The sequence below is a fragment of the Ceratotherium simum genome, chromosome 7, assembly GCF_057802395.1.
Source record: "Ceratotherium simum simum isolate JZ-2026a chromosome 7, ASM5780239v1, whole genome shotgun sequence".
Taxonomy (NCBI): domain Eukaryota; kingdom Metazoa; phylum Chordata; class Mammalia; order Perissodactyla; family Rhinocerotidae; genus Ceratotherium; species Ceratotherium simum.
Genome location: NC_141906.1, coordinates 11,883,140 through 12,132,541, shown reverse-complemented (window position 1 = coordinate 12,132,541; position 249,402 = coordinate 11,883,140). Strand labels below are relative to the sequence as shown.

The 249,402-nt window shown below is 40.5% G+C and overlaps 7 protein-coding genes and 2 pseudogenes across 19 annotated transcripts; 3 read left to right on the top strand and 6 right to left on the bottom strand.

The window, feature by feature from the left end:
- The first annotated feature begins 16,814 nt into the window (after positions 1-16,814).
- LOC101388017 (L-lactate dehydrogenase A chain) lies at positions 16,815-26,711 on the top strand. The gene is made up of 8 exons (XM_004418493.3): positions 16,815-16,917; positions 19,101-19,250; positions 20,896-21,013; positions 22,197-22,370; positions 22,824-22,997; positions 23,705-23,822; positions 25,271-25,394; positions 25,979-26,711. The coding sequence occupies exons 2-8, from the start codon at positions 19,125-19,127 to the stop codon at positions 26,141-26,143; spliced, it is 999 nt and encodes a 332-aa protein (XP_004418550.1). The 5' UTR covers positions 16,815-16,917; positions 19,101-19,124; the 3' UTR covers positions 26,144-26,711.
- Positions 26,712-30,311: 3,600 nt separating this feature from the next.
- LOC101389158 (L-lactate dehydrogenase C chain) lies at positions 30,312-81,685 on the top strand. The gene is made up of 8 exons (XM_087433118.1): positions 30,312-31,483; positions 31,757-31,891; positions 35,479-35,596; positions 44,799-44,972; positions 61,537-61,725; positions 65,389-65,506; positions 76,074-76,197; positions 81,510-81,685. Exons 2-8 carry the CDS (start codon positions 31,766-31,768, stop codon positions 81,672-81,674), a joined length of 1,014 nt encoding a protein of 337 aa, XP_087289244.1. The 5' UTR covers positions 30,312-31,483; positions 31,757-31,765; the 3' UTR covers positions 81,675-81,685.
- On the bottom strand, positions 40,721-40,888 carry LOC106800653 (mitochondrial import receptor subunit TOM7 homolog pseudogene; annotated as a pseudogene).
- On the bottom strand, positions 80,837-81,417 carry LOC147916547 (WW domain-binding protein 2 pseudogene; annotated as a pseudogene).
- A 236-nt stretch (positions 81,686-81,921) lies between the features above and the next one.
- Positions 81,922-94,177, bottom strand: LOC147916546 (uncharacterized). The gene is made up of 3 exons (XM_087433117.1): positions 87,406-94,177; positions 85,417-85,530; positions 81,922-84,775 (listed from the first exon to the last, which is right to left on the bottom strand). Exons 2-3 carry the CDS (start codon positions 85,466-85,468, stop codon positions 84,483-84,485), a joined length of 345 nt encoding a protein of 114 aa, XP_087289243.1. The 5' UTR covers positions 85,469-85,530; positions 87,406-94,177; the 3' UTR covers positions 81,922-84,482.
- Positions 94,178-94,665: 488 nt separating this feature from the next.
- TSG101 (tumor susceptibility 101) lies at positions 94,666-143,422 on the bottom strand. Of its 2 annotated transcripts, XM_087433116.1 has the most exons (11): positions 143,264-143,422; positions 132,774-132,858; positions 130,687-130,752; positions 128,038-128,201; positions 121,736-121,859; positions 117,989-118,055; positions 113,403-113,494; positions 98,183-98,385; positions 96,627-96,866; positions 94,913-94,979; positions 94,666-94,727 (listed from the first exon to the last, which is right to left on the bottom strand). In XM_087433116.1, exons 1-10 carry the CDS (start codon positions 143,303-143,305, stop codon positions 94,959-94,961), a joined length of 1,104 nt encoding a protein of 367 aa, XP_087289242.1. In that variant the 5' UTR covers positions 143,306-143,422; the 3' UTR covers positions 94,666-94,727; positions 94,913-94,958. The 2 variants fall into 2 exon arrangements, with proteins under 2 accessions (XP_087289242.1, XP_004418558.1); XM_004418501.2 differs by lacking the exons at positions 94,666-94,727; positions 94,913-94,979 and adding an exon at positions 95,009-95,350.
- Positions 143,423-145,176: 1,754 nt separating this feature from the next.
- UEVLD (UEV and lactate/malate dehyrogenase domains) lies at positions 145,177-198,175 on the bottom strand. 9 transcript variants are annotated; one of them, XM_087433112.1, is made up of 13 exons: positions 198,057-198,135; positions 197,495-197,563; positions 189,656-189,740; positions 185,962-186,027; positions 180,335-180,498; positions 174,722-174,857; positions 172,880-172,998; positions 169,508-169,610; positions 160,855-161,025; positions 159,670-159,843; positions 150,772-150,835; positions 148,679-148,802; positions 145,177-147,866 (listed from the first exon to the last, which is right to left on the bottom strand). In XM_087433112.1, exons 3-13 carry the CDS (start codon positions 189,717-189,719, stop codon positions 147,699-147,701), a joined length of 1,353 nt encoding a protein of 450 aa, XP_087289238.1. In that variant the 5' UTR covers positions 189,720-189,740; positions 197,495-197,563; positions 198,057-198,135; the 3' UTR covers positions 145,177-147,698. The 9 variants fall into 9 exon arrangements, 8 of the variants coding, with proteins under 8 accessions (XP_087289238.1, XP_004418559.2, XP_087289234.1 ...); XM_004418502.3 differs by lacking the exon at positions 197,495-197,563 and having other exon boundaries at positions 198,057-198,175; XM_087433108.1 differs by lacking the exons at positions 197,495-197,563; positions 198,057-198,135 and adding an exon at positions 190,150-190,391.
- MISFA (mitochondrial sheath formation associated) lies at positions 198,152-211,544 on the top strand. 2 transcript variants are annotated; one of them, XM_087433119.1, is made up of 5 exons: positions 198,152-198,525; positions 200,649-208,512; positions 208,929-209,017; positions 210,713-210,750; positions 211,425-211,544. In XM_087433119.1, the coding sequence occupies exons 2-4, from the start codon at positions 208,444-208,446 to the stop codon at positions 210,732-210,734; spliced, it is 180 nt and encodes a 59-aa protein (XP_087289245.1). In that variant the 5' UTR covers positions 198,152-198,525; positions 200,649-208,443; the 3' UTR covers positions 210,735-210,750; positions 211,425-211,544. The 2 variants fall into 2 exon arrangements, 1 of the variants encoding a protein (XP_087289245.1); XR_001390386.2 differs by lacking the exon at positions 208,929-209,017 and having other exon boundaries at positions 200,649-200,823.
- Positions 211,545-213,438: 1,894 nt separating this feature from the next.
- SPTY2D1 (SPT2 chromatin protein domain containing 1) lies at positions 213,439-235,410 on the bottom strand. Of its 3 annotated transcripts, XM_087433106.1 has the most exons (7): positions 234,817-234,862; positions 231,755-231,859; positions 223,590-223,704; positions 221,174-222,820; positions 219,219-219,387; positions 217,876-217,953; positions 213,439-216,720 (listed from the first exon to the last, which is right to left on the bottom strand). In XM_087433106.1, exons 4-7 carry the CDS (start codon positions 222,741-222,743, stop codon positions 216,627-216,629), a joined length of 1,911 nt encoding a protein of 636 aa, XP_087289232.1. In that variant the 5' UTR covers positions 222,744-222,820; positions 223,590-223,704; positions 231,755-231,859; positions 234,817-234,862; the 3' UTR covers positions 213,439-216,626. The 3 variants fall into 3 exon arrangements, with proteins under 3 accessions (XP_087289232.1, XP_087289233.1, XP_087289230.1); XM_087433107.1 differs by lacking the exons at positions 231,755-231,859; positions 234,817-234,862 and adding an exon at positions 235,327-235,410; XM_087433104.1 differs by lacking the exon at positions 231,755-231,859 and having other exon boundaries at positions 234,817-234,977.
- Positions 235,411-249,402: the final 13,992 nt, after the last annotated feature.

Below are 249,402 nucleotides of genomic sequence, written 5' to 3'. Positions count from 1 at the left end.
CCTTATGGTTTTACGAAGTGCTTTTCAAATGTGTTATCACAACTACTCTGAACAATAGCAATGGAGCAGATGGGAAAATGTTTGAAATAGAAGAGTGTGTCTGCTGGGAAAGGCAGATGTAAACAAATAAAATGCTCTGTTGAGTGCTCTGTTAAAGATTAAGTTGTAACTATAATGGAGCCTGAAGGAGAAACCGTTCTGGGGCATTGGGTAGGCTTGAGTAAAGAGGTGACATTTTAGCTAAGCCTTGGAGTCGAGTGGGGAAGAGCATGAAGAATGTATGAAGGCTTTGAAAACCCCAATGTGTTAGGGGCACAGTGTGTTTGTTAGATTGGAGGGTTGAGAGTGACAAATAAGAGGCTGAGGAAATCAATTTAATTCAGGTTGTGAATGACATTGTATGCCAAGGTAAGAAATTCAGACCTTTCCCATTAGGCATGGGGGACCCCAGAGAAAATTTTGAGCAAGTTGTTTTTATGAGGGTTTTTTGGTTAGTGGGTTTTTTTTTTAGATAAAAAGCCCAGCAGGGAGGCCAAAACCTAGAAGGCTTTTGGAACATTCCAGACTGGAAACTAGGTCCAAATTAAAGTGGAGTTCTGGCAAATAGAAGGGAGGGCATTGAGTCAAGACATTACTGAGGTGTGTGACCAAGTCTCGGGGAATGAAGGACTTAAAGGAGGTTTCACCAGAGAGAGCTCTCAATTTCATGTCTAGCTTGCATTTGAAATATTTGATCCTTGGAGTCTGAGAATGAACTCTGGCAGCCGTTTAGGCCCGCTGTGGCCCACCTGCCCGTTGTGGAAAGGGACCGCAGCCACTGCTGATCGAGGGCTGCTGTCACCAGCACTGTGCCAGGCACCTTCCCTGCTGTGTCTCACTCCATTCTCACAACAACCAGTGAGTCAGGTAGGTGCTGCAGGTCATAGATTAGAAAAGGGTTAGATGTTAAGTAATTTACCCAAGTTGACACAGCAAGTGGCAGAGCTGGGATTTACCCTAAACTGCTAAACTTCTGCAGCCACTTAGGGTTAAGATACTTTTGGAAGCTTTTATTCCCCAGCCTGGGCCTCCACTGCCTAGTTTTGCCTTTGACTGCCCTGTCTGTTTTTCTTTGACTGCCCTGTCTGTTTTTCTTTGACTGCCCTGTCTGTTTTTCTTTGACTGCCCTGTCTGTTTTTCTTTGACTGCCCTGTCTGTTTTTCTTTGACTGCCCTGTCTGTTTTTCTTTGACTGCCCTGTCTGTTTTTCTTTGACTGCCCTGTCTGTTTTTCTTTGCTGCTTTTATGGCAAATCACATTACGGGGTTATGTGGGTCCCGTTAGCACAGAGTAATAATATAATGTAGTAATAATATAACATAGTAATAATATAATGAAAGCATGTCTGCCTTAGGAGAATGAGTTTCTCCTGGAAAGAAGCATAGTCTGCTTTGGACTTCCACCACAAAATGAGCAGGATATTTTGTGATATCCATTTCAGTCTGGAAAACAAAAAAACTGCTTTAACATCTGTACCTGGAGAGGTAACCCAGTCGTCGAGGCTGAGGGTTTAATCCAGAAAGTGATTTCTTGTCAGTGCATGCACCACCTGGAGCTGACAGTGGCTGTGGGGTGGAAAGCTGCCCATTTTAAACTTAGATTTGCTGTCTCCCGTGTCAAGACTTGCTTGGGATTCCTCAGTGCGTTACCTCTGCCCTTTCCCAGTTTAGCTTCTTCAAGACTCAGCTGTTCTCCCAGTTCTTGAAGCCAGGGCAATTTTCAGCCCTTAAATTGTCCAGAGCTGGAGCATTGCCCAAAACTGGGATCAACCTTCATTTGTAGTACATAGCCTGGCTTGGGTGCGTATTAAAGTCACAGAAAAGACTTTGGAATTCAGACTTTGCAGCCACAGAGCCATGTTTGCATGGTCTTTCACAATCCCTAATACATATGACAAAGGTGGAATTGCCCCTGTTGAGGGGGAGCTAGAGACCCAGCTCCTCCCTCTCCCCCTAAAAATACTGCATGAGAAACCAATACCCGCTCTGGCCACCTGGCAACCTGCTGTGTTCAGGAGTCGGCTGAAGTTGAAGTGTAAGATAAATTCTGGCTTAAATTTTAAATGTTACTTATCTGTAGTCATAGAAATAAGCAAAAGCAAGATGATTGACTTAAACCCAACTTATTAGCCATTACATTAAATGTAAACAGGCTGAGCACTGTAAAAGACAAAGATTTTCAGTTTGGATTAAAAAACAAGACTCAACTATATGCTAGTTATAATTGCAGAAATGTCTACGCTTACCTCACTTGACCTGCCCGCCCATCAGGTGTCAAATTCAGGTTCACTAGGTGTGAAAGTTCAAAAGCCTTTATTACTCAAACGTATTTCTCTCTGGTTCTAGTAGCTAAGTGTCTGGTGAAGACAGCAGTGAAAGGAGAATGATAGATACAAGATCAATGACCATTAATGTCCATTTAAAAAATTATAAAAGTATAATTTTTTAAAGTTCAAATAGTACTGAAGTATATAAAATAGAAAATGTTTCTGTACCCTTACCCCAAGTCTCACTGTCTTCTCTCAGTGCATCTTCTTCTGGACATTTTTCTGTGCACTTAAAATTATTTTTTTCTAACCTACAATGTGAGATTTTTTTGACAAAGAGATAACCTGTGTACACATTCATGCCCTTTAAGATAAACCTTGACAATGGGGCTCATCTTAGAGAATGCATTCGTGGTCCTACTTCTTTAAGCCAAATTTTTGTGAATTCTGGTCCCATTAGTGTGCTGTTCTGCCACCTGGTTATCCATGAGAACAGGCTATGCCTGGCCTGAATACAAAAACTCCTTGGAATTTTTACATGTACAATCAGATCCTTTTCACCCAAGAACGTTTAGATGGACAGAGAGAAGGGATGGAGAGAAAGTAGAGTGTTCCAACAGCCTTTCCCAGGACTGACTACAGCCCCAGCAGCAGTAAAGAATGGTATAGCAGAGCTTTCAGAGCACAGCCTTTGGACCCAGGGTGTTTGGGTTCGAATCTCAGCTGCATAGCTCTAAAGCTGTGTGACCTTGAACAATTAATCTGTGCCTCCATTTCTTCATCTATAAAATGGGCCTCATCGTAGTGCTTAACTACCACGGTTCTTGTGAGGGTAACAGATAAGGTCTACAAGGCACCTGGGGCAGAGTCCAGCACGTGGTGAGAGCTGTGTGTTTGCTGTCCTTAATGCCAACACAGGTTTGCACTGAGCCACACAGCGGACGGCTGCACATCTTGATTCCAGTGTGGAAACCTAAATGGAAGAAAATTCCCTCAAAGGACAGTAAAAGTGCTGTCTTCTGTACTTTTACCTCCAAAAGACCGCCCTAATCTGATTTTCATGGCTCATCTTTCAAAAGATTTATTAATAGTCACTGTTTTATGGTGCCTTGCATTCTCCAAATTAGGAACATTTTTTTTTTTTTTTGGATAAAACTGCTTATGACTGATTTCACACTTCAGCCTCAGTATTTATAAAGTAAATTCTCTCCACTCGGGAACACGAGGAGAATGTTTCGTGTTCTTGCCTGGGATGTGATATGTAAAATATAGGTCAATGGACAGCTGCAAGTGATACGATACTGTAAATTAGAATCCAAAATCCGTTTGAAATTGCTGTTTCACTTCATATCTTATTTTTGATATTTAGGGACAAAACGTTTCCATTTTCTTAGTGGGAGTGGGAAGGGAAGCACATCTTATCTTTTAACTACTTACTAAATAGAAGTTGGGATCAAACTCAAGGTAAAAGAAAAAGCCATTGAAAATATGCTGAGTTAGCAGGAAAGCAACCTCGAAACTTGATTCAGTAGATGCAAAGGGTTTCTCTTCAGAACGAGGTCACCACAGGCTTCAGTTAGCATATCCCCAGACCTAATATGGTGATTTGACACCTCGGCAATTGCATATCACAATTATAGCTTACTTAGACAAGAAGGAATTTCTTTTAAAACATACCAGTGATCCATTTTCTGTGCTACATGACTAGTAAAAATCTAACATATGATTAAGTGCTCAAGCTCTATGGTTGAGCTGCCTGGGTTCAAATCTCAGCCCTGCCACTTGCTAGTTGTGTGATTATTTGATCTCCCCATGGCTCAGTTTCCTCATCTGTAAAATGGGCATAATAATAGCACTTAGAGATTTATTGTGAAAGTTGAGCTAATAAATGTAAGGGCTTAGAATAGTGCATGGCACAAATTAAGCAGTCAATAAATGTTCTTCCTAGCACTTTTTTTTTTTTTTAAGATTTTATTTATTTTTATTTTTTACCCCCAAAGCCCCATTGGATAGTTGTGTGTCGTAGCTGCACATCCTTCTAGTTGCTGTATGTGGGACTCGGCCTCAGGATGAACGGAGAAGTGGTGCCTCGATGCGCACCCAGGATCCGAACCCGGGCCACCAGCATCGCAGCGCGCGCACTTAACCACCAAGCCACAGGGCTGGCCCATTCCTAGCACTTATTATTTACCATTACCAGGCTTCAACTCAAAGCTTGTTGACTCGGGTTGGCATACAATATCAACATTGATAGGGAGCTGAGGCAGTAAGGGAAAGAAACTAATACTTGTTAGATCTATTTGCCAAATGTTTGCCATGCTATATATACATTCTTATTTAATCCTTAGGATTCATTCAACAATTATTTATCAAGTTCCTGCTGTGCATCAGTCTACAGCCCCACCTGATAAAGTCCCCGGTCATGAAAAGGCACTATCCCAGATGATGGGGAGAAGAGACTGTACCCTCCTGCAGCTCACTGAACAATAGACTGAGGCTCGGAGAGGTGAAGTGACTTTCTGAGAGGCCCTGACTCCAACTTGGGAGAGGAGAGCTAAGATTCAGACTCAGCTCTTGAATGCAAAATCTGTGCAGCTGGGAACTATTGACCTCTCTCTCCCTAGCCCCCTCACTGTCTCCACACCCTGCTCAGGCAGCCTAGAACTTTCTCTTCTACCTGCTATAAATAATGGAGAGAGGGAGAGCTATTTTATTTATATCAGGCCACACACTGACAAGCACAGATGGCTCTGAGGCTGAGAGACTGCTTCATTCTCCTGAAGTGCAATGAAAGAGATGCATTCTTGGATCTGAAGCTGCTAGGGAGAGGCACTTAGGCTGGAACTCCCCTGTCAGTACCACTGCCTAGTGGTAGGCATGCATTATGTGCTAGATCCTCAGAGGAGTTCAAAGGGCCTTCTGTCCTGTTTTAAAACTCCTGACATTTGACTTTTTAAAAATTAATTTTGTTTTTTAGCAAAGTTATACATGTTCATAATTTTAAAAGTCCAAAGCACTAAAAGGCGCATACCAAAACATCACGTCCACCAACCCACTGCTCCCTGCTCCTGCCTCCCTCTTCACAGAATCAATGACTGTCAGCTCCTTTAGCTTATATTGCACCATTCCTGCTTAACTTACCAATGTTGCTGTTATCTACCAACATTCTGTTAGGGCAGTTGAGGATTTAGAGTTCTTATACCACTACTATTTTGGTTATGTAAATATTGCTTAGTGCTTCAGTCAGGGTCCTGGTAGGAAACAAATGGCACCCTCAAACTGGGTAATTTGAGGAGATTAATAAAGGGACTATTTACAAAGGTGTGGGCAGAGGATAGAGAAGCCATAAGGAAGTACGGTACCCCAACTTACCAGACATAGGCCTGATGAGTCGATGGAAAGAAGTGGTTACCAGAAGAGAGACCCTGACAGGAGTGAAGGGACATAGCTGGTCCGTGGTCCCACAGAGAGGGCTCCATCTCACTCTCCCTCTCTCCCAATCTCCGCCAGTGAAGGCAGAGGGCATGGGACACTGTTGCTGTGTGGTTCATTCAGGCCAGGCCCCCAGAGCCCAGAGCAGGGTGAAGTAAGTAAGTAAACCAGTGAGTCATGTAAATAAAAGTGTTGAATATATAATAGTAGAGGCACTATTCAGGAATGGCAGACATTATGACAATGACTGAAATTTGATAAACACTAATCCTGCTGAGTTGCAGCTAGCTAGTGCTACATGAGCCAGAAAGGAGACTTAAGAAGCACATTTCTTTCCAAAATAGCTCTGGGACCTGGGCTCTTCTTGTGCCTCCTGGTCTTCAAGCTGGAATGGAAACTAAGGATTGCCCAGTGCGGGCCTCCCTCCCAGAAATCACTGTTCGTTTCTGTGGAATGAATGTAGAAATGCTTCTGCCCTGATTTGAGTTAGCTGGTTCCAAGTTGCAAGAGGCTTTCTGCAGAGGATGTGAGCTTGAATAGCAAAGCAGACCTGGTGGAAACTGCCTCCCCCTTAGAGCTGATTTCTGCTCCCAGGGACCTCCCTTCCTTTGCTCCTTGCTCCTGCTGCTCTGAGATGCAGGCTGAGCATATGGGAGGGGCTGGTAATTCACAGTTAGCGGAGTGTTCAGCTCTTAGCCTCAGGGAGGGCAGCTGGCTCCTCACCTGTCTCAGGACTGCCCTGGCACAGCTCCAGCCCAGTAAAGGCAGGGCAGGTTGGGAAGCAGGTGGTATCAAAGGTCTCTCTTGGCTCCTGGGGGCCATGCCTCTTCTTAGATTGGGCTCTTGAGAGCTTCCCAGGAAGTGTCTTCAATTCAACATTCCAGATTGCCCCAAAGGGACAGAAAAAGGAACTAACATTTATTCAGCACCTACTGGGTGCCCAGAGCTTTACATTAAAACCTCACAACAACCTATGAAAATGGTATTAACGCCATCTACAGAGGCTCCACGAGACCAAGTAACTTGCCTAAGTTCTCATAGTGAGTGGCAGAGCCAGGAGGCAAACCCAGGACAGTGTGAGGCCAAAGCAAAGAGCCACACTGGGGGAAAGACACCAAGCTGGCCCGTCCCCTGGAGACACATGCCTTGCTCTGCTGTTGACTGGACATTAAATGGCTGCCTCTCTTTCCAACCTCTGAGAAAAACAAAACTGAGGGAGGGCAGGGCCTCCGTTTCTGAACCCACGCGAGGGGCAGAGACCAGCCAGTGTGTGGCAATGGCCAGGCCATGTGGCTTAGCTTAGGGTGGCCAGAAACACCCACACGCTTTACATCATAGACTAGAGACGCCATAAAAAACTAGGAAACTGGTATCCTCTCCCTGGCCAGCCCAGCCCTGTACATATAACTGACTGTAGTACTAAGCAGTGAAGCATTCCTCTCGAAAAAAACAGTTGGGTAAGGCAGGCTTTCTGTGCAAGTTCTGGAACAGCCCGCACCTGAGGAAGGGGCCAGGCTGGGCCTGAGGGCAGGGCCAAGAAGAGTTCCTTGAAGGATCAAAGTCCAAATCAGATGAAACAAACCGTCAGAACAGTGACCACAAACTCGCCTCTCTCCTCAGCTCATTTCCTGAGACAGGAATACGGTTGATTGAGCAATTCCCCTGTGCCAAGTGATTTTCTTTGCAGTAAACCTATTGGGTGGGTACTATTATTTTTCCTATTTCACAGATGCCTAAGGCTTAGAAAGTGACTTGCGCAGAAACATACAGGCTGTAGGCACAGAGTCAGGGTTTGAACCGGAGTCTGGCTAGCTCCCAATCCTGAGGTTCCCACTGAGACTCTCTTCCTGAAGGCCAATAAGTTTGGTGCGGCGTAGAGGAATGCAGGGCAGATGCAGGCCCTGCTGTCTGCCCCCTTTGTCCTTTAGGAGATGTGAAGGGCATCCCTCCAAGTAGGGGGGTTGGAGGGGGATGTCTATATCCTGAAAGGCCTAGACAGAGAGATAGAAAGACAGGGCCTCCTCAGAGAGGGTCACTCTGGGCTTTGAGTTCCCCACCCTTTCTGCCCCAGGACTTAAAACGGCACGGAAATAGGCTGTCCGGAGCTGCCCTAGATGATCACTTCGCTCCCAGTGCATTCCTGCTGCTCAGGTCAGCGAGGGAGCAGCCTCTGTGCAGAGAAGCCTCGTGTAAACCTCATTGATTTTCTGCTTCGTTAGTTCAGTGAGAGCCTGCGGCTCCCGCAGAGAGCCCTCTTCAGCACAGCCCAGCAATTTCCTTGACAGCCTACTGAAAGGAACTCCCCATGGATCCTGCTATTCAGGGCAGTGGCTGCTCCTCATCTCCATGCAGGGAGCCTGCCCAGGTGCCACCTGGAGTTCACGTCTTCAAAGCCCGGCTACAGCACCTCTGGCTGTCTGATTGGGCAAGTGCCTTTACCTCCCTAAGACTCAGTTCCTGCTTCTGTAAAATGGGAGTAATGATGTTCCCTACTCCACAGGGTAGTGGTGAGGATTAAATTAGATAATGCATTCGAAGGGCTTAGTAAGAGTGCTGGGTACACATTAAATATTAGGGAAACGTGGGAGTGATTATTACTGCAGTCCTCACAGAGTCTGGCCCCATGAGATTTGGTCTCCCAGCACTGACTAAGAAGCACCCTTTAGCAATAAAGAGTCATTTCGAAATACCTCAAACCCTCGGCTCGCCCTTGGGGAAAGCGAGAGCGGAGACTAAAGTGATGTCCACAGCGATGTCCACAGCAGCATTTACCAAGAATCCCTGTCCTCTCTACGCACTTGCATTAGTCCACAGAAGGTAAGGCACCTCTGTTCGAAGCTCCCACCCCCACTGCCTCCCAAATTCCCTTGGGACGTTTTCTCTTCCTCTTTGTTGTGTAGATTAACAGCCTGCAGACCCAATCCTTCTCCCTGCTACCATCCTATATATAGTCTTCGCAAACCGGGTATCCTTGATTCTGCAACACAAAACCCAAAGAACAAGTGGAGCAAAGACCAACTCCCCTTGAGGGTGGGAAAAGAGTTGAACCGGAAAAGGAATACGCCGGGGAGCAGGGAAGGCTGTGAACTCTCGCCTGGCATCTTACTTATACACTTGAATTGCAGGCCCACCCCCCCTGCTCTGCCCCCGAGTGCTTTTGTTGGAAGCAGAGGTGTGCACAGAGGGCTGGGAAGAGGTGCGGGACGAACCAGGAGCAGTTCCACTTTGCATTCTGATTTGCCTGTCTCCTGGAAACAGAATCTCTCTGAAGAGACCTCCCCAGTCCTCGAGATTGTGGCAGTGAGCTCAGCTCCATTTCTGCCCCTGGGGCGCCCTGCCAGCCACCCACCTCCGTTAGGCCAAGGGGAGCAGGTCTGCCCACCCTCTCCCTCTGAAGTCTTTGGCTCCACATTGATAATCCCTCCACCTGGTTGAGACCCTGCCAGCTCCTCAGTTGCTCCAGGGGCCATTTTATGTGGTGGTGAGTATCAAGGAACTAGGATTATTGCCTCATCCATTGCAATCTATCTCCTGTACCACCACTACCCCCTCTGGCATGGAGAGCAAAGTCTAAAGCCAACTAACATACTGTGCAATTTTCAACTTTCACCCATTGCCCTGAAGAAGATGTAACACAGGAGACCCACGGCCTGCCCTGAGGAATCAATTCCATGTGGGTGGGAGGGGGTGGGCTCCAAGTGAGGGCCTTCTCAGCCTCCCCCATTACCGGACCTTTCTCAAAGGACTCCTGCTGAGTCTGAAGTGTTCCAAGGAAACCCAGCTGGGCTGCCTCCCTAGACTGTCCTCAAGTCCTAGGGATGACAGTAGGGTGTGATGGGCCTGCAGCGCCGGTCAGCCCTCCTGGGGTCTGCATGGGACCCCTGCCAACCATGCTGGCTCTGGATCGTCGCCCAAGGCAGGAAGCTGTGGCCCCTGGTTACCACGGAGATGCTGGCACCGCCTGTGCCCATCTGTGGTTGACAGGCAGCCTCCCTTAGGAAAGGAGGAGGAGAAATTTGGTTGCTTGAGAACTAGCTGGGCTTCGGGGGAAGAGTCTGTGACATCAAGAGCCTGCAGCTGAGGGGCCTGGAGAGGAGGCTGAGGCTGGGAGCTCTGTGAGGACAGTGCTCCACTGAGGGGGCCTCCTGCCAATCCTGTAGCTTTTTTTTTTTTTTTTTTTTTTTTTTTTTTTTTTTTATTTTTCCCCCAAAGCCCCAGTACATAGTTGTGTGTCATAGCTGCACATCCTTCTAGTTGCTGTATGTGGGATGCGGCCTCAGCATGGCTGGAGGAGTGGTGCCTCGGTGCGCACCCGGGATCCGAACCCGGGCCGCCGGCAGCGGAGAGCACGCACTTAACCGCTAAGCCACGGGGCCGGCCCTCAATCCTGTAGCTTTAATGGCTGGGTGTGGCCTCCTGCAGAGTGAGGCCTCACTGCCAAGCTGCCAACCCTAAGCAAGGGCTTTTGGAAGAGGCTCTGATACAGTGGAAAAACCCCAGGAGTCAGAGACAGGAGTAAGAGCCACACCCACAGCGCCGGGAACTAGCCCAGGCTGGTCAAGGAGGCCGTGGAGTCTGGTGTAGAGGAGAAAGCACTAGACTAGTTGGGAAGTTCCAGTCCCTTAGTCACCACCACTGGAACCCTACTGGAGCCAAGAGCACTTCAGTTCCCTTCTCCGAGCCCTAGTTCTCCACTGTGTGAATAATGTTTGCCCTGTGGGCCAGACAGCATTACTGAGAGGCCTTGCAGTGTAAGCGAAGAAGGGGCAGGTGTGAGGGGCTCGTGGTCTCCCTCTGATTCCATGGGAAAGGAGGGCCAAGGCTGTGAGGCCTCTCCTAGGCTTTCATCCCTTCCGTGGCTAAAACTGGAAGGTGAGCTAAGTCAAAATGTCCTTTGAGAGGGCCTGACACTGCAAGTGTGTTTGTACAAAGGGCAGAGCTTGGCCCTGCACACACGTGGGCTGTGCGAGGCGAACGGCGTGCCAGGGAGGCTGGTTAGACAGGGCCCTAATGCAGCCCAGTGGGCAGGGGAGCTGCCTGGACCTTCCCGCAGCCCTGGGGGAGTATCTATCACATTTGCCCTTTGATATCCCAGGAGCAAAGGGCTAACAGCTTTCCAGGCTGGGAGGCACCCCTGGAAAGGCAGAGGGGCAGAGCGGTGTTGGGGAAGGAAAACTAGTCCAGGAGTTTGAAATCCACCTGGCTGCTAACTAGCTGTGTGGCCTGAGGCAATTACGTTTGTTCAGGTTTGGTAGTCTCACCAGTAAAACAGAGGTAAAAATTCCTGCTCTGCTTTCCTCTGCTGGTTGAGGTGAAAATACCGTGAGAAAATGGATATGAAAGCCACCTTAAGCTACGCAAAATGAAGGACCCAGTGAACTCGATCTGGCTGCAGGGGGAGCCTTCTCCATGTCTGCATGGGCTTCACCACAGCCTGAGATCCCTCCTGGGGGACTGGGAGCTCTCCTTTGCTTCTCTTAACAGAATCCCAGGCTCCCCAGTGGGGCCAGAATCCCCTCTCATACCCTAGAAAAATGAGGTGGGATGGCCTTTTCAGGCCACAGTCATCTGAGCAGGCTCAAATAATGGAAGAAAGCCTCCTTCTCCAGCTGCTTTGTGAGATGTAGCTAGATGAGCAGCTGTGTCCAGCAGTTTAAACAAAAACCCAGGGCCCACAGACCCAGATTTCAGTGAGAGTGCCCTGCAGTCAGCAGCTGCACAGCTGAGCAGACCTGCATCCCTTTCTCACACTCCAGCCCCAGGAAATTACAAACGGACTTCTCTGGCTGTAGTCATACTTGCAACAGCTTTGATCCTCTTGGAATTTTACAGGAAATTACTCTCCTTTTTTCATTTAGGGCTTGGAATGCCATTCTCCATTTGGTAAGATTTAAAGGTTAAAACTATCTACACAGGAATCGGAGAGAAATGGGTTCCTATTATCAGTAATCTGCTTTCAAAGCCCTGTGAGACTGTTTTTATTAACAAACTCAGCACACACCAGTGCCTTGGGAATTTTGGACCCAGTTTTGGAACTAATATGGAGACAAGAGAATGCTAGGCATGGAGGTCCTGTTGCTATGGGAGGGGCCAGTTTCCTGACTGTCCGCCTCTATCCCAGGAGGAGCCCTCATCACTTCTCAAAATGGGGAGCAACTTTGCCTCTGAGGCCTGAGCAATTGCACCAATGAAAGTGTGGGTGGAGGTTGACTCACTAACTCAGAGCCTCCTGGAGGTTAGAAGTGGAAGAGAGAGACTCTCTTGAGTTTGCAGTCAGGACGCTGAGGCTGCAGAGGGAAGGTGACTGCCACAATGTCACCCAGAGGTTCATGACAAAGCTGGGGCAAGAACCCAGGTCTCCTGATGCTCAGGTCAGCGTCACCTCTCCACCAGACTGCTCATTCATCTTTGCCAAGCCATGCCCGTCACTATCTTTGCCACCCAAGGTGTCAGAAGGAAAGGCTGTCACAGCTTCCCACAGTCGTCCCCTGCTGTGATTAGATAAGGGACACTTTCTGCTTGTGGGTGCCCACACGGGGGACCACCTGGCTTGCAGTAGCCTTGGGACTCCCTCTGCAGCACTGATTCTGGGGCCCTCAGTGCAGAAGCCACTTATATTCTGATCTTTGCCTTGGAACCTGTCAATGGGTTGGAAAGCTTGAGGCCTAACTTCCTGCCGGGGGAAGACAGAGAGAAAAGGGGACAGCTCCTATTTCTTTCCTGCGGAAGGAAGTGGCTGGAAGGGTGCTTTAGTCTGTTTGGGCTGCTACAACAAGATACCATAGACTGGGTGGCTTATAAACAACAGAAACTTATTTCTTGCAGTTCTGGAGGCTGGGAAGCCCAAGACCAAGGCTTTGGCAGGTGTCTGGTGAGGGCTCACTTCCAAATTCATCGACAGCCATCTTTGCGCTGTTTTCACATGGCGGAAGGGGCAAAGGATCTCTCTGGGGTCTCTTTTATAAGGCACCTCATTCATGAGGGCTCCACGGTCATGACCTAATCACTTCCTAATGGCCCCACCTCTAAACACTATCATGCTGGGGATTAGGGTTCAACATATGAATTTGGGGGTGGGGGACACAAACGTTCTGTCTACAGCAAAGGGAATCTAGAGTTTCTGAGGTGGATTCTGTTAGGGGATCATGTGAGGAATGAACTCTGGGGGGAATGAGAGTCAAGCCAAAAAGGGAAACAGGCAGCATCTAGCACCTGAGGATGAGCTCAGCCCAGAGGAGGGAAGGAGAAGGCGTGGGGAAGGCATCAGGGCACCAGTAGAGACAGCACGCAGGAGAACTTGAAGAGTCAGGCTGGAGCCTTCAGCTTCCACTCCCACCATGTGAGAGATGGACAGGGTTGGGGGATGACATGAAGCAGTCGTCCAGGGGCAGGCGGCTGCTCTCTTGCCAGATGCCCTGGCCTGTCAGGAACGGAGATGGATAAGGCCATCTGCATCGTGGGCCCTGCAACTCATGGAGGCCATCAGCTTCGCAACCATGGAAAAGGTGAAAATAGTCAGGCTGTCAGCGAGTGTTCAGAGGGGCTGCGGGGCTGCGTAGGGTGTGTTGGAGAAGCGTATGTTCTCTGTAGATGTGGTTGGAGCTGTGTATGTTCTGAGCTTCCTGCTGTGTATTATTACAGAACAAGGTTCCCCCTTTATCATGATCTCTCAACCACTGCTTTCACCCTCTCTCTCCCAGCCTCCAAAAACTTCAGTGACTTCCACTGACCAAGAAAAAACAGAAAAACAAAACCCCGAATTTCTCAGCCTGGCATTTAAAGCTAAAGATTCACCAAACACACCTTGAATTTCCTGCCTCCAAGCATTTACTCATGCTGTGTTCTCTGCTTTCTCAACACCTGATCTTCACCAACTGGAGTCTTTTTCTGGGCTGACCTCAGATGCTACCTCTTCCAGGAAGCCTTCTTTGGTATCCCCTGCCAAAGGACTTCTATCTCCACTGAATGCTAGAGCAATGTTTTCTACTTCTTTTGTGGCAGTATAACATTCTAACTTGCATTTTAACTATAGAGGGGGATGCTGTTGGTCTCCCCCACTAAATGGTAAAGTCTTTGAAGGCTTATAAATTCGTCTTATTCATTTTTGTATCCCCAGCACCTAGCACAGTGCCCTTACCTGGTAGGCATTTAATTTAAAATACGCTTATTAAACAAACAAAAGTATGTGCTGGGATATGGAGATGAATGAGAACGTTTCTGTCCCTTAGGAGCTTACAGTCTAGTGAGAGAGCAATAAGCATTAATTTAATATAAAGCCCAAGGAACAACCCTTGAGCTATGCATGTGTGGGGGTTGGGTGGGCAGGGATGGGCAAGGGGGCGAACACTCGGGTTGAAGGAACCACCTGGGTGGAAGTGCAGGGCTGTAGCCTTGGGACTGGCATATAGGAAGCCTGAAGGAAAATAGGAGATAAGGCCAGAGAGGGGATGTGGGCACTGGATCCTAGAAGGCCTAGTGTGCCTTTCCAAGGAATTGGGATTTTATTCTGGAGGCCATTGAATGAGGAAACATTTAACATTCTTGAGGAGGAGTGTAACAAATACTTACTGAATGAAGGTATGACTCAGTACTGTGTTTTTGTTTTTGTTTTTGTTTTTCATTTTTTTCCCCCAAAGCCCCAGTAGATAGTTGTATGTCATAGTTGCACATCCTTCTAGTTGCTGTATGTGGGACGTGGCCTCAGCATGGCCAGAGAAGCGGTGCGTCAGTGCGGGCCCGGGATCTGAACCCAGGCTGCCAGCAGCGGAGCACGCGCACTTAACCACTAAGCCACGGGGCCGGCCCAGTACTGTGTTTTGCGTGGACACCATTCTTTGGACAGATCCATTTCAGGAAAATCTTACATTGGGTGCTGAGCACCACTCATTCTCTGAGGCCAGCCTGTCCCGTGGTCAAACCATCCTTTTGTGAGATCTTCTCTTTAAAGAAGCCACCCCAAAGAACACTTGGTCAGGTTGAGAAGTCTGTTCTGCCCTCTGAAACAGTGTTTCCTGACCCATTCCACGGGTACCGCCCTCTGCTTTGGCTTTAGTACAGACATTTTTCTGTTTAAACTGTATTAGTCAGGGTTCTGTATTAAAGTTTCTCCAGAGAAATGGAACTGTATATATATAATGAGATTTATTATAAAAAAATTGCCTCATGCAATTATGGAGGCTGAAAAGTGCCATGATCTCCTGTCTGCAAGCAGGAGACCCAGGAAAGCAAGTGGTATAAATTCCAGCCTGAGTCCGAAGGACTGAGGAGCAGGCGAGCCAATGGTTTGAGTCCCAGTCTGAGGGCGGGAGAAGACTGCTGTTCCAGCGCAGCAGATGGGCAGACATACCCACTGACATCCAGTGTCTCTCACTGAAAACTGAACTTTCTGAGCCTGGGGCTGGGTTGGGCCCCCTACATAATTTCTTGACCTTTGCAGAGTTGGGGGTGGGGGTGGGGGATAACATCTTGTAGAGAAAAAATCATAGGCTTTAGAGTCAGCCAGTTGAAGTACCAGCTGAAATCACTTCTTAGCTGTATGACCTTGGCAAAGTCACTTATCCCTCTGAGCCTCAGTTGTCGTATCTGAAAAATGGGGTAACTGTGCCTACTCCAAAGAATTAAAGGAAGATGAGTATGGGATTGCCTAGCTTGCTGCCTGACACATAGGAGGTGCTCCGTAAAGGTACTTGTTTTATTCGTATTTGTAGAGTTAAATAGAGGCTATTGTTCTGCATAAAAAGAGGAAAGGTGTGCTTGGAGTGAGCTGTTGTTCGGTGCCTTAATTTAGGGGAGTGCCAACTCTCTGCCTAGATTATCTTCAGAGGTCATCCCCCAGCCCTCCTGGTGAGGGTTCTTACCTGCCTCCCAGCCTAACTTCCTCTCTTTGTGCTCCGCCCGCCTCCTGCCAGCAACTGTGGTGCCATTTGATAGGCAGGCAGGGGCCCAGCCCTGACTGAATGAGGACATTGTTGCAAAGACCGAGGAACCACAGACACTGTTGAAATCTGGCCCACCCTGGGAACCCTGGAGAACCTGGGGCTGGCCCTCAGCCCCTCCAGCTGTTTGTTTGAGGTGAGAGCCTAGGTTTGTGGGCCTCCCAGAGGGATGGGAAAACTGTTAAGATGCTAGAGAGATGCCCTGCTTTTCTGGAGCTGAGGTTAGAATTTTCCCTTCAAAACCCACAAGTATGGATCCTTCTCAGAGCTGGGCGCTAAGCTGGGGCCCCAGGTGCAGGGAGGAAGTAGACTGATTTCATGCCCTTGGGAAACTCGCTGTCAGGTAGGAGAGCAGAGCCACATACACCTCTAATGCAAGCAGGGTGAAGGACGTACAGACCAATGTGGCGGACGCAAAAAGGAGGGAGGGGTGTGGGTGTATGGAGTAGGGGGACTACCAGAAGATGAGTACAGTTTAGAGAAGAGAGGGAGGAAGGCAGGACAGGCAAAGGAACCAGCATGATCAAAGGCCCGGAGGTAAAAATAACGTGACGTTAAAAAAACAAAAAACCCGGAGTTCTCGGGTGTGGCCGGGACACGAGGTGCTGGGCGGGGTGGGGCAGTAGGCAGTGCACACAGAAGAGGCTGAGGCCTCACTGAGTCGCGGGACTTGGAAGGCTTAGCAGCAGGGGCAGAAGCAGCGTCAAGTTTGGGAGACCACCCGACTCAGGTAAGGAGAACAGACTGAGCTGAGCTAGGCATTGTCTTTCTTTCAACAAATATTTGTCGAATGTCTACTACAGGCCAGCAGCTGTTCTGGGCACTTGGGAAACAGCGGTGAAGATTCGGATAGAACCTTCCTTGAGAGTAACCTCCACATTTTACGGAAGAGGAAATTGAGGGCCGGCTGGAGGCTCTGGCCGGGGCTTCTGTGGCCGGAGACAGTGTGGCTCTGGGCAGCAGTTTAGACGTCCGGGCGCACGTGGCTCGGTTCATCTGCCCGGGGTCCGCCTGCGCGCGCGGCGCCAGGGCCTCTCCACTGCCCCGCCCGGCTCGGAGCCCGCCCCCAGCCCGACCCACACGTGGGTTCCCGCACGTCCGCCCGGCTCCCCCCTGACGTCAGCCTCTCGGTTCCCATTTAAGGCCCCGCCCGCGCCCGGCTCGGAAGACCGGAGCAGCTGCAGCAAGTCCTGATCCAGCGCCGCGCGCAGCCGCCGCCCGCCTGCCCGCCCGACGTGCGCTCCTGGTACGGTCGGGCCCCGCGCGCCCTGCGCCCGAGGGGGCGGGAGAGCGAGCTGCCCGGGAAGGGGTCCCTGCCCCCGGGGGCGGTGGGTGCTGCTTCCCAGATGCAGAGTGCAGAGGCCTGGGCGGTGGCCCAAGCCACGTGTGGGCTCGGAGCCCGCCGCACCCTGCTTTTGCTCTAAGTGGGCACCGTGGCCTCTGGCCGGGCTGGGGAACCGAGAAGGTGGCCGCACCCAACCTGAGGTCAAAAGCCCGAGTGGATGCAGAAGGACAAGGAGATGACAGATCCGAAGGGTGGAGCATACCTCCGGGCTCGAAATCGGCAAACGGCTCAGTTCCCGGAGCCGGTGGAGCTGAAAAAGCCTCAGCAGTCTGGGGCGGGTTCCTGGAATCCGGAAAGCCGCTGAGCGCCGCTTGGGTCGCATTTTAACCCTGGGACTCTCTAGAGGTGGGCTGCATGGGGGCGGCCGCTGCCTGCAGTTATAGAGCGCTCTTTGCGCAAATTACATTTACATTTATTAAGCAGCTACTGATGTATTGGGGGCTACGCAGGGCACGGTGCGTGCAAGGATGAAGCGGGAAGGGTCTCAGCTCTCTCTCATCTCGGACGGTCTGTTGCGAGTTGGATCATCGGTACCACCCCCTCCTTTTGACAGATGGGGGAACCTAAAGCTGGGAGAGGGTTAGGAAAGGCATCTCTAAGGTCACGGTGTGTGGGTGGCAGAGTTGGGGGGTAGACCCTCTTTCTGCAGGGCTCCTCCCCCGCCCGTGTCCCCACATTGAAGGAACCGCTGGAGCCCAGGGCTTAAGTTTTGGTAAAGCCAGGAGGTCTCTGCAGGAAGAACTCCTCCCTCCCCTCCCCCAGGCTGCAGAAACCCTACAAGGCTGTCTAGAAATAGCAGTGATTTGTAAGGAGAGACCCGATTCCAGCTTGGGGACTCTGGGCTGCTTGCCTGGAAGTCCTTTCGGATATTTTTGCCCTTTGGGGCGGTGTCCAGACTTTTCGGGAGACTTTTGGGGTGGTGCTTTCGGGATACAACCTGTGATCATCTCTCCAGTGAACGCAGTGCGCGGTTGGATTAGCAGAGCCGAAGCCCCCCTCCCCGGCTCTGGAAATCCGGGGTTGCACCAAGTATCTGTTAAGTTTAGGGCTCCAGGCCTCAGGCCTCTGCAGCTATTTCTGCACTTCCTGTACTGAAAACATTTCCTCATACTGGGCCTCACGCCTTTGCAACCAGGATCACTGCAGAAGCCACACGAGGCGCCTCCCTCCCGGTTGGTTAACAGTCCCTGGTTCCTGGTATTGCGATTTCAAGTCTGGCTCTGGCCCCGTGCCAGGCCCGGGTGGCTGCCAGCGGGGCTTCACGTTGTTGGCGTCTGCTTCGGAGCACTAAAATCTGACTCTGAGCTCACGTCCTCTCACCCGGGAAGCAGGATAGTTCCTAATCGTCTCCAATCTCGGGCGGGGCATCTTGGGTATCCGCTGTCGGGGCCACTGCCAACCTCCCAATGGCCAGCAGCTACTAGACTGCTCTGGTCCTAGCCCAACGCCCTGGAATGCGCATGTGCGCAGGTTTCGTGGGTGGGCGGGAGGGAGGGGGTGGCTGCTAATCTGGGTGGAGCGTACAACCCGCGGGCTCCTGCGGACCGAGCTGTTGGTCTGATCCCCGCCCCTTCGGGGGCGGGGGAAATGAGTGAGCGCGCATGAGCAGAGCTCGCTGCACGTCCCGCGGCAGCCGGGTGGCGCCGTGCAGCGGTTGGTGGCGCCCTCCGCGAGTACCTGCGGTGCTGGAGAGGCTTGGCGGGAGGCCTGGTGACTGGAGTAGAGCTGGGCGGGCAGCTCACTATCCTCTTGTTTGAGGAAAGGCCGGCCCCGCTTGGGGTTAGCTCACCACGATGAGTGAGCCGTCAGGAGGCTATACTTACACCCAAACGTCAATATTATTTTTCCACGCCAAGGTGAGGTCCTGCACACCAGGATCCTAGCCAGACCAGACCCTAGCATTAGGCCTTTCAGCTCTCTTTTGGCTATCTTGAGGTTTTTTCCCTCCCCCTTTTTAGTAATCCCTTGTGATTTTTAATGGCAAGTACTCCAAAAGGAAGTAAACAAGATTTTTCAGAACAGCTTTTGGTTAATGTGTTCATTTAAAGAGGATGCAGTGACAGTGCCTGTTTTTCCCCCTCTAGATACCTTTTGGTTCTAAGTCCAATATGGCAACTCTTAAGGATCAGCTGATTCAGAATCTTCTTAAGGAAGAACATGCGCCCCAGAATAAGATTACAGTTGTTGGGGTTGGTGCTGTTGGCATGGCCTGTGCCATCAGTATCTTAATGAAGGTAAGTGAGAGCCCATCATCACTGGAAGCCAAGGATACCTTGACCCCACCCATCCCCTCACTACCTCTCCCAAGAATTGCATTATCACATTGTATATGCAAATATTTAGGTTTATGCACTCATTCAAAGAACTTTATGTAAAACAAACTTTTGAAACACGATGCTGTACTAAAAGGGTATCTGAACTAAAAAAATAAAAAGTTATTAGACTGGAGACTCAGTTCCTTCAATTCACTCTGTTGTATTAACATACATTAATTGCCTGCAAATGAAGAAGAGTCCATGCCTTTAAACAAGCTAAAATTATTTTAAAGTAATTTTTGAATTGAAAATGATACATACATATAGTAAAATTAAAATCACACTGAATGGAAAATCTTAAAGTCTTCCTGTCACTCAAATCCCTACTGCCCCTGCCCCCACCCCTTGGATAGCAATTTTGGTACCAGTTATGGAGCTAAAAATTTAATTAGAAAAAGAGAACTTGTGAATGAATAAGGAACACTTTTTACAGTAATCAAGCCTGCTTTATCTAAAAAAGAAATTGAGGCTGTTTACAATATTAAAATATTTTAAATTCAGATTTGGAATTTGTAATAAAATGAAATGATGAATTCTGGGTTCTGAACAGAAAACGACTGAGAAGTGAATCTCAAGTGAATCTCACTTCTCTTCAGTGAGAGGGCTGAAGACAGAAATGAGCTATGCGGAGGTCTTATAACAACACAGGTTGTTCTGTATGTGCTCTTAGGAGAGGCCACGTGGTATACCTACTCTTATTCCTTACCCACTCGATCAGAGATTGATGCCACCTGTTTTTCCCACACCTATGACCCGTCTATGGTCTGACCCATCTATGGTCTGACCCGTCTATGGTCTGACCCGTCTGTGGTCTTACCTGTCTATGGTCTTACCCGTCTATGGTCTTTTCCTGTGATGCCCTCTAACTCAGGTGTGGGTAAGAGTAGCTGCCAGATCACTCATTATACTGTAGGTGATTTGGGGTAGATCTGCAGCTAGCTAGTATAACCTCTGTGGTTATAATGGTACACATCCCATTTGTATTAAAGCTATTGTTGGTGCTCTTGCTCTGAGACACACCTATAAACTTTTATAGGTTCAATTGATATTTTTCACCAATATTTTGCAATGCATAAATATATCTTTATGTAAAACTGTTAGTGTTGGTTAATATGTGGAAAACATAAACAGGGAATGATCCAGAATATCACTTTTTTTAATTCCAAGTCTTAATACTGATCAATATCACCTGTGTGATGAATAACAACCTAAAATCAATGTTTTAAACTGAATTTGAGAGAGTAAATAGAGCAGTTTTACATAACTGGACGTTATTCTAACCACTTCCAATCCAGTGTTCTGCCTCCATACGGTGGTGATGGAGTTTCCTGCAGAGGTTGCTCCAGTGCGGGGAGAGGCTTGGAGAGAGGGTCAGTGCTTCTTCCTATGTGTGGTTCATTGGTGGGTTAGCTTTTAAATGGGGGCCTATCTCTACTTTGAGGTATATCATACTAATAAAGTAGCAGAACTCTCCTATGCCAGAAATATAGAAATTTTGCATGCCTCTACTAAAAATTTGGAAGTAAGCAATTTTCCATTTAACTGAAAATTTTATGTCTTTTAGGACTTGACTGATGAACTTGCTCTTGTTGATGTTATTGAAGACAAATTGAAAGGAGAGATGATGGATCTCCAACATGGCAGCCTTTTCCTTAGAACACCAAAAATTGTCTCTAGCAAAGGTTGATTTCAACAAGTTTATATTGTGGTCCATGCTAGACTTAATTCTTTATTAAGGATTTATTAAGGATAAGAGAGCCTTTGAACAATTTTGCATTGGTGCTTATTGATACCAAAGTTTCAATTTCTAGTGAATGGTTTTAAAAGAAAATCCAATTTGTCTGTGATGTGGAAAGCATCTGAATTAGAATGTAATTAGTAAAGCTCCTTGGGTCCATATTTAACCATATTGCTTCAAATATTTAAATTAAATATACTTACTCCCCCACTTCCTTTCACATACTGACACAGGGTTAAGAATAGGGTAAATGAGCCTATTCAGCACATATTCTTGGCTTGACTTTTTCTCATTCATGAGCACCGTGCCCAAATAGTGTTCGTTTTGACACTTTTTGAAAATCATTGACCACTTATCTGATAGGTAACTCCCTTCATTATCTTCATCCCTGGGTTAACCATCCTGTGCCACAGGGTAACTAGAAGCAAGACATGCTTGATAAGTGTAAAGTTGCCTCTGCTTTGAAAAAAAAAAAAAGAAAAAGGCCTGTCCCTGGGCTGATATGACCACAATTAAGTTGTTAAGTATAAATATAATTATGGAAGAGTGTGAGCATTGAGCTCAGGTGGCAAAAAATTGGGGGCTATATCTCATTTGATTCCTTCCAGCTCCTCCCAGTTATAGTTACATAAAGTCACAGTGTGACTAAAACCAGAATACAAGGAAGGTGTTGATGTACTCTTATTCCGTGTAAGTGGCCACAGTGATAAAACTCCAAAAACTGAAGGAGGAGTGGGCCCACCCAACGGCATAATGGTTAAGTTCATGTGCTCTGCTTTGGCGGCCCTGGGTTCGTGGGTTTGGAGCCTGGGTGCAGACCTACACACCACTCATCAAGCCATGCTGTGGTGGCATCCCACGTAAAAAGTAGAAGAAGATTGGCACAGATGTTAGCTCATGGACAATGAGGAAAAAGAAGGAGATTGGCAACAGATGTTAGGCAGGGCCAGTCTTCCTCATCAAAAAAACTAAAAGAGTCTGGGGGTCATTGGGGGAATTAATCTGCCACCTACACAACACACTGATAAAATTGTCCATAAAAAAACTGTATGGAACAAATTTTTGCTGGCTAGGTCATGGAGTTCTCTTAAAGGCCTAAATCTGGTTTTTGTTTCCTTTTTGTCTAGACTATAGTGTGACTGCACACTCCAAGCTGGTTATTATCACAGCTGGGGCACGTCAGCAGGAGGGAGAAAGCCGTCTTAATTTGGTCCAGCGTAACGTGAACATCTTTAAATTCATCATTCCTAATATTGTAAAATACAGCCCACACTGCAAGTTGCTTGTTGTTTCCAATCCAGGTGAGACTTTTAGTTGCGTAAGTAGATGAGGTAGGGTAAAACTGATGGTTTATGTCTGATTCTGTGTACACACATTTATTTCTCATATTTTTCATTTTCCTCCTGAAAGTGGATCTGTGTTTTTGTAAAATAGTTATGTTTAAAACATTAAACGGGATACAATGCCTCTGAAAGTAATTGGAACTTTAAAATTAGTTACTTGCCCAAGAAGATCTTGGATAAGGGATAAGTTTATGAATAATGTGTTATTGATGCAGTTTATTCATTCAACTACACTTCTTGAATACTTAATGTATTTGCTATATTATACATAGTATAGAGGTTTAAAAATATTAAGAAAAATACTGATTGGTCATAATCAATATCAAGATCCATACAGAGCCATATATCTTGAGTAGCCAATCATTATCTAATGATTTACCTAGTATCTTTGTCTAAATGTTTTCTTCATAGTGGATATCTTGACCTATGTGGCTTGGAAGATAAGCGGCTTTCCCAAAAACCGTGTTATTGGAAGTGGTTGCAACCTGGATTCAGCCCGGTTCCGTTACCTAATGGGCGAAAGGCTGGGAGTTCACCCATTAAGCTGTCATGGGTGGATCCTTGGGGAGCATGGAGATTCTAGTGGTAAGCAGGACTTAATTTTCTCTCTGTCTTCAAAAAGACTGTTTAAAATATTTACAGGGGTTCCATTATCAAATCAGAGCCAAAAATCAGATATCCATTCATCAGAGTAGACTGGCTTTCAGAAATCTATCTTTTGGTATAATTATATGCTAAGAGTTGTTGAGATTTTAGCCATTTTGTATGATATTTTATGGCATGGGGGATGGGGAATGAAAGTTCTTTTACTTCTTACAGTGGACATGTTAAATAAGATGACAGCTCTTACGATGACCTCAATCATGTAATATCACAGCTGTTTATACTTGACTTGAACTGCTCGGCCCTGAAAAAGTCAGCCAATCCAAATAGAGTGTATGAAAAAATTCTGTTATTATCACAGTTGAAAGATGTTATAATTTGCGCAGAGTTCTCAGTTCCTTATGCCAAGAAAATTCCCCTTATGATCTCATACTATCTTTACATTTCAGATATATATGGATTAAACATCCCAATAGGTTAGGAAAACAGGTTAGAATGTAGTGAAAATTCTTAGTTTTATATAATCTAATCAACGAAAGTCTAAAAGTGAGGGCATTGGTAGTCTTGACCATCTACCAAAAGTGGGTAATCCTCCCCAAATAAGAAAAGAGAATTAGAAAAATGGGTCAGAATTACTAGTCTGCTGGATGGTACATGGAAATAAATGTATTCTGTACTATTTCTTTTAGTGCCTGTATGGAGTGGAGTGAATGTTGCTGGTGTCTCCCTAAAGAATCTGCACCCTGAGTTAGGCACTGATGCAGATAAGGAACATTGGAAAGAGGTTCACAAACAGGTGGTTGACAGGTAATAGCTCTCATAATTTGGCAATATAGAAGATTAAAATTATTTTTATTAAAAGTTTAATAGCATTTCCATTTGAGTACTTTTTGTTAGAGAACTTGTTTTCTAAAGTTTTGTTAAAGATCTTGGGGCTGACCTGGTGGCATAGTGGTTAAGTTCGTGTGCTCTGCTTTGGCGGCCTGGGGTTCGCAGGTTCGAATCCTGGGTGTGGACCTATGCACTGTTTATCAAGCCATGCTGTGGCAGCGTCCCATAGAAAGTAGAGGAAGATGGGCACAGATGTTAGCCCACGGCCAATCTTCCTTAGCAAAAAGAGGAGGAGTGGCAACAGATGTTAGCTCAGGGCTGACTTTCCTCACGAAAAAAAGAAAAAGTTGTGTGAAAGATCATACTCTAAAACAGGTAAAGGTATTAAAAATAGATATTTATTAATGCTACACTCTATCTTTTTGCCGTAATTCTCAATTTACAGTATGATAAATCTTTCTGCACTTGTATTGTAAACTATAAAGATGAAACAAGTTAGATTAAGTCTACTCTTTGAGATTCTGTCTTTACTTCAACAGCATGTATGATTCATTCAGTTAGGAATAAGAATTTTTATCCAATTTCCTATTATAGTCTTTATGAATAGAAACACAGCTAGCTTGTTTATTCAGATGATTATAAAGTTTAAGCAATGTCTAGATTCATAATGGTACTAAAAATGTAAATAATAACTTACAAATTGTTGAAACAGACAAGCTTTCAACTTGGTGGCATTATTTACAAATGATGTAGTCTTGTCTGGACCTCAGGTCTATAGAAGTGAATAATGAATCATGATTGGTCTAGGCAAGGCCCTCTTATTTGTATTTGTTTAATTAAAAACCTGTGAACCCACCTCGAAACCCAAGAAACATTGACAATAGCTGTCAACTAACTGTAGTGTTTCTTGGGTTAGAATTACTAGTCTGTTGGTGCTTGGAAATGAGTGAATTCTGTGCTCCTTCTCCCACTCATTCCTCCGTCCCCTCAGTCCCTCCCGGCTTGAAATAATCCTGAGTCAAGCATGCTATATGTAATCTTCTTGGATTTACTTTTTAAAGTTCAATATTTTACATTTTAAAGAATCATCTATTTTGTTGCATGTAGCTACAGTTGTTTGTTTAGCAGCTATGTAATATTCCACTTTGAAATATAGTCTCTCTATGTGAATATACCACAGTTTATCCATTCCCCTGTTGGAGAGCACTGGGCTTGTTGCCATGTTTTTGCTATTACTAACAGGACTGTTGTGAATATCCCTATAATTAATATCCTGGTATACACGGCAAGGGTTACTCTTAAGTGTATAAATCAACTTTGTGGCATTATTTACTATCAAGTGTGTGTTCAGTGAAAGCTTTGTTTTTCTTTGTTTCTCGCACCCTACTTTTTCCTCCCTTTCCCTGCCCTTCCCTACCCTACAGTGCTTATGAGGTGATCAAACTGAAAGGCTACACATCCTGGGCCATTGGACTGTCTGTGGCAGATTTGGCAGAAAGTATAATGAAGAATCTTAGGCGGGTGCATCCAATTTCCACCATGATTAAGGTAGGTCTATGTAGTGATACATTGTACTTGAATGCCATTATTTCCTGTTTTTTAAAAAAGATTCTTAGAAAGCAATTAGATTAATATAAGTCCTCAATCACTGATTTAAGTAAAATAAATTAATGCACCTGCAACTTTCATTTTTGAAAAGACATGGTGGAGCCTTAGAATCAGTGTCTGCTAGCACTGTGTTCAGCACATAAATACTTGATAACTTGTTGACTGAAAAACTCTCTATTCAATTATGTTGAGATAGGTGGAAGACCATCAAAGAAGCAGATTTCTGTCCTTTGGGAAAAACAGAAATTATACTCAAGTTAGAGTTACCATGGTGTTATACAATAAAAATTGGAAAGTGCTATGAATAATGGCAATAGTTTAGATTTTCTTTTAGGATGCAAATCTTGCTGCTATTTTAATGACTTTCTTTTACATGTTTATTACATCCTAACTGAAAATCTGGAAAGGAATTTATACTTACTAGGTTGTATTAAATAAGCCTGACAATTGTAGAGGATGAAAGTCTTGGGAGACCCCAGAATTCATAGACAAAAAACGTAAGATATTTTTCATTTTGTCTTCAGGGTCTCTATGGAATAAAAGAGGATGTCTTCCTTAGTGTGCCTTGCATCTTGGGACAGAATGGAATCTCAGATATTGTGAAGGTGGCTCTGACTCCTGAGGAAGAGGCCCGTTTGAAGAAGAGTGCAGATACACTTTGGGGGATCCAGAAAGAGTTGCAGTTTTAAAGTCTTCTAATGTACCACTTCACTGTCTAGGCTGCAACAGGATTTTAGTTGGAGATTGTGCATATTGTCCTTTTTATCTGACCTGTGACAAAAGCAGTAATATTAAGATAGCCTAGGAAAAACATAGTTTCCTAAAGTTAGAAATACAAATGGTTCATCAAATCCTGCAGCTATATCCTGATGCTGATTGATACTTACCTTGTATACTCCTAAACTGGTTGGTGTAAAATAGTTCTAGCACTTCAGAGGCACCACTGCCAATGTTGCACATGTTGCAGTTGCCCTTCAAACCAGATGTGTGTTTACTCTGTGTTATAACTTCTGGTTCCTTCACCCAACAGACCTAGCCCAACTTTTTTTTTCTTCAGTCAATCACATCCTGGGATGCAATGTATAAATCCAGTATTGCATGTCTTGTGTATTCTAAAGGATCTTATTTTGTGTACTATATGTATCAGAATAGTGTACATTGCCATGTAATGTAAAAAGAAAAATCTACATATAAATAATGCAACCAGCTATCCAAGTGTCATACCAACTAAAACACGAAATAAACCTTGAACAGTGACTACTCTGGTAATTTATTATATTAAGATGTAAAGTCATAAAGCTACTATTTATTCATTACATTATTGGGAGCCACTATTGGGTTATTCTTGGGCAACCCTGCAATGATTTTTTAAGGGGTACTGTTTACTAATGCTCAGACTTTAGTTTAATATGAATTAATATATTAAGGGTGTGACTAGATTGAGTAGGTTGTTTTAGTACCATTTCCATTATAATCAATCATTTTAATATACAGTCATGCACTGCATAATGATGTTTTGGTCAACAATAGACCCATAAGATTTTTTTTTTTTTTAATTTTTATTTATTTATTTTTTCCCCCAAAGCCCCAGTAGATAGTTGTATGTCATAGTTGCACATCCTTCTAGTTGCTGTATGTGGGATGCTGCCTCAGCATGGCCGGAGAAGCGGTGCGTCAGTGTGCGCCCGGGATCCAAACCTGGGCCGCCAGTAGCGGAACCCGCGCACTTAACCGCTAAGCCACGGTGCCGGCCCTGACCCATAATACCATATAGCTTAGGTGTGTAGTAGGCTATACCATCTAAGTTTGTGTAAGTACTGTAGGCAAGGAAGAAATTTTCCTGTACCTTCTAGGTTCTGCCTGGTCTAAGAATTAATTTGACATGAGATAGATTAACAGGAGAAAAACAAATAGTTTAATAACATATATACATGGGAGTAACCCAGCAAAACCAAGTAACTCACCAAAATGGGCAAAGCTTTCACCTTAAATACCATTCTCAGCGAATGACAAAAGAAGCTGTTTGGGGTGGGGAGAGTGAGGGACTTGAAAGAAAACGAAGGCAATTCACAGGAATTGGAGCCAACATTTGGAAAACAAGTGTTTGGCCACACAGAAACAGAAGAACACAGCGGGAAGTCCAACAAACAGGCTTTTCTAGGTTCCTCCCTGTCTACCAGCTAGTTCCTGTTAGCTAAGGTGATAGCTCACTTCCTGAGACAGGTTTTTTAATCTGAATTCTTTTAGGCAGTTAAGGGGGAGGTAACAAAAACTTTCTTAGTCATTTGTTGCTTAAAAATAAGCAGTCTAAAATAGTCCTCACATTAAAGAGACACATTATGGGGTGGCAAATTTTGTATGTATGTATGTACATACACTGTACACTGATGTTCACACAATGACGATATCACCTAACAAAGCATTCTCAGAACATATCCTGTCATTAAGCGATGCATGACTATACTAAGCCCCAAAGTATATAACTTGATAATAGTATTAATCTTAATTGGTACCCAACAATTCATGCAGACAACATTCTACACATGAATGTAAAAGACATTTGCCAACTGAACGAACATAAGCAGTGTTACTTTGCTACTATAGGGGGACACAGATTTTGAAGAACCTTTGCTCTCCAGAGGTCAGTAACAATGGTATTTAAGAATTTTAAACCAAGTAGTCCTGGTAGTTGTCTACTCAAAAATTTTCTTTAGATTTCCCTCAAAATATTTCTATAACTGTGACCCTTATCTAGGCTTGAAAAATGCACCTGTAGAGGTTATCTAGAACAACTTGTCATCACTCCTCCAGGATCTTTTCCCAAAGTTTCCCTCCTGAGAGCTAGTTAAAAGAAATAATTGTTTTTTTAAAAAAATGTGTCTCAAATGTAAAAGGACAAGACTGACATAGTCTTGACAATTAACTATCATAATAGGATTTGCTTTCCTCTAGGCTTTTTTCCTAAATAACCTCCTTAAGATATAATTACACACCATAAAATTCACCCTTTTAAAGTGTACAATTCTGTGGATTCACATAGTTGCATAATCTTCACCACTGTCTTAGAACTTTTTAATTACCCCTAAAAGAAATGTGTACTTATTCCTATAACCTTTTGGAAACTCTGAGGCACCTTCAGTCTCTTTTTTAAAATGTATTTACATTTATTAACTTCATATTATTTGATACAATAATTTTTATTTATTTATTTTTCCCCCAAAGCCCCAGTAGATAGTTGTACGTCATAGTTGCACATCCTTCTAGTTGCTGTATGTGGGACGCGGCCTCAGCATGGCCGGAGAAGCGGTGCGTCGGTGCACACCTGGGATCCGAACCCTGGCCGACAGCATCGGAGCGCATGCACTTAACCACCAAGCCACAGGGCCGGCTCATATTTGATACAATAAATTAGTCAATCCCAACATGAGAGAAACAATGCTTAAGAGAGATTTGTTAAACTAATCTTCCATGAATTTTTGGATTTAATCTTGTTAACACTTCCTTACTTTCTAGCACAGTAAGTGTTCCAGGTTCACCTTGTACCTTCCTGCCTCAGGCAAGAAACAAGCCAAGTCTGCAAGGAGCCCTGATTGTTTTTGTTTTTTTTTGTGAGGACCATCAGCCCTGAGCTAACATCCATGCTAATCCTCCTCTTTTTGCTGAGGAAGACCTGTTCTGAGCTAACATCTATTGCCAATCCTCCTTTTTTTCCTCCCCAAAGCCCCAGTAGATAGTTGTATGTCATAGTTGCACATCCTTCTAGTTGCTGTATGTGGGACGCTGCCTCAGCATGGCCAGAGAAGCAGTGCGTCGGTGCGCGCCCGGGATCTGAACCCAGGCCGCCAGCAGCAGAGCGCGCGCACTTAACCGCTAAGCCATGGGGCCAGCCCAACCCTGATTGTTTTTAATGGAACGTGATCTCATTTTAGTCTTAATAACCCTGGGATGTGGATTAAGCAGCCGCATCTCACACAAGTTGCCAGTTACTGGGGGAAGCAAATGGGAGGTTCAACCCATGGTCCTCCTTCCATATATATAGATCTATGTCTATCTGTACATATGTGTGTAAGATAGATAGATAGACAGACAGGTAGATGTTTTTCCACTAAAGCCCATGTTGCCAAAATAAAACTATCAGGACTTCAAAGCCATATTCTTTCAAAATTCTTTGCTGAGTGCCTACTATAGTTTGGTAATGTTGGAATACAGAAGACAAATCTCTGCTATCCTGTATTTACATCACTGCAATCAAGCAAAATGGTAAATTAGCTTGGATTCAGCCATCCAGAGAGACCACTCAGACAGAGAGGACTTCATGTGCCTGCCAATGCCCATGCGCCCTGGGCAGGTATGAACGGAAGAGCCTCTTTCTTCACCTAGAGCAGGAGTTTGGTCACTACCAAGATACACCTCCTTTGGCCACCAGGGGCCTGAGGCAGGCGTACAGCTCAAATTTTGAGATCATCCTGGCCAGCAGTGTCTCCCTCAGCTCTGTGGTAAACGAGGTGCAACCACCTGGAGTTGCTGTGGAGGGAGGCACAGGAGCACGTGGAAGTCCAGGACCAACAGCGGCTGCCACACCTGTCTACCACGGGGGACTTCTTGCATGGGGCTGGTAGTAGGTTGTAAAAATGCCATAAGAGAAACAGGAGATGGGGAGGTGATGGTAGTCAACACAGTGGTCAAAGAAAGCTGGAGGGAGCCTCATCTATGCTCAAAACTGAACATGAGAAATCAACTTTGAGAAGAGCTGGGAAAGAACTCTTCAGATATACAGATCAGCAAAAAGTCCTGAGCCAAGAAAAAGCTGCCCAAAAGCTGGGGGGGAGGGTGGTGAGAGGCTTGAGATGAAGTTGGAGGGGCAGATGGAGGCCAAATCTTGAATGTTTTTTAGGTTGTGGTAGAAATTGGTTCTTCTAAGTGTAAGGGAAAGCCATTGAAGGGTTTTAAGCAGTTATTCATGATCTGACCCACAACCAGAACCAACCATAGGCTTTGATACAGAAAACGGATTACCCTTTCGATTTTGAAAAGGATTCAAACGTAAACGATGGCGAAGTTGATAGAGGAGATTGTCCCTTTCTGTGCGTTATAAATCAACCCCAGGCGTAAATTAAAAGCGCCCTTAGAAAACTAGACGTGGCCTTTCCTTTTCATGACTGCTGTCTGTTCTCTCAAGAGAATTCCAACTTTGTATCAGCACTCGGTCCTGAAGGTCCAGAGCTTAAGAATAATTTTTTAAATTCTTGCAAATAAATGCGTGGACAAGGGCGTGATAAGTGCATCAAAAAGTATATTCTTCAAACTCAGATTGGTCATGCCCAAGCCCACCCTTGACTTATATTTGCCATCCTTAGAAGCCCAGGTCCCTTCTGCCCGTCCTCCCAGAAAGAGGCGGCTCAGGTCTGTTCAGGCGTTGCGCTCCGCCAACGCATCCCCAAGCCAGCCGCCCATCTTCCATCTTGCCTCAGCCGCCCGCTGCGCAGTCCGGAATCTGGAGGCAGTCGCCTGGATCTGCCGTTTGAAGCTGCCCCCTGCTCCCCGCCCAAGCATAGGCAGCGCTCTCTGGAGAGTTCTTGCCCATGGGGGTCTCAAGCTTGGCCGAGTGGTACTGGGGTCTCCAAAAAGCCTGCCCTACAGTCAGTCCCAGGCCGAGGCAGGCTGAAGGAAATGAAGCAACACGCCGACATCCCTCTCCTGCACACTCTTCACGACCTCCAGAATTCTGCACACGGACATTCTGAGGAAATAACCGTCGCCACCCAGAAAACCCACCAGGCCGCGAGGACGTCGAGCGCCTGCCAATGCGCCTGCGTCTGGGCCGGCCGGGGGCGGAGCTTGCGTGCTGACGCAGAGAGCCGTGCGAGGGAGCGTGCTTGCGCGCGGTGCTGGGAGTAACCGTCGTCGGGCCTCGCACGTCGGCTACGGTTGCTGCGTCTTACTGCTGTTGCTTTCTTCTTTTATCTTACTCAAAGGCAGTGCGCTGTGCTTTCGGACTATCTGTGCTCAGTTGCGCAAGCAAAGCGTTTGTGAGTGTCTGGTACTGGGGCGAAAATGGTGGCTGGGGGCAGGGAGAAATCAGAAGGCCCGTGGTGCCCCAAGCCCTCCCACTGATGGCTACACTGGTCCTGCTCCACCTCTCCACACCCCTGGACCGGGAAATGCTTTCTTTTGCCCACCCCGCAACATGCTGCAAACTCAAGCAGTAGCTCTGTAAATGTGCGGTGTGGTTAGTACATCGGTGACTGTGAGAGGTTAATTGAGGGAGTTTGATTCCACTGAAATTGCATTATCGCTCTCAGGTTCTCAAAATGTCAACTGTCAAGGAGCAGCTTATTGAGAATCTAATTGAGGAAGATAAAACCTCCCAGAATAAGATCACCATTGTTGGAACTGGCGCTGTAGGCATGGCTTGTGCTATTTGTATCTTATTGAAGGTAAGTGATCAGCCTGTCTTGTGGCTGAAAATCGGGTAAGCACTTGTAGGTCTTGTAGATGCTGGTGAGTTCAGGTTGCAAGGCTAATCGTTTGACAGCAAATATACATCCTCTCGTTTGATTTTGACATAATTTAAGGAACATTTATTTGGAGTTTGCCATGTGTCAGGCATGGCTAGACTATTTCAGTTTATTCATAAGACACATGGATTGGATTATTTTGTTAATATTGTAACAGTTTTTGTTGAAATGATTCGTTACCTTGTCTTCCTCGAAGAGTAGTGGGTGAAAATCGTATTTCCCAATGGCTTATACTTAAAAATTTTTTTAAATTGTGTAAGTACTATATGCTTATTGTAAAACAAAAAGTACCAAATTTGATGAAATAACCACGAAAGTCCTTTACTTTTCCTTTCTGTTTCCAGAGCATCTTTTCATGTGTTTGTTGCCCGTTTGTATATCTTCTTTGGAGAAATGTCTATTCAAATCTTTTGCCTATTTTTAAATCAGGTTATTTGTTGTTGTTGAGTTGTAGGAGTTCTTTTTATATTTTATATATTAACCACTTATCAGATACATGATATTCAAATATTTCCTCCCATTCCATGGGTTTCCTTTTCACTCTGTTGGTTGTGTCCTCTGATGCACAGAAATTTGTTTGTTTTTTTGCTGAGGAAGATTCACCCTGAGCTAACATCTGTGCCAGTCTTCCTCTATTTTTTTTTTTTTTTTTTTTGGTATGTGGGCTGCCAGCACAGCATGGCGGCTAACAGAGCTGTGTAGGTCTGCACCCTGGAACTGAACCCGGGTCGCTGAGGTGGAGCACGCTGAACTTAACCACTAAGCCACCAGGGCTGGCCCAGAAGTTTTTAATTTTAATGTGGTTCAATTTATTTATTTTTACTTTTGTTGCCTGTGATTTTGGTGTCATATCCAAAAATCATTGCCAAATCCAATATCATGAATCTTTTCTTCTAAGAGTTTTATAGTTTTAGGTCTTACATTTAGTTCTTTGATCCATTTTGAGTTAACTTTGTATATTGTGTAAAGTAAATGGTCCAACTTTGTTCTTTTGCGTGTAAAAATCCAGTTATCCCAGTACTGTTTGTTGAAAAGACTGTCCTTTCCCCATTGAATGGTCTTGGCACCCTTGTCAAAAATCATTTGGTCATATATGTGGGAGTTTATTTCTGGACTCTCTATTCTATTCCATTGGTCTATATGTCTGTCTCTCAATATAAATGAGATTTATAAATGGGTATATTTATTTATTTGGATTTATATTTATATATAAATATATATAATATATATTTATTTGGGTTTATAATAGATTTATAAATTTATAAATTTATCTCCATTTATAAATGAGAATACTGAAGCACAGATGTTAAATAACTTGCTCATGGTTAAATGACTACTAGGTAAAGGGGCCAGAATTCAAACTTTGGCATTTCAGACCTGTGCTCTTAAAAGCTTTACCATATTATTTAGACAATTTTTGGAAACCTGCAGAGGGAGATGACAAGAAGAAGCAAAGACACTTAAATTCCAGAATCCCAGAAGGGCTCAGGAATTGGAATTACCAGTTGCCTTACAAGATGGAGGTGAGGGATGGGACTAAAAATAGGAGGATTGATTGAACGTTCATATGATGAGAAGGAAAACCACCTGATTCTCTTCTGTAGCTTAATCAGCCAGGCAGCTACCTCTTATGTTCCAGCAGGCAAGGGGAAGGATGTTATTCTTTGGAGAAATTGAATCAGACGGGCTTTGCACTCAAGACATCAAGGACGGTAGAGAACAGGCATCTTATCAAAAGCAATAGGATTAATTGAAAGTCTGCATGTTGGACAGTAAGACAAGAACCCTTTTACTCCCAGTTTCTTTTGGAACCCCCAGCATGGGCCTCATCTTTCCGTTTCAGTGGTATCAGCAGCAGCCAAGTTTTGCCTGGTCCAGAGGTCTGAGCTTAGCTCCATGAAGCACCTCCTTTAGTCTCTCTCTTTGAATTTTTTTTTTTTTAATTTTATTTATTTATTTTTCCCCCAAAGCCCCAGTAGATAGTTGTATGTCATAGTTGCACATCCTTCTAGTTGCTGTATGTGGGATGCGGCCTCAGCATGGCTGGAGAAGCAGTGCGTCGGTGCGCGCCGGGGATCCGAACCCTGGCCGCCAGCAGCAGAGTGCGCGCACTTAACCGCTAAGCCACGGGGCCGGCCCCTAGTCTCTCTCTTTGTTCCCTCCGACTTAGAAGTAGTAGCTTTAAGCTGCAGTTACTATCTCTCGGTTAACTCAGATGTACCTTTTTTTGCTCTTTCAGCCCTCCCACATCTGTCTAACCAGTTCACCATATTAAATGCCTTCAGTTGAAATGCTTAGAGCGGTTTCTGTTTTCCTGTCCAGACCCAGACGGGTACACAGACTGATGTAAACATGATCTGGTTTTCTAATCAGCTGAGAAGTGATATGTGATCCTTCTGGATGAAACTCCTTATCCTCCTCCTATTCCTGATATATAATGCATAATTTGGTAAATTTTAGAATACACAGTTTTCCAGAAAGGCCTGATGGTACCTGATCTATGAAAAAACAGTGGCAAATAGGGACTTTGATCCCTTTCCCTTATTGCTCACCTTTGGAATCTGGCCACTGGGATCTGAGGGAATACACTCCTTCCATATAGTTCTATATTCTCTTGCATGTGATGAAAACCCAATTCAAATTAGAATAAGCAAAATGGAGACTATATATTGTTCATGTAACTGGAAAATCTAAGGGTAGAGCTAGCTTCAGGTACTACTAGATTCTGGAATTCAGACATATCAAGACACAATCTTGCATATTTTGGTTTATATTTCCTCTATGGGCTTAATTCTCAGGCAGAGTCTTTCTGTGTGGTGGTAAAGGTGGCTATACAGTTTGTTCTTCGAGTCTTATGCCATTCTTAGAGCTTATGATTCCAAAGACACATGAGACTTAATTTCCCATCTTCTATTTTCAAACCTCATAGATATTGTGCTCATTTGTTATGCCTGGGCCATGTGCCCATATGTGAACTAATTGCTGTGGCCAGGAGGAAGGATGGAACAAATTGGTGGGGTCTGGTTATATGCCCATCTACCCCTAGGTTGAGAACCAGTGTTAATTGTACTGTACTGAACCACGTGGAATGGGTTCCCACAGGTGGTTGCCTTTCTATTTTGGCCATAAGAATGCATACTAAAAACAACTTCAGCCAATTCAGAAATCAGGCATAAGGGTTAAATATAATAAAATCCTTTGCAAGAATTTCAAAACTTTTCCTTGGTTTTAAACTGTTATCTGAAGTGGGAAAAACCCAATTCTAAAAATTTTAGCAATCATATGAAGGCAGACCAATAATAATTTTTGCTACATTCTTTTGTTTACCTTGACTTGTGGTCACTCTAAGCACATTCAAAAACTATCATTCTTGTATCATTTTTTCTGTTAAAAATATAACTCTCCTTTGATTATAAAATAGCCATACAAAAATTTTTCTCATTCTCCTTATTCTGAAGTAAGAACATTTTTTAGAACTTTTTATTCAGAACTTTCATGTGTTTTAGGATTTGGCTGATGAACTCGCCCTTGTTGATGTCGCAGTGGACAAACTGAAGGGAGAAATGATGGATCTTCAGCATGGCAGTCTTTTCTTTAATACTTCAAAGATTATCTCTGGAAAAGGTTAATTTTAGTTTTATAAAGTTATTCTCGAAGCTTTAAAAAAAAGTAATGAATTTTACCAAATGTCCATAAATATAAAATTAGAAACAGCACCACTGTCATTAAAGATTTTATTTATTTATTTTTTTAAAGATTTTATTTATTTATTTTTTCCCCCAAAGCCCCAGTAGATAGTTGTATGTCATAGCTGCACATCCTTCTAGTTGCTGTATGTGGGACTCGGCCTCAGGATGGACGGAGAAGTGGTGCCTCGGTGCGCGCCCGGGATCCGAACCCGAGCCACCAGCATCGGAGCGCATGCACTTAACCACCAAGCCACGGGGCCGGCCCCAGCACCACTGTCATTAGAACATGTAGTTTAAAAGGTTAATTTTTTTTTTTTTTAAGATTTTATTTATTTATATTTTTCCCCCCAAAGCCCCAGTAGATTGTTGTACGTCATAGTTGCACATCCTTCTAGTTGCTGTATGTGGGACGTGGCCTCAGCATGGCCGGAGAAGCGGTGCGTCAGTGCGCACCCGGGATCCGAACCCAGGCCGCCAGCAGCGGAGCGCACGCACTTAACCGCTAAGCCATGGGGCCAGCCCTTAAAAGGTTAATTTTTTAAAGAACATTTCATTCTAATTGGAGAAAATTTGGTAAATATAAAAAAGTAAAAAGAAAATTTTAAATCTTTTCTGTTAATGATTTTGTTTCTTTCCTTTTTCTATTCGTTTTTTACATAACTGACATTACATTATATAAGTACCCTTTAAACTTGTCATTCTGTCTCATGTATTTTCCCAAGGATATGCAGTCTTGAATAGTTTGTGTAATATTATTGATGTATTTATCTATATTCTTTAACTGGGTTTTCTTTTTGTGTTTATAGAGGACTGGGTTTCAAGGTATAGTGTGAGACCATAGAACAGGAAATGGAGAGTTTGGCCCTGTTAGCATTAGCATCATATGTTGACCAACTGAGAAGCCTTAGAGAATTAGGAAAAATAATTATTTTATCATACACTGAAGTGTACAATGCACTCTTTGGTAATGTGATTCAACAGATGTGCTTTCTACCAGAAGCCCTCTTATCTGACATGATTGGAACTGAAAGTGGTTACTTAATTGAAAATGCCTGATGGAAAGAGCCATCATAAACATTTTATATTGACCTAAAACATATAAATGTACTTAGAAGTTTATTTGCTAATTTTCTGATTATAAGGGATAGCCTTTGAGTATGGCTCAGCTGATTAGAGTTTTGCAGTATCTTTTTTTTTTTTTTTAAAGATTTTATTTATTTATTTTTTTCCCCCCCGAAAGCCCCAGTAGATAGTTGTATGTCATAGCTGCACATCCTTCTAGTTGCTGTATGTGGGACACGGCCTCAGCATGGCCAGAGAAGCGGTGCGTCGGTGTGCGCCCGGGATCCGAACCCGGGCCGCCAGCAGCAGAGCGCGCGCACTTAACCGCTAAGCCATGGGGCCGGCCCTGCAGTATCTTTTTTAAAGCACATCAATACTGATCATTTCAATTTCTTTAAAGTACTACAATTAATTTAAAGATACTCATGAAGCAATCTGATCACAAAACTCTACTAAATTTTTATGATTTTCTTTCATTTTTTTTCCTCTCATACCTGAAAGGACAGTTTTTAAACAACTTGCTTTTAGTGTGTCTTTCCAAGGCATTCAACTTAATTTTCATAGAAACAATTATTTAAAAAATTAATTATGATATATTTGACATATAAAAAGAGTTTCACAAACATCAGTGTATCCAACACCCAACAAAGGAAATAAAACATTACCAATTCAGTTGATACGTTCTGTGTGTTACATCTATTCATGTCTCAAGTGTTTACCTTTACCATGCATTTCTTTCACACTCGTATTTTAGTGATTTACATCATGTTATATAATTAATAGATATAACTGGCATAAATACGTTTGGGTATAAACATGACTAATTCTTGATATGCAGCAACTGATGAGCAGAAGTACACAGACATACTAGGTAGAAGTCTACTAGTTGAGAGTGTTCATCGTGCCTTGAGTATCAGTATGTTTTACATCAGTTAATCTATTGAATCAGTTAAGTGGAGTCACGTTAAAAGAGCTACTACTGTATTAAAATACTTTAAAAAAAATTCAGCCTTCAGTTTCTAGTAATATGGCAAGATAAACACCTGGATCAATCTTTTTGCTGTAAATAACAAAACTCCTGCTTAAAATATGAAAGAAAAAACTATCAGTCCTTAAAGAATTGACACACTCTTAACAAAGTAAGACATTTTCAGAACAGGCACTGAGTGAAGGCAGGAAACTAGAAAGTTAAGCAGAGCATTGTAGCTAGTTTTCATTAGCTAGCTTTAGCCAAGCCTACTGAACTTGCATTTTGGTATTCACTGCTTCACAATACTTAGGAGACTGGAGACAGAGCCTAATTTGAGGAGTTGCTTAGGAGATAACCCCATAAAGCTGAGACCCCAATGGACTACACCAGGGATCAGTAAACTTTTTCCATAAAGGGTCAGATAGTAAATATTTTAGGCTTTGTGTGCTATACTACGGTCTCTGTCAAAACGTCTCAACTCTGCTATTGTAGTACAGAAGCAGCCATCAACAATATGTAGGTGAGTTGGTGTGGCTATGTTCCAATGAGACTTTATGTACAAAAACAGATAGTGGACCAGATTTGGCCTGCCAGTGTTAGTTTGCCAATTACTTAATGTAAGGATGACCTAGAAATAATTTCCTTCTCCCTACTTCTGAGGACTGCAAGTAAAATTGAGTCTCTCAGTTGCTTTAGTAAAGGGGAGAAATGGCTGCTAAGGATTTGGAGCCTCAAGCTGGTCCTTAGTTGAATTCCAAAAAATCTCAAGCAATCTTAAGACTTAAAATAGTTTCTAGAGGAAACCCACTTTATTTCAGGCCTCAAAGAACTTCCACAAGTAAAATTCCAAGGAAAATGAACATTTCACAATAAGAATAATTAAATTTACAAGAAAATACATGAGCAAGAATCAGCAGAGATAACAGAAAAGGCCACCGTAGATTTCAGATATTGAATTTATCAAACACAAATTACAAGTTAACTATGATTATTATGTTTAAAGAAATAAAGGACAAACTTGAAAATATCAGTATGAGACAGGAAACTGTAAAAACCTCAGATTTTAAAAAATAACCAAATACAAATATGAAATAGAAGGAAATAAAAACTCAGTTAATGGATTTAATAATAATAGAGCAGACACGTTTGAAGAAAGAAGTGGTGACTCTAAGACAGTTACCCAGAAGACAGCAAGAAGTGGAAAATATGACAGGTTACAAATCATGGAGGATAGAGTGATAAAGTGTAACGTACATCTAATTAGAAGAGTAACTGGGACAGAGGAAACATTTGAAGAGACTACACCTGAGCGTTTTTGAGAACAGATTAAAAACATCAATCCACAGATTCAAGCCAAATACCCTCAAGAAGGATACATACAAACTCCCCACCTAGACACATTCTTGTGAAATTAGAGAACAGTAAAGGCAAAGAGAAGTAGTTGTCAGAAGACAAATTACCTACAGAAAAGGAAGAAGGTGACTGACTTAACAGCAGTGAAACCAGAAGACAATGGAATGATATCTTTAATGTGCTGAGAGAGTAAATGCCAATCTAGAATCTCTACCCAGCAAAAATATCTTTCAAGAATAAGGGTGAAATAAAGACATTTTCAGAGAAAGGCTGAGATGGTTACCACCAGACCCTCAACAATGGAAATGCAAAAGTATATACTTACAGCAAAAGAAAAGTGATCTCAGACACAAGGTCTGAGATGCAAGAAAAAAAGTGAAGAGCACAGAACATGGTAAAAATGTGGACAAATCTAAATAAACATCAATTGTATAAGACTATAATGTCTTACAGGATTAAAAAAATTTAAAAATACAGCATATAAATTGGAGAGTGAGAGGTGGCAGTGGTGAATGAGGTTGGGTTCTAAGTTCCCCCTATCGTTAGGGAAGAGGGATACGTGATGATTAACTTTGGACTTTGATAAGTTAGGTATGCATGTTGTGGGCCAGCCCCTTGGCTTAGCGGTTAAGTGCTTGCGCTCTGCTACTGGTGGCCCGGGTTCGGATCCTGGGCACGCATCGACGCACCGCTTCTCCAGCCACGCTGAGGCCACGTCCCACATACAGCAACTAGAAGGATGTGCAGCTATGACATACAACTATCTACTGGGGCTTTGGGGAAAAGAAAAGGAGGAGGATTGGCAATAGATCTTAGCTCAGAGCCGGTATTCCTCAGCAAAAAGAGGAGGATTAGCACGGATGTTAGCTCAGGGCTGATCTTCCTCACAAAAAAAAAAAAAAACGATATGCATGTTGTAACTTCTGTGACAACCTTTAAAAGAACAGAAGCAGTGTGTAACCTATAAATTAGTAAAGAAGAGGAAGTAAAATTAGAAAAACATACCCAGTGAATTAAAAAGAAGATAAAAAAGAAAAACAAATATTTAGAAGATGGACAATGTATAGAACTAAGTAAGAGTTTAGCAAGAATGCCAGACACAAAATTATTAATAAAAAATCCATTGTATTTCTGTGTCAAAAAAAGCCAAAAATATTAAAGCTATTATTTACATTATCATCAGAAATAAGAAGTACCTGGGAATAAATCTAACAAGACATGTATAAGAGCTTTTATGCAGAATATAATACAACCTCATTGAAAGAAATATCTAAATAAATGAAGAGATATGCCTTGTTCATAGAAGTCTCAATATTGTAAGATATCCATTCTTCCCGTATTGATTATAGATTGTGTGCAATTGAAGTCAAAAACTCAACAGATTTTGTTGTTGTTGTAGATGCTCAACTAATTCTAAAATTCATTCAGAAATTCAAAGGTCCAAGAAAAGACATTATTTTAAAACATTGTTAAAAACACTTATTTTTATACAGTCTATCGTAAATAATTCAGTAGAGGTTCTACTCTGCCACAGATGCATCTGTGTAGTAAGAATCCTGTGCCATCCAACTGGTGAATGTCTGATATCCCATCTCTTGTCTCAGCCAGAGCGCACACCTTCCATGTTGTTCCTGTCCATTGATTGCTTCCAAATCCAGAAGACCAAATAGTCCTTTATCTCCAAAGTAGTCTCAAAACAGTTGGTTCAGGCATTCCGGGATCTGCATCCCTCTGAAATCCCAGGTAAATCACAAAAGGAATAAAGCCCCAGCAGATGGCAACCTGGCCACCCTTGAAGAGCTGCTGCAGCCTCTGCGTGGCCTCCATGCTCAGCTTCACAATGGTGACGTCCTAGGCAGCCCAGTCAACGGGATGCTTGAAGAAGAACAAGGTGGTGAGAACTTGTTTTCCCAGAAATCAAGACTTATTATAAAGCTACACTGATTAAGTGTAGAGACAAACGAAATATTGTTGTATAATGCTGATCATATTGTAGATCAATGGGAAATTTATGGACTTAAAAAATTTTTTGTTATGGCAATCGTTGTTTTTATGGAAAGAAATAAACCCTTATCTGAGTACACACACAAAAATTAATTCCAGGTTGGTTAAAGACCAAAATGTGAAAGGCAAAAGGAAAACTTCAAAGCTTTTGTTTAGAAGATCATATAGAATATCTTTAGGACCTCAGAGAAGGGAAGAATTTCTTAAACACAAAGACACAAAAAGCACAAACAATAAAGAAAAGAATACAAAGTTTAGAGTTTGTGTTCATAAAAAGACACTGTAAAAGAGTGAAGAGACAAGCTATGAACTAAGAAGATATTTGCAACATAAGCAACTGACAAAGGAATAGTGCTCAGAATAAAGTACTCATATAATAAAGATAAATATACACAACCCAGTAGAAAATTGAGAAAAGACGGACATTTCACGAAAGAAGAAACTCAAATTGCCTATAAATATATGAAAACACAATCTCATTAGTAACCAAGGAAAGGAAAATAGAAAGCATATCAACATACCATCACACACCCTTTAGATTGGCAAAAGTGTGATAATATGAAGTGTTTGTCGGGATGTGGAACAATAGGTGCTCTCATTCGTGACATGTAGGAAGGTGTTATAGTAAAACCGCTTTTTTTTTAAAAAAGTTAGTCATTACCTGGTGAAGTTGACACTTGAACATATCTCACAACCTAGAAATTACACTTCTAGGTATAGTCTCAAGAGAAACTTGTGGAAGTGTGCACTAGGATACAGGTAAGAAAATGTATGGTGGTGTAATTTATAATAGCTCCAAACTGGAAACAATTCAGTGAATACCAATACTAAGTTGTATAAATGATGCAGTGTAATGTTACACAGCAGTGAAAGTGAATGAAGTACAGGGTCACACATTAACATGGTTGAATATCAGGTACATAATATGTAGCTAAAGCAATATATACTGTATTATTCAAAAACAGGTAAAACAACATGTTGTTTAAATGTGCATAGGTTTGGGCGGCCTGGTGGCACAAGTGGTTAAGTGTGCGCACTCCACTGCAGTGGCCCGGGGTTCGTCGGTTCGGATCCCGGGCGCGCACTGACGCACTGCTTGGAAAGCCATGCTGTGGCGGCGTCCCATATAAAGTAGAGGAAGATGGGCAAGGATATTAGCCCAGGGCCAGTCTTCCTCGGCAAAAAAGAGGATGATTGGCAGATGTTAGCATAGGGCTGATCTCCTCACACACACACACAAAATGCATAGGTTTTAAAACTTTTTTTTTTAAGGTAAGATGATTTTTTACCACTCAGAGGAATGATTGGTAACCTCTGAGTATGAAAGATGTAGATGCAGCCTATTAGGGGCACAGAGGGGCTTCCAAGATATTGGTGATGTTCATTAATTTGTGTGATTTTTACAGAGTTGTTACCTTTAATATTTAAAAAATTGAACATATATTGCTTATACACCCTTCTACATGACTGATAGATTTCACCATAGAGCATTTTGAAAATAAATTTAGTGAGCTCTAGTGAGGAAGAGCAATGGAACGTCCTTGATTATCCACAGATGTTTTAATTGTCTCATATGTACAATAGTTAACACAGAGCCCAAGTGCCTGGAACATAGAAGGTGCTAAGATATTTGTGGAAGAAAGGGAGGAATATGAGATCAGAACCTGTTATTATGGATCTTATGATCAAGTTAGGGGTATACGTTCAACATAACCATAGGAAGATAACGTAAGGCACAATATATAAGGACTATTTGAGAATTATAGGCAGTAAGTGCTATAAAAGTTCAGTAAAGTAAGAGAGTAGTATTCATGAATGATGTGATTAGGGGATGCCTAACAGAGGAATTGGTATTTGAAGAAGTACTTGACTAATAATATAACAACAATAGTAATAGCTAACATTTACTGAGCATTTAATGTGTACTAGGCCCTGTTCTGAGTACCTTATGTATATTAACCTACTGAATCTTCTTAAGAACCATATAAAAGAAAAACTATTATTAGCTCAGTCTTGCAGATGAGGAACTGAGGGTCAGAGAAGCAGGCAAAATACTTGTTGAGGGTCACACAGCTAGGAAGTGGCAGAGTCAGGATATAGGCAGTTAGACCTCAGAGCTTTTGCTCCAGCCCGGCATGGTTTGCTGTCTCTTGGAGGACTGAGTTTTATTTAGAAAAGGAAAATAAATAACAGGTAAGGAGATGATGCTATTAACAGAATCAGGGCACCTGGAAAATCTGACATAAAAATAAGACTCAAAGCTAGTAAGATAATTTGGAGGCAGATTGTGAAAAGATTTGGTATTTTGCTTTCATATATGCTTTAATTGAATTTCTTGGACATAATGTTTGAAATAATCAATCTGAACTATGGAGAGATGACTCTGGAGAAGTTGCAAGGCTTTTTGCCTGTTTATCCTCTAAAATTCAAGGGAGGGAGGAGAGAGGGAAAGAGGAGATGGGGAAAGAGAGAGACACAGAGAGAGATTGGGAGATTAATTTGGATTTCTGTGTTTAGATAAGATTTTATGGAAGGTGGACATCGCACAAGGTCTTTGGGCAAGAACAAATAGACTATGTTTGCAGAACGAGAAGAGAACTTCCTCCTGTAGGTCTTTTACTTGATACAAGGGAGAGATGATCTCTTAGATTAGTGGGAAACATGTCAGCCTAAGAAACGCCCTCTTTCTCAGTTTGTCTTTCTAATTAAAATCTTTACTGGGGCAGGAAAAACAGAAAAATGTTTATGGTTTATAAATTGGATTAGAAAGATATGAGAAGGACCATAAATTGAGATGCAATAATATCTTTAAAATTAAACAAATTTCCTTTTAAAAGAGCATAAAAATAAGTTTAAAAAATAGAAATGGGGGGCCAGCCCAGTGGCGCAAGCGGTTAAGTGCGCACGCTCCACTGCTGCGGCCCAGGGTTCTCCAGTTCGGATCCCGGGCATGCACCGACGCACCGCTTGTTAAGCCATGCTATGGCAGCATTCCATATAAAGTAGAGGAAGATGGGCACGGATGTTAGCTCAGGGCCAGTCTTCCTCAGCAAAAAGAGGAGGATTGGCATTGGATGTTAGCTCAGGGCTGGTCCTCCTCACACACACAAAAAAATAGAAATGGGATATAAAGGATATTTTAGGTAATTTAATTTTTGACATCCATATGGAAAATAACAGGTATATAATGCTTTAAAGAAAGTCCACATGAGATAGTGATCATCATATCATATTGTTATTGGATTTAATAAGTGAGACAATTTCGCAACTGTCCATCAGATTTAGAAGGTAGTTGATTTTCTTGTGGGATCAAGAACTTGTTTCTGATCTCAAATCCAGTCCGTTATAATAATTGGAAGTACAGTAAATACATTCTCATTCTTAGAACCCTGAAACAGACATATAAATCCTCAGAGTTCTAAGCTTCTGGTTCATATGGTGCTTGTAAGAAGCCACAGAGCTGACTTGCATTGCCCCAGGCCTTAATAACAAATGGAGATGTGGGCTAAAAGGGATGGTAAGTTCTGTTATTATTTAAAAAAAAATGCTGTGTGAAAATTGGTAAGTCAGGGTGAGTCAGATTATACAAGGTAATATTACTGCATGGAAAGTCTGTTCATCTCCAAATGTCAGACATGAAGGTAGGTGAGTACTTTAATACCAGGGTCATACAATAGACTTTTAAAGAATTAAGGCACAGTGACTATGGCAATCTTGATCCAAATATTGTCTTTTGTTTCCTTTTTAGATTATAGTGTATCTGCAAACTCCAAATTAGTTATTGTCACAGCAGGTGCACGGCAGCAGGAGGGAGAAAGTCGCCTCGCCTTAGTCCAACGTAATGTAAATATCATGAAATCAATCATTCCTGCTATAGTCCATCATAGTCCTGACTGTAAGATGCTTATTGTTTCAAATCCAGGTGAGTCTTTTTTCCTCCTCTTAACTGCAGTAAGGATGATCTTTCCATACTATTCCTTTAAAAAAAAAAAACTTCATTAAGGTAACATTTATGTACAATAAACTTCACCCATTCAAAGTATAAAATACAGTGAGTTTTTTCTAGCCTTATCGAGATACAATTGGCATATAATGTGTAAGTTTAAGGTGTACAACATGATTATTTGATACACTTATAAATTGCAAAATGCTTACCACAGTAGGGTTAGTTAACACCTCCATCACCTCACATAATTACTATTTCTTTTTTGTGATGAGAACATTTAATATTTACTCTCTTAGCAACTTTCAAGTATATAATACAGTATTGTTAACTATACTCACCATGCTGTACATTAGATCCCCAGAATTTGCTCATCTTATATCTGGAAGTTTGCGTCCTTTGAATGACATCTCCCCATTTCCTCCGGCCCCTGGCAACCACCATTCTACTCTCTGTTTCTATGAGTTTGGCTTTTTTGGATTCCACATATAAGTGACATAATACAGTATTTGTCTTTCTCTGTCAGACTTATTTCACTTAGCATAATGCCTTTGTCTACTGAGGAAAAATCACTGCAATTTAAACAGAAGATATTTATTAGGGCAATTAGAATTGCAATTTGGGAGACACAAATTCAGGCAGAAATCCAAAGTGTGCTCCAAGGAAGACAATGCAAGGGTTTATAAAGGCAAAAGAGAGAAATTACACAGGTGGTTTTGCAAGATTTGTGATTGGTACTGGCAACAACTCTTCTTGGCTACACATGACTGTTTGCTAAGGCCGTCTCTAAGGCAAAAAGCTCTTATCTATGGGAGTAAGCATATTTCTTGAAAGAAGGTCAAGATGGCAATGGTGAAGTACAGTTCAAAATTTACATTTCATCTGGGTAGAGACGTGGTGTGCGTGCATAAGCCCCATTTCCTTAGTGGCCTCCCAGCTCCATTTTAGAAGCCCCGACATAGTCACTCTATTTTGTTATTGCTGTCCACACCTTCAGGATCCATCCATGTTGTCACACGGCATGATTTCCTTCTGTCTCGTAGCTGAATATTCCATTGTATATGTATACACCACATCTTCTTTATCCGTTCATCTGTAGACGGACACTTAGGTTGTTTATGTATCTTGGCTACTGTGAATAATGCTGCAGTGAATATGGGAGTGCAGATATCTCTTTGAGATACTGATTTCATTTCCTTTGGATGTATACCCAGAAGTGGGATTGCTGGACCATATGGTAGTTCTGTTTTTAATTTTTTGAGGAACTTCCGTACTGTTTTCTATAGTAGTGGTACCAAGTTACATTCCCACTGACAGTGCACAAGGGTTCTCTTTTTTCCACATCCTCGCCAACATTTGTCCTCTTAATGATGGCCATTCTAACATGTGTGAAGTGATATTTCATTGTGGTTTTAATTTGCATTTCCCTGATGATTAGTGATGTTGAGCATCTTTTCATGTACCTGTTGACCATTTGTATGTCTTCTTCGGAAAAATGTCTGTTCAGTTCTTCTGCCCGTTTTTTAATCAAATTGTTTGGTGTTTTTTGTTTGTTTGTTTGTTTGTTTTTTGCTATTGAGTTGTTTGAGTTCCGTAGATATTTTGGACATTAACCCCTTATCAGATGTTGGATTTGCAAATATTTCCTCTTATTCCATAGGTTGCCTTTTTGTTTTATTGACTGTTTCTTTGCCATGCAGAAGCTTTTTAGTTTGATATAGTCCCACTTATTTATTTTTTCTTTTGTCACTTGTGCTTTTGTATCATATCCAAAAAATCATTGACCAATGTCAAGGAGGTTTTTCCCTGCTTTCTTCTAGGAGTTTTATGGTTTCAGGTCTTATGTTTAAGGCTTTAATTCATTTTAAGTTAATTTTTGTGAGTGGTGTAAGAGAGCAGTCCAATTTCATTCTTCTGCGTGTGATTATCCAGTTTTCCCAGCACCATTTATTGAAGAGACTATCCTTTCCCCAATGAATATTCTTGGCTCCCTTGTCAAATATTAGTTGACTATATATGCAATAGTTTATTGCTGGGCTCTCCATTCTGTTTCATTGTCTGCTTTTATGCCAGTACTATACTGTTTTGATTACTATAGCTTTGTAATATAGTTTGAAATTAGGAAATGTGTTGCCTCCAGCTTTGTTCTTCTTTCTCAGGATTGCTTTGGCTATTTGGGATCTTTTGTGGTTCCATATGAATTTTAGGACTGTTTTTTCTATTTCTGTGAAGAATGCCATTGGAATTTTGATATCTGTAGATGAATTTGGGTAGTATGGACATTTTAGCCATTGGAATTTTGATATCTATAGATGAATTTGGGTAGTATGGACATTTTAACAATATTAATTCTTCCAATCCATGAACATGGGATATCTTTCCATTTATTTGTGTCTTCTTCAATTTCTTCCATCAAAGTGTTATAGTTTTCAGTGCACAGATCTTTTATCTCCTTGGTTAAATTTATTCCTAAGTATTTTATTGCTTTTGATACTTTTGTGAGTGAGATTGTTTTCTTTATTTGTGTTTCAGATATTTTGTTGTTAGTGTATAGAAACTCAACTGGTTTCTGTATGTTGATTTTGTATCCTGCAACTTTACTGAATTCATTGATTAGTTCTAACAGTTTCTTGGTGGGGTCTTCAGGATTTTCTGTAAATAAGATGATATCACCTGCAAACAGAGACAGGTTTACTTCTTCCTTTCCAATTTTGGATACCTTCTAATTATTTTTTCTGGCTAATTGCTCTGGCTAGGACTTCCAGTATTATGTTGAATAGGAGTGGTCAAGGTGGGCACCCTTGTCTTGTTCCTGATCTTAGAGGAAAAGGTTTTAGGTTTTTACCTTTGAGTATGATGTTTGCTGTGGGCTTGTCATATATGGCTTTTATTATGTTGAGGTACATTCCTTCTCCACCCACTTTGTTAAGAGTTTTTATCATGAAAAGACGTTGAATTTTGGCAGTTGCTTTTTCTGCATCTGTTGAGATGATCATATAATTTTTGTCTTTCATTCTAGTAATGTGGTGTATCACATTTATTGATTTGCATATATTAAACTATCCTTGCATCCCCCTTTGGTATCAGAGTCATGGTGGCCTCATAAAATGAGTTTGAAAGTGTTCCCTGCTCTTGAGTTCTTTGGAAGATTTTCAGAAGGATTGGCATTAATTCTTCTTTAAATGTTTGGTAGCAATCACCAGGGAAATCATCTGGTCCTGGGCTTTTCTTTGTTGAGAGATTTTTATTATTGATTCAATCTTGTTACTCATTATTGGTCTGTTCATATATTCTGTTTCTTCATGATTTACTCTTAGTAGGTTTATGTTTCTAGGAATTTGTCCATTTCTTCTAGGTTGTCCAATTTGTTGGCATATTTCCTCTTGTTCATGTACTCTCTTATGACCTTTTGTATTTGTGTGGTATCAGTTGTAAGGTCTCCTCTTTCATTTCTGATTTCATTTACTTGAGTCTTCTCTCTTTTTTCTTAGTTTAGTTAAAGATTTGTGAATTTTGTTTATCTTTTCAAAAAACCAGCTCTTAGTTTCATTGATCTTTTCTATTGTCTTTTTAGTCACTAGTTTATTTCCTCTCTGATCTTTGTTATTTCCTTTCTTCTGCTGACTTTGGGCTTAGTTTGTTCTATTTCTAGTTTCTTTGGGTATAAAGTTAGGTTGTTTATTTGAGGCCTTTCTTTTTTTCTTAGTGTAGGCATTTAATGCTTAAATTTCCCTCTAAGAACTGCTTTTGCTTTATCCCATAAGTTTTGGTATGTTGTGTTCCATCATTTGTTTCGTTTGATTTGCCTTTTGATTTCTTCTTTAACCCACTGGTTGTTCAGGAGTGTGTTGTTTAATTTCCATATATTTGTGAATTTTCCAGTTTTCCTCCTGTTACTGATTTCTAGTATATAACATTCTTGTTAGAAAAGATGCCTGGTATGATTTCAGTCTTCCTAAATTTGCTAACTTGTTTTGTGACCTATCACATGATCTATCCTGGAGAATGTTTTGTGTGCACTTGAGAAGAATGTGTATTCTGCTGCTGTTGGGTGGAATGTTCTGTTAATATTCTGTATATGTCTGTTAGGTCCATTTTGTCTAAAGTATAGTTCAAGTTCAACATTTCCTTATTGGTTTTCTGTCTAGATGATCTATCCATTGTTGAAAGTGGAGGTATTAAAGTACCCTACTATTATTATATAGTTGTCTACTTCTCCCTTAAGATCTGTTAGTACTTGCTTAATATATTTAGGTGCTCTGATGTTGGGTGCATATATATTTATGATTGTTTTATTTTATGGATGAATTGACCTTCTTTATCTCTCGTTACCTTTCTGGGCTTAAAGATTATTTTGTCTGATATAAGTATAGCTACCTCTGCTCTCTTTCTGTTTCCACTTGCAGGGAATATCTTTTAACATCTCTTCATTTCAAGCCTATGTGTGTCCTTAAAGCTGAAGTGGGTCTCTTCTAGGCAGCATATAATTGGGTGGTGTTTTCTTAAACCATCCAGCCACTCTATGCCTTTTGACTGGAGAACTCAATCCATTTATATTTAGAGTAATTATTGTTAGGTAAGGACTTAGTAATGCCATTTTGTGTGTGTGTGTGTGTGTGTGTGTGTGTGTGTGTGTGAGGAAGATTAGCCCTGAGCTAACATCTGTTGCCAATCCTCCTCTTTTTGCTCAGGAAGATTGGCCCTGGGCTAACATCCATGCCCATCTTCCTCTACTTTATATGTGGGATGCCTGCCACAGCATGGCTTGATAAGTCGTGCATAGGTCCGTGCCCAGGATCCAAACCTATGAACCCTGGGCCGCTGAAGTGGAGCGCACAAACTTAACCACTACGGCACAGGGCTGGCCACCTAATGCCATTGTATTAATTGTTTTCTGGCTGTTTTGTAGTTTCCTTGTTCCTTTCTTCCTCTTTTGCTGCCTACCTTTGTAAATTGATGACTGTCCTCAGTGGTATGCTTTGATTGCTTTATCTTTTGTGTTTATACTCTAGGTTTTCACTTTGTAGTTACCATGAGGCATACATAAAACATATTATAGATGTAACCGTCTATATTACACTGATAACAAGTTATCTGCAATCACATACAAAAACTCTATCCTTTTACTCCCCCCTTTTAAGTTTTTTGATGCCATAATTTATTTATTTTTTATTTTAAATTTTTTTGTTGAAGTATAATTGATATATAGTATCATACTAATTTCAGGTGTGCATCATAGTGATTTGATATTTATGTACATTATGAAATGATCACCACAATCAGTCTAGTTACCATCTGTCACCATACAAAATTATTACAATGTTATTGACTATATACCCTATGCTGTACCTTACAATCCCATGACTTATTTATTTTATAACTAGAAGTTTGTATCTCTTAATCCCCTTCACCTGTTTCGCCCACCCCCAACACCCTCTCCTCTGGCAACTACCAGTTTATTTTCTGTATTTATCAGTCTGTTTCTGTTTGTTTGTTCATTTGCTTTGTTTTTTAGATTTGATGTCACAACTTACCTTTTTTTATATTGTGTGTTCATTAACAAATTATTGTGTAGTTATTTTTAATACTTTTGTCCTTTGACTTTTATTAGAGTTAAGTGGTTAGTATACAACCATATTACAGTGTTAGAGTATTCTGAATTCAACTATGTGCTTGGCTTTACCAGTGTATTGTGTATTTTCATGTTACTAATTAGCATCCTTTCATTTCAGCTTGAGGAACTCCTTTCAGCATTTCTTGTAAGGCATATTTAGTGGTGATAAACTCCTTCAGCTTTTGTATATCTGGGAAAAATGTTATCCTTCCTTCTTTTCTGAATGACAACTTTGCTGGATAGAGTTTTCTTTGTTGGCAGTTTTTTCTTTCAGCACTTTGAATTTATCATCCCACTCTCACCTTGCCTGTAAGGTTTCTCTGAGGAGTCCACTGATGGCCTTATGGTAGTTCTCTTGTAAGTTATAAGCTTCTTTTCTCTTGCTTCTTTTAAGATTCTCTCTTTGTCTTTGATTTTTGACAGTTTTGTTATGTGTCTTGGAGAAGATATCTTTCAGTGGAGTTTGTTTGGTGACCTATGAGCTTCATGAACTTGGATATACAAATTTATCCCCAGATTTGAGAATTTCTCAGCCATTATTTCTTTAAATAAGCTTTCTGCCCCCATCTCCCTCTCTTCTGGGTCTCCAATAATGTACAGATTTTTTCTTTTGGTGAAATCCAATAGATCACGTAGGCTGTCTTCACTCTTTTTCATTCTTTTTTCTCTGTTCTCCTCTGACTGGATAATTTCAAATGGCCTGTCTTCTAATTCACAGATTCTTTCTTCTTCTTGATCCATTCTGATGTTGATGCTCTCTATTGCAGTTTTCATTTCTTTCATGGTATTCTTCAGGTCTAGAATTTGTTGGGTTCTTTTGTATGATTTCTATCTCTTTGTTCAATTTCTCATTCTGTTCAGATATAGTTTTCCTGATTTCACTGAATTATCTTTCTGTGTTTTCTTGTAGCTCATTTAGCTTCTTTAAAACAGCCATTTTGAATTCTTTATTGGATAAATCACAGATCTCCATGTCTTTGGGGTTGGTTACTGGCAGATTATTGTGATCCTTTAGTGGTATCATGTTTCCTTGATTTTTCATGTTTCTTGAAGTCCTGTGTTGCTGTCTTTGCATTTGAAGTAGCAGCCACCTCCTCCAGTATTTACCAACTGACTTCAGGAGAGAAATACCTTCTGTCAGCCTTGCTAGTGATTCTGAGGCTTTCTAAGACATTCTCTGTATATGCCTGCTCCATGCTTCTTACTCCCTGTTGTGGCAGAATTCTTAAGCTTGTATGTCTTCTCTCAAACCTTGATGCAGTAGACCAGGTGCTGACAGCCTCCCTTGTGCTTTCTCAAGGACATAGCTAAAGCTTAAGTTTGTGATCTTTCCCTGACCTGCAGCTTTGGACTGGCTTTCTGCCTGTGTTCACTGGCTTTTTGTCAAAGCTCACACTTGTTGCCATTGGGAGTGCACACAGGGAGCCAGCCACAGGGTGTGTGTGGGTGGGTGAGGTGCATTGGGTGCTGGGGGTGCCCATGGGTCAGTTGGAGGGATCTGTGGGCAAGGCATCCCCAGCGGCTCATGGGTGGGCTTCCTGATGGAGGGCATGACATAGTTGATAGGATCCACATCCCTTTAATGCTCTCTGAGAGTTCTACCTGCCACTGTTCCAGGCTTTTCTACCTACCCCCCAAGTCATGCAGCTCAAGGACTTTGTACTCTGGATGGGATGAGAGAGAAATGGGTTTCTTTGGCAGTGATCTGCACAGCTAGGGAAGCTGGGTGCTTACTCACATACTCTCACTTTCCCCCATGAGAGTAACCATGGACTATGAAGGTCTCTCTTGGCACTGAGCTGTGCTGCCTTGTGGGAGGAGTGATAGAGGTAAAGTCAAACTATTCCTCTTATCATGTCCAGTGCATCCAAATTCATTTTCTTTTTTTTTTGCTCCAATGACGTGCTGGAACTTCTCTGCTGGAAACCTGGACTTCCACAAAGGCTGTCTTGTCTGTGGGTGGTTATCTAAGGCATTGTTCTCCAGGAGCTCCTGGACTGCAGCCAAGATGGCCTGGCTCATAGGCCACTGCAGGATCCACAGCTGGGACTTAGGGCTGTATGTCTATTACCTGACACTGAGGTGGGAGAGGCTCCTCCTGGCTCCCTTGCATATGGTGCTGGATCCCAGAGCTCCCACAAAGACACTTTTGTCCATGGATAGATGCAAAATTGTTGTTGTTAATGCTGGGGGTGGGGCGTGGTGTGTGTTTACGAATGGGGTATATCTTATTTGGCCATGTTGTTTACATTACTCCACAGTGAGTTTTGATAGATGTAATCACCCATGAAACCACTGCCATAATCAAGATAAGAACATTTCCATTACCTCTTAAAGTTTTCTTGTGCCCCTTTGCATCCCTCATTCCACCTCTGACTCCTTTTTCTGAAATTTTATATAAATAAATCATACTGAATGTAGTCTTTCCTGTCTGGCTTCTTTCACCCAGCATGATTATTTTGGGATGCATCCATGTTGGGTGTATCAGTGATTTGTTCCTTTCTATCGATGAAGAGTAATTCTTGGGCTGGGCCGTGGCTTAGCGGTTAAGTGTGCAAGCTCTGCTGCTGGCGGCCCGGGGTTCAGATCCTGGGCGCGCACCGACACACCGCTTCTCCGGCCATGCTGAGGCCGTGTCCCACATACAGCAACTAGAAGGATGTGCAACTATGACGTACAGCTATCTACTGGGGCTTTGGGGGAAAAAAAAAAGGGTAATTCTTTTGTTTATACATTTTAAATACTCTTTTGTTTATCTATTGTTGATAGATATTTAGGTTATTTCCAGTTTTTGGCTATTATGAATAAAGCTGCTGTAAACATTTGTAAACAAGTATTTGCGTGGATGTATGTCATTATTTCTCTGGGTAAATACCTGAGAGTAAAAAAGATGGGTTATATGGTAGGTATATGTTTAACTCTATTAGAAACTGCCAAACAATTTTTCAAAGTGATCATTCCATTTTACAATCTTATCAGCACTGTAAGAGTTCTAGTTGTTCCACATTCTTGCCCACATTTGATATCGTTATTTTTGTTATTTTTAAACATTCCAATATCATTATGGTTTAATTTGTATTCCCTTGATGATCAAAGATGTTGAGTAACCTTCCATGTGTTCATTGGCTATTAGTATATTTTCTTGTGTGAAGGGTCAATTCAAATCTTTTGCCCATATTTTAAAATTAGATCTTTTGTCCTTTAGTTATTGAATTGTAAGAGTTCTTTATATATACTGAATACAAGTCCCTTTGTCAGATATAAGTATTGCATATAGTTTCTCTCAATGTATGGCTTGCCTTTTTGTGTTCTTAATGGTAACTTTCAAAGAGTAAAGTTTTTAATTTTGGTGAAGTCTAGTTTATCAATTTCTTATTTATATTTTATGCTCTTTTGAGTCCTAGCTAAGAAACCTTTGCCTACCCTAAGTCTAAAGATTTTCTCCTATGTTATCTTCTATAAGTTTGATAGTTTTATCTTTTATATTTAGGACTATGATTCATTTCATATTAATTTAGTGTTTGATGTGAGTGTTGATGTTCATTTTTTCAATAGAGATATCCAGTTGTTGTAGCAACATTTGTTGAAAATACTTTTTTCCCATTTGATTGCTTTGACAACTTTGTTGAAAATTATCATGTAGAGAAGGGAACTCTCATACACTGGTGGTGGGAGCGCACACTGGTGCAGCCACTGTGGAAAACAGTACGGAGATTCCTCAAAAAATTAAGGATAGAACTACCATATGATCCAGCTATTCCACTGCTGGGCATTTATCCAAAGAACTTGAAAACACCAGTGCATAAAGATACACGCACCCCTGTGTTCATTGCAGCGTTATTCACAATAGCCAAGACTTGGAAGCAACCTAAGTGCCCATGAAGGGACGAATGGATAAAGAAGATGTGGTATATATACACAATGGAATACTACTCAGCCATAAGAAACGATGAAATCCAGCCATTTGTGACAACATGGATGGACATTGAGGGTATTTTTTTTTTAAAGATTTTATCTATTTATTTGTTTTCCCCCCAAAGCCCCAGTAGATAGTTGTATGTCATAGCTGCACATCCTTCTAGTTGCTGTATGTGGGACGCGGCCTCAGCATGGTCGGAGAAGCAGTGCGTCAGTGCGCACCGGGGATCCGAACCCCGGGCCGCCAGCAGCGGAGCGTGTGCACTTAACCGCTAAGCCACGGGGCCAGCCCAGACATTGAGGGTATTATGCAAAGTGAAATAAGTCAGAGGGAGAAGGTCAAATCCCCTATGATCTCACTCATTAAGTAGTAGATAATAACAACAACAAACAAACACATAGAGACAGAGATTGGATTGGTGGTTACCAGAGGGGAAGAAGGGAGGGAGGAGGGGGAAAGGGATAATTCGGCACATGTATGTGGTGATGGGTTGTAATTAGTATTTGGGTGGTGAACATGATGTAATCTACACAGAAATAGAAGTATAATGATGTACACCTGAAATTTATACAATGTTATAAACCAATGTTACTACAATAAACAAAAAATTAAAAAAAAAAGAAAATTATCATGTATATCAAATATCAAATATCATGTGAGTCTATCTCTGGATTGTCTGTTTTTTCCATTAATCTCCATAAATATTGTTTTATTACCACACTATCTTCATTACACTAAATCTTTAAATCAGTTAATGTAAATTCTCCTTGTTCTACTTTTCTGAAATTACTTTGGATATTATGTGTTGTTTGCATTTCTGCGTAAATTTTAGAATTAGTTTGTCAATTTCTATACAAACACATGCTGGAATGTTAATTGGCGTCGTGTTAGATCTATACATAAATTTGGAGAGTTTGATATCTTAACATTATTGAGTCTTCTAATCTATGAATATTGCATATCTCTATTTATCTCTTCTTTATTTTCTTTTAGCAATGATTTATAGTTTTCAGGGTATAGGTCTTGCACAAATTTTGTTAAATTATCCCTAAATATTTCATGTTTTTGATGCTATTATAAAAGGAATTGTTCTTTACATTTCATTTTCCAATTTTTTATTGCTAGTATATAGAAATACTATTGGTTTTTATGTATTGACCTTGTATCTTGAAACATTGTTAAATTCACTGATTAAATCTAGTAATTCTCTTTATTTATTTATTTATTTATTTAAAGATTTTATTTGTTTATTTTTTCCCCCAAAGCCCCAGTACATAGTTGTATGTCATAGCTTCACATCCTTCTAGTTTCTGTATGTGGGACGTGGCCTCAGCATGGCCGGACAAGCGGAGTGTCGGTGCACGCCCGGGATCCGAACCGGGGCCGCCAGCAGTGGAACATGCACACTTAACCGCTAAGCCACGGGGCCAGCCCCTAGTAATTCTCTTTAAATTCTTAGGATATTCTCTGTACATTATTATGTCATCTGCAAACACAGTCTTACTAGTTTTTTTTTTCTGTGAGGAAGATCGGCCCTGAGCTAACATCTGCCAATCCTCCTCTTTTTTTTTTTTTTCTGCTGAGGAAGACTGGCTCTGGGCTAACGTCCATGCCCATCTTCCTCTACTTTATATGGGACGCCACCACAGCATGGCTTGACAAGCGGTGCGTCGGTGCGCACCCAGGATCTGAACCGGTGAACCCTGGGCCACCACCGCGGAGCATGCGCACTTAACCACTTGCACCACTGGGCCGGCCCCTGGTCTTACTAGTTTTAATCCTTCCCTTCCAATTTGAAGACCTTCTTCTTTTTTTTTTTTTTTGAGGAAGATCGGCCCTGAGCTAACATCTGCCAATCCTCCTCTTTTTTTTTTTTGCTGAGGAAGACTGGCCCTGGGCTAACATCCATGCCCATCTTCCTCCACTTTGTATGAGATGCTGCCACAGCATGGCTTGCCAAGTGGTGCGTCAGTGCACGCCTGGGATCCGAACTGGAGAACCCTGGGCCGCTGCAGCGGAGTCCGCGCACTTAACCGCTTGCACCACCGGGCCGGCCCCCCAGTCTTACTAGTCTTAATTCTTCCTTTCCAATTTGAAGACCTTCTTATTTTCTTGCCTCATTTCACTGGTTAGGACCTCCAGTACAACAGCGAATATAGGTAGTGACCAGAGACAAATCTGCATGACCCTGGAGGCCTATTTCCTCCCTCCTCTTGGTAGCTTAACAGAGAGCTGGATCAGCTGAACTGAGCCAGCCTGTGGAGAGACAGCAAGGCCTTAAGCTGATATCAGCATTCCTGGCATACAGGGTTGTTTTTAGGGCCCTGGGTATGTAGACCTTGGCCTTGGCAATGCGTTCTCCTTACCATTGTTCCTAGACCCAGCTATTCCTTGATAAATTTGGTACTTAAGGAAACTAACAGTTCCCTTCCCCCTCTAAAGCTAACATATAGATATGTAACATAGTGTGTGTGTGGGGGGCTCATTCTTGCTCTTTGAGGAGTTTCAAGAGAATATCCAGCTTGCCTGCCAAGGGAGGCTCCTCTGCACTTGGACATTTTGTATACAGAAGATCTGTGCCTAACCTATTCTGTGAAATAATTAGGGTTCAGTGTACAGAGTATGGTTCCCTACTTCTCTGCTTCTAAGTACCCTCTGGTATTAGTGGTAATGTGTCCATGACACCCTTACACAACAGGTGTTGAGAGTGGACATACTTGCCTAGTTCCTTATCTTATGGAGAAGGCATTCAGTCTTTCATCATTATGATGTTTAATGTGAGTTTTTCATGAAATTCCCTTCTCTTCATAGTTGCAGATAGTTTTATTTTTTTAATCATAAATGAGTGTTGAATTTTATCAAATGCTTTTTTCTGCATCTATTGACCCTTTGTTATATAATGTCTTTCTTTGTCTCTACTAATAATTTTTGAGTTAAAGTCTATTTTTTTATTATGGCAAAATACACATAACATAAAATTTACCATTTTAACCACTTTAAAGTGTATAATTCAGTGGCATTAAGTACATTTGATTTTGTGCAACCCCTACCACTGTCTAGTGCCCAGACTTTTTCATCATCCAAAGTGGAAACCCTGTACCCATTAAGCAGTCACTTTCCATTCCCCCCATCCATCTCCTGGCAAACACTAATTTGCTTTCTGTGTCTGGATTTGCCTATTCTGATTTTTTAATATAAATGAGACGTACAATGTGTGTCCTTTTGTCTCTGGCTTCTTTCACTTAATAATATTTTCAAGGTTCATCCATGTTGCAGCGTGCATCAGTACTTCATTCCTTTTTATGACTGAATAATATTCCGCTGTATAGATATACCACATTTTGTTTAGCCATTCATCAGTTGATGGACATTTGAGTTGTTTCTACTTTTGGGCTATTGTGAATAGTGCTGCTGTGAACATTCATGTACAAATTTTTGTTTGAACCCCTGTTTTCAATTCTTTTGGGTATATACCTAGGAGTAGAAATGTTGGGTCATATGGTAATTCTATCTTTAATTAGTGTGTAATTGCCAAACTGTTTTCCATAGTGGCTGTACTATTTTACATTCCCATCAGCAATGTGTAAATGTTCCAGTTCTCCATATCCCCACCAACACTTGTTATGTTCTATATTTTTAAATTTTAGCTATCCTAGTGGATGTGAAGTGTTAGCTCATTGTGGTTTCGATTTGCATTTCCCTACTGCCTAATTATGTTGAACATCTTTTCAATGCCTGTTGGCCATTTGTATATCTCCATTGGAGATACATCTGTTAAAGTTCTTTGCTCATTTTTAAACCAGGTTGTTTGTCTTTTGGTTGTTAAGTAATAAGATTTTTTTATATATTCTGGATACAAGACTCTTATCAGATGCATAATTTACAAATATATTCTCCCATTCTGTGGGTTGTCTTTTCCCTCTCTTGATAGTGTACTTTGAGGCACAAAAATGTTTAATTTTGATATTCAATTTATCTATTTTTCTTTTTATTACTTATGCTTTTGCTGTCATACCTAAGAAATCATTGCCAAATCTAAGGTCATGAAGATTTATCCCTATGTTTCTAGCTCTTATATTTAGGTTTTTGATCCATTTTGAATTAGCTTTGTACATGGTGTGAGGTAAGGGTCAAGCTTCATTCTTTTGCATGTGGATATCCAGTTGTCCCAACAATATTTGTTGAGGAGATTATTCTTTCCCCACGGAATGGTCTTAGCACCCTTGTCTAAAGTAAATTGACCATAGATGAGTGGGTTTATTTCTGGACTCTCAATTCAATTTCATTAATTGATATGTCTTTCCTTATGCCAGTATAATACTGTTTTGATTACTGTACCTCTGTAGTAAGTTTTGAAATCAGGAAGTATGAGTCCTTCAGCTTTGCTCTTCTTTTTCAAGATTGTTTTCACTATTCAGGGCCCCTTGTGATTTCATATGCATTTTTTTCATTTCTGTAAAAAAGGCCTTTGGAATTTTGATAGGGATTGAATCGAATCTGTCAATTGCTTTGGGGAGTATTATCATCTTAACAATAGTAATTTTCCCAATCCATGAACATGGGGTGTGTTTCCATTATTTATGTCTTCTTTAATTTTTTTCCAGCAGTGTTTTGTAGTTTTCAGTGCACAAGTCTTGCACTTGCTTGATTAAATTTATTCCTAAATATTTTATTATTTTTGATTCTACCGTAAATTGAATTTTTTTCTTATTTTCCTTTTTGGATTGTTCATTGCTAGAATATAGAAATACAACTGATTTTCAAGTGTTGATATTATATCCTGCAACTTTACTGAATTAATTTATAAGCTGTAATAGATTTTTGTGTGTGTTTGTGGATTCTTTAGAATTTTCTTTTTTTTTTTTTTTTTTTTAAAGATTTTATTTATTTATTTTTTCCCCCCAAAGGCCCAGTAGATAGTTGTGTATCATAGCTGCACATCCTTCTAGTTGCTGTATGTGGGACGCGGCCTCAGCATGGCCGGAGAAGCAGTGCGTCGGTGCGAGCCCGGGATCCGAACCCGGGTCGCCAGCAGTGGAGCGCGCTCACTTAACCACCAAGCCACGGGGCCGGCCCCTAGAATTTTCTATATATAGGATCGCATCATCTGCAAATAGAGATAGTTTTACTTCTTTCTTTCCAATTTGGATGCGTTTTATTTCTTTTTCTTGCCTAATTGCAAGTGACTCACTTTAGATTTAAAGACACAAATAAGTTGAAAGTAAAAGGATGGAAAAAGATCTTTCATATAAACAGGAACCGAGAGAGCTGGAGTGGCTTTACTGATATCAGAGAAATTATACTTTAACACAAAAATTGTTACTAGAGACAAAGAAGAATATTATATAATCATAAAAGGATTAATAGGTGCAGAAAAAGCATTCAGCAAAATTCAACACCCAATGATGATTTTAAAAAAGAATCTCTCAGTAAAGTATGAACAGAAGGAAATTTCTTCAACCTGGTAAAAGATATTTTTGAAAAACCCACAGCTAGCGTTATACTCAATGGTGAAAGACTGAGTGGTTTCTCCCCTAGGATCAGAAATAAGACAAGGATGCCTGCTTTCACCACTTCTATTCAACATCATGCTGGAAGTCCTCGCCAGAGTAATTGATCAAAAATTTACCAAATACTTTAAATCAACTATTTTAATTATTTTTGAAGAGCTAAAGCAAATCATATCTAAAGAACTAAAGGAAATATGAGACTGATGTCTCACCAAATAGTGAATATTAATAAATAGAAATTATAAAACCGAACTAAATAGAAATTCTCGAATTGAAACGTGAACTGAAATGAAAATTCACTAAAGGGGCTCAGTATCAGATTGAGAAGGCAGAAGAAAGAATCAGTGGACTTGACGATGGGTTAGTTGTTCAGTGTCTAGGCTTCCTCATGGACAGTTTATATTGATTGCTTTTTTCCTTTGTATGGTTCATATTTCCTTGTTTTGTTTCATGCCTTGTAATTTTTTGTTGAAAATTGTACATTAAAAAAATTATAATATGGGGGCCGGCCTGGAGGCATAGTGGTTAAGTTTGCATGCTCTGCTTCGGTGGCCCGGGGTTCGCAGGTTCAGATCCCGGGTGTGGACCTATGCACTGCTTATCAAGCCATGCTGTGGCAGGCATCCCACATATAAAGTAGAGGAAGGTGGACACGGATGTTAGCCCAGGGCCAGTCTTCCTCTGCAAAAAGAGGAGGATTGGCAACAGATGTTAGCTCAGGGCTAATCCTCCTCACCAAAAAAAAAAAAAAAATTATAATATGAAAACTCTGTAAATCAAATTCTCTCCTCCCACAGTTTGTTTTTATTGATGCTTATTGTAGTTGTTGTTTGTTTCATGACTTTTATGAACTGATTCTATAAGTCTGTATTCTTTGTTATATGTGGCCACAGAAGTCTTTTTTCCACTTAGTGGTCAGCTAATAAATGGACAGAATTTTCCTTAACTGTTTGGAACCAAAAAATATCTCCCAGTCTTTGTTAGAGAGCTTTGTGTGCATGTTGGGGCATGCCTTCAGCGCTCAGCCAAGTGGTTTACAACTGTGCCTTCGCCTTCACTTCCTGCTTTCACAGAGCCTCAAGGTCAGACAGAGCTAAAGCTTAGGATTTTCTGATGTTTTTCCTGAGCATGCACACACCTGTATACAGCCCTGGGCATACATGTGGGCTTATTCTAAGTGGGAGATGCTGATAGCTTAGATGAGGCTGTGGTGATGGACAGGAAAAATGTAGATGATATTAAGGAGGTAGAATTAACTGACTGATTAAATATACAGATAGGCACATACATTATCTCAAAAGAGATTTTTTTTGTTTTAAAATTATAATAATGAATAATTAAACCTTTTTACAACCTGTGTGAGAGATTATCCATGTTTCTTTGTTGATTTGCTTCACTTTGAACTCTGTAATGAATCTGTATTTGACTCGAAGATAATTGATCTATCTTTCAGGAAAGCAAATTATAAAAGGAAGTTACTATGAATTTTTTCTAACAAAAAATTGTTCTTCCTAGTGGATGTTTTGACATATGTGGTCTGGAAGCTAAGTGGCTTACCTGCCACTCGTGTCATTGGAAGCGGTTGTAATCTAGATTCTGCTCGTTTCCGTTACATAATTGGAGAGAAGTTGGGTGTCCATCCCACAAGCTGCCATGGTTGGATTATTGGAGAACATGGTGATTCTAGTGGTAAGTGTAAACCTATTATCATTATGTAATCACACTTCTTTTTTTTTTTTTTTTTTTTTTTTTGTGAGGAGGACTAAACCTGAGCTAACATCTGATGCCAATCCTCCCCTTTTTTCTTGAGGAAGATGGGCCCTGAGCTAACAACCGTGGCCATCTTCCTCCACTTTATATGGGACGCTGCCACAGCATCGCTTAACAAGCAATGCGTCGGTGCGCGCCGGGGATCCGAACCTGCGAACCCCGGGCCACCGCAGCAGAGCACGTGCACTTAACAGCTTGTGCCACCAGGCCGGCCCCGTAATCACACTTCTTATCTCTAATAATACTTATTTTCTTTGAAGTCTACTTTTTCTGATACTAATATAGCTGCACAACTTTTATTGGTATTTCCCTCGTGTATCTATCTTTTTCTGTTTCTTTACTTTCAGTCTTTTGCATCATTGATTTAGCTTCCTCTCATAAAATAGTGCATAGGCGGTATAGCTGTTTTAAAAGTCAATGAATATTTCTCTTATCTGGAGCACTTTCATTTAGTGTGATTTTTGAAATAGCATTATTATTAAGATATATTTCACATACCATAAAATTGACTCATTTAAAGTTTATAATTCACTGGTTTTTTAGTATATTCACAGAATTGTGCAACCATCACTACAATCTAATTATAGAACATTTTCATCACCCTAAAAAGAAACTCCCACTCCTGCACTCACCCCCATCTCGGCCCCAGGCAACCACTAATCTACTTTCTGACTGTAGAGATTTGTTTATTCCAGATTTTTCATATAAATAAAATTATATAATATGTGACTTATGCTATTACGTAGGCCACACCAACCTTTTTCTTTTCTGAGCTTAAACGTTTAATCTCTGCTACACAATTAGAACTTTATATTTCTTACAGTGTTCTCTAATTGTGTCATATGTGTAAATCTTCTTTCCGTAATGGCAATAAACTCATTGAGAATAGGGACCATTTGTTTATTCATTCAATCATTTGTTTATTCAAAACATTTAACCAGCCCTTCCCTCTACTTTATACTTCAAGGGTCATAGTATAATAAATACTTTTTTTTTTTTTTTGTGAGGAAAATCAGCCCTGAGCTAACATCTGTGCTAATCCTCCTCTTTTTGCTGAGGAAGACCGGCCCTGAGCTAGCATCTATTGCCAATCCTCCTCCTTTTTTCCGCCCCCCAAAGCCCCAGTAGATAGTTGTACGTCGTAGTTGCACATCCTTCTAGTTGCTGTATGTGTGACGTGGCCTCAGCATGGCCGGAGAAGCGGTGCGTCGGTGCGCACCCGGGATCCAACCCCGGGCTGCCAGTAGTGGAGCGCGCGCACTTAACCGCTAAGCCACGGGGCTGGCCCATAATAAATACTTTTGATTTGACTTGGTGTTCTGCCACACACCTGCCTGGGTGAGCAGGGCGGGATAGGTTGCGTAGAGACCAAAGAAAAGACCTGGAGACAGCGAATGAGACGCATGGGTTTATTGGGAGTTACTTACAGGGAAGGTCCAGTGGTGTCTGGCTGGACAGGAAATGTGCTCCTGCAACCACCACCTGAGAGAAGCTTGCTTAAGTAGGCAGAGGAACAAAGGCTGCATGCTTCCCAAGGGGGATTGTCCCTGTATGACCTGCATTCGAAAGACCAGAGCACGCCCCATCCCGCCCAGAGGGCCTCTGTGTTCTCTCAGACCGTAAGCGTCTCTGTGCCAACTCTCTCACAAGAAAACAGCTGATTTAGCCCAGCCCAGGACTGTTATCATCATGAGTGCTGGATTGCAGCGCAGACAAGGAACCTCAAGGACAATGGCTCTTAAAGGGCACGCAGGCTAGTGCCCCTACACTTGGACAAATACTTCTTTGACCGGTGCCTTAATTTGACTGTTGACTTGTGTTATTGCCTTAACTCAGTTCTTCCTCCTGAAAGTCATTACAAATAATTTTCCCAGGTGTTTTAATTTTTTTTTGAGGAAGATCGGCCCTGAGCTAACATCTGCCAACCCTCCTCTTTTTCTTTTGCTGAGGAAGACTGGCTGTGGGCTAACATCCATGCCCATCTTCCTCCACTTTATATGGGACGCTGCCACAGCATGGCTTGCCAAGCGGTACGTTGGTGCACGCCCGGGATCCGAACTGGTGAACCCCAGGCCGCCACAGCGGAGTGCGCGCACTTAACCGTTTGCGCCACCGGGCCAGCCCCCCAGATGTTTTAATTTTTTATATTAATATTCAATGATTTTATTTTTTAAAAATCAGTATATTCTGATTAATTTGAATATATTTAGTATTCCATTTAGTGAGCCTTTCTTTTGTTTCTTTTCTCTTCTTCTGCTTTCTATTGTATCAATTAAATTTTCTTTAATTTCCTCCACTACTTTGAATTATACACTCACTTTGTAAGTAGTTACCTATAAATTTTAACATTCATACTTGACCTCAAAATAATTACTGTCTTTATTCTTCTTTGTGACAATACAAAGACCTTACAATGCTTTACATTTGATCACCCTCTTTCTGTAATATATGTAATGATTAACTACTTTTCTGGTTTCATCCTGTTTTTTTTTTTTTTTTTTTAAATGTTATTGATATAGACGTTTTTTTAAATTTATTTATTTATTTATTTATTTTCCCCCCAAAGCCCCAGTAGATAGTTGTGTGTCATGGTTGCACATCCTTCTAGTTGCTGTATGTGGGACACGGCCTCAGCATGGCCGGAGAAGCAGTGCGTCGGTGCACGGCCGGGATCCGAACCCGGGCCACCAGCATCGGAGCACGCGCACTTAACCGCTAAGCCACGGAGCTGGCCCTCATCCTGTTTTTATATCCCCCTAACTAGTTACAATTATTATTTGCGTAGTCAATACCTATTTCCATTTATGTATGTGTTTGCCAGTTTTATTGCTTATCTTTATTTCCTGCTTCTAACTCCTTTTTCTGGATTCACTTCTTTCTCCCTGAAGTTTATCCTCTTGGTGTTGTTTGTGTGAAAGTGTTTTAGTTTTACCCCATTCTTGAATGACAGTTTAACTGCATAAGAGATTCTAGATGGACAATTATTGCCTCCTCTTCTCTGTTGAGAAGTATGGTATTAATTTGTTGTTCTTTTCCCTCTTTGCTGATAATAGTTTATCTTTTCTTATCAATCCTTTTATTTGTGGATTCTGTATTTGTATCTTGCTTTATTTTTTTTTTATTTTATTATTATTTTTTTAAAGATTTTATTTATTCATTTTTTTCCCCCCAAAGCCCCAGCAGATAGTTGTATGTCATAGGTTCACATCCTTCTAGTTGCTGTACGTGGGACTCGGCCCCGCGCTGGACGGAGAAGTGGTGCCTCGGGGTGTGCCCGGGATCCGAACCCGGGCCGCCAGCATCAGAGCGCGCGCACTTAACCACTAAGCCACGGAGCCGGCCCATGTATCTTGCTTTAAAATACCTTCTATACCTCACAATTACAAATACATTCTACTACTTATTTTTCTAATACTTTATAATTTTAGTTTTTACATTTCTCTCTTTTGTCCATTTGAAACTTATTTTTTTTATGTGATATAAGGTAGTAACCTAATTTTATTTTTAAAAAAACCCCACTGATCTGAAACAACTAATGCAGTACTGGGAAGAAGAGTTCATCCTGAGATATGTTTCTTTTAGTGCCCTTATGGAGTGGGGTGAATGTTGCTGGTGTTGCTCTGAAGACTCTAGACCCTAAATTAGGAACTGATTCAGAAAAGGACCAGTGGAAAAATATCCATAGACAAGTTGTTGAAAGGTAACAGTACTCATTCAATTTTGTAATGCCTTAGTAATCAGTCTTAAGAACAGATCGAACAGACAAGAAGTACATAGTTGAGCTTTGCTTTTTGTGAGATAAATAACTCTAACCTTCTGAAAATCCCCAAATTCAGACTTATATTATGCACAGCTTTCTTTGGGGGGCATTTTTCAAAAAGAAAATGTACTTATCATTTCATAGGAATGCATACGTAATTGAAGGCAATATAGCATAGTGATTATGAGCGTGGACTTTGGAACTAGGTTACCCAGGTTTGACATCTGGCTTCACCATTTATTAGTGGTGCAATATTGGGAAATTATTTAAAATATCAAAAGCTCAGTTTCTTCATCTTTAAAATGGAGGTAATAATAGGGCCTACCTTACAGGGCTATTATGAAGAGTAATGAGATAGTACATGTAAAATGCTTAGAACAGTACCACGGACTTACTAAGTATTCATCAAATGAAGCGTGCAGGTGATCAGATGTTCACTTATAAATGAAGTGTCTGACTCTGTATACCTCAGCCCTGACAACACGCATGATTCTCCTTCCTGCTTTTGCGAAGTTACATATTAGTAGCAGTTATAGATCTTAGAAATCACTTTTGGATATTCAAAACTGGAATATTAAATCTATAAAAGCTGCAAGTCTATGTATATTTATGATAACAACTCTACAAAAATGTATAAGAATTAGGGCAGAGACTAAATAGGCACACAATATAACAAAAAAGTGATTATGCATGAGTTTTTATTCTCTAAATGCCTTTTGGTTTAAAAAAATAAATTATTTTGTTTTCTGATCATAAAAGCACATGACCACTTTAATGGGTGCAGAGTTTCAGTTTGGGAAGATGAAAAAGTTCTGGAGAAGATAGTGGTAATAGTTGTACTTAATGCCATTGAACTGTACGCTTAAAAATGGTTAAAATGGCAAATTTTGCCACAATTATAAAAAATAAAAATTAAAAAGTACGTGGTTACTAATAGTGGTCTGAAGTGCAGACTGTCAAACTAACAGGACATCACAGACCTTAACTGAGCAATAAGTTTATCTAGCACAGTGAAAGGATACTGGACAGTATTAGCATTTTCTGTGGGAGGACTGCAAATGCTCAGGTGTAGCTTCCAGGCCCCATCACTGCGTGGGCACACTCAGGTGAAGGGATGAGGGCAGACTACCCCAGCACGGAAAAGCTGCTGCCTGTGTTTCCCAGCAGTTTTTTAATACAGTTCTTGTCACGTAGCCCTTCAGATCTGCATGCTTGCTCCCTGTCTTCTAGCCCTGGTGCAATGCACAAATCAAGGGTTACATAATATACAATGCTGATAACCTAGTTCTGTTATGGTTAATATTCCACATTTATCTTAACTAATTTTTGTATTCATTTTCTTTTTTCCAAATTTTGATTTGTGATAAAATACACATAACATAAAATTTACCATCTTAGCCATTTTTTTTTTATAACAAGATATCTTTTTTATTTATTTATTTATTTTTTCCCCCAAAGCCCCAGTAGATAGTTGTATGTCATAGCTGCACATCCTTCTAGTTGCTGTATGTGGGACGCGGGCCTCAGCATGGCCGGAGAAGCTGTGCGTCAGTGCGCACCCGGGATCCGAACCCAGGTCGCCAGCATCGGAGCCCGTGCACTCAACCGCTAAGCCACGGGGCCGGCCCTTAGCCATTTTTAAATGTATAGTTCAATGGTATTAAAACTGTTCATAATGTTGTATAACCATCATCAACATCCATTTAGTAACTCTTTTCATCTTGTAAAACTGAAACTCTATATCCATGAAACAATCCCTCATTGTTTCCTGCTGAATAATATTCCATTGTATGTATATACCACATATTGCTTATCTAGTCATCTGTTGATGGACACTTGGGTTGCTTGTGTGTTTTAGCTATGGTGAATAATGCTGCTGTGAACATGAGTATACAGATAATCTCTTCAAGACTCTGCTTTCAATAATTTTGGGTATATACCCAGAAGAGGAATTGCTGGACCATATGGTAATTTTGTTTTTACTTTTTGGAGAAACCATCATGCTCTTTTTCACAGCAGCTATACCATTTTACATTCCCACCAACGGTGCACAAGGGTTCCAATTTCTCCAAATCCTTGCCAAACGCTTGTTATTTTGTTTGATAGTAGCCATCCTTGTGGGTGTGAGATCGAAATCTCATTGCAGTTTTTTTTTTTGTGAGGAAGATTGACCCTGCGCTAACATCTGTGCCCATCTTCCTCTGTTTTGTATATGGGATGCCGCCACAGCATGGCTTGATGAGCGGTGCGTAGGTCTGTACCTGGGATCTGAACCTGCAAACCCTGGGGCTGCCAAAGCGGAGTGCTGGAACTCAACCACTACGCCACCAGGCCGGCCCCTCTCGTTGTAGTTTTGATTTGTATTTCCTTGATGATTAGTGATGTTGAGCGTCTTATCATGTGCTTATTGGCCATTTGTATATCTTCTTTGGAGAAATGTCTATTACAGTCTTTTGCCCATTTTTTAATTGGGTTGTTTTATTGTTGAGTTTTAAGAGTTCTCTATGTATTCTGGATATTAATTCCATATCAGATATATGATTTACAAATATTTTCTCCCATTCTGTGGGTTGCTTTTTTACTCTGTTGATAATATCTTTTGATGCACAAAATTTTAAAATTTTCATGAAGTCCAGTTTGTCTGCTTTTTTCTTTTCTTGCCTTTGGTGTTATATCCAAGAAATCATTGCCAAATGCAGTGTTGTGAAGCTTTGGCTCTATGTTTTCATGTAAGAATTTCATAGTTTTAGGTCTTACATTTAGGTCTTTGATCCATTTTGAGTTAATTTTTGTATATGGTGTTAGGTAAGGGTCCAACTTCATTCTTTTGCATTTGAATATCCGGTTTTCCCAGCACCATTTGTTGAAAAAACTGTCCCTTCTGCATTCAATGGTCTGAGCACCCTTGTTGAAAATCAGTTGACCATAGACATGTAAGTTTATTTCTGGGCTCTCTATTCTATTCCATTGGTGTGTATGTTTGTCTTGATGCTAGTAGTACACTGTTTTGATTACTATAGCTTTGTAATAAGTTTTGAAATCAGGAAGTGTGAGTCCTTCAGCTTTGTTCTTCTTTTTCAAGATTGCTTTAGCTATTTGGAGTCCCTTGAGATTCCATATGAATTTTAGGATGTTTTTCTATTTCTGCAAAAAATATCTTTGGGATTTTGAGGGAGATTGCATTGAATCTATAGATCATTTTGGCTAGTATTGACATCTGAGCAATATTAAGTCTTCCAATCCATGAACTTGGACGTGTTTCCATTTATTTATGTCTTCTTTGATTTCTTTCAGCAATGTTTGTAGTTTTCATTGTACAAGTTCTTTACCTCCTTGGTTAAGTTAATTCCTAAGTATTTTATTCTTCTTCATGCTATCGTAAATAGGATTGTTTTCTTGATTTCCTTTTCAGATTGTTCATTATCATATAGAAATGCAATTTTTTATGTTTATTTTGTATCCTGCAACTTTGCTGAATTCATTTATTAGTTCTAACAGGTTTTGTGTCTGTGTGTGTATGTGGAATCTTTAGGGTTTTCTGCATATAAGATCATGTCACCTGTAAGCAGAGATACTTTTACTTCTTCCTTACCTTTCATTTCTCTTGTTGCCTAATTGCCCTGGATAGAATTTCCAATACTGTGTTGAATAGAAGTGGTAAAAGTGGGTATCCTTGCCTTCTTCCTGATCTTAAAGGAAAAGCTTTCAGTCTTTTGCCATTGAGTATCATCTTGGCTGTGAGTTTTTCATATATGGCTTTTATTATGTTGAGGTAGTTTCCTTCTATTCCAAGTTTCATGAGTGTTTTTATCATGAAAGGGTGTTGAATTTTGTCAAATTATTTTTCTGCATCAATTGAGACAATAGTGTAGTTGTCCCCCTTTCATTCTGTTAATGTGGTGTGTTACATTGGTGGATTTTGGTATGTTGGACCATCCTTGCATTCCAGGAATAAATCCCAGTTGGTCATGGTGTATAATTTTTTTAATATGCTGCTGAATTTGGTTTGCTAGCATTTTGTTGAATATTTTTGCATCAGCGTTCATAAGGAATATTGGGCTGTCTTTTTCTTTGCCTGTAGTGACTTTGTCTGGCCTTGGTAGCAGAGTAATGTTGGCTTCATTGAATGAGTTAAGAAGTATTCCCTCCTCTTCAGGTTTTTGGAGAAGTTTGAAAAGGACTTCTCCAGGGCTTTTCTTTGTCGGGAGATTTTTGATTACTGATCAATCTCCTTACGAGTTATAGTTTCATTCAGATTTTCTATTTCTTCGTGATTTAGTCTTGATAGGTTTTGTGTTTCTAAGAATTTGTGCATTTCATCTAGGTTATCCAATTTCTTGGCATACAATTGTTCATGATACTCTCTTGTAATCCTTTTTATTTCTGTAGAATCAGTAATAGTGTCCCCAGTCGTCTTCTTTTTTTCTTTTTTGTTTGCTGAGGAAGATTAGCCCTGAGCTAACATCTGTTGCCAATGCTCCTCTTTTTGCTGAGGAAGATTAGCCCTGAGCTAACATCTGTTGCCAATGCTCCTCTTTTTTGCTGAGGAAGACTGGCCCTCGGCCAACATCCATGCCCATCTTCCTCCACTTTATATGGGACGCCGCCTCAGCATGGCTTGACAAGCGGTGCATCAGTGCACGCCCGGGATCCAAACTAGCGAACCCTGGGCCGCTGCAGCGGAGCGTGTGCACTTAACCGCTTGTGCCATTAGGCCGGCCCCTGGATCATGTGTTTTTAATCTCTTCTGCCAACCTCTATCTTTTGATTGGAGAGTTTAATCCATTTACATTTAAGGTAATTACTGATAAAGAGGAGCTTGTCATTGTGCTATTTGTTTTCTCTATGCCTTAGAGCTTTTTCTTCCTCATTTCCTGCATTAGTGTCTTTTTTTTGTGTTTAGTTGATTTTTCTGTAATGAAATATTTAAATTCCTTTCTCATTTTCTTTTGTATATATTCTGTAGCTATTATAGCTGTTTTCTTTTTGGTTCCCATGGGGGATTACATTTAGCATCCTAAAGTTATAACACTCATTTGAATTTATGCCAGCTTAATTTCAGCAACATATAAAAACCCTGCTCCTCCATAGCTCCATTCTCATCCCTTCCAATTTTTGATGTCACAAAATTGCATCTTTATACATTGTATGCCCCAGAATATAAACTAATAATTTTTCAAGTGCATTAGTCTCTTAAATTTGAAAACAATTTGAGTTACAAGCCAATGTCACAATTATACTAGCTTTTAGACTAATAATTGTTTTTGAAAAATGTATTAGTCTCTTAAATTATATCAAAAACAAACAGTGGAATTAGAAACCATTGTTACAATATTACTAGCTTTTATAATTGCCCATGAATTTACCTTAATTGAGATCTTTATTTCTTCATATGGCTTCAAGTTACTATTCATTTCACCCTTCTGGACTCTCTTGAGTATTTCTTGCAGGGCAGTTCCAGTGGTGATGAACTCCCTCAGCTTTTGTTTCTTTGGGAATGTCTTAATTTCTCCCTCACTTTTTTTTTTTTTTTTGCTAAGGAAGAGTTGCCCCAAGCTAACATCTGTGTCAGTCTTCCTCTATTTTGTATGTGGGATGCCTCTACAGCATGGCTGATGAGTGGAGTAGGTCTGTGCCTGTGATCTGAACTGGTGAACCCGGGCTGCCAAAGTGGAGCATGCAGAACTGTAACCACTCAGCCACCGGGTTGGCCCCCTCCCTCACTTTTGAAGGATAGTTTTGTAAGATATAAGATATAAAATTCTTGGTTGACAGTTGTTTCCTTTAGCACTTTGAATATATCTGCCCACTGCCTTCTGGCCTCCGAAGTTTCCGATGAGAAATCTGCTGATAATCTTATTGTTCACTTTTCTTCAATCTTTTTTCTTTCTTTTCCTCAGACTCAATAATTTTCATTGTCCTATCTTCAAGTTCTCTGATTCTTTCTTCTGCCTGCTCAAATCTGCCTTTGAATCCCTCTAGTGAATTTTTTATGTCAGTTATGTGCTTTTCAGCTCTAGAATTTGGGGGGAGGGGTTCTATTTAGGTTTTCTATTTCTTTATTGATATTTCCATTTTGTTCATTCATCGTTTTCTTGACTTACTCCACATCTTCCTTAAGTTCTTTGAGCGTCTTTAAGATGGTTGTTTTAAAGTCTTTGTCTAGTATGTCTGCCGTCGGGTCTTTTTCAGGGACAGTTTCTGTTGATTTATTTTTTTCCTTTGAATGAATGGGCCTATTTCTTTGTATGCCTTGTGATTTTTTTTTCTTTGTTTTTGGTGAGGAAGATTGGCCCTGAGCTAACATCTGTTGCCAGTCATCCTCTTTTTGCTGAGGAAGATTAGCCCCTGAGCTAACATCTGTGTCCATTTTCCTCTTATTATTTTTTTTGTGTGTGTAAGGAAGATCAGCCCTGAGCTAACATCCATGCCAATCCTCCTCTTTTTGCTGAGGAGGACTGGCCCTGAGCTAACATCTGTGCCTATCTTCCTCTACTTTATGTGGGACGCCGCCACAGCATGGCCTGATAAGCGGTACATCAGCGTGCACCGGAATCCGAACCCGGGCCGCCAGCAGCAGAGCATGCGCACTTAACCGCTACGCCATAGGGCTGGCCCCCATCTTCCTCTTATTTTGTATGTGGGTTGCCACCACAGCATGGCTTGAAGAGTGGTGCGTAGGTCTGTGCCTGGGATCCAACCTGGGAACCGCAGGCCGCCAAAGCGTAGTGCACGAGCTTAACCTCTACACCGCCAGGCTGGCCCCTGCCTTGGGATTTTTTTTGTTGAAAAAACTGGAATTTGAATCCAAAAATGTAGTAGCTCTGGAGATCAGATTCTCTCCCTTCCCCTGGGTTTGCTGGGGTTTTTGTTGTTGTTATTGTTTTTCCTTTTTTTTGATTGTTGAAGGCTGTCTCTGTGCCAACGATCAGCCTGAGGTGTAATCTTAAGGTCTTTTAGGTCTTTTCTGAGCCTGTGCCTTTCCCTGGGCATGCGTGATTACTTTCTAATTTCTCCCATATATGCAATTGCTTTTGTATGTCCTAGTCTTTGATGTCTGGCTCCCAAAAGAGGAAAAAGAGAAAAATGAAGGGGAGGGGGAAAGGGTGCCTGCCTTTTAAATTCCCTGGAGGTCTCTTCACCAGAGGGGAAGGGGCTTGCAACAATTGGGGGAGGTGCAACAACAATGCCTGCCCCCGGTTTGTTTATACCTCTGTCATCAGAAGCAGCAATCAGCCATGAGAGCACAGACCCCTGATATTTGGAGGACAGGGTCCTTTTTGCAGGCAGTGTGCAAGCTGCTTCAGGAACGTGTGAGCATCAGGAACGTGTGAGCAGCTGTCTGCTAGAGGTGGGGGATGGGTGACTGCTGTTGTGTGAAGGGCTGAAAGTAACCACAATTTATTGTGCAAGTCTTCCCCTGGGAGTTTCAGGCTTCAAAAGACTAGAGTTCCAAAAATAGTTACATCAGACAGATTCTGGCAGTGCAATTATTGTCTAGGTAGGGAGATAGATTCCTGGTGCTTCCTATTTAGCCATCTTCCCAGAATCCTCCAGTGCTTAACTAATTTTTTTACCTAGAAAACTGTTTTGTGTCGAAGCAATCTCAAGGTCATCTTCTACTCCTGCCTTTTTGGCAAGTGTCCATATTTGCTATTAACCCTTTACTCCATGACCTAGGTGATTATCTTTGTATCACATATTCCTGAGAGTTCCTTTGACAAGCATGTCTTCAATATTTTACACATATAAAAAGACAAGCTAATATATCTATAACCACCAGGATCTATAGATCTAATAGATAATCAGACTCCCTCACAGGTGTTTTGGTAATCCTTAACTAATTGGACTAGCTTATTTTCCCCTTTTGTTTATTATTACTGTGCCTTCTTGATAGACACATTTTCATTCTTCAATATCTCTCTCTCTTTTTTTTTTGTGAGGAAGATCAGCCCTGAGCTAACATCCATGCCAAACCTCCCCTTTTTGTTGAGGAAGACCGGCCCTAACATCTATTGCCAATCCTCCTCCTTTTTCTCCCCAAAACCCCAGTAGATAGTTGTATGTCATAGTTGCACATCCTTCTAGTTGCTGTATGTGGGACGCGGCCTCAGCATGGCTGGAGAAGCGGTGCGTCGGTGCGCGCCCGGGATCCGAACCCAGGCCACCAGTAGCGGAGCACGCGCACTTAACCGCTAAGCCATGGGGCGGGCCCCCTGTTCAATATTTCTAAAGCAAATTTATTTCCTCTCTGGCCAAACTGTTTCCATATGGATCACATCAATTGGAAGTTTGAGGTCAATTTCCCAAACTAGCCTTTCACTTTGGTAATAGTTATTAGTGTGTTTCATTTTTTTAAATTTCCTAAAGGGAGCCTATAAACCCTTTGTTGCACCAAATAGCTTTGGATGAGAAATTAAATTAGTACCTAGCAAACAAAACATGCGTTAATATTACAATATCATTTCCTATCCTTCTCAACAAAAATGTCCCTTATCCATATACCATATATTTCCGGTTACAGGGGCCATTAGAGACCATTTCCCAGTAAATTTAGGGATCTCCCTAATCTGGAGGCACAACCATAACTCAGCCACAAAGGAACGTATTTTAGCCACTACTGGTTTCCAGGTGTCACAGAGCAGCCCATCTACGTCTTGTAGTGATGTCACAGTGTTAGTCTTTTGTCTGCCCAATCCCTATTAATTGTACCATAGGGAATGTTAGTTCCTTTTCAGTTTGAAACACTGTTACTCTAAGTGAGTAATGATTAAGATCACATTTCCCACTGAAGTCCTGTGTGATTTGAATACCAAATACTGCAACACATTACAGATCAGTGCTCATTCCAGTTAGTCCTCTCAACAGTGCAGTGTCCAACATTAATTTATTTGCCCCTTGGTCATACAGCAGAGGATCTATAATAAAGAATCCTCAGGATACTGCTAGTATTTATCTAAAAATAACTCAACTCTTTTATATTGTAGCCTCTGATTTTCCAGTGCCTAACCAACAATGCAGAGGAGTGACGTCAATGATTTAATAGGATGTCCTTCCAGGTTCCCAACAGAGCATTTAGTTTACAATATGGATCAGTTTTTGTCTTAAAATACCATCCTTAAAACTGCTTGTCCTGTTTGCTCCCTTTACCCTTCCTTTTACACCAGCAGTTTTATTTTCAGTAGGACGGTTAACACCAACTAAAAGATTATGTTTTCAGCCATTTTTCTTCTCAACACTTTTGTCTTTCACAAGCCATCTTGTGAATTCCTGAGAGGATCAATCTGTCAACCAGATTCCACTGGTAAGATTCGTCCTCAGTTATCAACAGCAAAACTTTCTTCAACTCATACACCATCAATCAATCAATCGCTAGGCAAAACCTTCCTCCCTTTCCTTTTACTTACCCCACAGAGTCTTGGTCATATTAAATTGAGAGTCTGAAAGTTAATCCTAATTTTGACACAATCTGCATGGCCTCTAATGCCCCTGGTTTTGGATTGACAGTCAAATCATAGGACACCACAAGTACAGTCCAGGCCCAGCTTCCTTGTGCTGAGGTGGTCCATTTACACATCAGTCTTATCTTTTGCAACCAAGTGTGTGATGTGCAGTCCTTGGGCCTTGAAATTTTGCCTAGGTGGTTGCAAGACTACCTGATATGAATAATGATGCTGTACATTCTGTTTCCTGTCCTGGCTCCTTCTCTCAAAACTAAATAAACTCACTGTTAAGTTAAAACCTCTTACTCCTTTGAGTTTGACTGTCAGCCCAAACCTGAGACCACTGTTGGTGCCAATGCAAAAATATAATACATATTTATTGTAGAAAATAAGAAAATTCAGAAAAGCATATAAAGAAGATAATATCGCCTGTACGCCTGTCACTCAGAAATAAACACTATTAATAACTTGGTGGATTGATATAATTCTAAAGTTACTATAAAAATGTGTTATGTTTTTTATAAGCCTGAGATAAGAAATTGCATAATGTTTAGGACTGTGCTATTTTCCTTTGAAAATGTTTCATGAACATTTTCCCATATTTCCATATATTGTTAATTTAATGATATATTCTTAGGAAAAATATGTACACATGGCTTATAATTATATATAGTTACATTGGCACCCTAGTAACAACTTTAAGTGGTCAGTGAGATGTATATACTAACTTTCAAGGTGATCAGATTCTATGTTTGGATATTTAAGCAACAATACAGAAAATTTAAAACTCTTTTCATCTCGAGTGACACATATGCCCTGGTATTCTGCCTTTATGATAAAAGAAGGGTGAATTAATTATTATTTAAAGTGAATAATGAAGTATATGAGAATAGTATAGAAATTTTTATTGCCTATTCATAAATAATTTCTAAAAGAAATCTCAGAAAATTTTAATAGAGTGACATTGAAATGTAGGTTGCTTCCAAATGGATGCTTGAAAAATATTATGTTTTCTCTAAGTTGACTTCTCATGAATTTGATTTTCTAACTTTTTACAACTGTAGTGCCTATGAGATTATCAAGCTGAAGGGGTATACCTCTTGGGCTATTGGACTGTCTGTGACAGATCTGGTAGGATCAATTTTGAAAAATCTTAGGAGAGTGCATCCAGTTTCCACTATGGTTAAGGTAGGCTTAAATTGAATCTTCATCTGTCATCTTTCCTTTAATATTTCTTGAGTCCTTACTATGTGCCAGGCCTTATATAAGATGTTGAGGATATCATGGTGAACAAAAAAGACAGGGCCCTGACCCCACAGAATTTAATGAAGGAAATGGACTTAATAGAACAATTACAAAAGTAAATACATAATAACAAATTGTGGCAAGTGCTATGACAAACTATCAAGTGCTAAGACTATACAAGAAGAGAATCTAACTACCCTGGGGAGGGGGTGCGGGAGGTGGTTAGGGAAGACTTCCTAAGGAGGTAAAATGCGACCTAATCCAAATAACGAGTAGGAATTATTTTGGAAAGCTGGACTAATATTCCAAGCAGAGGGAACACATGTGTATAGGATCTGAGGTAGATATAAGTAGAGGGCACTTGAGGATCTGAAAAAAGGGTCAGTTGTTGAAATGCAGAGGGCACAGGGAAGTGCATGGTGAGGCTGGAGCAGTAAGCAGGTCAGGCTCCCGAAAGCCTTGTAAAGGGTTTGGGTCCTTACCGTAAGAGCTGTGGAAAGCCACCAAAAGAGTTCAAGCGAGAGACTTGCAGCTTTTTATGTGAAGAAGATTCCTGTGGCTGTAATGGAGGGAAGAGATCTGAAGGGGACAAGAGTAGATGTGAGTAAGCTTGTTAAGAGGCTGTGCAGTAGCTCAGAATGGAGAGGAGGGTAGTAGTAGAGGTGAGAGAAGGGGACAAGTTCGAGATATACTGTTTGTAGAAGGTAAAATTCATAGAACTTGGTAATGGAATGAAGTGGGAAATGAGGGAGAGAGATCATTCTTAGGTTTCTTTTTTTCATGGTTAGGTAGATGGTGGTATAATCCACTGAGGAAGGGCATATTCAAAGAGAACCATGTTTGCAGTTATGGACAAATTGAATTTGAGATGTCTTTGCAATATCTGATAGGAAATAGGCAGTTGGGTACAAGCTTCTGGCATTCATAAAAGAGTTTTGGGTTGGAGTTATGATTGTGAGCATCATCAGCATATAACAGTGTATTAGGACGATTCTGGTCGAAAGCCACAGAAGCCAACTCAAACTAGCTGAAGCAAAAAAGAAAATATCTTGGCTCTGTAACTGAAATGACAAGGAGGCCTGATCCAGGTGCTCAAACTATGTCATCAGAGCTATCTTTTCTTTCCATTATCTCGGCTCATCTTTTCCCTCCATTGGCTTCAATCTTGTGAGGACTTTTTCCATGGGGTGACAAAGATGGCTTCCAGCAGCTGCAGGCTTGCAGCTATAATATCAGGACCCTGCCTCTCCCTTTCTCCATATTACTTTCTAGATAATTGGCCTTTCTGGGATCACATTTCCACTCTGTGATACTTTTCAGTTTGGGGAGAGACAGTTTGCAAAAGGAAAAGAGAGGTTCTGTCAATGAAAACAAAGGAAGAGATGTTGGACAGGCAAAGACAACATATCCCTTACACATGGTAACTGAAGCCGTAAATTTTAATGGGCTTGCCTAAGGAGAGTGTATAAAGTGAGAAGATGGATTGAGATTGAGTCTTGAGGAATTCCAATAATAAAAGTTGAGTTTATAGTGTGAGTCCACAAAGGTGACTAATAAGTGGCAGCCACAGAGTTAATAGAAAAACCAAGAGAATGTGAAATCATGGTAAGCAAGAGAAAGGAGGATACTTTAAAGATGAAAGGATTGGTTTTCTTTTGTTGATGTTGTGAAATCATATAAAATGAGGATTAAAAATGCTAGGAGGATAAAGTGACAGAAGTCATTGATAACCTTAGCAGGAGCTGTTTAATGAATAGGAATGAAAGCCTGATTGGAGTACAGGATTTTCTTAACCTTGGCACTATTGACTTTTGGGCTGGATAATTCTTCATTGTTGGGAGCTGTCCTGTGCATTCTGGGACGTTGGCAACATCACTGGCCTCTACCCATTAGATGCCAAAAGCATGCCCCCTTCCGCTAGTTTTGACAATCAAGAATGTCTCCAGATGTTGCCAAATGTCCCTTGGGAGGCCAAATCACCTCCAGCTGAGAACCTCTGAAGTAGACTGAGGAAATGAAGACAAGTGTAAACAGCTCTTTTGAGGTATGTGGCTGTGAAGGTAAGGAGAGAGAGCAGTAAATGGAGACGAAAATCCCGGGCAAGGCAAGTTTGTTTTGTTTTGTTTTAAAGATAAGATGCTGATGCTAAAGAAGATATTGAAGATAGAAGTAATAAGCAGAGGGGGTGAAGAGCCTTCACCAGAGTATGGGTGAAGGTATTAGCCCTAGAAAGGAGGAGGGACAGCTCTCTGTTGTAATAGGAGATAAAGAAGACTGGATAGGTAGTGAATTATGTAGATTTGTAAGTTTGGCATTGGAAGCATTAGTGAAAGGAGACAAAATCATCTACTGAGAGTCAGGGGAGGTATAGAAAAGTCAGATGTTTGAAAAGATTTGAAATCATCTTTGTAGACAGTGAAAAATAGAACTTGACCAAAAAAAGGCAAAATTACTGCCAGGTTGATGCTTAGTTGAGGTTGTTAAGCATTAATTTGTAACATAAGTCAACGATCAACTTTGTTCTGTAGTTTTCTCTAGGGATCTGAGCACAGGTCTGGAGAAAGCAGAGAGCTGAATTCATCTGGGTTTGAGTTTTACTTGCAGGGTGTGAAAGGAAGGGAGAGAGAGAGAGATGTAGCTTTGGCTTGTCCACATGTTAAAAATGAGTTTGACTTGCTGAAAGGTCACAGACAAATTCAAGACCTTTGCCCTTAAATGTAATCTACATACAAGTGAATAAATTATATAATGAAAATGAGTGATAAAGAATATAAGAAATATTTATAAAAACTGAAAATTGAAATAGGCAAGAGGTCTTAGAGTGTGGCAAAAGTGTTACAGAATGATGAATCATGGAATCTAAGTTGGATATGGAGGAACCCATAACAAAGGTCCAGGGTAGGATATTTGAGGTGGGAGAAGGCCCCCTGACCTAAGGAAGTCAAGAAACTAGAAAGAAAGGGAATTGGTTGATTTATCCACAAGGACAATGAAGTCACGCAAGATAATGTCAGAAATTGGGATGGAGAGGGAAGATTGTAAGCCAGGTGTCAAAGTCTTTTATGAATGAGCTGGAATAACCAAGAGGTTAATAGATGGTCATTAGAAAGGGAAGAAGAGATGAATATTATGAGCCTCAAAAAAAGAGGGGGGGAGTATTTTTTGTTTTTAAGAGAGCAGGGGGTTAATAATTTGGAAGAGACCACAAGAAGAACACAGTGGATACCACACATCCTTCCTCTTTTGAGGATGCACAGGGGTTGTGGGAGAATAAGCAGTTACCCCTAGAGGGCTCCTGAGGACGAGTCAGGGAGGTGTCAAATGAGTGCTCTGAGAAGAGCTTGAGTAATAGGGGGATTTCATAGCCTTTACTCATCAATGGACAAATTATATTTTATAGGAAATTCTTAAATGTTTGACATTAAAAACAGAATCATTTGTATACTCTTATTCTTTTTTTCCCAGTTACTTCATTTTTATTACTTCACATTTTCAGCAAATAAATAAAAGTGCAGAGTTTATTTCACATTAATATATTAATTGGATCTTTTTGTCAAATAGATAGAGAATTATATTTAAATAACCATTTCCTCACTTCATGGCCAGTCCAGGAGAAAACGAGACCAAATTTTAGTGCATTCAGGTGTCATATTGCCAACCAGGCATGAAGCTTAAAGGGAAGAGGGTAGGCTGAGAAGGTGGCAACAGGTCAAGGTCAACACATAGGGCCAGGCCAGGCCCTGGGGGTCAGGGCCTTTGTTTCCAGCCTGCCCAGCAGCCCCGAAATGGCAGGATGGGATGGACGTGCATTCTCCAGTTCTAGTCCGAGAAGCGCCTTCTAGAAGGAAGAGAGACAGAGAAAGTAGAGGGAAACAAATTCCCAAGACATTAGCAGGGAATCAGAGGGGCTTCTTCCCCAGCCACAGTGGCTTTGTTCCTGATGCCACCCAACCCCTGGCAGCTCATGTTAAAGCTCCAAAAGTTACACAGAGGTGGCAACAGACTGACCAAGGACAGGAAAGGGAAGGGAAGGCAAGTGTAAGTGGAGCTGGAGCCTGGCTGGGAGTGGAATTTGGGCTGACGGTCTGGTAGGACAGTGGCCTTTCACAGCGAGGCACAGACCAGAGTGGAGTGAATGTGAGTGCGGCCTGGCAGGGGACCCTCAGAGGAAGACCTGTGGCCGGTCTCATGGAGGTCATGAAGTTGAGTATAAAGCGGCTTCCAAAACGAGTGAGTGGACTGCAGTGGGGGAGGTGGCCAGAGAGTCCCTCTGCGGGCGACTAGAGCGAAACATGAACAAGGGGTGCCCCCTGAGTTCCTGAGGAGAGCCCCAGAGCTGGTGAGAGGGAGGCTGGGCTGAGTAGCGCCTGTGGGCTCTGAGCTATTGTGGGAAGTGGGGAGGCACCACTCCAGAGTCAAAGGGCCTCTCCTTTCCCTCAGTGCTAGTTCCTGGTAACTGTTCATAATCAGACCTGGAGGAAAACCAAGACCTTCCCATCGCCTCCTCCAAACCTAGACTCAACCCCAAGGGGCAGGGTAGGAAGGAGCAATGGGTAGTGGGAGGCAAGAAGGTGTGAGGGGTCTACTGGGTCTTCTTATCTTCCAGGGGGTAGTAGGGAGGAGGCAGAGGCTGGTTTGTGGGCATGTAGGCATTGTGTAGGTTGCCCAGGTTGTAACAGGCTTTGTCAGCTGCCTTGCCTTCAGCAGCAGGAGTGGAGGAAACATCAGGGCTGCTGACTGGAGGATCCATGGGCCCAGGATGGGGCAGTGGCCATGGCTGCACCTATTCCATGGCCATGTCCATCATGGGAGGTCCTGGATAGAAGTCAGGTGGGGGCGGTGGATAGAGGTCTACTTATATGAAGCAGAGCCTTCCCAGCCACTTCCTACTTCAGCCTTCACTGTTCTCTTGATGTAGTTTACACCGAACACAGGCTGCTTGATTTAATAGTCCTTCATCAGATAAAATGGCACCCTGAAGGACTGCATGGCATCCTTCCCCATGGACAGAAAGATGACCTGGTAAGGGGCAGACACTGCCTTTCTTGGTCCCTCTGAAGGCCTCTGGCATGTTCTCATGTCATTGAACACAAGTTCCACATGGTCATAGGACATTAGGATGCTCTTGGTATTGTTGACAATCACCCCACTGCCCTCTGAGTGATTCTTTCTGGTATACTCTTATTCTGAAGCTCTCTGGCATAGCTGCTTTTCCATATCAGATTGCTGAATAATAATCTAATTTTGCCTTTTAGGGCTTATATGGAATAAAAGAAGAAATATTTCTCAGTATCCCTTGTATCTTGGGGCGAAATGGTGTCTCAGATGTTGTGAAAGTTAACTTGAATTCTGAGGAGGAGGCCCTTTTCAAGAAGAGTGCAAACACACTTTGGAATGTCCAAAAAGACCTGATATTTTAAACCCTTTTAATGTTCTACTGTTTTATAGAACAGAAGATTACAGACTGTATATTTTACATTTTAAAAGTATTTTCATCTGATCTGTAAAAAATAAACATTGGAGACCTATGACATAACTCCAGTCTCTCAAGGCTAGAAAAGGAAATGGTAAAGAGATTTCTTCTCTTTATGACTCTCTTATAACTCTGTTCTAATGATATCCAACCTGTACAGATGTAAGTTATACTTCTGAGGTATGCCATATATGTAAGAGTTGCCTTCAGGTTCAATAGAATATGTATAATAATCTATTATAATATAGAACTTATAATTCTCACAAAACAACAAGCACTTTTTCTAGTATTGAAATTTCATCTTGTGCTTTCTTCCATTAGGGCACCAGCATATTCACTTTATATTGCTTCACATGCTTCATGTGTCTGTGTATACTCTTTACTAAGTAGTTATTTTTAAGACCATATATATCAGAAGGAAAATAAACATGTAACTTTATGGTATAAAAAAATTAGATGAAATATCTTCAACCTTGCAAGTATTATACTAATTCATCTAAACGGAAATAGTTGATTTGATGTCTCTGTTGAAACACCACACAGGGAGCTTAGACCATCCTCTAGGTCAGTCGTTCAGCAAACTACTACTATACTTGCTGTGTTATGGTTATGAGGCCAGTATGACACGATTGCTGTCCTCCAGTACCTCACAGAGAATATTTAGGGGACCTCAGCTAACTAAGTGATTATTGATGAATGCTTGATAACAGTCAATTGGTACTTCCCTCTTGGTGTCCAAGGTAGGAATGCATGTGCTTCTTCTGATTTATATATATATAAATAAATATATATAACATATTAAATATATATAATATTTCCTTGATTCCACAAAGAATTTAAGGCACATATAGGAAATATACAGAAACAAAAACTAAGAAATCAGGACCAAGGTAATTTATAAATTAGACTAGGACAGGACCAGTGGGAAAAATTAGAAGGCAGATATGCAGGCCCTGAGGACTTACATGGCTCTAGTGGAGGCCCACCCATTTGGTCAGAGTCGCTGTTTACCTTCTGTTATTCTTGCCATCTTAATAGCTTTCATTGTAGTCATCTACTACTGAACATGGTTAGTTGCCCATTATTTTGTTCTTTTTCCCTTTTTTTCAACTCTTCCCTTGAATGCACACAGTATGGTCATGAGTGAGAGTTTAGTTAGCACGGGGTAAGAGAGGAGTTTTCTGTGGATTTTGCCTCTTTTAAAAAAGCCCCTCTTTGTACATCAAATTAAAACTTCATTTTAGGAACCTTGCAGAGATTGAAAAGCTACAAAATATAGTTTCTCCAGGGAATATTCTAAGAGTAAAACTGCTCTACATCATGTATTCTCAACGGGGGCAATATCGCCTCCAACAGAGTGAAAATTGGTTCTTGGATGGGGTGAAAAAAATCTTAGATATTGCAAGGGTTTGGCTCTCCAAAGCTCAGCTCTACTAGACAAAATCGTATTCCTTAGTATTTAATTTCACGATGGAGGGGGGGAGCTGAATGATTAGGGGAAAATGTCTAAAAAGGCTCTTGAGGGAGAGAGAATGAAAAAAAGTTTAAGAAACACTGCTCTACATTTTATTTAAAAATTTGGGGCCGGCCCCGTGTCTTAGCGGTTAAGTGCGTGCGCTCCGCTGCCGGCGGCCCGGGGTTCGGATCCCGGGTTCGGATCCCGGGTGCGCACCGAGGCACCACTCCTCCAGCCATGCTGAGGCCGCGTCCCACATACAGCAACTAGAAGGATGTGCAGCTATGACAGACATCTGTGTACTGGGGCTTTGGGGGGAAAAAAAAAAAATTAAAAAAAATTAAAAATTTGTCAGTGCATATTATGTATTATGATTCACAAATGAGAAAACAGTTAATTAGGCAGAACGTGGTGGGAGAAGAGAAGTAGAAACCTTGCTTTATCTGAGACTAAAGGGTGAGAGGGGAATTTTGGATTCTGCATTTAACAACTTTATAAATGAGTTGAGCTTTCCATTCCACTTGTAGAGATGGTTATCAGTTAGCACTGCACTGATCAAATTCTTAGGGTTTCATATCTTATTTAAAAATCTCCCCAGGCCGGCCAGGTGGCGCAAGCGGTTAAGTGCGTGCGCTCAGGTGCGCGGCCCAGGGTTTGCCAGTTCAGATCCAGGGCGTGCACCGCACCACTTGTCAGGCCATGCTGTGGCGGTGTCCCACATAAAGTGGAGGAAGATGGGCACGGATGTTAGCCCAGGGCCAGTCTTCCTCAGCAAAAAAAGAGGAGGATTGGCAGATGTTAGCACAGGGCTGATCGCCTCACAAATAATAATAATAAAAATCTCCTTTGCACAGAGGGTTTTAAATTTTTTATCTTTTCAACTTAAGCTCACATTTGTGGGTGGTAAAAAGTAGCCCTGAGCTTCCTTTCTCCTACAGCCCTGGTGAAAAATTCTCAGTCAAGAGTGAAAAAGCCCTTATTGGATACACCAGACAAGGTTTGGTTGGAATAAATTTCCTTGGGCTCTCGGTGGATGGCTGCTGGGCAAGCAGTATGCGGCGGACAGCCGAGGCCGTCTAGTTCATCGTGCCTGCTGCGCTTCGTGCGGTCCGGGCCCCAGGCGCCCTCCGAAGCCGGGCGGTTACAGAAACGTCTCCCCGCGGGCGCGCAGGTGGCGCGCAGCAGGCGCAGGCGCAGTGCCTCGGAGCCCCCTCCTGGCCTCGCGCTGCGCGGAGGCCCGCTCGAGGTGGGCGCGGCCTGCGCAGCCTCGGGAGTCGATGGTTTTGCTCTTGGGAGCCTCTACCGGCTCTGCTGCCGCTTTCGTCGGGTCTCTTCCGCTGCCTCGTGATGAGCGGCTATGAGCTGGGCTGCGGGAGTCCCGCGGACCAGCTGGAGAGTGGGCGCCGCGGGCGCGAATTTCTTTGGCCCGGGGATGGCTCTGTGTCCCCTCCACGCAGCAGCATCCCGCTCAGGGGCGGCTGGCCCTTCACTCGCGTGCGTGTGGCCGGGAGTACCGCGCGCCTGGCCGTCCTCGGCCCTGGGCCTGTAGGCCCTGGGCTCGCGGACCCTGGGTCCTGTCCTGGAGCTGAGAGCTGGGGGTGACAGAGGGAGAGCACGGGCATGGGGAGGGGAGAAGAGCCGTCCTGGCTGTAGCCTCATTTTTGTGGAGCAGCCCCTTTTCCTTCCTGCACTCCGTCTTCGCCCCTCTTAACTGTACCACCCTCCTCCGCCTCCCCTTGGTTTGCCTTCTGGATGCCGGGCTGCTGGCCAGAAACTACCAGCTTCTCTGCCGGTCATCCTTGCCATCCCTGTCGTGTGTGCAGCACCTCCGTCGCCCTGGGGCCCAGGAGGTCTCTCTATGCGCCCCCCCCAAGACCAATTCGAGATCCGGAAGTGGCTTGGCAGTTTTTCCTCCCCGCCCTAGGTTTCCAAGATGGCGACCGTGAAGGGTGAATTGAAGAATTTCACTTAAAAGGAGGCCATTCCTCAGAGTAAGATCTCCATTATAGGAACCGGATCCATTGGCCTGTGCAGTCAGCATCCTATTAAAAGTAAGGTTTGTGCTCTGTGCCATCGGGTTAACCGAGTTTTCCTCGCCACCGCATGTGGTCCAGTTCAAGGGGTGAGTGGGGGCAGTATCCAGCCCCTGCTGGCCTAACCCCGAGGAACAGGTGCCCGTTTCTCATTGTTCACTCAGAGGGCGCTGCTTTTTCTAGTGTTTATGGTGTCATACCTGTTAGAGGCGTCTCTGTGTGAAGGCATGTTGACATTTCACTGTCCCGCATGTGGTGAGTCTGAGGTACCGTACCCTTTGCTTGACTGGGAAACTCAGCTCATAAATGAAAAACTGGAGAAATAGGTGGCAGAAAAAAAGGGTGCACAACCTGTCAGTGGTGGTAGGTGTCCCACTAGTACCAAATACAATAGTCAAAATCTTTCCTTTAAAAATCTCTCTCCCATTACCTAGTCTTTATTTCCCTTCCTTCCTTATTCATGTTAGGTTATAGTGTTTAGTTGTTCTTATTGATGTAGCTGATAAACTTAGTTTCCAGTTTAATGGCTAGACACAGGACTAAAAAGATTCTGAACCCTTTCTGAGAAAATTACCCTGATCTGAACCCATAACGTTTTAGTAAATGATGATAAACTTTGCTTTATGAATGGAATAACTATAAAATTTCTTTAAGCTACCTTTCTTTAGCCTTTAATACTGGCATGATTTATTGAATTTAAGGGATTGGCCCTGGATTTCATATCTAGATGCCGTAAGTATCCTTAAGGCACTAAGAGCATGAGTTGCCGTCAGCTGCTGCTCCTGGCAGTCATGTGAATTCTCCGGGACTTGTTTCGTCCCAAAAGCTATAATGCCTTTGTCAGCAGTGTCCTCACTGCTGATGAAGAATACACATACATGAAAACTAACACATTTGTTTTCAACGTCAATAACGATGACAATAACAATATGCTTTATATACAATGTCTAATACAATCCCGAACAGTAATTATTAGAGCTGTTTTATAGAGGAAAAAAAAGGCACAGACTGTCTGAGATTCATGAATAGATAAGTATACAGAAAACCTTGAAGTAACAGGTTTATTTACCATCTCTGCTTTGAAGGGTCTTTCTGGGAGGGATTGAGCTCTATCCCTAAAAAAAGATGATAGCCACAAGCTCCTAGAGCTTGAATTCTATGATGCTGCAAACAATAGCGTTTGTGTATCCTAGAAAATATGGTGCACGATCCCCCTGCAAAGCCCCAGAATAAGACTGACTTGAATCTCTCCTCTCCTGGCCCTAGACTCTGCAACTTCTTTCATTCAAGGAGGCAGCGATATCTTCAAAGCTCCTTGCTGATAAAGACAGAAATCTCAATAGGAAGTGTTTAGTAATTTATCGGCAAGAATTTATGGTACAAACCTAGTAGAGAAAAGCAATGTCTTTGAAAATTACTGAGTTATACCATAATACTTAAACTTTCATTACTATAAAGTGATATCCACAAGGGCAGGAATCTTTATTTCATTTAGTGTTGTATCCTGAGCCTAGAACAGGGCCTTGTGCAGTAGACACTTAGCAGTTGAAGGGAAGAATTGCTAAAAGCCAAAGGCATGTTGGGCCGGCCCAGTGGTGCAAGCGGTTAAGTGCGTGCGTTCCACTGCGGCGGCCCAGGGTTCGCCAGTTTGGATCCCAGGCGCGCACCAAGGCACTGCTTGTCAAGCCATGCTGTGGCGGCGTCCCATATAAAGTGGAGGAAGATGGGCACGGATGTTAGCCCAGGGCAAGTCTCTCTCAGCAAAAAGAGGAGGATTGGCAGATGTTAGCACAGGGCTGAGCTCCTCACACACACAAAAAAAAGAAAAAGCCAAATGCATGTTAAAAGGGAGAAAGCACTGGATAGCTAATACAGAGAGTGGATATTCTATCCACTTTCATTTTTATAAATAAGGAAAGAAGGTCCAGAGAGATTGAGTTAGTTAGAATACATTTTTTATAGACTTCATTTTTTTAAGAACAGTTTTAGATTTACAGAAAAATTGAAAAGATAGTACAGAGTTCTATTTTACCTCACATTGAGTTAACATCATACCTTAGTGTGGTACATTTGTCACAACTGATGAACAAATACTGACACATTATCATTTACTAAAGTCCCTCAGATTTCCTTAGTTTTTATCTAATGTCCTTTTCTGTTCTAGGATCCCATGTAGGAGACCACATTACCTGTAGTCACCATATCTCCTTAGACTCGCCTACATTGTGATGGTTTCTTAGCCTTTTCTTGTTTTGATGACTTCGGCAGTTTTGGGTGTACTGGTTAGGTACTTTGTAGAATGCCTCGCTATTGGAATTTGTCTGGTGTTTTTCTCACGGTTAGACTGGGTTATGGATTTCTGGGAGGAAGACACAGAGGTAAAGGGCCATTTCCATCACATCATCTCCAGATACACACTAGCAACATGATTTATCATGGTTGATATTGACCTCTGTCACCTGGCTGAGGTAGTGTTAGGTTTCTAAACAATAAAGTTACCTTTTGTTCCTCCTTCCATCTTGTGGTCTTTGGAAGGAAGGCCCTATGTGCAGCCCACACTTAAGGAGTAGGGAGTTACGCTCCTTCTCCTTGAGCATGGAGTGTCGTCATAAATTACTTGGAATTCTTCTGCATGCGAGATTTGTCTCTTTCCCCCTATTTATTAACTTAATCATTTATTAATATCAATATGGACTCATGGATCTTATTTTGGGTTATAACCCAATACATCTTTATGTATTTTGTTTTTCAAATTGTTCCAGCTTTGGCCATTGGGAGCTCATTCAGTTGGCTACTGTGTCCCTTTGACATACCACATCAACATAGGGTTTTTGTTTTGTTTTGCACACTTTCTTACTTTTTGGCATTCTAAGATGTTTCAGCTTCATCTTGTATATTTTCTGCTCCAGTCCTAAATCAGCCTTTTTTCCAAGGAGCCCTGGTTCCTTTTATTGGAGAATGGTATTATAAACCAAGATCTGGGTGCTACGTGTGCTCATTGCTACTGGGGTTCCAGTACAGTTTTACAAGTATCTTTCAAAGATAATTTTATCAGTACTGTGTAATTCTGCTCCATACTACTCCAATCGCTGTGAATAATTCAGAATATCCAGAAAGCATGGGCATCTCATTAAGCAACAACCTTTTCCTTTGATACAGTTTAGACTTCTAGGCTAATGAGTTATAATCTAGTTTAAAGTGCTTGGCTTTGAATTTCCATTAAATAAAGTAAAAAGATCCAACAACATAAGTTGGACATGTACTTAAATTATAGATTTTTGATAGTTTATTTCTAAGTACTAGCTCAAAGTCATTGTTTTATTTTTCAGTGAATATTTTAATATATAATAAAGATAAAAGAATATGTGGTTATTTAAAACTTTTTTTTCAAAAGGTAATACATTCACAAGGTTAAAAAATAAAAGTCATATAAAAAGATATACATGGAGAAGTCACTTTCATCCAGTTTCTATCCAGCCTTTCCCCCAACATCCACTGTAGGCAGCCCTTTGAATCAGTTTCTTGTGTATCCTCTGGTGTTTTCTTTTGCAAATACAAATATGTTATTTTCCCTGCTTTCTGACATATAAAGTAGCTAGAAATATATAGTACTGATTCATTTTTGCAGGTAACAATGCCTGATTATAGAACTCTATTTAGAGCTGGAAGGGGCCTTATATTTTAATCCATTTATTCAGAACACTTACTGAGCTCCTATGTGCCAGGTACATGCTAAGCACCAGATAAGTGGAGATGAGTAAGACTTCCTATTCTCATAGTCTGGTGAGAAATTCCTTTTACAGAATCCCTGCTTTATCACTGTGTAGCCTCAGCCTAAATTGAAGAGGTGTTCACTACCTTCAGAGACTATTCTCTTCATTAAATGAAGAGATTTTTGTTTTCCTAATTCTGAGCTGAAACTTTCCTGTTTGTAACTTGTATCTCTTCTAGTTTGGACTTTTATTTCATGGTGAAATATTGAACAGATTTATTATATCTTCTTTGAGTCTAATAATTCATAAGGTAGACATAGATAGGCAGTATAAGAATTTTCTTTTCGGGCCGGCCCGGTGGCGCAAGCGGTTGGGTGCGCACACTCCACTGCGGCGGCCCGGGCTTCGCTGGTTCGGATCCCGGGCGCGCACCGACGCACTGCTTGGCAAGCCATGCTGTGGCGGCATCCCATATAAAGTGGAGGAAGATGGGCACAGATGTTAGCCCAGGGCCGTCTTCCTCAGCAAAAAAAGAGGAGGATTGGCGGATGTTAGCACAGGGCTGATCTCCTCACAAAAAAAAAAAAAAAAAGAATTTTCTTCTCCAATTAATCAACCCCCCCGCCTTTGACTAACATCTTTTAGGGCTTGAGTGATGAACTTGCCTTTGTGGATGCTGATGAAGGCAAACTGATGGGTGGGGGACAATGGATCTTCAACATGGCAGCCTTTTCACGAAAATGCCAAATACTGTTTCTAGCAAAGGTTAATGTCACAGTTAAATACTATAAATATTGTAATACTACATGAATAACTATCTAAGAAACTTGTATCTTTATTTCTCTTTATGAAGACTTCCCCAGTTCTTTCTTACAGATAAAGCTGGTTGCTCCCTTCTCTGTCCTCTCATAACAGGTTGTTCAGACTTCATGTTCTTCTTGGTTCCCAGGTTTTCTACAGCACAGACTGAGTTCCTGGGAGCAGCAGTCATAGTAGTTGTCATGACAGTTATCATTAACTGATTGCTCGTTTTGTGCTAGACACTGAGCTAAGCACTTTACATAGATTATTTAATCCTCAGCACAACTCTGTGATGTTTCACAGATGATGCACCTGTGAACTGAGGCGAACTAAAAGTGAGGGAGTTAAGGATTTGAACCTGGTTCTATTTGATTCAAAAGGCTAAGCGCTTAACTACTATACTTGGCACCCAGGAGATAATTATTTGCACGAATGAATGAACCGAGATCGCCCTATTCCAGGGTCTTTTACACATTTATCTCTAAGTAAACATTTACCAGACTAATGTACATTTTGACCTCCTGCTCTGTAAAGTACAAAAGGTATGTTAGGAGGTTTTTAAAAAAAAAAATGTACAAGGAGAACTTAGTACTAATTTCCTGAAATTAAAAGAATGCTTTGGGCCTAGTGGAAGATCTGAGGGAGCCGATGCTTTAGTAAACATAGTGTGCTGATTGAGCTGCACAGGAAACATGGACTTAAATGTCAGGTGTGTTCTCCCATAATCTGTTTTCTATTCAAATCATTCCCAGATGGCCTTGTCACTGCAAACTCCAGTGTAGTGATTGTCATAGCAGGTGCACACCAGATAAAAGGAGAAACATGCCTTGATTTAGTCCAGTGAAATGTGTCCATGTTTAAATTAATGATTTCCGATATTATCTAATATAGTCCTCACTGCAAACTGATTACTGTTTCCAATCCACGCCAGCTTTATTTTGACTGTTCAGCGAATAATTTTTTTGGGGGGTGGGTGGGTTTAGTAACTTGGTAGAAAAAAATAATAAGTATTACATTTTAAACTACCAATATAACCAGAATCTCTTCCTGTTTTGTTAATGTAATGTGTATTTTGCAGTTGAAATAAGTGTGTATGTACCATGATTTCTTTAAATACTAATGTGTATGAAAAGATAATTTGCTTAATCATATGACTTCCAGGGTTTACATTCTAAAGGGTTTCATATCTGAGCTGTCTTCCAGATTACTGAGGGTGCAGAAGTGAAAGTAGCACTAGAGTTTACTGGCTGATTCTCCAGAATTGCACTAGACTCCTCACTGGTGCACGCACAAGAGTGGGTAAATTCAAGATATACTTTGGAGATAAAATGTGCAGCACTGCAGATAGATTATGTGTAGTGAGGGACAGGGAGGAATCAAAGATGACTCCTTGATTTTTCCCTTGAGCAACTGATTGGATGGTGGTTCCATTTACCTGAGTTGGGATACTTTTAAGGGGATGGGAGTCAGTGAGGGAAGTAGGAAGGGGTGTTGGGTTTAGGGGAGATAAATCAAGATTTCCAGTTGGGACACGTTAAATTTGGATATCTGAAAAGACATTCAAGAGGAAATAATCAAACAGGTAGCTGATTATGAGTCTGGAGCTCGGAAATCTAGGCTGGGATATTCAGTCAAATTACTGTCATTTGTTATAGTTTTTCTCTGTGGGTAGGCCAAAACTGAGTACATGATTAAGTTTATTCATTTTAATTTTGATATTGAGGAACTGCTATTTAAATTTTGTCTCATAATTTTGTAAAGTATTTACATAGCTCCAACATCAAATCTAGAGAACAAGAGATATTCAAAGTCTATCTTCTCTCCCTGTCCCCTTTTCCCTACAGCCTCCATCTCTTTATAGGTAACCATTTAAAATTTTTATTATTTCTAGTTTATTGTTTCTATAATTCAAGTAACTTGAATTCTTCATATTGATGGGAGAAAATGAAAAGGAAGAAGAGGGTGCTATGGTGACAGCAGTCCTTTCTTCCTTGGTTTCTTCTGGCTAAGAACCCTTGAAATCCATCTAATATGAACCCTGGCTCTGGAAAAGGACTTGAAGGGATAAAAGTCAAAACTTATCTATAGTTGAAAGTTTAAAACTCTCACTTTCTTGTTTGGAGAATCTCTGCCAAGATAACAGAATGTGGGGCCCATTCCTGGGGATTTTAATGTAGCAGATTTGGGCTGGGGCTTAGACATCTGAATTTTTTGATAGCTCTGTTGAACATTCCTAGTTGAAAACCACTCAGGGCAATTACAGTAGTTTTGCTAAGGTTTTTAAAAAAAAATCCTGTTACATAATACCATGTAATAAATGGATTTTTTTGATATCTTTTTCTTAGTTCCTGTGTGGAGTGGGGTTAACACTGCTGGGGTCTCTGAGGATCTGAATTCAGATATAGAAACTGATAAAGATACTGAGCAGTGGGAAAATGTTCACAAAGAAGTGGCTGCCAAGTAATGTTTTAGTTTTGCATTTTCAGTACCTTAGAAGTTAGCTGTGAGCCTGAATTCTGCCAGAGGGATGAGATTAGGTCCTTTAAGTATATGTTGTTAAATTTTCCATACTTTTCTTTCATTAGCACTTCAACTTTTATTTTTGTCTGATCTTATTCACCAGATTATAAATTGTTAAGCAGTCAGGGACTGAGTCTGTCTTGTTCATTGCTGATCCTAACTCACTGTCTACCACATAGCAGGCACTCACTTGTTGACTGACAATATATTCTTTTAAACTGTTGCTATAGTCTTTACTGTTAGTAGTGAAATTGATTTCATATTAATTTCTGGATCTCTGTACTTACCCTCATAACTCTATTTACCTTAAATAACCTATAAGAAATTTCTAGGAGAAATTATTGACGGAAACATTTCAGTTTTGTGGTTGCCAGAAATGATGTTCAATGACAAGTATTTCTTCTAAACTTATGCTCATAAGTTCTTCTAACTTCACAGTGGCTATGAGATGATTAAAAAGAAAGGATATACTTCTTGGGGTGTTGCCCTACCTGTAGCTGATTTAATCGGAAGTATTTTGAAGAATCTTAGGAGAGTGCATCCGGTTTCCATAAGTAAGGTAGGATGTTCATGTTCAAAAAATTATTTAACGGTAACATAAAATAGGGATAAAAGAGCATTTACGAGGGACAATTAACTTTTGAGGTTAACCTTGTGGAAGCACCTCTCTTCCTAAAGTCTATTCTTTGCTGCTGCTGAAGAGGGAGAGACAGAAAGGGGGGGTGGGGTGGCGGAGGGAGAGACCTATCTTTGCAGACCTTTGTCCTGGCCTAGTACAGTACTTCTGATTCCCTTCAATTAGAGAAAAAGAAGTCTTCTTGCATCTGTATTATTTAACTGAGTGAACTAACTTTACAAATATCTAGTGACACTGGGAACCACTGTGGGTAGGTCTTGCTCCATTTTGAGTTGTTCTCTAACAGTTCCAGTTATGTCCAATAAAGAGACCTAGGACAGAAGCACTAGTCACAAAAGTATTAGCATTAGTCTCCCGGAGAGGGAGAAGTTGGGGCCAGGGTAAGATGCCACTGCTAGTCTGAGTGGGAGACGTTAAAGCAAAATGGAATGAAATCATTGAGAATAAAGCAATAGGAATTTTGAAGTGGTTTCCTGATAGGAAGAGGTTGGGGGCAAGGAGATAGGAAAAGGAGGGTAGGTCCCAGCCGACGTGGCAAGAGGCTGGGGCCTATGTGGAGAGATGGCTGATGAATCTGAACAATAAATATGTCTAATCATCTGTTTCAAATTGTTATCTATCTTGGTGGTCTATTTTTCTGCCACAATACATACTAAAAATCTGTTCAATACTCCTTCACCCAGCAACCGTTGTTTCTCATACTGCAGACCTTTGTTGGAAGTAAGCAAGAAAAAGGAATAATTAAGTCTTTACTTTCAGGGCCCCTGGAATACATGAAGAAGTATTCCTCAGTGTGCCTGGTGTCCCGGGAGAGAATGGTATTGCAGACCTCCTAAAGGTAAAGCTGGCCCCTGAAGAGGAGGCTAGTTTGAAGAAGCAGAGCAGCTCTCTGGGGAAGTTGCTTAAAGCCACCATTCTGAAATTATCAAAGAAGAGATAGTAGTCATAGGATTATATATGTCAACCTTTTGAATAAACTTGAATTCCTAAAAGCTGGAAAAAGGAAAGGGGGAGGGGTGACTCCTCTATTTAGCCCTCCAGCTCTTTTATCTAGCATCCAGATGTTGATGATACTGATTTGTTTACAATTCCTAAGTGCCTACATCAAAGAAGGTGTTTTGGTACCTGTGATGTACCAGTACTGGCCTTATATATACATATAATTGCCATTGGGTCCAAAAGAATGTATGATGTTTACTGTGTTACAGAAATTCTGATTCTTTTCATCAAGTATATGCTAATTCTTTCATTTTGGCTGGCTGTATATACCTATGTTCATTTATGTGCTATAAAAAAGTTATAACTTCGTCCACAATGTAAAAATAAAAGTATGTATACACAAAAATAACCAAATGTTAGTTCCAATCTTAACACAAAATTAAACCTTGTTTTGACCTTGTTAGTTTTTATTCTGATAATTTTTACAAGTGGGTTTTAATTTTTTAAGAAAAGATCTACACTGTATAAACCTGTCAGTGATGGCTGAGACCAAGTTGGTCATTTTTCTCTTGGGAGAAGTATAGAGTGGGCTGCCTGGTCCCCTAAATATCTTAAAACATTTCAAATTAGAATGTTTGTTTCTTCGTAACCTCATGAGCCTTCCAGCTCTCTCATTTTGATAGAGAAACTTCTACTTTACTGGATGAGCTCTGCGGGGTGGTCACAATCTTGGCTACAGACGCACCAGGAAGTAAGAAAGACTTCAGGGAGGCAGTGTACACTGTCCTTCCCTCTTTAATAGTCGCCAGACCATCGTACCTAGTCACCATTAGTTCTCAGGTGTATAGTTTGCCACTCTGCTCCTTCCTTCTTGATGTAAACGGTTATGAACCATAAAGGCCTAGAAAGGAAACAAATCCAGGCAGGGACCAGTAGGAGGGTACCACCCAGGACCTTTCACAAAACAAGTCAATCAAATCATTTAATTTCAAATATTTGAAAATTTAGATTTCTATGTGGTATATCCCATATTAAATAGAATTCACTTTATATACCATAAATAATGCTAAATTTCAACTTACTTACAATGGATATTATGCTTTGTTTGCTAAATTAAAAGCCAGGCTTCTTATTAAGGCTTCATGGATATTTCCTAAAGATGTTCAATAAAGAAGAGAAAAATTATGCAACAAATTTTATTTAGCATAGTCAGTCCCAACATTCAGCACAAAAAGAGTTTACAGAGGATAGAAAGTGCATTAATAAAAGCCAGTTTTTACCAAAAGAAAACAGAAAATATATTATTGATTCAAAATATTTTACACGTGAATGATAAACTGCAATAACTTATTCTGGGCACCTACTGATAAGAGAAAGGAAGAGAAGAAAAGAATACTTTAAGAAGAGCTCGATCTCCAGCTGATCTCAGAGAAGTCAGTAGAGGTCACTGAGACCGGCAGTCTTTCTTGCTTTTTGCATTAGTGCCCTCAGCTGGAACTGTTTACGGGACAGAAGACGTACATGCTGGGAGGGGGAAAAAGTTTCAACAGTTTAGAATGGCTCTGATCCAGGCCCAGGCATGAAGTATCAGACAGTCTGTAACCTAGACGGGATCTAAGAACCCTAAACTCATATCAACCTTCCTTTGGAACTAATACTTCATTACTTGTGGCTTTTTAAACTCCACTAGATTGATGCTGGCAGGTTGTGTTACAGAAAGTAGTCTTCTGAGACCCATAAAGGCTTACTTCACAAGGAAAGCACCATACTGCAGACTCTGGCTCAGGAATTTGAGCTACATTTTGAGACAACCAAGATGCCAGGGAAACTTGTACCGTGATCCTAACAAAAGCTACAAAAAACTTTGGTAACTATGACTGTCCCCACTTGGCTAAAACAAGGGGAAGGGCAGGGATGAGCAGCACAAGCCAGCTTTAGTTCAGTGCCCAGCAAACAGCACACCTCTCTTGCCCCTCCATGTCCATCTGTCCCTAGGCTGTGCCACCCAAGTGGGGGACAGTGCACAGAAAGGGAGTCCCCTCTTGGGTCTCTGGTTTATACCTAGCCATTCATGTGCTTGCCTCAGGTCCTTGAGTGGTTTGGCCACTCGCTCATGGTGAGATAGGCAACATCAGCAAGCGAACCAACCAGCCTCCCGTGTACACTGAAGTAGCAGCGGGATCGCATATCCAAGGGTGGCTGCTGCTATTCCTAAAACCATGCTCTTCATGACCCAACAGAGAGCAGCAGCCAAGCTTGGCTTACTGGACCTTTTCTTCCTGTCTGTACAATAACATTAAGCCTGAAACAACCTTCTCTCAGAAGGGCTCTAGTACCAGTAGGGCAGCCCAATACTGTGCAGGGCTGTTTGATCTGGAAAAACAGGTCTAAAATTATGTAACGCTAAGAAAATTAACAGAAAAACAATGGGAGTGGGGCAGCCTGTGATCTCAATTTAGATGGTATGACCTGAAAGAACCAATGGAAACCTGATTATACCTCCTGACCCACCCAGGCACAGCAGTAAGGTAGAAGAATTACATTCGGCTTGATGCTGCCTGGGGGTTGGGAGGGAGTGCAGCCACTAGCCCACTTTTCTTCCCCTACTCAGCCGGAGCCTCAGCCCTCTGTAGGTGAGAAGACACTGCTCACAGCCGTATATCTCACTCGCTGTCACTTGGGAAGACAAGGAATTTTAACCCACCCTACAGAGAAACCCTCTTGGTTTGTGGTTTTCGTGGTCAGTGCCTCTCAAAACACAAGTTCCAAAATCCTGGAAAGCAGAGTGAGGAAGACATACCTTCAGGAAGACATCCAGGTCTATTACTCCCCGCCTCAAAGCTTCTCCCAGGTAAAAAATAGTGTCTTCAATAGCATTTTCCTCTGCGTAGAGATTTAGGATCTGTTTGTATAGTGGGGCTGTGGGAATGATAACTTCATCAATATCATTGTTTTCAGACTGATTTTCCATTTTCTCCAGAGCAGAACTGAGTTCTTCGTCCTTCTTTCTCAAAAGTTCTATGTTTTTATCAACCTCAGCCTGAAAACACAACAGTCCAAGCATGATGACTTCATACTAATTGTACATAATTACCTGCTTATCAGACATTTACAATTCAACTTCATAGAAACAGATGAGCTAATAAAAAAGCAAGGTTGAAACAAGTCATGGATGAGATTAATGTTTCAAATAACACATTGGTTAAAGGTAGAGAAAAAGGTGTGATCTAATATGCCGAGTGAAACAGGATAATGTTGGAAATACCCTGAACTGAGCACTTTCGGTGGCAGTGATAAGCTTGACACTTGTCAGTGACAAATGATATTGCAAATTAAGTCATCAGACAAGATACTTTCCAGCAGGAGATTCCTTACATGAAAATCATAAAAGACGTCCTTCTTCCAAACAAGTGGGCACCTGCCACAGAGGAATAACTTCCCTAGCCTTACCGAGGATTCAACACACAGAACCCCAAACACTTGAACTGTGGTCACGAGATATCGCAGGTGGCGGCTGCAGGCTCTGACCTGAACTGGTGTTACTTTCCCAAACTTTTGAAGATAGCTGGCTACTGCGAAGCTCACTTCACACACTAGAACCATTCTGTAAGACTGATGTGTACCTACAAATCACACTCCCAAAAAGCCCTCAAACCCTCAAACATTCAATAACTCTTGACCCTTTCACCAAAGATGTACATTTATTGGAATAAATGCTCCTTCACAAGAATGAAAGTGGAGAGTGAAGCTGACACTCACATTATGCTAGTGCCTCTACATCAGTAAACAAACCCACAGGGCTGACTTTTCAGGGCACAGTAGTCTGATAAAAATGTGAGAAAGCCTAAGAGCTAAAGGTTGCATACACTATATTTATACATAACTCTTAAGTCACCCAAATATCTCTGGATTATTAAGTTAGAAGGGCTCACTGAAGAGACTTTAAATATAGCTCAAACAACATTTGGAAACAATAAAAAAGAACTGACCCTTTAGTCTGCACCCAAGGTCTGCAGATATTTATCATGGCTAGAGCTCTCTAAAATTGTTATTTCCTAGTAACTGGTACATCAAGCACTCAAACAGTCCTCCTCTGGTCAAAACATCATCCCCTAGGGGAAGGTGCAAGCAAAAATGCTCTAAATACCATCCACCTCCCAATCAAAGACCAAATTCCAAACACAGTCTCCATTTTTAACAAAGCTAGAGAGAAGCTATATTCAAATGCTTAAAGACGTGTAATTTTCTGAGCTCTTACCATCCCCACAATGTCCAGGGTAACCAAGGTACATATAGAACATTCTGCCATGGCTACAATTCAATCTAAAAATCACAGCTATTCAATGTGTTACTTACTACTTCTTGATCTAAACGGGTAACCATCTCTTCCAGTTTCTGGTGACCTTTTTTCAGGTCTTCCTCTGTTCGTTTCAAGGCATTGAGCTCTGCCTGGGCACGATCCATTTCCTCCTTCATCCGCCATCTCAGTTTGTCACTGACCGCTGAGATGAGAGAAGCTCGGATGGTGTCCTCGCTGATCGTGCCATCCCTACTGGGACCTGCAGGAGAAAAAGGCAAAAAAACACTTGCTTATTTTCCAAGCTCTTTCTATTCCTTTCACAGGAACCTTGAGAAAACAGGACAAAATATGTGCTGACACTTGCAAAGTGGGAGGAAAGAAAAATTAAACGTTACAATTTCATCAAAAATAACATTAAAATCTGAGTTGATTCAGAAATACTTTCTCTGTAAGAGATTACTATTAATCCATATTTACCTGCTTTCTCTACTTTAGCTATTTTCTCAATGAGGCAGAGGCTGTGTCCCTAGAGATTACAGTTATTTCTAAATCTCCAACAAAGGGGACAGCAAATGTATACCAAAGAAAAACATTTGATTCAGGTCCAGTCCATTCTCAGGCTTCACTGCGAAGATGAAGGAGACAGGAACCCACTGTAGAGGCCAGTAAGAGGACTGAGAACGGGCAGAGATCCCCTAAAGTAATGTACAGGTTACTAAGGCTTCCCTCTGCAAGACTGTTACCCTTTACTCTTTACCAAAAGAATAGGAAATAACAGATGAGCAAAAGAGAACAACATCCAGAAAATGCAACAGCTGATAAACTTGTTTATTCTAATTCTTTACTGTCCTCTTCCAAATGTCCCTTCCTGACCAGTGTCTTATAGAATTTCCTTGCACATTTCAGGTCAAATAAACTTGTCTCTCAGATATTTTCTCCAAAAGGTCCTTCCTTTAACATAAGTATGGATACTCTTTATACTATCAACATTCTTCACTGAGAGTCCTAAATCAGCAAATGTAGAAATGGTATTTTGATTTTCAATTATGTCTGATGATGGAATATCATGTGGGGAATTATATTTGACTTTTATTGTCTACAACGAATAAAGAATGATTACAGACTGACAGAAAGTATCACTTCCACTTTGAGCTGAAAATTTATCACCTTGACATTGAAGTTCCACTGATCAGAAAAAAAAAACCCTTTAATGTGTTTGCAGAAATGTACCCCAACTCTCACCACTCATGTCCCCATTCATTACAAGCCCCTTCCTGGTACCAAAGCACACTGTTTCTAAAAGGCAACTGCGTTGTCCAAACTACACCACAACCAGCACCACGTGTGCTCTTCAGGGTCCCATTTGATCACAACTCTCGTCTCCATCAGCTGTTCTGGTCACTCCACTTTTTAGTTTTTGATTAGTAGAGCTGTCTTCTCCCAGAAGCTGATCCATACCTAGGTTTCCTGGAGTGCTTTTCTGGGCTTTTGTAAATGACTCTAGGAGACTCTGGTGTTCTCAGGTGTCACAAGTTTTGAAAGGAAGAGTCTAAGTCTAGAATTCTGCTTTTTTTTTTCTCTCTCTTTTTTCCACCATAGAAGAACTACATTTTTTCTGACTTGGATTTTCTTCTTTGCAAGTGCAAATGAGTACAGACAGTGTCTCCCAAGGCCACGTTTTCCTTGTACCTGTACACAGTGAAAGGAAGAGCCCCCATATCAGACCTCCAGTGTTCACTACTTCTCCCTGTAAGGGTCTCCCTCTTTCCTGCTGGAAACCTCTTGCGGAGGAGAGCCCGAACAGTCTCCATCTTACAGAGTTCACACAGAGGCGATTCCTACTTTTGGTTGTTTACTAATATACCAATCCATATAGTAAATGCTTTCCAGAATTCACTTCTGATTTTATAAAAGTATTTCAGCTTATTACTTCATATTTCTGAGAAGCAAAAGTATTAACTCTTTTAGACAACCTGTGCTTTAGAAGAATTCAGAGTTGTAAGCTGGAGGGCAACCACATTTCCTCTATGAAAACAGAGGTCTCGTTTTTCACATCCCTAGCCTCTTAATACGTAACTTTTTCCAAGTGTTCTCATCAATTCACCAGCTACTGCATCACCTCCGGGCTCATTCCCATTTTTCTTATCGTTTTCCTCTCTGACCACCTCTTTTTTTTTTTTTCCTGAGGAAGATTAACCCTGAGCTAACATCTGTGCCAGTTTTCTTCTGTTCTGTATGTGGGTCGCCACCACAGCATGGTCACCAAGTGGTGTAGGTCTACGCCCAGGATCTAAGCCCACAAACCCGGGCTACCGAAGTGGAGCGCGCCGAATTTAACCACTATGCCACGGGGCCGGCCCCTCTCTGACCACCTCTTTATTAACATGTCCTCCCCTATAGACACCAGGATGACTCCAGCAACCTTCCTGAATTCACCAATTCATATCTCCACTCACTCCTTCTTGCACCTTCGACCTGTCTTTCTACACTCCTGCTCCCAGTGAGCATCTCCCCTCAGCCCTGACTCCTTGTCCACCTCATAGTCCTGTATACAGGCTGCCTGCCAAGGTGGCTTCTCTAACTCCGTCAGATCACCAGGACTTCTAACTCCATGGCCTTGCCTGCCACACCTAACCAAAATTCTCAATCCTTCTGATTCTTTCTTAAAGCCCTAAACCTTCTTTTACCATCTTCACACAAAGGCAAAAATCCTCAGAACATCTTCAAAGAAGCTGAACACATCAGATGGGAGTCTCCCACTCTCTTTTCTCCCTGTTTCTTGCGGAACAAAACTCCTAACCCCTTTAGTCAGGTGCCTGACTCCTCACTGTTCACAAGGACTAAACTCCCTTTCTCAGCAAGACGACTTGCTCTCCTCCAGATCCCTTCGAAGGACCAGTTGCTTTTAAGCTTTCGTCTATTCTTCTTCCTAATTCTAATTAGTCTATGAACAATGACTGCTTTTTCTACTTTGCTTTTGTTCTTGTTCTCTGGTTAAGTTCTGCTCTTGGCTAAGGAAAGGACCATTTATTCACCTCTCTTCCTAGCTCCAAACCTTGGGTACTCTTTGAAACTCTATTCTCTCTAGTTCTTACCTCCTCTGAGTTCAAGTCCAGTCTTATCCAACATCACTCTAATCCATGCACATTCTCAATGGGGGTGACAGTGCGCTCTGGGGATGAAGTTTGGTTCTTAGGAGGTAAAAAAAAAAAAAATCTTGCTCTTTTTATACATATAGTACATAAACAGATATACAGTATAATCTATGGTATTAACAGTTCATGGGGGGAATGACGAAGGAAAAAACGTCTAAAAAGGTTCCTGAGGGGGATGATAATGAAAAAGAGGTTAAGAAACACTGTTGTAATCCATCTGTGATTCTTGTTTTTTTTTACCAGTTATTTTATTGCTACTGTAAACTTCTACTTGCTGGCCTTATCAGCACATCCCAATCTCTTTCCTAAAATTATGGTCTCCATTTGCTACAACACTTAAGTTATGCTAATCACAACCCCTGAAAGGCAAACTTCCAGGAGGCCCTGCTGATGACCCGGGGGCTCTAGCTACCTCTCCCAGATGATTCTGCTCTTTTCCATAGTCAGCTTTCCCTCTTCCATTAACAAACTCTAAGTCACTCTAAAATAACAAAAAGAGTTGAATGCTCTTGAATATTAGACTCCATCTTCTGTCATTAAATATGGTTAAAGCTAATCTCCACTAATGATCCTTCCTCTATTAGCCATAATTAATTCCCAGAACATCAGCACAACAAATAGAATCTGCTTTCTTAACAGTTCTTACTATATTTATCAGTTTAAAAACATACTTTTCAGGGCCGGCCCCATGGCTTAGCGGTTAAGTGCACGTGCTCCGATGCTGGCGGCCCGGGGTTGGGATCCCAGCACTGCTTCTCTGGCCATGCTGAGGCCGTGTCCCAGATACAGCAGTTAGAAGGATGTGCAACTATGACGTACAACTATCTACTGGGGCTTTGGGGGGAAAAAATAAATAAATAAAAAATTAAAAACATACTTTTCTGGAGGGAGGGACTGTATAATTCTTACTATGCACCCTAAACCCTAAACACAGGAGCGGCATTGCTGCTGAGTGATTTCCTGAAACCAATGGCATCAGCTATCCTCTAGGAGGCGTCCTGGAGCAAAGCAACCTCAAGGCCCCAGGTGGTCAGCAGTCCTTAGGAAGTGCTCTTTCGGAACCTTCCCTTCTCTTACATTCTGCTGGGATGTAGAAGGTGATTATTGAAATTGCTCACAAATATATATGAGCTGCAAAATAAATAAGGTAGTATTAAACCAAATGAAAGATCTAATCAATATCTCTACCACCTGAAAATCGGAAGACTAAACTTCTAAAGCTCTATTGCTTTGAAGGGGCATGTGTTGGAAAGGGTGCTGAAAAGTGAATAGCAGCATGAAATCTTGAACATCACAGATTTCAGCACTATCACTGCTTCCATTTACTCAAACAGTTCTGTCTGAGCAGCTACCACAATTCGGTGCTAGGCTCTTCAAGAGTCAAATTCTTTAAAGACACTGTTCCTGTCCCCAACGGGGCAGCCAAATTTTACCAGGAAATATTACCATAACTCCATCTCTTTGACTTGCTTTGGTTTGCCATGGAGGTGAAAACTGATTTATAATTTTGATTTCTCACAAATTTAAAAGATTACAAAAAATGCAAACTGAAATTAAATCTGAGAAAATTTATTGCAACAACTTAATACAGGGTGGAATAAATATTAAATTAGTTCTGTAGGGGCGGGGCTGGCCTGGTGGCGTAGTGGTTAAGTTCGCATGCTCCACTTTGGCAGCCCAGGGTTTGCAGGTTCAGATCCTGAGTGCGGACCTACACACTGCTCGTTAAGCCATGCTGTGGCTGCGGCCCACAAACAAAATAGAGGAAGACTGGCACAGATGTTAGCTCAGGGACAATCTTCCTCACCAAAAAAACAAACAAAAATTATTTCTGTAACAACCTACCCCTTTTGAAATACAAACCAAAGGTAAGTTTCTAACCTATTCTCTATTGAAAAAAAAAAAAAAAGATCTCAAGGTATAGGAATCCCTCACAATTCCTGGTTTGTAACATGAGTGGTGACCCAACCCACGTTTAAGTAAAGCATGTACCTCCTTTTCCAATGCTCCAGGCTGCCCTTCTCATCTTGAAATTACAATATCAGGCAGAAGTTTTTGGCAGATCTTAATCTTTTAAAAATATACCTTTTTCTTTTTTGTACTCTGGGGTATTTTTTAAAGTCAAGACAAAATACTTCATAGTTTGGTCTGATGCAGTAAAGAATTTACCTTACCCAAAGAGAGGTCTGGCTTCTGCCCTTGGCCCCTGTGGGGGATCTCTAAGGCCCTGAAATGTCCTGCCTGATAAGAGTGTCTTTGTTTACTTGGGGGCCTTGGCCCACACCAGAGAGTCTAACAGTATGATTTATGGTATGGGCTTTGGGCCATGCCTTAAAAGCTCAACCTCTGGTGGGGCTGGAGACTCAAGGTCAGTCACATGGGCAGTCTCACGTCTATGTGACCGAGCCTCAATAAAAATTCTGGAGATCAAGGCCCAGGAAAGCTTCCTCGGTTGGCAACACTCTATGCATAATAACTCCACTGGGAGAGGACAACTAGAAACCTCATATCTGGAACTTTCTGGACTGCCCCATGCATCTCTTCCTTTACCAGATTTTAGTCTGTATCCTTTAGCTGTAATAAACCATAAGAGTGAGTACAACAGCTGTCACTGAGTTCTGTGAGTCCTAGAGAATTATCAGACCTAAGGGTGGTCTTGGGCACCCCTGAACTTGCAATTGGTGTCAGAAGTGAGGGTGGTCTTATGGACTTCCCAAACTTTATAGGTCCTTAACTGGGAGCATTTTCTTACTTAATCAAGAATTTTGCCATTCATGGCAATTTGTAGAATAAGTCAGTCTACCTCAAATGAGGATGGGTGAAAGGTAACATTTTCCCTCACTTACTAAATACACATAATAAAAAATACCAGAGTTAACTCTTATTTCATGAGAACCTTCCATAGACTCAATATGACTTAAAGACTTAGCTGTTCATTTGGACAGAATTTAGGCCAAATCAAAATCTCTAGTTTCTTATATTGTACTAATTTATTAATTCCTTAAAAGAGAGCAAAGAGTGATTTACAAAATAATGACTAGTAAAGATGGTATCTCATTAAGTCCCCATTTTATGATAAGGATGCATTAACAATAGGAATTTTAAAACTTGTTTCTAAAAGAATTTATCTTACTATATCCTATATGAAATTTTATTATGGTTCCTGTGAGATAGAAGAATCCTTCTCCCAGAAATTAGGGGCCCAAATGGTTATGAATATAGTTAGGCATTCAAATATGTGGTCAATCATATGCAGCAGTTCAAGTGTTCCATTTATTTGTATAGAAGTTGTCTGAACTATTAAAGGCTTAAGGGTCTTTTTATAACTAGCCTGGATTTTTCACACACAAACACATCAACAAACTTTGTTAAAATTATTACGTTAAAATGGGTCAAGTTATACTGATCTAAATTTTCAAATCCCTGGTTTTAAAAAAACACATTTAAATCCTGGATTTATATTCTGTTTCTCTTATAAAATACGTTAAGGCAAAAGCTACGATATAGCACCAAGTAAGTCTTTTCAAATAAGTCTCCAGCTAAAGTTATTAACACTCAAAATGGGAACCAAGCTGAGGCAGCAGTCGCCTGGCTTTCTATAAAGGTCAGAGTTCACCTGAGGAAGCTAGAAATGCCAAGATTAGACCCAGTCCTTTCCTCTAGCACAAGCAGACTTTATTATACAGTATATTTGAACATTTTAAACCTTCTAATTTCTAAAAAGAAGAGAACTGTAATTAAGATCTGAAATATGAAAGCCAAAAAAGCAAAACCCAGATTAAAGTTCAAAATTCAATGAACCTTGACACTTTAAGAGACTGTTTATATAAACAAATAAAAAAGATTTGGTGGAAGATTCTCATCTTCTTCTTGATCATTTTTCAAACAAAATTTTTGCCTCAAACATCTTTAAGAGAAATTTTAATATTCCTTATACCTGCTATAACAAGCATTGGATTAAGAAGAAGTTGTGGCAAACTGCCATGCTCACGTCCCCAAAGACTGACCTTTACTGATGCAGAGTCAGATTTCAGAAGTGCCCTTTGACAATTCCAGATTGGTAGCAATTGAAAAGGTAACAAGAGATTTTGAGAAAAATCCTAAGCAAAACCTCATTTAAATGTCAAGTAGAATCTGATCACTAAACCTAATCCTTAGGAAATAAGACATAATTTTTCTACTATTGGGAAATCAATACTGTACACCCACTAGATCTGATAATTCAATGAATAATTTAGGCCAGTATCTTAAGTGCACTAGTATACGCTACTTGATTTAAAACCATCTTTAAACACTTAAGACAATCAGTTTTATTTATCTCCCAACAGCAATAACTGATGATCACTATTTCCTATAACTCAAAAGGGAGCTCATTTATATTAAAGAGAGAATCCACAGTAACCTCAAAGTAAAATACCAAATAACTAAACAGTAACTTTTCTGACCTCACCTCTAACCAGCAAAAGTGAATCATTTGCCCAGCATTTTTGCTTCCAGACGTTATTTGCTTAGACCCTAACCCACACACAAACAGGTGTGCACTAGTACACCCACCATGATCGAGGTGCCCAGGGTGCCATATCCGGGAAGGACAGTTTCCGTAAGCTAAATTCATTAATCCAGGATGGCCAAGACAGTCAGGAAAACCTTGTCATGTTTACTAGCTTCTTATCCTCAAAGGAATATTACTCAATAAGAAGCTTTCTTATTTTTCTTCAGTTTTTCTTTTCTCTTTACCTAATTTTTAAATATGGACCAACAAGTGGAAAAAATGGAAATGAAATCATTTGGTTGCAGCATTTACATGGTTTTGCACTCCAACATTTTTAAACAAGACTTTAATAAAGGTAAACCTGGTTTCTCAAATGTCTGTTGATAATACCCTTCCAAACTTACTGCCTCTGATCCTTGTTATGATTGAGTTTAGGAACAAAATCTTAAAATGACATTATTAAACTCTGAGACTGAGATATACAGTACTTAGGAACATTTTCCAAGAGAAATTCTGTAGTAGGCATTGGCTTTAACTCTAGGGGTTACGACTCATAACTTTCTAGTAACAAATGGAGGCCAGATTGTCTCCTGTTGGGTGTGTCATACCATATGATAACCCAATAATTAAGGCTGCACATTTTAGTTATTTTAGACAAAATTACACGAATTATATTAAACTCAAACATCATTCCACAGAAGACTATGTAGGTGCGCTACTCTGGACCTTGCTAGAGTACAATTCTTTGTCTGAAATTATTTCACATATAAGAGTATTCATATACCTGACGCGCCAGGTTAAATGTGACAAGAGGGGCATCAGCAACTGAATATTTATGTATTTCCCTAAGCATCTTGCCTGATAGCTCCCAACCGCCGATTGTCCCAAAAGATGACAAGAAACAAAAATCAGTAAATAAAAAAATAAGTGAGGATAGCACCCATTCTTCAATGTTACTTTATTAAACTATAACAAACCAAAAATCATACTGTATGTATGTTAAGGGCCTAAAGTCTAGGATTCAGAATTATAAATCAACCATAATCATCTACATGGCCTCCTGAAATAAATCAACCTTCAAAAGAGAACTTTCACACTGTGCTGAGACTGGCATTAAGGGATTGTCAAACTTTTAAACCTCCTCCTGTTTGACAGGGGTAGGGTACCGGTGGTGGTGAAGACACCACCTAATGTCTCACCTGGTGCTCATACCCGTCATTTTTTAGGGATCTTGTATGTGAAATTGGTTAATTAAGATATATATAGTCATGGACAAAGCAGTTTCTCTTTTGCTCCTCCAGTAATAGGAAAAAGGATCTTTGTGTTAAGTTTCAATATATATTACCAATTAGATTTTATTTTTTTGCTGTGTGAATAGGTTTGTTCCTTCATTACTCACTGACCACCAAACTATGGATGAATCAACAAATTCAATGTGACACTAAGTAAATTTTCAACAGTCTAGACAATAAAGAGTCCCCAAGAACTATAGTTTTGTAGAAATTATTTTGTTTTGTAAATGTAAAATCCATTTTAAAAGTATGGTTTTGGTTAGCATATAATGAATGGCTATGGCTAAAACTAAATGACAGTGTTTTTGTGTTTTGCTTTAAAAATACAGTCAAAAAGTTAAATTTGACTTGGGCTCTAATATACCTCCCTGTAAAATATAAATCAAAGGCCTATGGCAACAGTGTGAAGGAAATGCTGTGTAGCAAGACCAGTAAGTTATGATATACCCAACAGCTTTATGCTGGTATTTGATAGGTTGAAAGAAGAAAAACTCTGAGCTAGCTTACTAGGGAATTTGAAACGTGACTGTGAGATATAACACATGCACTCAAATCACAGGGGATGAGGCCACTGAAGTTGATAGGCTGATTAGAAACCAAACACGTCGGGCCGGCCCCGTGGCTTAGCGGTTAAGTGCACGCGCTCCGCTGCTGGCGGCCCGGGTTTGGATCCTGGGCGCGCACCGACGCACCGCTTCTCCAGCCATGCTGAGGCCGCGTCCCACATACAGCAACTAGAAGGATGTGCAACTGTGACATACAACTATCTACTGGGGCTTTGGGGGAAAAATAAATAAATAAAATTATTAAAAAAAAAGAGGAGGATTGGCAGATGTTAGCCCAGGGCTGATCTTCCTCACAAAAAAAAAAAAAGAAACCAAACATGACTGTCTAATACTACGATGGCCAAAGCCTCTATCGACCACTATTATTATCAGTTAACAACTCTACCAAAAACATTCCAAAATGAGCCCTTGCAAAGTAGGTTAATATGTTAGGAACAGAAATAGAAATATCCAAGTGGGATATGGGACAAATGACAAGATAAACTTTTCCATTCTCAAAAAGAAACCACGAAAAAAGTACACAGCATGTGTGTAAAGGAAAAAGTTTTCCATACTAAAGATTTATGTAGTTCTTTGTGTTGGAAATAGAAAGAGGAGTTGTATGTAAAAATGTGAGGCTTATTCTTTTTGACAGCATCTTTTAAAATAAATTAGAAGTATGACTTCATATACATAAAACAAACTTTCCATTTGGAAATGGATTTCCACTTGAACACAGGAAAAATTAATGTCATACATCCCAAAAGCACATCTATCCCTTCATGGATCATTTGATTCAAAGAACTACCCTCAAGACGTGAATTAGCTACATGATTCCTTTCAAGGACAAGAATCTTAATGACAGATCCAAAGTGTCCAAAAACAGATTCTATTTAGGGGCAATCAAGTCCTAGGCCAGTTTCCCCCTCAGTTATATCAGAGTTTCCAAAACACTAAATAAATCGAGGTTGAAGACATCTGTACCACTCTCTGATAACAAGACTCCATCAAGATGAAATAAACCTGGATATTCTGGCACAAGGGAAGTAGGGCTGATAGCACATCCTCCAATGAACGTCATAAAGGAGCCAGTCAGTCCACTGACTTTCTTCACAGATATTCATGCCATGGAGGTTTCATTGAGTGGCACCACACTTTTCTGGGTCCCAAAGGGGACCACACTACAGTAACATTCTTGGGCATTTGCTTGATAAATCTTAAATCTTTCTTAATTTGGATTATAATATCCAACAACTTCATCACTCCCAGATAATTGCCACCCACGTGCACCAAGAGCACATCAGGAACTGGCAGACAGTGCTGTGTGTGAATCAAGGGGCGAATTAACTGATCCCACATCATGCCACTGTTCTCTATCCAATGGAGTTTGGCATTCTCCATGGGAATGCTTAGCTGGGGACTAAAGTTTCTCTTGAGTGCCCATTTTTCAGCCCTGAAAACATATGAATGACCACATATATCCATACCTGCTCTGCTTTCTTCTGGCATCTGCTATTAAGAGAATATAAGCAAGTATTAATGTTGACTCCTAAACTTATTCTTTATAACTTGGTGGTGGTCAAGTAGTTTTAAAGCTTTAAAATCAGAGTTTCAAGTTCTCTTATAGGTTTGGCAATGCCAACTTGGTGAAAGTTATACGCCTAGCCCTAACAAAAATGTTTCCTCTTAAGAAACATATACTTTAATCTGAAAAAACAGAAATTTAAATTTTTAAGTTTTTCAAAATTTAAGTTTTATCCTCAGATATCAAGAAATGTTTACCATCCTTCTTATGCCTTTGTTGATAAATAATGCCTGCAATGGACAGAACAATCTAAGGAAAGTTGTCCAAGATCCACATCTTTTCCCGCTGATCTTCCAGTAGAAAATGTTTTAGTAGTCACTTGCAAAGATGATATCCAAAAAATACAACTGGTCTTACAACGACTGCAAGGAAGAATTCAAGTTACAGATCACAACTTTTCCCTTCCTTAAATAATGCAAGTGTATTAAAATATCACTATGATTGCCCAGACGTGATGGAAAAGTTTTTTCATTATCCATCACCTGCCGTTACTGCTTGGTCAATGCCCTCAGCAAGCTCCAACCTCATGAAGGTGGTTTTGAGTGAGGTTAAGCAGGAAGCTGTCTGCCCAGATAACAAAAAAGCTATAAAATGAGATGACAAAACAAGCCTTCTGATTTTCTTTTAAATGTTGTTCTTCAAAATCTACACTAAATGGAGTCAGAAAGAGCTGTTTTAAGTCTCAAGATCTGTATCCATCTTCCGTCTTCTTCACTACTCTATTACTTCATTTTTAAGTGGTTCTTTTACTTCAATATTGTTGGAGATGGTTAAAAACCAACACTTGCACAGACACCCACATAAATAAGAAAAAGACATAAGTTAATTAACGATGCCTTCAAACAGGTGTGTTTCACACCATAAAATCAAAATCTGTAAGGTGAAACCATCAAGTTCCACAAAGTACAAGGATAAATAATCACACTTATTCTTTCACATGGCCTCAGTAGCACAGAGAATAATAGCACAAATCCTGATGACCACTGCTAGACTGAGAAAATGTGGACTACTAGTGAACTCTAACATTCAAATGATACTTTTATGTTTCTGTTTTCCTTTATTACAATTTTGAAGTTCAACAGTGTTTTCATAATGTACTACTAAAACACGATGAAGAGGGGCCGGCCCCGTGTCGTAGTGGTTAAGTGTGCGCGCTCCGCTGCTGGCGGCCCGGGTTCGGATCCCGGGCACGCACTAACACTGTTTGTCAGGCCATGCTGTGGTGGCGTCCCATATAAAGTAGAGGAAGATGGGCACAGATGTTAGCTCAGGGCCAGTCTTCCTCAGCAAAAAGAGGAGGATTGGCATGGATGTTAGCTCAGGGCCAGTCTTCCTCAAACACACAAAAAAAGCTAAAACACGATGAAGAAAACAAGTAAGCAAGCAACAAAGGGTAGAAAGACAATACATATTAAAGGATATCCTAGATTATCATAAAATGATCATTGGTTTCTAGCCTTTCTAAGACAGTACTCAAAAAAATATAATAAAATATTAATTCCTTTGATAATCTGTTCTAAAAATATAAACATTAGGTTTGATTTTAAATATACCATTTTCCCCACATTCCTATTTTTTGGATATACAGAAATTATCTAGTCTAAGCTGTAAAATGTCTCATACCTATTGTATTGAAATAAGTTAACATATAAAAGATCTTTAGAAACTGAGGTTCTCTACAAATCAAAGGGATCATATGATCATCTCAATGAGAAACAGGACGACAAACAGCATTATTCCCATTTTACTGATGATGCCTGAACCAAAATGGAGAGTTTAACAAGATTTAGTGTGCTTTCCTTATGGATTAAAGATCTCCCATCATTAGGTTTCTAACTTAATCATTTAAATTATATTGCAGAAAAAGAGCTACATTACAGTAAGGATGAGAACATTTTAAAAAATCAAAACCATGCCATTAGAACCTCAATAACTGGAGTGTATCAATGACAAAAACAGGGGAAGAAAGCGTTTTTTTGGGGGGAGGAGGCATTTACATCAGATTTCAGGATGGTTACAATTTATCAGAAGATATAACAGAAAAATAAACTTCACAAGATCCTACATTCATTCAGGGACTTAATAAAATATTTATTGACAAACTTCTATGTATCCAGCACTGTTCCGGCTGTTGGGAGGGTATCTATGTGTTGGGGGGGCTTGGTGGTGGTGGTAGTAGATTGGTCAGGGTAGGCCTGACTGCACCTTGGAAAGGACAGGCAGTGGACAAATCCCAAGAGAGAAAAGCAGTAGGAGATGAGGTCAGAGTAGTTAACAGGGGGAGAAAAGCAGGTTCACATAGGACCTTCCAGGCCTAAGACTGAACTGAACTCTGAGTGAACGGGGAAACACTGGAAGGTTTTGAGCAGAAGAGTGACATAATTTGTTTTAATACGATCACTCTAGCTGCTGTGTTAAAAACAGGGAGATGTAGGGGGCCAAGGACAGAAGCAGAGAAATCTTTTAGGGGGCTTTTGAAGTAAATTAGATGAAAGATAATGGTGACATGAATCAGCATTGGATATGATCAGATTCTAGATATAGTTTGAAGACAATAAGTTCCTGATGAGGAATCATCATCAATAAGGATGATGCCAAAGTTAGAGTACTGAGTAGGTATCAATGGAGATGGGGAAGCTGCATAGAAAGATTGAGAGTTTAATTTTGGTCATGTTGAGTTTCAGATGTCTATTAAATATCCCAGTGGAGATACTGAGAAGGCAGTTGGATATAAGAATCTGGAGTTCAGGACAGAGCTGTAGGTTGGAGACATAAATTTGGGAACTGTGGGCACAGAGATGATATTTAAAGCTATGAGATCACCAGGACAGTGAGTATGGAGAATGCCAAGGACTAAGCCAGGAGGCACTTCAACATGAAGAAAGGAGACTGAGTGTGAGTACCAGTGATGATAAGAGGAAAACCTAGTGAGTGTGGGGTCTTGGAAAACAAGAGAGGCAAGTGTATCAAGGAGGGAGTAACCAGCTGTGTCGAATGCTGCTGATAGGCCAACTAAGTGGAGAATAGTCACTGGCCATTGGCTTTAACCTCATAAAAGTCATTGGTAACCTTGACAGAAGAAGGTTTAATGGTATGAGGGAAATCGCAAATGGAGGGGGTTTAAGAATGAAAGGGAGAAGAGAAATTGAAGATAATGAGTACAGATAATTGTTTCAAGCAGTTTTGCTGCAAAGGGGAATGAAGAAATGGAATAGTGGCGGCAGGAAAAGTGGAATTGAGAAGAGGACTTTTTAAGGTTATTTTAGGACGTACTTTTGTGTGCTGATAAGAGCAATCCAGTAGAGAACAAATGTTGATGATGAGAGGGGAGAAGTGCTGAAATGATGCCCCTGAGTAGTTAGAGAGGATTAGATCTAGTGGACAGAAGCAAAGACAACTGACCTGTGGTAACAGGGAAGAGGCAGATTTGGTGGTACGGGTGGGGTAGATAGGCATGTAGGAGGTGGGAGTCTGTAGAAGTTCTCGTATTGCTTTAAACTTTCTCAGTTGAAGAAAATTACATTTCAGGCACCTCTAATAAGCAATACAAAAAAGTAAGAACTCTGGTCTGCAATAATTTTGTCTTATTTGACCCACTCATATTACCCAATAGTGCTTTCTTCTCCTAAAGATGGTCATCTGTTTTTACACCTAACTAGGCTAGGAAAACCTAAGTATCTTGTTAATAGTTCAACACATATAAGGTTCACCAATAAAAAGATATGACACACAGCAAACAGTGATAAGAGTCAGATTTATTCTTATGCCCTGGTAGAAGGCTCATTTATATGATGATAAATTACTTCAAGCTTTAGATTATAGGACATTGACCATTAAGGGTCTTCCTCTAAGAACGAAGAGTATTCTAACATTTCACATGTAAAAGTGAAATGCAGGGGGGCGGATAAGAGTGATGGGTATTTAAGGGTACAAACTTGTAGCAAGTAGTAAATAAGCCATAGGGATCTAATGCACAGTATAATGAATATAAACAATAATATTGTATTATAATTGTGTAATGAATATCGCTACAATGGCAATCATATTACAAAATATAAATGTATCTAGCTAACACACAGTACACCTTAAACTTACACAATACTACATGTCAAATTTATTCAATAAAAAGAAAGTGAAATGCACTTTTCACAACAGGAGACTCTGACTTTCCTTAATGTGGAGAAATACAATTTTGAAGGGTACTTACCAACAGTGGTCACAGGAGGCTGGGAAGGGTACTGGGAGCTTGTTGTGGCAGGATACTGACCACCAGGTGGGTAAGGACAGCCGGGGTAACCACTAAAGAAAAGAACAGAAAATATTAAATGTTAAAATGACCCAATACCATGGCATCTTTAAGAACCCCATTCAGGAAGTTAAGGTTGACATGTTGTTGTTTTACCAGTTAATGGCTTTACAGTCTTAGAGCTATAGTTGTCTACTCAAGCAAAGGTCTATAGAAATTCCATTAATGACACTGGATTTACTCTTAAAGTAAATGGTTAAAATAGTTTTGGTTGGCCCTGGTTATTTGAGGGTCACCTTTGCAGGAGCAGAAACAACTGGAGTATTTCTAAGGGCAGTCCAAGAGTATCAAAACCAGAAGAAAGAAATATTTTGTGAGAGAATTCTTCCATTCTGATTTCCTGGAATTTAGAGAAATGACATTAATTTTTACCTGTGGTTCACTGATAACCTTTGCAAATATCTAATCTGAAAATACTCCTCTTTAAATAAACTTTTAAAAATTTTCTTCTCACTCTATGAAAAGTTTGTGTCATCCATATATTCACATCAGAGTCGGAAGGAACCTTCCTTAGAAGTACTCTCCCCACATTGTTTTATAAATATCATTTACAATATCCCTGACAAATGGTCATCTTTCTCTATTGAACTCTAAATATCATTTCAATATAACTTCTAAGTAATGGTCCTAAATTTGCATTCTGGAAGATCACTTGAATATTTGAAGACTTCTACCATTTTCCCCTCAGTCTTCTCTTCTTCAGGTGAAATATTTTAAATTCCTTCAACCATTATTTACAGGGCAGGATTTTTAGATCTAATCACTTTCCTCTGAACGCTCACTAGTTTGGTGTGTTTCCCTTATAATGGAAAAGAAAAGTAAAACAGGAAGATTACTAGCTACCTGTTAGTTGGACAATAAATCTTGATTAATCCTATTTTAGCTATAATTGTCAGATCTATGACATTTGCAATTCTGATCAACAGGCCTTCTGCAAGTACATTAAAATTATTGACTAAAAAGAGCCAGCCCAGAGCCCTGGAGCACAACTCTGAGTTCAGTCAGTAATCCTTTGTCAGCGCAGTGGCTCAAAGATTCTCCTATTCGTACTACCAGCTCACACTTTATAACTTGTCCCCAACAAAAAACTTCTGTATGATTTGTTGAAGATTCAACGTAATCACAATACTTTTATCTATCAGCATAAAAACAAAATAAAAAAAGAAGAAAGTTCAGCATATTTGTTCCCAGCGGACACATGCTGAAGGCTCCTGAACAGCACTTTCGTTTCCGGTCTCTTTAGTAATCCATGCTGTAATGCTGCAAGGAAACAATGTCGATCTCACTGAAATTTCTGAATCTACCTTTCTGAAAACTGGGATAAATTTGCTCCTTTTTTCTGGAGTTCCTTTCATTTTGCATACCTTTTCACAGACAATCTGTGATCATATTGCTGAATTTTCAGTAACCTCGTATAAAACTCTTCTAGGCTTACAGATATTAACTTCAAAAAACTCCCTGTCTTTTTACTTAATTTGCTCAATTTCCCCTTCATGGTTATTCTCTATGTTTAGGGTTAATAATTCTTCTTGAGTAAAAAAATAATTGAGTAGTACTATTTTCTATCTCTATATATTTTAAACAATTTGCCCTATGTAGTAAACCTTTTCCACATTTTTAAAGAGACTGTTTTGACCTAAGTGTATTTAAAAAGAATTTTCCAACATACTTATGCTCCTTTTCTTTATATACTCCTTCAAAATTTCCCATTTATTATATTTAAGGCACTGTTTCTACGTGCTTGAGGCAGGAGCTAAGATATAAATCCATCTCTTCCTCAAGATGCCAATAATCAACACAGGGCAAAATCTCTATAAACAACCCTGATAGGATAAAGGAAATAACAATGCTAAATAAAAGATCAGGAAATGTACAGTGGAAAATCAATACCAGCTACAGGAGATCAGGGAAGGTTTGGGAGATCTGTAATACCTGTGAAAGCTGCACCTTTATTCTCTTCAATTCCCCTACTCAGAACCCTGTATTCTCCAGCCACACAAGACCGTTTCTCTATTCTTTCCTGGGATTCTTTTGGCTTTCACACCTTTGCTTACATAAAATGGGTGGGCTGCACTCGATAACTGGTAAGTTTCTTCTCGGTTATAAAATGCTATTACTCTTTGCTGCTCCTTCCACCTCTAAATACCTAATTTTCTTCTTTAAGGTCATCCTCATAAACCAGTTCTTTCATTACAAAGCTACCTCTAAGCTCCCACCTCCAAACCAGAGGTGATCTCTCCATTAAAGCTCTGTTTATTTGTCACAGCACTTACCATTTTCTGTCTTTTCTGATATCAGGAACTGTTTCCTAATAACCTTAATACATGCTCGCTAGCACACACACCAAAACTGGAATAACCATTCTTGACATACCTTTTAGTTTCCTTGTATACATGCTGCAGGTGCTAAATAAAACTTTCAAAAGATCTTAAGATTTGGAAGAAAACTTACAGATCATCTAGTCCAACTTTCTACAGCAAATAAAGACTCTCATATTCATTGTTTTAAGATAAAGATTCTTCTTGAGTCACTGATTTATTAATTCTCCTTTAGGACAAAGGGAGAAGAGAAAGAGGTTCTGAGGCTCTTCTGCCAAGCCCTTTTATATACAGAAAGATACAGATGACAATTTGAATACAGTTTCCCTTAACAACTCATTAGCATGTTACATTTGGAGATTAAAATGCTTCACATTTCACAGGAAAAAAACATCAAATCTTTCAAAAATAGCTGCCTCAAAAAGGAAATTCTTACAAATAACCTCACAAACAAACTTTTGTAGTTACATAAGATAAGCAAATAAGATTTACATTTTTGTCAATATTTTCAGCCTTCATTTTTATCTACAAGTTTCTTTGAAACGGCTTTAATGTTCAGAAGTCCATTTTCTTATTGTATTCCCAACAACCATTCCCTGTATGTACAAAGTTCCTTCTTACTAGCCACTGTTAATTATAAAGGTGTGTAATTTCAAGGCTTCAGACAGGTTTCATTTGTAGAACTTAGTCAGAAAATTACGGGCCTCAAGAAATCTAGAACTTATAGCCTGTTTATATATTACAATCATAGAAATCTTTCTCTATTGTCCCTGACAGATGTTCATCTAGTCTCTGCTTACTTATCTAATTTTACAGAATGCTTACTACCTTATAAAGCTAGTCCCTGAAATTAAGAAAGGCCCAGAAAAAAATAACCTTGCTAAATTTAACTTATAAGATCCTGCATATATGTACATACATATATTTAGTATGGCAGATGTTCAGGAAATGTGGCTGCATTTATCTATGAGGGTTATATTAAGCTAAAAAGAGTTAGCAGAGTTAAAAAATTTTTGTTAATTGTTAGAGTAGCTGAAAATCTCATCTAGGCACCAGTATATGCCAGTCTTGCATTTTAAGTTAGTCCAGAGACCACCTTTGGAAAGTACCTCCCAGATTACCACTGGAACAAGTACACATTTAAAACATGGGTTAATAATTATTTCTCATTGATTTTCTTTCTTTTTTTTTTTTTTTAAAGATTTTATTTATTTATTTTTTTCCCCCAAAGCCCCAGTAGATAGTTGTGTGTCATAGCTGCACATCCTTCTAGTTGCTGTATGTGGGACGCGGCCTCAGCATGGCCAGAGAAGCAGCGCGTCGGTGCGAGCCCAGGATCCGAACCCGGGTCGCCAGCAGTGGAGCGCGCTCACTCAACCACTAAGCCACGGGGCCGGCCCTCTCATTGATTTTCTAATGTGTGTTATTCGTAGACTGATTACACTATTAACTTAATTTACCTGTGTTATTATCAAATGGGTAACAAAGGTTGATAATACACGTAGTCTATGAACGGAATGAAATATATATCACGAAGACAAGACTGACCCCATCATATGAACCATTAATTGGTTCCCTGTAATTCACAGAAAAGGTAAGTTTTTTTTTAAGGGTATTAAAATACTTTTATCCTTGCTGGATATACAAGTTCTTAAAAGGGAAGTAGCAAGAATTTCAAGGTCCAAAACCAATGAAGATCATTGTCATCACCCTACCCCTTTCCTCTCTGAAAGTAAAATGAAGCTGCATTTCTCTAGAATGGAAAAAACTCCTTTTGAACTATGTATACAACCATAAAATTCCACCAATAAACTGAGTTTTACCTTCCATTAAATTGCAACTAAATTTACTTATTGCCCTAGTTAGTACCCATTATTTTGATTCTAGATCTAACAGTAGAATTTCTTTTTTTTTTTAAAGATTTTATTTATTTTATTTTTTACCCCCAAAGCCCCAGTAGATAGTTGTATGTCATAGCTGCACATCCTTCTAGTTGCTGTATGTGGGACTCGGCCTCAGGATGGACGGAGATGTGGCGCCTCGATGCGCACCCGGGATCCGAACCCGGGCCACTAGCATTGCAGCGCGCGCACTTAACCACCAAGCCACAGGGCCGGCCCTAACAGTAGAATTTCTAATACAATTACTGAAAAGATAATTTTTCATTACCTGGGATTGGGAGGGTATCCAGATGGGTAGGCAGAGATTCCACTTGGCATGCCTGGCATGTAGGAAGCTAAAAATAATTTTTAACATTTTTAAATAATATGCATATACAGGTTATATATATGGTTATACAGGTTATCAAATAAGACATACATCACTGTCAAACCACAGCAAAATTTCACACAGTTAAAGAATCCAAATCTCAGCACCAAAACAAAACAAGCACTCTACCCATATTAGTTCTTTATTGCAAGCAGTAAAAATCTTTTAAATCACATAATTCTCAAAGCATTAAACATGAGTTATGATAACACACACGACAATCTCAACAAGAATAACTGGCAGACAGGTCAACTTGGTCAGCTCTCTAAGCTCTCAAGGAATCTGTCACCTGAGACAGGAGCTGCTCAGTCTGGAATTCAGAGGAAGGCAATTCCGCCCTCTTCTGGTCCAAGGTCAGCTTCTTAGAAAGTGACCTCTTTACTACATCTAAGAAATCTTTTGATATTTCTTCTAAGACTATGTTGACCGATCAGCACAGCTGGTTTTGTTGGCTTGATGGAGTACTTTAAAAGACTTCAAACTATTACGAGAAGTCCTATACAAAATATATTCAGCTAGACTGGTTAAAAACAAAAGCTTGAAAATATCAGGAAAAAAGGTTCAAATCGAGCAAGCTTAAAGAATGTGTTAAATATTTTTTAAAGAGAACACTAATGACAGAGCTAGTCAGTGGTGTCAAAAGGCTAACTAACATAGAGAAAGAAAAAGAGAAGTTAATTTTGGTCTTAACTGGAAATAACTTGTTTGAGAATCAATTTATCCTCAGTGAAATTTTTATCACTGAATAGAATGATGAATTAGCCCTTAATCCAATCAATAAATATTTTAGTGCCTTCTATGTGACAGGGACCAGAATTTGATTAAAAAAAAAAAAAAAAAAGAAAAAATTCCTAGCCTCAAGTTGCTTAGAGTCTAGTGGAAGAGATAAATAAACAAGGAATAATAATACAGAGTGATAAGTGTTATGATAGGGGAAGTAGAGTGCTATCCATAGGACCACACAGGAGGCAGCTCACGTAAACCCAGGAGGTAGGGGTAAACTAAACTGATCCAGTAGAGGAATGGTGTATGAAGGCTTGAAGGCAAGAGAGATGGAGCCTTCAAGAAATAAACCTTTAGAGCACAGAATTCAAGTGGGTGGGAGAAGTATGCTGGGTTCTGACCAAGGGCCTTAGAAGTCTTTACCGGAGTTGCTGAACATACATCTCCAAGTATCAGTGCTCATACTCTTCTTGTTAGGATGAATCTATAGACGTCGTAAGTAAATTTTTTCTTAAGTATAATGAAGCTAGGATGATGTTCAATGCTATTTTAGAAAGGAAAAAAAATCTCAAAATGTCACAATTGCCAGATTCCATAAAACATTTTTTCTTCCTGGGGCAAAGCACAGTCGATCTTTATGAACATCAAAAGATGAGGCCACTATTAAGTGTCAGCAACACAAACAGTCAATTACTACCCCTCATGTTAGTTTCTCTCTCACACATATAAACCACCACTTCACAGTTACAAGCAATTTCCTCATAGTTATAAGGAATTTTCCTTTTCTAAGGTTCTGAAGAGCTAATAATTCCTCCAAAGCCTTCAAATTTTGATTCTTGGAAACAACAAATGTTATTTCGATCCAAGACTGGCGAGAAAGCCGATAATGAGATGAAGTAATTTTACAGCCAGAATAAAATGAGATACATATACACATAACATACGGGGTTATTATAAGGATCAAATAAGAAGAAATATGAAATGCTTAGCTATGTCTCATAGTTACCACTAAAGGTTCACTATTACTGCTATTTGTCAAAACATGAGGTTTGGCCATAACACTTTTTTTTTATTGATGTTTTAATAGTTTTTAACATTGTGAAATTTTGGGTTGTACATTTTTGTTTGTCCATCACCATATATATGACTCCCTTCACCCCTTATGCCCACCCCCACCCCCCTTGCCCCTGGTAACCACAGTACAGTTTTCTCTGTCCATGTGTTGGTTTATATTCCACATATGAGTGAGATCATACAGTGTTTGTCTTTCTCTTTCTGGCTTATTTCACTTAACATAATATGCTCCAGGCCCATCCATGTTGTTGCAAATGGGATGATTTTGTTTATATAACACTTTTTTAATGCAACTCACAGCTCAAAAGTCATCCTAAAACAGAAGGTCAAAAATTTTTTGAGTAATGACAATAATAATAAAAGAAAATAATTTCTCAACTAGAAGATAATATTTATTTAAGTATGTATCCAAATTTCTGGGTTACTTCTTGGTGTGTGTGGGGGATGGAATTCAGACCTTCATTTCTTTATAGTCATACCTAATAATAATGAATATTGTTAAAAGTATAAAAAGTATTAAAACTGGAATGGATAGACAATAAATTGGTCTCTCTTAGTAATTTACTTAAATTAGCTCTAGACTGTGTAATGTGATTTGCACTGCAAAACTGAACTGCAATAGTGAGCTCCTTAGTGTGGTCTCTTTCTAGAATGCTGCACTTCCAGTGTCAATATAAAACCAGAAGAAATTTAGGGAAAAAAATCTTGCTTAGGGGGCTGCCTAAATTTCTGAAAAAGTCACCATTATCTTAAGTGGTCACTGGCTATGTTATCTGAGCAAATAAACATGAATGATGAACTAGGAAATATTTGGTATTTCAAATGTAAATGAGCAAGATTATGTAATCTCGGGTACTAGAGTCAACAGAATTAAGATGAAAATAAATTTCTGGTCCAAAGAATCACTAGAATATTTATTAAAAGAGCAACTAAATCCTAAAACCAAGCTTATTCTGGCAAGGCAGGGAAGGAAAAGGAAATGGATTCAGAAAGTTCTGTCAGATTCCCATTTAGCTTGTGAGTCAAGATGCTCCTAGACAGAATGGATTAAAAAGGAAGAGGACAATTTTCAGCAGAGGAAAAATGAAAGCTCACATAATCTGTCTTATAAGTTTGGTTAATTATAATCTTAAAATTTGTTTAAAAAAAAAAAAAGTCACAGCTCAAAACACAATGAAATCAATACAGGTTTAGTAAAGGCAAAACAAGTAAGTACAACCAACTCTCAATTATCCACGGAGATTTTAAAGTATCAGTAAGAATTATTTTTAAAAAACCCAAAAATAATAGAGATAATGTACACCAATGAGGAGAGAATTGGTACTGACTCCATGCCCCCACCCTCTCCACATAGGGTAAAATCATGAATTGGCTGTACTAAAAAGAAAGCTGAGAGCTAGATGTCCAATTGTGTACACCCAGAATAGCTGAATGTGAATGGTTTAGTTGATTTTGTAATTGATTCTTATCTACAACACCGATCCTGGAGTTTCAAGGTAAAAGAGAGGTCAGACTACCTTTCAAGTTATATCTGTTTTCAAACTGATCAAATAAGGCTATTCCATGGCATGCGTACTTTAAAAAACCCAACAAATTCTAGCTCTATTCCAGCATTCTTTCTCCTCCATTTTGGAATCCAGCACACCCATAGTTAGACTTCTACCCACAAACGAAAGCCCAAATGCCAGTCTTTGGTGGGAATCTGTACATGCAGATGTGGGGCCTCAGAATACCGCCAAAAAATCCACTAACTTGATAAGCTAAAAAGCAAAGTGAAGTCATTAAAAAAATTTTTTATAAGGTTTTATGTTTTGTTTATATGAGTTTAAAAATTATCTCAATTCTACTTACTATTTGGTGGCCCTGTTGCCTGGTATGGTGGATAGGATGTTGAAATAGGACGAGAGAAGACTGGAGGTTCATCTCCAAACACCACAATCATGACCTGAATAAGCCCCAACAAGTCTGACTGTGGCTAAAAATGGAAAATAAATTTAAGTCAACTACAGATTTACTCTTTGGCAATTTACTCATTTCTTATCAGTTTTCAACTCAGCTGATAATTTTCTTTGTAGAACCCCCAAAATGAAAATTCCATTTATTTAATAAAGTTAGGTGATTTTTACTCATTATTTATGTGTGATAAGGCTGTTGCTTCATGTATATAAAAATGACACTAGCCAAACCAGTATATTGCAAAATTCAGAGAGTACTGTTCTTCATTTGACTCCATATGGCTAACCAAAACTGATTATATTTCCAATGGACAAATCAAGTATTCTGGTACAAATTCAGGGATGGATGTAAGCAGTAGTCACAAATATTATTTAAGGCCTTTGAAAGATAACAATGTTACTCTGGAAACACGTGTTCTTAGATTAATTTTTATTAAAGAGAGTATTACCAACTCTGAAATTATAGGTAGACTCTTGCTTAGAAATCATTCGATCATTGTGCAAAAGATACAAATTGTTAAAAGACCTTCCCTCCAATACAATAGTTACTAACAGTGCCTGTTTTTCCATAAAGCTAAACTTTTCTCTCAAATATCTAATTTAAGACAAACTATGCTAGGCAAAGTTGTTCAAACTGGCTTATTTGATGGTTCCATTTTCACTCCTTAATATATTTTGTGTATATCTCATCTCATCTACTTCATTCATGATTCATCAGGTTCTGAAGGATTACTCAATCTTCTTCATCAGTTAATCATCTTCATAACTTCTCTTCTCCTGATAAAAGACTTCACTATCAATTTTCAACCTTCCAAAGCACCAAACTCATCTCATTTGTTCAATTTTGTCCCAGCTTATGGAAGACAAGATTAAACATTTCAGAAAGCTTCCCATTAAAACTTGCCGATTCCCACTATGCCAATACTTTCTTCTGTTTGTCTGTGATTTCCACGCTGAGACCGGGGGTAAGCATGTGCAGTATCTGTGCAGCACCGAGGAGTCGGGGCTGGCGATCGTGGCTGGTGCGTGAGAGGGTGGCTATTGAGACCACACACTTTGACCTTTTGTTATTTAGTCCAACAAAACTCCCAAACTAAATCATAACCCCATTCATTTTTTTATTGAGACATAATTCACACACTATAAAATTGACCCTTTTAAAGTATATAGTTCAGTGGTTTTTTTCCATCACCGCTATCTAATTCTAGAATATTTTCATCATTCCAAGAAGAAACCCGTGCCCATTAGTAGTCACTTCCCATTTCCCCCTCCCCTCAGCCTTTGACAACCACTCATCTATTTTCTGTTGACAGTTTTGCTGTTCAATATAAAATTTTGACAGTTTTGCTGTTCAATATAAAATTTATATTTTATTTCATATAAATGGAATCACACAATATGTGACCTTTTGTATCTGGCTTCTTTCACTTTATGCTTTCAAGGTTCATCCGTGTTGTTGTACGAATCAGTACTTCATTTATGCATTCTTATAACCACAGTTTTGTCAGGACAAGTTTTATTTTAATTCTTTATCATCCCATTCCTTTCACACTAAATTCTTTGAAGGAAGGAAAATTAATCTAATCTTTAATATCTACTTCCAAGCCTATTATAAAGCAACAGGTCATGAATTCAAACTAATTCAGAATGACTAATGACTCATTCAGAATGAGACAGGATATGAAAAGTAGCAAGAACACTGCAGCAGTTTATTTTAGCTCAAACGCTAAGGGTCAACTGAAAGAGATAATACCTTTACAAAATTGCTTTCCCAATGAAACCTCTGCAAACTTAAAAAGCAAAATTCCTCTCGTCTCGACCCTGTTTTACTTGTTTGCTTTTCCAGCAAGCAATAAAAAGGTCCGTTTTTACATTCTAAGCAGTATATGATACACATTCAGGATTAGGATTAATAAGCAATTTAATCAGTAAGATCAAGATACATGACAGCAGCCCTAGTTTCTGTTCTGTGTCATGCTGGATTACCACAACAGCCTCCCAGGCAGCTTCCAGTTTTACTTACTTATTTTGACTGCGAGTTTCTATAAAAGTTCACGTTCCCATAATAGGAAGTTGTTGCTGAAAATCAGCTAGGGATTTAGGCAGGGACTACATTTCCCAGCCTCCTAGTTTTTACCAATGGATGACCCTAAGCAGAAGTGATTTAACTTCCAAGCCAAGGTGGATAAGAAGGCGGTGCTCCTTTACCACCCTCTCTTTGCTCTTGCTCCTTGATGCAGAGGACTCTGAAGTTCCGGGAGATGGTGGCACCACAAAATGGAAAGAGCCTGAGTCCCTGAAGCACCAAGTGGAGGAAAGCTGCCTGCCAATGAGGAACACTCCCAGTGGACCATCATGCGGGCAAGAAATTTCTACAGTGTTGAGCCTCTAGTATTGTGGAGTTTATGTTTTAGAGCAGCTAGTGATTATTAGAGAGCTAATTAACGTATTTATCTAGTACACTTCAGACATTATACCTACTAATCATTGCTTTTAATACCCCACTCTTATTTAAAAATCTATGACGACTTGCAACTGCCTATTAAAGGACAAAGTCCTCAGCTAACAATCAGGATCCTCCATGGTATGGCCTCGAATACCATACCAACGTTAGCCACCATTACGTCCTTTTTGTTAGATTTGTGAACTGTGTCATACATATAGAAATGTATAAAACATATGTAACTTTAAAGAGTAACAATAAAGAAAATGCCTTGTAGCCATCATCCAAGTTAAGAAATAGAGGACTGCAGGTCACTGAGAAGTTCCTGACTGTATCCCCTCCATCTACTCTAGAGGCAAGCACTTCTCTGACTTAGTGAACAATCATTCTTTTGCTTTACTTTAAACATACTACCTTATGAATGATTTTTTAAACAGTATATTTAATTTTGCCTGTTTTTGAACTTCATATGAATTAAATAAAATTCTGTGTATTCTATTGAGACTTGTTTCTTTTGTTTAGCAATGTTTGTAACATACATTCCTGTTAAAGAGTATAGCTATATTTAATTCATTTTCATTGCTGTATGGTGTTCCACTGAATGAATATACTACAACTTCTTTATTCATTCTCCTGTTCTTAATAGCCATCTGGGTTGTATCCAATCTTTGGCTATTAATGCTGCTATGAATATTCTTGCCATGTTTTTTATTTTTTAAATTTTATTATTCTTTTTTGTTTGTGAGGAAGATCAGCCCTGAGCTAACATCCATGCTAATCCTCCTCTTTTTGCTGAGGAAGACCGGCCCAGAGCTAACATCTATTGCCAATCCTCCTCCTTTTTTTCCCCAAAGCCCCAGTAGACAGCTGCATATCATAGCTGCACATCCCTCTAGTTGCTGTATGTGGGACGCGGCCTCAGCATGGCCAGAGAAGCGGTGTGTCAGTGCGCACCTGGGATCCAAACCCAGGCCGCCAGTAGCGGAGCTCCCGCACTTAACCGCTAAGCCACGGGGCCGGCCCCTCTTGCCATGTTTTTTAGTTTGTATGTGCAAGGGTTACTCTTGTGCGGCGGTTCTCAACTGGGGGTGATATTTTTGTCTCCCAGGGGATATTTAGAAATGTCTAGGGACATTTTTGGTTGTCACAACTGGGTATGTGTTATGCTCCTGGCATCTCGGGTAAAGGCTAGAGATCCTATATCCTACCATAAATAGGACAGCCCTCCCACAATAATTCTCCAGCCCACAATGTCAATAGTGCTGAGGTATGTACCAAGGAGTGGAACAGCTAGGTCATAGGGCATGTGAACTTACAACTTTACTAGGTAATGCCAAACTGGTCTCCAAAGGAGTTGTGTCAATTTTACTCCCACTAGCAGTATCTAAGAATTCCCTTTGCTCCACATCCTCACTAACTCTTGGTATTGTCAATTAGTGCAAACTTGATGGGTATGTAGTAGTATTTCACTGTGATTTTACTTTTTAATTATGTTTTGTGTGTGTGAGGAAGATTAACCCTGAGCTACCATCCATTGCCAATCTTCCTCTCTTTGCTGAGGAAGATTGGCCCTGGGCTAACATCCGTGCCCATCTTCCTCTACTTTATAGGTGGGATGCCGCCACAGCATGGCTGGATAAGCAGTGTGTGGGTGCGCGCCAGGATCTGAACCTGCGAACCCCGGGCCACCGAAGCGGAGCGCGTGCACTTAGCTGCTATGTCACTGGGCGGGCCCCTCCTATGTTCTGTTTTAAAAGTTTTACCCTTTTGCCTTTCACAATCTACCTGAAATTGATTTTTGTGTATTATACAAATAGGAATCCAACTCTCCCAACTCCATTATTGAAAAGTTCACCTTATCCCCACTGATCTGCTATAATACCACTGTCATATATCAAGTGTTTATATATAGTAGATCTTTTTCTGGGTTATTATGTTCCATCTATCCATTTGAATATTCCTGTGACAATTACATACTCTCTTAATTACTAGTTTTATAATACATTTTGATATCTTCCTTATTCTTCTTGGAGAGTGCCTTGGCAATTCTTGATTTTTTGCATTTCCATATAAATTTTAGATTCAGCTTATCAAATTCACACAATTAACAAATACACAAAGAAACAAAAACTGTTAGGATATAGATCAATCTGTAGAGAACCAATATTTTTATAATACTGAGTCTTCCAATCCATGAATAAGGTTCTCTTTTCTTTGACTTAAGTCTTCTTTAATGTTTTTCAATCAAATTCAAAATTTTCTCCATAATGGACTTCAACATCTTCGTAAGGTTTATTCCTGAGTCAACAGTATTAAAAAATATGAAGTATTCATTTACTAGTTCATTAATTCTCTATTCTGCTGAGTCCAGTCTGCTACTAAACCCATCTACTGAGTTCTTAACTTCTATTATTCTATTTTTCAGTTCTAACATTTCCACTTGGTTCTTTTTTAATACAATTCTCCACCTTGAACATATTAATCACAATCATTTTTAACTCTGTGTCTGATAACTGGGTTTCCTGGGAAATAGTGTCCTTTTTCTATTGTCTTTTTTCCTCTTTGTCCTCTTTCTTGACGTACTTAATAGTTTTAAACTGTACGTAGTACACTGTTCGTGAAAAATTACAGGGGCTCTATGCATTATCTTCCTCCAGCAAGGGTTCACCCTATCCTATAGCAGGCAGATACTGTGAGAATCACCTTAATATAATCAGGGACTGAGTCTGAGTCAAGTCTGGGGTTTTGTAAGGCTCATTCTACCTGAGTTCTGCTCTTGGGGTGTGTTCCTCCAGTGGCGTCAACTAAGAGCCTAGGATGTTTAGTTACACCCCGCCTTCTTGATAAGGCTCCAAACTCCTACTGCCTCCTCAACCTGAGACTGCTGAGAACTTGGCTGTGTTTTTCAGGGGTGTTCTGCTTAGCTCTTCAGCATCTTGTGTTTGAGGTTTAAGAATTCCACAGATCCCTTGAGGGAGAAACTCAGATTATCTGATTTACCTCTTTTTAGCTTCCTCTTCTCCCAAATCTTGGCTCCTAAAGTGCTGGCTATGTTGGCAGACAGAATAGATGTTGTCTTTTCAGCCTTGTGAGACTGCTAGAAACTCTGCAGGCTTCTCTGCCTCTTAGCTAAGGCCCTCTGCCCAGATTCTCAGCCTCTCATCCTATACCAAGAACCAGTAAATACCCCTAGGGAAATTAGGAGAATGTTGGCTCATCTCTGCAGTTTCCTTCTGTATAGGATCTTGGCCCTTCAAGTCCTGATTGCCTCAACAGTTCTCCAAATCCTTCCACAGATGTTGTTTGTACTGTGTTTGGCTTTTCCAGTTATTTCTGATAGGAAGTCTGGTCTGCCAGAGCTATACCATCAGACACAGAAAGAGAATTTCCTACTACTATTACTTCTTGATAGGAATGCTTTGAGTAATGAGATTTGAACAGTTTCACAAATATATGCCACCAGTATACTATTTTTTAATGCATTTCCCACTATGTGAATTCTACCTATTCTTAAAGGATCAACTCAAGCAAATGAAATAGTGACTATGCACATTTTGTAAATTACCAAGCACTGTACAAATATAAGACATATTTCTTTTAGAGAGCTTTTTCCGATTACCCAGCTCAGTGATTAGTCATCTTATGTGAACTTAACTATCCTCCTTAGAATCTTCTTTGAGTGTTAACAGAAAGTAGATACTAGTGAGCAAAATATATAAAATACAACGAATTCACAGAACACTGTGAATACTTACATGTTTCCATTCATGTAGATAAGGAAGATATATCTTTCCATTTGCATCAACATGTTTTCCTGTTTTAATAGTCATTGAACTAGTAGGCTTAACAAAACAGATAGGGGGGTTATACGGGTATGTGTCCAGCAGCCACAGGCATATTGGAATATTATACGTATTACCTGTGAGAGAAAGAAAACCGTTACTCTATTTTTATTATTTTTCAATAATGGCTTAGTAGGTAAGCAAGAGAGAGCTATAACTAAAAATAATCACAACAAATATTTTATGTTTCCAAGTTCTGTTTAAGATCAGTTTCTCAAATTTTCAGTTTGTAAAATACATAAGCAGGATTAAGGAACTAATTGATCACTACTCTGCCAGCATCTGCTTGCTGCTGTAAAAACGTTCTTCATGAATTATCCTTTGGCTCACTCTATTCTTTGCTACTTGACTCTTGTCATTTCAGTTAATAAGGTTCACTGGGAAGGGATACAGAAGGAAGACCAAGGATTATGGTGTCCTTTCAGAAAGTGATATAATAAGCTAGACTTGAAATTCCCTTACCAAAGCCAGACTCTAAGACCTAATTCAACTGTCAAACCGATGCTGACTGTGGCCACAGCTTGACCAATGCATATGGCATTTTCAGTGGTGGTTACTCAGAATCACTGATGTCATCTCTTTCTCTTTGCTTTATGTAACAGAATTTGTAAGTTGAGAAATTTGACTATATAGAGTCAAAATGAACAGTGTTTCAAAGGATTCAATAGAGCTAATACAGTGAACATAAATCATGGCCTTTTCTTACTAAGCTCCAAGTCCAATGTCCCAAGCAACCCTTTGCATCACCTAACATAATTCAGATACATTTTTTTCCCCTTAGAAACAGTTTCACTTCATATGAGTAAATACACATAAATTTCACTTAAAGAAATCAGACAGTTGTAGGACTTTGGATTTATTTTTTTACCCAAAACTACTTCTACAATGAAAAAAAGCTCCAACAGAATATATCCTAATAGATAGAATATAATTTTATTTCACCACCCAGAATTCTTTACTTTGTGAAAACGAATTATCCAGAATTAGTTAGGCTTAGGAACTATGCTGTATGAAAAATGGTGAGGAAATAGAGAAAGTTAAGATAAAACTTATATACATATATATAAATATATATATATAAATATATATAGTGTATTTATATATTTTATTATATAAATGTCTTTAATTATGTCTACCATAGTTTCCTGCCTCCCTCTCCCCACCATATGCCTATTTCCCTCACCAGAGTTTATTTCCTGAGAGCAAAGGCAAAATCAGTAATACTGAATTTTACTCAGTTCTCTCTAAATTTATCATACTTGCTTTATACAATGCTGATGCTCAAATGTTTTTTCCCTCCACCTGGACTATCCATTCTGTTATGAATAGTTGACTCATCCTTTAATAGCAAGTTCAAATGTCATTTCCTCCATGATCTTCCCATGTGGTCTTGTTCTCCTCTGTAATCTCATAGCACCTTTACATTTTATTATTCTATAGCAGCTATAGAAATTATAAATATCTATTTATTCCCTCTGTTTCCCCTATTCATGTAGGTTCTTCCAGAGAAGATACATCCTTTATTCATCTTTGTATCCACAGCCCCTATCACCTATGCCTCATGCATAGTAGGTACTATATAAAATCAATGAGGGGCCGGCCCTGTGGCTTGGTGGTTAAGTGCGCGCGCTGTGATGCTGGTGGCCCGGGTTCGGATCCCGGGTGCGCATCGAGGCACCACTTCTCCGTTCATCCTGAGGCCGAGTCCCACATACAGCAACTAGAAGGATGTGCAGCTACGACACACAACTATCCACTGGGGCTTTGGGGGGAAAAATAAAATAAATAAAATCTTTAAAAAAAAAAAAAAAAAAAAAAAAATCAATGAGTAAGTTACAGAGACATAGGTCTTAGCTAGTCATAAGGAATAATTAACAGAGCTGTCCAAAACCAGAATAGCTGTTTATGAAGCTGAATGCTTCCTTATCACTGTAAGTATTCCAGCAGAGGGTGGCTGACTGGTTAACAGAGACATTATTACCCATCATCAGCATTATTACCAACATTACACCCATAAATAATAGCTACTTTTTTGATATCTGTTTATTATATACCAGGCACTGTGCTAAGTCCTTTACATATGTTATCACAATGAATTCTTTTTGAGTTAGGTACTATTATTGAAATGTTTTAGACGCCCATTGTCACAAAACTGATAGATTAAGATGAAACCTTACTCTGCTCTGACTTTAAAGCCTCCGTCTTAGCCACTATACCATACAGCTTCCCATTGTCAGAAAAGTCTGAATGGGGTGGGAGGCTGAAGTAGGAGGCATCTAAGATCACTTGCTAGTTCTAAGATTCTCTGATTCTATGAAAAATCAAACTCTTCCAGTGCACTGAGGCACTTATTTGTTGAAATATCTTGGTAAGGAAGGGGAAAAAAAGCTGAAATATTAGGTGCTGCTGCCAAATAAAGTTCAATTAGAACAGAAGTTAAAATCTCTACATCATCATGAAAGTCATGAGAAGGAGCTTTAATTTACTTATAACTCCTCAGCAACATATTATATGAGTCAAAATGCATCTCTACTGGAAACATAAATTACCTAAGACACTCACCTCGATAAGGCACAGGAATTGTTCCAGTGAGGTTCATTAGTTCCCTGGAACTGCCATCATTAAAAACTGAAAGGAAAGAACAAAGATTTAATCACAAGCATTTCTGTAGATACTCCCACATAAGTTTATTCTTTCAGAAACACTGGTTAAAACTCTTATCACCCTTGAAAGGGGCTAACTTGTTAATGTATCATCCATTTTATCCAATGACAAAATATCCTTTGTTGATTCACTCAGTGGGATCAGCTTTTGAATGAGTAAAGAAAAGATGCTTTGAATTACTTGGAAAAATGGATGTGCGTGCTACAATCCCAGTAAATATGAGCTCTGGATCCCCAACTAACATGATTATAAAATTACTTAAAAATCACTGTCAACTGATACCATAATAATGTTAACCTAATATCATTAAATTTTAGATTCCCCAGACATTTATCCCCACTCATTGTCATTCTCAATCCCAACGGAGCATCAAACCACAGTATTAAAAAGAAAAAAAGTTTTGACAAATATAGATGTCTTCTTTCAATACAAGCACTTCTCATATCACACAAGTTTTTCTATCTATAATTGGTTGATTAATTAGAGCACATAATTTGTATTACATGGACTGCTATTATTTGTAATAATGATTTGGAATTAACACTGTATCACGTAGGGAAAAGGCTATAATGTGCAGTACAAGAACATCGACCTGCACTGTTGACCTCAGTTCTTTTACTTACTATTGACAATATAAACTGTGCTGTAATTTACTCTGATTTTGTGGTTTTTTTAAACCACCTTATTTAAATTTAGGGGTTTATTTACTCTAGAAACATTCTGATGACAATGGATTAGACTTGGTCCAGCTGTATAAGATCTGTTCAATGATGCTGGAGTCTGTCAGTTTTGATCAGCATATTTATTCTTTTAGTGTGCAGTGAAAACTATACACTTAACAGTAGAGTTCTAGCTCCAGTTACTTTTCCCCTCATGGAAGCCATTTTTAAATTAACTCTAACTTTGGTAATATGAAGTTCTTTGTGGATCTAAATACTATAGTACAGTATGTGGACAGGAAGGAGAACGGTGCCCTAGGTCTGGGAGAGGACTTCTGGCTCATGTTTGTTGTTCAGGAAATTCAGCAGTGACTGCCCTCTGTTGCCTCCCACCGCTCGTCACCAGCCTCCTCATGTTTTCAGAGCCCTAGGGCTGAGCGGAGATTGGAGCGAGAGTCTCATACAAAATTTTGCCCTCAGTGCCAAAGGCCTCACAACAGTCAGGAGGCAGCATGGGTTCCCCCTTGGCCCTGGCACCTTAGGTGTTTACAAGAAGACAGGGTGGGAGAGATTATGTTAGGATTGGTGGGGATAAAAAGACTATTTGAAAAAAAAGAACAACTCTAGGTACTGCCATTTCTTACTTAAATCCCAACTTTATTTCATCTCAATAGAAAGTGGACACAAACTGTCACCTACCTACTCTATAGAATTAAGGACTACATTTTAAAAATGTTTTCCTCATCCATAAAATGAAAGGGATAATCTAGAACATGCTTTTGCAAAATGTGTTCCTAAGAATTTAAAGAGATGCGCTAGGGAGAAAAAAAGGATTGAGCAGTTAATTAACTTTAGGGTATACTGTACATTATATTCTCTTCTCTCCCCTTGGTGAGGCATAACACATAAGCATATTAAAGCCTCTGAGAAATCCTGCTGCAAAGAAACTCATTTAATTTTGTTCAATCAATAATTGCTCAAACTTAACCACAGAATCCCTCCACCGGCCCCAAACAACATTCTTCCCAACTATGGATAATACCTTGGGAAATGTTGGACTACACTATCTTTAACATCCCCTGTAGGTCTAAATTTGCATAGTTTTATGTTAGAGTATTTTTTAAAAACTTAAAATAACTAAACAAATGTAAAATGTTATTATTAGATCCTGTAATTTCCTATCCCTCCAACATTTTTATTAGGTAGAGGTTCAGTCCTACAATGGACAACCCAACAAACTTACAAGGAAAATGGGAAACTTACAACCATTAACAAAAAGCGTCAAGTCAAAGTACAGTAATTGATATTTTTATTATATAAACTCACCATATGAATCCAATACAGGTTTGAGATCTTTGTATAAAGTAATAACGTTGACAGTTTCACGTACAGTTAGGTCTCTATATTTGTACTGAAAAGCAAAATCACAGAGGAATTTAGTTTAAAACCAATGCACATATTACTGCTAGGTTAATTTTCTTAAAATCTTATTTTCTTAATAGCACTCTTCTTAAAAGTATAATGGTTCTCACTAATCATTAACATTAATTAAAGCCTGAAAGAACCTCAGTAGCTTTTTCTCCTGTCACCTATTCAAATGTTTTACTCACCTCCATTTTAGCCCCTCTTTCCAACTTAAAAGGCCCTCTACCAAATCAAATCTTAATCAGTCTCACAGACTTAGCTTACATCTCTCTCCCTCTTCTTGATGAATCCTTTTCCAGAATTCCCTTTAGCCTGTAATGATTCTCCCTTTCCTTCAAACTTCAACATTTATTGTCAATACCAACTATTTTGCAATTTATCATTTGCTATACGGTATTTTCACACCCACACCTTGTACCACGCCACTCCAGGAAAACTAGAAACCTGGCTTACACACTCTTGGCAGATTGGGAGATCAGGAGATGGGGACTCCCATCCCCATTTGATCACAATACAGTGAAACTCATCAGTTGACAAGCTCCATCCATGCACACAAAGCTTTCAATCACCTTTTAGTGCTTCTCTCTTAAAAAGGAGCAGTCAGCCATTCCAAAAAGAAAGACTCCAAAAAGCACAACAAAGACCAAAACAGAAAAGAAGGAACTAAGAAGTAATGGAAATAATGCAAGGAGCAGAAGAAAACTTCAAAAAGAATTAGCATTAATAACTTCAAAGAAAGAAGAAATGATAGCGTATCCATGAAACAAGAACACTCAGAGAAAAAGGACTCTTGGGCATAAAAAATGTGAGAACAGAAACAAAACATTCAACAGAAGGATTGGAATATAAAGTCAAAGAAATCTCACAAGAGACTAGCACAAAAAGAATGATAGACAATAAGGGAGAAAATACAAGAAATTTAGGGAATAAATCCAGGAGATCTACTCAAAGGCATTTCTTCAGCATTTCTTGCCCTCTTCTAACCTGAAGCACCAATTTTTCCATGCTATGGGATCAGTACTATTAGCACACAAACATATTCTTATTTCTCCCATCTTATTCACACAAACAAACACGTTTCTGCCCTCCCTTCTCCCTCCAGCTAGTCACACTTCTCTCAGTTCCCCTTTATAGCAAAAACTCCTGCAAGGAGCTGCCTACATTTGCTGTCTTTGACTGCTCTCTTCCTATTCTCTTTAAGCCTTTTTATTATGGAACATTTCAAACATATCCAAAAGCAGACGGAATAGTTTAATGCATCCTACACCCAGCTTCAACAATAATCAACTCATAGCCAATCTATAACCTCATTCCTCCTGTATTATTCTGAAGCAAATCATAACATCATATCCTATCACCCATAAATATTTTAGTATTTGTCTTTAAAAGATAATTAAAAAAAAAAAAAACCCACAATACCATTATCACACTAAAGTAATCACTATTTCCTTAATATCATCAAATATGCAGTTTTCTGTCATATTTTTTTTAGTTTGTTTGAATCGAGACCCAAATAAAGTCCACACACTGCAATTTGTTAAAATGTCTTTTAAAGGTCTCTTTTAATCCATAGATTCTCTCTCCCACCCCTCTTTCTTGATAACAGCTTTATTGAAATATAATTCACATACCACATAATTCACAAATTTAAAGTGAATTACATTAGGTTCAATGGTTTTTTACATTCCAAGTTGTGCAACCACCACCACAATCAATTTTAGAACATTTTCATACTCTTAAAAGAAACTTGTACTCTTTAGCAACCACACCCTCATTCCACTTGCTCCTCACCCCCCATTCACCCTAGACAACCACTAATCTACTCTCTTCTTCTGTTGATTTGCCTATTCTGGACATTTCATATAAATGGAATCATATAATTTGTGGTCATTTATTACTAGCTTCTTTCACTTAGCATGTTTTCAAGGTACGTCCATGTTGTAGCATGTTATCAGTACTTCATTCCTTTTATGGCTGAATAATATGCCATTATTATTAAATATACCACATTTTATTTATCTACTCATCAGGAGATGGGCCCATTTCTACTTTTACCCCTTAGAATTAATTTGTTGTAGAAATCAGTTCATTTGCCCTATAGAGGCTCCTATGGTTTGGATTTTAATTGCATCCCCTTGGTGTAGTTTAATATATATGCTCCTATGCCCTCTGTCTTTCCTGTGAATTAGTAGTTGGATCCAGAAATTGTTATTTTTTCATGATTTTTTCTAAATTTTACTCCCCTCCCGGCCCCCAGCAAGATCATTTCACAGACACTTTTACAGGTGCTTTTACATCAGGGAGCACATGGTATCTGGGTATCTCTCTGCGATGTCAGCAACCACTGATGCTCAACGCCTAGACCCATTCTCTTCAAACCCATTCCAATCAGGCCTTTGCACGTCAAGGTCACCAATAACTGCCACATGGCTATATGCAATGGCCAATTCTCAGTCTTCATCTTACTTAACCTATCAGCAGCATCTGACCAAGTTGACTCCTTTCTCTTAAAACATGTTCTTCACTTGATTTCCAGGACACCACTGCTTGTTTTCCTCCTCTGTAGCTGCTCCTTCTGTCTCTTTGCTGGTTCTTTTACTTCTAACCTCTTAATGTTATTGAGCCCCAGGGTTCAGTCCTTGGTCCTCTTCTCTAAACTCACCCCTTTGGTGATCTCCCTCATGGCTTTAAATACCATTTATAGGCTAATAACTCCCAAATTAAAAAATTCCAGTCTGACAAAGTTGACTTCAAGATAAAAAAGGTAATGAGAGACAAAGAAGGGCAATATATAATGATAAAAGGGACACTCCACCAAGAAGACATATCACTTTTAAACATATATGCACCCAATACAGGAGCACCGAGGTACATAAAGTAACTATTAACAAACCTAAAAGGAGATATTAACAACAACACAATAATAGTAGGGGATCTTAACACACCATTCTCATCAATGGACAGATCATCCAGACAGAAAATAAATGAGGAAATAATGGACCTAAATGACAAACTAGATGAGATGGACTTAATAGACATATACAGAGCACTCCACCCAAACACAGCAGATTACACATTCTTCTCAAGCACGCATGGAACATTCTCAGGAATAGAACATATGTTCGGAAATAAGGCATGCTTATATAAATTTAAGAAGACTGAAACCAGAACAAGCATCTTTTTAGACCATAATGCCATGAAGTTAGAAATCAACTACAAGGAAAAAACCGGGAAAGTGACAAAGCTGTGGAGACTCAACAACATGCTACTAAACAAACATCATTGATGAAATTAAAAGAGAAATCAAAGCATATCTGGAGACAAATGAAAAATGAAAATACACTGTACCAACTCATATGAGATGCAGCAAAAGCAGTCCTGAGAGGGAAAGTCATAGCAATACAGACCCACCTTAACAAATAAGAAAAGGCCCAGATAAGCAACCTCAAACTACACCTAACATAATTAGAAAAAGAAGAACAAACAAAGCCTGAAGTCAGCAGAAGGAGGGAAACAATAAAAATCAGAGCAGAAATAAATGAAATTGAAATTAAAAAAAAAAACAGTAGAAAGGATCAATGAAACAAAGAGCTGGTTCTTTGAGAAGATAAACAAAATTGACAAACCCTTAGCCAGACTCACCAAGAAAAAAAGAGAGAAGGCTCAAAGAAATAAAATTAGAAATGAAAAAGGAGAAATTACAACAGATACCACAGCAATACAAAAGATTATAAGAGAATACTATGAAAAACTATATTCCAACAAATTGGACAATATAGAAGAAATGGATAAATTCCTAGACTAATACAATCTCCCAAAACTGAATCAAGAAGAAAAAGAGAACCTGAATAGACCAATCACAAGTAAAGAGATTGAAACAGTAATCAGAAACCTCCCAAAAAATAAAAGTCCAGGACCAGATGGCTTCTCTGGAGAATTTTACTAAACATTCAAAGAAGACTTAATATCTATCCTTCTCAAACTATTCCAAAAAATAAAGGAAGATGCAACACTTCCCAACACATTCTATGAGGCCAACATCACCCTGATACCAAAGCCAGGCAAAGACAACACTAACAAGGAAAACTACAGACCAATATCCCTGATGAACATAGATGCAAAAATCCTCAACAAAATATTGGCAAACCTAATACAGCAACACATTAAAAAGATCATATACCATGATCAAGTGGGATTTATACCAGGGACACAGGGATGGTTCAACATCCGCAAATCAATCAATGTGATACACCACATTAACAAAACGAGGAATAAAAACCATATGATCATCTCAATAGATGCAGAGAAGGCTTTTGACAAGATCCAACATCCATTTATGATAAAAACTCTCAACAAAATGAGTATAGAAGGAAAGTACCTTAACATAATAAAGGCCATATATGACAAACCCACAGCCAACATCATACTCAATGGGGAAAAACTGAAAGCCATTCCTCCGAAAACAGGAACAAGACAAGGGTGCCCACTCTCGCCACTCTTATTCAACACAGTACTGGAGGTTCTGGCCAGAGCAATTAGGCAAGAAAAAGGAATAAAAGGAATCCCAATAGGCAACGAAGAAGTGAAACTCCCACTGTCTGCAGATGACATGATCTTATATATAGAAAACCCTAAAGAATCCACTGGAAAACTATTAGAAATAATCAACAACTACAGCCAAGTGGCAGGGTACAAAATCAACTTACAGAAATCAGTTGCATTTCTATATACCAACAATGAACTAACAGAAAGAAAACTCAAGAAGACAATCCCATTTACAATTGCAACAAAAAGAATAAAATATCTAGGAGTAAATTTAACCAAGGAAGTGAAAGTCCAATACAATGAAAACTATAAGACATTATTGAGTGAAATCAATGATGACATAAAGAAATGGAAAAATATTCCATGCACTTTGATTGGAAGAATAAACATAGTTAAAATGTCCATACTACCTAAAGCAATCTACAGATTCAATGCAATCCCAATCAGAATACCAAGGACATTCTTCACAGAAATAGAACAAAGAATACTAACACTCATATGGGGCAACAAAAGACTCTGTATAGCTAAAGCAATCCTGAAAAAGAAGTACAAGACTGGAGGCATCACAATCCCTGACTTCAAAACATACTACAAAGCGATAGTAATTAAAACAGCATGGTACTGGTACAAAAACAGACACACAGATCAATGGAACAGAATTGAAAGTCCAGAAATAAAACCTCAGATCTACGGGCAGCTAATCTTTGACAAAGGAGCTAAGGACATAGAGTGGAGAAAGGAAAGTCTCTTCAATAAATGGTGCTGGGAAAACTGGACAGCCACTTGCAAAAGAAAGAAAGTAGACCACCTTCTTTTGCCATACACAGAAATTAACTCAAAATGGATCAAAGACCTGAAGGTGAGACCTGAAACTATAAAACTCCTGGAGGAAAATATGGATAGTACACTACTCGCCATCAGCCGTAAAGGGATCTTCTTGAATTCCATGTCTACTCAGACAATGGAAACAAAAGAAAAAATAAACAAGTGGGACTTCATCAGATTAAAGAGCTTCTACGAGGCAAATGGAACCAGGATAAAAATGAATAGGGAACCCAACAGCTGGGAAAAAATATTTGCAAACCATATATCTGACAAAGGATTAATCTCCATAATATATAAAGAACTCACACAACTGAACAACAAAAAAAACAAACAACCCAATCAAAAAATGGGCAGAGGAAATGAACAGACACTTCGCCAAAGAAGATATACAGATGGCCAATAGGCAGATGAAAAGATGCTCAACATCACTAGTCATCAGGGAAATGCAAATCAAAACGACACTAAGATATCACCTTACACCTGTTAGACTGGCTATAATCACCAAGACAAAAAGCAACAAATGCCGGAGAGGCTGTGGAGAAATGGGAACCCTAATCCACTGCTGGTGGGAATGCAAACTGGTGCAGCCTCTATGGAAAACAGTATGGAGATTCCTCAAAAAATTAAAAATAGAAATACCTTATGATCCAGCTATCCCACTACTGGGAATCTACCCAACGAACCTGAAATCAACAATCCAAAGAGGCTTATGCACTCCTATGTTCATCGCAGCATTATTCACTATAGCCAAGACATGGAAGCAACCCAAGTGTCCCTCGACTGATGACTGGATAAAGAAGATGTGGTATATGTATACCATGGAATACTACTCAGCCATAAAGAAAGACAAAATCGTCCCATTTGCAACAACATGGATGGACCTGGAGGGTATTATGTTAAGTGAAATAAGCCAGAAAGAGAAAGACAAACAGTGCATGATTTCACTCATATGTGGAAGATAAACCAAAACACACACAAATAGAACTGTTTGGTGGTACCAGGGGCTAGGGGGGTGTGGGGTGGGCACAAAGGGTGGAGGAATGCACTTATATGGTGACTGATAAACAATAATGTACAACAAAAATTTCACAATAAAAAAAAATTCCAGTCTGAAGCTCTTTCATGAATTCCAGACATATATATCCAATTGCCAATTTGATATCTCCACTTGGATATCTCAGAATGTCAGATGTCTCAGAATTTAACATGATCAAAACTGAACTCCTAGGGGCTGGCCTGGTGGCATAGTGATTAAGTTCATGCGCTCCGCTTTGGTGGCTTGGGGTTTGCGGACCTACGCAGTGCTCATCAAACCATGCTGAGGTGGCATCCCACATACAAAAAATAGAGGAAGACTGGCATAGATGTTAGCTCAGGGCCACTCTTCCTCAAGCAAAAAGAGGAAGATTGGCAACAGATGTTAGCTCAAGGCCAATCTTCCTCACCAGTATATGTATAAAACATCAAGTCACAAAGAAAATCATAAAAAAAAACTGAACTCCTTATCTTCCCCCAAATCTACTCCTCCTATAGTCTTCCTCATCTACATCCTTCCAGCTGTTCAGGCCAAAAATCTTGAAGTTATCCTTGATGCCTCTCTTCCCTTCACATCCACAGTGAAAATCTTGTTAGGTCTACCTTCAAAAATATCCAGAATCTGATCACTTCTCACTACCTCCATAGCTACAATCCTGGTCTAAGCCACCATCACCTCTTACCTGGATTATTGCAACTGCCTCTTTATAGGTGTCTCTGCCTCTTCTCTTAACCTCCTACAGTCTACTCTCAACACAGCAGCTAGAGCAATACTGTTAACAGTTAAAACAGATCGACGGCTTTCCATTATACTCCAAGTAAATGCCACAGTCCTTACAATGGCCTGCAAGACCCTCCAAAATCTCCCATAGCTTTATTTACCACTACTTTCTCCCTTGCTCACTCCAGTCCAGCCACCTTAGCGTCCTTTGTTGTTCCTCTATCATGCATGACAAGCTTCTGTCTCAGAGCCTTTGCACTTGTTTTTCTTTCTTCCTGGAATGTTCTTACTCTGGATTGTTCCAGTTTGCTTCCTCACCTCTTTTGGGTCTCTGCTCAAAAAGATCTTCTCAGAAAGGCCTTCCTTTACTACTCTATAAAAGTGCAGCCCATCCCATCTTCACCCCCAGCACTCTCTATTTCCCTCTTCTGCTTTACTTTTCTCCAAAGCACTTATCACCTTCCAACATACTACTTGATGTACTTTTTGAGTTGCCTGTTGCCTTCTATGAGAATTTAAATTCCAGAAATACAGAGAGGCTTTTTGTCTGATTGTTCACTGTTGTATCCCTAGAACTAAAACAGTGGGAGGTGCACAACAATCTTTAACATGTCAGCTCTCTTCTACCTATTTAGTAGTGACTCCACCTCTAGGAATGCTGCAGATAAACTATGTAAGAAAACAGGTAGTTGTCTGGATGAAAACTCTGAAGCAGAAAGTTATTTGTGTAAAGCAAGACAGACGGTATAAATATACCTCTGTTAACTGCTAAAATCATGACAGAGAAGGGTGTGAACTAAAAGTTACATTTAAGTTGGCAGCTAAGATAATGGTAAAAGGAAAAAATTATCTGTAATAATACATAATAAGACATAAGTCAAGGCAAGTGGCCCAGATCACCATGACGGGTGTGGAGATCCCAAAATCAGATGAAGAGTAAAGGACCATCACCCTAGCAATGTATGCAGGGTCCTGGCTAACAGTTTCTACATGGGACCACAGCCAAGTGGAAGGGTAACACCTGAAGCTAGCCCTCTACCAGGGGCGAGAACTCCACAAACTGCTTCTATTATCCTACTTAAAATTCCTACTTTCTATTCACAGGCTGGAGAGAAAAGATGCTGATACTCAGAATTGACATCATCACTTGATATTGGGCCAAGAACCAAAAGATAGGTAGAATGCCCCCTCCCACCTCTTCCCTATCTCCTTTTTTGTTCTTAGGGTAAGAAGAGGCTGGGGAAGGGGGAGCCAGGTGGAAGTATAAAATATCTTCTAAAGATGTCCTGCCTCTGTCTGTTCCTCTAGAGGAAGCTTAGCAAACTTAATTATGGTTTTTAAAATTCAAAACCAATATTTGAATATTTTTGTCCTTATATATAAATACTTGTACATATACATTAAGGAATAAACCTTAATGACTGCTATCAATTTAAAAATAAAAAATAGCATGTAACAGATATTCTACAATTACATATGATGTAAAATAACATAGTGTTTTTAAAAAATGATATATAATGTTACAACATAGACCTGGGTCACAGTCTTCTAGGGCTCCCCAAAACTTCCTCCACAATTAAGGATAACTACTCTATCACAAGAAAATCAAGAAGGCTAGAAGATATGATTAGACAACCAAAAGATGCTTTATTTAGAAAACTGTCACTTTGTCTTTAGAAGTTAGCTGCTTTTCAACCAAAGACTATGTGGCAATTTTATTGGGAAAAAGAAGTATATTTTTCAAAGAAATAAGTTTATATATACTAGTGTGTTTTATTAATATTGAAAATTGCACTGCTGGGTATTTATCCAAAGAACATGAAAACACAAATGTGTAAAGATATATTTACCCCTATGTTCACTGTAGCATTATTCACAATGGCCAAGACTTGGGAACAACCTAAGTGCCCATCAAGGAATGAAAGGATAAAGAAGATGTGGTATATATACACATTGGAAGACTACTCAACTATAAAAAAAGATGAAATCTTGCCATTTGTGACAACATGGATGGACCTTGAGGGTATTATGCTAAGTGCAATAAGTCAGAGGGAGAAAGTCAAATACCCTATGATCTCACTCATAAATAGAAGATAAAAACAACAACACACACACAGAGACAGAGATTAGATTGGTGGTTACCAGGGGGGAAGAGGGGAGGGAGGAAGGCGAAAGGGCTGACTGGGGACATGTGTACCGTGACAGATGGTAATTAGACTTTGGGTGGTGAACATCATGTAGTCCACAAAGAAATCGAAATATAATGATGTACACCTGAAATTTATATAATGTTATAAACCAATGTTACCTCAATAAAAAAAGAAAATTGCTTCAGCTACTTTGATTTCGACCATTCTTGCTTTGACAAAAGCATCCAAAGCTACCCCGCTGGACTGGAGAAGAGTCAACTCCCAACCACGACACAGACATCTTATTCCAAGTAGCTTTAGTAAATTGAAAACCACCACCACCAAAAAAAAAAAACCCACCCAGTCCCGTCTGGTATCAGGTGTCACATCTGAAGTAATTATCAAAATAATCCGCAGCTTTAAAATACAAAATGCCTATCTGCTTTCTAAAAAATGATAAAATACACCAATCTTGAACTGTGAAGATTATAAATTAAGTTAAAAGCAAATAAATTCGCCTTTTAAGAAGCATACAATTAAAGGTAGTGGTTCCTCTCTGCAAACCAAAGCCTCCGAAATGGTAATGGAATTCTATTCACCTCCCCCGAGGGAGCGCGGTGCTGGGCTTCGGGCTTCTCTGGACGTTTTCACACAGTATTTGTCGTGGAGCCCACTCACCCGACCCTTCCTGCCCTCCCGCGGTCGGGTACCGAGCTGTGCGAGGCATACGAAACTGAGGAGGACGCAACCCCCGGGCCCGGGGGGGAAGGGCGAAGACGGACGGACGCCTGCACGGCGACAGGAGTGGAGGGCGACGGCCCCAGACCGAGAATTAAGGACAAGCCCTTCTTGGTGTTTATAGAAACTGAGGCGAAATCTACACTGCCCCACGGACTCCAAACTCTACCCGGCGCGGAGGGAGGGCGGCAGGTGGCAGGCGGCCTCCGCTCTGCGCCTCTGTTGACTGTCGCCGCCCCCTACCTTCCCCGCCCTCGCATCGGGGGTCCCGGACCCGGCGACAGGCCCCTCGGGCCCCGAACGGCACCCGAGCTTGCGGCCCGCCCGGAGGCTCGCGGGGTGGGGCGGGCCGGGGCCCGCGGGCGCGGCAGGGAGCGGCGGGCGCGCCGCGGCCTCACCTTGGACACCATCTTCTTGAGCTGGCTCTCCGACGCCGCCATGGCGGCCGCCTCGCGACTCCCGTCCGCGCAGGCAGAGGGTCAGCCGCTCCCGGGCTGCCCCAGGCCGCCCCGCACAGCCTCACACCCAGTAGCCAGCCCCCCACCCCCCGCCTCTAGCGACAGGAAGTCGGCCGCCACGACATCGCTTCCGCTTCCCTTCCGTCACTTCCGGGAGAAGCGACAAAGGCCGGGCGGGTTCCCACCGGCCGGCTCCTGGGGCGTGGTACTCCGCGGGCGGGTCGGGTCTGATGATGAGGGCGAGCCTGTGCGAGGGTCGGAACGCTGGGCCGCGCTAAGGCCGCAGGTGCTTCCCAGTTGTCCGTAGACTAAGGGAGCAGGTGCAGGGAGGGGAAGCAGTACGAAGGTCTCGCGAGTGAGCTTTCATGACTGATTCATCAAGTGGGCGGGCACTGGACTGGGAGGCCGAAGACTCTTCTGCCACTGACTTGTCCTAGGGATAGAAGCAGGCAAGGGCACTTCCAGCTCGGACTTAGTGTTTTCCAACCCTAAGATGAGAGGCTTGCGGTAGATGATTCCCAGGGTCTCTCTGATGATCAAGTTGTTTTTTGTTTTGTTTTTGTGTTTTTTTAAGCTTAAAAGTTCTTCATACTACATTCACAAGGGCAAAGTGCACAGCTCTCGTTTCACAGGAAGCCAGGCAGTCATTTCTTCTCCAGGAAACCATTCCCCTAAGTCAGAACTTCTCCTCTGCACCCAGGCATGAGTGATAATACAGGCTGCATTCTACCTTGCACTATGTGTGCTAGCCTGTCCACCAACCAAGTCCCAGTCTTTGAGGGCAGGCTCATCCTCATTGCCTCCCACAATGCAAGAGTCAGTACTCGATCTTAACTGAATTTCTACTACCCATGAAAGTTCTTCATGGTAATTTTTTTTTTTTTTTTTGTGAGGAAGATCAGTCCTGAGCTAACATCCATGCTAATCCTCCTCTTTTTGCTGAGGAAGACCGGCTGTGAGCTAACATCTATTGCCAATCTTCCTCCTTTTTTTTTCCCCAAAGCCCCAGTAGATAGTTGTGTGTCATGGTTGCACATCCTTCTAGTTGCTGTACGTGGGATGCGGCCAGAGCATGGCCGGAGAAGCCAGGCGTCTGTGCGCTCCGGGGATCCGAACCCGGCTGCCAATAGTGGAGTGCGCGCACTTAACCGCAAAGCCACGGGGCGGCCCTTCGTGGTCATTTATATTAGTCATTATTATTGCACACACCACCCGTTCTGTTAAATACAGTGTCATTCAATGTGTTGTAAAGCTTGGGTTTGATGATGTGAAGTATGATGATTTGGATGATTTTTGCGTAGCGCTAACAAGGAACAGGCTGTGGAATTCATTCCCTTCTAAACTGGCATCTAAGTGAAGGTCACATACACAAAGAAGGCCTAACAAACCATGTGGAAGTATCATTATACATTGTTGCCCATACACACAAAAAATAAAGCCTATGCCAATAGGCATCACTCTTTTGGATATGGACACCACATGTTAGTTAAGCATACAGCTCCAGTCAAATCAAACTACAGGGCAATCTATCCTTTCACTGCACCTTTTATGTCACTTAAAAGCAATGTGCTTTTCAAACTATTCTTAAAGCCACAGCTTCCTCAGGAGTACCTTCAAGTAGAGCAACTCTGCTTTTATCAATTGGGAGACTGCAGGTAATACATTGTTTAAAAAGTTTTCTTGCTAAAAATAATTTTTAAAAGTTTGAAAACACTTAGCAAAATCTAGTCTCTTCATTTTGCACTTAAGCCACTTAAAATAAATAAATACCCTGGGTACTGTATGAATTATATGAAAGAATCTTTCTCCTCAATCTGAATAATTTCCTTCAACTCAATAAATTAGGCATCTCCTGGTGATTTTAAAATCAAAGTTTATTTTATTCATTACCCTTGATATTTAAGGAGAACTACCATGTAAATTAGAAAATAAATATTTATCTCTGTGCTACAGCGTCAAAGAAGCATTTTAATCCAAGCCCCACTAAAAATCATACCAAGAAGAGACATTGCATGATTTTGGACAAATGAAAAAGTAAAAGTTAATAGAAACATAATGAATGTCAAATTATAACCAAATCATAGCGGGGTGGTGGTGGCACTGATTTTTGACTTACATATGGAATTTACAACATGATTGATAATACTCAACACTCAAGGAAGTACCTGATAGAATTACTTCTATATTGTGGGCTTCAAGGGCAAGGACTATTACTCATCTTTGAATACTCAGATTCTAACACAGTATTTGGAATAACATCAGATGCTCAATACGTATTTGTTGTGTTGACGTGTTCCTTGTATAATTAATGTAGTGAATTCTTGGTAATTCATCTATTATACAATATCTTGCTGTTAGGTTATTGTTCAGGAGCATATTAGAAATTAGATAGTAGAAATTATCTAATTTCTAAATAGGTATCTGATATTAGAAAAGTGTAGTTTAAAAAACACAAGAAATGGTTCTTTCAGTTTTACTTTCCTATTTCACACAAAAGGACAGCGAGGACACACTGTTAAGTAACACCAACATAATCTACTAGTGTAGTGAAATTACACAGAACTAATGCTTCTCTCTTCAAATGTCCAAGTGTTTATCCTAGTTAATTCTAGTGGGAATCTTTCCAAGTATATTAAATACTTTTCTACTTTCTTAAACGTGGGACACTGAATATAATTTCACCTTTTCTTTATGATTTAAGCTCATCATTATAAGCATCCATTATTATACTAAATCAGTATTAGTTGGACGGTTTCCTCTCTCCCTAGACTATAGACCAGCTGGCTCCTGTCTCTCTGACCAGGCTTGTATCCACCTATTATATGCTTCCAAAGCACCTGGGACTTATTCACAGTACTTATTACACTTGCAATTATACATTTATTTGTGAGATCTGATTACTATGTTTCCCATACTAGATTATAAGGACCATGAGGGCTTGTACTTAGTCCAGGTTTGCTCACCACTCTGTCTGCAGTGCCTAATACAGTGCCTGCTGTGTAGGCTCCCAGTCACTGCTATCTGAATGACTAAATAAATAAACACCACCTCAGTGCATATCCCTCTCTATTTGCTGAGGGCAAGTCTGGGAAGTCAGGAAATCAATCTTTCTACACACTATGTTAAAAGAAAACGTGAGCTCCTACATGAGAATGGAAGTGTACAGACCCCAGCTTTAGGGTCTTGTGGTAACTATTTTGGCTATTGGGCCTTTTTCCCCTTCTAGTGCTTAGAAAAAGGAGAGGTTGTATGGATAACTGCCCCTTAGCCATGAGATCTTGGGCACTAAACCTCAATTTCCTCCTCTACAAAATGCTGATAATAGTCTGTACCTCAGTGGGTTACTGTGAAGATTCAATAAAATAAAGTGCTCATCACACCCCCTGAAATATAAGAAGTGTTGACATTAGTTGTTACTATTAGTTGCATGTCACATTAGTAATAATATGCTATCTATAACATATGAAGATATTATTATTGACCCATCACCAAAGCATATGTTCTCTGAATCATTCCTTCAGGAGTTGTTAAACCATTTGCTCAGAACAATCAGTCCTTCCAACCTGTCCTCCTTAAGACCAATGGCTCTTACGAAAGCCTCGTATTTTAGCTTTAAAGTAAACTGCTTGGCTTTCATTCATAATCTATTTCCACTAAAAATACACATTTCTCTACAGTTCTACTAATATTACAATGAGTTTATGAGATGTTGGAGATCTTATATAGCTCAGGAAGAGGTTACAGAAAATTTCGGAAAGAATAGTCCCACTGGAAATTAAACTATACTTTTTCTTCATATATTAAAAAATTTCACCTTCCCTTTTATAATTTTGAAGTACATGTAAAATTCTTTTCCTTTTCGGTAGCTAATTAATTTGAAGAGGGGAAACAAAATGCTTTACCATTACTATCAACTGTATTTTAAAGAAGAAACATTAATACCTTAAACTGTGAATCATTTGAATGTACACCTAGCACAGATTTTGTAAATCCATACTGGGCCTTCAGCTTATCATATTTATTATAACAGTCAAAGAATTTTCTTTTAAAAATATACTACTTTCAAAATATTCCCAAAGTGCTGAATGTGCTTTTAGTTGAGGATGCATAGTTTTAAGTGATGCATATTGCGGATGACTGTTTACCTCTGCTGTAGGTTTAAAGAACGGTACAGATATCTCAAGAACAACAAAGAAAATTAGATTTTGTTGCTCCTAATCTAACTTCCTAAGAATTCAAATTACACAGCTAACCAAGAAACCATCTACCTTAACCAAGCAGTTTGTAAGGATAAATAATAAGATAGAGAAGTTTTAACCCTCTATATGTTGGCAAAATTAAATAACCTTTCCTTTCAGGTAACTGAACTTTGGGATCAAAGCTTTAGCTGTCGCTGGAGACCATGGATTGATGATGCGCTGCTCTGGAGCTTCTCAGTCACTGTATCTTCTTTCACTGTGGTTTTGATGACTTCCGATACCCCACTGGTTCCAAGGATGCAAGGCAAACTTAAAAACACTTCACTATTTATATCATAATATCCCTAAAATGAAAAAATAGGGATTATAATAGAGCTGAATCACTGCAAAAAAACATACATATGGATACTTTCTTGCTTTTCTACTCCTAGTACAAAGTGATACAAGTTGAACTTGAAAAAAAAATTTTTGTTCATTTATTTTCTAAACTCAAATTATTGTTTCAGAAAATTTTCGCGAGATGGGAGGAACTTGGTCAAAGACACCCACTTTGCGGGGAGGTAGGCTAGGCCCCTGCAATTTGGGTAGCAGGTGAGGGACTAAGAAAAAAGACTGTCAGAGTGGATTCCCTGGAGAGGGGCACAGCATGGGCTCTGGGCACAAATACAGACACCTGTTTTAAGTTTTCCTTTCCATGTTTTATTTCCCTCCTGGTGTTTCTAAGTTTTCAAGAGAATGTGGTTAAGCATTTGTGCCTCATCTTAGCTCTGCTTTAGGAACTTCATGCTTGGCATAAAGTGGAAAAGTACAAACTGAACTGGAGAAGCAGACTGACGACCAGCTAAGACCAGCTAGCACAGCAGTCTGGGGTCACCTGGCTGGCTGAGGTGATAAATGACAACCAGAAGTAGTTTATGGAATATATAAACATTTCTTGGGGATTCCCCAAAATTACACAGCAGTAAGGGGCAACCTAGTAGAAATCCAGACTTCCCACAGCCAAGCAGGAGAGGGCTAAGACCAAACTGTCTCCTCGCATGTGTACTCTAAAAGCTGGTGCTATGGAAGACACTTGGGTTACAGCATGAACTGCACTTTTTCTGGTTAATAATATAGAAGTTTAAAAATATGATGAGAGAATGAGAATAGTAATTACCTTTGCTAAAATTGATACAGAATGCACTTTCTTTTTATTGTTTACAATACTGTCAACCAGGTCAGCTACCGATAGCCCGACAGACCAAGATCTTTGACCTTTTACCTGTAACAGTTCCATAGCTCTAGGTTACCAAAAAAAAAAAAAAAAAAAAAAAAAATCATCTCAGAAAATGCACAAAATATGCACATTTAGTTTTACATTCTATTTAAGATATTAATTAGATATTTTTATGACAGAAACAAGTTATACAGCAATTATTATTAGCAATTAAATATAAGCATACAGATAATCTAATGATGAAGCTCTTCTTAAATATCAGACAGGCAGTTCACAGACAGAAAATATAAATGGCCTAATAACATAAAAAGATGCTTAGGGGGGCCGGCCCCGTGGCTTAGTGGTTAAGTGCGTGCGCTCCGCTACCGGTGGCCCGGGTTCGGATCCCAGGAGTGCACCGACGCACCGCTTCTCCGGCCACGCTGAGGCCGCGTCCCACATACAGCAACTAGAAAGATGTGCAACTACGACATACAACTATCTACTGGGGCTTTGGGGGAAAAAAAGGAGGAGGATTGGCAATAGATGTTAGCTCAGAGCCGGTCTTCCTCAGCAAAAAAGAGGAGGATTAGCACGGATGTTAGCTCAGGGCTGATCTTCTTCACACACACACACACAAAATGCTTACCACCACTAAATTTAACTAAATATGAGTTAAAACAATAAATACACCAGTTTTGCCTATCAAAACTGGCAAAGATTAAAGAGATTGGTAACTACTTTTGGAGAAGCTACAGGGAAACAGGCGTTCCTATAACTGCTGCTGAGAGTGTAAAGTGATACAATCTTTTAAGAGGAAGATTTGGCAACAAGTGATCTACAAATTTCTTTTCTAGAAGTTTATCCTACAGCAATATGCTCAAGTGTGCAAAGATATACCTAATAAGCATGTTTGCCTCGTTTGAGACCACAAAAATTTCAGAAACAACTCATCAAAAGAGAACTGGTTACATAAATTACTATCCAAATAGCGTCACATAGCTCTTGAGAAGAATAAGGTAGATTTATATGTCCAATATGGGGAAATGCCCAAGATTTATTATTAAGGAAACAAAGCAAGTTGCAAGATAATATGAATAGCATAAACCTATCATTATAAAGATAATAATGATAATGTTTGCAGAAGCATTGAAAAAATTGGACACGTGGACACTAAGCTGTTAACAATGGCTGACACTGGAGAATGGGATTACTCCCAGCTTTTCACTTTATAGATATCTGCAGTATTTAAAGGTTTATAATAGCATACATTCTTTTTGTAAATAATAAAAAAGATATAAACAAACGTTTGAATTTTTTTCCTTTTAAAAACAATAAATGCAGGATTATATAGAGAATCAGATTAGAATGGATTATACAACACACTACTCTTCTCAGTGAGAGAATATTCTTTCTAGTTGTTATATTCTGAAAACTATAAAGCAAAGGTTAATTTAAAAAGCTAAAACTCTCCACCACTCAGACTGCAGGAAAGTATGTTATGTGATGGTGAAACAAGAATTTGCATGAAAATATATAGTGTGTAGAGTCCAATTTATAGGGCACAGACCCTGCAAGGCCTCTGAATAAAGGCAAAAGATACAAGGATCAGTGCATTACACTTTGTTTTTTCTGAACTATAATATGGCTTATCCATTCATATTAGACTAACTTCCAAATGTATTTATGTCTGACTAATACATATTAATTTTTAAGTGGTATGAACAAATTCTTTTCTACATTAAGAAAATTCTTAATATCTTCAGATGTTTAGATAAGAGCAGTAAATCACTGTCTACAAATAAGGAACTTGTTCCGTCCTTTCAGTGTCAACTGTGTATCTGAAATAAAGTTTGCAAAGCACTCTTGGATCTACTTTCAGATAAGAAATCAAAGACTAGAAAACATTGCTCCCTTGTACTTTTGGATTTGTCCATACTTGCTCGTTTTGTTTGCAGATGCCTGGTAAGTTCATGCTGTGTAAATAGCTGTTGTGTTAGCTATGAAGTACATGATTTTTGGTTGGATAAATGCAAACCTACACTCAGTGTTACCTGTTGGACAGCTGCATCTGAGAGTTATGACTCATTCCGTCTTCTTGGCCACCCCATGTGGGCACTAAAAATTAAATGAAAAATTAATTATATTTTGTGACCAACTCTCAGGATTATTGATCATTTGCAGGCAAGTGTATCTGTATTAAACTTTACATAAACATTTCCCACCTGCTACCAATAGTAACATTTTTCCACCGATGGCACCGAATGTGCTGTACTGACTGCCTGGGGTGAGAAAGACTGAGCTTCAATCACCCAGAAAACATGATCCCCAAAGTCTATTTGCAGCCTCCTTACCTGTTTTCTCTCGTCAACAACAGCTCTACCAGAGCCACTTTACTTCCAAGGAGAAAGCTTTCTTTCCCCAGCAGGCTGTGTCTAATAGGCTCCCAAGAGCTGCAAGCATTTGTTCCATTGGGAAACACACTGATATTAATTTCTTTCACTGGGTAGGGAATAATTTGGTCACCTATTTTGGGCTAGATTTCCATAGCTGTTAGAGAGGGTCCTGTTTTCTAAGAGGATCTTTTGGGTTACCATTTCCTCTCACCACCATTTATAAAAACAATTCAAAAATTCAAAGCTGTGCACATGATCTGGATATTTATACCACACTTTAATATTAAATAGAAATTGCCAGAAACATTTTGAAACTTTTCTAATGTTCACCTGTTTCTCATCTGTGTGAAGACATTCTTTTATACAAATTCATATTTGGGTAGGCAGAAAAAAAAATACATTCAGATATATAAGACTGTTTATGTTGAAGATATAAGTTTTCTAAACTGCATTGAAAATTAGGCCATTTAGTGATGTGTCAGCAACAAAGGACACTGTATGTATCCAGATGCCTCCCTCCCTCAAACTGATCATAAGCTCCCAGGGGGCAGGGACCACGCGTTCTTTTGTGTCCTTGCCACATATTCTTTACCATGGTAAAGAACACACTGGAGATAATACACAACGGACCTCACACACAATACATAATTATATTTGGTAACAAAGAGGAAAACATACTTGCAACAGTTAAGTTGGAAAACATGGAAAATTTTTAAAAGTTTTTATGTTAAGTAAAAAAAAAGGCAAAACCAAAAATTGTCATATGAAAATTATAAATACATGTGGACAGATTAACGGATTTTTAAAAAATGTTTTACTTGGATAGATGGGTTATATATGAATTATTTTCTAAAAAAATTTTTCTACATTATTAGTATATTCACAATAAAGAGAAAATTGGGGGAAAATGTCTGCTAAATGAAATATAGCATTTACAGACCTTGGAAAGATGAATAAAAGGGGCAAGGTAGGGGGGCCAGCCCAGTGGTTAAGTTCACGCACTCTGCTTTGGCAGCCTGGGGTTTGCAGCTTCAGATCCCAGATGTGGACGTACACACCACTCATCAAGCCATGCTGTGGCGGTGTCCCACTTACAAAATAGAGGAAGACTGGCACAGATGTTAGCTCAATGACAGTCTTCCTCAAGCAAAAAGAGGAAGACTGGCAACAGATGTTAGCTCAGAGGCAATCTTCCTCACCAAAAAAAAGAAAAAAAAAAGAAAAAAAAAAAGAGGGGAAGATAGGTATAAAAGACAAAAAACATCTGAGAATTAATCACGAGTATATATATATATACATTTCACATTCTTTACCTTTCCTCTCTGAGTCCTGACTTACAAGAACCATGAGAAAAGAATGTTTGGAGAGAGGGAGAAAGCTTCACTATGTTCAAATTTGCTTGTGACACATCATGAGAATTTTCAATTAAGTTTAGATGGACCTAATTATTTCATTTTTTGTTCATTTACTGCCCAACCCTTCAACTTCCTAAAAGTATATCTATCCTAGTTTAAGTAGCCCTTTCAAATATCATATCTAATCAATCCTAATCTTTCTGGTTCCACTCCTCAAGAGCAGTAATCCTCTGGCCCCAAAAATTTTAATGAGAAATGACCACAGATAGCTCTTTTGCATTACATACAATACCTACCCCTTAGGTAAGACTGATGCCCAAAGCAGATGGTCTATATTCTGTTCTGAGGTCCAGCCCTTGGATTTCTAAAACATCATTTGAAGGAGTTACCTGCAGTTTATATAAGATTTCAATCTCACAGCTGAAAATAGCAGCTCCAAAGCATATGTTCTGCTGACTATCTAATTTGGTGGGGCATCATATGAATGACCTTTGGTCACAACAAGATGGTGTCAGGATCATTCATTCATCTCAAAACACATTTACTGAGGCCATTCCAAGCTCAAGGAGCTTACAGGCTGGTGGGGTGAACAGACAGGTAAATATGCAGTTATAACACAGTGTGATAATGCTTATAGAGGCGTGAACTTACTTAACCTGGAGAATTAGGGAAGGCTTCCTGGGAGAGGTGGCACTCAAGCCCAGTCTTGAAGGGTCACCAGGAGTTAGCCAAGTGAATGCATGTTCAGGGAAAGGAAGCATCAGGTGCAAAGGCAAGGAGGCATGAGAGTGCATGAACCACTCAGGAAACTGCAAGTTGACCAACTGACCAGCACAGAATGCCTGGCGGAATGGCAGGAGATGAAGCTGGGGAGGGAAGCAGGAAACAGATCCTAAAGGGTCTTTGTATGTCATGTGATTCCTCCCCCAGGCTGTGGCTATCATTTGTCTCTGACATACTTGAAGAGAATAATTCTACTTACACATCTGCTATTCTTATAAGTCTGATTCGAAATCCTCATGTTGTTTTTCAAAGCGTAGTCTTATGTGTCCTTTTGCCAATTTTCTATTCATCATCATCTTTCCGATCACTGTAGTAACAGCTACCATTTACTGAGTGTTTACTCTGTGCCAGACACTGAACTAAATGCTTTAGATAAAGTATCTAATTAAGTCACAGCAAGAAAAAGCACAGCTTTGGAGTCAGACCAGGATTCAGATCTCAGTTCTGCCCTTACTAGATGTGTAACTTTGGGCAAATTACTTAACCTCATTGGGTCTCAAGCTTCCCGGAAAACTACCACCTCCTTCACAGGGTGTTTGCAAAATTTAAATGAGATTTGCAAAGCATTTAATACACTAGTAGGCTCTCAATAAAAAATAATTATAATTGCTATTACTATGGTGGTGTCACTTAGGCAAAAATATAACCAGTTGGTTTCTACACATAAAACCAGCAGAGGGAGCCTCTAATCCATTTCTGGCTTCAGAGCCAAGGTAAGTATACATATCCATGGCTATAACTATCTCTGAAACAAAGCAGAAGACAGGATAATAAGTTATCTGATAGTGGTACTAGATGGGAGACAGGGAGCTGGGTTGGGGAGTACATAGGTAGCTTCAGTGGAATCGGATGATCTTAATTGAAATGTGGATCCATGAATGTTTGTTCTATTATTATGCTTTAAAACATACATATACACTATATGTATTATTTTGTGTGTGTCAAATATTACATAATACTATATATTTAAGTGACCCCAAATCACAGGCACCTACATCCCTCTATTTCTAGTTCCCGTTTGAGAGCTCAAGATAGAATTATTATATCCCTTTCTTGTGTTTGTATCCTCCTTCCCTCGAATCTCTCTCATAGCAAGTTAATACTGCCTTTTATTATAGTCGTTTCCTGTATCTAGACTCTAAGCTTCCTAAAGACATGGTCAGGTTCTTACACATCTATATAGCTCCAACAGCAGTCAGCACAGAAACTTTGGCTTATTTATCAAGTCACACCATCCTTTATTTTCTTTTTACAACTTGAGATATTAATACAACCATACTGTGAAATGTTCTTATTCATTCAAAAATTGTAACTTATGAGGGGGACTGGTTAAATAAATTTTGGTATATCTGGTACTTAAAAAGAATGAATGAGATCTACATATGTAATTATGTAATTATGCAATCATTTCTAAGTCATATTGGTAAGGGGGCAAGATGGAGAATGAATAATGTATAATGTATATTTCATATATATGCTTGTCTATGCACATATATTCTGGAAGGTTACACAAAAAACTGGTAACTGATTGCTTCTAGGGAGAGGGACTGCGTGTCTGGCATAGAAGGGAGACTTCTTTTTCACTGCACATCTTTTTGTACTATTTAATATTTTTGCAATGTGAATGTACAACTTTTTCAACTAAAAGAACAGCTTAATAATTTACACTTTCAATAAGGAAAAGGTGCACACACAAAATTCAAATTGGATCAGTATAAACAGCAGTTTAACAAAAGAATAAATGTCATGAGACAATATATAGTTAACTACCTTAGAGCTAGCAATAGCTTTTAGTTCAGGAGTGAAAAGGAGTGAAGCAGTGAATAAATCATTGTGGAGTGATGCGATCAGGAAAAGCTTCATAGTTAGGAGGGTTTGACCTTTACCTTGAAGGATGAGATCTGAATATTCTGAGAGAGAACGAGAAGGGATTATGGGGGAGGTAAATGCAGTAGCCAAGGTTTCTGTGGCTGAAGAAAGCTGTGGGGCAGGGCTGGGAGGCACAAGACCTAGGTTTTAGTCTTTCTTTGACCTTAAAAGCTCTTAGGCAGGTCACTTTTACCATCCCTGCATCCACTGCTGGCTCCTTAAAACAAAATGTAATCAATGATCCCTTGGGTCCCTTCCAGCTCTCTAACAACATTATTGCCTCCATAAATATAATTGGGAAGGAAGATCAGGGCTATATTTTGAGACTCCTTGAATGCCAAGCAAAGGAATTTAATGGTTCAGTCAGAGGAAGCCCGTGAAAGTCTTTGGTTAGAGGAAGCCAGTGAAAGTTTTTGAAAAGAGGAATAGGATTGAGGAAGATTGAATTAATATGTGAAAGCATGTACGTAAACACTAGGTAAGTTTTTGCTATATCATTACTAATTTGGCATCATTACAGGGTAAACTAGAGGGGGAAGAGCAAACTAACTGGGAGATAAGCAAAGATGAACATGGACCAGAACTCAAATGCTAGTAGTGAGTCAAATTTGGGGTCTTGGGTTTATTTGAATCCCTAGACATTCATTACTCTAATTCATCTGCTCCAAGTTCTAGTTTGCCGCCCTTTTCTAAGGTCCTATTGATAGTGTTTAGTGTCAGGGAGCATTTGAGCCTGAAAAGTACTTCTGCTCAAATCACACTGTCAGGTTTTGTAAAGATTTATTCTATAGCCTGACTCTTTCTAATATTGAACTTTCTAGGTAGCCAGTGCAGATTTATAAAGATTTAAAATACTGCTATATTTTATTAAAATAATTTTCTTAAAAATTATACAAATAGTACACATCCATAATGACAAAAGTAGAAAACACAGAAAAATACAAATTTTTAAAAATTATCTCCAACCCAGACATAACCACTGTTAATGTTTTGTTTTAATGGCATGAAAGCATATAGGAAGCTTTAAACTCTAAGAAAACAGTTTTGAGAAGGTGATTTGCTTTATGGCACTACTGTTTAACTTCTCTTTAACTTTCAATGTGCATCGTCTTTCTCTAGTTAAATGATCACCTCCTCAGAGGCAGAGTAGTTCTTTTCTACATCATACTCTACCCTTCAGCACCTACACGCTGAATCAAGTCAGAGTAACATATTTCAAATGATGAAGCAATGCTTAATTTCCCCCAAATTACCTTTTCAACATATCACTCTCATGCTCAAATACATTTAATGGTTCCCCCTTCCTGAGAATCACTTTCCAACTCTTTGATCAGGTATTCAAGGATCTCCAAACTGTGATTTCAACCAGGCATATCCGGTTGAAACTCTCTGCAATGACTGGTCTAGATTTTTTATCCCATGAACATTGCCATACTTAACTATGTGCCTTTGCCTGGTTCTGATTTCCTATTCCTGGAATATCTTTCTCATTCTTTGCTATCTATTCAAATCCTGTTCATTCTTCCAAAGTCCAGTTCAATGATGGCCTGTATAGAATTTTCTCCAGCCATTTCAACTCATGTTAAATGCTCAGTCATAAGTGTCTAAGCACTGTTAGTCTATAATACTCATTTTGGCACTTAAATAGTATCCTATACTTTTATTGTTAGCTAAATCTTGTAAACATATGGATCATATGCAAATCCTTGTACATATTCTTTATTTTGAATTTTTTTTTGTTGGTCTAAAATAATTTTTAAGTATGATGAAGGAAGAGACTATGTTCTATGCGTCTTTTATATCATACTAACATCTTATATAGTAGTGAGTAGGGAGTAGACACTCATATACTTGTTTAAATAAATAAAAATGAACGTCACCTCATGCCTGTTAGAATGGCCATCATCGAAAAGACAAGAGATATCAAATGCTGGAGTGGATGTGGACAAAAGGGAACTCTTGTGCACTGCTGGTGGAACTGTAAACTGGTACAGGTACAATGGAAAACAATATGGAGGATCCTCAAAAAATTAAAAATAGAACTACCATATGATCCAGCAATTCCAGTTTTGGGAATATATCCAAAGGAAATGAAAACACTAACTCGAAAAGATATCTGCACCCCCATGTTCATAGCAGTGTTATTTACAATAGCCAAGACATGGAGGGGCCAGCCCAGTGGTGCAGTGGTTAAGTGCGCATGTTCCACTTCAGCGGCCCGAAGATTCGCAGGTTCAGATCCCGGGCGCACACCGACGCACCACTTGTCAAGCCATGCTGTGGCAGCGTCCCATATAGAATAGAGGAAGATGGGCATGGATGTTAGCCCAGGGCCAGTCTTCCTCGGCAAAAAGAGGAGGATTGGCACGGATGTTAGCACAGGGCTGATGTTCCTCACACACAAAAAAAAGACAAAAAAAAAAAAGACATGGAAACAACCTAAGTGTCCATTGATGGATGAATGGATAAAGAAGTTGTAGTATGGGGCCAGCCTGGTGGCACCGCAGTTAAGTGCACGCTCTGTTATGGTGGCCCAGGGTTTGAGGGTTTGGATCCCAGGTGCACACCGATGCACTGCTTGTCAAGCATGCTGTGGCGGCGTCCCATATAAAGTGGAGGAAGATGAGCACAGACATTAGCCCACGGCCAATCTTCCTCAGCAAAAAGAGGACTGGTAATGGATGTTAGCTCAGGGCTGATCTTCCTCACACACACACAAAAATAAATAAAAGATCATTAAAAAAAAAAAAAGAAGTTGTAGTATATAGGATGGAATATTATTCAGCCATAAAAAATGAGGAAAGCCTACCCTTTCCAACAACATGGATGGACCCTGAAGGCATTATGCTAAGTGAAATAAGTAAGACAGAGAAAGACAAATACCATATGATCTCATGTATATGTGGAATCTAGAAAAACAAACAAAAAAATTCATAGCAAAAAGGATCAGACTCATGATTACCAGAGGCAGAGGGTGGTGGGAAGGGGAAACAGAGGAAGGTGGTGAAAAGGTACAAACTTCCAATTATAAGATAAATAAATACTAGGGATGTAATGTACAACATGATAACTAGAGTCAACACTGCTGTATGATATAGAGGAAAGTTTTTCTCATCACCAGGAGAAAATATTTTTCCTTTTTTTCTTTCTTTTCTTTTTATTCTATGTATATGAGAAGATGGATGTTAGCTGAACCTATTGTGGTAATCATTTCACAATATACGTAAATCAAACCATCACGCTGTATGCATTAAAGTTATACAGTGATATATGTCAATTATTTCTCAATAAAACTGGAAAAAAGTGAACAAAAATGAGGATAAACAGCACTTCTACCACCTGAACAACCTGACTTTACAGCATGAGGGAAACAATAAAGGAGTGAAGGAAGAGATTCTCAAGTCAGATAGGGAAAGCGTTTTTTTGGGATAGGAAAAGGGGCTTTCCAATCTGGGGAACTGAATGCTTTTTGTGGTAGAGACAGAGCAAGTGGCTGGTAAAAAAGGCCATAAGGACAAAAAGTGGAAATTCTGTTTAAAAAGGTGAGAAACATTGGGGCTGGCCCAGTGGTGTAGTGGTTAAGTCCACACGTTCTGCTTCGGCAGCCTGGGGTTCACAGGTACGGGTCCTGGGTGTGGACCTATCACCGCTTATCAAGCCATGCTGTGGTGGCGTCCCACATATAAAGTAGAGGAAGATGGGCATGGATGTTAGCCCAGGGCCGATCTTCCTCAGCAAAAAGAGGAGGATTGGCAACAGATGTTAGCTCAGGACTAATCTTCCTCACAAAAAAATAAAAATAAATAAATAAATAAATAAAATAAAAAGGTGAGAAACAGAGAGGAGGTATGTACCTAGGGAGAAAGTCTGAACTTAGGAAAGGTAAGCAAGGTTGAAGGGTAGGGAAAGTAAAGGAAAGAGATATGTATATGCTTTAGGGTTTATTTAAATGTTGCTCTCTAGAAAACTAAACTTTTAAATTAATCCTGGACTCTGAAATTCAATTAAAACAAATGAAACCTGGGGCCGGCCCCGTGGCTTAGCAGTTACGTGCTCGCGCTCCACTACTGGTGGCCCGGGTTCGGATCCCGGACGTGCACCGACGCACCGCTTCTCCGGCCATGCTGAGGCGGCGTCCCACATACAGCAACTAGAAGGATGTGCAACTATGACATACAACTATCTACTGGGGCTTTGAGGAAAAAAAAAGGGAGGAGGATTGGCAATGGATGTTAGCTCAGAGCCGGTCTTCTTCAGCAAAAAAAGAGGAGAATTAGCATGGATGTTAGCTCAGGGCTGATCTTCCACACACACAAAAAATGAAACCTAAGGGGTCTTGCCTAATCTTAAACCTACAGAAAAGTAAATACAATGACAATGACATATGTGAAGAGCCTATTCACGATACAGGGCCTGGTACACAAAAGGCACTCAAATGTGGGACGAAATCCAACTAAGCTCCACAGCTCTGGAGTCTCAGATCTACCAGAATATCATGGCCACTGGTGACTTAGGTTATCAATATAACGAACAGAAACGTACTTCTTACCTTTGTCTTCTCCCTGCTCACCAATAACCCATACTTCTTTCCCTGAAGTCTGTGCCCTCAAAACATTTGTAATAATATATTGTAATCTCTGTGAATCCAGATTGCATCCAATTCCAATCACTCGATTTGCAGGAAATGCACTCAGTTTCCATGTCACATAAGTCATGATTTCCACTAAATATTGCATACAAGGTGAAAAGGTAAAGATTTTTAAAAATATACTTCCAGCCTAGTTCATAAACAAAATATTCATTATTTTAATAAGTATATTAGGGCTTCTATATACTCTTCTTAAGTCCTAAATGTACTATAAGGCATAATATATTTTTAATGTATATTAAAAACACTAACCAGATTTCAGCATGATTTTACATATCTTTGTTGTTAAATATAAATTAGTTAGAGTGGAAAACAGATAATTTCCTAGAATAGTTAAGCAAGAAGGATGAAAACTGGGTACAGAAAACCAGAGAGCAATATTTTTTCGTTGATCAAGTTCTCTCTTACATCTATCTTAAGCTACATTTCTATATTTAAATTAAAATAATGATTCATATACCACCACTATGCAGTATAGCATGATGAACAAACACATCACTACTTTTTTCTGCCATGCCAAAAAGATGTCAGGTTTAAAGAGTCTGGTGTCCCTCAACCAATTCTTAGAGAAAAACCAGTGAAATGCATACCACACCCCTATATTGGGAACATTAAAAAAAGCTGTTCACCAACTTGAGTCCAGTACCACCTAATTCTTTGAAAATATTTCCTTTTTAAGTAAAACAGTCCCAAAACAAGTTAAAAAATATAAAATGTTAAAAATGCACACTGGCATGCTCACTAACATTTTATGACACTTCAGAGTTAACAGAGATCTTTCACATAAACCATTCCATTTTTCTCTTGAGTATTTAACCATTTTCTCACTGAGGAAGGCATGGCTAACAACCTGGAACATAATAATGGTAATATTACATAAAAAATTGCAAGTTGTAAACCTTCTAGTTAATGCCAATCATAAGAAGTAACTGGTTGACAGGATATGGAAACACTTACATTGTTCATTATAAGAGCAATTTAACTGAATAGTCATCCCTTTATAATCTAGTTTTATGACTTTTATCAGTAATGTCAATCCTATTGGTGCACTGGACCATTAGATTAATTTAAAATAAAACTTTTTACCTGGTTGTGATGCAACAAGCAGGACACCATGTTGACTATAATGTCCCAGAGCTGGGACAAGGGCTCTGAACATATCCACGTTGCTCTGCACCACATCAAGGTAGGACTGAGAACTACCCAAAGAGTTGACTGTGAAGACCACCACCTTGGAATGAGCAGAGGCAGACAAATCTAGTGAATAAAAAGAAACAGTCTGAGCTCAAGATATAGGTTTTAATCAAGTTCTTGTTTTTCTTTTCTACAAGTAGAGAGCTTTTAGGCACACTCGCCCTCAGATTAATCCTATCTTCATAGGAAGTACACAAAGTGCTGAGGTTTGCCTCCAGAGGAGGATTAAGAGCAAAGCGTACACCAGGAGGGAACAGATAGCAATAAAGATAAAGAAAATAAATTACAGAATTCAGAACTGACAAACAAGGACTTAGTTTTCCATGTAATTCAGAGTTTTCCTAAGGAACAGAAGTAATATGCTATAGGCAAAATGCACCTAATCAATTACATCACTGATTTTAAACTGTGAGTGTAGGAGTCCTTGAGTTCCCTGAAAGTGACTCAGAGGCCATCTGGGAGGAGTGGATGAAGGTGGCAGGCACGGCTCCAGGCTGTTTACTTTGACTTCTCCAAGCAGAGTAGCTCTGCTTGTATCTATATCATTTATTAAGGATTCTACTCCAAAGAGGGAAAAAATGGTTTGAAAATCTTCAAATCAAGATAAAATGTCTTGTGGGCTGGCCCCATGGCTTAGTGGTTAAGTGTGCGCGCTCCGCTGCTGGCGGCCTGGGTTCGGATCCCGGGCGGACACCCACACACTGCTTCTCCGGCCACGCTGAGGCCACGTCCCACATACAATAACTAGAAGGATGTGCAACCACGACATACAACTATCTACTGGGGCTTTGGGGGGAAAAATAAATAAATAAATAAAAATTAAAAAAAAAAAGATAAAATGTCTTGGCTCTTTTTTTATCGACTTTTTCTTTTACTGAAACCCAATGTCCTTGGTTTTAGGTTCTTCTTTCAAAGGGACCTATAGGTAAGCAACTGTCATGACTTAGGAAAAGCTATTCCCTAGAGTCCACTCCTTTGACCCTGAAGCAAACATATGCTCTTTTACAACCACAAAACTCTCTATCACACGATGTGTTTTACAGTAAGTGCATGTCAAAACAGTGGCCAAACATTATCAGCATCAGAAACAACAGAAAAATAATAAAGTAGCAAGAATCAGTTCAGTCAATACTCCCAAATGAATATTAACACCCCAGGGAGACAATCAGTAGATTCCAGGGTTTGCACTCTTAATTAAGCCTCTAAGGCCATCTTTCTAAACAAGTTTCAGAAGGAAACCCTTGTACAATGTGTCCATGGGAAGTGCATTATCCAAGTTTAGTTCATATTCTGACACAGTTGTGGGGACGGCAGATCCAAAACCTGAGTCCTGGATTTCATTTATGGTTCTTTATGAGTCCTCTTAAGTAATTCCTGTGTTCTAGTGTTCAGAGTAGATACCTGGTAATGAGTCAAAACCTAAACAACTGGAAGACATTAGAAATGGAAAGTATATAGTTAACACTTCCATACCACTTCTATGTGCCAGGTATTGTTCTAAGAGCTTTCTATGTATTTACTCATTTAATCTAATCTACAACATACTAGGAGGTAATACCGTCCCTATTCTACAGATGAGGAATCTGAGGCACAGATACGTTAAGTAACCTGCTCAAAGTCACAGAGCTAGTTAAGTAGAACCAGAATTCAAGCCCAGGCAGTCTGGCTTCAGAGTGCTGTCAAGCACTATGCTATATTTAGAAACGTAGTCCTACATCCTCATAAACACGAGTAAACTGCTATCTGGAGAGATTAGGTGGCTTGTCCATATTATTAAAAATCAGTAAACAGTTCAATTTATGACCCTACAATTTGGCCCTGACCTATCTTGCCAGGATTGTTTCTTTTCTTTTCCTCCTTTAGCTTCCTCTACTTTGAATGATAGAAATGCCCTTACCCTCAAGGTTGCCTTATGAGTAAACAGAGTAGTAGTTTACTCTACTCTACATGTTAGCAGTCTAACATGCTTTCAAAAGTGCAAGAAAGCCTTCCTACTCCATAAGGTTTCCCATCAAGTTCCCAAGCCTTTTACTCTCTTCCTTTGAGCCTAGAAGCCGATATTTCTTATACTCCCCTATGTAAACCTCAGGCTCAAGTTGAATTGGTCTATGTTCCTCCTCAGAATATTTCTCTCACTTTCCTGATATTGGCTTTTGCTCAAATTCTTTCATCTGGAATGTTTCTCACTGCACTCACCCCATGTTTGATAAATATCTGTTTAATTGTTTACTACATTGAGCATATTACGAGCCCTGTGAGAGCAGGGATTGTTTGTGTCTTACTCATCCTTCCTTCTCCAAGAGCTAGTCACTTGGCAATTGGTACATTTTCTCCTCTCTTTACCAGTCCAAATCTCCCCAGTCCTGGAAGACTCAGCACATATCTCAGTCTTACTTAGCTGAAAGTAGTACCTCCCTCCACTCAACTCTAAGAGTCTTCACTGTCTATCCATTCTCTTAGCAACTAATCATAAATTGCCTCATTACTCTCTTGTCATGAATTACTGTTTACATCTTGCATGTGTGTCTTTTCATCTAAACTTTAAGCTGCTTCTGACCAAGTGGAAAGTCTTCCATTTCTATCAATACCCTGAAGCAGTTCTTAAATGCTAGGCTGGGTGCTTAAGAGTAACTTGGGAAGCATAATAAAATTACAGATTATCCCATGTTCTGAAGATTTTATTTCAATAGGTTAGGCGGAAACATTTCTCAGGAATGCAACTCTCCATGTAATTCTGATGCACAACTAGGTTTGGTAAACACTGCCCTACAGGCAACTAAATTCTTTGCACCTAATAGGCACTCAGAAAATTTTTATTTGACTCTTCCTTCTCATGTCTTCCCTTAGAAGTTGGTGATTTAATAAGGGGAAAAAGATTATACAGTTATAAAGAGAATTAGGAAGAACCTTATGCATGATTATGGAAAGCTATGGTATAAATTACAAGGTTAGGGATTATAGTAAAATTTTATTTAACAATAATACAGTAGGGTACAAGGGTTAGAATTGAGGGCTTCAGAATGAGATCGCCTGGTTCAAATCCTAACTTTACCACTTATTTATTAGCATAGTGAGAAGTTTCCTCCTTTGCCAGGTGCCAATTAGCATTTGTACTCCCAGGACACAAGCTTCTCACGTCTATCCCATCTCCATAGGTAGCCTAGAAAAACTATATCCTTCCTGATAAGCCACTGGTTCCTAAACCATAGGCCCTAGACCAGTGGCTGGTCATAGTTATACTAAGGGATACCAATCCAATATCAAGTATGTCAAAAGACCCACTAAACACTATCTCATGCTCTGATATGCTACTGTTCTCAGATTATAAGGATGATGTTGTGATAAATGAAATACACATTCATTTTAAATCATTACTGAATTATTTTATTCAAAACCATGGAAAACCAGGCAATCAAATAATGATGTCTAAATGCTGTCAAGACCTCACAAGCTAGTTTATCAGTCCGAATATAATGGAGACAGTACAAGTATTTCCATTTCCCTGATGTATTACTAACCCATTCTTCCTATAACAGAAAATTATTGAATATGCCCTTTTCAAATTATTTTTCACTATGACTCAAAATTTTAGAAATGTGTATGCTCTGCTAATGATGATGATGACCTTTAATTTAGAAACTGTGTTAAGAAGAGAGCTATTAAAAATCTTCCTATTTTTAGGAAGTCCCCCAAAGAATGCTTTAAAAGCTATTAAAAGTCCCCCAAAGAATGACTTCACAGTAGCTTTGGGCATTATTTCAGTCAATGACTAGAAAGGATATTTTTTTTTCCGGTGAAATGGGTAAATTTTTTTTATGTTAAATAAGAATGCCCATATTAAAAAAGAAGGTAGGGAATTACTGCTCAGTTCAAGTAAGTGCCTTTAATGATTACTGCCACAGTGAGCTGGGTCTTGGAGTTGTATAAAGCATGCTGAGACTTTCCATGATTTATCATGTGTGGCAAACTAAGGCCATGAACTGAGTATGTTATGCCATATCTCTAACTTTAGAGAGGACCGTCTGAAAAATAAAAGGTATGTCCATCGATAAAATTTCCCAGTAAGAGAAAAAAATGATACAAAACAAATTTCAGACACCAATACTAAAAGCATGAAGAGTAATGAGTGATCTGGCAAAAGAGTTCCTCTGGAAGGTTTCCTAGGGAGAAAGTGACAAGTTGTTTCACATGAAGGGCATGTTGAGGATAATAAGAGTCCTTGCCTAGAGTAAGTGGAAAGGGGGAAAGCAGGTGATGAAAGGCTTTAATCAATGGATTCTCAATTTCAGTTCAGTGAATTTCAAACTTTTCTGATTGTGAGCCACGCTATGAGAAATATTTTATATAACAACCCAAGACACAATATATGCATATGTGTATATATCTAAAACAAAAACATTACAGAAAATACCCTTACTACAAATGCTCTGATATTTTCTATTATTCTAGTTCATTTTTATAAAATGCTGGTCATAATCCACTATGCTGATTCCACAATGTGCAATTGTGTCACTACTCACAATTTGAAAAATATTGATTTTAATGAGTATAAAAATTACTTGAGCTACTTATCTAAAATGTAGATTCCCAGGCTCCACCCCTAGAAATTCAGGATCCATAGTCCTGGGGTGGTTGCCAGGCATCTGTACGTTTAAGAAGCACCTCAGGTGATTCTGATACAAATGATTAATCCATAAACCATGTTTTAAGAACCACTGGCTATTGAGAAAATTTTGCTTTGCTCCATATGTCAACAACAACTTATTTTTTAACAACTATTGAACACTTTTTTCTCCATGCACATACATGCACATAACCATACACACAAACATTTATGCCTGTATATGCACAGACTATTTGTGGAGTGAATCATGTGAAACTGGTAACAAACATGTTTGAAACCCTAGCTTAGCCTCTTACTAACTGCATGTCCTAAGCCACAAATCTCTCTGAGTCATCTACAAAATAAAGAGAAGTAAAGGAGTGTGAATATATGTAAAGTATCTAGCATACATACTGATTCCTTAAAAAATGGCAAGTATTATTATTAAGGGAAAACAGATGAACATAATAGTGTCTTTAGCCAAGCAATGACATGATCAAAATAGTATCATAGGACAATTATTCCCTTAGCTATGTTTAATATAGAACAGAAGTAATGAAGAGAAAGGAAACAGGAACCCTCATATACTGTTGGTGAGAGTATAAAGTGATACAACTTCTTTGGGGACAATTTAATAATATAAATTTTAAAAACATGTACCTTTCGACCCAGTAATTCTACTTTATCCCACTAGTTAGAGAAGTACACAAAAATTTTCATATTACAATGTTCTCTCTGCACTATTATTTGTAATCACAAAAAAACAAAACAACCTAAATGTCTACCAATAGGAGACAGACATCCATAAGATGGAATATTATGACACTGTTCAAAGGAATAGAAGGAGCTATTTAGATCTATATGTGTTGTTAATAAAGATCTTCAAAAGCATACTATTAATTCATCAATAACTTAAACACAGAATTGCCATATGACTCAGCAATCCCACTTCTGGGTATATACCTAAAAGAATTGAAAACAGGTGGTCAAACAAAAACTTGTACATGAATCTTCATAGCAGCACTATTTACGATAGCAAAAAGATGCAACCCAAATGTCCTTCAACTGATAAATGGATAAATAAAATGTGGTATATCCATACCATGGAATATTATTCAGCCATAAAAAGGAAGGATGTACTGACACAGGCTACAATATGGATGAACTTTGAAAACATTATGCTAAGTGAAAGAAGCTAGACACAAAAGGCCACATATTGTATGATTCCACCTATATAAAATAGCCAGAAGAGGCAAATCCATAGAGCAGATTAGTGGTTGCCAGGGCTGGGGGAGAAGGGAAAATGGGTACAGGGTTTCCTTTTGGGGTGAAGAGAATGTTCTGGAACTAGACAGTGGTGAGGTTTGCACAACATTGTGAATGCACTAAATGTCACCAATGGTAAATTTTATTACATGTATTTTAGCACAATAAAGGGATAAACATATTAAGTGCAAAAAACAAGTGCAGAACCAGTTTCCCCAGTGACTCCTGAAGCAACTACTCTTAATTCTTTAGTATTTCTCCAGATTTAGTCTACGCATACACAAGCATAACTGTTTTATGTATGTATGTATACGTATGTGTATTTGCATGCTCATCTGTAAATATGTATATTCCTCCCCAAAATGTTTTAATAGCTATGTAAAAAAAATCCAAATGGAACAAAAAGTACAACTTTAGGATGATCAGTCAGTTGCAATCATCAATGCCTGTCACTGATGATTTCCAAATTTCTAAAACTACTGAGCTTCATTTCCCAAAATTAATGCACTTCTCTATATCATATAATATATTTATGAGATGTTAGTTAACATATTTAAAATTCTTTATGTAACAGTAATTAAATTAAGTGCTATTGCGAATGTACAACCAAAGTTAACCAGGGGAACATGAAAGGTGCCCCAAGGGGGTGCGGACTCATTCAACATTCCCTGCTTGGTGGCAAGCACCATGCACTATACATCTACTCCAAGGATTCGACTCTTTCAATTATCTGAAACAACAGTTATTGATGGTTAATGAAACACATAGGAAGAAACAATTTCTTCAGGTCCTACAAGGCCTCACAGCCTCTAGGGTCCAGGTACTAAAGAGTTTCCTAAAGTGATTTGGAAGAGTTAACAGGTCCCTCAAGAACTTCAGTACCTGGAAATGACAGGCACAAGAGAATATCCAGCTCCCCATGAGATCCTTTATATGAGGCCTACAAAAGGATCATTAAACCAACTTCTGTTCTCTTTCCAGAGAAGGAAAAAGAACTCATTGTACCCTGCAGGGATCCAGAGGCTTACTAGAACTACTACACCCAATTTTTATAGCCTATAGGTATAATTTCAACTTTTCTCACCTACTGTCATTCTTAGCACATTCAGGCTTGTGAAACCATGTCTTGATACTTTATTTGGAAAATATAGTGAAGGAATACAGGCGATCTAATGAAAAGGCAAAGGAAAGCCAAACAACTATAACATATTACAACCCGACTTGAGCTATAACCTAGTTTTTGAAGATCACTGAATTAGAGTAAACTCCAGTGTTACTCTAGTTCAATGGTTGTTCAATTTTTTTTGATCACACATCTCTGGTAATAAAATATTTTTAAGCCCACATTCCCAATTATGGTATTTACCTAGATATATATGTCTATATTAATATAGTATGTACATCATAAAATATATGCAAAAATTTTAATCAAAATCATAAGATAAAAATTACTTTTTTAACATTTTAAATTTTATTTATTAATGATACAAAAACCCTTTTTGTTCTTATTAAAACTTATTTTAAAAATATATTTTTAGTGAAAGCAATGTGAATTTTTTTTTTGAAATCTTGGTTTAGCACTTTGCTATATATCAAGAGGTAGGTATTATTTCCACTTTACAGATGATAAAACTGAACTTTGAGAGATTATATAATCTGACAAGTGTCAGAGCTATAATGTAGCAGAGCTAGGATACAAACCTCCATCTGTCAAACTCTAAAACCAGTGCTCTTAACCCATGTATTATGAGAAAAGAAGCAATCAGAGAAAACAAATTTATATTCTTGTGGAAGTCAGAAACAGAGAATAAATCCTTCTGACCAATCTGAATGTTATCTGTTTATCTGACTCTTGTTAACATAATCAGTTACAATGTCTATATGACTTTGGGTAAGTCACTTAACTTATCTGAATCCTAGTCTGCCAATATGTAAAATTAGGGACTTGGACTAGGTAATCTTTGATATGCTTTCACCATTAAAATTCTAGGACCCTAGGCAGAGAACAGAGGATTTTCAGGGCAGTGAAACTACTCTATAGGATACTATAATGGTGGATACATGTCATTATAGATTTGTCCTCACCCGTAGAATGTACACCACCAAGTGTGAACCCTAGGGCCGGCCCGGTGGCTTGGCGGTTGAGTGTGCGCGCTCCGCTGCTGGCGGCCCGGGTTCAGATCCTGGGCGCGCACTGACGCACCGCTTCTCCGGCCGTGCTGAGGCCGCGTCCCACATACAGCAACTAGAAGGATGTACAACTATCTACTGGGGCTTTGGGGAAAAAAAAAGGAGGAGGCTTGGCAATAGATGTTAGCTCAGAGCCAGTCTTCCTCAGCAAAAAGAGGAGGATTGGCATGGATGTTAGCTCAGGGCTGATCTTCCTCACCAAAAAAAAAAAAAAAAAGAGTGAACCCTAATAATGTAAACCATGGACTTCGGATGATAATGATGTAGCAAGGTAGTTTTATCAATTGTACCACTCTGGTGGGGGATGTGGACAATGGAGGAGGCTATGCATGTGTGGGGATGGGGGTATATGGGAAATCTCTGTACCTTCTGCTCAATATTGCTGTGAACCTAAAACTGCTCTAAAACATAAAGTATATTAAAAAATTCTAGGACTCAAATACAGGAGAAAATAAGGCAAACATCTTCTGAGCAAAATAATCAGACCTTTGCTGATCTCCACATTAGGCAGATTAAAGATGTCAAGGTCCATCATCCCTCCTTTAGTCCCTTCTGAGAGGTCTAAGAGGACTAGTCTGTCCGCAATGCCCTGTACAGTACAATAAGAGAATGAAAAGCATTACATGGCCAGTTACTCAATTTAAATTCATTCAGAAAGGAGAATATACAGGCTTCATGTGCTGTCTTATGAAGGAAAAGTAACACAATAGCAATAAATGGGACATGCAAACAAGAAATTATTATGAACTTGAATAATGTGATCCTTTAGGCTTGACTGAAAACTGGAATCTAACAGGGCTTACCTCAGATGTCACAGACTGCAGGTTTCTTTTGATGGGATAATGAGTAATAAAGATGACTTGGTACACTCAATATGTTTGCTATTATTCTAGAGCTTATGTTTTCATTTTGATGTCAAAATTTCCATTCTGAAAGAACTGAGTGATTTTCTTGTCATTTTAGCACCTCATTTCTAGCACGAAAGTCAACACTAATGCCAAGTTTCTCTTTAAAAAAAAGAAAGATTGGGCCGGCCCAGTGGCACAGCAGTTAAGTCTGTGTGCTCTGGTTGGGCGGCCCATGGTTCACAGGTTCGGATCCCGGGTGCGGACCTACGCACGGCTTATCAAGTCATGCTGTGGTGGCGTCCCATATAAAGTAGAGGAAGATGGGCACGGATGTTAGCCCAGGGCCAATCTTCCTCAGGAAAAAAGAGGAGGATTGGCAACAGACGTTAGCTCAGGGCCAATCTTCCTCAAAAAAGAAGGATAATAGCTATAAATCTAAAATAAAATCCTATTATCAAGCAGTTCTCTCCCCAGAGATGTCACAGAAAATACTCCACATGCCTGTGGATGGCTCCCTGGGTGCCATGGGGAGCTGACTGTAAATGACAGCACGGAAACTCCTAAGAGTCAGTTTACCTTTGTGGAAGGTCTTTTTCCAGAGTAGTACAGGATGTGAGGATAGCTCCTATCTTAGAGTGCAGGGGCAAGAGGACCCAGGGATCTACCAGACTATCAGGCATAAAGCGTAGAAGTTAAGATAACAACCCAGCTACGCTACTTACTAGCTCTGTAACGCTGGGCACATCACTGAACTCGGCCTTACTTCATGGGGTTATGAGGATTAATTATGTGACAAAGGGCTGGCAGAAAGCAGTCCTCTCTATATTGTACCTATTAATTTTATTATTGTTAACCACATTCACAAGAGAAACACAAAGAAAATTATGTTACCATTTTCATTTATCAGACACACAAAGATCTAAACGTTTAACAAAAGTAGTGTGGAAAAATAGGTATTCTCATACACTGTGCATAAGAGAATACACTGGTACAACTAATATGGGGGATACTCTGACAATTTCTATCAAAATTTAAAAACACAATAACTCCTTTAATCCATCAATCTCATTTACAGAAATTATCCTACAAACTTATTAGTGCATGTGTAAAATATACAATATGTATAAGGATATTCAAAAGACTAGAAACAATCTAAATGTCCATCAATAGCAACAACTACAATGAGGTGGATAACAGTAGTTTGGAGCAGAGCTTCTTAAGCTTTAAGGGATCACCATTTAACAGATCAGTGAAGCATACGGATCACCAGGGATTTTGTTAAAATGCAGATTTGCTTCCCTAGGTCTGGAGTGGGGCCTGAGATTACGCATTTCTAATAAAATCTCAGAGGATGCCAATGCTGCTGGTCTGAAAGCAATCCACTGAGTAGTAAGGATCTCAAATACAGGCTCTGTTAATGTATTGCGTAGCTTCCAATCCCGGCTCCATTTATTGAACAGCGTGACTTTGGCCAAGTTGCATAACCTCCCTAGGCCTTGGTTTCTTCATTTATAAAATGGCAGTAATGATAGTACCTAAGCCATAGGGTTGTTGTAAAATGAGTCAAGTGTTTAGGTGAGTGCTGGCACCTAGTAAGCATTCAGGAAAGGTTAGTTACTGCTGCTACCACCACCACTACTACTGCCACTTTTGTGACTACTGTTGCACTATTTGAATATTGTATCCTGTATCAAAATATTAATGCTTAAAAAAAATGGAAAAAATGTTCCATCTAGACAGTTCACAGACAAAGAAATACCGATAGTGACATTCTTCTAACAGTTTAAGAAACACGACTTTAAGGGGCCGTCCTGTATTTACCAAACACAAATAAAACTGATATAACTCAGTACTGTTAGGGATGTCAAAAATCAGGTTGATATGCACATTGTTATTAGAAGCATAAATTAGTTCTGCCTCTCAGAGCAATTTAGCAATATGTAATACGTGCCATAAAAACTATTCATGCCCTCTGACTCACTAGCACTATTTTTGAGATTATGTACACCTAAAAGAAAATTCAGACAAGAAAATAAGCAACTTGTAAAGCAATGTTTATAGAAGCATTCTATTTAGTAACAAAAGAACTGAAAACAATTCAAATTCCAATTAAGAGAGAATAGTGTATTCACATGAAGGGTGGAGAAAATGAAACTATAATATGTCAAAAGTTAGCATACATTGCTCTGAGCAGCCAGCTTTTAAAATTTTCTAGCTCCCTGGATATACAATTTAATTATTTGTTGAAGTAGAACCTACCTCCAAGACATATGTGAGTCTTAAATGGAAAGGGAAGAATTTAGATGGCAAACCATCAAATTCTAATAGAAAAGAAAACCAAATGCCAGCTAGGAAATAAACATATAGAGGGACAGCTATTCTATTCTGGGCTACATCCCTCAAATGACAAAGACATGCTGTTACCAGGATACTGGACCCTAGAGGGTCTTTTGAGCCGCTCTGCAAGGGGATTTAAGCCTTTCTGAAAATAATTTATATTGAAAAGATCTAGTAAAAGCGACTGATGGAAAAATAAACAAATCTCAAACTAGCATAAAATATCAACTTAGAAACTATGATCCTAAAAGACGGTGGAGTAATTACACAAGAAAAGGCAATCTTTTTAAAAAAATGCTAATTTTAGAAAGAGCTGAAATTAAGTATTATATTAAATAAGAGTTTAATTAAAGCATGACTCAGAAAACACAAAAGAATCTGTGACTAAGTCAGATGAATGTCAAGTTGAGGTTTCCCTTGGATTAGGCCGATGAGACCATTGTTCAGACCACTTTTTCAAAGCCAAGTCCACGACTAACTACTAATTAAGAGGCAACATCACTGATGAGAGCTTTCAGCTATTTTTTTTGTCAACTGACTAAATATATTTTAAAGCAAAATGAGGTTTTCCCACATGACAAAATGAAGCCATTATTTCTTGTATTGTTAAACATACACTGCCTAAAAGTATAGCAATATGATAAATGGATTTATAACCACTATGCTTACATACCTTTGCCGAAATTGCTAATGTGCAGGCAATTCCCAGTTCTCCACCTCCAACCACGGTAATTTTGTTGACTGTTTTATTCTGATGATTTGCCCAATTCTTTGAATTTATGTCTGAGACACCTAGAAAGGAAAGCGGATTATCACGAGAATTTAAAAATAATATCAAAAATCTTTTTAGCATCTTAAAAAAAAATACACCAACCTTAAATAACTTGGACAGAAAACATGCTGCTAGTCCATGATAGGCATTCAAAAATATTTGTTGAGCAAGTGAAATGCAAGAAAGACAGGACTCTCATATTAATATTCTACTAAATAGAGGCTACCCTTTTAAAAAGAAGGTATCTTTCCAAACATTTAAAAAATATGCTATACGATTAAAAAAATAAGATTTCCAAAATTCTGAAAAAAATTCTTTTTTTTTTTCACTGAGGAAGATTCACCTGGGCTAACATCCATGCCCATCTTCCTCTACTTTATATGGGATGCCACCACAGCATGGCTTGACAAGCGATGCATCGGTGCGCACCCGGGATCTAAACCTGCCAACCCCGGGCTGCAGAAGCGGAGTACGCACATGTAACCGCTGCACCACCGGGCTGGCCCCACGAAAAAATTCTGATTCTTACTGCTCTGGTCTACAATGCAAAAAAATCCTTAACTTTACTAAATTTTACAAGCATGGATATTTTGCTTTATCCTCCATGAGAAACATCAAGAATCATAGATTTTTCTGGTCCAATCCACTGAATGAGGCAAAAAGCCACATAAGCATATAATGCAAAAGGTTTGGGATTGTTAATATATATCAAGTGGTTTTGAACAAAACGAATTATTTTATCTGTCAGTATAAGAGTAATCTTTTTTTTTTTTTGTGAGGAAGATTGGCCCTGAGCTAGCATGTGCCAATCTTCCTCTTTTTGCTGAGGAAGACTGGCCCTGGGCTAACATCCACGCCCATCTTCCTCCACTTTATATGGGACGCCGCCACAGCATGGCTTGCCAAGTGGTGTGTCGGTGCACGCCCGGGATCCGGGCCGGCGAACCCAGGGCCGCCGCAGTGGAGCGTGCGCACTTAACCACTTGTGCCACAGGGCCGGCCTCCAGAGTAAACTTTTACGTTTTAAGAAACCATAGGGGCTGGCCCAGTGGCACAGTAGTTAAGTACACGTGCTCCACTTTGGCGGCCTGGGGGTTCTCAGGTTCGGATCCTGGGCACACACCAACGCACCACTTGTCAAGCCATGCTGTGGCGGCATCCCATATAAAGTAGAGGAAGATGGGCACAGATGTTAGCCCAGGGCCAGTCTTCCTCAGCACAAAAGGGAGGATTGGCACTGGATGTTAGCTCAGGGCTGAGCTTCCTCACAAAAAAAAAAAAAAAAAAAGAAACCATATTCATTGGATGGTATATTCATTGTATGGTAACATTTACCCTATGATAGATATACAGGAATTTTTGATTCAACACAGATATGTACATATACACGCATGTATTTGTTTATGGAAATCAGGCAGCAGAGAGTAAATGGTATTAGTGAGAAATGGTAAACTCATAACTCTTTGATTAATAAAAATACAAACCTGGGCCGGCCTGGTGGCGCAAGCGGTTAAGTGCGTGCGCTCTGCTGCAGCGGCCTGAGGTTTGCCAGTTGAGATCCTGGGTGCGCACCGAGGCACCACTTGTCAAGCCATGCTGTGGCGGCATCCCACATAAAGTGGAGGAAGACGGGCACAGATGTTAGCCCAGGGCCAGTCTTCCTCAGCAAAAAAACAGGAGGATTGGCAGATGTTAGCACAGGGCTGATCTCCTCACACACAAAAAAAATAAAAAAATACAAACCTTCAGTGATTTTTGCAATATAGGCCAACAAGTCCACCTGCCGTGCTTCATCAGATGATGACAGAGAATACAGGGGAAGTTCCTCTTGAAACTTGGCAATCATTTCTTTAATTAATCCAACAATGACAGATTTAGGCTGCAGAATACACACAAAGGGAAAAGTTATGCAAAAATTTTGCTCAAGAATACTACCTTGTTAACCTATACATTGTTATCGAGTTAGCCAAAACAAAGTACTGCATCATACTCTCATTTTTTGAAAACTACCACACAAATTATGTGATACTTTTAACTGTTTTAATACTTCTAACAGAAAAATTACTTAATTCTTTTAACTGAAAAGTAGGGAGAAATGCTAATAAGTGGGAAAATACCATGACAGCCCTTACTAGCAGAATACCTATATTTAGGAACAGTCTGTCTGTCTTTTTTTAACTTTTTATTTTAAAATAATTGCAGACTTGTAGAAAAGTTGCAAAAATAGTACAAAGAATTTCCATATCCTCTTCACCCAGATCACTTCCATGTTAACATTTATCACATCTGCTTTCTTAGTCTCTTTCCCTCTATATATTTTTCTGAACCAATTGAGAGTAAATTGCAGATATGATACTCCTTCACCCTAAATACTTTGGTGTATATTTCCTGAAAGAAAAATCAAAACATAGGCCAGCCAGGTGGTGCAAGTGGCTAAGTGTGCACGCTCTGCTTCAGTGACCCGGGGTTCACAGGCTCGGATCCCCGGCGCGCACCGACAGACTGCTTGTCAAGCCAGGCTATGGCAGCATCCCATATAAAGTAGAGGAAGATGGGCACGGATGTTAGCCCAGGGCCAATCTTCCTTGGCAAAAAAAGAGGAGGACTGGCATTGGATGTTAGCTCAGGGCTGATCTTCCTCACCAAAAAAAAAAAAAAAAAAAAAATCAGTCAAAAAAAAAAAAGAAAAATGAAAAAACAAAACAGATCTTCTCCTGTATAACAATTATCAAATCAGAAAATTAACACTGAAGGGCTGGCCTCGTGATGTAGTGGTTAAGTGCGCATGCTCTGCTGCTGGTGGCCTGGGTTCGGATCTCAGGCGCACACCAACGCACTGCTTGTCAGGCCACCCTGTGGCAGCATCCCACATAAATTGGAGGAAGATGGGCACGGATGTTAGCTCATGGCCAGTCTTCCTCGGCAAGAAGAGGAGGATAGGCATGGATGTTAGCTCAGGGCTGATCTTCCTCACAAAAAAAAAAAAAGAGAAAAAGAAAATTAACACTGATAAAATATTATCTAATCTAGTACTGTTTCTTTTAGTTTAACTGGTTAAGCAACCTTAGTGTAATTCACTTAACCTTTCTGAGCTTCAGTGTTATCAGCAATATAATGTGAATAATAAATCCCAAGTGGCTGTTACGAGAAACAAATGAGCTAATGCCTGCAGACTGTACACTGTGAGTGTAAAATATATGTTTATTATTATCATTAGGAATATTCAGTAGTTTGCTCATTTTAAAAAGTGCTTAATTTCTCAGAGTCTGGGTTTTTCTATTTATAAATTAAGAAAATGAGGCCATTAGGATCAAAAACTCAAATACTTTTAAAGACCAAGCAGATAACATAACGTGTGAAGTTGTCAAGTATAAGAAAACTTGGGGAGATGGTTATTGTGCCAAATTGGAAAGAGTACACATACAGGCATTCAAACTCATATTAAGAACAAAACAAAACCACTGTGCTGTTCAAACAAAATTGTGTAGGCCTAATGCAGCACACTGAATCTCTTGGGGAAAATGTGTGCAATCCTTGGCCTAGACAACCTCTAGATCCCTGATAGCTCCAAAATTCTATACAACTATACTACATAATTATAATTCCAACTGCATGTGGAACTTAAAGTTACTATAGTACTTTTATTTATTTATTTTTTTTGTGAGGAAGATCAGCCCTGAGCTAACATCCATGCCAATCCTCCTCTTCTTGCCGAGGAAGACTGGCCATGAGCTAACATCCGTGCCCATCTTCCTCCAATTTATGCGGGACACTGTCACAGCATGGCCTGACAAGCGGTGCATGGGTGTGCGCTGGGGATCTGAACCAGGGCCGCCAGCAGCAGAGTGCGTGCGCTTAACCGCTACGCCACGGGGCGGCCCTTGCAGTACTTTTAAAAACGACAATTTAAATAATGTAATATCTTCTTAAGACTAGTTTTAGCTTTTAATAAAAAGGCTCAGAACAGTAAAATGAAATCAAGACCGTCTGAACTGAAATCAAGCACAACCTCAATGAGATTATAGAACTATCTCTGAGTATTTATTAAGATTTTATTTATTTACTCCCCCCCCCTCCAAAGCCCCAGTAGATTGTTGTGTGTCATAGCTGCACATCCTTCTAGTTGCTTTATGTGGGACGCGGCCCCAGCATGGCCGGAGAAGCGGTGCCTCGGTGCGCGCCCGGGATCCGAACCCGGGACCGCCAGCAGCGGAGCGCACGCACTTAACCGCTAAGCCACGGGCCGGCCCACTCTCTGAGTATTTATTAAACAAACAAACAAAACCATGAAAAGAGATGCCAAAGAAAACCAGAAAGAGGAAACAGGAAATGTGAATTCCTACAATAGGGCACAGATGTCAAAATATTGTTTGAGGATAGTTTAAAAAAAAAAGGGGGTAAAAATAAATGAAGGAGCGCCGGCCCCGTGGCTTAGCGGTTAAGTGCGTGCGCTAAGCTGCTGGCGGCCCGGGTTCGGATCCCAGGCATGCACCGATGCACCGCTTCTCCGGCCATGCTGAGGCCGCGTCCCACATACAGCAACTAGAAGGATGTGCAACTATGACATACAACTATCTACTGGGGCTTTGAGGAAAAAAAAAAGGAGGAGGATTGGCAATAGATGTTAGCTCAGAGCTGGTCTTCCTCAGCAAAAAGAGGAGGATTAGCATGGATGTTAGCTCAGGGCTGATCTTACACACACACACACACACACACACACACACACACACACACACGAATGAAGGAGCTAATTCAAAAAAGAAACATAACACAATCAATAAATATAAGAAAAAGATTTCAATTCCTCAAATAACCAAAGAACTAAACATTAAGATCAAGACATCATTTTTGTCCTTCCAACTGACAAATTTTTATCATGCCCCATTCATTACATTTAACTGGAAATCATTTATTTAAATCACCAAGTATTGGGGCCAGCCCGGTGGTGCAAGCGGTTAAGTGCGTGCGCTCTGCTGTGGCGGCCTGGGGTTCGCCAGTTTGGATCCTGGGCGTGGACTGACGCACCCCTTGTTAAGCCATGCTGTGGCGGCGTCACATATAAAGTAGAGGAAGATGGGCACTGATGTTAGCCTAGGGCCAGTCTTCCTCAGCAAAAAGAGGAGGATTGGCAGATGTTAGCTCAGGGCCGAGCTTCCTCAAAAAAAAAAAATCAAGTATTGCAAATAATTACAAGTCCACAAAATAAAAGGTCAATGTTTCCCCACATAAACTCCACTACTGACAATCTGGTGTGCTTCCTTTCTTATCTTATTTCTTTTTTTTAAAGGTTTTATATATATATGAAAAATATAGAAAACTATAAAAACAAAGTAAAATGTGTCCACAATTGCATACCTTTTTACGGATGTATATAAAATAAGAAGTGATAATCCTAATGCCATCCTTTACTCCAACCTCACTCGACTCTGACATATCCCATCCTCCTGTCCTACAACTCTCTGGGTATGTGTAAATATATTATAAATTATCCGTTCATAAAAATTTTAATGACTTACAAAAACAAGAGCATATTCTACCTCCTTCTAAGTAAATGTATAGAGATAAGCAAAGGTCTGTTTTGTTTTCCTGGTAATACTTCTGCTAGAGCAAGGGTGCTGTAAGCAGGTACTCTCCTACACTGATTTTTACTGATAGTAGAAGTATATTTTGTCTAATGTCTATATGTTCATTTTTATATCCCCTGTACTTGACCTTTTGGAGGCCAATTTGGCAATATATAATAGCCTTCAAAATATTTATAGCCTTTGATCCAGTAATTCCATTTCTAGAGATTTATCATTATTAAAGATTTAAAAGACATACACAAACATGTAAATTTATATATATTTATATTTAAGGATGCTCATTAAATTTCAAACAACAGAGCAATTTGTAAATACATTATGCAGTATCCTTATGCTGGATCATTAGGCAACCATTAAAAACCACATATTTTGAAAATATTATTATTATTATTATTTTTTTGCTGAGGAAGACTGGCTCTGAGCTAACATCTATTGCCAGTCCTCCTCCATTTTCCCCAAAGCCCCAGTAGATAGTTGTATGTCATAGTTGCACATCCTTCTAGTTGCTGTATGTGGGACGTGGCCTCAGCATGGTCGGACAAGTGGTGCGTCGGTGCGTGCCCGGGATCCGAACCCCGGCCGCCAGCAGCGGAGCACACGCACTTAACCACTAAGCCACGGGGCCGGCCCCTGAAAATATTATTTAATATGGAGAAACGCTGAATAAAACAGTAGATGAAAAATGCAGAATATAAAATTGCATAATGTGAGGACTTGTAAGCAAATAAACTACAGTACAAACATCAACATGGGTAAATTTTTTTTTTTTTTAATAAGGAGGACCAGCCCTGAGCTAACATCCCTGCCAATCCTCCTCTTTTTGCTGAGGAAGACTGGCCCTGGGCTAACATCCGTGCCATCTTCCTCTACTTTATATGGGACGCCACCACAGCATGGCTTAATAAGCGGTGCATCATGTGCACGCCCGGGATCTGAACCGGTGAACCCCGGGCCACCACAGCGGAGCGCACTCACTTAACCGCTTGCGCCACTGGGCTGGCCCCAACATGGGTAAATTTTTAAAACTTAATGCTCAGTTAAAACAAAGCACACAACGGAAGATTATATACAGTATGATTCAATTTACATAAAGGTCAAAAACTGGCAAAACGACAAATAAATACATATATTACATAAGAATTTTTAATAGAGAGGGAGTAGGAAATAATGCCCCAATATCTTGCCAGCAGCTTTTCATGTGCTTTATCAAGCAGCAAACAACTATAAAAAGGCCGGGAGTGAACAACAGTTGGCTCCCAGACCTGGAGAGAGCAGCTTCACGCAGGCTGCTGTCATCAGCGTTCTGGGACTTAGGTGACGCCAGGGACCTCAATTTCAAATTACTTTTATTTTTTATTTATTTATTTTTTATTGCGGTAACATTGGTTTATAATATTATATAAATTTCAGGTGTACATCATTATATTTTGATTTCTGTATAGATTACATCATGTTCACCACCCAAAGACTAATTACCATCCATCACCACACACATGTGCCTAATCGTCCCTTTCACCCTCCTCCCTCCCTTCTTCCCCTCTGGTAACCACCAATCCAGTCTGTCTCTCTGTGATTGTCTGTTGTTGTTTTTATCTTCTACTTATAAGTGAGATCATACGGTATTTGACTTTTTCCCTCTGTCAAATACTTTTAAAGACCATATGAAGAATATCATTGAAAGAAAATTCAGTAACTTATTCGTACTATTAGGATCAAAGATAAATATTCAGTAAAACAAAAACTTCTAAAAGAAAATCCAAACTAATCTTACATGGCTCCAGTTTTGGAGGTAGGGCAAGTATATTCTGCCTTGAGCATCCACATGTTTTCCAACTGAGATTCCCATATTTGCAGTTGGCTTTAAGAAGCAAATGGGGGGAGCGAAAGGGTGAGAATCCAAAATCCACAAATGAATTGGTATGTTATATGTATTACCTATTTGAGACAAAATAAACACATCGTCAAACAATAATGAAGCATACACGTTATATTTATGGTACAGCTAGGTGGCATTTTAAGACATATAGTCTAGTCAAGTTTACATACAAAGAATTTATGTAAATCGAGGCATGTTTCCCATTTTCATCCACAGTCACATTGAAAATACGTTCCCATTAAAGTACTAGCATAACATTTGAGGAAATTTAATTAAGACAATGGCCAGCTCATCCAATTCAATTCAATAAATATTTATAGGACCTACTGTGCCAGGCGTTTGGGATACAGCATCTTCTCTATGTAACCTTCTTTGCTCCCCTCAAGCACAGCTATCACATCTTTCTTAATAGGTAGTGGACACTTCTATTTTTATATTTATTTGGCACTGAAGTTATTTGCCGACAGGTCTGTTTCTCCTTTTACATTGTAAACTTCTAGAGAGGATTATATATTATTAATTTCTTTCTTTTTTTTTTGGTGAGGAAGATTGTCCCTGAGCTAACATCTGTTGCCAACCTTCCTCTTTTTGCTTGAGGAAGATTGACCCTGAGCTAACATCTGTGCCAATTCTCCTCTATTTTGTATGTGGGACACCACCACAGCATGGTTTGACGAGTGGTGTGTAGGTGTGTGCCCGGGATCCGAACCCGCAAACCCCGGGCCACCAAAGTGGAGCGTGCAAACTTAACCACTTCGCCACTGGTCTGGCCCCATATTATTCATTTCTATATCCCCTGCACCAAGCATAGTGCCTAACATACTGGCTACACAATAGAAGTTTCTTATATAAATAAGAATGAATGAATGAATAAATAAATGAAAAATGAATGAATGAGCAAAGATGAATTTGATACTGGCCCTCAAGTTGCTCATTAACTGCAGACACTATAACATACAAGCTGGGTTAGACATATAGAACTTAGAGCTGAAAATAGCCTTAACAATCACCTCGTCCAGGGGTTCTTACATTTTAGTGTACGGAGATGGGAACCCGAGTGCACGCTCTTCCAATTGCAACCATGTACATCATGCCTTCCAAGAGCCAAAATCTCTGACTGCCTTGGTTGCCAGGAAGTCCAAAGCTAAACCTAATATAAGTGCAAAAATTAAACTAGAAATCTGATAAACTGCATTAGCTGTTCTATTGTATCTCCTGATATTTATTCCTGCTTTCATAGTCTTACTGCATATATCTTTCACTGTACTTAAGAACATGGCTGCTCCGGAGCAAAAATGCCTAGGTTCAAATCCTAGTTCAACATATTACTAGCTACATGATTTCCTGCAAGTTACTTACATTCTCTGTGCCTCAATTCTTTCCTCTATAAAATGGGAATAATAATAGCAGAGGGTTGTTGTGAGGCTGAAATTAATGTATGTAAAACGCTTAGAACAGTACATGACATGGTAAGTATCCCGAAGGGTTGGCAATTTTTGCAATTTACCTCAAACCCATTTTGGAAATAGGCCGGGTATAAATAAAAATAGTTTTCTTTTCCACTGCAATCCTTTTCTTACTGTGGAAATCCTCCTTCCACTGAAAACTACCTTTTTCATCTTGCTTCCTCCTCCCCTAAGCACAATGATACTCAGCCCTGTCTGCACATTAGAAACACTTAAGGAACTTTGAAACATAACAATATCCAGGCCACTCCCCCAAAGTTTCTGATTCAATGGGATAGGGTCTAGACAATATTTTTTAAAAGCTTACCACATAACTCTAATGTGCAGGTAGGACTGAAAATCAGTACATTATAGAAATGTCCTGGGGCCGGCCCCGTGGCTTAGCAGTTAAGTGCGCGTGCTCCGCTGCTGGCAGCCTGGGTTCGGGTCCTGGGCGCGCACCGACGCACCGCTTCTCCGGCCATGCTGAGGCTGCGTCCCACATACAGCAACTAGAAGGATGTGCAGCTATGACATACAACTATCTACTGGGGCTTTGCGGAAATAAATAAATAAATAAAATTATAAAAAAAAAAAAAGTTTAGAAATGTCCTAATACCTGGCGTCTACTATCTTATATCAGCAGTTCTCAGAACCATATTCCTCTTCTACTTTTGTCTAAGTATTTAAAAAAATTTTTATTGAGGTATAGTTGACATATAACACTATATTAATTTCAGGTGTACAACATAATAATTCAATATTTGTGTATATTGCAAAATGATCACCACAATAATCTAGTTAACATCTATCACCATACAGAGCGTCCAAGTATTTACAATATGGGTATGGCATAGCTGTTGGGCCATAGATAACTCTATGATCATAGCACCACAAAGTGACCGACAGGTACTGAGACGCACCATCGAATTCCTCCAGAAGTTACTATGTCTAATGTTATATACTCTAGACCAGTGTTTTTCAAATGTTGGTCACAATAAATGGGTCATGAAATTAATTTAGTGGGCTGGAGTGGTGGTCCAAATCCCGATGGAGTTACTTTTTGTGTTAATCACTACACATGAAAGAAAAAGAAAGAAATGTCTATTGAAGGTACTAGCTTCCTGGGTGATCAAGGATCTGCTGCCTCCATCAATGCCCCTCCCCAGCAGCATACACACCAGCCTGGCAAAGCACCTGGTGAGCCTGACGCCTGTGTCTAACTCTTAAGATTTCATGATTGGTGTTCTCTATTCTCTTCTTCCTTCCTTCTTTCTCATTCTTTTCTGTCAGCAAATGCCCTGCCTCCTACCCTGCCCATTTAGCTTTCGGTAATTCATTACCAAAGAGTCAGAACCCCTCAGATTTAAAGTAATTATATAATAAGAATATAATTTAAGTTAGCTGTAAATAAAGTTTAGATGGGTATCATCTTATTAAGACGATACACATCTCTAAAGAATGGGTGGATGAAGAAAAAGTGTAATCACAACATTGACACAATCTTGGAGGAATGATAAGAAATAATCCAGAAAATTCTGCAGGTATACACAAGGAAATATGAACAAGAAGATTCATCGAGGGAATAGGACTGACTGGGAGGTTAGATATAAGCATAACCTCATCCCTTCTCAATTGTTTAAATTTTTTTAGCATGAGCATGTATTATTATTATACTAACAAAACTAGTAACTAAAAGAAATATAGGCAGACAAATAATAATAGCCGACAATCATTAAGCACTTACTATGTACCAGGCACTAGGCCAAGAGCTTTACTCATAAATAATTCATTTAATCCTCACAATTCTAGAGTTAGGCTCTCTTATTAGCCCATTTTTCAGGCAAAAAAGGTAATACATTCTGACCTTCTGATCAGCAGGAAATAACTAGCGTGCATGACACTGAGTTGATATAATTCTAGTCAAAAGTAAAGGAAAAAAAAGGTACTGCAAAGAAAGACGTATTGCAGGTACCATTACTACCTTGAAAGACCCAGCATAAGAATCAAGGACATAACTCCATGGCTCTAGGACAGGCAGAGCACCAATGATGGGCATCTTACTGGTGGTATTAAGATAACTTTTATGCCCTCCTGTCTCCCCACACTGTCTTAGAAACTGAAATGCTACTAAGCAATGATTAATTTAAATTAATAATCTCCCCTATTAATATGCAGCTACCCTTGAAATCACTGGGGTGGGTAAGAATTGTGAATAAGATCAATCAATTAATCATGTGAGTGGGTAAGAATTCTTTCTCCCTCTCTCTTTCTAACATCTAAGCGTAATAAATGCAGAACACAAGTAAGGGGGAACAGGTCTGAGTAAAGTTCTCTAGGCAGCCAGAAAACAGTCTGAGAGCTTGGCAGGAGAGGAGCAAAGAAGGAAAATAAAACTCAACTCTATGTCTGTTCTGCCTACCTCACTGCAATTTCTGCAGAGCCCAAGGCTACCTACTTTCATCTCCAAGCACACTCCTATGAGTAAAAACCAAACTGAATTCCTGTGCATTTCCTGCACCAAAGGAGGTGTCCTGGTGAGACATAAGCAGAGGCAGAACAAAACACGAGTACACCTCTGGCAATAAGTCATGGGGATGAAGAAACTAAGGAAAGTTTGTAACAGTCTAGGAACTACCATAATGAAGGACTTACTTTGAAAAAAGCCCCCCAAAATACAGCTTCTTGGTGTCTTTTGGGCAATGTATTCCCATCATACAGTGCTGAATCTTTTGTAAGAGATAGCAGACTCCACAGTTCTCTCCTCATTTGGTTTCCAAATCCTCCTCAGCACTTTTTCCATGCACCTCCGTTTTCAAATGCTTGGTAAGTTCATTTATTCCTAAGCCCTTCAGTCAGTGATCAAATAAATTAAATCAATCACTCAACAAATATTTACCAAGCATTCTCTATAAGCACAGCACTCTGTATTAGTGATTTGGGATGTTATCCCTCCCAGGATTATCTGCATTTTAAAAGAGGAACAGATTTTTTGTGTGTGTGAGGAAGATCAGCCCTGAGCTAACATCCATGCCAATCCTCCTCTTTTTGCTGAGGAAGACCGGCCCTGAGCTAACATCTATTGCCAATTCTCCTCCATTTTTTCCCCCTTTCTCCCCAAAGCCCCAGTAGATAGTTGTACGTCATAGTTCCACATCCTTCTAGTTGCTGTATGTGGGACGCCGCCTCAGCATGGCTGGACAAGCGGTGCCTCGGTGCACGCCCGGGATCCGAACCCGGGCCACCAGTAGCGGAGGGCACGCACTTAACCGCGAAGCCACGGGGCCAGCACCAAGGAACGGATTTTTAATGGTGGAATTTCAGGTACCACTTTAGAGAGATACATTGGAACCACTGGTGTTCTTCAAATCATATTATATAAGCAGTCTCCTACAATAACTATCTGAAAGGTTAGTCCTGTTGAATGTTGGAGGAAGTAGGTCTGGACAAATGGGAATAGTTAAGTATAGAGAAGTTAGTGATTTTTTTTTTTTCTTTTTAGGCAAACACAGCTATTTTAACCTGCCAGGTCACCTGAAAATATATTGCTTCCTTTGAGCTTTAATGGCCCCTATATTTTAAAATTTTCCTATTAAAATTTGAAGTTCCAGCCTGACACCAGCTGTGTGGTCTGAGGTAAATCACTTGACCAGGCTAAGATTCAGTTTCACCTACAGAATGGGGATAATGCTACCTCATACAGAAGGAAAGGGAGGGAACAAAACACTGATGTAATGGAGAAAAAGGTAGGATTCCTGCAGTCTGTTATGGAAAGCAGAGACAACTCTCCATAAGAGCAGGCCTATGTCTATCTTGCTCTCCTCTGTACCCCAGCACCTAGCAGAGTAGTGGGCACATAGCTGACATTCAATAAATAAGTATTTGTTGAACTGAATTTGTTGATATTAATTTAGGCCTTCCTTGACTAGGACAGCATTCTGCTATATCCAATAACATTCTGTATAGACCATATATATGTGAAAACACTTTGAGAATGCTATGGCACGAAACAAATGTAAGTTCTTATTAAACTGCCCTTTTAGAAAATTCTCACATTTTCTCAACTTGCACACTTACCAAGATACATCACAGGAATAGTGCCAGTGAAATTCAGCAGGTCTTTCTGGGAACTATCTTTGAAAACTAGAAGAAAAAAAGGCCCCAAAATGTGCAATCAGAAGTAGGAAGAACTGTACTAAAGTGCATGCGTGCATACACGCACACACAGAAGCACACATAACTTCTAAATGCCATCATCTAGGAATCATCAAGGGGAAATTGCTAGATGCTGTTTTCTTAGAAACCAGAGAGGGTAACTAAAAGAACACAAGACTTTGATACTGAAACCTCAAGTTCTAGGCCCACTTTCCCCACTTAGAGGCCTGTGACTTTTGGTTACTTTAATCTCTTTGACCTTCAGTTTCATCATCTGTAAAATAAAGATAATAAGACTGCATCATAAAATTGTCACAAGGATCAAATGAGATAATGTGAAAGTGTTTAATAAGGATTATAAAATGTGGGGACATTATCAAATAATTGTCACATGTAATAAAACAGTTATAATCACTTTCAGAAGTCAGATTATAACTTTTATAATCAGAAAAAAATGTTAGATTTATTTTTTAAAGTGACCTTTTAGAAAGATCAATAATTATCTTCTTTGGTTTCTCTAACTCCATTATTCTCGACCTTTTGTTAACCTTCACATCCCTTAAATTTCAATTTACCAATCAATAACTGGGACACACTGGTGGAGAATTAATGCTCTAATCTCTGAACTGAATACAGAAAACACCATCTCTGGTTTCAAACTATCAAACTGCCTTGGAATGTAGTCCTGTCAGTACCTCAGTAACTAGACTATTTAGGCAGTGGAAGAAAAAATTCTAAATAGATTTGATGATCTATTAGAAAGGGAAAAGAGGAAATCAGGCTGACAGAAAACTCAAGGCCAAGAGTGTACAGAAGCACAACTGTTTACCTTGAACTATATGAGCAAAAGGTGACAATGGGTAAAGGGATCACTCTGTGGCAAAAACCAAAATGGAAAGAGGAGTGGAACAGAGATTGTTACTCAAGGACACAGAAAAACCTAGAAATGTGGCAGAGAAACTATAGGTGCAAATATTCATTGTCCAATCAAATTATTCAAAAGCTAAAACAGAAGTGATTATGATGTGTGACTATCATTGTCTTCAATAATGTAATGTACATTGACAGTATTATTGTTGGGGGTTTAATGGCACCATAGCTCACTTTCTCTAGACAGGGGAAAGGAGAATAAGAATTAACTGGTATAGGGGCCGGCCCGGTGGTGCAAGCGGTTAAGTGCACGTGCTCCGCTGTGGCGGCTCGGGGTTTGCAGGTTCGGATCCCGGGGGTGCACCGACACACCGCTTGGCAAGCCATGCTGTGGTGGCGTCCCATATAAAGTGGAGGAAGGTGGGCATGGATGTTAGCCCATGGCCAGTCTTCCTCAGCAAAAAGAGGAGGATTGGCAGATGTTACCTCAGGGCCGATCTTTCTCACAAAAAAAAAAAAAAAAAAAGAATTAACTGCTATAATAAAGCTTTAAATCTACATGATGAAGAGAGCCACTACAAAAGAACAAGCCGTATTCAAGTGGAGGTCAAGATGGACAAGGGTACAAACCCCACCTCCATCCCTAACTAGCTAGGTAATCTTTTTTCTGTGTGCGAGGAAGATCAGCCCTGAGCTAACATCTGCCAATCCTCCTCTTTTTTCTGAGGAAGACTGGCTCTGAGCTAACATCTGGTCCCATCTTCCTCTACTTTATATGGGACACCGCCACAGCATGGCTCGACAAGCAGTGCCTCGGTGTGCGCCCGGGATCCGAACCGTCAAACCCCAGGCCACCACAGCGGAGCACCGCACTCAACTGCTTGCGCCACCGGGCTGGCCCCTAGCTACGTAATCTTGAGCAAGGTATTTATTTATTTATTTATTTATTTATAATTTTATTTATTTATTTTTCCCCCAAAGCCCCAGTAGGTAGTTGTATGTCATAGTTGCACATCCTTCTAGTTGCTGTATGTGGGACGCGGCCTCAGCATGGCCAGAGAAGCGGTGTGTCGGTGCGCGCCTGGGATCCCGGCCCAGGCCGCCAGCATCGGAGTGCACGCACTTAACCGCTAAGCCACGGGGCCGGCCCTTGAGCAAGGTATTTAAACTCTCTGAGCCTCAGCTTCTTCATTTGAAAAATGAAGATGATAATACCTACCTCACAGCTTTGCTTGTAAAAAATATGTAAAATAACATAGAGAAAACATTTGGAAGCATATGTGGCATTCAATAAATAGTAGCTGCTACATCCCCCATCCCAGGCATTTATGTAGCAGCAGATAACTAGGTGCTAATCAAAAGGGGCCAGTCACTGATGGGCCAGAATCAAATCATTTCTTCCACATAAAAAATTAGCTATTCCTAAGAAGTACTTCAATAATTTCTCAAATTTTCTAATATATAAATCTGAATTAGATACTTTTGTTTTGTAAGGAAGATTAGCCCTGAGCTAACATCTGTTGCCAATCCTCCTCTTTTTTGCTGAGGGAGATTGGCCCTGGGCTAACATCCATGCTCATCTTCCTCTACTGTATATGGGACGCCGCCACAGCATGGCTTGATAAGAGTGCGTAGGTCCGCGCCCGGGATCTGAACCTGTGAACTCCGAACCACTAAAGCGGAGCATGCGAATTTAACTGCTGTGCCACTGGGCCGGCTCCAGATACCTTTTCTTAACCCAAACTAATTCAAATATAACACATACCCATGTAAAATAAAGAAGTTTTTCAAAACTGTATATTTTGGCTAATTCATGGATCCTGAAATCAATTGAGTGAGTCCCAATTAGCATTTGTTTTTAAATGAAATGGAAGAGAAAATGCCAGAGTGTATACAGTATTTTAGTTATGTGTACATGGGGTCATGATATAACATGTATTTCCAAGTGTTGGTTGCGGTTAGAAATTTTTGAAAGTTAGTAAAGTAAAATCTCTCTTAGGTAATCAGACCCTCAATAGTATTAAGTGAACAAGATAACTAAAACTTTGTTATTAATAATTTAGAATCAACCATGTATGTGGAAGGCAGAATAATGGCCTCCAAAGATGTCTAATACTCTAATCCTTGGAACCTGCGAATATGTTACCCTACTCAGCAAAGAGACTTTTTAGGTGCAATTAATTTAAGGACCAGATGGGGAAATTATCCTGTATTATTGGAGTGTGCCTAATCTAATCACACTGGTCCTTAAAAGCAGAGAACCTTTTCCCTGGAGATGTGACTTCAGAAGGATGGTCAGAGAGATGCAACATTGCTAGCTTGAAGATGGAGGAAGGAGACCACGAGCCAAAGAATGTGGGTGACCTTTAGAAACTGAGAAAGGCAAGGAAATAGATTCTCTCCCAGAGCCTCCAGAAAGGAACTAAGACCAGCCAACACCTTGATTTTAGCCCAGACTTCTAACCTACAGAGACCTGTGCTGGACTTGTAGCCTACAGAACTGTAAGACAGTAAATCTGTGTTGTTTTAAGCCACTAAGTTTGTGCTAACTTGTTACAGCAGCAATAGAAAACTAATACAATATAAATTGTATTAACTTAAATTTCCTCAGAAATCACAGGTCACAAAGTGCAGCTCAAAATTAGGAAACAAGAGAAAAATGAGAAATTAAAATTTTGTAGCTCTCTAAGAACAAATAATTAATAGTTTAAATAATGTAGCCAAAACTAGAGGATACAATTCTTACCATATGTGTCCATGGAATATCTGAAATGTGGGAAAAACATATTTACGTTCTTTAGTTCTTCCATAGTTAGATCCCTGAACTTGTACTGAAAAGAGAAAAAAATGAGCATGGAATAAGAATAAAGCTATAAGCAATACAACAATTACAATTACATTTACCGAACACTTACTCAGTGCGAGGCCCTGGGCTCTGAGTTTTACAAACATGAACAGTATTTGATTTAATCCTTTTAATAATGACCCTATGAAGCAGGGCTTATATGAGATGGGGTTTATTACCGCTCTACTTTACAGAAGATGAAAATGAAAGCTAGAGAATCAAAATAACTTGCTGTTAGACAGCAAGTTAAGTAGCGAAGCCAGAGCTCAAACCCAGGACCTGGGCCTTCACCACTAAATCAAATGGCTCCAAATACCTCCTGAAGGCTTAAGAAATAGGCAGCATATATGACCCCTGCCACCACTGTTCAAGATGCAACTCTCATTCTTGGATACCTCACTCCCTTGAGACAGCTTGCATACCCCTTCCATCCCTCCTGGTACTGTATCCTGGGTTTCAAAGGGAGAACAGAAAGCATGCATGGGTTTGTAGTCAGGCTGAGTGAACAGCCTCCTCATTCATCCAGATGTACTCCCAGGAATACTGCCTTGGTTGCCCTGTGGGAAAAATCATTTAACTTCTTTGAACTTATTCTCTCATTTGCAAAGAGAAATAAGAACCACCTCCTAGATTTGTGCTGAAGATTAAATGAAAGAAAACAAAAGTATGTTAAGAGTCTATTATCATTCTGAATATGAAATTAGGAAACAGTTACATTTACAATAGCATCAAAAAGAATAAAATACTTAGGAATAAATTTAATAACGAGATACTAAACTTAGACTCTAAAAACTACAAAACATTGTTGAAAGAAATTAAAGTAGATCTAAATAAATAGAAAGACAAACTTTTTTGATAGATTAGTAAACTTAATATTGTTAAGATGGCAATACTTCCCAACAGATTCAACAATCAACAATCATTATCAAAATCGCAGCTGGCTTTTTTTGCTTGTTTGCAAAAATTTACAAACTAGGGCCGGCCCCGTGGCTTAGCGGTTAAGTGCACGCGCTCCGCTGCTGGCGGTCCGGGTTCGGATCCGGGCATACACGGACACACCGCTTCTCTGGCCATGCTGAGGCTGTGTCCCACATACAGCAACTAGAAGGATGTGCAACTGTGACATACAACTATCTACTGGGGCTTTGGGGGAAAAAAATAAATAAAATTATAAAAAAAAAAAATTTACAAACTAATCTTAAAATTCATATGGAAATTCAAAAGCCCCAGAATAGCCAAAACAATCTTGAAAAAGAACAAAAAAGTTGGAGGATTCATACTATAATCAAGACAGACCATAATAAAAAAGACAGTAACAAGTGTGGAAGAGGATGTGGAGAAATCAGAACCCTCAGGTACATATACCACTGCTGCTGCTAAAATGCTGCAGCTGCTTTGAAAAGCGTCTGGCAGTTCCTCAAAAGATTCAACACAGAGTTGCCATATGACCCAGCAATGCCACTCTGAGGTATATACCCAAGAAAAATGAAAACACATCCACACACACACTTGTACACTACTGTTTATAGCAGCAGTATTCATAATAGCCAAAAAGTAAAAGCAATCCAGATGTTCATGAACTGATGAATAAGTGTGATATAAATGGAATATTCAGCCATGAAAATGAATAAAGAACTGATACTCACTAAAACATGGATGAATCTTGAAAACATTACGTTAAGTGAAAGAAGCCAGACACAAAAGGCCACATATTGTATGATTTGTATATGAAATATCCAGACTAGGCAAATCCATAGAAACAGAAAGTAGATTAGTGGGTGCCTAGGACTGGGGGAGATGGGGAGAAAATGAGGAATGACTGGTAAAGATCCTGTTTCCTCTCTCGAGCCTTAAGTTTTTCATCTGCAAAAGAGATAGAGCTGCACTGCCTATCAACTTCAACAGGTGTTTATTAGGACGTCATGATTAATATATGTAAAGGTGAGATATTAAACAAAATATGTATACAACAGTAAGTACAGACAGGAAACAATGAATAGACATAAAGCATATCTAAGTTACAGAAAGGCTTCTGGGAAGAGCTGTCTATAATTCACCTTGGAGTCTAGAATGGTGTAGAAAATTAGAGGGAAGGGAGAAGGTCATTTTAACATGGGAAAGAATTTGGCAGAAGAAAAACCCTCTGATTATTAACAACTTGAGGGCAGGAATCATCTCTTATTCATCTTTGTATCTCCTCACAGCACTTAGCACAGAGTATACCTTCAAGAAACGTAGGCTTGGGCCGGCCCCATGGCTTAGCGGTTAAGTGTGCGCGCTTCGCTGCTGGCGGCCCCGGTTCGGATCCCAGGCGCGCACCGAGGCACCGCTTCTCCGGCCATGCTGAGGCCGCGTCCCACATACAGCAACTAGAAGGCTGTGCAACTACGACATACAACTATCTACTGGGGCTTTGGGGGAAAAATAATTAAAAAAAAAAGTAATAAAATAAATGTATTTAAAAAAAAAAGAAACGTAGGCTGATAGGATGGGGGTTAGCAAAGCAGCAGATTTATATGAGTAGGGTACATATAGAAAGCAATTATGATCCACAGGACTGGGCATCGAAACTAAGACTGATCAGTATTTACTACAGCAGGGTGAAATGAGTCCCAGACTCAGTGTCCCTGATTCAGTGTAAACAAAAGTGAATGAAATCATCCCAACTCCAAACACTAGACAAATGTACAAAAGGCTGCATTGTTGTCACCTGGAATATACACTTATTATAACAAAAACAATTTTTGTTTTGTTTTCTACTTAATATTATAAGCCATTTTCTACATCCTTAACATTCTGTGAGAATGTGAATATTAACGGCTGCAGAGGGATACGTACTAGAACTGACTTGTAATTACAACACTGCTATGAAAGTTTGTCAAAAGAGGGCAAAAGTACTCTTCTTTAGGGCTTGAAAACCCAAATGTCACTACCAGTCAAATATGTGATTTGCCTTTTTGACACCTAAAAAAAAAAGACCTATTTTATCTGTCCTGAAAAAAATATTCATGTCATTTTCACTATATATGAAACAGAATATCTTCTTAATGTAATATTAAAACATATATTCCATTACTGCTCCTATACCAAATAAGAAAAGTCTGCATAACATTTTCTAAGGAAATGTGCCTCAGACAATGCTACATGCTTAAAGAGACAGGCATGTCACTAAAGAGAAAAATTGGCCCGTGAGATTCTAAAACTAATTCTACTCTCATAAAAATCAGTTAAGACTGAAAATCTGAGAAGTTACTAAAATTTTAACTTTATCTGCTATACTACGTTTATTTAGTAGACCAGTATTTATGAACATCAAGAGTACTCTTATATGATATTGCTCAAATGTAGGACACATTGAGGAATACTTTGTGGCATCATTTCATAAAAAAATTTTAGCAGGAAGGAATGTTACAGATCAAGTCCAATCTTACCATTTTATGAGTAAGCAAATCTAGGTTAAGTTACTTGTCCAAGGTAACTTAGGCAGGGGAGTGGGAAATAGGAATTAGGGAACCAGAGAATTTTCCTAAACTTAACATTTAACACAAACTAAAGAATACCTACACATGTATACATATATGTACATACACACACATTTTGAAGAATAATAAACACCCATGCACCAACCCACCCACATATGACCTAGAACAGTGCTGTCCAACAAAACTTTGTGCCATGATGGAAAAGATCTATGTGTGCTGTCCAATACAGTAACCACAAGCCACATGTGGCTATTGACACTTGAAATGTGGCTGGTGTGACTAAGAAACTCAATTTTTAATTTTGTCTAATTTTGATGAATTTAAATAGCCACACGTGGCTACTGGCTACCATACTGGACAGCACAGATCTTTCTAATACCATTACAACTGTCTCAGTTCTTCTCTCGCCCATTCAACTGCTCCCCTTGAATGGTGTCTTTACATTCCTTTGCTTTTGCCCTCCATAGTTTTATCACATATGTGTGTATCCTTAAACAACGAACTGTTGTTTAGTTTTGTTTCTTGGTTTTATCAAAATATAAGTTTGGATATAACTTTCCATTTTTTTTCAGTCACTATAATGTTTCTAAGATTCATTTGTATTGTTGCATGTTGTAGCTCATTCATTTTCACCGCTGAGTAGTAGTGTTTTCCATTATGTGAATATACAACAAATTATCCTTTCTTCTGTTAATGCACATTTGGGTTGTTTCTAATTTTTAGTTATGAATGATACTGAAAATGTCTCTTGCTTCATATATTATGAATTCTCTATGGTATCTACCTAGATGTAGATGAGACAGAAACACACAATTAAATTAATAAAATAAGGCCAAATTGTTTCCCAAAATGGTTAAATAATCATTTAACCACCAGCAGTGTTTAAAATTCCCATTCATCCACATCCTCCAAATCATTTGAACTTAATTTATGCCAATCTAGTGAGGGAAAAAAGCGTTTTACCATGGTCTCAATTTGCTTTTCTATGGCTACTAACGGATTGAGCAAACATTCATTTCCCTGTTTCCTCTTTTGTTTTTACTAATTTATTTATTTATTTTTGTGAGGAAGATCAGCCCTGAGCTAACATCCATGCTAATCCTCCTCTTTTTGCTGAGGAAGACCAGCTCTGAGCTAACATCTATTGCCAATCCTCCTCCTTTTTTTCCCCAAAGCCCCAGTAGATAGTTGTATGTCATAGCTGCACATCCTTCTAGTTGCTGTATGTGTGACGTGGCCTCAGCATGGCCGGAGAAGCGGTGCGTCGGTGCGCGCCCGAATCCAAACCAGGGCCGCCAGTAGCAGAGCGTGCACACTTAACCGCTAAGCCACGGGGCCAGCCCTCCTCTTTTTTTTTTTTTTTTTTTTTACAAAAACGATTATTCATGTCTTTCGTCTGATTTTCTATTGGTTTTATTTATTTATTTTTAAAATTTTTTTTTTTTTTTGTGAGGAAGATCAGCCCTGAGCTAACATCCATGCTAATCCTCCTCTTTTTGCTGAGGAAAACCGGCTCTGAGCTAACATCTATTGCCAGTCTTCCTCCTTTTTTCCCCCAAAGCCCCAATAGATAGTTGTATGTCATAGTTGCACATTCTAGTTGCTGTATGTGGGACACAGCCTCAACAGGGCCGGACAAGCGGTGCACTGGTGCGCGCCCGGGATCCGAACCTGGGGCCGCCAGTAGCGGAGCACGCGCACTTAACTGCTAAGCCATGGGGCCGGCCCCTCTATTGGTTTTAATACTGATTTGCAGGTGTGCTAATTTATATATTCTGGATACCAGTACTTTGTCAGCTATGTGTTACAAAATTCTTCTCTAAGTTTGTATTCTGCCTCTTCACTCTCTTTGTGGTGTCTTTTGATATACAGAAGTTCTTAACTGGAATGTAGTCAAATTTAGTGGTCTCTTCTTTGAGTATTTTACGTATTGTTTAAAAATGTTTGTATCCTCTGAGTCCATAAAGATTCTGCCCTACATTGTAAAGTTTGTCTTTTGCATTTAAATCTTTAATCCACAAGGAATTCACATGTTTGGTAAGAGCTAGGGATCCAATTTCATTTTTTTGCCATTTGCCCCTGCATTCTCCTTTCTGTAATTATCTGAAATGCCTCTTCTGTTCCATATCACATTTCCAAACATGTGTGAATATGATTCTAAGCCCTCTAGTCTGTTCCACTGGTTAATCTGTCTATCCTATACCAATACCACACTAAATCTTAATCACGAGTCTTGACATCTGGTAGAGCAAGTCCCCACCTACTCTTCTTCTGTAAGAATGTGAATATTATTCTTGGCCTTCTGCCCTTCCAAATGAATTTTACAACCAGTTTGAAAAGTTCCCAAAATAACCTGTTAGGATTTTAAATAAAATTGCACAGACTCTATAGATCAATTTGGAGAGAGCTGACATCTTCACATCCATGAAGTTGGAATATTTATTTAGGTTGCAATATTTATTAAGTTTTATTTGTTTTCAATAAGATTTTTCACTTTCTCTATACAGTTGCTTGATTTTAATGCACTGTTCACAAATTTTTCAGCACTAACATCATTTCTAGATATTAAGCTATTATATTATTTGCCGAGCGCAAGGGCTAAGGAACTTCAGAAATATTTGCTGGTGTAGGGGAGAAAGACAAATCCCCTACCCTCTAGGTCCTTCTGGCTGGGCTATGAATTAAATTGACATGAGACAGAATAACAGGAGAAAATCAAAGCTTTATAACATGTATACAGGGGAGAAACCCAAGAAAACTGGGTAACTCTGTCAGAATGGCCGAGGAGGCTGCCACCTTAAATACTATCTTCAGCTAAAGACAAAGGAGGATGTTGGGGGTGGGGAGAGTCAGTTATGGAAGATTACCAGAAAAGCATAGTAAACAAGAGTAAGGTTATTATGCAGATTTAAGTCCTTGCCTTCCGCATTGATAAGAGTTTCTAGAGATAAGGTCATCTCCCTCTTCCTGGTACACAGAGGGATATACCTTTACAAATGGAGATTTCCCTTACAAGTGTAAATGTCTCTTACAAAGGGTAACTTCTACTTGGTTTTCAGAGATTCTCCCGTCTGCAGTTTCTTACAAGTAACCAGCCCAAAATAATCCTCACACCAAAAAGACACATTCTCAGGTGGCCAATTCTCAGGTCCCCACACTGGACTGACTTGTTTCTAACTGATTTCCTTAATTTACACATCCAACAAATATTTATTAAGCACCTATGTGCCAGACTCTGCTGATGATAAAAAGAAAAATTCCTCTATTTTACTTCCACCCTTGAGAAAACCATTGTCTCTCTTGAGTCTTTTTCCTTCATTCCAGTTCCACCAAAATTATTAAGTTCTTTTTCTACTCTCAACTTTAACAGTTCTTCCCACTGGACAATACATCATGCTCCCCTCATTAAAAACTTGATGGAGTGGTTCTTTTAATTTCATGTTCTCTGAAGAGGAGATAAAAAAAGGGTGTAAATCTAATAATGATACTTCTCTTCCTACAAGATCTACACCTGTCACAGTAGATAAAATCATTCAAATCAATTCTTTTTCTTTTTCTTTTTTGTGAGGTAGATCAGCCCTGAGCTAACATCCATGCCAATCCTCTTTTTGCTGAGGAAGACTGGCCCTGAGCTAACATCTATTGCCAGTCTTCCTCCTTTTTTTTCCCTTCTTCTCCCCAAAGCCCCAGTAGATAGTTCTATGTTATAGGTGCACATCCTTCTAGTTGCTGTATGTGGGATGCCACCTCAGCATGGCTGGAGAAGCGGTGCATCGGTGCCAGCCCGGGATCTGAATCCTAGCGCCAGTAGCGGAGCCAGGGCACTTAACCGCTAACCCACGGGGTGGGCCCTCAAATCAATTACATAAACAATTTCAATCATGAGGCTTCAAAACCTGGCACAGGTTTGCAAACTGCCCCCAACTAAACAGACAGGCGGAACCAACAAAAATGGCATAATTTTCCGCAGGGGGAAACTTTAAGAGGCAGTAAGAATCACTTAACTAGGAAACTGGTGAAAAGGGGGTTGCCTCAGACTATACACCGGTGCGGAATCAGAGAGCCCGGACCAGGAGGCGCTAGTCATGGAAACCTGGAAACTGGCGCTAGTCGTGCCCCAGAGAGGTTAGGTCAGACTTTTGGGTCAGCCCTCCCACTCAACCTTTCAACATTAAAATGATCTCTTCTGGGACTTCCAGACCTGTCTTCATTCTTAAATCTACTCCGGTCTTTCATTCAGCGCACAGTTATTTCGCACCTCGGTTGTTGTCAGGCGCAGTGCTAAGCGAAGGCAACACAACAGCACCCTCTCCGCCGTCCGAGTTCACTGCATGAGTAAGGTTTGTAAATAGATAATTACTCCACAATGTCATAACCAATATTTCTGAAAGGAAGTAGAGAGAAGGAAGCGATTCTATCTTCCACGGAATGATATCTGAGTTCAGTCTTACAAAGAATGAGCGTTGCTAGTTAAGAAAAAAAGGGGCAGGTCATTTCAGCAGAGAGACAGGCGTGGCTAAAGCGACGGGAGAGTGCTGGGAGCTGTTTGAGACCAAGAGAAGCTGGTGGCGTGAAGTCTCACACCAGGTGGAGGTCGGGGGGACCTCGGGGTTGCGGGCGGAGCCAGAGCTCCGGCCTCGGGAGGAAGAGATCGAGAGGGACAGGCCCGCGGCCATGGCCCGCGCCGGCTTCAGGCCAGCCCGCCTCGGCTCCAAACCCCAGGACGAGCCGGGGAAGCGCCATGGGGAGGTACCCGGCCAGGGGTCGAAACGCCCCGGAGACCCCGGGACCCTAGACCCGGCCCGGCGTGCTACCCGCACCTTGCCAAGGAGCCGTCTCAGAATCTCGCAGTCGAACTCCATCTCCAGCCAGGTCCCCCGCCGGGTTCCGCGACCCAGTCCCTAGACCTTCTTCCGCACCGCTCCCTGCACGGAGGCCGCCGAGGGCCAAACCCTCCCGAGCGCTCCAAGGCCCCGCCCCTTCCCAGGCTGGAAAGACACGCCGCGTTCGACAGGCTCAGCGGTGGCTCCGCCCAGAGCGGGACCGCGACTCCAGTGGGAGCCCTGAGCGCCGTCAGGAACGCCCTGGCGCCCGGGGGACCGCGCCCTGGCCTGCTGGAAGGAAACCTGGGGACATCTGTGAAGAATAGGGAGGACCCGAGGAGAAGCAGTAAAGGAGGTAGAAGCAACTCATGCTGTTCTGGAAGAGAGTTTCTGGAAGGATGTGTTAAATTCAGAGTATCAAGAAAGATCAAGACCAAAAATTGTAGCTGGATTTAGGAAGGACGAGGTAATGGAACTCCAAAAGTAGAATTTCAGGGAGCTAGAAAGGGAGAGCGGAATCAGGAGGAGCCTTGTCAGAGAGCTGGGAGAGGACAGCGCTGTGAAGGTGGTGCAGCATGGGGGAGGGGTTGCCTTTTTTTTTTTTTAAGGAGGGGGCGCCATAACCTTGGTGGTAGAGAGAGAAAAAAACAGGAAAAGAGTTTGAAAACGAGAGAGGAGGTAGGTTGGTGGATCAGGTCATCTGGAGAAGGAAGGCGAAGAGATGCAATTTGCTGGCTTTGTTAGGTCTCCTTGACTTGTAAGTTACTTACCTGCTTTGTATCTGGCTTGAGCCACTCCGCCTAAAAAGTCGCAGGAGCTGGATATTGTAACTGTCGAGAGGCTGGGGTAGAAGGGTGATTGTATTGATAGGACAAGGCAGAAATGCTGTAACAATTAGGAGAAGAAAGTGAAAGGCTAGAAGGAGCGTTTATTCATTCAACAAACTTTTATTGAGCACTGACTATTTGCTAGATAATTTTCTGGGTCTGAGGAGACAGCAGTGAACAAAACAGAAAAAAAAAGTCAGCTGTCCTAAGGCTGTCATTCTTTTATTAGTAGGAGGAGAGCAAAACAATAAATATAATAAATTTATTAGTAAATTAGACCGCACGTTAGAAGGTGATTAAATGTTGTGGGGAATAACTTTTTAAAATGCAGGATTAGAAGATCAGGGAAGGTCTCCTTGAGAGGTCAGAGTAAACGGTCCGTATTAGAGGGCATTCAGAGCAAAGTCCTAAGATAGGCATGTGCTTGGGGAAGCTCAAAACAGCAAGGAAGCCAGTGTGGCTGGAGTAGAATGAAGAGGTGAGGAAGCAGAAGTAGGCGAAGTCAGACTAAAGGGGAGCCACAGATGGTTTAGGGCAGTGATTCTTCCAGTGCGGTCCCCAGACTTACAGCCTCATCATCACCGGGAACTTGTTAGAAATACAGATTCTTAGACCCCACCCTAGACTTATAGAATCAGAAACTCTAGGGGTGGGGGTCCAGCAATCTGTTTTAACAAGCCTGGGGGATTCTAATGCATGGTAAAGTCTGGGAACCACTGCGTGACTCTGGCTTGTCCATGCCCTCCAGCCAGAGACCATCAGGAACACACTCATAGTTAAACAAGGTGGGTTGATTACTCCTTGCAGTGAGGGAGCAGATACTGTGGAGAACCTTAGACAGCTCAGTAAGAGAGTGTTAGAAAGAACCTATTATAGGCTTAGGTGTCGAGCTTTGGGTGACTTGGGGGAGGGTTTAAGGAAGCAAAGCTTCACTTTGGATTGAGTGCTATGAGAAATCAGGGACAATTCTATGACTGGTGTCAACCTACAAAAATAGAATCCAGTTTAAGAGGCAAAGTGTTTATTTGGGATCAAAGAATTGCAATTTGGGGAGCACAGATTCAGGTATAAACCCAAATAGTGTCTCTCTAGGGAGTAAAAGTCAGGGGCTTTTAAAGGCAAAGAAGGGAGGTTGTATTACAAAGAATTTTGATTGAAGTTGGAGGCAGAGCGCTAGTCTTGGCTAAACATTGATTGACTATTGATTCTATCTTCAGAAAGTCCACAATCCTCTGTCTTTTTGATCAGATGCCCTTTCTCCTGCTGACTTAGACAATTGCTTGTAAAACAATTCCCAGTTTGGCCCAGTCCGGAGGTTTGGCTCAGTCCTGCGTTCAAGACAGCAAGGCAGTTTCGCTGGAAAGGCAGCTCCAACTGCATTTTAAAATGGCTCTGCTATAGTCAGTTTTGATGTTGAGTATCTCAATAAATATTATCTATAAGATGGGCGAATTAGAGTGAGGATAAAGCTGTAATTGGTAAAGAAGCAGCAGTCACTCATATTAATGGAAGAGGATGTTGGGTATTTCCTGGGTTGCATAGTGACCTTGTTTTTGTCTCTGGACGAAATTATGATGGGGCCTTGTTTTGTCTCATTTTATCATGGTCTGAGTGCCCTGTCTGATGCTGGTGTTCTGTAAGATTGTTATAGCCAACAGGAGAATAACAGCCTGGCTGTGAGTGCCAGATCAGCTTCTAACACTGAGGCCTGGCTGGGTCAGACCAGTTTCCAGATGTCAGAGGCTGCTTTTTCCTTTCTTAGGCTTTTACTCTGAAAGAGGAAGCCACTGGAGAGTTTTGAAGAGAGCAGTGACGTGATCTCGCTAAGTTTTAGAAGAATAAGTCTGAGTGCTGTTGTGAAGAGACTGTTGTGTGGGGCAGGAGTGGAGGCCGGCGACACAGGTAGAAGGTGAGAAGACTGAAGGATAAGAGGCCTGGTAAGAGCACATCAGCCAGATCTAAGAAAACTCAGAAACAGGAGAACTTCCTGGGGCTCCAAGATCTAACAGATCCTGTCAGAAATCCATTAATCAAAGAAAAGATACCAAGTTAGAAGTGAGGCCTGAGCAAGTTTCTTCAGTCTTTTATGGAAAAGCCCTTCCATCCAAACCACCGATTCTCTTCTCGTTTAGTCACTATGAATGAATTATAGGCACTATGAACACTTTATGCCTGCAGGAGTTGGGAGGGGGCGGTGTATGTGTGTAGCTATCATTTCCTGTGTGGAAAGAAATGCATTGCTAAGAATTTATGTGCTTTATCACAGTCAATCTTCACAAAACTCTGTGACCTAGATAGAATTATTACCTCAATTCTATGGATGAGGAAACTGAGGTTTAGTGTTGTATTACCTATTTCCTTGTTTCTGAGATCCTGTTGAATAAGAGATGTATTACTGACAACATTTTGGGGGAGAAAAGATTACAAAATTAAATATACATACCAGTTTTAACACTTATACCTGTGTGAAAAGTGCTTAAATCTGAAAAAGTGTGCACCTTAAAATAGAGGATATATGGTGTGATTAGCTCCATTTTACAGGTGGGGAAACCAAGACTCAGGAAGGTAAAATTATTGCAGAAGGTGATGTCAGAGACCATGTTCTTAATCTATTGCTGCCTCTCACTGTGTGTGAAATTGTGTGATTAATAATCTCTAGGAAGCTGGAATGCTGTGCCTATTGGTACTTAGTCATAAGAGGAAGACTGTATAGTACCAACATTGGCTGACTTCCCCTATGATCACCCTCATCTCCTGAGACTGGCGCTATTAGATCCTGTCATCTAACCAGGCTGAAATATCCACTCTTTCCCGAGTACACTGTGTCTTCCTTGCTTCATGGTTTAGTGCCTGCCTGGGATATTTTATTGTGCTGGTGTACCTGTCTACCTCCATCTCCACCCTTCTGTCTGTCCCCAGAGACTGTGAGGCTCTGGCAGATAGCAGTCAAATCTCATTCATCTCTATATTCCCAGTGCCTAGCATGCTTGAATTTATGCATACCTTTATTCTTCTAATATTTGGTAAACCAGATAGAAAGAGGTCTTCAATTGAAAGTTTGCTAAATGAATGAAAGTGTAAGGAGACCAAAGCCATAGGGAGAAGATGGTATAGTGTACTAGTTCTCAGCCTTACTTGTGTTTCAGATTTTAAAAAAAGTCTGTTGAAAGATACAGACCTGTTCCAGAAAAATGTACATGTCGCTGTATACAGTCTATTTTGTGTCAAATTTCAGGAATGTTCATGGATCCACTGAAGCTCATCCCTGGACCATAGTTTAAAAAACTCAAATGTAGTTGGTGGGAGCATAAGTTGCTATAACCTTTGGGCAGAGTAATCTGACATACCTTTAACTCCATAACCCCACTTTTGGAAATTTGTCTTACAGAAATAAAAGTACCCAGGATATATGTACAAAGATATTAATTATATTAAAAGGGGAAAAAAGTCTCTAAGAAATGGGAGAGCATATTCTGCATCTTTGTTTGCAGCTTGAGAAAAATCATGAGACTGGCTTGTTTAAAATTAGAATTTTTGTCTTGGTGCTCTGCTTTTGATCTCTGTTTACACTCTTTGTTTTTGTACTTATTGGTCTTATCAGATGTATTGTTAAGGGATAAAACTTTGGTATTCTAAATATCAGACAGATGTATCCTTATCATTTATTCTTTTTCCCCCCATTTTTTTTATTTTGGTGAAATACACATAACATATAGTTTACCATCTTAACCATTTTCAAGTAGTATACAGTTCAGTGGTATTAAATACATTCAAAATGTGGCACAGCCATCACTACCATCCATCTCCGTAACTCTTCATCTTGTAAAACTGAAACTCTGTACCCATTAAACGATAACTCCCCATTCTCCCCTCTCTCCAGCCCCTGGCAACCACCATTCTACTTTCTGTCTCTATGATTTTTGACTGCTCTAAGTACCTTACCAGTGGAATAGAATAGAGAGCCCAGAAGTAAACCCTCACATATATGGTTAAGTGATTTTTGACAAGAGTGCCAAGACTGTTCAATGGGTAAAGGACAATCTTTTAAAAAAACGGTGCTGGGGGGCCGGCCCGGTGGCACAGGTGGTTAAGTGCGCGCGCTCTGCTGCGGCGGCCCGGGGTTCGCCGGTTCGGATCCCGGGCGCACACCGACGCACTGCTTGGCAGGCCATGCTGTGGCGGCGTCCCATATAAAGTGGAGGAAGATGGGCACGGATGTTAGCCCAGGGCCAGTCTTCCTCAGCAAAAAAAGAGGAGGATTGGCAGATGTTAGCACAGGGCTGATCTCCTCACACACACACACACACACACACACACACACACACACACAAGTGGTGCTGGGAAAGCTGGATATCCACATGCAAGAATGAAGTTGGACCCTTACCTAACACCGTATACAAAAATTAACGTAGAGTGGATCAAAGACCTAAATGTAAGACCTAAAACAATAAAACTCTTAGAAGAAAACGTAGGAAAAAAGCTTCATGACATTGGATTTGGCAGTGATTTCTTGGATATGACACCAAAGACATAGGCAGCAAAAGAAAAAATAGACAAATTGGACCTCATGAAAATTAAAAAATTTTGTGCATCAAAAGACAGTATCATTTACTTCTTAGATGCATGGCGCTTATGTTGTTCATTGACAGTCAGCATATGCTGCATCTCAGGCCAGCCTTCCACAAACATCCTTTGTTTTTATTGCCTTGTAAAATGAAACTATAATCTTTTTTTTCTTAAACTAGTTCTTTTTTGTAAGGATTTTATATAGCCTCTCCATTTCTATTGTCTGTGTGAACTGGCATACCCTTTTTGTCCTCTTGCTGCTTCTCTGGTTAACAAGGAAAAAATTGGTAATGCTCAAGAGAAATTTGTCTAAGAAATTTTATTTTTAACAATCACAGGGGCCGGCACCGTGGCGTAGTGGTTAAGTGTGTGCGCTCCGCTGCTGGTGGCTGAGGTTCGGATCCTGGGCGCACACCGACACACTGCTTGTCAGGCCATGCTGTGGCGGTGTCCCATATAAAGTGGAGGAAGATCAGCACGGATGTTAGCTCAGGGCCAGTCTTCCCTCAGCAAAAAGAGGAAGATTGGCATGGATATTAGCTCAGGGCTGATCTTCCTCGCGCACACACACACACACACAGGCTAAATAAATTAAAAAAAAAAAAATCACAGCATTGTTTATGGTGGTAAAAACTTGGGAAAAAAATCTAAATGCACATTGTGCCAGTTATTGATTTATTGCCCTTCAGCTCCAAATCCACCATTCATTGCTTGCTCTGCTGTAATGGAGCTGGACCTTGTAAGCATTTCTCCCTTGCTAGTGGGCACAATATTAAGTTTTGTCAGTAGAGGGCCTTGGGGGATACTGCAGGAGGAAGAGACTTCTCTTCCTAGTTCCAGTGTGCTTTCTTCTTCTTGGTCCTACTGTATGGCTGACAGTGGCACATGTGAGGCTATCCAGTGGTGCTCACCCCTATTGAGTTTCCCACTGTGGACTGCTTCCCAGTGAGTTTCAGTGGCACTCCTGCCACTGAAACAGTTCACCAGTGAGTTCTACCAGCACCCACAGGACGGCTTCCCGGTACATTCTACTGGCATACCCCCAGAGGGTAGACTCTCAGTGATGATCAGTAAACTTCACAGGACCCCCTCTGGAGACTTCCTGGCAAATTCCACCAGCACCTCAGAGGGTGGTTCCCTACTTACCAGGTCTGGCCCACGGCAGCTCATGGGATTTCTCTGCCATCCAGTTGGTCATGGCCACTACTTTTCCAGCAAGTTTTGGATCTCAGGCTTGGAGGGGAGGGGACTTTTCGAAGTTTATTCCTTCCTTGGTTGCTCTGCCTCAGCCCTAGAGGTAGTGGCTGCTCCCTATGTATGCTATTCCTGTAATATATAGAGCTTTCTACCGCTTCCATAGCTAAACTCTTGTACCTAGTTAATAATTCTCTTTATTAAACTTCCTCTGTTCAAATTACTGTGTGGTTTCTTTCTCCTGACTAGATCTTGACTGATATATCCATCATTAGGAGAAAGATGAAGGAAACGTAGAGTATTATGCAGGAATTAAAAAAGAATAAGTTAGATTTCTGCTTCTGCATATGAAGGATCATTTGCTATAGGAGTTGCCTTCTCTCCATAGACAAATAGAAAATTTTACAAAATATATGAAACAGTTGTTTTCAGATCTTGTACAAGAGGCAGCACAAAACTGTGAACTTTGAGAGAAGGGGAACAAAGGAGACGAGCCTTACAATTGCCCCAGCCTGCTGCCTGGAGGCAGTTTTCAGAGTGCAGCACTGAGAGGGGTTACCCAAACAGATACCAGTCTGGAGTACAAAGGAAGCCAGAGTGCCAGGAATTTGCAGGATGGAGTCCTGAGAAGAGGGAATTCCACAGAGAAAGAACTCTGGAGATTTCCATAGGGGCCACTGTGAGTCTTTGGCTGAGTTGTGTCTGTGCATACATGGGATAAAACTCCATGAGCCAGGATAAGAACTACCCGGAAACAGTAGGCCAAACACTTCTTGGAGCTCCCAAAAGGGCTGGGAGTTGTGGAAAATTCCACAGATTGGAAAGACCTAATACAATAGGTCTCAGAGAGAGAAGTCAGAAGGATTGTAGCTCAATTGTGGGGATAATTATCCCTAGAGTAAAGGCTGCTCTTAGCCCACCTTTAACAGAGCTTAGAACAAGCCTCGGAAGAATCAAACTGATCCCAAGTAGTTTAACTGCATCCAAAAGAAAATCCTACAGCAAAATCCAGCACCCAACACTGTAAAATTCACCAGGTTGAACACCCAACCAACAGTTACCAGGCATTCAAAGAAGCAGGAAAGTATCGCCCACAACAGAAAAATCAACCATCAAAACAGCCCCACTGGCCGGCCCCGTGGCTTAGTGGTTGGGTGCGCACGCTCTGCTGCTGGCGGCCCGGGTTCAGATCCCGGGCGCGCACTGACACACCGCTTCTCCGGCCATGCTGAGGCCGCGTCCCATATACAGCAACTAGAACGATGTGCAGCTGTGGCATGCGGCTATCTACTGGGGCTTTGGGGGGAAAAAATAAATAAATAAAATCTTTAAAAAAAAAAACAGCCCCACAAATGACAGAGATGAGAGATTTGCAAACAGTGTCCTTAAAATGTGTATTATCAGTCTTATAAATATGCTCAAGGGTATAAAGGAAAGCATGAACATGATGTGGAGAAAAATGAAAGACATAATGAAAAAGACAAATTGAACTTGTGGAGATGAAAAATATAACATCGATGAGAAATACACTGGGATTAACAGAAGCTTAGACACTATGGAGGAAGATGAGTGAACTTGAAAAAGACAGCAATGGAAACTGCCCAAAATGAAACACAAGGAGAAACAAAAACTGAAAAAGTGAACAGAACACTAGCAAGCTACGGGACACGTCACACTGGTTACTGGTCTAACACATGTAATGGAGATCGCAGGAGGCAAAAGGGGGACAGAAACAATATTTGAAGAAATAATAGCCAAACATTTTTCCAATTTGATGAAAACCATAAACCCACAGATCCAAGAAGCTCATCGAACCCCTGGTACAAGGAACATGCAGAAAATTACATAAAGCCACATCAGAATAAAATTGCTGAAAACTAGTGATAAAGAGAAAAAGTTTTATACAAGTACTTACCGTATGATCCAGCAATCCCCCTCCTGGGTATTTACCCTAGAGAAATTAAAACTTATGTTCACACGAAAAACTACGCAAATATTTATAACATCTCTATTCATAATAACCCCAAACTGGAAACAACCCAAGTGTTCTTTGACAGGTAAACTGATAAACTGGTCTGTCCCCATGGTGGAATACTATTCAATGAAACAGAACAAACTCCCAGACAACATAGGTGGATCTCGAAAGCGTTATGCTAAGTGAAAGAAGCTTGTGATTCCATTTACACGAAGTTCTAGAGAATGCAAAAGCAGATCAATGGTTTCCAGGGGCCAGGGGGCTCAGGGGGAGGGGATTGATTGCAAAGGGAACTTTTTTTTGAGATGATCAAAATTTTTTCTAGCCTGATTGTGGTGGTAGTTACAGGATTGACATATTTTTCAAAACTCATCAACTCTACCCTAAAAATGAGTGAGTTTTATCATATGTAATTTATACCTCAGTAAAGCTTATTATTAAAAACAAAAAAAGGAATGTATTTATATTTTTTATCAATTGACCCAGTAGGATGTCCACGATGTATTGTTACAGGAGAAAAGTAGGTTGCACAGTAGCATATGTAGTATGATCATCATTAATAAAACAACACTGGGGAAAACCCTCTACACCCCTCTGTATGTGTCCTGATGTTTGCAAGCTCATGGAGAGGTCTCTGGCGGAAGGATACATGCCAGGCTGGTAGCATTGGTTACATCATGGGGATGGGAATTGAGGGGAGAAAGAAGAGGAAACTCAAGGTTTTCTTTATACATCTTTGGATGGTTTCATTGTTTACAGTGAGCAACTATTATTTTTATAATTTAAAAAATAATGAAAATAAAGAGGATATTAAAATAATAAATAGGGAGATGTATATGTAGAAAGAACTCTGGTAGAGGGAGGGGTCCACTGTGTCAGTGCAGGGAGGTCAAAGGGATCAAGATGAGGTCATTAGACTGGACAGAAAGGAGACCTCTGGTTGCTTCTGAGAACATCTGAGTAGTGGGGTGGGGGAGGGGCCAGAAGTCAGAATGTGGTACGTGGGAGAAAGGAGTAGATTGGAAAGGAAAGCTTTGAGTATGGACCACTTGTTTAGGAAGTTTGGTCATAAAAGGAAATTAAGAAATGAGACAGGAAGGGAGTCACAGCATCAGTTGGAGGTTTTTGTGAGGAGAGGACAAGAATGCTTGTGGCTTCTTGAAGGCCAAGAAAAGAGAACCAGTGGAGAGGAACTGAGCAAAGGTGTTGGAGAGTGGTATAAAACAGTGGTGGAAGAGCCCTTGAGATGGGAGGGGAAGGGTTGCACGGACAGAAATAAAGAGGTATCTCATTTCCCTAGGATTCAGTGTGTTTCATTCACAGCTGTAATAGACGTAGGAATACACCTTTCCCAATCCCTGTCTCTGGTCTAAATTGCCCAGCTTGCTAACAGGCAGCTGGCCCCAAGTCCTGGCCCCGATCTGGAGCATCAGCTGTGTGACCTAGTGCAGGTCACTTAGGCTCTCTAAGCCTTAGTTTCCTCTTTAGTAAAATGGGTTTGATAATCGTACCTACCTCATGTTGTTACTGTGAGATAATGCATACAAAGAGCTTAGTTTGCTGCTCAGCTACTGGTCAGATACTGCTCAGCAGTATCTCTGCCATATTGTGAGTCTGGGCCATGTGACCAGTGACGTCACAATGCCCCATTAGACTCCAACTGTTCCACTAGGGAGTTGCGGGTCTTTTGGAACCAAGGACTGGAACTGACATGCGAGACCTCTACCAACTGAGGGTTTCATGAGCATACTCCTTTGCCAAGATCTTGGTGAAGAGCCTTTCACTGTGCAATTGTGTCTTAGAAATTGTCTTATTTGTTATCATGATCGTGCTTGGCTGGATGCTTTTTGTTGGACTTGCATGTTACATGGGCACGTTTCCGGAGTTCATGGTAAGTAATGACCCTGGTAGTCAGTCCTGGCTCTGGCTAACCCTCCCAGCTGGGGTTTCTTACCAAATGGGAGAGATAGTTGAAGTCTTACCGCTAATTAGAGGTCAGGATGGAATGGGAACAAAGTTAGTTTCCCAGGCTACTTCCCATCCCATTGGGACATCTTTAAGTCTCCCCCCCATGACCTCCCCGCCTTTGGGTCACTTATTTCAAAGCATTTGAATTTATAAGGGGTCTGCTGGAGACAGTGCCTGACCTGCGGATTTCAGGCCAGGTGGATCAATGGTTGCTGGGAGGAAAGGGAATATGGGCATTGGTGAGACCTTTGAGCAGCCCTTCCAGTCCCGTACAGAGGTGGTTACCTACTGGACTGATGAGTGGAGCCCCCTCTGCCTTTCAATGTCTTTCTGACTCAGCCTCCCACTCTGAAGTGGAAGGAGAGGTGGCCTGTTCAGGAGAGCAAGGCACGACGGAGGAGCTGGGCTGTGGATGAAGATCTGCAACTGTGAGTGGGCGGACAAGTCTGTTGGGCCTCCCTGTCCAGAGAATTTGGTAGCCCCCAGTCAGTGGAGAGCTTATATTCCTCTGGAAAATAAACTATGGAAGGGGAAATGATTTGAGGTGTATGGTGGGGAAAGAGAATTTGGGGAGCACTGCTGAAGACAGCAGGCTAAGGTTCAAAGATTTGTTAATAACCGCACTGCACAGGTATTCTTTTTTGACTGTTCCCATCTATTATTTTTTCCTCACATACTGTGATAAATGGGACCAGCATTTTTATTGCCCCTTTGGCAGATTGGGAAAGTGGAGTTAACATGAATTTAAGTTCAAGTCCTAACTTTGCAAGTTACTAGCTATGTAAACTTTGGGAAAGTTTCATCTACCTGAACCTCAGTTTCTTCATCTTTATAACGGAGATATCTCAGTATCTTACTATTTTTGTGAAGATGATGTTTAAGAATTCACATAAAGCATTTAATGCAACCTAAAGTTGCACAACTCGTTTGTGCAGCTGGGATGCAAGTGTAGATCTCTGGACTTAATAGCCTCTCACACTCATTCCACTAGACCAGCCTGTCTGTAGGAAACATTGATAGCAGTGTCCTTTTAGTAAACCATCTCCTCGGTCTCTCACATCCCACCCCATTTCATTCAGACCTGTTTTTTCAAAGACGTTCCCATTGTTAAAGAAACTTAACTCTGAGAGTTTTAGTAATATACTGATTACAGGAGCAGATTTCCTGGGAAGCTACTCTGGAAGATGGGTATCAAGTCTCAGCCCTAGGTATACTAAGAGCAAGGCGTGATGGTTGTTCTTTTTTTTTCTCCATCTGCCCCAAAATTTTAATGAGAGTATTGGCCTGACACAGTCAGACGTCCCTCTGTGGGAAGGTGGATGAATGGGGCACTGGGCTCTTGTTTAGCTGATCTACTGCCACGCTGTGATCCTGCGCAAACCACTGAATATACTCTGTGCCTCAGTTTCTCCAGCTGTGAAATGAGCAGAACAGCCCATCTTCCTTCTCTTCCCTTCTCAGGAAAGTTGTGAGAAGGCGTACCCTGCACGATAAGGGTTTAACTGCCATTTCACAAAATGCAAGCTTTTTGTTCTTTGCATAGCCTAACAATGGTATATAAAGTAATTGCTCATAGCATACCTAGCCAATTAATCCTCCCAATTAATCCAGGGTGTTTTTTGTTTTGTTTTGTTTTTTGCATATCAGTGTTTTTTGCAACTGATTGCATAAAGCCAATGGTGAAAATTTTGGCAGATGTGAATTAATAAAGATATGATGGCAGCTAGATCCTAACTACCTAGAGTCATCAGAGAACAGGGCCCTTCTGATAAGGGTTCTTTAGCCCCAACACCCCTGGCATCCTGGCCAACTGTCCCACAGCTACTCACTCTGACTGGTCTCCAAGGTCACAGGAGCTGATGTCACAATTGGTGTCTGAGCTCTGCTCCCTAAAATTGCCATGGCAAGCCATTTCAGGTCAGACTGGACCACGAAGCTCCTCTGCCAGGAGCTATCATGCTGAGCCATCCACCATCTGGTCTTGAATGAAGACAGCCCAGTTTCCAGGACTCAGGAAATAGAACATCACGCCTTTCAAAACCACCCATTTTCCCCTGCACACTCCACCAGCTGAGCAAGAAGCCCCACGATGATTGTTGTCTTATGGATGCTTCTCATTGCAGGAACAATGTGGAAGGGATTTAAGTATCCCCCAGGAGGGGTAAGTGTGCCTTCAGCTTTGTTCTGTTCCTACTTTGAAATGTATTCCCCCAGATAAATGAACTAAGCATCAAAATCCAACTCTAGTAACTTCAGAAACAAATACTGTTTTCTTTATTTAAAAAGTTATTGTAGCTTACCTACTTCTATACTTATTCACTATCTACTTAGAGTTGGGCGAGTTCCCTCTGTCTTTCACGTGATCTTTTATACATATTTTCCTAAGAGTCTTTACTCTTTTTAAGTTCTTCAGTTTCTTTCAAATAAACTGGAAGTATAGAGGTAAAGCTATCTCAGGTCCAGAGTCAAGCTGTCTGACGTGGGTGACCTAGACTTGTGCTCATAAGACTTCTTGCGTGCTCAGCCTTCAATACCATTTCCTAAATCAGCCCACACCAGCAATCCGCACTTAACTCTCCCTCACCAGGTCAACACTGGTCTTAAAATGGTCCTGGTGGCAGATGTCTCTTTCCTCTCTCCTGCTGTTAGACCTTGGATATTTGTCCTTTCTCTGCCTCTTGTCTGCACCCACACTGCTAAGACCCTGACAACGGGGATCGGAGGCATTGGGTGAGATGGAATTAGACACAGCTGCCCCTGCCTGCCCTTGGGAAGGAGGGCAGTTACCTCAGCCCCACACCCTAGCCAACACCTGACATCCTTTTTTCCCCCTAGACTCCAGTGGAAATAAGCAAAGATGATCCTGGTGAAGTAATGCAGCTCTGAAGCTCACCTGACCAGCTGTACTGTTCCTGTTGTTGGTTTCACATAAAGTAATTGCACATTGTTTTGTCACATTTTATGTAAAAAGTTACTGAACTTTTTTAAGATGGATGAAGACTTGGTATTCTCTTAGCTCAAAACAGGGAGATGGAGGGTGGGGAGGTAGTCAAGGTGGGTGGGAGTGATTGGGTCCCCTCTGTTTCAGTCTCTAAGACTGGCATTAAGACAAAGGTACCTGGTTCAATTTGTTCCCCGTTCTGTTTCCTGAAGGATAGAAATTCTCTAGAGCTCTTTAGACCTATTTCTCCAAGTAATGCCTTTCTTCTGAGTCCAGGGGTGAAAAAGTGTTACAGAAAGGGTTAGAGATTGCAGCAACTTTAAGCCTATTCTTTGGGGATATTTCTCTGTGGCCTCTTCTCAGCTGTTGTGAAAAACTCGAAGCTTGCACTGTGTGAAGAAAGGACCTCATTTTAATATTGCTTGCTAGATACTAAATTATACATTATTTTCATCCTTACAATAACCTTCTGAGCTGGGTACTAGCCTCATTTTACAAAACGGCATGAATGAAGTTGAGAAGCTTAAGAACCGTACCACCCAACACCACTCTGGGTTGCAGAGTCAAGATTAAGAACCAGGACTTCTTGGCACACTTTTATGTGCCAAGGAAAAGAGCCAAACAAGAGAGACTGGGATATCCAAGATCTTGGCTGCCTCTTGGCTCAAATGTCTCTCTCACCTGAATAGCCATGTTGCCGGATGAGTTTTTTAGGAGCAACTGCTGCTAACACAGGCAGCATGTGGAGCAACAGAAGCAAACTGCTCAGCCTCAGTGTAAGACAGTTTGAGCGTATGAGACCAAGGACGGGAACCTAAGTATAAGACCCAGGCAATGAATCTGGGTGTCTGAGCCTGAGGATATTCCTAATAAGCCCTCTAAAGGTGGTTGGGAACTTTCTGACCCTAAAAGAGAGAGGAAAAACAAACAAAAAAAAACACAGGAGCAAATACTTTTAAAATACACGTTCTCATTCTGTGTCTGCTTGGGGGTGACTGATAGCTGCGTTGTTCAGAAGTGCACCCTTACCAGCAAAGGAGCTCTTTTGGTTATGTAGACAGCGTCTTGTTGATGACTATTTGGTATATGTTTGTTAAACTATTTGTAAATGGCTCTATGCACTGAATGGATTACCCTTTTTATTTTCTATGGAAAGCAAAGTGAATTCAAAATCCACAAGCAAAACTGTAATTTCTGAATCTAGGATACTAGCATCTCTTAAGATACCTCTTATATGACCTAAACTCAACACATTCCATTAAGTGCCTACATTCTCTGGCTGCAGGGCTGTGCCCACTTGCCTCATAGATATTCCTAAGGACTCATCTTCTCAGCCATTCCAGGCTCTTTTTATTATAGGGGATCAGAACCTGCTCATTTTCTTGACAAGAAGAACTATATACCCAGTTGTTCTTCCCTCCAGTTCCCTGAGTATACCACCAAACAGTTCTCCTAACTTGGGGGTCTGATAGCAGAACAGTTCTCTAAGCTAGGGGGGGTAGGTATCAGTGGTAGGGGCTGAGCAGATGTGAACGTGTCAGGGATGACAGACAGAGGTGTGTGTGTAAGGAGGCAAACCCCATCTCTGAAGTCGGATGAGTCTACTGGGGTTTCTAGCTGGAAAGATGTTCAGGGTGATGAAATAAGGAATATCTGGGCTGGCCCCGTGGCTTAGCAGTTAGGTGCACGGGCTCTGCTGCTGGCGGCCCGGGTTCGGATCCCGGGCGCGCACCGACGCACCGCTTCTCCGGCCATGTTGAGGCTGCGTCCCACATACAGCAACTAGAAGGATGTGCAGCTATGACATACAACTATCTACTGGGGCTTTGGGAGAAATAAATAAATAAAATTATATTTAAAAAAAAAGGAATATCTGAGTTTTGGTAAATAAATGCAAACCAGTGAAAATATCAATAAAATATTTTTAATGCCTACAATTTCTTTTATACATAAATTGCAAAACTTTCACCTGTAGATGCAAAAGTAGATTCTCTTGCAGGTCAACAGCACCAGAAAACAAGCTAAACTATGTAAATTTTTTTTTTACTTGATTTGTCCATTATGTAAAAGACGTGATGGATTTAGTAATTCCAAAGAAATCTATATCCCACTCTTAATCATACACTAAACACCTGAATATTTCAGCACATCCACTCACAAAATAAATAGTCTGATATATTCAGCACATTGAAAATAAACCAACCAGTCTCTCTTCATATATTTATTCTCTTTCCAAACATGTTTTGGTCTCCTGCTATATATCTCAGAAATGTACTAATAGCTGCTTTTAAGTTAGAAAATATAAAACACTAATTTATTTCTTGGAGAAAATCTTGGGGATTACATTAAAAAAATGAAATTTCGAGTTCCCACAGACTTTCTTTTTTGTTAACAGTCTTTGAACCTTCTCATGGCACACATGTAAGGCTGTCTGTGACATGTGGTACCCTGGCCTCCAAATGGACATAACAGCATTTATAGTTTGGAGAAAATACAAAGACAAGTTCTGAAAGTAGCCTTAAAAGAAAGTGCCCTTTGCTTTGACATAGAAATATCAAAAGCAAGGACTGTGCAATCAGAGCCATGAGTTTTATGAAAACTACTTTCCTTTCACATCACCTGTTAGAGAATGCCACACCCATGATCATGTAACATTATTACAATCGTGAAATTACATTACTACATTCGTGAATTAACATTACCCAATAAAAGGCACATCTTATTAAAACTGAATAAAATCTGAAAATCAAAACAGTAGAGGATACATTAAAAATCAAGTACTTAATTTATAAACCTTGATAAAAATAACAGCCTATTCCAGTTTCTTCAAAGATTTGTGAGCTTTTTATAAAAGTGGTCAGGAATTGCAGAACAAAATGGAAGACAGGATTTGGAAACAAGGCCAAGATTAAGAGACTTAGAACTTTTTTAATGTGCTACAGAAGTGCCCTTTTATAATGCTGAAGAATACTAAAATAAACATATTTTAGAAGAAATGCACTCAGAAGTGATAGACACCTAAGGACACAATCTGACTCTTCTACCAAGTTCTGCAACTTTTATCTAGCACAGTGGTGCCTTTCTGTACAAATAACTGCACAATATCATTGAGTAAAGTGCTAGTAAACTTGAAGCCACCAGAACTCTTTCAGCCATGAAAAGCACTTGATTGTAATTACAGATTTCAAAGAGTCTGAACATTGAAAAAAATATATCCAAGAAAACAAATTTTTGAAGGGTGAGATAAAAAACCACATAAGTGACAGCAAAGGAAATAATGTTCCAAACCTGTTTCATTACATGGAACATCACACTACCCTTAATTTCCTTGAGGGTATTTGAGATGGGTGAGGCAGTCAATAGGATTTTCTGCCACTAGTGTAACAGTTCTGTGTAGAGCGTTAGGGTATTATTCCTAGTCATGAACATACCTTTCATAGGATTCAACTTCAAAATTAAATCCTTGCAATTTCAAAGTTTGAAATTCAATTCAAAACGAGGCAGTCTTAAGGTACTGGGTCATATGGTTGTCCCATTAAGGGAGGCTAACGATGGTAATACATAATACCCAAACTTGAATAAAGAAAGCTTTATAGATAAAAAGGAATACACAGAAACAACTTTCGGACCTGTTGAAGAATAAGGATTCTTTGTAGGACAACCTCTCCTACTTCCTAATCCCCACTGTCCAATGGCTTAAGATAGCCACAATGTTTACTACAAGCTTATGTCCCACTGTCCTGAACCCTCCACATTTAGAATCAAAGACAAATGCCCTCTAGCATCATCATATCTCATTTTCTGTTGTTGACTTTCCTTGAGACTTGGCTTCTCTCCAGCCAGCACCTAGGTCAGCCTGACTGGAATTGCCTGGACTTGAGGCTTAAGAGATATCAAGTCTATAGATAGGACTTGAAGAAAGGTGAGAATGAAGAAGGTTCCACAGCCCAGTAAAACACCAGTAATAGGGAACATCCTTTTCTATCGGGGAAAATGTCTCTTCGCAGTGCATAGTTTGAAATAAAAGTGCAATATGGGCAAAAAGAGAAGGTGGTGCTCTTGATACACATGAATTTAGTTTTTGGTTTTTGCCATTAATTGCTAAGGAATTGAAAATAAAAATGCAGCCATTAACATCAAGAGGTACAGGGGCACCTTGGATTCCAAAATATCTTTTAATGGGGGAGGGGAAAAGGGAGGAGAGGAGCCTCACATGTCACTTCCTTATTTTTTAAACTATTACTCTTCCAAATCTAATGTTTGAATAAAATAAGTATTTTTTTCTTCAATATAAAAATCAACTTTTTAGATAAAAATCAGCACAGTGACCTTGTCTATTTTACATTAAAGCCAACATAACAGTGAATCTAAAAGGAAAATTTGGAAAAGAATATTCTTATACCAAATGACATACCTTATATTTTAACTTGGAAAGATTTTTGTTAATTGCCTAATCACTAAATTAGTGAATAAGAATGCTCAGCATCCAATCCATGAATAATGCAGAATACAATATAATTTATTCTACTTTTTACTTCAAAGTCACAGAGATGACATCCATATGATAATTATAAAGTCTACATTTTCAAGTTCTCAATCCAAACGTAGATTAGGACAGGTCACTTTATTGCTGGCAACATTCATGGAAGGGCCAGGTTCCTCATAAAAAGACAAAATAAGTTTGATTGGGAGCCGGGCAGTGCCCTACTCACACATCAGCGGAATTATATAAGTCAAGAGGCAATCCTGTTTTTTCCTTTTTAAAGTAGCAAAGGAACCATATAAGATTGGCTGACTGGTGAGCGGCCCCACATTAGAGTGCATAGCTCATCAGGATCAAGGCTGGCACCTGGGAACAGTTAGCTTCATAAGAGCACTCACTGGGCATTATATCGTCTGCATTACAGATTTCACCCTGGAAAGTATTTGAAAATACTTATGCTCAAATGACAGCCTGCAAATGACAGTATACATTCCTTCTCCTTGAGTACCCAAGTATAAATCTAAAATGATAAGGGGGCTTCTTCAGTCTGAAGGCAGGAATTCCTTGCAGCAGAGTGTCTCCAGAATTTCACAACAATAAATAAAAGCAGCAGCTAATGCCTCTTCAGCTTCTTGGCCTTTCGACGTCTCATGTCTTCTTCTTCACGTCTCATTTCCTCCAAGTCCTCTTGCATACCTAGTCTTAAACTGTCAAAAAAAAAAGGGGGGGGGTATTTGTCAATATACATGAAATTACCACCTTCTTTAAAAAGCAAGAACGAAATTTTTTTTTTATAATTTTATTTATTTATTTATTTTTCCCCCAAAGCCCCAGTAGATAGCTGTATGTCATAGCTGCACGTCCTTCTAGTTGCTGTATGTGGGATGCGGCCTCAGCGTGGCCGGAGAAGCGGCCCATTGGTGCGCGCCCAGGATCCCAACCCGGGCTGCCAGCAGCGGAGCGCACGCACTTAACGGCTAAGCCACGGGGCCGGCCCAAGAATAAAATTTCTACTGGGAGCTCACAAGGCATGTGCTGATGCACTCAAAATGCCTTAAGGCTTTACCATTGAAAACAGACCAGCAGGAATATTTTTTACCAGGAGCCACTGCCACTGACTCAAATTATAGTGGAAAAAAGAGCTCACATACAGCCTCAGTGCAAACACTAATATGCCCATTAAAGTAATAAAATATAAATAAATTATAAAGAACAAGAAACATTTATTCAAAAAATAACATAACATTCTATTCTTGTCCCCTCCCAACACTTCAGTTTGATATTTTATCTGGTTACAGGAGGAGAGGGCAAGAGGGAGAAAGGGGTTTAATATTCAGGGTTGAGACTGAAGTGAATTATTTTACCAACTTAATCCTATAAACAAAGTAATCACTTATTACCCTTACCCAAAAAATTATCACTGGTTTGCTATGAGGTAGCCGAACAGGAATCAGAGGGAACTGAATATTCCTCATCAGGTCCCTGCGGCCAGCAGTGGCACAGGTTAGCAGGACAGGACGTGTCTGAGGTGTGAAGGGAACTAAGGGCGGGGGAGGAAAAACAAGCAGAGGCTGCGCATTGACTGTGGGCTGCACGGGTGAGGCCCCGCACCAGGCAACACGTGCACACCGTCTGAATCCTCGCAGTGCCTCCAGTAGGGAGGAGCAGCATATTCAGTTTAGAGATGAGAAAACAGATTTAGGATGGCCAAGGAATCTGTCTAAAGCCCCACAGCAAGCATACAGGGCTGGAATGCAGAACTGTGTGGCCCAAAGCCCTGCTCCCAATGGTGCAAGTGAAGCAGCAAACAGAAAAGAACTTTTAGGACATGTCTGCACAAATGTGTGAAGTTTCCTGCTTACCTCTTTGCTTCTTCCTTCTGCTGCTCTTTCCAACTACTCTCCATGTAACGTAAGGCATAATCACTTTCATCTTTGTATCTGTTAAGAGGAAATCAAAGTTGTTAAAAGAGGACAAAAATTCAATTTTCTAAAGGAACTGCATCCTCCTGTTTTTCAAATCCACATCTTTATAACTAAATCAAACACACACTTAGGATTACTCCTCCTTGCTTGGCAGAGAGTGAGGGGGCAGAGAATAGGTAGAGGGGGGTTTCTGAACTAAAGACAAAATAAATGAGCCCTTATTACTTCCAAAGGTACCAATGAAAATGAAGGTACCAATCCAACAGTCCTTACTCAACTCACCTCAAATTACATGGTAGTTTATATTAAAATCCTGAAAGCATGATATATGAAATTACTTTGTATATATTAATCTCATTTGAGCTTCATGACCATCATGAGATAGGGAAGGAATTTAGAACAGAGGAGACTGATGCAGATAGGTTAATGGCTTGACTAAGAACATAGAGCTAGCTAATGACACTACTAAGATTAGATTTTGAGATTTTTTTAATCCAGTTCTTTCTTCTACTAAATGTCTTTTTACAAAAAGACCTTTTCTTCGGATTGCATTCTGATTTCTCATATCCATGGCTCCAAAGGCAGTACCAACGTCAATTGTCAGGCACTGTGATAAGGCCCTTCTGTTTTACATATATATACTACCTCATGCAGTCCTTCCAAACGTTGATCTGAAAATAATTTACTCAAGTTTACGCAGCTAGTAAGTGGTGGAATTTCCATTCAAACTCTGATCTCTCCTCTATACTAGTGCTTCTCAAATTTTAATGTGTATATGAATCACCTAGGAACCTTATAAAACCGATTTGGATTTGGTAGATCTGTGGTGTGGCCCAAGAGCCTGCATTTCTAACAAGCTCCCAGGTAACATCAATGCTGTCGGCCCCATACTGCTATCCAGGAATCATACTTTTGAGTTGCAAAGCTTTTTACGCCAAAGAAAAGCAAGTGTCAGATCAGACCAGCTTTCCACATAGCTCTGGGGATGTCTTTCTGATTTCAAAGCCAATCTATTCTTACTACACCAAGCTGCTTCACTCATTAAATATACATGTTATAAGGACCACAATTGAAAAAGGGACATTTTGGGGCCATCATGCAACTAACTATACAAATAATTCTGAATTAATTAAATGCCAAAAGACTAAATTTAAACAATCATCCAAAGATTCCTAATTAAGAATTGTATTCAATGCCTCCACTATTAATGTTTATTTTTCCCCAGAGCATGAATTATTCAACATAAAAAGTATATCTATCTAAATCTTCTTTAGCCTTACTTTTTTCGGTCATAGCCAAAGATTTCTCTAATGTGCTTGGATATTTCTTCCTGAGGTTCTCCTTCATCTTCAATAAAATCTTCCATTTCAGAGTCATATTCATCATCTTCCTCTTCCTCATATTCTCGCTGCCTTTTGTAACCACTAGGGAATGGAAGCCTTTGAGAACCTAAGAATAGAAAAGCCATCATTTATAAATAAGCATTAAAATTTAAAATATTCCCAACAAAGTTCTGTGTAAACTGAGATTTTAAGAACTCATTAAGATGGTATCCTCAAAAACCAGAGGCAGGGGCCGGCCCAGTGGCGTAGTGGTTAAGTCCACACGCTCCGCTTCAGTGGCCCGGGGTTTGCAGGTTCGGATCCGGGGCACAGACCTACACACCACTCATCAAGCCATGCTGTGGCTGCGTCCCACGGATAAAATAGAGGAAGATTGGCAGAGATGTTAGCTCAGGGACAATCTTCCTCAAGCAAAAGAGGGAGATTGGCAAGAGATGTTAGCTCAGGGCCAATCTTCCTCATCAAAAACAAAAAACAAAAAACAAAAAAAACCAGCACAGCTTCTAGCACCTAGATAATAATAAATGGTAACTATTCATATTAACAACAACAACAAAAAAAAACAGAGGCAGCAAGCTGGCCCAGAGCATGGAATCATTACTATATCATCCCTACTGCTTCATATTATCCACAAGGAACAGAATTCCTGTTTATCTCAGGGCTTACTGAAAGTGTCTGGTACATTTTCTAGCTTAATAATTCCCATTCCTCTGGATTTAAAATTTCTAAAAAAAAACAAAGGAGAAAAAAAATCACAAATAGCTATAGGATCACTAACTTTTCATTTTGGCAAGAAAAGATACCAAAGGTGGTAACCGACCACCTATTATCACAACAATTTCATTAAATTTTTAAAAGTCTAACAAAGTATGAAAGATTCTCAGAATTATGGATAATTGTTTAAACTAAGTCTGACTTGAGGAAAAATTCACTACATTATCCTTATTTTTGTCATTTTGCCAAAAGACTGATTAAAAATTTTGCAAACAACAGGCATTGATCAATAGACCAGCATCTGGGAACAACTGCTTTCTGGTCTCCAATCACAGACACTCCTTTTGTTGTTCTACAGTTGTTTTTAACATGCATGGCTTGTCTCCTTAGCTCAAAGTTTCTTTCTCAACTTCAGCACTACTGACATTTTGGGCCAGATAATTCTTTGTTGTGCGGAGGCTGTCCTGGCATCGTAGGATAATAGCAGCATCCCTGGCCTCTATCTACTGGATGCCAGTAGCATCCTCTGTCCCCAGTTGTGTCAATCAAAAATGGAATCCTATCTTTTGTTTCTTTTTATATTCTCCATGGTGCCTAACAAGTGCTTTAACCAATGCTTATTACCATGAAGAAACTATGATCTAGCAGCTAGTAGGTGCCACCAATGATCCCATACTTTGGGACATCCGTCCTTGATGATGCCCACTATAAGGAGCAGAATCACAAGAGCAGTCTAAAATAGTTCCTGGCACATAGTGGGTACTTAAAAATTTTATGACTAAATAATACACAAAAAGCCTTCAAGCTTAGAAATACATCCAATCCCTGAAGGCAGGTCTCTCTAGCCCTCATGAAAAGGTAAAGATGAATTCATTCATTGAACCATATAAAGCATATTCACTCACCCTGTCTTACAAATCACATAGCTAGGTTTATTGCACTTGGAGACATTACAGAGGTGAACACAGAGGGCCCTAGACAAGTCTCTTTCTAAAGCCTTTTCCAAGCTTGATCACTAAAGGAACTCTCAGGCATAGGACAGACAAAACATCAGGATTCTATCAACATAAGAGGACATTAAAGAGCACATAGAAAAATTCAGAGTCTCTGGTTATATGAAACAGAGTATTCTTTCCAATTTCCTAGTGACAGATAAATACTCTTAGGGGCAATCTTACCTTGGGCAGATCTATAGCCAGATAAGGAAGGCTTCATTCCATTCATCTGTCCATTGCTGGACCGACTAATGATATTCTTGGAAGAAATTGTTTCTGAGACAACAGTGCACTTGGGTTTCAGGGGGGGACCTGAGCTACTAACTGTTCGCCCAGGTCCCAAGCTGCTCACTGGTCTTCCAGGGCCTGAACTACTAACAGTCCGTCCAGCTGGAACTGAGCCAGTTACTGATCGCCCAGGGCCACTGACTGACTGCCCAGGGGGGCCTGAGCCACTCATAGGTCGTCGAAAGTCACGTGGACTGCTCATAGGCTGCCCAGGGCCACCAGAGCTGCCCATAGGTCTCCCAGAACCACCTGAGCCACTGATGTGTCGCCCAGGGCCACCTGAGCTGCTTGCGGGCCGCCCAGGGCCACCTGAGCTGCTTGCGGGCCGCCCAGGGCCACTTGAGCTGCTTGCGGGTCGCCCTGGGCCACTTGAGCTGTTTGCGGGTCGCCCTGGGCCACCTGAACTGCTTGCAGGTCGTCCAGGGCCACTTGTAGCAGTGACTATCCGTCCAGAGGGATATAAGTCACTGGCTGGCCTCTTGGTCCCACTGACTGATCGCTCAGGTCCTGAGTTGGAGCTGCCATTCTGGCGCCTGGGCAGGGGGCCAGAACTAACTGTGGGCTGGGCAGTCCCTGTACTGGGCCGCCCGGGGGCTGAGCTGGAGCTGCTGCCTGGCTGCCTGACTCCTGGACTCTTAGACCTATTGTGTGGGGTGACCGTGGGCCCAGGCCTGGAATGGCTAGGATGGGGAGATTTTTTGGCTTTGTGCTCAGTAGCAGATTTCTGAGTCCCTTTAGCAGAAGTCTTGAGGACACCTGGTGAAGAGGTGCTTGAGTGGGTCTTTCCAGCCCCATTGAAAACAGGTCTGCCATGGCCCTCACGAAGCGAGGGTTGGGAGCAATTGCCAGATCCTGCTTTGGTCCTCTCTCCTGGCATGGATTTGGATGAAGACCAACCTAAGTGTTTCTCATTCCCTGTGCTGGGTCTGGATTTCTTCTCAGCATGAGGAAGGGGAGTACCCTTGGAGGAAAGATGCTTGTCCCCAGAAACTTTGCTAAGTTTTGTGCCCATGCTTTCTTTCTGAGAGGGTGCCTTTTTGGTTGGAGGTAGTCTTGCATCTGTCTCAGGTTTCTTTTTCCTTTGCTTTCGTTCAAGAAATTCTCTCTCCCTAAGTTCTTCTGCCGTCATAGGCCGTTCTTCTGTTTTTTTCACTACCTTGATCTCCACTGGTTCGTACTGCTTTTTCTCAGCCAGCCTCAGCAGATCAGTGAAGTTCATGAGTGGTGGGGCACTTTTAAGGGGGACCTTTGGTTTGCTTTCAACTTTGGGAGGTTCTTGTTCTTCCTCGTACTCCTGCTCTGACTCTGCTTGATTGTATTCTAAGAATTCATCCTCTTCTTCCATCTCATACTCTTGGTCTATTCCCTGGCTAGTGTGGCTGTCCATTGCCTGCCTCTTCTTTGACTTTTCCTCAACAGGAATTCCATTGTAGCCATGGAAATTATCCTTTGTCCTCTTGGCCATAGCTCTTGCTTTCTTGTCATGTTTTAGCTCAATTCGCTTTTTCACTAGTTCTTCTTTTCTCCTTTTCTCCTCTAAGGCTAAAACGGACAAAACAACAACAGATTATTTCAAGTTCTCAAGATAACTTATGTTCATCTGAAATTAGTACGTGGCCAAAACACAAGCAACATTCAACTTACAGTTTGAAGACATCTAGGAATCAAATGAGGAAGTCATTCGAACAAGTATCAATTGAGTCATCTTTACATAATGAGTGGGTCACATGGGTTTTTCTATATGACTAAGCAAGTGAGAGACTTGGCTTTTAGCTTTAAATATAGAAAATAGTTCATACCAAATAAATATATCAAGTTAAGGTACCATTAGCACCCACTTAGTAGTTGCTATCATGAATCAATGAATACTTAAACTTATTGAATCAGTTTCCTTATCATTTGCATGAAGTAAAACTACTTCTTGAGTTCACTGGTTTTTAAAAGTTGTCCCTATTCTAACTTTATATAGCACTCTTAATAATAACTTTAAAAAAAATTAAAATACAAAATAGGGAGAAGCAGATTCAGAACCAAGGTCAAAGAATGGAGTTCTCACTGGGGACCTACTATAGCCAATTAGAAGACATGGTCACTATCACCAAAATGCTTTTAATTTAAGAAAGAATGAAAGATAATATCCATACAAATGATCAACATAAGAATATATAAATGGTATAAATACAGTTGACTCAGACACACATACAACAAATCCATTAGCCTGTTATGTCATTACAAACATCCACTGGTTAAGTACAAGCCAGTTGTGAAGGTGGAAGACTTTAAAATTGAGAATAAAGCTATAGATACATACCTTTTTGTCTAAGCTCCTCTTCTTTTCTTCTGAGAAAAGCTTGTACAGCTGCTGATTGGACACCCTTAACTTTTGGGTCTTTTTTGGGAGGCCCCACCGCCAAACTATACCTTTTCTAAAGATAAAAACAGAAAACTTATAAGCAATTCAACTTTAAAAATATATTGTCTATTAGGTGTAAGGCACTATGCCAAGCAATAGAGAGATATAAACGTTGACTGAAAAAAACCTTTTCTGAATAATTATGAGATCATAGAACCCACATTAAAGATTAGCCATAAAATTTCAGGCTAAATATGATTATGAATGACTATTTTTAGGTGCAGAGTTTCTCTGTAACATCCCAAATAATGCATAAATGACCAATTCATAGAAATACTATTTTCAGGCTATTTTCCCAAAAACATACCTGGACAGGGGGACTTAAAAAATCACCACTTAGAATGGATTGAAAATTCTGAAAATCCATTGAAAATGGATTGCAAATTCTGATGAAAAAATCAGCCGTCTTCAAAATTAAGCATTTCAATGTCCAACTTTTCAAACAAGCAGAAAAACTACTACTCACAATGGTTATCTGGAGTACTCTACTCCAGATAAGTTTCTAGTAGGGACTCATAGCTACATGGGTTATTTTGCTTACAACACGTAACACTGAGATTTTACTCTGTCCATAGGCAAAGGCTGGTGGCAAACCACAGCTAAAAAGCATTTCAAAGAAATCCAAGCAGCAAGAAGAGCCCAATTCTCTGTAACCTTTAACTGTAGCTCTTATGTTTATTAAATATTAATTTGCCACACAAACTGTTTTAGACAGGTTTCCACATCACTTAAAAAGTGCTAACATTAGGGGCCAGCCCCATGACTTAGCGGCTAAGTGCGTGCGCTCCACTACTGGCGGCCGGGTGCGGATCTCAGGCGCGCACCAACGCACCACTTCTCCGGCCATGCTGAGGCCGCGTCCCACATACAGCAACTAGAAGGATGTGCAGCTATGACATACAACTATCTACTGGGGCTCTGGGGAGAAAAAAAGGAGGGGGACTAGCAATAGACGTTAGCTCAGAGACAGTCTTCCTCAGCAAAAAGAGGAGGATTAGCATGGATGTTAGCTCAGGGCTGATCTTCCTCACACACACAAAAAAAAGTGCTAACATTATTCTGGCACAGATGGTATTTCTCTGGGTTTCACTTTTTTGTGTAACTGCATCGGGAAATGACTAAAACTAGAATACTGTTAATTTGAACTATGAAAGGAAAAATATTTCCATTTCATAAGTATCTATCATTACGGAAGTATGATAAACAGAGCTAATAACTCAGACCTGGATGATTCATCTCTTGGACCATCCCACATTAAATTTATGGGCTAGGATATAGGATTTTTAAAGTGCCTTCCCTCTTTCATCTTATTAGGCAGATGACATTTTTATCCACTAGACCTGTTGCTGTGCTAGTTAAAAATGAAACACTTAGAACAAATTGAGCTATTTAGGAACCAAAAAAGTGATTCCCAAAATGTGTATGAAATTCCTGGAGGAAAGCCAAAGGATCCATGCTTCCTATGAGGCTGCCAAATACAAGGCATCTTGAACAGGCTGGAAGCTCTAGCTGAGTTAGGCTACCAAGGAGGCAGCTGGCCAAGGAAGCCGGCCCTAATCCAACCTGAAAATCCTGCACGATAGCAATGCTGAGACCTGACACATCCCCGACAGAGAGAAATCCCACAACAGAGCATCCAGACTCCCTGCCAAGTCACCCTGGCTGTCACAATGAGATCCTTTAATAAGTCCATATCTTTGTAAATTTAGTTGTAGACCCTTTCCATAACAGATGGGGGCCTGATATTTAAAGGAGAAAAGGAGAGGGAAAAGGAGACAAAGAGACTATTGCTTACCTAACTAGATATGTAAAACTGTCCTGGCTTACCAGAACCTCACACACAGGCCTTATCCACAAGAAGCCCACATTTTCATAATGGAAGGGCCACCATAAGTATGATTCAAGTTGCATAAGACATATACAGATTCATTAGTAGAAGCACAGACTCATTAGCAGAATCACACACTCACTCCACCCCATCACGCAGATTTGTAAGGAGAGGAGGGGTGGATTTTTGTTGCCAAGATGTAAGATTTTCCTGTCCCTGCCAACTATATAGCCCAGAGATTCACCTGCCAAATCAAAGCTTATACAGGGCTTCCCCCAGAAAAAATGCCAATATACACATTAGTGTTAATTATTTAAAATAGAATTGCTTCGTTATCTAGACATTACAGCAACGAGCACTTGATTTCAGGACAGACATCTTTCTTCCTAACCTGGGATTTCAAGAGATAGGTAATGGGATGTGACTAGCAGAAAAGCTACTCTTTTTTGTGTGTGTGAGGAAGATCAGCCCTGAGCTAACATCCATGCCAATCCTCCTCTTTTTGCTGAGGAAGACCGGCCCTGAGCTAAGGTCTATTGCCAATCCTCTTCCTTTTTCTCCCTTTTTCTCCCCAAAGTCCCAGTAGATAGTTGTATGTCATAGTTGCACACCCTTCTAGTTGCTGTATGTGGGACGCCACCTCAGCATGGCCAGACAAGCGGTGCGTCGGTGCGCGCTCGGGATCCGAACCCGGGCCACCAGTAGCGGAGCGCGCGCACTTAACCGCTATGCCACGGGGCCGGCCCCAGAAAAGCTACGCTTGACTGAATATGGACACCCAAAGGGAAAACAACAGTGTCAGTCGGGCACAGTTTAATGCAGTGTTTACTAAGCTTCAGTCATTCGCATACCACCTTCATGATTTTTGCCCTTTTAGTATATCACCTGTATGATTATTTGCTAATTTTAAGAAAATACGTAGACCTAACACCATGACTTATTATTACAGTTTTACCTCAAGCAATATCCATGAAATGACTGGCTTGAAAAGCTAGTTATATTTTTCCAAATCATATCAAAATCTATAACTATTTTTTAAAAATATATAACTATTAGAATAAAAACTATTTGTGGATCACCTAAAATCTTGGTAGAGGCAGAGCTATATGTACCGCACTTTAGGAAACACCAACTAAGGATAATAAATACAAGGCAGAACACAAGGAAGAAACAAGGGAGGAGGTATTCAGGAACTCAGATTCACTCAGAACAGAATTCCAAAGATTACTTTTAGCTTTTTTCAAAGTATACACCTATTTCCATCAATTCACATGCCAATTTCAAATTCAGCTTTTTTTTTTTTTTAACACTTCTAATCCTTAAGGATATTTTTTATTTTAAGCTGGCCTCACATTTAACCCAACAATTTTGCAGTACTTTTTATCCTGTCCCTATGATGTAGAAGGAATTCAATAAACCTATAAAATGTCTTACTTCATGCATCTGCTAGGAAACAATTTAAGTAGGGCAAGGTCCTACTTGATGAAGCTTAATCTTATTTACTGACATGAGCTGAGTCATAATTAATAGTTTCTTACATCCTCTGTAGCTTGAAAATGCACTCAAAAGCAGCTATCAGAATACTAAAATACTCTCTCAGACAAAGTTTAGGTCAAAAACCTAGAAATCTGGGGCAAAAAAAAGGGCTGGGTCTCCACAGATGGTGATGATGATGATGATGGTGAGGAGGATGATGGTGAGGATGATGATGATGTTCTTTTCCATCTTCAACATTTTTATTGAGATATAATTCACATACCATAAGATCCACCCATTTAATATGTAAACTTCATTGGTTTTTAGTATATTCAGAGTTGTACAACCATCCCCACTATGACTCCAGAACATTTTCATCATCCTCAAAAGAAAGTCTTTATTCTTTAGCAGTCATTGTCCATTCCTGCCCTCCCCTTAGCCCCTGGCAACCACCAATCTACTTTTTGTCTCTGTGGATTTGCCAATTCTGGACATTTCATATAAATGAAATCATATGCTCAGTGTACCATTACATAGTGATATGTATCATAAAATAAGGTAAAATCTATAGACTATAGGTAAATGATTATATAGATAAGTGGTTATACAAAATACATAAGATGTTTCCATTTTGAAAATGCTGTTAATTTTTACTTGACTCTAATATTAAGTTTGAAAATAGACACCTTCAAAGGCCAAGAGACTATCTTTTGGTGAATGTTCTGTGAGCTGGTTCCTAATATCTTTGAACTGAGAAATTATAATTATTTCTGTGGCTTAACTAAAATTAAGAAATGATTGGTTTCTATGACTATTAAATGTTTCAGCAAGGGTATCATTTTAATTCTTTTAAAGTTCTATACCTAGAACATTAAAAATGACAATTATGTAAGTAATAAGTAAATTATATAAGTAAATTTACTTTCAATTATGTAAGCAAATTTAAATGGTGGTAATGTAATTTTATTCTGTTGTCAGTGTTGACTTTTCTAATAACTTTAAGTGTATTGTTTTTTGCTCAAATAAAAACTTTGAAAGAAAATACTGAAATCATACAATATGTGGCTGTGATGGTCAGTTTCATGTGTCAACACGGCTAGGCTATAGTACCCAGTTATTTAATGAAACACCAATCTAGGTGTTGCTGTGAAGGTGTTTTGCAGATGTGCTTAACAGCTACAATCAGCTAACTGTAGGTAAAGCAGATTACCCTCCACAATGTGGGAGGGCCTCATCAGTTGAAGGCCTTGAGAGCAAAAAGAGTTTCTTGGAGAAGAAGGAATTCTAACTCAAGACTACAGCACTGGGCTGGCCCTGTGGCTTAGTGGTTAAGTGCGCACGCTCCACTACTGGTGGCCCGGGGTTCGGATCCTGGGTGTGTACTGATGCACCCCTTCTCCAGCCATGCTGAGGCCACATCCCACATACAGCAACTAGAAGGATGTGCAACTATGACATACAACTATCTACTGGGGCTTTGGGGAGGAAAAAAAAGGAGGAAGATTGGCAATAGATGTTTGCTCAGAGCCCATCTTCCTCAGCAAAAAGAGGATGATTAGCATGGATGTTAGCTCAGGGCTGATCTTCCTCACCAAAAAAAAAAAAAAGAGAGACTACAGCATTAACTCCAGCCTGAGTTTCCAGACTGCTGGCCTGCTCTACAAATTTCAGACTTGCCAGCCCCCCACAATTAAGTGACCCAATTCCATAAAATAAATCCTATTGGTTTTGTTTCTCTGGAGAACCCTAACTATATCAAGTGGGCTTCTGTGTCTTGCCTCTTTCACTTAGTGTAATGTTTTCAAGGTTCAAGGTTGTAATATGTATCAGTACTGCATTCCATTATTTTATTTATTTTTTTTGTGAGGAAGATCAGCCCTGAGCTAACATCTGTCACCAATCCTCCTCTTTTTGCTGAGGAAGATAGGCCTTGGGCTAACATCCGTGCCCATCTTCCTCTACTTTATATGGGACGCCGCCACAGCACGGCTTGACAAGCAGTGTGTCTGTGCGTGCCTGGGATCCGAACCTGTGAACCCTGGACTGCGGAAGCAGAGCATGCACACTTAACCTCTTGCGCCACCGGGCCGGCCCCCTTCATTCCTTTTTATGGCTTAATAATATTTCATTATATGGCTATACACCACATTTTATTCATCTAGTTATCAGTTGATGGATATTTGGATTGTTTCTACTTTTTGGCTATTATGAATAATGCTGCTGCGAACATTTATGTACAAGTTTTTGTGTGAATACGTGTTTTCATTTCTCTTGGGTATATCACTATAGATCTTCCTAACATTGAGCTGGCTAGACCTTTCAAAAAGGGGTTGCAGTCAGGCCTTGGTATCAAAAGACTTGTTGTAATAGAATATTTTATTAGATAGTCCCCTAATCCCAGTAGAGAACCATGTTTAAAAAAAAAAAAGCCTCAGGCTGGGATTACATTATATTCTATTTAATATGGCAGAAGGATTATTTGGCACTTTCTCCTGCATCAGATGGTCACATTTAGCTCTAGCAGCAGCATATCAAGATGCACCCACCAATTCTGAATCTGATTCATCAAGGCAGCAGGCTGCTTCATTGTTTCAGCTTCATGAAAAGCAGCTGGACAAGAGTTTCTTTTATCCTAAGTGTATCCATTTTATTACACTGCAAGCCAACTCAGTCCTTCTGCAGGACCCCAATGAATGATCCACAACAGTGAAGCTTATGCCATTTAAATACAGCATCAGAGATTTTGCCAAGGTTTGTAATTCTGAAGCCAAAAGACCTAGGAAACAAACATTAAGGCACTTTAAAACATATGTGTTCCTTGCACTGAAACTATACTGTCACGGTCACATTAAGAAAATAAGGAGCTTTCAGTCTGGGAATATGTGTTCACCAAATATGTTATGTTGTAGTCAACAGTCAATCTCTGCTTGAAAGCTATTCTTTACTCAGGAGATAACATATTGTTGTAATTGTAGAAAATATAAATTTCCTGATGGTTTTACATCAGAGATTTATGATTGGTTAGAATTAGCAGTTAGGAATATTCAAAGAATACACCCTTAACTTTAATAATCACCACACGATTTCTAAAATCTTCTCAAAACATCATAGTCAGGGAGTGAATGCAGACCTAGAAAACCAATGGTTTGAATTAGGCTTGTTTAGCTGGGTGGCTAAGAGGGTGAAAAGTAAAACAACCAAAAAGCATGCTAGTCAGGATTGCTATGAGGTTAAATGTAAAAATTTACTATTACTGTTTATAAAATACAGCTGATTATAAAATGTAATATCAGATAGGTACTTCAGATCCTCTAGTCCAACCTCTATGTTAGAAATGGCCCAAAAAGGACAACTGTGTATTTACTGGCTGTCACTTAACGCAGTTTATAGCCGAGTCTGAATTGGAATCTAGGTCTCCTGACTCAGGTCCAAAAGTGTTCCCACTACAACAGGCATCACTTCTAATTTAATCTCAATACCTTTATCTCTAACTTCAATCTTAAATGCCATTCCCTAATTTCCACCTGCCTCTTGGACATCCGACTTTATTGTACACTGAGAAGTGTCATCAAAACACCAATAGGTTACTGCCTAAGGCTGTATTAGGCTGGAGTTGGGGGTAGGGAGCGGATGGGTTCAGGCTGTATAGATGACAACATTCCTCACCACCCCCATTTCCAATACACTCTCCTCATTCAACACCGGGTTGTGAGTAAGAGCAAGAACTCTGGAGCCAGTCTGCCTGGATTAGATTCTCTGCTCTGCCATTACTAGCCCTGTCGCTTATTAGCTGTGACTTTGGGCAAGTTTCTTTATCTCTCTGGGTCTCAGTTTCCTCATCTGTAAAACAACCTTCCTTATATGGTTATTATGGTGATTAAATTAATTAATATACATAAAGTGCTTAGAACAGTGCCTGGTACAGAGTTAGCACTATAAATGTTAACTGTTTTTGTTATTATCATTATTATTCAGAAAGGGATTCTCTAGGTAAGGATGGAGAAGAGAAATAACAGAAGCTCTGTGGGGGCAATAGTTTCTAAAGAACCCTCTCCCTAAAACACTGCTTGAGAAGTACTGCTGTAGGCTAGAAATCCAAAGCTGCCCCAGGTACTGGAAAGTCATCCCCAAACCCCAGAGTGGGGAGCAATCCAGTTATAATCCATCATAGATCAAGGGTTACAAACGGACTGCCTGCAGAAACTTTTTTCTGTTCTTTAAAAGGAAATATAACTACTGTAACAAATGGTAGGCTTCTTTTGAATACACAGAGCTTGGCACTTATCATTTTATATCCAGACTACTTCAAGAATTTACAATATCTACCTGGCTCTTGAAGACATCTAAATTTGCCACCCCAGTTAAAGTCCCTGGGCTCCATTTTCAGTACCTATATTCTTATCCTCAAGGGGCTATAAGCCCCCAAATCCTTATACATCTGGTACCACATGAAGGCTTCCCCTTTACTTTTTGGTTTGAGGGTCACACCAGAGCTACAGCATCTTGTTTAGGATGATTTTCTCAGTCTGACTGTGAGAAAGACTATGTAACTTGTCTCATGCATTACAAGCCATCAATTATAGCTACTTGAAACCTACAAGAATCCATATTCTAAGCTCTATTATTCTATCAAAACAAGCCAACCACTTTGTTTTTGCTAGAGGAACCCAGGGAGAAAAATATTAAGTGCAAAGTTACCAAAAATATCTTTTCTCCTTTAAATATAAACAGAGCTAATGACAATGACTGGTTACATCACCTTGATCAGCTGTTATTCTGTATTCAGTTCTCCACTGGGAAATGATAGTGTGCTTAATATTTCTAGGCATGATGCAATCCTTCCTTTGTTTTGCCTTTGTTTGAGCTAAAATGTTATAAAGATTAAAAAGAAACAACAGAAAAGAAAGATGTCCCATTAGGGAAATGTTCATTGCTTCTCAAGTCAGATACAAACAGACACCTCTTAAAGCCCTGCAAAGAGTTCAAAGTGGCTGTACAGGTGTTTTAGATTTTAGGGTCCCTTGGATTTTAGTCTAATCAACACTGGTCATTGTATTTCCTCTCTGTAGCAAAGGACTAACATAGGAACTCTGAAGACTGAAATCTCAATGGCAGCTCTGATAAGATCCAAATGGAACATGGGGGAGAAGAAGGCTAAAAGGGAATAAAGGAACCAAGCATGAGAGAGGGATGGAGCTACAGCTGTCAGTTCTGCAAAGCCTAGGTGGCTCTCAGACTGTCAATCAATCAACAAAGTTTATGTCAAGCAGGGTGAGGGTGAGGGTGAGGGTGAGGGTGTGTGTGTGTGTGTGTGTGTGTGTGGCTTGAAATGTTGTTTCTTGACTTAGATGGTGGTTTACAAGGATACCTGCCTTGTAACAATCTGTTACACTGTATAATATGTGTTATCCTTCACATATTCCTATTTCACAAAGGAAATAGGGAGTTGGGAGACTCTAGCTATCAATTAGGCTTTATTTAGTATCAATTAGGCTTTATTTCTTTTAAAAAATATGAATATGGCAAAATGTTAATATATGTTAAATATGGGATGTGGGCATATAGCTATGTGTTAACATTCTGTATGTTTTACAAGTGTCCAAAATTTTTAATACATATTTTGTAAGAATATGTCTCCCTAGTCAAAAGGAAGAATCTTGCAGAAAGAAAGCAGTTTTCCCGGGCCTCATATACATTGTTTGCACTGATAGTGTGCTCTAAAAGGCTTTCCTTTGAGTTGATAAAGAAAACAACTTAGAATAATTAGTTGAATCAAGTTAAAGCAAGATCATAGATTAAACTTAACTACAGTCTTGCTCTATTCCTCAATAATTTCTATTGTGACGTGCTTTCATCTGATGTAAAAAGATAAGGATTATAATACTGCTAACCTAATCAACCTTCTAGGTTTACCAGCTTTTGGGGGGTGGGCAGGGAAAAGCACGCTTGCATAAAATATACACCTGTATTCATCTGTTAAATTTTAAATGACCTCACCAATTTACCTGTTTCCCTTTTCGCTTCCAATCTTTAATTCCAATCATAGATAGATTGATAGATAATGTGCATATTCTGAAATATACACATATTTTGAAATCTGCTGCTGCTCTAGGAATATCTTCCTCTTTCTCTCAGCAGCTATTGGTTTCTATTTTTATTTATTTATTTTTGGGTGTGCGTGAGGAAGATCAGCCCTGAGCTAACATCCATGTCAATCCTCCTCTTTTTGCTGAGGAAGACTGGCCCTGGGCTAACATCTGTGCCCATCTTCCTCCACTTTATACGGGACGCCGTCACAGCATGGCCTGACAAGCAGTGCATCGGTGCGTGCCCAGGATCCGAATCCGGGCTGCCAGCATCGGAGGGCGAGCACTTAACCGCTATGCCATGGGGCCAGCCCGCTATTGGTTTTTAGACTAAGAAATGGCTAACTTGGTTCTGATTCTTCCACAGAATATTCTTGGGAATCAAAGCTAGTATTATCTATCTGTGACCTCCCCTGAAATTCAGGAAGATCTAGAATGAAATATGGACCTTATTATGCCAAGATGAATGGTTACCAGATCCAATATTATCTTGTCTAGGAAATTTATAGATGGAGAAAGTAATTCTGTTCAAGGTTTCAAAGGTTTAAGGCCATACATAACTTCAACCTGCAGAGCTTATGACTCATGGCTTAGGGGAATGATCATTCAGAGTACTTGAGATGGGAGATGAATAATAGATAATAAACTGATGAATATCAGTTTTATTTATTAGTTATCTTACTATCTTCCGAACAATATCTTCAAAAGAGTAAAAGAATGGGCTAGCATCAGAAGACCAGAAAAGCACAGCAGAGGGGGAAAAAAAAAAAAAACGGTGAAATATACAAAAATCTAAGAAATGCAGAGCACATAGAGCTCAATAAATTCCAGCTGAACTGACTTTAACAGAAAGCTGTTTGAGTTCTACACCTCAGTGCCCAAACCGCAGGTATCACAACGCAATTTATCGGTTTACAGCTGTGCTGTGGGTATCATCTGAGGATCCTGAAATGATTACTTTATGCAAAACAGCAACGCCGCAGCAAACCAGGCACTCTCCACCACTTCAGCATTTAGATTTTAAAAGTCTTACACCGCTCTGCGAATATCAGCGAATTGGCAAACATTACCGAGTAAATGGGACGTAGATTTTAAACAAAGACAAATCTGAAAAACCACAAGTAAACGGAAGCTAAAACTAGCTCACCGATTCTGTTGACCAAGCATTTCGTGGAATCCGCTCAATTTCCCTTCCCAATACAAAAAGTGATACTCTCCCTTTGGAGGCGATAAATTAATCAACTCTCTGGCTGAGTGGGTGGGACCACAAATCAAGAGAACTTGTTCCAGAAATCACTAAATGTTTGACCGGAAAATCGGTGGGAAATCAGCCAAAAGACTATCAGGTCAAGTCTCTAAGACCCCCGGACTCCCCAACATACGTGTTCCCCCCCCAACCTTTGGGCTGAAGTTTATGCCGAAGCCAGAAACGGCTAGCGCTAGATTCCACGGTGTGCCAGGCACGGCTCCACTCAGCAGCTCTCAGCAACTCCAAACACCCAAACCGCGAAGTCCTTGTTGCAGGGATGACTGAGCCGGCAAAACCCTCCCGCCTCGTGTCTCGAGCTCCCCCTCACTCCGAGTTCCCAGGGGTGCATGCCCAAGAAAAGAAAGCAAGGCGTCCAGGTCTTTCCCCTCCCGGAGCCGACAGGCGGATGCCTGGAAGTTCTGCGGGCCACACACTCCGAACTTGACGACGAGGGTCTCCTACAGGGGCGCCCCAGCTGATACTCACCGGTACGTTGTTGACACCTTGTCCTTTGGAAGCTATCAGGAGAATTTCCCTGAAATCCATGCTGGCCGAGGGGAGAGGCTGGGCCAGGAAGTCGGAGAGGAGTGAGAGGGCGCCTTTCCCAGGCGCCCAGCTGCAGCTGAGTGAGCTGCCTGGCCCACCCCTCTCCCACCCCTCCTCGGCACGACCACTTCCGGCGCCTTCCAATGCCGTCGGCCCGCCCCCTTGCCTCCAGCGGCCTGTATCCTTTCAGGTCCGCCGCTTCGCTCTCGAGTCCCTGCGTAACTTCCGCTTTTAGGCTCGAGACACGTAGAAACGTGGTACGTGGCTGATGACGTAATCGAAGGGGGCGGGACTAAGCCCTTTGCCGACCAAGCAGACCCGGCCTAGAAAACTGCGGGGTGTGGCTAACGGAGAGAACGGCTTGCCTGGTGGTCTTGGCGCGCGGTCTGACGGTCTTGGGGCTCTGAGTGAGCTCCTGGTGTGGAATGCAAGGGGTTGGGGGTTACCTACCAGGCCTGGGTTCGCTGGGTGTCACGGTGGACGCTCAAATCCGAGACGGCGGCGCCCCAACAGCAGAACCGACAGGTCTCGAGCAGAGGGTATGAGTTACCGGTATCTAGGCTCTCGCGAAGCTGCGCAGGCGCACACGACACCGACTGGTCCTCTGTCTGGGATACACGTTACTCATCACGTCCTGGCACATGGTGTGTGCTCACCTCCTACACAGATGCACGCGTGCCATGTATAGAGGCCCCTCTTACCGCTTTTGCCCCAATTAGATAATAAGCCCACATAGGGCAGCCAGCAGTGTTTTGCTCAGTGGATGAATGAAGGAACTCCTCACGTGCAGACCCAGCCTGGACATGGCTCACTGATAAAACATACATAGCATATGCCTCACGTTTATGTTCATTGGGCGTCTAGTCCTGCGTTATTTGGGGTCTGTAAGGTCATCTCGACAAAGTAAAAGATACTAATTAGGCAGATCTGCGGCTAAAAGTGGAAATAGGCAAGGACTGATTGCAAACGGAAAGGAGGGATCTTTTTAGTGTGTTGGAAATGCTCCAAGGCTGGATTGTGGTGATGATTGTGCTCTAAATTTACTAACAAATCACTGTACACTTAAAACAGGTGAATTTTACAGTATGTAAATTATATCTCAATAAAGCTGTTAAAAAATATTATTCAAAGCTGGTTGGTCTTACTCTTTCAACTGAAGTTTTAATGCTGAGTGTGGCCCTGACTGCATTTCTCCGTTTAAGTCTAAAGATGGTGTTTACTGCGTGCCAGGCGCTCTTTAAGCAATTTTTGTGTATTAACTCACTGAGTTTTCACAGCAGCCCTGTGAAAGAGGCACTATCGGAGCTGGGGAAACTGGCACAGAGTGGTTAAGGGACTTCCCCAAGTTCACCCATCCAATAAGTGACTGAGCCAGTGCCTGGCTCCAGGGTGTGCTCTACTACCATGTACCGGCCTTGTCAGTCAAAAGTCTAAAATGCAACTACCCTGACACAGAAATTCCCTTTCTAGGAATATGTCCCACCAGAATTTTCACACATGTGGGCAAAGACAGTTGAACAAAGTTATTCATTGCAGTATGGTTTGAAAAAGCAGAAGACTGAAAACAACCTGAATGTCCACTAGCAGGAGATCGATTAAACACATTTTGGTACAGCCTGAGTTGGCAAACCATGCAGCCCTTACAAAGAAGGAAGCAGATCTATATGTACACATATGGAATGATCTGAGATATATTGTTAGATGAAAAAAGCAAGATATGGAACAATGTGTGCTACTACTGGAGTTAAAAAAAAAGGGAATATAGATGTATCTACACACGTATATGCTTGTGTATATAAAGATGATCTCTGAAAGGATTGGTGCCAAGAAGATGATCTAGAAAATATTTGCCTCTGAAGGAAAGAACTCAATCACAGAGGAGGGAGGCTTACTTTCCATCTCATTCTCTTTGATGCTGTTTGAATGTTTTTCCTCGTGTGTGTACTGCCTTTTCAAAACCAGTTTTTTTAGGTTTTAGAAAAGATTGTGACAGCCAATGGTTTTGTAGCAGTCTCCATTTTATAATGTGCACTCACATGCATGAATTTCTTTGATCCTCAGTCTTTGAGGAAAGCCTTATTTACCCCTTTCTGGGGAGTCATTTTACAGACATGAAGTAACTCTCCCAGAGGCCTCCATCTGGAATGGGCTCTCTGGAGCCTCAGAGCTGCTGCAGTGGTGCTTTTACTATCATCACCGAGAGGCAGAGGCCTGGGCAGGGCAGGCCCGTATGTTGAGATGTCTTAGCCCTCAGAGTTCCTCCAGTAATGAAGTGACGGAGTTCAGAGCAGGCTGCCCCAAGATGCACCACTCTAGTATGCAGATTATTTTGAGCTGAAGACAATAAAGGCTAAGAAGACTCAGGAAGAACATTCGACCTTCCCCCAAACTGCCTAAAAGAATTTAACAGAGAAGGCCTGTTCCAGGAAGGAGCCACTCCCATATGATAGCTGTAGTATAATGTAAAATAGGTGTGATAAGAAAGGCACCAACAAGCCCATCTTATCGAAAATCTGTCTCTGGGGCCACATTCTCTATAGGTGGCCCAGTAGAGAGTTGTCTGACAAACATTTGCATTTCCATCTCCATGTAAATTGTCTTCCTCCCTTCTGAAATCCCAAACCACTATCCCCAACATCTTCCTTGTCTTCAGCTGAAGATACTTAAGAGAGCAGTTTAATCAGATGGCCGAGTTGCTCAGTTTTTCTTGAGTTTCTCCCATGTATGCATGTTATTAAACTTGGTTTGATTTTCTCCTGCTATCCTGCCTTTTAAATTATTTGACCAGCCATAAGAACCTTAAGGGAAAGGGTGGGAGGGGATTCTCCCTCTTCCCTTAAAGTTTTGGTGTAGCTTATAGGATCCCCACTGGCTGGCCAGTCGCCTTCTCTGGCTGGAAGAACTGCTTTCTCCCTGGGACTGCTGTAGATGAGGAGATCCTGGGTTGCCTGACGAAAGCTAACAAAAGGTGAGATTTCTTACCACATCAACCTCCCTAAATCTCTATCTGGGGGGTCTGGTGGAAGCAAGTGGTGAGAATTTTTTCTCTTTCTAAATTTAGATTGGCAAGAGAAAATAGTTGGGAAAGTAGTTTGTTGTGTTTTTAGTGACTCTGGTAAATTTGGTAGAGTACTCTTAGCTTTACAGATTCTTTTCCTCCAAGAGATAGTTGCTGTTCTTTTCTTTTGTCTCTGTCTTTTGTGTCATATGTTATAAGAAGGAAATACTATAGGGTAGGACCTAGGCATAGGTCCTATAAGCCTGCTGTCTGGGCCAGCCCCACCAGCTGGTGTTTGCCTTCTCACCAGACCAGTGTCTATTTAGACAAACTTTGCTGTGGGTTAACATGCACATGAAGTGAAAGCTGTTGCTAAGGGCATCTTGAAAGCCAAAAAGGCTGCAAATTTGGTGGGTGTGGGTCGAGCAGTTAAGAGCCATTAGGGTGCTCGCCACCTCAAGAAGTCTCCTGTGAAAGGATCAGTTGGGTCACAGAACGGGGTAGATGACACAGGTCCCCTACCAACTTCAAAAAATTGTCCATGCAGTGACGAGGTACTCTGTAAAGCACACATGATCCCCAACCCCGCAGCACCTCCCCCCCAGGTATTATTCTGGCTCCATGAAACCCAAGGCTTAGCTAAAGCTGTCATTGTGCACATAAAAAAAAACAGATGAGGCTTTTCCTTCCGTCTTGTTCTATGTCCTGAGAACTCGGCTTCTTGACCAGTGAGAATATCTTCCTTGGGCTCCACCATACAGAAGGTGCATTTACCAGGGTGCACCTTGGTGGCCAGTCAAATAGACTGGTGTTCCGAGCTCTCTCTCTCTGTCCAGCCGTGCCAAGCTCTCAGGGGAGTTTGTCATAAAGGACCCAGTCCATAAGGGCCTTTGTCATCTTAACCTTCATCACTTGATAGTGCTGGAAAAATCCCATTCCAGTAATGCCTGCCTGGTGTCACAGATTAGCAGGTCTGTCACTGGAGGTGTCCCAAGCTCTTGTGACAGACCAGAGACCCCGTTTTCACTACACCATCCTTACTGCCTGTGCAATGAAGGTCTTTACTTTCTCTATCTTTGGGAGTGAATTCTGTGGATCGTGGGGGCTACATCATCTGCACCCACCCAGGGAAGCCTCTTGCGTCCGTGGTAAAAATTTATTCTAAGCCTGGAAAGTTACCTCTGGGTCTCTCCTTAAAAAGGCTTATTGGATTGGGGCTGGCCCAGTTGCATAGCAGTTAAGGTCACGTGCTCTGCTTCAGCAGCCCAGGGTTCACAGATTCAGATCCCATGCGTGGACCTATGCACACCTTGTCAAGCCATGCTGTGGTAGGCATCCCATATAAAGTAGTGGAAGATGGGCACAGATGTTAGCCCAGGGCCAATCTTCCTCACAAAAAAAAAAAAGAAAAGAAAAGGCTTATTGGATTGAGTTACTATTGGAATAAATATACAAATGGAGATCCTACTTGTCAACAGCCAGACGGCAGATCTTTTGAATTGGAAATCTTCTATATTTGAAATTTGTTGGTGTGTGTGTGAGGAAGATTGGCCCTGAGATAACATCTGCCAATCCTCCTCTTTATGCTGAGGAAGACTGGCCCTGGGCTAACATCCATGCCCATCTTCCTCTGCTTTATATGGGACACCGCCACACCATGGCTTGACAAGCGGTATGTCGGTGCGCGCTGGGGATCCGAACCGGCGAACCCCGGGCCGCCACAGTGGAGCGCACGCACTTAACTGCTTGAGCCACCAGGCCGGCCCCTGAAAAATATTTTAGAGAGCTCTCGTCATAAGCAGCTGCCTTACTGGTATTTATGGGAAGATCAAATTGAAAAGAAAACTCCAAAAAATATAATGGCTAGCCTTAGGGAATCTCTTAATAAAATGAAAAAACAGAAGTCAGACTTAGAGCAAATTTAATGAAAATTTCCCTTCTCCTCCCTTCTATGCTCCCTTATATCCCCAACTCCCTGTCCCTGACTCCCCAGAAGGTCTGTTGGATCTCTGAGCCCCTGGTTCAAATCCTCCCCCTCAAGACTTAGCTCCTCAGCCAGCTCCTCAGCCAGTTCCCTTAGATCCTAGAACTCCAACTTCTCTAAAGGGCATTCAGCTGCCTGTTTTAACATCTGTCTCTTTTGAAGACTTACAGGGGGCACTTAGGCCTGACCTCCAAGCGAGGGGCATACAGGTTACTTGTGTAAATGTTGCAAACCAGGAAGTAAATTTAGTAGAGGCAGCCAGGAAAGGCAGAAAGGTTCATTTTGCTGTGCCTTACAACTCCTCCTACTTTCCAGGGATCTGTAATCAGGCTCTGACAGCTTCAGGCAATCCTATGCAGTGTCCATTGCGAATGTATCTTGGACCTCCACTGCAGAGAATTCATGTCGCCTGGACAGCAGCCGCTCTACTAAAGTATAAAACTCTCCTGCCTCCATTGTCATAAGATCCTACTAAATTTAGAGAGGAATTAGAAATATTAGTGGCTATCCATAACCCCACCTACAGAGATCTTGACTGGCTACTAAAGGGCATTCTTCCAGCCCATGATTACACTGTAGTTATCAGACAGGCCAGATGACTGCTTGGAGAAAACCCACCTTATAGAGGAAATATATGGCCAGACCCTCTCCCAGGGCCTCCTGTAAATGACCAGGAAGTGGCGCAGCTGGAGGGTGATAGTCAAGGTTTAATAGGAGTTGTTTTAGAGGTGTTTCCTCCTAAAGTTAATTGGTCAAAGATTGAATTATGCACTCAGAATGAAGGGGAACATCCAAAAGCCTTTGTTGAACATTTTATACAAACTTTTCAAAGGCACACTGTATTAAACCCGGAAGCCCCAGAACATAGGAATCTCGTAATTTCTGCTTTAGTTGGAAATTTTCTTCCTGATATAAAAAAAAAATTCAAAATAGTGTGATTGGTTGGTCAGGGCAAAAGTTAAGCATAAAAATGGAGGCTGCTACACAATTCTTTGAAAATAGTCAGTAGGAAAGCAAAAGGAAAAGACAATTAAAGACAACTCTTCTCTCCTTACAAGTTGAATGTTTTGAAAAGCAAAAATGCAACTCTGAAAGTAAACTAAAGCCCACTTAGAGGCCTCCCTGTTTGCCTCCAGATAATTGCAGGTATTGCAAGAAACCAGGGCATTGGAAAAGGGCATGTTCCACTCTTAAGAAAAAGGAAAGTCTAAAAAATGTCCCCACTTGGCCCCAACACCCCCAGAAAGCTCATTTTTCTCCACCTGAGGGGCATTTCTCCCTTAAATGAGGGGTCAGCTGATCCTCAGTCTACTGAGCCTACTGTTAACCTTAAAATAGAGGATTGGGAACTGGATTTCCTAATTGACACTGGTACGACATTCTCTACTATCTGTTTGGAGGATTTATCTCTACCTGTCACCTCTGATTCTATTCAAGCTGTTGGAGTCTCTGGGTAACCTATTTCACTGCCCATATCTCAGCCCACTCCAATATCTTTAGGCCCCCTTAACACTCATCATGCCTTTCTAGTCTCTGACTATTCACCAGCAAACCTCTTAGGCAGAGATTTGTTATGTAAATTTAATGCCACTATAAATTGTAATGAAAAAAGTGTTTTTATCTCCTTGTCCTCTGACCAAACCCCAAGTCTCCTACTTTCCATGCTAGAAACTCATCCTGATTTAAATTCTTCTGAAGAGGATGAGTCTTTAAAAGATGTCCCAATTAGTCTCTGGGCTGCACATGGAAATGAGGTAGGATTGTTGCTTAGTGCAGAACCCGTGCACATTACTTGGAAAAAGAATAAACTGTTTCCATCAGTAGCCCCAATACCCGCTCTCCAGAGATGCAGAGCGGGGAATTGAAGCCATAATGGACTCCCTTTTGCAACAGGATGTACTAGTTTTTACTTCCTCACCCTCTAACACTCCAATCTTGCCAGTAAAAAAAGAAGGCAAATTTGACTCAGACAGGAACAAAATCTGTAGATTTGTACAAGACCTCAGAGCCATAAACTCTTTTGTAATTCCTCGGCATCCTGTGGTCCCTAATCCACCTGTCCTCCTGTCCTCAATACCTGCTGATGCAGCCTGGGTTACAGTAGTTGACATCTGCTCAGTTTTCTTTTCAATCCTCTTGCACCCTGACTTACAATTTCTTTTCACATTTACATTTAAAGGGAGACAATTAATGTGGACTCACATATCTCAGGGATATTGTGAGCCCCCGTCAATATTTTCCCAAGTCCTTAAAGCTGACTTGGATTCTGTAGCCTTTACTCAAAGCTCCACTGTTGTTCAATATGTTGATGACCTTCTGTGTAATCAAACTAGGCAGGGAGCTCTTACAGATTCGCTCACTATTCTGAAGGCACTGGCTGAACAAGGCCGTAAAGCCTCCAGATCTAGACTTCAGTGGGTGCAAACGACTGTTACCTACTTAGGGCATGAGATATCTCAAGGCATTCAAAAGCTAACCCCCAAATGCCTTGAGTCGATTTTATCCATCCCTCTCCCGAAAACAAAGAAACAGCTACATAAATTTCTAGGAGCAGCTGGTTACTCCGGTCAATGGATTCCTAAATTTGCGGCCCTTGCTAAACCACTATATGTTCTTCTCCCAGATATCACTCCAGAGTCTATTTCCTGGCCCTCAGAGGCATTAAACTCCTTTGAACCCTTAAAATTAGCATTGTCCACGCCTCCAGCTCTCAGTTTACCTAATTTTAACAAACCTTTTCATCTATACTGTCATGAAAATAATGGAATTGCTGCAGGCATTCTAGGGCAATCTTTTGCCTCTCAAATACGTCCTATAGCATATTTCTCATGCCAACTAGACCCTGTGGCATCAGGTATGCTCCCATGCTTACGTGCGGTGGCTGCAGCTGCGACCCTGATTGACAAAGCCAGTACTCTTACATTAGGCTCTCCCGTTCATCTCTATGTTGCCCATACTGTGTCCACTATTTTGCAAGTTCACAGGACACAACACCTCTCTACACGGCGACAGACCACCTATGAGCAGGCTCTTTTATTTCTTATTTTATTTTATTTTTTCGTGAGGAAGATCAGCCCTGAGCTAACATCCATGCCAATCCTCCTCTTTTGGCTGAGGAAGACCGGCCCTGAGCTAACATATATTGCCAATCCTCCTCCTTTTTTTCCCTTTTTCTCCCCAAAGCCCCAGTAGATAGTTGTATGTCATAGTTGCACATCCTTCTAGTTGCTGTATGTGGGACGCTGCCTCAGCATGGCTGGAGAAGCGGTGCATTGGTGTGTGCCCGGGATCCGAACCCTGGGCCACCAGTAGCGGAGCGTGGCACTTAACCACTAAGCCATGCACTTAACCACTAAGCCATGGGGCCGGCCCGGAGCAGGCTCTTTTGACTAACCCTTTCATCATCTTACATCGTTGTAACACTTTAAATCCAGCTACTTTACTCATGATAGAGAGCCCCACTCCATTCCACATGATTGCCTTGGAACTATAGAAATGATCGCAAAGCCACGAAAGGATCTCTCAGACATCCCTTTAGACAATCCAGACTTCTGTTTTGTGACGGCTCCTGTAAACAAAATTTCCAGGGAAACATAACTGGTTATGCCATAGTTTCCCCACATGAAACTCTTTTTTTTTTTTAATTTTTTGTGAGGAAGATCAGCCCTGAGCTAACACCTGCCAATCCTCTTTTTGCTGAGGAAGACTGGCCCTGGGCTAACATCTGTGCTCATCTTCCTCTACTTTTATACGGGACGCTGCCACAGAATGGCTTGACAAGCGGTGCGTCGGTGTGCGCCTGGGATCCGAACCCCGGGCTGCTGCAGTGGAGCGCGCGCACTTAACTGCTATGCCACCAGGTTGGCCCACCCACATGAAACTCTTGAAGCTTATTCTTTGCCCACTGTAAAATCAGCTCAAGCTGCTGAACTCATAGCTCTTACTAGAGCCTGCACATTAGCAGAAGGAAAAACTGCCACTATTTACACAGACGCCAAATATGCTTTTGGAGTCTGCCGTGCTGTTGGTACAATTTGGAAATTCCGTGGATTCTTAACTTCTGCAGGAACTCCTATTGCTAATGGACGCTTAACTGCAGCCTTATTACAAGTCGTTCACCTCCTTTCTAAAATTGCCATTGTCCATTGTTCAGCCCATACTAAGGAGACTGATGTCATATCTTTAGTAAACGACAGGGCTGACAGAGATGCTAAACATGCAGCTCACAACGGATCTCCTTCTCCTTTTCCCACCCAATTTTTAAACTTGCCTTTATCCCTGACTGATATTATTAACTATGGGGCAAATGCCCCACAATCTGAAAAAGACAAACTGATACAAAAGAGTGCCAAACAATTATCAGATGGGTTATATATTGGGCCAAACAGACTTCCTGTAGCTCATTTTCTTTTGATTTTTTGGCTTGGACTTATCTCCCACCAAATGAGATGTATGTGCAAACAGGGGATAGTTAAGGAACTAAAAGACAATTGGTTTTCCCCTGGCATCCATAAAATTTCTGACCAAATTATTTCCCGGTGCACTACTCGCAAATCTCACCAAGTTTCTGGGAGAAACCTGTGTGCCCCAGGAAGTCCTCCCAGGCCCACACTGCCCTCTGCGGCACTCCAGATGGAGTTTATAGACCTGCCCCCAGCTTTAGGCTGTTCTCACTGTTTGGTTCTTGTCTGCATGGTGAGTGGATGGACTGAATGCTATCCGACCAGACATGCAGATGCCACAACAGTGGTAAAGAAATTAATAACTGAAGTTATTCCTCACTTTGGCATCCCTTTATGGATTGGATCAGACCAAGGAACTCATTTTACAGCAGAGGTAAATCACTTGCTTGCAAAAACTCTGGGGTACTCATTAAAATTTCATACCCTGTGTCACCCTCAGTCATCAAGGCAAGTGGAATGTAAAAATCTAGACATAAAAAGAACTTTAGGAAAGGTCTGTCAAGAAACTGGACTTAAAAGGTCAGAAGCTCTGCCCTTGGCCCTGTGGGAGATCACGAGTTGGCCACCCTGAAATATATCTCTTTACCTTGATTGTTTTCTCTGAAGGACATTTGACCCCTCCCACTAACTGCCTAAAGAATTTGACATAGAAGATCTGTTCCAGGAAGGAGTTACTATCTGATGGCTGTAATATAATGTAAAATAGATGTTACAATAGGAAAGGCACCAAAAAGCCCATCTTATCAAAAATTCTGTCTCTCTGGCCACATTCTCTAGATGGCCCTGCAAGGAGCTGCCAGACAAACATTTACATTTATAGGGGAAATCTCCATTTTTAAAGGTATCTCCCTCTCTGTATTGGGAAGAGGAGGGGATGACCTCGTTTCTAGAAACTTATCAATGTGGAAGGTGAGGCCTTAAATCTGCATAGTAAACTTACTCTTGTTTACTGTGCTTTACTGGTAATCTCCTGTAACTGACTCCCCCCACCCCCAACATCCTCCTTTGTCTTTAGCTGAAGATGGTATTTAAGACGAGAATCTCTGCTATTGTGTTGAGAAACTCAGTGTCCCTGGTTTTCCCCATGTATACATGTTATTAAACTTGGTATTATTTTCTCCTGCTAACCTGTCTTGTTAATTATTTGGCCAGCCAGAAGAACCTTAAGGCAAAGGGCAGAGGGGGATTCTCCCTCTTCCCCCAGAGCCCTTATGAAGATTCAAAACACTCCAAATAGGAGGCATGGATTGACTCATTTTGAAATAGTTTTTGGATGCCTGATGCCTACTGGTGTCTCTAAACCTTCAATTCCTGGACTAAATGAATATTATAGGAACGTAAGTGAACAATTTGATGCTATGACTAGCTCTATACAAAAATTATCTAGTATACTTGGAGCATATCAACAAGTAAAAGAGGCGTGGCCCCCACCTTCTGACAAGCCTTGCCAGCCGTTTCGACCAGGAGATAGGGTATACATCAAGGTCTTTAGAAGAAAACACACACTGTCACCTCACTGGGAAGGACCTTATGAAGTCCTACTGACCACCTACACTGCCATCAAAATAAAGGAAAAATCTTCCTGGATCCATGCAAGCCACGCCAAAATAGATCCAGAACATCAGTCTCAAGACAACTGGGAGACAGTCCCCACAGGCGACCTTAAACTAAGGATTTCCAGGGCCAACACCCAGGCTCCAGAAGCAGCTGACATCACAGAGTAGACAGTTTTTTCCCAAGATCGCAGATCAAGAAAGCTTGCTTTCACCTGTTTACTCCCTCTTGCTTTAAAACTCCCTACGGACTGGAGGGGTTATAAAAAATAAACAAATAAAAAAAAATAAAACTTCCTACACACACACACACACACACACACACACACACAAACTATTAGCGAATATATATTCCTTTTAATCATTTATTAGAAAGCTGACTGGAGAGTGCCGGTCTCTCTCTGTCCTTCTTCCCCTGTGTAAGTCTCCACTATGGGCTCTTTTCCAATCCGTGTCTTGCTTTTACTAACCCTGTCTTTTGCAACATGTCGAGCACAAACCAAACACCCCCTTATGCCAATTTACCAAGCCCTGGCCATGCTCACTAATCAACCTGACTGTTGGTTATGTCAACAGCTAGACAGCACAAAAGAACCTAAACTGGTCTTTGTTCCTGCTGACGTGAACACCTGGTAGACTAAGTTCGGAAGATGGATGAACAACAGGGTATGGTATCCACAACAAGGACAACTTCACTCGGCCTCTTCTCCTGTCACCAGCTCAGCTTTTAATACCCGAAACTTCCAGAGAAGATTCAGAGGATGGAACTGGTGGAGTTCAGGGCAGGCCACCCCCAAATGCGCCACTCTGGTATGCGGATTGTTTCGAGCTGAAGACAATAAAGCCTCAGAAGACTCAGTAAGAACATTCGACCTTCCCCCAAGCTGCCTAAAAGAATTTCACAGAGAAGGCCTGTTCCAGGAAGGAGCCACTCCCATATGACAGCTGTAGTATAATGTAAAATAGGTGTGATAAGAAAGGCACCAACAAGCCCATCTTATCGAAATTCTGTCTCTCTCAGGTCACATTCTCTATAGGTGGCCCAGTAGAGAGTTGTCTGACAAACATTTGCGTTTCCATCTCCATGTAAATTGTCTTCCTCCCCTCTGAAATCCCAAACCCCTACCCCCAACATCCTCCTTGTCTTTAGCTGAAGATACTGAAGCGAGAAGCTTAATCAGATGGCTGAGTTGCTCAGTTTTTCCTGAGTTTCTCCCATGTATGCATGTTATTAAACTTGGTTTGATTTTCTCCTGCTATCCTGCCTTTTTAATTACTTGACCAGCCATAAGAACCTTAAGGGAAAGGGTGGAGGGTAGGGAGGCAGGATTCTCCCTTTTCCACAACAGAAGCAACCCCAACCTGATGGCAGGGCTTTTATAAGCAGTTTCAGCAAGGTGAGGTGGGGAGAACAGAACTACTACAGGTTAATGGGGTGGGGAGAAAGATGGCAACTATGGCATTAGGAGACATTTGGTGATGAAGAAAAGGTGAGAGACACAGTAATGAGGGTGAAGGGTGGTGGCTGTTGAGGGAAAGGCAAACTCAGAGACGTTGTGTGAACAGGGAATAATGGAAGGAGCTGGGTCTTTGCCAACCGCAGGTCTAGGCTTTAATTTTAGCTCTGCCGTGGAAGGGCTATGTGCCCTTAGGCAAGTTACTTTTTTATCTTTTATTTTTATTATTTTTTTTGTGAGGAAGATCAGCCGAGAGCTAACATCCATGCCAATCCTCCTCTTTTTCTTTTGCTGAGGAAGACTGGCTCTCGGCTAACATCTGTGCCCGTCTTCCTCCACTTTATATGGGACGCTGCCACAGCATGGCCTGACAAGCAGTGCATCAGTGCGCGCCCCGGATCTGAACCAGGGCCGCCAGCAGTGGAGCGCACGCACTTAACCGCTACACCATGGGGCGGGCCCCATGTTATCTTTTAATGTATATATTGCACAGTATTTGAATATGTAGGGGAGGAAGGACTATTCCTCTACCCTCTAAGTTCTGGCTGATCTAAGAATTAAATTTACATGAGAGAGAATAACAGGAGAAAATCAAACAAATTTAATAACACGTATACATGGGAGAAACTCAGGAAAACTGAGTAACTCGCCAAAATGGCAGAAGGCACCACCTTAAATACCATGTTCAGCTACAGACAGAGGAGGATGTTGGGGGTAATTGTTTGGGACTTCAAAGGGGAGGAAGGCAATTCACAGTGAGATGGAAAAGCAAATGTTTGGTAAACAAATGTTTGCTGGGCCTTGCTAGGTGCCTTCCTGTGTATCCCACCTAGAGTTACTATGGTGATAGCTCCTTCCTGGGACAGGCCTTCTATCTCGAATTCTTCTAGTGCATTATGGGGAAGGTCAAATTTCTGTCTGAGTCTTTTGTTCTTAAAAATAGTCAAGCCAACGGGACACATTTTGGGGTGGCAAAATCTGATCCCCCACAAATATAATGCTTGAAGTAAAAAATTTTCAAGCAATATAAATACCACAAAAGTCTCCATCAACTCCACTAAATTTCACTCCCCTCACCAGAGGAAAACTACCATATCAGGTTGCTGAATGTTCTTCTGAGATATTTTTATTTGCACGATTATGCCTAAGGTACACTATACATGTAATATACATATATAAAGGTACAACATATATATCTACACAGACTATATATAATATTTGCATATCAATGCAAATCTAGAATATTTATTTATTTTATTATTTTTTTTTTTTAAAGATTTTATTTATTTATTTTTTCCCCCCAAATCCAAATGTATGTCATAGCTGCACATTCTTCTAGCTGCTGTATGTGGGACGCGGCCCCAGCATGGCCAGAGAAGTGGTGTGTCGGTGCGTGCCCGGGATCCGAACCCGGGCCGCCAGCAGCAGAGCGCACGCACCCAACCGCTAAGCCACGGGGCCGGCCCTAGAATATTTATATTTGGAAACATATTTGGTTTGTTTACAGAAATGAGACTATTCTATGTGTGTGTATATATATGTATATCTGTATATGTATTTTTTTTTCAGTTTAAAATATGTCTTGGGGCCATCTTCCTCTATTTTTTTGTATGTGGGATGCCACCACAGCATGGCTTGATGAGCGGTGTGCAGGTCTGTGCCTGGGATCCGAACCCAGGGCTGGATCTGTTCACAGGATCTGTGAACCCTGGGCTGCCACAGTAAAGTGCACAAACATAAGCAGTACGCCACCGGGCCAGCCCCACATCCACTTTATTTTTCATAGCTGCTGCATCATATTCCATAGTATGTATTTAGCATAGTTTATTTAACCACACTATTATCAATGAATTGTAAGGCTTCTTACAAATTTTTGCTATCATGAACAATGCTGCAACAATATCCTTGCACATGCTTTTTGTGCAAATAGTTGTCGTGTTTTCCTATGTTAGATATTTAGATACCCAGAAATTGGATTGCTGGGATGAAAGGTATGCACAATTAAAATTTTGATAGCTACGACCTAGTTGTCCTCCAAAAAGGGTGTATCAATTTAGATTCCCATCAACAA

Bases quoted from the DNA above. Each gene is read 5' to 3' on its own strand.
- LOC101388017 (XM_004418493.3), top strand. From the start codon at position 19,125: ATGGCAACTCTTAAGGATCAGCTGATTCAGAATCTTCTTAAGGAAGAA. The intron at 19,251-20,895 runs GTAAGTGAGAGC...TATGTCTTTTAG, and splicing joins CCATCAGTATCTTAATGAAG to GACTTGACTGATGAACTTGC. The intron at 23,823-25,270 runs GTAATAGCTCTC...CCTACCCTACAG, and splicing joins CACAAACAGGTGGTTGACAG to TGCTTATGAGGTGATCAAAC.
- LOC101389158 (XM_087433118.1), top strand. From the start codon at position 31,766: ATGTCAACTGTCAAGGAGCAGCTTATTGAGAATCTAATTGAGGAAGAT. The intron at 35,597-44,798 runs GTTAATTTTAGT...TTTCCTTTTTAG, and splicing joins AAAGATTATCTCTGGAAAAG to ATTATAGTGTATCTGCAAAC. The intron at 65,507-76,073 runs GTAACAGTACTC...TTACAACTGTAG, and splicing joins CATAGACAAGTTGTTGAAAG to TGCCTATGAGATTATCAAGC.
- LOC147916546 (XM_087433117.1), bottom strand. From the start codon at position 85,468: ATGCGGGACAGTGAAATGTCAACATGCCTTCACACAGAGACGCCTCTA. The intron at 84,776-85,416 runs GTATGACACCAT...TGTCACCCCCAG, and splicing joins CACAGAGACGCCTCTAACAG to CTCTCAGCTCCAGGACAGGA.
- TSG101 (XM_004418501.2), bottom strand. From the start codon at position 143,305: ATGGCGGCGTCGGAGAGCCAGCTCAAGAAGATGGTGTCCAAG. The intron at 98,386-113,402 runs GTAAGTACCCTT...TTTCTCCTGCAG, and splicing joins GCCTCCTGTGACCACTGTTG to GTCCCAGTAGGGATGGCACG. The intron at 96,867-98,182 runs GTAAGTAACACA...TTGTGTTTTCAG, and splicing joins CCCGTTTAGATCAAGAAGTA to GCTGAGGTTGATAAAAACAT.
- UEVLD (XM_087433108.1), bottom strand. From the start codon at position 190,272: ATGAGGAGGCTGTTCACTCAGCCTGACTACAAACCCATGCATGCTTTC. The intron at 189,741-190,149 runs GTATCCAAGAAT...TTCTCTTTTCAG, and splicing joins AGCTGTCTCAAGGGAGTGAG to TACAAGTTCAGGGATCTAAC. The intron at 147,867-148,678 runs GTAATTACTATT...TTTTCATTTTAG, and splicing joins CTGTATCAATTTTAGCAAAG to GGATATTATGATATAAATAG.
- MISFA (XM_087433119.1), top strand. From the start codon at position 208,444: ATGATCGTGCTTGGCTGGATGCTTTTTGTTGGACTTGCATGTTACATG. The intron at 208,513-208,928 runs GTAAGTAATGAC...TTTCTGACTCAG, and splicing joins GCACGTTTCCGGAGTTCATG to CCTCCCACTCTGAAGTGGAA. The intron at 209,018-210,712 runs GTGAGTGGGCGG...TTCTCATTGCAG, and splicing joins GTGGATGAAGATCTGCAACT to GAACAATGTGGAAGGGATTT.
- SPTY2D1 (XM_087433104.1), bottom strand. From the start codon at position 234,876: ATGGATTTCAGGGAAATTCTCCTGATAGCTTCCAAAGGACAAGGTGTC. The intron at 222,821-223,589 runs GTATGTATCTAT...TGTCCGTTTTAG, and splicing joins AGAGGAGCTTAGACAAAAAG to CCTTAGAGGAGAAAAGGAGA. The intron at 219,388-221,173 runs GTAAGATTGCCC...TTCTATTCTTAG, and splicing joins TGGCTATAGATCTGCCCAAG to GTTCTCAAAGGCTTCCATTC.